Genomic DNA, 274,545 nt, shown 5'->3' with positions numbered 1-274,545 from the left:
GTGTTCTCATCTTTATATGGTTTTTAACTAGATATCAGTCTGCTACGTGTTCTCATCTTCATATGGTTTTTAACTAGATATCAGTCTGCTACGTGTTCTCATCTTTATGTGGTTTTTAACTAGGTTTCAGTCTGCTACGTGTTCTCATCTTTATATGGTTTTTAACTAGGTTTCAGGCAGCTGCATGTTCTCATCTTTATATGGTTTTTAACATAGGTTTCAGACCGCTACGTGTTCTCATCTTTATATGGTGTTTAACTAGATATCAGTCTGCTACGTGTTCTCATCTTCATATGGTTTTCAACTAGATATCAGTCTGCTACGTGTTCTCATCTTCATATGGTTTTCAACTAGATATAAGTCTGCTTCGTGTTCTCATCTTTATATGGTTTTTAACTCGGTTTCAGACAGCTACGTGTTCTCATCTTTATATGGTTTTTAACTAGGTTTCAGTCTGCTACGTGTTCTCATCTTTATATGGTTTTTAACACGGTTTCAGACAGCTACGTGTTCTCATCTTTATATGGTTTTTAATATAGGTTTCAGACTGCTACGTCTTCTCATCTTTATATGGTTTTTAACTAGACATCAGTCTGCTACGTGTTCTCATCTTTATATGGTTTTTAACTAAATATCAATCTGCTACGTGTTTTCATCTTCATATGGTTTTTAACTAAATATCAGTCTGCTACGTGTTCACATCTTTATATGGTTTTCAACTAGATATAAGTCTGCTGCGTGTTCTCATCTTTATATGGTTTTTAACTAGGTTTCAGACCGCTACGTGTTCTCATCTTTATATGGTTTTTAACTCGGTTTCAGACAGCTACGTGTTCTCATCTTGATGTGGTTTTTAACTAGGTTTCAGTCTGCTACGTGTTCTCATCTTTATATGGTTTTAACTAGGTTTCAGGCAGCTGCATTTTCTCATCTTCATATGGTTTTTAACATAGGTTTCAGATCGCTACGTGTTCTCATCTTTATATGGTGTTTAACTAGATATCAGTCTGCTACGTGTTCTCATTTTCATATGGTTTTTAACTAGGTTTCAGTCTGCTACGTGTTCTCATCTTCATATGGTTTTCAACTAGATATAAGTCTGCTGCGTGTTCTCATCTTTATATGGTTTTTAACTAGGTTTCAGACCGCTACGTGTTCTCATCTTTATATGGTTTTAACTAAATATCAGTCTGCTACATGTTCTCATCTTTATATGGTTTTTAACTAGATATCAGTCTGCTACGTGTTCTCATCTTTATATGGTTTTTATCTAGATATCAGTCTGCTACGTGTTCTCATCTTCATATGGTTTTTAACTTGATATCAGTCTGCTACGTGTTCTCATCTTCATATGGTTTTTAACTAGGTTTCAGTCTGCTACGTGTTCTCATCTTTATATGGTTTTCAACTAGATATAAGTCTGCTATATCTTCATATGGTTTTTAACTAGATATCAGTCTGCTACGTGTTCTCATCTTCATATGGTTTTTAACTAGGTTTCAGTCTGCTACGTGTTCTCATCTTCATATGGTTTTTAACTAGATATCAGTCTGCTACGTGTTCTCATCTTCATATGGTTTTCAACTAGATATAAGTCTGCTGCGTGTTCTCATCTTTATATGGTTTTAACTAGGTTTCAGTCTCTCATCTTTATATGGTTTTTAACTAAATATCAGTCTTGTTCTCATCTTTATATGGTTTTTAACTAGATATCAGTCTGCTACGTGTTCTCATCTTTATATGGTTTTTAACTAGGTTTCAGTCTGCTACGTGTTCTCATCTTTATATGGTTTTTAACATAGGTTTCAGACCGCTACGTGTTCTCATCTTTATATGGTGTTTAACTAGATATCAGTCTGCTACGTGTTCTCATCTTCATATGGTTTTCAACTAGATATAAGTCTGCTGCGTGTTCTCATCTTCATATGGTTTTCAACTAGATATAAGTCTGCTGCGTGTTCTCATCTTTATATGGTTTTTAACTAGGTTTCAGACAGCTACGTGTTCTCATCTTTATATGGTTTTTAACTCGGTTTCAGACAGCTACGTCTTCTCATCTTGATGTGGTTTTTAACTAGGTTTCAGTCTGCTACGTGTTCTCATCTTTATATGGTTTTTAACTAGGTTTCAGGCAGCTGCATTTTCTCATCTTTATATGGTTTTTAACATAGGTTTCAGACCGCTACGTGTTCTCATCTTTATATGGTGTTTAACTAGATATCAGTCTGCTACGTGTTCTCATTTTCATATGGTTTTTAACTAGGTTTCAGTCTGCTACGTGTTCTCATCAGGTCTGGTTTCATACCGCTACGTGTTCTCATCTTTATATGGTTTTTAACTAGATATCAGTCTGCTACGTGTTCTCATCTTCATATGGTTTTTAACTAAATATCAGTCTGCTACGTGTTCTCATCTTTATATGGTTTTTAACTAGGTTTCAGACCGCTACGTGTTCTCATCTTTATATGGTTTTAACTAGGTTTCAGTCTGCTACGTGTTCTCATCTTTATATGGTTTTAACTAGATATCAGTCTGCTACGTGTTCTCATCTTTATATGGTTTTAACTCGGTTTCAGACAGCTACGTGTTCTCATCTTTATATGGTTTTTAATATAGGTTTCAGACCGCTACGTGTTCTCCTTGTTATATGGTTTTTAACTAGACATCAGTCTGCTACGTGTTCTCATCTTTATATGGTTTTTAACTAAATATCAATCTGCTACGTGTTTTCATCTTCATATGGTTTTTAACTAAATATCAGTCTGCTACGTGTTCACATCTTTATATGGTTTTCAATTAGGTTTAAGACCGCTACGTGTTCTCATCTTTATATGGTTTTTAACTAGGTTTCAGTCTGCTACGTGTTCTCATCTTTATATGGTTTTTAACTAGGTTTCAGTCTGCTACGTGTTCTCATCTTTATATGGTTTTTAACATAGGTTTCAGACCGCTACGTGTTCTCATCTTTATATGGTTTTTAACTAGATATCAGTCTGCTACGTGTTCTCATCTTCATATGGTTTTTAACTAGGTTTCAGACCGCTACGTGTTCTCATCTTTATATGGTTTTAACTAAGTTTCAGTCTGCTACGTGTTCTCATCTTCATATGGTTTTTAACTTGATATCAGTCTGCTACGTGTTCTCATCTTCATATGGTTTTTATCTAGATATCAGTCTGCTACGTGTTCTCATCTTTATATGGTTTTTAACTGAATATCAGTCTGCTACGTGTTCTCATCTTCATACGGTTTTTAACTAGGTTTCAGTCTGCTACGTGTTCTCATCTTTATATGGTTTTTAACTAGATATCAGTTTGCTACGTGTTCTCATCTTTATATGGTTTTTAACTAGATATCAGTCTGCTACGTGTTCTCATCTTTATATGGTTTTTAACAAGATATCAGTCTGCTACGTGTTCTAAAGTTTATACACAGTTTATAAAAACAACGATGCAGTTAGATGTGGTAAGCTGTGATAAGTAATATATTAAATTCTCAGAATCAATATATATATATATATCCAAGCTATTTTTCTTTCACATTTATACAACTACAATATCAAATAATGCCTTTTATTGTGGTATGTAACAAATTGTGTGTTTTGTGTGATGTTTCCAATAACCTGACATTAGTTCGTAATAAATATTTGCCTACTGATATTTTCTCACTGGAAACCTATACAAGATGAATGTATTATATAATAGATCAACATTACCTGATTTAGTAGTAAACAGTATATGTCGTCAGTAATGGCATGTACCCTATTAGTAGCACAGCGGTATATCTGAGGGACTTACCACACTGAAATACATGTTTCGATATTCATGATGGGCAAGCAAACGAACAAAGAATTAGCGTGAACAAAACAAAGACACAGTCGATATAGCATTATGTAATTATATTATATTGAATGATCACTCTTGTTTGTTTGGTTTAGAAAATAAACCCATTAACATTGTTTAGTGTTGTTATTGACTTGTAGTTTTCTAATTACATCCATCAATTGCATTTGATAAGAATTTCAGTCCACAGCTTGTACTAATGACTGTAGACATCGAAATTTAGTAGTGTTTATATGTATGTATACCAATTTCAACGTGCGACATAACTCACTCTGTAGGTAGATTAGTGAAGTAGGAACACGTGTAAGATAAATATCTAACGGAGCGTGTGACAAACATTGGGGAAAAATAGACCATATATTTTTCAAAAGTGGAATATTAATATGTGAATTAGTGGAAGCTCAGGTGATATGGGATCTATCATGAATCTATTTGTAGGGCAATAAACAACATGGAGACGTTGGCGTATGAAAAAAGCAAAGTAAACGATAACTTATTAGGACCACAGAATAATGTGTCAGACTTCGTATTTGTAACACATCTAGAGCGACTTTACTGTATGGTGTGGTGTTGTGATGGAGATTTAGCTTCGTTGTGGGGGGCCCCCGCTAGTACAGCGGTAGATCTCTGGATTTACAACGTTAAAATCAGGGGTTCGATTCCCCTCGGTGGGCTCAGCAGATAGGCTCATGTGGCTTTGCTATAAGAAAAACACACACACACTCGTTGTAAAGGTGTGGTGTTGTGGACTTGTTAATATAGTTTGAATATGGGACATATCTGTGATATGTTTGTTTGTAATGTGTACAAATGAAGAAACCCTAATTGCAAGTATTTCAAGTGTAATAGGAGTGTACTGGTAATCACACTAGCGTATTCACTGGGAGGGCAGTATTCCTTCCTAGATAAACACATACGGCTAAAACAGGGCTTCATAGAAATAGTATAAATGTCCTAAAATACGAAGCCCACGTTTTACCGTTACAGGATGACTTTGGAAGAATCTGGTAAGAATAATTCTAAATGGTTAATTTGTTTCATCAAGTCCTATGTTTGAATAACATTTGAAGTTTCCTTTCTTTGCTAATATCATGTTCTCGCTGTGACAATGAAAAGGAAGGTTTCTGGTGAGCAAGAAACAAAGTTCTTTTTCTCGTTGTCTATTACTGCTTGATGAATTGAACAATAGATTTTAAAGCTTTAACCCTGTTTCTAGGGTCTTTCATTTCTCCAGGTATGAGAGATATTGATTATAGTCAGACACCATAGTTGAAACTCACTGACAGATGTAGATGTTTCGGTTCTTTTGTCATCAAGCAATCTGCAGTAAAAAACAAGACAAACTCTTACATCATTTGACAGAGCCTCTTGTGAAGATACTTCTTACCTTTCAGGATCACCAGGCTGAATATCTTCATGAACTATTGTGATTTTAAACACATTAACTGAACAAACTGTTGTGATTACTATTGTTATTGTTTTGTTTGTTGTTGTTTTTTGTAGGGGGGTTAAGAGCAAACACGACTCCTAAAAAAGCAGACAACTAATAGCATTATTCACAAATAACAACTGACAAGATGGAAATTAAAACAGAGAAGTAAACATTTCTTACAAGAGAAGATCTTCAAACCCGTGTTTCTCAAACTTTAATTGAATTATCAGATTATCAACCCAGACAAGCATTACATTAACACTAATTCAATATAATATGTTATAATGTAACTGATGTCGTCATTTGTTAAACAGTAAGAATTAACAATATATACAATGATACCATACTGGACATTGTGAAATTGTTGAAACTAAGATAACCTAACTAAGTAAATAAGCATTGCTACTAATCCAATGTAGAATAGCACTGTAGTTCTTGGTGTAAATATGTACTATATTAATAATGTAAACATTAACACATCGCTATGCACTCACAATATCACATGCATTAAAAATCATACAGTCATACCACCATAACCATCATAACATCACCATGTAGTCATCATAAAATACTAACTCAGTCATCACTTCAGTAGTTATAGTTCCAAGAAAATAATCACGTGTAAACTTTTAGTGCAAAGTAGGACTTTCTGTGTTTGTTTTGTTTAGTTGTTATATTAACATACCATAATAGGTATAAAATACTACAAGTTCTTGTTTAGTAGTTATATTAACATACCATAATAGGTATAAAATACTACAAGTTCTTGTTTAGTTGTTATATTAACATACCATAATAGGTATAAAATACTGCACGTTCTTGTTTAATAGTTATATTAACATACCATAATAGGTATAAAATACTACACGTTCTTGTCTAGTTGTTGTATTAACATACCATAATAGGTATAAAATACTAAAAGTTCTTGTCTAGTTGTTATATTAACATATGATTATATGTATGTAAGAACACACGTTCTTGTCTAGTTGTTATATTAACATATGATTATATGTATGTAAGAACACACGTTCTTGTCTAGTTGTTATATTAACACATGATTATATGTATGTAAGAACACACGCTTAGTTTTTCAGCCACATTAACTCTGTACACCCCAACATTAAGTTTATCTGTGAACAGGAAAAAACTAACCAAATAGCATTTCTCAACCTCAATATCACGAGAACTGATACACAATTCAAAACAGAAATTCACAAAAAAATCACCCATACTAAATCATACATTCTCTGTGACTCACAGCACATCGAATAAAACAAACACTCAACATATTAATAAATCAAATAAACACAGCCACAGAACTATGTTCACTTGATAAAATTAACGCTGAAATCAACAACACTTCATCAACATCAATATATTTCCTAAGAAAACCGTAGAAAAATTATGCACACACACCTAGACCAACAACAATAAATCCCAAGATACAACAAACTACAAAACTTTATACTGCTGTATACCATATGTTCCCGACATCAGCGAAAAATAACCAACATTTGGGAAAACGTAAAACACAACATTCCAGTAAACACCAAATTTGTTCAAAACCAGGTACAAAACTGAAATTCATAATATTTTTTAAACCTACACTGACAAACTAACGCCACCATAATTTATAAAATACAATGTGATAACTGCCACGACTTCTATATTGGAGAAACAAGTAGAAAAATGGAAACTAGATTTAAAGAACATAAAAAGTCACCTTCACACGTTTTTGAACACTGCAAGTCAAATAAACACAACATGACCATAGGAAACACTCAAATACTAAATAAAGAAACAAACATAAACAAATGCAAAATCAGAGAAGCCTTACTTACACAGCAGCTGAAACCAATATAAAGAAACACTTTTATACCTGTATACTAATTAGTGACCTAACATCCACCTGCAACGCCCCCTACAATCCGATACCCGTTTATACTCTCGTCCCTAAGACATTAGTCCGTGCAACGGTCAGTTACAAACTCTCTCTTCTTTAACCTAAAGATGACCTAGGAAGGTCGATACGTTGTTCTCTGCTTGTCAATAAAAGTGTTAATACCCATATCAGCCGTTCTGAGATACATTTTTATTTCAAGTGGGTTTCTCGTCGTCAAAGGCTCAAAAAGATTTTTTTTTCTTGTGTTTAAAGAACCGCTAAGTTATTTTCTTCGGAAATTTTAAATACGCACAGATACTTTATTCCAGAAAAGTCTAAAACATTTAGACTTAAGTTCGATTTAATGCTTTTATATGAGCAGAAAATGTCAGAGAACTGCAGTCAAGTCAAGTTGTTTGGCTTCTTTTGTTTGTCTCTTTTTAAATACGTAAAGCTCTACAATGGTGTATGAAATATCCAATTTTGGTGTTAACACCTTTAAGCTTACAATAGTGTTACCATATTCTAGTTACCTGGCTTTATCATACACCCAGTGTACAATAGGAAATGATTATGTGATATAATTAGATATTAAAATAGAGACATAACAATGTAATGTAAGTAATATGTACAGATATACCTGCACAGGGGCCGACGTGAGTTAGCTTTATGATAAAACTGTGTATTTTTGAACTGGCGAGACAAGTTCAAATCTGTGTGATACCACAAAGTAATCTGAAGTACTGTAAGCGTTATAAGAGTAAAAGACAATCCCTGTGATTAGTTTTCCAACATAAATTTGTCGTAAATAAAAAGTAAAATTAACTAGTTCCATGTCACCAGATGCCACTACGAATAAACTAAAAACAAAAAGAAGGAATTCTTTGAATTTTAGACGTTTGGAGAATGAAAATAGAATGCGTTATCCAAACAAATAACCACCCAACACTTCTACGTCAAATTAGCTCTTCGATAACATTTGTAGTGAAGTAAAAGAGAGATAAAAAAATCAAAGTTGCTATATTTTATTGTCATATAAGTCGCATAGATTGAAAACAGGTAAAAAACAGAGAGAGAAAACGACCTATTATAGAACTTTAGTGTCATGTAACTCGCAAATGGAACATAGGCTAGTGTGATAAAGAGGGTTAAAATAACCGTGTTTCTCTTGCCCCTTTAGCAAGATGTGTTTAGTTAAAGGGTTAACTGTTTGTAATTCAATAAGTAGACGACTCCTAATTTCTGTTGCACCTGTTCTGGGAAGTATATATTATTACCTTTCTATTCAAGCGTTGGTAATCGCAAGACAAGAAATCGCTGGGACCTTGCACGCGTGATATTTTTAATATTTTGTTTTTGTACAAGAAAGATCTCATTGTAGTTGAGAAAATTAATTAAATATTAATGCGTACATCAGAGTAAGAGAGAGAGAGACTAGATCTGGTTCTTCGAATTATAACTTCAGTCAGTCAGTCACGTGGTCTAGAAAGTAAAAAAAATCTGGTTTCACGATGTCCTGCTCATTATTATAGTTTTCATGTTCAGTATGCTAGTTATTTTATTTTCATGTTCAGTGTGATAGTTATTTTCTTTTCATGTTCAGTGTGATAGTTATTTTGTTTTCATGTTCAGTGTGATAGTTATTTTATTTTCATGTTCAGTATGATAGTTATTTTGTTTTCATGTTCAGTGTGCTAGTTATTTTGTTTTCATGTTCAGTGTGCTAGTTATTTTCTTTTCATGTTCAGTGTGATAGTTATTTTGTTTTCATGTTCAGTGTGATAGTTATTTTGTTTTCATGTTCAGTGTGATAGTTATTTTGTTTTCATTTCAGTGTGATAGTTATTTTATTTTCATGTTCAGTGTGATAATTATTTTGTTTTCATGTTCAGTATGCTAGTTATTTTATTTTCATGTTCAGTGTGCTAGTTATTTTGTTTTCATGTTCAGTATGCTAGTTATTTTAATTTTCTTCAGGAGCGAAAGAGAGTGTATGATTTCATTCTTCTCCCAAAAATTGGTATAAGGTTTTAGTTTTAGTTTCGGTTTTGTATTTCCGGTTATGAGCTTATGTTGTGGAGTTTGTTTACAAACATTCAGCTTGCTCGGTTTGCCATAAACTTTGCGCTTTTTTGTTTGTTTATAATTAAGCAAAAAGCTACACAATCAGTTATTTGTGCTTTACTCGGTTTCTGACGACACATTAGAGGGGGTGACAAAATTTCCCGCAAAACTCCACGAGAGTTATCTGTTCAGGCATCCCTAATTTACTAACGTTGGACTAGAAGAAAGGCAGATGGTCAACACTACCCATCGCCAACTCTTTGACTACTCTTTTACCAACGAGTAGTGGGATTAACCGTTATTTTTCTGTGATGCTCAAAGGCTTATGGAACACTTTGTCAGGATAAAACATTATCTTGTTACAGGTGGATGTCAGGATAAACACACTATCCTGGTACAACTGGATGTCAAGATAAAGGCACTATCGTGTTACAGTTGGATGTCAGCATAAACACTATACTGGCAGAGCTAGATGTTAGGAAAAATACTATATTGGTACAACTAGATGTCAGGATAAAACTACTATCTTGTAACAGCTGGATGTCAGGATAAAAACACTATATTGGTACAGCTGGATGTCAGGATAAAATTACTAACAACCGGATATCGGGATAAAAACATTAGCTTCTTACATCTGTCTGCAGGATACACTATCCTGGTACAGTTGGAAGGATAAAACATCATCTTTTTAAAGCTGGATGTCAAGATCAACACACTATCCTGGTACAGCTGGATGTCCTGACAAAAACAATATGTTAATACAACTGGATGTCATGATATACTATCCTGGTACAGCTGGATACTTGGATAAAACACTATCGTGATGAAGCTCTCTGTCAAGATCAACACACTATGCTGGTACAGCTGGATGTCCTGACAAAAACAATATGTTAATACAACTGGATGTCATGATATGCTTTCCTGGTACAGCTGGATACTAGGATAAAACACTATCGTGATGAAGCTCTCTGTCAAGATAAAACACTATTCTGATACACCTGAATTCATGATAAAAACACTATCTTGCTTATGAGTCACAAATCACAAGTGGGTACCTGAAGACGTACCGAATAAAGGTTTTAAACACTAGTAAATATACCAACACATAAAGAGATACCAAAATGAGTATGCTAGACACCAGTGGATATGTACATATATGTATTATGATATATCAAAAAAGATGCTGCTACACACTAGTAGATATTTATGTGTGCCTTGTGGTGTATCAGTATAAAACTGCCAATAACTAGTATGTATATATATATATACCTTATGTTCTATAAAATGAAGTTGCTAAACACTAATATATATACATTGTAAAGTATCGAAATGAGCATGATAAACACTACGGGATAAATATGTATATATATATATATGAAAATGAAGCTGCTAATCACTAGTAGATATATGTATACCTACTATATATATATTTACCTCATGGCGTACGAAAATGAAGTTCTTAAACACTAGTAGATATGTATATATATATATACTTTGTCATTTACTAAAATGAGGCTGCTAATAGCTAGTGTAAATATGTGTGTGTGTGTGTATATGTACCTTATGATGTATAAAAATGCGGCTGATAAACACTACTAAATATACTGATGGCCAAATTCTTAAGGCCAATGAACATAAAGAAAAAATATGCATTTTACGTTGTTAGACTCAACCGCTTATTTGAGTAGAGCTTCGAAAGATGAAAATAAAAAAGGGAAAATAAAAAAAACTTTTTAGCATTTAATAGGGCAAATGTGAACACTATGAAATTAGCCTAAATACTAGTTGGTCAAAAGTTTGAGACAATACCAAAAAGAAGTACTAAACAGGGTAGGAAATGCCCAACAAGAGGTCTCAGCAGTGAGTTGCATGTTTGTCATTGCGAATAACTTCAAATATTCGCTTTGGCATGGTCGATATAAGCATTTGCAGAAGGCTGGCTGAAATGTTATTCCAAGTGGTGAAGATGGTTTCACGAAGATCATGCACTGTTTGGAATTGACTTCCATTTCTATAGACTTCCCTTGCCATCCACCCCCAAACATTTTCAATGGGGTTCAGTTCGGGCGAATTCGCTGGATGGTCTGAAAGAATCACGTTATTCGCCATGAAAAAGTCCTTTGTCCTGCGGGTATTGTGGATTGCAGCGTTGTCCTGCTGAAAGATCCAGTAATTTCCACACAAGCGAGGGCCTTCAGTCAATAAGGATGCTCTCTCCAACATGCCAATGTAGCCAGCTCCTCTTTGACGCCCCTCTGTAACCTGAAGTTCCATTGTTCCATGGAAGGAGAAAGCACCCCAGATTATGATGGAACCTCCTCCACTGTATCGTGTACAAAATGTCCCCAGTGGGATATCCTTACCGTGCCAGTAACGTTGGAAGACATTTGGACCATCCAGGTTAAATTTTTTCTCATCAGAAAACAAAACATTTGTCCACTTTTCTACGTCCCGTGTTTGGTGCTCCTCAACAAAGTTTAACCGAGCTGTTTCGTGCTGTTGTAGGAGGCGTGACCTTTGAAGATGTTTGAGGTTTTAAAAGTCTTTCTCTCGTAGATGTCGTCTTATTGTTCTTGAGCGTCCTTAAGGGAGTTAATCTGGTTCAACGATCGTGTAGTGTCTTGCCGGACAACCCGTCGAATCTTCCTTCTCAACGTCGGCGAAATTTTCTGGGGCCGAACACTTCAAATTCTCATTTCGTATCTCTCAGGCTCTTTTAAGAAATTAGCAACAGCAGATTTATTACGCCCAATTATACCACCGATGGCACGTTGGGAGAGACCTTGTTTTTGCAGCTCAACAATTTTGCCACATTCAAACTCTGACAACATTTTAGCCTTTTCAGGCTGCTAAAAACTAGTGTATATTTATATAAACATATATATATATACCTTGTTGTGTATTAAAATAAGGATGCTAAAAACTAGTAGATATTTATATAAACATATATATATATATATACCTTGTGGTATATTAAAATAAGGATGCTAAAAACTAGTAGATATTTATATAAACATATATATATATGCCTTGTGGTGTATTAAAATAAGGTTGCTATCTAGCAGATATCTATATAAACATATATATATATACCTTGTGGTGTATTAAAATAAGGCTGCTAAAAACTAGTAGATATTTATATAAACATATATATATATATACCTTGTGGTGTATTAAAATAAGGCTGCTAAAAACTAGTAGATATTTATATAAACATATATATATATGCCTTGTGGTGTATTAAAATAAGGCTGATAAACACTAGTATATATTTATATAAACATATATATATATATACCTTGTGGTATATTAAAATAAGGATGCTAAAAACTAGTAGATATTTATATAAACATATATATATATGCATTGTGGTGTATTAAAATAAGGCTACAAACACTAGAATATATTTATATAAACATATATATATGCCTTGTGGTGTATTAAAATAAGGTTGCTATCTAGCAGATATCTATATAAACATATATATATATATACCTTGTGGTGTATTAAGATAAGGCTGCTAAAAACTAGTAGATATTTATATAAACATATGTATATATATACCTTGTGGTGTATTAAAATAAGGCTGCTAAAAACTAGTAGATATTTATATAAACATATATATATATATATTAAAATAAGGATTTAGTAGATATTTATATAAACATAAAATAAGGATGCTAAAAACTAGTGTATATTTATATAAACATATATATATATACCTTGTTGTGTATTAAAATAAGGATGCTAAAAACTAGTAGATATTTATATAAACATATATATATATACCTTGTGGTGTATTAAAATAAGGATGCTAAAAACTAGTAGATATTTATATAAACATATATATATATATACCTTGTGGTGTATTAAAATAAGGCTGCTAAAAACTAGTAGATATTTATATAAACATATATATATATATCTTGTGGTGTATTAAAATAAGGATTATAAAAACTAGTAGATATTTATATAAACATACATATATATATACCTTGTGGTGTATTAAAATAAGGATGCTAAAAACTAGTAGATATTTATATAAACATATATATATATGCCTTGTGGTGTATTAAAATAAGGCTGCTAAAACACTAGTATATATTTATATAAACATATATATATATATACCTTGTGGTGTATTAAAATAACGATGCTAAAAACTAGTAGATATTTATATAAACATATATATATATATATGCTTGTGGTGTATTAAAATAAGGCTGCAAAACACTAGTATATATTTATATAAACATATATATATGCATCTTGTGGTGTATTAAAATAAGGTTGCTAAAAACTAGCAGATATTTATATAAACATATATATATATACCTTGTGGTGTATTAAAATAAGGCTGCTAAAAACTAGTAGATATTTATATAAACATATATATATATATACCTTGTGGTGTATTAAAATAAGGTTGCTAACTAGCAGATATTTATATAAACATATATATATATACCTTGTGGTGTATTAAGATAAGGCTGCTAAAAACTAGTATATATTTATATAAACATATGTATATATATACCTTGTGGTGTATTAAAATAAGGCTGCTAAAAACTAGTAGATATTTATATAAACATATATATATATACTTTGTGGTGTATTAAAATAAGGATGCTAAAAACTAGTGTATATTTATATAAACATATATATATATACCTTGTTGTGTATTAAAATAAGGATGCTAAAAACTAGTAGATATTTATATAAACATACATATATATATATACCTTGTAATGTATTAAAATAAGGCTGCTAAAAACTAGTGTATATTTATATAAACATATATATATATACCTTGTTGTGTATTAAAATAAGGATGCTAAAAACTAGTAGATATTTATATAAACATACATATATATATACCTTGTGGTGTATTAAAATAAGGATGCTAAAAACTAGTAGATATTTATATAAACATATATATATATACCTTGTGGTGTATTAAAATAAGGATGCTAAAAACTAGTAGATATTTATATAAACATATATATATATACCTTGTGGTGTATTAAAATAAGGATGCTAAGAACTAGTAGATATTTATATAAACATATATATATATATACCTTGTGGTGTATTAAAATAAGGATGCTAAAAACTAGTAGATATTTATATAAACATATATATATATACCTTGTGGTGTATTAAAATAAGGATGCTAAAAACTAGTAGATATTTATATAAACATATATATATATATACCTTGTGGTGTATTAAAATAAGGCTGCTAAAAACTAGTAGATATTTATATAAACATATATATATATATACCTTGTGGTGTATTAAAATAAGGCTGCTAAACACTAGTATATATTTATATAAACATATATATATATATACCTTGTGGTATATTAAAATAAGGATGCTAAAAACTAGTAGATATTTATATAAACATATATATATATATATACCTTGTGGTGTATTAAAATAAGGCTGCTAAACACTAGTAGATATTTATATAAACATATATATATATACCTTGTGGTGTATTAAAATAAGGTTGCTAAAAAGCTAGTAGATATTTATATAAACATATATATATATATATAAAATTGTGGTGTATTAAAATAAGGCTGCTAAAACTAGTAGATATTTATATAAACATATATATATATATACCTTGTGGTGTATTAAAATAAGGCTGCTAAAAACTAGTAGATATTTATATAAACATATATATATATATATATACTTTAGGGTGTATTAAAATAAGGATGCTAAAAACTAGTGTATATTTATATAAACATATATATATATACCTTGTTGTGTATTAAAATAAGGATGCTAAAAACTAGTAGATATTTATATAAACATATATATATATACCTTGTGGTGTATTAAAATAAGGATGCTAAAACTAGTAGATATTTATATAAACATATATATATATACCTACCTTGTGATATTGTATTAAAATAAGGCTGCTAAAATAAGGATGCTAAAACTAGTAGATATTTATATAAACATATATATATATATCTTGTGGTGTATTAAAATAAGGATGCTAAAAACTAGTAGATATTTATATAAACATACATATATATATACCTTGTGGTGTATTAAAATAAGGCTGCTAAAAACTAGTAGATATTTATATAAACATATATATATATACCTTGTGGTGTATTAAAATAAGGATGCTAAAACCTAGTAGATATTTATATAAACATATATATATATATACCTTGTGGTGTATTAAAATAAGGATGCTAAAACTAGTAGATATTTATATAAACATATATATATATATATGGTGTATTACCTTGCTAAACACTAGTATATATATTAAAATAAGGCTGCTAAAACTAGTAGATATTTATATAAACATATATATATATACCTTGTGGTGTATTAAAAAAAAGGATGCTAAAAACTAGTAGATATTTATATAAACATATATATATATACCTTGTGGTGTATTAAAATGTAGATATATATAAAATAAGGATGCTAAAAAAGGTTAGTAGATATTTATATAAACATATATATATATACCTTGTGGTGTATTAAAATAAGGATGCTAAAACTAGTAGATATTTATATAAACATATATATATATACCTTGTGGTGTATTAAAATAAGGATGCTAAAAACTAGTAGATATTTTATATAAACATATATATATATATACCTTGTGGTGTATTAAAATAAGGATGCTAAAACTAGTAGATATTTATATAAACATATATATATATACCTTGTGGTGTATTAAAATAAGGCTGCTAAAAACTAGTAGATATTTATATAAACATATATATATATATATACCTTGTGGTGTATTAAAATAAGGCTGCTAAAACTAGTAGATATTTATATAAACATATATATATATACCTTGTGGTGTATTAAAATAAGGCTGCTAAAACTAGTAGATATTTATATAAACATATATATATATATATATATACCTTGTGGTGTATTAAAATAAGGCTGCTAAAAACTAGTAGATATTTATATAAACATATATATATATATACCTTGTGGTGTATTAAAATAAGGCTGCTAAAACTAGTAGATATTTATATAAACATATATATATATACCTTGTGGTGTATTAAAATAAGGATGCTAAAACTAGTAGATATTTATATAAACATATATATATATATACCTTGTGGTGTATTAAAATAAGGATGCTAAAACTAGTAGATATTTATATAAACATATATATATATACCTTGTGGTGTATTAAAATAAGGATGCTAAAAACTAGTAGATATTTATATAAACATATATATATATATACCTTGTGGTGTATTAAAATAAGGCTGCTAAAACTAGTAGATATTTATATAAACATATATATATATACCTTGTGGTGTATTAAAATAAGGTTGCTAAAAACTAGCAGATATTTATATAAACATATATATATATACCTTGTGGTGTATTAAGATAAGGCTGCTAAAAACTAGTAGATATTTATATAAACATATGTATATATATACCTTGTGGTGTATTAAAATAAGGCTGCTAAAACTAGTAGATATTTATATAAACATATATATATATACCTTGTGGTGTATTAAAATAAGAATGCTAAAATCTAGTGTATATTTATATAAACATATATATATATACCTTGTTGTGTATTAAAATAAGGATGCTAAAAACTAGTAGATATTTATATAAACATATATATATATACCTTGTGGTGTATTAAAATAAGGATGCTAAGAACTAGTAGATATTTATATAAACATATATATATATATACCTTGTGGTGCATTAAAATAAGGTTGCTAAAAACTAGTAGATATTTATATAAACATATATATATATACCTTGTGGTGTATTAAAATAAGGATGCTAAAAACTAGTAGATATTTATATAAACATATATATATATATGCCTTGTGGTGTATTAAAATAAGGCTGCTAAACACTAGTAGATATTTATATAAACATATATATATATATACCTTGTGGTGTATTAAAATAAGGCTGCTAAAAACTAGTAGATATTTATATAAACATATATATATATACCTTGTGGTGTATTAAAATAAGAATGCTAAACACTAGTAGATATTTATATAAACACACATATATATATACCTTGTGGTGTATTAAAATAAGGATGCTAAAAACTAGTAGATATTTATATAAACATATATATATATATACCTTGTGGTGTATTAAAATAAGGATGCTAAAACTAGTAGATATTTATATAAACATATATATATACTTTGTGGTGTATTAAAATAAGGATGCTAAAAACTAGTGTATATTTATATAAACATATATATATATACCTTGTTGTGTATTAAAATAAGGATGCTAAAAACTAGTAGATATTTATATAAACATATATATATATACCTTGTGGTGTATTAAAATAAGGATGCTAAAAACTAGTAGATATTTATATAAACATATATATATATATACCTTGTGGTGTATTAAAATAAGGCTGCTAGAAACTAGTAGATATTTATATAAACATATATATATATACCTTGTGGTGTATTAAAATAAGGATGCTAAACACTAGTAGATATTTATATAAACATACATATATATATACCTTGTGGTGTATTAAAATAAGGATGCTAAACACTAGTATATATTTATATAAACATATATATATATACCTTGTGGTGTATTAAAATAAGGATGCTAAAAACTAGTAGATATTTATATAAACTTATATATATTTACCTTGTGGTGTATTAAAATAAGGATGCTAAAACTAGTAGATATTTATATAAACATATATATATATATATACCTTGTGGTGTATTAAAATAAGGATGCTAAAAACTAGTAGATATTTATATAAACATATATATATATACCTTGTGGTGTATTAAACTAAAAATGCTAAAAACTAGTAGATATTTATATAAACATATATATATATATACCTTGTGGTGTATTAAAATAAGGCTGCTAAAAACTAGTAGATATTTATATAAACATATATATATATACCTTGTGGTGTATTAAAATAAGGCTGCTAGAAACTAGTAGATATTTATATAAACATATATATATATACCTTGTGGTGTATTAAAATAAGGATGCTAAACACTAGTAGATATTTATATAAACACACATATATATATACCTTGTGGTGTATTAAAATAAGGATGCTAAACACTAGTATATATTTATATAAACATATATATATATACCTTGTGGTGTATTAAAATAAGGATGCTAAAAACTAGTAGATATTTATATAAACTTATATATATTTACCTTGTGGTGTATTAAAATAAGGATGCTAAAAACTAGTAGATATTTATATAAACATATATATATATATATATACCCTTGTGGTGTATTAAAATAAGGCTGCTAAACACTAGTAGATATTTATATAAACACATATATATATATACCTTGTGGTGTATTAAACTAAAAATGCTAAAAACTAGTAGATATTTATATAAACATATATATATATGCCTTGTGGTGTATTAAAATAAGGTTGCTAACTAGCAGATATTTATATAAACATACATATATATGCTTTGTGGTGTATTAAAATAAGGCTGCTAAAAACTAGTAGATATTTATATAAACACACACACATATATATATATATCTTGTGGTGTATTAAAATAAGGCTGGTAACAAGTAGATATTTATATAAACATATATATATATATATATACCTTGTGTTGTATTAAAATAAGGATGCTAAAAATTAGTAGATACTTATAAAAACATATATATATACCTAGTAATGTATCAAAATGAGGCTGCTAAACACTAGTAGCTATATATGTTTATATTTATATATTTTCTGATGTATCGAAATTATGCTGCCAAACACTGGTAGATGTATATAGAGTTAAAGAGGTAGATAATATTACGGTTATATTTATTTAGAATGATTCAAGAAGTTAATATACTCTTCAAAAAAAGAAACGCAAAAGGGATATTTTTGTTATTTTAAAGATAAATATATGTAATAACATCACAAGCTCAGAGTATGTGATGTTACACGTGTTAAGGCACTGATTGTCAGACAAAAATGACAATAAAAGTTGTGCACTTTGAAAACGGAGGAAAACATCGGATTTTTCGCCAAAACGCGTGCGTGTCCAATAAATTTGTTTGAGAGATCTGCATGTTCTGCAAGTGCAACATGTGCAAAATCCCTATAAAAGTGACGGGTTCACGGTTTCCATAGCTCAGTGTTAAGCCACTGCCACGCAATACAGTTACGCCAAAACTGACTGAAGCACAACGCAACAACGCCATTGGTCGATAGGAAGCAAGCGAATCTCAATCAGATGTTGCCAGAGCTGTGAATGTCCACCTAAGCACCATCAAAAGACTATGGAATCGTCACCAACAACATGGATCAACTTGTGACCGTCCACGATCTGGCAGACCTCGTGTGACCACGCCCGCACAAGATCGCTACATCCGGTTACGTCACCTTCGGGATAGGACCACCACTGCAACGTCTACTGCCTCCACCATACCAGGGCTGCGTAGGATTTCCGATCAGACCGTACGCAACCGTCGACGAGATTCTTAGGCCCCATGTGCAACCCATCATGGTGAACGTCAACGACGTTTTTCAACATGATAACGCCCGTTTTCACACAGCCCGACTCATAACTGTCTTCTTGAGACACCACAACATCAACGTTCTTCCCTGGCCCTCCAGATCACCAGATTTAAACCCCATCGAACATCTTTGGGACGAGTTGGACCGACGCCTACGACGGCGACAACCTCAACCGCAGACTCTACCTCAGCTTGCAGCAGCTTTGCAGGCTGAGTGAACAGTCATTACACAGGATGTTATTCGTCATCTCATCGCTTCCATGGGCAGGAGATGCCAAGCAGTTATTGATGCTCACGGGGGCATACTCGTTATTGACGTTGAATGACGTTAAACTTCAACTAGTGAGCGTGGACCTCGCTTTTGCAGACTTTGGATGTTCAGCAGTGAATGTGCAAAGTTTCACACATGTCATACAGAACTACCCGGAATAAACTTGTTAACAATTTGTCTCAAATTTTGCCTTTTGCGTTTCTTTTTTTGAAGAGTATATATACCTTGTAATGTATGAAAATGGAGCTGCTAAGATATATATATATATATATAACTTATGGTGTAACAACATGAGGCTTCTAAAAACTACTATATATGTATATATAGTGTCTGATGTATGAAGATAAAGCTCCTAAACACTAATAGATGTGTATATATACCTTGTAGTGTATGATAAGGATACTATTAAACATTAGTAGATATAAATATATATATATATATATACTCTGTAATGTATCAGAATAAAGGTGGTTAACACTCGTAGATATATATATATATGTATATATCTTGTGACTTATCGAAATGAGGCTCATAAACTCAAGTTGAAATATATATATATATATACTTTGTGATGTATTAAAAGCAGGTTAGTAACAGCAGTAGATATTTATATACCTTGTGTTGCATCAAAAGTAGCCTGCCAAACACTGGTTAATTGGTTAACTAGTTAAATAGATAAATACTATATGATTAAAGAAAATGATTAGCCTTCAGTACTAAATATCTTAAAATGTTATTCAGATTATTAAAATACTAGTCATAAAGATGATACCTGAAGTGTGTGAAACTCGAAATTATAACATTTGTTTTGTGTAAATTGAAACCCTAGTCACGTTCACTTTAAGGACAGGAATTCAAGAAAAACGTAACTCTTTCTCCCATTTTGAAAACTTAGACACTTCACTGTCGAATCAGACAAGTACGTGTTAATTAATACCAAAATAAGTGGTTTAGGATAGAGAGAACAATCCGGTACAAAGAGAGAGAATAAACAGAATAAAGATTCTCACCCGTGAATATCTAAAGCTGTTCGTACGCTGATCAAATTGAATCAAACAAAAGCTAAAAACAGCCACCTATAAGTAGACGAATCGTGTTTATGAAACTACGTGTTATTTACTATTTCTTCGATCAAATGAGTTTATTTACATTAAATAATCTGAAATATTGTGCTTAGTGAACTATACGTTCAAGTCATATTAAGTTTGTTTGTTGTTGTTTTTCTTGTTTTTATAATTTCACACAAAGCTACTCGAGGGCTATCTGTGCTAGCCGTCCCTAATTTAACAGTGTAAGACTAAAGGGAAGGCAGCTAGTCATCACCACCCACCGCCAATTCTTGGGTTACTCTTTCACCAACGAATAGTTGGATCAACCGTCACATTATAAAGCCCCCACGGCTGTAAGGGCGAGCATGTTTGGTGCAACGGGGATGCGAACCCGCGACCCTCAGATTACGAGTCGCACGCCGTAACACGCTTGGCCATGCCGGGCCGTCATATTTAGCCAGCACAATCATCAGGTATTTGGCGTCACGCAGTAAGACATGTGAACTGAATATACGATTATCCTCGTTGATTTTACCTTGAAATATTTATTTGATTTTCATTTTACACCAGATATTGCTGTGAAACATGACGGCGTGAAAACTGACCAGATGACAACGGTAATAAAACATTAAAGGGTGTTTACTTCGTGATAGTCCTTAACCTCAATACACATTGAAAGATTTCAGGGATAATTTGAAAAGGTAGGTTAAAGAAATCTGTAGTCACAATGTATCGCTGAGAAGTTTATGCAAGGAACTATTTAAATGAATCATAAAAGTTGTTCGTCAGACTTATGAAAATGTATAAAATTCAAAGTTATAAATTGACCACCAGGGAGTGTTCATCGTTGTTAAATATTGTTTCTAACTGACAGGTATAGATTTTGTTCAATAAAATAACAGGGATTTTCATGATTAGAGACATCAGTGTACCTCCAGACATCATTGCATGTCCTTAATGACAAAATACAGTGACTGTTCACCTGAGGCAAGACAAGATTCCAGCGAGCATGTCCGGTGATGGGATTCGAGTTCGCATCCCGTAGGTTCCAGTGAAATACCCTAATCACTATTCAACTGCAGTTACTGTTCTAGTGACATTAGGAACATTAGCGTGATTTAACATATTCAACTACTATAGCTAGCTATCCCTAGTAACATTATAATTAATGTTTCCATCAGTTCTCGTGGTCCCCAAATAACTTTAGAAGTGTTAGCTCCATTTTTAGTATATTATCTGTTCTCCTGTTGTTGCCTTACGAATAACATTATTTCTTTTAGAAATAACTATTTGATTATTTAAGGATTCTAATTTTAGTCCTAGTGGTATCAGTATAGTTAGCGTGTTTCATCTGTTTAAAAAGAGTGATTCTGCTCGTAGTAATGTCATAGCTATCATTTCTTCTCCAATTCGTTAATCAAGGTAAACGTAATGGGCGAAATATACGCATATTTATATCTGTCCAAACATCACAACTCTTTTCCACAAACATCACAACTCTTCTCCACGCAATAGAGAAAAAACTAGCGTTGTCTTCTTAACAACGTTTTCACAACTCAATCAGACATGTTGTTTCTTTTTGCTTCAACACTGACATTCCAGCAACAGTTTCGATATTCATGTTTTATTATGTTAATGAAACTACGACTTCAGCTTAGTAAACATACTGTATATTTTATCTGCGGTACCCTAAGCCTTCTCTTCACGCTGTTCAATAACGGAAGTTGTTCTACTAATGACACTCGTAACTTGCGTTCTGTCTATAGAACGTAAACTAAACCCAGTTTTTACTTCTGTTAATAAATAATATTCTTTATTACTTTAAGCCTAACTGGGTCACTGCTAAATGGCACAGGGTGGTACATCCAACGTATTTGTAATTAGTGCTGTTGGTGGCATAATAACTCAGAACTTCTTAATAAAAACTCCAACGCTTTTCTCTGTCTCTTGTCGTGGCCTTTACTGAATTGTTGACAATGTATTTAAATATTCTTTCCGGCTTATAGCACGAGTTGATAAATTACACCAAAATAAAAACACACGATTTCTCTACGTTAACGCCCAGCATGGCCAGGTGTTTAGGGCGCTCGACTAGCAATCTGAGGATGGCGGGTTCGAATTCCTATTACACCACCCCTTCTGCCGCGTGGGCGTTATTAAGTCACGGTGACTCCTGTGAGTAGCCCAAGAGTTGGCGGTGAGTGGTGGTGACTATCTGCCTTCCTTCTAGTTTTACAATACTACATCAGGAACGGCTAGAACAGATAGATCATGTAGCTTTGCGCGAAATTCAAAGACAAAATTCTACGTTAATAGTTTATTTCTAGAGCGTTCTCGCCTGTCTCGCTAAATACACAGTCCAGTAGCGAAGCCACGTTGGATGATCAGCCGTATCCATCGCGAGGAAGCAAACCCCGAACTTTAACGTTGTAAATCTGTAACCTTACCGGTTCCCCACCGGAAGATTTTCCTGGATGGACAAACTCAGGCAGCCCGAAAATAGCACGTTGTGAATGATTAAGTTATTTATGTGTAGAAATCGTTGTTTAAACATTAATTAAAATTTGTTTATCAGCTTTAAAAAGTTAGAGATTCCTTAAATTTGCTTTGTAGGGTTTCAGTAATAAAATGTTTAAATAATTATTCTCTGATTTCCTGTAAGTTTGTTTCATAAAATATAAAATTTCTCAACGTTTTTTTTTTTAAATATTATTAATATTAGACATTTTTAATTTATCTATTATCATATATATATATACATTCACACACACACATTCACACATACAAGTATTAGTATATTTATCTATATAAATAAAGACCCACTCACATATACAGTTAAGCATACGCTGTTGTTAGGTTATAGAAAAGTAATATAAAAAAGAGAGCTTTATTCTGATTGGTTGTTAAATTAAAAGTGTACTGAAACCTGTTATTATTTTAGCCAATTAGCATTTAAATATTAGAAGGGTGATTTATGAAGAGGGCAGAAGTCATGACCTTTATACTCTGTTATTAAATGTTCTAAGAAAGTGCTGTCACATCTTAAACACTTTTAAACAGAGTCTAACTTTTTATGCTTAGTCGGAATTAATTTAATTAAAATAACCAGAAATTCTACGCATATTTATCCGTGAAGGTAAATTCCGCATGGTAGATTGATATTTCATTTTTAAAGTAATGAAACTGAATCTTATATATTTATTCTAGCACATTCTTATCCATCAGTTAAGTTCCATCACCGTTAGCGACATTTTCGGCAGTAATTCTAGTAACTGCTATTAACTTGCAATTAGAGCAATCTATCTGCATAGAGTGAAACTAATATTCAACGTGATATTGGTCATGTCTAAAGCTCATTAAACATACTCTTATTATATTCTTATTTACGAAGACTGGAGTACATTCCTTCTTTAGATTGGTATATTCGCCATTAATGATATTTTCGACAGTACCTTGTAATATTTCATATATGGAGATCTGTTTCGTATAATGCCCACCCACAAAGCGAAAAAACAAAATAACGTTTACAAATTCGTGTATCTTTTAAAATAATTTATAGAAAAAATGTAAGAGCTGTAGTCATAAATAATTTACAAACAAACAGAAACACTTAACATTTCTTACTAAATCCAATTAAATAATTTTGAATACACACTCAAATGAAAAAAAACCTTAAAACCTTACGTACATTTATTCATAAAACTCATATGTAAGCAAGTTGATTTATTTCAAATTGTATTTTAAAGATATAAATAGTCTAATAAACGTTGTTATTAACTAACTTTATGAGAGATTACATTTAACAGAAGTAAATAAGCTAAGTAAAACTTTTAGAATGCAGACTTTTTACTCCATGACAATCTGCTGTCATTACTGCGTAGTGCTGTCATCTAGTGAGTGTAAAAGTAAGTCAATTTGACATTTCAAATAAAGAATAAAATTATAATTATTAGTGAAAGTATGAAATTAAGATATCAACGTCTCACTGCGTTTCGATGAGGGAATTTTATACCACGTCAGCAATAAGGATATTAATACTATATCAATGTGTAATACTCTCATACTATATCAATGTGTAATGTTTGTAGGTTTACATACATTTTGCAACAGCGTTTTTTGAGTAACACTTGTATAAGTGTTGTAGTTCCATACACACTTTACAAGTTAGTTTTAAAAATTCTATACAATACCTGTCATATTTCAGAGAAATCATTTCTCATGACTGGCTTTAGTAAGTTGAAATCTCAAACATTTATCTTGCTTTGTACGTAACTAGTAAGAAAATAATCAAAGGATTTTGTAACTTTTACCTGCTTCGAAGTGTCTTTTAATATTAGATCTTTCTTTTTCAACCTGTCTAATATGTCTTAGAATTTCTGTAACATCATTCGTTCAAAATATATCTGAAGACACGATAGTGACTCCAGCAATATTAGAAGCATGGAGCAACAATGCCGTCAAATTAAAAGATTTGTTTGTTTTGGAATTTCGCACAAAGCTACTCGAGGGCTATCTGTGCTAGCCGTCCCTAATTTAGCAGTGTAAGACTAGAGGGAAGGCAGCTAGTCATCACCACTCACCGCCAACTCTTGGGCTACTCTTTTACCAACGAATAGTGGGATTGACCGTCACATTATACACCCCCACGGCTGGGAGAGCGAGCATGTTTAGCGCGACGCGGGCGCGAACCCGCGACCCTCGGATTACGAGTCGCACGCCTTACGCGCTTGGCCATGCCAGGCCAAAATTAAAAGAATCCAGTAAGAAAGATTTCAAATTAGCCAAATGGAGTAACAATGCTAAGTTTAAAATATGGACTAACATTGCCACCAAATTAAAACAATTGTGTAACAATGCTGCCAAGTTAAAAGAATCGTGTAACAATGCTATAAAGGTGAAGCAATTGTGTAACAATGCTGTAAAGTTAAAAAAATCGTGTAACAATGCCGTCAAGTTAAAAGAATTGTGTAACAATGCCGTCAAGTTAAAAGGATCGAATAACAATGGTGTATATTTAGAAGGATAAGGTAACTAAACCTCCCAGTCAGAAGGATGACGTAAGGCTATTATTAATATTAAAGGGATCGAAGTTTTGTTTAAATCTAGAGCTGCTACAAACGATTGAATGTCACTATTCTTATGTTTCTGAACACTTGTAGGGACCTTTAAATCACATTAAAACCAATTTCACAGAATTTTAAAATAAAATAAGTTACAGTAACAACTGGTATAATGATTGTTATTCCTTTCTCTGTTAAAGACGAAAACGTACAGTAAAATATATTTGATCGGAACGAAATATTATACCATCAGTAAACATATCAAAATGGAACAGAGAAAGTTGCTCATTTCAAACTATTAAACAAACTAGTTGTTTTTCATTGTTATTGACAGAGATTAGGCTAAAAGAAATGACTTAAGGGCGTTGAAGGAAGATCTACCTGATAACAATTCAGTAGAGTTCTCTGGGACGATGGTTATTGGTTTAAAAGCTTTTACTGACAGCTGAGGATCGAATGTAATTTCGGATGGCTAATTAATTTAAAAAGAACAATGAGAAAGAAAGCAGAATATCTGATTAAAATATTTTAAATGTACAAAACAAGCTTTGGGAAAGCACTATCCTGCTTTCCAACTTCGTATTCCTGTTTTTCCAGTTGCAAGAAAATAATAGACTGTGTATTTAAAGCCCAAATTGTCTTTTCTATTAACTTGTCACTTCTCAATTACATAAGTCCAAGGATTGTTCTTTTACGTAGTGTCTATACATCAGTCCAAGGATTGTTCTTTTAGGTAGTGTCTATACATCAGTCCAAGGATTGTTCTTTTACGTAGTGTCTATAGTATGAAATATTGTCTGCCTCTACTTGTTCGATGACAAGGCGTGGTCTAACACTTAGGGTTCCAGGCTATAAAGATGAATGATTCTAGACACGAGTATGATAAATGTGATATAAATGAGCAGATTGCCCCGTGGATGGTGCCGTTTACTGTTTCTTCGAATCTCAGAGTACTTTATTTAGACCATAAACTGCACAAAGTACAGATTGGAAATACCAAACGTTCTTGATTGAACATTTATGTTTCTTGAATTCGCTAATAAATGTTTCAGGATAAAAATGATTTCCTCTCAACACAATAACATACCTATTCTTTTTAAGGTAACTATATAACTTCCTCTCAACAGAACAGCATGCCTACTCTGCTTAAGTTAACTATATAACTTCCTCTCAACAGAACAGCATACCTACTCTGCTTAAGTTAACTATATAACTTCCTCTGAGCAGAACAACATACCTTCTTTGCTGTAGTTAACTATATAACTTCCTCTCAACAGAACAGCATACCTACTCTGCTTAAGTTAACTATATAACTTCCTCTCAACATAACAGCATGCCTTCTTTGCTGTAATTAACTATATAACTTTCTCTCAACATAACAGCATACCTTCTTTGCTGTAGTTAACTATATAACTTCCTCTGAGCAGAACAGCATATCTTCTTTGCTGTAGTTAAGTATATAACTTACTCTCAACAGAACAGCATACCTACTTTGCTGTAGTTAACTATATAACTTCCTCTCAACAGAACAGCATACCTACTCTGCTGTAGTTAACTATATATCACCCTCTCAACAGAACAGCATACCTACTCTGCTGTAGTTAACTATATATCACCCTCTCAACAGAACAGCATACCTACTCTGCTGTAGTTAACTATATAACTTCCTGTCAACAGAACAGCATACTTTCTTTGCTGTAGTTAACTATATAACTCCCTCTCAACAGAACAGCATACCTACTCTGCTGTAGTTAACTATATATCTCCCTCTCGACAGAACAGCATACCTACTCTGCTGTAGTTAACTATATAACTTCCTCTCAACAGAACAGCATACTTTCTTTGCTGTAATTAACTATATATCTTCCTCTCAACAGAACAGCATACCTACTCTGCTGTACTTAACTATATAACTTCCTCTCAACAGAACAGCATACCTACTTTGCTGTAGTTAACTATATAACTTTCTCTGAGTAGAACAGCATACCTTCTTTGCTGTAGTTAAGTATATAACTTCCTCTCAACAGAACAGCATACTTTCTTTGCTGTAGTTAACTATATAACTCCCTCTCAACAGAACAGCATACCTACTCTGCTGTAGTTAACTATATAACTTCCTCTCAACAGAACAGCATACTTTCTTTGCTGTAATTAACTATATATCTTCCTCTCAACAGAACAGCATACCTACTCTGCTGTACTTAACTATATAACTTCCTCTCAACAGAACAGCATACCTACTCTGCTTAAGTTAACTATATAACTTCCTCTGAGCAGAACAATATACCTTCTTTGCTGTAGTTAACTATGTAACTTCCTCTCAACAGAACAGCATACCTGCTCTGCTTAAGTTAACTATATAACTTCCTCTCAACATAACAGCATGCCTTCTTTGCTGTAATTAACTATATAACTTTCTCTCAACATAACAGCATACGTTCTTTGCTGTAGTTAACTATATAACTTCCTCTGAGCAGAACAGCATACCTTCTTTGCTGTAGTTAAGTATATAACTTACTCTCAACAGAACAGCATACCTACTTTGCTGTAGTTAACTATATAACTTCCTCTCAACAGAACAGCATACCTACTCTGCTGTAGTTAACTATATATCACCCTCTCAACAGAACAGCATACCTACTCTGCTGTAGTTAACTATATAACTTCCTGTCAACAGAACAGCATACTTTCTTTGCTGTAGTTAACTATATAACTCCCTCTCAACAGAACAGCATACCTACTCTGCTGTAGTTAACTATATAACTTCCTCTCAACAGAACAGCATACCTTCTTTGCTGTAGTTAACTATATACCTTTCTCTGAGTAGAACAGCATACCTTCTTTGCTGTAGTTAAGTGTATAACTTCCTCTCAACAAAACAGCATACCTTCTTTGCTGTAGTTACTATATAACTTCCTCTCAACAGAACAGCATACCTACTTTGCTGTAGTTAACTATATAACTTTCTCTGAGTAGAACAGCATACCTTCTTTGCTGTAGTTAAGTATATAACTTTCTCTGAGTAGAACAGATACCTTCTTTGCTGTAGTTAAGTATATAACTTCCTCTCAACAGAACAGCATACCTTCTTTGCTGTAGTTAACTATATAACTTCCTCTCAACAGAACAGCATACTTTCTTTGCTGTAGTTAACTATATAACTCCCTCTCAACAGAACAGCATACCTACTCTGCTGTAGTTAACTATATATCTCCCTCTCGACAGAACAGCATACCTACTCTGCTGTAGTTAACTATATAACTTCCTCTCAACAGAACAGCATACTTTCTTTGCTGTAATTAACTATATAACTTCCTCTCAACAGAACAGCATACCTACTCTGCTGTACTTAACTATATAACTTCCTCTCAACAGAACAGCATACCTTTTTTGCTGTACTTAACTATATAACTTCCTCTCAACAGAACAGCATACTTTCTTTGCTGTAGTTAACTATATAACTTCCTCTCAACAGAACAGCATACCTTCTTTGCTGTAGTTAACTATATAACTTCTTCTCAACAGAACAGCATACTTTCTTTGCTGTAGTTAACTATATAACTCCCTCTCAACAGAACAGCATACCTACTCTGCTGTAGTTAACTATATATCTCCCTCTCGACAGAACAGCATACTTACTCTGCTGTAGTTAACTATATAACTTCCTCTCAACAGAACAGCATACTTTCTTTGCTGTAATTAACTATATAACTTCCTCTCAACAGAACAGCATACCTACTCTGCTGTAGTTAACTATATAACTTCCTCTCAACAGAACAGCATACCTTCTTTGCTGTAGTTAACTATATAACTTCCTCTCAACAGAACAGCATACTTTCTTTGCTGTAGTTAACTATATAACTTCCTCTCAACAGAACAGCATACCTTCTTTGCTGTAGTTAACTATATAACTTCCTCTCAACAAAACAACATACCTTCTTTGCTGTAGTTACTATATAACTTCCTCTCAACAGAACAGCATACCTACTTTGCTGTAGTTAACTATATAACTTTCTCTGAGTAGAACAGCATACCTTCTTTGCTGTAGTTAAGTATATAACTTCATCTCAACAGAACAGCATACCTACTTTGCTGTAGTTCACTATATAACTTTCTCTGAGTAGAACAGCATACCTTCTTTGCTGTAGTTAAGTATATAACTTCCTCTCAACAGAACAGCATACCTTCTTTGCTGCAGTTAACTATATAACTTCCTCTCAACAGAACAGCATACTTTCTTTGCTGTAGTTAACTATATAACTCCCTCTCAACAGAACAGCATACCTACTCTGCTGTTGTTAAATATATATCTCCCTCTCGACAGAACAGCATACCTACTCTGCTGTAGTTAACTATATAACTTCCTCTCAACAGAACAGCATACTTTCTTTGCTGTAATTAACTATATAACTTCCTCTCAACAGAACAGCATACCTACTCTGCTGTACTTAACTATATAACTTCCTCTCAACAGAACAGCATACCTTCTTTGCTGTACTTAACTATATAACTTCCTCTCAACAGAACAGCATACTTTCTTTGCTGTAGTTAACTATATAACTTCCTCTCAACAGAACAGCATACCTTCTTTGCTGTAGTTAACTATATAACTTCCTCTCAACAGAACAGCATACCTACTCTGCTGTAGTTAACTATATAACTTCCTCTCAACAGAACAGCATACCTTCTTTGCTGTAGTTAACTATATAACTTTCTCTGAGTAGAACAGCATACCTTCTTTGCTGTAGTTAACTGTATAACTTCCTCTCAACAGAACAGCATACCTACTCTGCTGTACTTAACTATATAACTTCAGTTTTATTGATTAATTGTTAGGTAGTATTTTGTTTGTCAGTTTTATTAATTAATTGTTAGGTAGTATTTTGTTTGTCAGTTTTATTAATTAATTGTTAGGTACTATTTTGTTTGTCAGTTTTATTAATTAATTGTTAGGTAGTATTTTGTTTGTCAATTTTATTAATTAATTGTTAGATAGTGTTTTGTTTGTCAGTTTTATTAATTAATTGTTAGGTAGTATTTTGTTTTTCAGTTTTATTAATTAATTGTTAGGTAGTATTTTGTTTGTCAGTTTTATTAATTAATTGTTAGATAGTATTTTGTTTTGTCAGTTTTATTAATTAATTGTCAAGTAGTGTTTTGTTTGTCAGTTTTATTAATTAATTGTTAGGTAGTATTTTGTTTGTCAGTTTTATTAATTAATTGTTAGGTAGTATTTTGTTTGTCAGTTTTATTAATTAATTGTTAGGTAGTATTTTGTTTGTCAGTTTTATTAATTAATTGTTAGGTAGTATTTTGTTTGTCGGTTTTATTAATTAATTGTTAGGTAGTATTTTGTTTGTCAGTTTTATTAATTAATTGTTAGGTAGTATTTTGTTTGTCAGTTTTATTAATTAATTGTTAGGTAGTATTTTGTTTGTCAGTTTTATTAATTAATTGTTAGGTAGTATTTTGTTTGTCAGTTTTATTGATTAATTGTTAGGTAGTATTTTGTTTGTCAGTTTTATTAATTAATTGTTAGGTAGTATTTTGTTTGTCAGTTTTATTAATTAATTGTTAGCTAGTATTTTGTTTGTCAGTTTTATTAATTAATTGTTAGGCAGTATTTTGTTTGTCAATTTTATTAATTAATTGTTAGATAGTGTTTTGTTTGTCAGTTTTATTAATTAATTGTTAGGTAGTATTTTGTTTGTCAGTTTTATTAATTAATTGTTAGGTAGTATTTTGTTTGTCAGTTTTATTAATTAATTGTTAGATAGTATTTTGTTTGTCAGTTTTATTAATTAATTGTCAAGTAGTGTTTTGTTTGTCAGTTTTATTAATTAATTGTTAGGTAGTATTTTGTTTGTCAGTTTTATTAATTAATTGTTAGGTAGTATTTTGTTTGTCAGTTTTATTAATTAATTGTTAGGTAGTATTTTGTTTGTCAGTTTTATTAATTAATTGTTAGATAGTATTTTGTTTGTCAGTTTTATTAATTAATTGTCAAGTAGTGTTTTTGTTTGTCAGTTTTATTAATTAATTGTTAGGTAGTATTTTGTTTGTCAGTTTTATTAATTAATTGTTAGGTAGTATTTTGTTTGTCAGTTTTATTAATTAATTGTTAGGTAGTATTTTGTTTGTCAGTTTTATTAATTAATTGTTAGGTAGTATTTTGTTTGTCGGTTTTATTAATTAATTGTTAGGTAGTATTTTGTTTGTCAGTTTTATTATTTAATTGTTAGCTAGTATTTTGTTTGTCAGTTTTATTAATTAATTGTTAGGTAGTATTTTGTTTGTCAGTTTTATTAATTAATTGTTAGATAGTATTTTGTTTATCAGTTTTAATTAATTAATTTAACTGATTCATCCTATTTTCACACGTATTTCAGTCAGTTTTATGATAAATTCTGTATGACGATATTGTGAAAACATAACCAGACACCAAGAAAGAATAAAGATTAGCTTTATTAAACATATTATTACATTAGGCTTAGTACAACATTTGATAAACTTATTTTAGTTCCACAACACACGACTAGGTGTATACTACATAATCAATTTGTTGTCTGTGAAGCTGTACAAATTTCACACTCACTTATTTGCACATTGGAATGTGAACATAACAGGTAAATAACCAACAGTGAGAAATATGAAATATACAACTATATAACATTTTATATTGCAAAAGTATTAATATAAAGCAATCCAGAGCTCGACACTGTATTTGGTCAGTATCGATAAATTGGTGAAGCATGTGTTTTAAGTAATCAAAACAGTAACAAAAAATAGAAGAGTGAAAAAAAAAAAAAGACTGGATATTGTTTCCAATTGTACATTTGTATTGTTGTTCTCTGACAGTATATTGTTTCCAATTGTACATTTGTATTGTTGTTCTCTGACAGTATGTTGTTTCCAATTGTACATTTGTATTGTTGCTCTCTGACAGTATATTGTTTCCAATTGTACATTTGTATTGTTGTTCTCTGACAGTATATTGTTTCCAATTGTACATTTGTATTGTTGTTCTCTGACAGTATATTGTTTCCAATTGTACATTTGTATTGTTGTTCTCTGACAGTATATTGTTTCCAATTGTACATTTGTATTGTTGTTCTCTGACAGTATTTACCTCAATCAGTAAAGGGTATAGAGTTATAAATTACATTCTAGCTGTGTAAGAATTCGTTTACGCATACATTAAGCTAACCAGCAGCCAAAACATACCTCTTGAACCTCGGGCAAGATATGTTAATGTGGTATTTTCACGGTGTTTGCCAAATAAACAAATATTCCTCTCCACATGATTAATAATGTTTTTCATTCCAGTCACACCTTACTCACCCAACACCATGTAACACCACAATTAGAAAAACTAGATTGGAACTTTTTTCACTCATTGTAGCGTACTAATTGAAATCTCAGGTTGCCTTTGTTGTTTGAAGACAGGTTAACGTACCATACCATTTATCATAATATTAGCAAGAGCATTTCGCCTTTTTCGCCACGTTCCAAGATCCTTTGCATGGTATCTCAGCTGTCTCAACCAATCATTGGACTCCTTTAATGTATCAGCCTGTTAGGGAGATTTATTAAGAAATAAATAAGAATTCATATCTGGTAACTCTTGACGTTAAATGTATAAAACATAAATCTGACTCTAATAGTTAGCATTAAATGTAAAAAACGTAGGATTTTATCTTTATTTACATGAAATGTAAGAAAAATAGAATTCTATCTTTACTGACATAAAATGTTATTTGATTTTTAACAGTATTTAATTCGGTAGTAATTAATGAAGTGTAAGCAACATAATTATCTATTTCACTTCTTTTTTTGTTTGTTTGTAGTTTAGCACAAAGTTACACAATGGGCTATGTCTACTCTGCCCCCCACGGGAATCGAAACCCGGTTTCTAGCTTTATAAATCTACAGACATATCGCTATGCAACCGGAGGGACATTTCACTTCAAAAATATTTGAACTTTCAAACCATAGCCTTGAATTAAAGTAACTGTTTGATTGATAGAAATGAAACACAAAGTTACACAATGGGCTATTTGTGTTCTGCTCATCACGCGTATTGAAACCCGGTTTCTAGCGGTGTGAGTCCGCAGACATACCGCTATGGAACTGTAGGGGGTGAAGGGCGAGTAGAAGTTAAAAAAAAAGTAACCACACTACAGCTAATAAAATAACTAATATTATATAACTACATAATTACTGCATACTGTAAAACATTAAAATAACGTATGTATTAGCAATGAGTGAAAACATCACAGTAATTCTTATTATATCACTCAGAGAAGTGATTTACAAAAATATAAATAATTACTTACAAGAACTGTTATTTAGCTAATCAATAATCAGTAATAAGTAAAATCAAATTAATGAATTTATTTTTTCTGCATGTTTCAACTTGAAATTCTAACTATAACAAAGGTCATCGTTGAATCTGACCTTGAAGAAATAAGCTTCCTTCGTCGTGTAATCCTGGACTTCAATTATTTCACAGCTTTCTGGATCAGAACTAATAACACAGTTCCCAAGATGCATGGGATCCTAAAAAAATATATTAAAAATAAGAGCTAGCGTTATGTCTCCCAAGAGGTTTAAAGTAAAAATTCATTAATGTAACAAGCTAAGGACACAGTTCTCATGGTTTATTTTGTTGTTAAGCAAAAGGCTGTACACTAGCTGCTCTGTGATGTATCTACCGCGACCCTCGAGACAGATTTTGGTATTATAAGTTATTGGACACACCGTTGAGCCAAGGTATGTTTGCTTTTGAGTTTCGCAAAACCTACTCTGAAGCGATCAGACTAGTCGTCCCTAATTTAGCAGTGATGGAGAGAAGGCAGCTAGCCAACTCCATCCACCACCAAATCTTGGGTTACTTTCTTTTTACAAAAGAACAGTGGAATTGACCGAGAAATATGTCGCCTTTGATGCACGTTCGATGAACTCGCGACCCACAAATTGTGAGTAAAGCACCACAACCTCCTAGCTGTGCAGGACCATTGCGTTACCAAGATGCAATAGATGTTGGAAAACAAGAATTTACAATGCATTTGAAATGTTACAAGACACCTAAATTTAACAATCAGAAAACAACATTGCTCTAGAGCGTGATAAACGGCACATTTTTTTCACTTGAATAATTCTTTGTTTCTTGTTTTCAGTTATGCAATTAAAACGCACGAGCACGTATTTTAATTTGTTTCTAGACACTGGATGTAATTTAAATCGTTTCAAAAGAATTTCAATATAAATCTCAGCCATAGATGTGGGAAGGTTGACAAATGATAAAATCCTAATATTAATGAAGGTTTGATATTAATTCATATTAATCAACATAATTTCGTTCTTACTTTGACTAGCATAAATCGACCATTCTTTTCCTTCAACAGAAGTAACGTAGCATCTTTGATTCCTGTGTTTCTAGGAAACAGGATAGAGTTTTCGTTGGCCAAGTCAGGCTTGTAATTAGAATTCGGCTTTCCTAGCGTAACAAGCAATGCATGAACTGTGTTAAACTTCTGTGGCTTTCCTTTCTTGTTCCATGGCATGTCCGCCATTGGGTAGAAGTGCAGTTTACCGGCCATTACGAAACGAACCTCGTCACGGTTCCACTGGAGTACTTCTAGCGCCATCTGTTGGGAATATAAGTATAGTAATATCATAGTATAAGTACTAATTCACAATAGCCATAATAATGTGGAAGCACAGTTTTGACCACTATTCATCTCTCACATGCTCAACGATATGGAATATTATTTCGCTAAATATTTACGTGTAAGGAAGATTAAAAATCAGATTACCATCAATATGAACAGGAGTTTATATGCTCCTTTAAAGAAGCTTTATCAGTATTTCAGTGAAAAAGAGAGATACTTGAATTACATGCCAGTCATTCTATATCCTGACAAAATAACAAGTGTCTGTATATATGTAAAGACATATTGATTAAGAAACAACTAAACGAATATCCATGAGAATTTTAACACAAGTAATATTATGTGCACACAAACTTTCATCTCTTGTACAAGTGTTTGTTTCTTTGTTTTGAATTTTGTGCAAAGTTACACGAGGGCTATCCACGATAGCCATCCCTAATTTAGCAGTTTAAGACTAGATGGAAAGTAGCTAGTCATAACCACCCACAGTCAACGCTTCGGTTACTTTTTTACCAAGTAATAATGGGATTGACCATCACTTATAAATGTACTTCGAGTTCTAAAACCAACCAAAACGGTTACAGCTGTACTTCTGTCTCTAATAACTCACTGAAACATCTATACTACTAGTTCTAACAACCCACCGAAACGGTTACAACTGTACTTCTGTCACCAATAACTCACTGAAACATCTATACTACTAGTTCTAACAACCCACCGAAACGGTTACAGCTGTACTTCTGTCTCTAATAACTCACTGAAACATCTATACTACTAGTTCTAACAACCCACCGAAACGGTTACAACTGTACTTCTGTCTCTAATAACTCACTAAAACATCTATACTACTAGTTCTAACAACCTACCGAAACGGTTACAGCTGTACTTCTGTCTCTAATAACTCACTGAAACATCTATACTACTAGTTATAACAACCCACCGAAACGGTTACAGCTGTACTTCTGTCTCTAATAACTCACTGAAACATCTATACTACTAGTTATAACAACCCACCGAAACGGTTACAGCTGTACTTCTGTCTCTAATAACTCACTGAAACATCTATACTACTAGTTATAACAACCCACCGAAACGGTTACAGCTGTACTTCTGTCTCTAATAACCCACTGAAACGGTTACATCTATACTCCTAGTTCTAACAACCTACCGAAACGGTTAGAGCTGTAATTCTATCTCTAATAACCCACCTAAACGGTTAGGCCGTACTTCTGTCTCTAATAGCCCATCGAAACGTGAAAAATTGTGATTTGTCATAATCTACACGGATACTAGTGACCGTTTTTATATGAGGCTTAAATGAAATAAGCCTGTACTTTGTTTAGTTATTTATATATGATATAAATCTCAACAGCTGTGAAGAAGAGTACACACTTTGTACATCAACATATTATATCAATGCAGCCTTCAGTTCTAGATTCAAGTAATCAGAGGGTGGTACTTAATCACTAAAAAGAAAAATATATTTTATCCACAATGACGAGAAGAAATATCAGGTTAATATGTAAAAAGGAGTGAGTAACTTAGATCGTTAATCTAGAAACATGAAATTAAGTTAGTGTAAAGTGTTAAAATGAAGTTATTAACGCATACAAGTAAAACTTAGCTGCTAACACAGAACAGTAAAATTATGTTAAGTTAAATGAGCAAGGTAAAAGTAAAATTTACTCATTAAGATACAGAAGTACACTGTAGCTAGAGGTATAGCTACTAATATAATCAAGTTGTCACAGAAGTACACTGTACCTAGAGGTATAGCTACTAATATAATCAAGTTGTCACAGAAGTACACTGTAGCTAGAGGTATAGCTACTAATATAATCAATTTGTCACAGAAGTACACTGTACCTAGAGGTATAGCTACTAATATAATCAAGTTGTCACAGAAGTACACTGTACCTAGAGGTATAGCTACTAATATAATCAAGTTGTCACAGAAGTACACTGTAGCTAGAGTTATAGCTACTAATATAATCAATTTGTCACAGAAGTACACTGTACCTAGAGGTATAGCTACTAATATAATCAAGTTGTCACAGAAGTACACTGTAGCTAGAGGTATAGCTACTAATATAATCAATTTGTCACAGAAGTACACTGTAGCTAGAGGTATAGCTACTAATATAATCAAGTTGTCACAGAAGTACACTGTACCTAGAGGTATAGCTACTAATATAATCAAGTTGTCACAGAAGTACACTGTAGGTAGAGTTATAGCTACTAATATAATCAATTTGTCACAGAAGTACACTGTAGCTAGAGGTATAGCTACTAATATAATCAAGTTGTCACAGAAGTACACTGTACCTAGAGGTATAGCTACTAATATAATCAAGTTGTCACAGAAGTACACTGTACCTAGAGGTATAGCTACTAATATAATCAAGTTGTCACAGAAGTACACTGTACCTAGAGGTATAACTACTAATATAATCAAGTTGTCACAGAAGTACACTGTAGCTAGAGTTATAGCTACTAATATAATCAATTTGTCACAGAAGTACACTGTACCTAGAGGTATAGCTACTAATATAATCAAGTTGTCACAGAAGTACACTGTAGCTAGAGGTATAGCTACTAATATAATCAAGTTGTCACAGAAGTACACTGTAGCTAGAGGTATAGCTACTAATATAATCAAGTTGTCACAGAAGTACACTGTAGCTAGAGGTATAGCTACTAATATAATCAAGTTGTCACAGAAGTACACTGTACCTAGAGGTATAGCTACTAATATAATCAAGTTGTCACAGAAGTACACTGTAGCTAGAGGTATAGCTACTAATATAATCAAGTTGTCACAGAAGTACACTGTAGCTAGAGGTATAGCTACTAATATAATCAAGTTGTCACAGAAGTACACTGTACCTAGAGGTATAGCTACTAATATAATCAAGTTGTCACAGAAGTACACTGTACCTAGAGGTATAGCTACTAATATAATCAAGTTGTCACAGAAGTACACTGTAGCTAGAGGTATAGCTACTAATATAATCAAGTTGTCACAGAAGTACACTGTAGCTAGAGGTATAGCTACTAATATAATCAAGTTGTCACAGAAGTACACTGTAGCTAGAGGTATAGCTACTAATATAATCAAGTTGTCACAGAAGTACACTGTACCTAGAGGTATAGCTACTAATATAACAGTAAAATTTCAACTTATTGAAATATAGTCAAGTTATTAAGTAAAATTAATTGTGTAACATATATCATAAGCAAAGAGGAAATAAACTCGTTTTTACAGACATAATTTTGAAGCCGTAGTAAGTTGAGTATCATGAACATAAACAAATAAAAACAACAGGTACATCAATGCATGTATCATTAACAACAACAGGTACATCAATACATGTATTACTAACAACAGGTACATCAATACATGTATCACTGACAACAGGTACATTATTACATGTATTACTAACAACAACAGGCAGATCAATACATGTATCACTAACAACAACAGGTACGTCAATAGATGTATCACTAACAACAACAGGTACATCAATACATGTATCACTAACAACAACAGGTACATCAATACATGTATCACTAACAACAACAGGCACATCAATACATGCATCACTAACAACAACAGGCACATTAATACATGCATCACTGACAACAACAGGCACATCAATACATGTATCACTGACAACAACAGGCACATCAATACATGTATCACTGACAACAGGTACATTATTACATGTATTACTAACAACAACAGGCGGATCAATACATGTATCACTAACAACAACAGGTTTACATCAATACATGTATCACTAACAACAACGGGCACATCATCAGTACGTGTATAACTAACAACATCAGACACATCAATACATGTATCACTAACAACAACAGGTACATCAATACATGTACCACTAACAACAACAGGCACATCAATACGTGTATCACTAACAACAGCAGGCACATCAATACATGTATTACTAACAACAACAGGTACGTCAATACATGTATCACTAACAACAACAGGTACATCAATACATGTATCACTAACAACAACAGGCACGTCAATACATGTACCACTAACAACAACAGGCACATCAATACATGTATCACTAACAACATCAGACACATCAATACATGTATCACTAACAACAACAGGTACATCAATACATGTACCACTAACAACAACAGGCACATCAATACATGTATCACTAACAACAACAGGTACATCAATACATGTATCACTAACAACAACAGGGCACATCAATACATGTATCACTAACAACAACAGGTACATCAATACATGTATCACTAACAACAACAGGCACATCAATACATGTATCACTAACAACATCAGACACGTCAATACATGTATCACTAACAACAACAGGCACATCAATACATGTATCACTAACAACATCAGACACATCAATACATGTATCACTAACAACAACAGGTACATCAATACATGTACCACTAACAACAACAGGCACATCAATACGTGTATCACTAACAACAACAGGTTGCATCAATACGTATGTATCACTAACAACATCAGACACATCAATAAATGTATCACTAACAACAACAGGTACATCAATATATGTATCACTAACAACAACAGGCACATCAATACGTATGTGCCACTAACAACAACAGGTTGCATCAATACATGTATCACTAACAACAACAGGCACATCAATACATGCATCACTAACAACAACAGGTACGTCAATACATGTACCACTAACAACAACAGGTACATCAATACATGTATCACTAACAACATCAGACACATCAATAAATGTATCACTAACAACAACAGGTACATCAATATATGTATCACTAACAACAACAGGCACATCAATACATGTACCACTAACAACAACAGGTACATCAATACATGTATCACTAACAACAACAGGTACATCAATACATGCACCACTAACAACAACAGACACATCAATAAATGTATCACTAACAACAACAAGTACATCAATATATGTATCACTAACAACATCAGACACATCAATACATTTACCACTAATAACAACAGGCACATCAATACATGTATCACTAACAACAACAGGCACATCAATACATGTACTACTAATAACAAGAGGTACATCAATACATGTACCACTAACAACAACAGGTACATCAATCCATGGGCACAGATCGCTGCTTTAAAACTAATTTTTACTGATTTCCTTTAGATTCTGTTGTTGATTATTAGACTAAATGTTTCATAATCATGATGTTAACAGGCTTGAAATTATCAGTGAGAACCATGTATAAGAGGCTGATTTATATTTAAATGGCTGGCATGGGTGTTAAAACATTAATTAAAGTACAAAAGTTAACCTAAAGATGATCCCAGAAGGTCGAAACGTTGTTCTGTACTTCAATTTAATTAAAGTTTCAATACCCATACCAGCCGTCTTGAGAATACATTTTGACTTCAAGTGTGCTTCTCGTCATCACGAGCTATGTATCTCTACATCTCTTACCTTTCGTAGTTTGATACTACCAATATCGACTCCGTTCGATAGTCGTCGGTTTGAGCTTGAGATAATCGATATCCTTCTCCAAATCTTGGTTTCGCCCACTCCTTTGGTTTGCTAGTTAAAAACAGAAAGTGTCTTTAAACCCTCATGTTCTAACATGATACACAGTTATTGACTTACGTAAGATACAGCTAAACCACATCATTAAACATGGCAAGTTCGCCTGTAGTTTACGTAAAATAAACTTAGCTTATTTTTCAAACATACGATCAGTATCTTTATCACAGAACTTTGTAAGTTAAATATTCAGTACTAATCATTTGTATGTGAAACTCCTACGTGAAGTTGAAGTCAGGAGTTCATAGGTGAATCGAAGGATGATCCATCAGATAAGATTCCTGATAGAAGTCATACTAATTAATAACAGGCGCTAAAGAAAAGCAACCAACAAGAACAAAGATATAGCACGTGCTATTTATATTGGGATACTGCACTCAAAACAGTAGATTTCCAATTTACAATAAATCAAATTACAGTTACAATTACATATAAAACTTGATAAATCATAACTATGTTTTAACAATGGACGCCTTCTGAGTAGTGTCAATGACTGGAAGCACAAGCAATTTATAGAAATACAACCAACAACTTGATGCAAACATGGAAAACAACCCGCATTTCCCTATAACTGGGTTTATTGTCCATCCCGGAAGTAAGATACTGTTACACTCAAAGAACTTCCTGTATGTGATCATATACATATGGGTTACCAGTATATTTACCTTAAACGTGTCACACAAAAGGAAGAATAGTGTGGGTTAGTACCCGCAGCCTCTGTGAATTTATCGGCACAAGATCTGACGAAATAAAGTTAGGCCTAGCAGTCTTTCCTTCAGAGACGAGCACAATATTCATGTGAACAATGGAAGTTGAAAACAATAGCAACTGGCTAGTTCAGATTAAGATTTGAAGGTAAAGTAGTTCACACGGAAAGAACATGTTTGCACAGTGAAATATTAATGAATGCACGTCTCTCACTCACTGTTTACGTCTTCACTTACGTACGTTTGGATGCCTTCAGTTAATTAATTCTTACTTCAGGTAACTTTTGGTATTCTCACGAGTACAGGTTACTAATTCCTACTTTAGGTAACTTATAATGCAAGAGATAGACATATTGTTTTTCCTTTGGCAATAACATACAACTTACTCATTCCAAATCCGATTTTTATGGATAAAAATTATAATTAAAGAAGCCAACATTCGTGGATGAATGCAGCATATCTCCTTCACGCAACCCAAACATGTTTTATTATTACACCAGAAAAATCGAAAACTGTCGACATTACTGTTTAGGAACTACAATAGGTTCACAAAACGGAATATAGTTCACCAAAACCCCACACTGTTTTCTTCACTAAACATTTGGGCAAAACACAAATTCTAAATTGTCTACATCTCTGTTTGGGACCTGCAAACACCACATAAGTTGGCCCAAATGTAGCAAACTAATTTACTAAAGACCCTAAAATTGTGTTTTTTTTTACCTTTTAAATCTCCAATTAAAAGAACAGAAATGAGTATATTCCACAGTTTTGTACATATACATATATTTGTACGGGACTTGTAAAAGGTGTTTTTTCATCAAATCCAGGTAAATTGGCCGAAATAAGTCGGAACACTCCCCCTTCAAAATTATGTTTTTTGAGTTATCGTCACCCTATATAACTCCTAAAAATGTGTAAGTCCACATTACATATGTGTGGGACCTGTAGGTAAGTATCTTTGTACCACACTCCATGTAACTTGGTTAAAATATGGCCGACAAACTCACCAAAACCACAAGTGTATGCTTTTTTTCAGTTCTGGCTTCCTAAAAAGACTAAACTGTACAAATACAATATTTTTATAGGTCAATGTGTAGGCACATTAAGATTAATTTTTGTGACAATTTTAATCTTGACTGACGTAAATATGACTGTACAAGAGCCCAAAATATACATTTTTGGTTTGTTTGACGTTTGTATTAATAAAACCCTTAAAAAAGGTCTAACTTAAAAGAGTTATTAGAACAGTGTTTAACCCTGCCATGTTTCAAGTTAAATAATGCAAAGTTGTTTCCCTATGTAGACACAATAATAATTTTTCTATGCACCAAACAATGATGCTAGCGGTGTGTCTACGGACTCACACCACTAGAATCCAAGTTTCGATACCCGTGGTGAGCAGATCACCGATAGCCCATTGTCTAGCTTTGTGCTTAATTTCAAACAAACAAACAAATGATGCTAGCGCAAATTCTGTCAGTGTAAATTATTTAAGAATACTTTAGAAATCCGTTGGGTGCTGTTACATAACATTATTAACATGTGAACTAAAACACTGTTAGCTAAAATCGCGATCGTTACTTGTGCAATGATAATCCAGATACATTAAAATATTAATTTCCGTGATATTCTGTAATGACACAACAATAAAGGTATCTGCAGCTAGAAAACATGTTAAATTAACGATACAGATTCATGTTGAAAATTATTAATTTTCAAGGATAACGTTTATCCTTAGTAACTTTATTTACTCATTAAAACTTGGATTTAACAATGTACATACTTTGATAAGTTTCATATTCACAGCATGAGTAGCATGAACCAATAACTTAGTTCCTGTTGCACAGCTTTAAAGATAACTTTAGATGAGTTGATAAAAATTATCCATTCTTGAGGATTATGCTCAGTGCTTTATTCTTCAATTAAGGAATCAACATTTGTACAAAAACATAAAGCATGATGATGTATGACTCTGGTGGTCACTTCAATAAACTGAAACTCTTTCTCCCAGAACCAATAAATACCTTCACTGTAAACGAGAACCGAGAAGTTCCCTATGTTGTTTTGATAGAGACAAGTCAATAACCAGATAAATACCTTCACTGTAAACGAGAACCAAGATGTTCCCCATGTTGTTTTGATAGAGACGAGTCAAGAACCAGATAAATACCTTCACTGTAAATGAGAACCAAGAAGTTCCCCATGTTGTTTTGATAGAGACAAGTCAAGAACCAGATAAATACCTTTACTGTAAACGAAAACCAAGAAGTTCCCCATGTTGTTTTGATAGAGACAAGTCAAGAACCAGATAAATACCTTCACTGTAAACGAGAACCATAAAGTTCCCCATGTTATTTTGATAGAGACAAGTCAAGAACCAGATAAATACCTTCACTGTAAATGAGAACCAAGAAGTTCCCCATGTTGTTTTGATAGAGACAAGTCAGGAACCAGATAAATACCTTTACTGTAAACGAGAACCAAGAAGTTCCCCATGTTGTTTTGATAGAGACAAGTCAAGAACCAGATAAATACCTTCACTGTAAATGAGAACCAAGAAGTTTCCCATGTTGTTTTGATAGAGACAAGTCAAGAACCAGATCATTTAGTTCTTACTGTGTGATCAGATGAGGAAGTTTATGTTGAGGTGTTACAAGAATAGAATTACTAGATGAAGATGATTCCTTGTCTTCTTCACAAGATAAGTCTTCTGTTTTTTAATTCATTGGTGGATGTGTCACTGGAAGACAATCCATATGACAATCCATATTGGATATTTAATGAATTGTTCAGTTTAGCCAAATGTCCAAAAGATTAGTCATACAAAAATAACAATTATATGATGTTTCGACTCGCACCACATCATGAGAACTACAAATGGTATACTTTCTCTCTACTTATTCAGCCACTGTGTTAAGCCAGTTGTGGAAACTGTACAACCCACATATAGAACCAAATGATTTTCTTGGTCACCAGTGTTACATAATGATAGTAAACTACCTTTATCTTATACGTGATGTATTTCGTGTAACACTTAGTCGAAACTGTTTGGATGATTTTGGTATTTTTGGACTTTACTTGAACTGGAGGCAACCAGCATTTCAAACCATTTCCTATAAAATATCAAATTATTTATGTTTAAAGAACAAGAGTTTAAAATATTTTAAACAACAAAGTTTTGTGGAATTTTATTATATCACGAGTAAGGTGAGAGGAAGAAGATCGAACTTTCTTTTTGTTTCACTAGGCGTGGAGCGAGGCGAAGTGATCAACTGAGTAAGTGTAAGGCAGCTGAGAGAGAGTTTGATTCCGTTCCTTCTGTACACAGTCAAGAACTTCTCGAATATTGTAACAAACCGAACATGATTCCCAGGAATGAGAATGAAGTAAAACCAGTGCAATTCGTCATAGTTTTATTGGGAACAAATAGCATATATGAATATTTGGAATTTCGTTCCAGTACATAACAGCCACAGTTTGAACATATGATACCTTTACGCACTAAACTCTCCAAGTAAACTTAATTTTACAGCATAAGTCTATTGCACAAAGTTGATTTCCAATAAAATATTGATATATTACAATAACCCGAAATCTACAAAAGAAGAACAAATTCTGATTACATATTTGAAATTAGCAACATCAGATTACTATAAATTTCTTGAATTTTCTCACATAGCAAAAATTTTGTTTTCCAGTGTAATATGTTCCAACATTGCAGTAATTGTATTACATCGTGCAATAAGGTATTACTGGATATAATGTAAAAATACAATAAGTACCTTGCAGTAATAAAGACTGTGGAGCTACGTTTCTGTAATAATGTATTTCTAAGGAAGTTGTACATTTGGTCGCCTTATCCAAGTTCTGTTCCTAAGTCTATATCTGGGTGTTTGTACCTGGGCGGTGTCTGTATGTGTTACTAACAATGCAGGGCATGTTTAACTATCTATGCATGTTTCTATATCAGTGGCACTTGTTTAACTATTTTTATTGTGTGCCTCCTTAACTGTCTGTGTGTGTGTTTCTATGTAGCGTTTGTTTAACTATCTGTCTGTAAGTGTTTCTTCCTATGTAACGTCTGTTTAACTATTTGTCTATGTGTGTTTATATCTATATAGTACCTGTTTAACTGTCTGTTTATGTGTGTTCCTAATTATGTAGTATCTATTTAGTTATCCATCCATGTATGTTACTTTCTATATAGTGCCTGTTTAACTATCTATCCTTGTGTGTTTCTACCTATGTAGTACCTATTTAGCGATCTGTCCACATGTGTTTCTTCCTATGTAGTTCTTGTTTAGCTACCTGCCCTTGTATGTTACTACCTACGTATCAACCTAGCTAACTGCCTTTGTGTCTCTTTATCTATTTAGCTGCTTGCCTAGCTAACTGTCACAGCGTATTTCTTTGTACATGCCTACCTAGATAGCTTGTCTTTTTGCATATCTCGATGTCCACCTAGCCAACTGCCTTTGTGTCTCTTTATATACTTAGATGTCTAAATAGTTAACTTCGCTTATATTTTTCTATCTATGTCGGCGTCGACCTAGATAACTGCTTTTGTATATTTCTATCTATGTACGTGTTTAGTTAGTAAACTGCATCTGTGACTTTCTATCTAGATAGTTGTCTCCCTAGATAGCTGTCTTTACTTATTTCTATTCATGTAGGTGTGTCCATAGGTAACTACACATGTGTCTTTCTACCTAGCTTTCTGCCTGCTGCGTATTTATTTATTTCTCAACATTTCCGCGTGCCACTCTCTGAATCTGTTTCAGCCTATTTTTCTGGGTGTTAGGTCATTTCCCAGATGTTCCAATTATATATTCATAACATAACTTGTCAGCGAGTTTTATAAAAATTATTTAAGTGAAAATTACTTGACGTTTGTGTTTCTTAACGACTGATATTCAGAACGTTTAGAAGATCCTGTGTCCATACAAGAGGCAGTTTTTTAATAACAGATGTTCAAAGTACGTGCACTATATTATGTGTATGCGAAACACAGCTTAATACCGCACGAAAACGAGAAGCCTCGAGAGTAAGAAACAAGAAAAAACCTGGCCTACTTTTCATTTAACGAAACAGTGAGCGGCCTTTGCTACGCGCAAGGTTGTTTATCGAAGGCTAAACTCGTACTTTGCAGCTAAATGAATTCTGGGACACCTCCCTCCGAGCTGTCGTTGACAGACCAACTACAATTTATTGTTCAAGTAATAATAAAACATACTCCAATCCATTTGGAGAAAGCACCGTAGGAATCAATACATTCGCTGGATCTTCATAAAACCAAGTTATAAACTAAAAACTTTCAGAAATTCCACTCGAACTGGTTACTAGTTTTCTTCTTCTTTCAGCCAGTTTGTGCATAATACAAAATAAAACGATTCTTCTTTCAGCCAGTTTGTGCATAATACAAAATAAAACGATTCTTCTTTCAGCCAGTTTGTGCATAATACAAAATAAAACGATTCTTCTTTCAGCCAGTTTGTGCATAATACAAAATAAAACGAGTTTCAAATAGCATTATTTGCTTGCATGGAATGGTGTTTTACTAATTTGTCATGTGTGTTTTTATTATATCAAAGACATATCGAGCTACCTGCTGAGTCCACCGAGGAGAATCGAACCCCTGATTTAAGCGGTGTGAATCCGTAGACTTACCGCTGTACCCGTGGGGGACTTACTAATCCGTTTCAGCTACATCTTCATGTGGGATATTTTTTTTCTTGGGGAATGTCCAATAAGCAAAACAGATGCTGAGAAATTATTGTGTTCAAATCTACATGGGAAACTGGGGATTCTATACTGAACTTAAACACTGTTACTCTGTTACTGTTGTGTGTTTAACAGGTCACCTGAGCTCTGTTCACAACGGAGAACCGAACGTTTTAAGTCCGTAAACTTATTTTTTTTTACCCACTGATGGACTTGAACTGAATGTTTAGACTACAGACAAGCAGGAACCGATTCGTAGTGGGTAACATTTTGGATCACTCGTGTCACCAAGTGCTAATTTCATTATTCAAAACTGCTTGTATCGTGATTAATACACTCACTTACAGACATGTAGTGTTACAGATTCGTTATATCTGTTAAATACAAAGGGTTGGTATGAAGGTGGCACATGTTAAAATTGGTCGTATTAGATGGTCAACACATGTTAAAATTGGTCGTATCAGATGGTCAACACATGTTAAAATTGGTCGTATTAGATGGTCAACACATGTTAAAATTGGTCGTATTAGATGGTCAACACATGTTAAAATTGGTCGTATCAGATGGTCAACACATGTTAAAATTGGTCGTATTCGATGATCAATTCTTCGATGTCAAATCTTATTCTATACTTTCTGAGATCTAGCTACAGATTAGGTTAAAAACATTCATTTTACGTCTCATCATGTTACTTAAATAGAAATAAATAGTGAAAATACGATCCACTATAGCAATGAACTCAAAACGTCTAACATTAGATAACTTTTTTTTTTTTACTGATTTTCTTATTCATTTATCGGTTCTGGTCATTTTAAGTAATAAATGTTTAGAAAGGGAACATCACCGACAGCATAACAAATATTAGTTATTACTTATTGATAATTTCGCTTTTCCAGACTTGGAACATGTAAACATATTCATAATTATTGTTTCAATAGTTGATATTCGACAGATAATTCTACAGGATGTTCGGAAAGTCACGGGGCAGTTTTGTAATCATATTTTATTCAGTCTATTTCAAGCCAGAAGGATCCAGACCTGTATTGATGTCAACGGGGGTCACTTTCAACATTGTTTATAATTGTCATTCATATTTACCTCCTGTATTCTACATTGAAACATGTCTGTTAATAAATATATAAGTGCACAGTGATTTTCCGAACACCATGTATTATAACCATAGCTATATTATCGGTCACACAGTGATAGCTATATATCATTGGTCACACAGATTTTTTCAAATGATAATTGTTGGGTTTTTCTCTAAGCACATAGCTACATAATGCTATGTCCACTCTGGGTAATAAATCACGATCTTTAGCGTCACAAACCCTTAACCTTACGGCTGCGCCACCGGGAGATTTTGCAAAAGCGCTAAACGGAAAGAAATAATAGGAACATACCTCAAGCTAGCAGAGTCTAGTCGGTGCGTGTGTTGAGGTGTTCTACGTCAGTAAAGTGACACAAAGGAACACTTTTCTGCGCCTTTTCCAGGGCCCACACTTGCAGCCTGTTAACCATAGAAACTGTTCTTATATTCGCATCAGCGCAGCCTTAGACACAAAATGTTTGAAGGTCGGATCATACGATCACCACCAAACAATGAGCACTTGCTGCGAGGCTTCACTTCAAAAGACTGCTGAGCTACGTCATTCCACGCGTTCTAGAGAGACTGCGTAAGCAAAGTTTGATTTCGTATACAAGATATTTAGTTGTGACAAACCGCGGAATTCGAAGCTCCGCCGATTTTTAGAATGTGAGCGTATGACGTAATCATTCCTGGATTGTATGGAACTTAAGATAAATAACATTCTCGTTAATAGTTCTATGTAAATAAAAAATACTCATTAGAAAACGACGGATAATTAAAAACAATTCAGTTGTAGTTGTATGTATTCATACAACACATTATAATATTTACTGATATTAGTGTATTGTAGTAGTAGTTTATGTATTCATACAACACATTATAATATTTACTGATATTAGTGTATTGTAGTAGTAGTTTATGTATTCATACAACATATGATAATATTTACTGATATTAGTGTATTGTAGTAGTAGTTTATGTATTCATACAACATATGATAATATTTACTGATATTAGTGTATTTTAGTAGTAGTAGTATGTATTCATACAACACATTATAATATTTACTGATATTAGTGTATTGTAGTAGTAGTTTATGTATTCATACAACACATTATAATATTTACTGATATTAGTGTATTGTAGTAGTAGTTTATGTATTCATACAACATATGATAATATTTACTGATATTAGTGTATTTTAGTAGTAGTAGTATGTATTCATACAACACATTATAATATTTACTGATATTAGTGTATTGTAGTAGTAATAGTATGTATTCATACAACACGTTATAATATTTACTGATATTAGTGTATTTTAGTAGTAGTATGTATTCATACAACACATTATAATATTTACTGATATTAGTGTGTTGTAGTAGAAGTAGTATGTATTCATACAACATATGATAATATTTACTGATATTAGTGTATTTTAGTAGTAGTAGTATGTATTCATACAACATAAGATAATATTTACTGATATTAGTGTATTTTAGTAGTAGTAGTATGTATTCATACAACACATGATAATATTTACTGATATTAGTGTATTGTAGTAGTAGTAGTACGTATTCATACAACATATGATAATATTTACTGATATTAGTGTATTTTAGTAGTAGTAGTAGTATGTATTCATACAACATATGATAATATTTACTGATATTAGTGTATCATAGTTGTTTCTATTTTCATTCAGCAGTGATTTCTTCCACTGCCTTTTACTAACACAGTAAAAACTGATGGCGTTAGACGACTACATTATATATAACAAATCTGTTACACAGACATACACAACAGCCACGTGTAAACTACACATTTAAAGAAGCAGCGTCCAGATTAGGCATTTAGAACAGCAACGCGTTTACAATAGACACAACAGCCACGTACAGACAATAGTAACTTACAACATCGGGTAGACTGTAGTCATTTAAAATAATAACGTGTGGACCATAAATATTTATAACAACAATGTATAACAATATATACCGTTGCAAACAAGAGACATTTATAAGAGTAACGTTTGAAAATAGACCGTTACTACAACAATGTGTGCACTGTAGCCACTTGCAACAGTAATGTGTAAAAAGTTTACACTTAAAATAACAATGTGTACACTATAGCTGCTTACAACAGTAACGTGTAATTAATAGACGTTTACGACGGTAACATGTAGAAAATAGACTTTACGACAATAATGTATAGACTAGACTTACAACATCACTGTATAGAAAGACATTTATAAAACAAAGTGTAAATTATAACACTGACGTGTGGCCTAAACACATATAACACCACGTACAGACAATAAATACACTTTTACAACACCACTGTGAAGATTGTAATAATTTACAACAATAACGTGTAGACCATAAGTATTTACGAAAACAAGATTTCAAGGAGGCAGATTGTGTTTTAGTTTGCCCGAAGTTTCATACGTTTTAAAACATAAATACATCTTAGTTACTAATCTAAATAAATCACAGTAGAATTTTGCGGTATCTGTAGAGTTATTTAGGTTTTCTGTTTTTTTGGTTATTCAACTGTATATATAAAACCTAAAAAAATAAAAGTTTAATATCCTTCATGTGCGAAATTTTAAAAGGTTTGTCAACTTATGTTCAGAAACAACAGAGCTCATAAAAGGTTTGTCAACTTATGTTCAGTAACAACAGAGTTCATAAAAGGTTTGTCAACTTATGTTCAGTAACAACAGAGTTCATAAAAGGTTTGTCAACTTATGTTCAGTAACAACAGAGTTCATAAAAGGTTTCTCAACTTATGTTCAGTAACAACAGAGTTCATAAAAGGTTTGTCAACTTATGTTCAGTAACAACAGAGTTCGTAAAAGGTTTATCAACTTATGTTCAGTAACAACAGAGTTCATAAAAGGTTTGTCAACTTATGTTCAGTAACAACAGAGCTCATAAAAGGTTTGTCAACTTATGTTCAGTGACAACAGAGTTCATAAAAGGTTTGTCAACTTATGTTCAGTAACAACAGAGTTCAAAAGTCGTAGCTAAAGCCTTTTTCACTTTATTTTTTATTTATCGTTATGTATTTTAAGAAAAATAAGTTTAATAATTTATTTCTAAATATTGATAATTTGCAGACATACATAATGTGGCTGCATATTACAAAATAGTAGTTCAGTAACACATAGGGAAGACTAAAGGTCAGTATTATATTACGTAACATAAGGGCACGTACACAGAGTAAAGACTACACTTACAACAGCAACGAACTGACAATATTCATTTATAACAATATCCTATAGTTAGGATACACTTACTACAATAATGTGTACCCAGTACACATTTACAGTAGTAATGTGTAGCTAGTAGACATTTATAACAGTAATGTTTACACAATTTTACTGTTGCTATAAAACGTTGTATTAGAAAATAATACACATTGTATATACATGTACATACGATAGTACGTGTATACACATTGAACTATCGTTGTCTGCCACTTTGTTTTCGATCAAAATCACATTAGATTATCCACTGTGTCTGTTGAAGGAAACAGAACCCCCAATTTTACCGTTCCAAGTGAACAAAGTTACCACTGTCCCACAAGGGGAACATGCACGATGTCGTTCACGTGACACCAATGTAATACGCACCTTGGTAATTTATTTCATTTTTATACCCGTATTTTATACCTGTTTTGAAGTCCATAAATATGTTATTTCTCGGAGATTCTTCACATGGATTCTACGTTTATGATGTCGCAGTCAGAGAGGCGTTGACACAATTCATAATTAGTGTCATGAATTTAAAACCAAAAATGGCTGACTTCGCCTCAGTTGAGCTGGGTACACAAGAGTGAACATATCTTGGTATTGACGTACTGATACTAACAGGAAAAGTTTCCAGTGAAAAATACTCATAACGGATGAGAATAACTTCAACAAAATACAGTTCTATAAAAGGGAGAAGAGAGAACCATAAAACGCGGTTTTTTTCTTTGAACTACACTTGCGTTCTATTTCTGTCCACATCCTTAACGGTGAGTTCCATTTCTCGTCTTGGCCGAGTGAGTCACTCTTGGCGCCAGACTTGTATTATCTCCCGTGTGAAAAAGTTGAAATATTCTCGATTTCAAGACAGATAAACACACATACTAAGCGTTATGTTCGACTCTTGGTAAAATTCGAGTTTCCTTTTCTAGAAACGAGAATGTATCTCAAATATAAACTTCGTGAATTGACTTCAAACAATGTCCCTGGTGGCGAAGAAAGTAACTGAATTTTAGACGTTAACAAATCGCGTTGTTAGGTGTTAACAAACGAGCTTAACTTTTGTTCTCTGGCAAAAACACTTAACTCGTTGAGTAAGTAGCTAGACTGCTAGAGTAAGGCACTTTTTTAGCAGCAAATACTATAATACTGAAGTGTACAACAAATATTCGTGTTAGTTAGGTAATACAGTTGTGGACTACCCTCATTCTAAACGTGTTGCTCGTGTTTTGTGGACACTTTTGACTAACGTGTAAAACATGATATTAAGTGAATTATGGCATTCCATTAATGACAAAATATATTTACCTTTTTGACATACAAGAAGGTTTGGTTTACTTTCCTTTGCCATGAAGGCTCGACATGGCCAGGTGGTTAAGGCGCTCGACTCCTTTCTGAGAGTCGCGGGTTCGAATCCCTGTTACACTAAACATGCTCGCCCTTTCAGCCGTGAGGACATTATAATGTTACGGTCAGTCCCACTATTCGTTGGTAAAAACGTAGCCCAAGAGTTGGCGGTGGGTTGTGATGACTAGCTGCTTTCAATATAGTCCTACACTACTAAATTGGTGACGACTAGAGTAAATAGCCCTCTTGTAGCTTTTCGCGAAATTCTAAAACCAAAAACAAACAAACAGTCCTTTGCTGAAAGATATCATAATACGAAAGAAATGTCGCAGTCAAATGTATTGACTAACATGGGGGCACAGCACACATAGCCCATCATGTAGCACTGTGCTTAACTATAAACAAACAGACTAGCACGGTGAGAAGTACTTTTTTTTTATTTCACATGTAATTATTTTTTGTTAATTTCAATAAAACTGGTTACTATTAAAACTCTTCAAATAAACTAGTTTATATAAGTATATTAAAAGTCTTACTGTTCAAATAGAACGCTCGTCATTATTTGTTTCGTATTTTAATCTAAAAGTCTTCTATTTTTGTAACGAGAGAAGTCGCTTTGATTTGTATGAAGATTTCTTACAACTGCTGTCAATTCTTTCGTACGGAAACAATAACAGAACGGGCACCTAACGCTCAACACGGTTTTGTTTTTCTGTGCTCTGTTATAAACGCGACTACTTATATTCAGATTTTGTATAACAGTAAGTTGTTTGTCCTTGAAGAGCAGACAAACGTGTTTTGTAAGAACTAAATAACACAGTTCCTGGTTCCTTAAAGTAACTTTCATTAGTGCTATAACGTATTAATTAATTTTAAATATTACCATATAATTCTACTGGTATAAAACACCTTCGCTCAGTTGTTGGTTTCAAAAGCATCTTTGTAATTCACGGAGATCCCAAGTCAAGCTTCCCCATTATCCCCATTTACTTCTACAGTTATTCTTATGGAGTGAGAAGTGCGTAACCAAAAGAATATTCCTCAGGACAAATGTCTGTGGCATCTGAGAAAGTGTGCCATGTTTGTTCCTGATAGCTGGTAAGTGGTGGCAAGGGCATAGTTTCAAACATAGCGTCCCTGGCAACCTGAAGGTCCACTAGTTTGTGAGTAGGGGATAAGGACATAGTTTCAAACATGGCGTCCCTGGCAACCTGAAGGTCCACTAGTTTGTGAGTAGGGGATAAGGACATAGTTTCAAACATGGCGTCCCTGGGAACTAGAAGATCAGGAATTTAAAATTATAGGCCAGATTTGGGAAGGAAGTTAGCTTCTAAAAGAGTTTAGCACCTCAGGTGGGTGGGGTGGGGGTTCGCATAGGTATAGTTCTCTTGTGTATTGATTTATGACATTAGGAATTTCAATATACCTGTCTTATACAGGATTATTTAAGTTGTTTATAATTTATTTTTATAATTCTCATCTGCATAGTTACTTAAATGTTAATCACAAGTTATTAATCAATACTGGATTATAACAAGTTGCAATTATAAGGTAACAGTTTCGCCGGTAGTTGTTATAATTGTAGTTTTGATACCGAAAATTTTACACAATAACTAATAAGGATAGAACATTCAACAGTGAGTGTCTCTTCGTTCAAGAGTACGAATGATGAAGTGAGTTCTGTTGATACTGAACTGTAAAGAGAGTTAGTTTGAAATTAAGCACAGAGCTACACAATGGCTTATCTGTGCTCTGCCCACCACAGATATCGAAACCCGGTTTCTAGAGTTGTAAGCCCGCGGACATATCGCTTAGCTGCTGGGGGGGGTATACAAATAGTGTACAACTACTTAAGTTCACTCAGATAAATTGTCGAATTATATTGTGCCTAACTAAGAGTGCTGAACTTACAAATTGCATCACGAACAGAAAATCTCACACAATTCATTTGGTGTCAAGCAAAAAAAAACGTTGTTTGTGTCATATCTTTTCCTGACTTGGTCTGATTTATTCTTAGCACTGGAATCAAATCACCGACGTATTAATGGTAACAATATCACTGCCTGTACTGTTTGAAAAGGTAGGACGATAAAGAAGATATGAGGAGAAGCCAGCTATCTGTTTCTTGTTTTACAACAGATGTTTCCTTATCTGCTCCTGCGCAGAGCCACACATTGCGTTATCAGCGCTCTGTCCATCGAGGTGAACTTAACCTCAAGTTTTAGCGTCGTAAGTCCTTATATTTACCGTTTATCACATCGATGGACTGAAAAGAATATGCGACATAATTCTTACACGGAAGCATCTGTAATAATAATAAAACAACAACTTCAAACTTTTAATAGTGGCCACACATTAGTTATATTTCATTAAAACAAGTCTTGAGTTGAATAATCCAACAACTAAAGCACTGAATTTATATTTGACTTAAGTTTTAGAAAAAATATTAAACCAAATCTTTCTAGCATCAACGTAAGTTTGCTTCGTATTTTATTAAATATGTGCTTGAAAACAAGAAATGTTAACAAAATGTTTACATAACAAATAACCTTAGTATTCCATAAATTGTTTAACCCTCAATTTGCGGGCGTCATCAAATGATGCTGTTACATTCCAACTGTTTAAAGGTTAATTTCAAGACAGATCCAGTTCAACTTCGATCAACCTGTGGTACTGAGTTATATTAATTTCGTAGAATTCAACTCTTCATTGGTAACTATAAACACAGGTTAACCTGAGAGAGATAAACTGAACCTATATATCAAAGTGAAAAGTACCGGACTTGTTATCGATGTAAACCTGTCCCTACGAGAACAATAATCCTATTCAGGTTCTAGAACCCATTTAAAACGTGTCCCTGTATCAACTGACAAGAACAACAATCATATTCAGGTTTTATAACCCATTTAAAACCTGTCCCTGTATCAACTGACAAGAACAATAATCATATTCATTCAGGTTTTAGAACCCATTTAAAACCTGTCCCTGTATCAACTGACAAGAACAATAATCATATTCAGGTTTTAGAACCCATTTAAAACGTGTCCCTGTATCAACTGACAAGAACAATAATCATATTCAGGTTTTAGAACCCATTTAAAACGTGTCCCTGTATCAACTGACAAGAACAATAATCATATTCACGTTTTAGAACCCATTTAAGTAACTCATTAAAGAAATAAAAGTGTTACGAACCTATTTTTACAAAACCAATACTTTAAGTATCTTAGCTTGTTCTAAACATTATTCTAATTCTAATAATCCTAGTCAACGTTCTGGTTCTAAATATTTTATTCCAATATTTTAGTTTTTGACTCGCAAAGAAATAAAAAAAAAAACGCACTCTGCACTTTGAGACCGTGAGGGTTAAAGAGTGAAGATTAAATCCCACTGCAAAAGTAACCCCAGATTTCACAATGAGTGTGTTGTCGACCTGCAGCCTTCTTTCTATTGTCTACCAGTTCAAAATTAGGGCCGGTTATGCGCATGCGTATCTTTGTGCGAGATTCCGAAAAAAACAACAACGAGTAATATCAGTCTAATTTTTTTTTTCAATATCTAAATAAAACTTCCATCGTAATCCTAGTGAAATAAGAACTAGTTTTAACCGAAAATTTGTGGCTAATAAACAAAATTATAAAATTCATTTATATTTACTTCTAGGAACCCCTTTATATCACGAGAAAAGTTGATAAAATATCACACAAATCCAATTACAAAAGAAAGCGGATTTCATCTATTCAAGAATAGTCTATTTTGATCAGCAACACGCTGTTTCTTCAATTATGTTTTTTATATATATTCCAGTATCAATTTAATACAAGGTTTTAATTGTCACAGTATGTTCTTCAGTTTGATATTTCGAGGGAATGAAAGAGCTTCGAATTCGTCTGAAATAATTGTTTTTAAAGTCACTAGATGTCACCTTTGCATAACTTTCATTCCCCTGATGTGCGTTTTATCTCCGATAATTCTAAGAATAGACCTGGTATAACACAACATTATTTTTATATTTTTACTATTGACGTCAATGGTAAACTGGTTGTACTAGAATCCCCTGTTATGCATACTTATGCAATGGGGAATTTGAACAATCACATTTAGAGCAAATTCCTTGACACTGCAGAGATTAATTAAAAGGGTTATATAAATCTATCAACGTTTCTTTAAACATGACGATTTTACGATACAAAACCTTATTGAGTCACGCGTAAAATAGTAAACACATATTTTATTTTATAAAATGTGAGTTAAAAACGTTGCTTAAAAACTGTTTTACTAATTAGGGGTGCTATGACCGGAGATTTCTCAACAGCTTTAAAAATAGTTAATTAATTAATAAAAGTAATTCACGATATTTTAATTAGATCTTCTCAGTCTACAGTCTTGACCAAAATGTGTGAATATGGATTATTGTTATTCAGATGAAATGTGAATATACTTAGCACTGTTAAACTGAGGAATGTTATATTAAACATCTGTAATTTGTTTAATGAGAGAGGTTTTGTAGACATCATGAACGATTTATTAGGACAGAGAACTGTAGAAAGGTGTATAATTCACCATTTTAACTATCACAAGAAAACCTTATTAAAACGTATATAATAACAAAATGTATCGTATAAATAGTGTCTGTGACCTTATATCAGTTCAATACATAGTTCAATAGCCTTAACAAGGTGACGTATCATGTCGTCCATGAGGTTATGGTGAAATCCACTGAGATTTCATCCGAATTTATCACTAGAGGACGCAGCTGTAGTAGCTGGTTGAGGGTAAGGATGGGTATAAACTGTACATCAGTAATGAACTACAAATACTTCATATTTTTATGGAAACAAATACAAAAACGAATATACACAGGAATGTATACTTAACTACATCCGTGAAAAATTTATCAGATAAAATACAGTATTGGTAAAACAACAGACGGTAATATTCATTCATCTACCACTCGATTCCGTCAAGGAACATAGGGCCGCAAACACCGCGGTTTCATGAACAGGTATTTAAGTGAGTAGGTTGTTAGCCCACCGCACCGAGCCGTCCCCAATTTAGTAGTGTAAGACTAGAGGGAAGGCAGCTAGTCATCACCACCATGCCGGGCCTAATGGCGGTAATATATAATACAGTAATGGTAAAACAACAGACGGTAATATATATCAGATAAAATACAGTAATGGTAAAACAACAGACGGTAATATATATCAGATAAAATACAGTAATGGTAAAACAACAGACGGTAATATATATCAGATAAAATACAGTAATGGTAAAACAACAGACGGTAATATATATCAGATAAAATACAGTAATGGTAAAACAACAGTCGGTAATATATATCAGATAAAATACAGTAATGGTAAAACAGCAGACGGTAATATATATCAGATAAAATACAGTAATGGTAAAACAGCAGACGGTAATATATATCAGATAAAATACAGTAATGGTAAAACAACAGACGGTAATATATATCAGATAAAATACAGTAATGGTAAAACAACAGACGGTAATATATATCAGATAAAATACAGTAATGGTAAAACAACAGTCGGTAATATATATCAGATAAAATACAGTAATGGTAAAACAACAGTCGGTAATATATATCAGATAAAATACAGTAATGGTAAAACAACAGTCGGTAATATATATCAGATAAAATACAGTAATGGTAAAACAGCAGACGGTAATATATATCAGATAAAATACAGTAATGGTAAAACAACAGACGGTAATATATATCAGATAAAATACAGTAATGGTAAAACAACAGACGGTAATATATATCAGATAAAATACAGTAATGGTAAAACAACAGACGGTAATATATATCAGATAAAATACAGTAATGGTAAAACAACAGTCGGTAATATATATCAGATAAAATACAGTAATGGTAAAACAGCAGACGGTAATATATATCAGATAAAATACAGTAATGGTAAAACAGCAGACGGTAATATATATCAGATAAAATACAGTAATGGTAAAACAACAGACGGTAATATATATCAGATAAAATACAGTAATGGTAAAACAACAGACGGTAATATATATCAGATAAAATACAGTAATGGTAAAACAGCAGACGGTAATATTTCAATTTTTTTTATTTTAAGAAATACTTTTTAAAACACTGAAACAAATAGAATTTCAACAAATAACATTTCAATATTATTATTTGTTTTAAATCCCATAACAAAGTTCTAGAACAAATAATATATTTTAAGGGTACTTATAGATATTATAACTGTTCATTGTTCTCTATGAACCTCGGTCTCTCAGACGTCCTGTCAGTGAGGAGGCAACAATCAGAACTGGTAGTTTTTACCTCTGATGCTATACAAACGCTCAAAGGGAGAAGATGATGCTGGAACATCGATATACCATTTGGCCAGTAAAGATAGCGTATGAAAGTATTTTCATGGTTCGTCCAGTAATCTGAAGGGTTGCTTTCTTCAAGAATGCAAGGACCATCTAGGTAGTTGTTGACCTTTGTATTCTAGGTAGTTGTTGACCTTTGTATTCTCTGGAGATAAGGAGGATGGTTTCTTGAAGTCAGCAAAGAAACTAAAAATCGTACTTTTTTTAAAGGGAGGGGCTTATAGGCCTCTTTTGATTATTCGGTTCTAGGATTACTTGTTGAAAAACTTTACTGACTTCTTGCTACAAAAGTGATTGGATTCACAGGTCTAGTGAAACACCAGTCAAGATTAAACCTGGGGTCTAATGACGCAACTAAGCAGAAAACACTTTGTTTCTCATACTGAATCAGCCGGGTGTGAATAGATATCTTCAGTGCAGACACAAAATTAAAACTATACCTGGACTGCATGATGTCAGTCCAGTCATTAGTCCATACACACATGACACTACATAACTGGACATAACAACGTTATGACCCTGGGTAAAAAATTTGCTTTTTCCAAACGTGTCGTTATTGTCACCAAATCCTAGTTGTTTGTATATTTAGAGTTTATTTCTCTCAGTGTAGATGAAAGGCAGCTTGTTCGATCGTGAAAAGTAAGTTTAGTTGTACCAATATCTAGATTGTCCAATTTTTTCTGGAAATATTCAGTTAAGACTTAATCATTTTAATTTCAAAGTTCAATCAAGTTGATATTACCGACTGAACTCTGACCCCTCTCTCAAGTTGGTCACTTGATTGTATTGATTTTCGAATGTAGAACGCGATGGCTGATGCTTTTAAAGTTACTTTCAGCAATTGTCCAGTTTTTATTCATGTCATTCCTAACCACAAACTGTAGCGTTTACAAAAAAACAGGTGTCATGTTCAGGAAAAAATTAGGGTAACGTATCTGCTGATTTAGATTCTCTCACAGAGTTCTTATTTTGAGTCACTATTTGTAGACGAGTTATTACCACCTCTCACACTAGGTGGTGTTTGTGTTTCGAGCAAGCAGAAAGCCTTGATCATGTTGTATGAGATGTCGTGTATAAAATGTTGATATTAAAGATATTTATATCATCATATTGAGATGCAACGTTATCAGACGTGTAAGACACCTTGAAACGCTGACATGCAAGTGTAACTGTTTGTATTTTCCAGTCATATATAAAATGACAAGCAACTCCAAGGAAGCTGTAATATTTGTCTGCTACCCCAGATATCCACAATTGATGCTGGGTACAAGTTGCAGTAAAGAGATGATTTTTCTTTTATTTTATCAAACCTGCTCTCGACCAACATTGTGGACAACTGGGAATAATATAAAAATAATCTATGAATTAGATCTTGAAAACCGTTTGACATCACCACTGAGAAAGGTTGAAGCATAGCAGAGAGTTTGTTAGTGATGAGGGTCTGTAGACTCATGATTGGTCACTTCTGTGTGCTACTATTGTATTCCACCATACAAGTACTACAGCTAAATATAGACTTCTTTACCTCAGTCTCTGATTACACTGGAAATACAGAATCATATTTCAGATATTTCACAGTTAATAATAAAAACATAATAACAAATAAATATTCTGTATATAGTTCAAAGCATGAGAAATGTAGTTTAACATATAGTGTAACACATTTCAATAATTTAGTTTAACTATAAATATAATATAACACATTTCAATAATTTAGTTTAACTATAAATATAGTATAACACATTTCAATAATTTAGTTTAACTACAAATATAGTATAACACATTTCAATAATTTAGTTTAACTATAAATATAGTATAACACATTTCAATAATTTAGTTTAAACATATTATATTGAACAATTTACATATAATACAGATTACGTTAAACAAAAACAATAAAAGTGCTTACGTTCAGATGTATCAGCTGTTTAGAATTGGTTCTTCCTGAAGAACAAACAGTTTTCTGATTATATTTACACTTTCCCTTGATGTAACTAGATCCAGCAGTAAAAAGTGTCCACTGAAGGCAGTTGAGTAGTCACATAAAATTTTCTCAAATGACTTGATTGGATTAATAACTATTGAGATGGCTGGACAGTATTGTCTTGATTTAAGAAGATGACGTTTTTAGTTACGTTCTTCATTAAATCAAACAGCTTACAAATGGGCATATGTTAATATTTAACTTGTTCTTCTCGTCTTATCTTTGTTGTACATATGTTAATATTTAACTTGTTCTTCTGCCCCTGTCTTTGTTGTACATATGTTAATATTTAACTTGTTCTTCTCCCCCTGTCTTTGTTGTACGTATGTTAATATTTAACTTGTTCTTCTCGTCTTATCTTTGTTGTAACTATGTTAGTATTTAACTTGTTCTTCTCCCCCTGTCTTTGTTGTACATATGTTAATATTTAACTTGTTCTTCTCGTCTTATCTTTGTTGTAACTATGTTAGTATTTAACTTGTTCTTCTCGTCTTATCCTTGTTGTACATATGTTAATATTTAACTTGTTCTTCTCCCCCTGTCTTTGTTGTACATATGTTAATATTTAACTTGTTCTTCTCGTCTTATCTTTGTTGTACATATGTTAATATTTAACTTGTTCTTCTCGTCCTATCTTTGTTGTACATATGTTAATATTTAACTTGTTCTTCTCATCCTGTCTTTGTTGAACATATGTTAATATTTAACTTGTTCTTCTCGTCTTATCTTTGTTGTACATACGTTAATATTTAACTTGTTCCTCTCGTCCTATCTTTGTTGTACATATGTTAATATTTAACTTGTTCTTCTCATCCTGTCTTTGTTGAACATATGTTAATATTTAACTTGTTCTTCTCGTCTTATCTTTGTTGTACATACGTTAATATTTAACTTGTTCCTCTCGTCCTATCTTTGTTGTACATATGTTAATATTTAACTTGTTCTTCTCGTCTTATCTTTGTTGTAACTATGTTAGTATTTAACTTGTTCTTCTCGTCTGATCTTTGTTGTACATACGTTAATATTTAACTTGTTCTTCTCGTCTGATCTTTGTTGTACATATGTTAATATTTAACTTGTTCTTCTCGTCTTATCCTTGTTGTACATATGTTAATATTTAACTTGTTCTTCTCGTCTTATCTTTGTTGTACCTATGTTAGTATTTAACTTGTTCTTCTCGTCTTATCTTTGTTGTACATAAGTTAGTATTTAACTTGTTCTTCTCGTCCTATCTTTGTTGTACATATGTTAATATTTAACTTGTTCTTCTCGTCTGATCTTTGTTGTACATATGTTAATATTTAACTTGTTCTTCTCGTCTTATCTTTGTTGTACATATGTTAATATTTATCTTGTTCTTCTCGTCCTATCTTTGTTGTACATATGTTAATATTTAACTTGTTCTTCTCATCCTGTCTTTGTTGAACATATGTTAATATTTAACTTGTTCTTCTCGTCTTATCTTTGTTGTACATACGTTAATATTTAACTTGTTCCTCTCGTCCTATCTTTGTTGTACATATGTTAATATTTAACTTGTTCTTCTCGTCTTATCTTTGTTGTAACTATGTTAGTATTTAACTTGTTCTTCTCGTCTGATCTTTGTTGTACATACGTTAATATTTAACTTGTTCTTCTCGTCTGATCTTTGTTGTACATATGTTAATATTTAACTTGTTCTTCTCGTCTGATCTTTGTTGTACATATGTTAATATTTAACTTGTTCTTCTCGTCCTATCTTTGTTGTACATATGTTAATATTTAATTTGTTCTTCTCATCCTATCTTTGTTGTACATATGTTAATATTTAACTTGTTCTTCTCGTCTTATCTTTGTTACACATTTGTTAATTTAAGTACCTTCTGTTCATTAAAGGTTTGATAATTACTACTATACAGTACATATTTTGTAAACATTGACTGTAACTGCTGTATATGTACAAACTATTTAAAACTGGTTAATAGTGGATGCTTAGCCACTAACTGCTATACGTATATGTTATCATTAGTGGCTATAAATATCTTACTTAAAATGTGTTAGTCATAAACATATATAACTAGTTACTAATGGAAAATTAATAGATATAAACATATATACTAGTTACTGTTGGAGATTTTGTAGATATAAATATGTATTACTTGTTACTATTAGATATTTGGTAGAAATAAATATGTATTACTTGTGACTATGGAAACTTGGTAGATATGAATATATATAACTAGTTGCTATCCTTTGCTGGGACAGCAGTAAGTCTGCAGATTTATTAACACTAAAATTAGTGGTTCGATTCCCCTCGATGGACACAGCAGATAGCTCGATGTGGCTTTGCTATAAGAAAAACACACACTGAAACTTGTAACCAGTTACTATTGGAGATTTGGTAGATATAAATATATATATAACTAGTTACTTGAATATTTGGTAGATATAAATGTATATTACTAATTACTATTGAAGATTTAGTAAACATGAATACGTTGCTGGTGTTGTAAATTTAGTAGAAACAGAATATTCATTAATTCCTAGTTGTCTGTATACTTAGAGTTTATTTCTCTCAGTTTATATGAAAGGCAGCTTGTTAATAGCACTCACTGCCAGCTCCGAGGCTGCACTTTCATAATCGACGAGCCGCGAACCATGAACCCTAAAAATTCACTAACCACAGACGGTGATCGAAACATACAAACATCACAAGATACAGTGGCTTACTTCGTTTATGTGCTCCAAGTGTAATTCTATCTTCTGTTTCGCTTCCTTTATCGTTTCACGGTCTCCGTGATGAAACGGCGTCACTTTATACAGTCGTGTTAGAAGCAAGGGATATCTATAAAGACAAACTGTTTTTTTAAAAATCAGTTTTAAACGTAACAAAGAGCGGTAAGTAACAGGATTAAGGAAACCTAAAGATGTCAAAATTATACTAGAAAATTCAGCCACAAATAACACATTGGACGCAAGTGGAACACCCTACAAACCACCTGCTATTATTAAAATAAAACAACTGTTTTATTGTAAGTCTATAACTAGGTTAGTGACATCAATAAACAAAGGGAAGTTCTGATACTGCTTGTGATAAACCCATAAACTTCATATATTTATTGTCATACAAAGCTTTCAACTAATGTATAGTGCTTACCGTATTTCATAATTATATACAAAAAAACAGTCGTATTATATGAAATGGTCCATTCAACAGTACTGAGGAAACACGTGGAGAGTGACGTAATATCTAACTGACGTCATTACCATTCTTACGCATCTGTGTAAACAACAGATACAAAGAGATTCCTTTTCTGTGTAACTGAAATCTGTGCATGGATTATTTTTACCCGTTTTGAGGACTTCTCATGCTATCACCACTTTTACAAATCTAAACTACTCGTCGAATGTTGTTTGTTATTTATGAAATTATCCGACTAAATCTAACGATTTGTGAAGTAGAACTCCAATCAAAACATGGTTAACTACGTTTAGCTAAGTTGCACTTTACCTAGCTAAGTCAAAACATAGATAACTACGTTTAGCTAAGCTGCACTTTACCTAGTTAAGTCAAAACATGGTTAACTACGTTTAGCTAAGTTGCACTTTACCTAGCTAAGTCAAAACATAGATAACTACGTTTAGCTAAGCTGCACTTTACCTAGTTAAGTCAAAACATGGTTAACTACGTTTAGCTAAGTTGCACTTTACCTAGCTAAGTCAAAACATGGTTAACTACGTTTAGCTAAGTTGCACTTTACCTAGCCAAGAAGAGTTCTAACAAATCAAAACTTTATTTCTGTGAGATGTAACTTAATTTACACTTAACTGCTATACGATTAGAAATAATTAAACTTCTAGCCTAACATCCATTTAATTACTAAGAGTTCAGATTTTATGTTGGGAAACGGCGAAACGAAAACGTTTCTCTAGCAACTGTGTGAAAAAAAATCTCACTAATATACATTTTAATGTTTTAAACGTATACATTTTGAATATCTAATATTATTTTACCTACCTACAATATAAACTGCTTTTTTTAAAATATTTTAACCACAAAATAATAAAGTGAAATTGTTTTTAATTTTACATATAACTGAGTATCTCAAACAATAGTAAGAAATATGTACTAACTTAGTCACCCTCTGGACAGGAACCATTAGAAAAGACGACAGGTTCATTCGACGTAAGATGGTGTTTTCCATTTGTGACACTCTCAGGAAGATGCGGAGCAACTCCTTCTCCTTCTCCAGGTTGTGAAGTAACATTGATGATGGACCCTGAAGAAAGTAGGTTGAAACATCACATAAAAATGTAAAGTATATTTTAAAACACCCGGTCATGAAAACCGACTAATTTCAGGACATAAGGGTCAAAAAACTAATATAATTACAAACTATACTCATAAGTGAAATCTGTAAACTATATGTACAGTAACATAAACATAGAAATAAAGAAGACTGTAGTGTTTGTATATGTACAGTAACATAAACATAGAAATAAAGAAGACTGTAGTGTTTGTATGTGTACAGTAACATAAACATAGAAATAAAGAAGACTGTAGTGTTTGTATGTGTACAGTAACATAAACATAGAAATAAAGGAGACTGTAGTGTTTGTATATGTACAGTAACATAAACATAGAAATAAAGAAGACTGTAGTGTTTGTATATGTACAGTAACATAAACATAAAAATAAAGAAGACTGTAGTGTTTGTATATGTACAGTAACATAAACATAGAAATAAAGAAGACTGTAGTGTTTGTATATGTACAGTAACATAAACATAGAAATAAAGAAAACTGTAGTATTTGTATATGTACAGTAACATAAGCATAGAAATAAAGAATACAGTAGTGTTTGTATTTGTACAGTAACATAAACATAGAAATAAAGAAGACAGTAGTGTTTGTATATGTACAGTAACATAAACATAGAAATAAAGAAGACTGTAATGTTTGTATATGTACAGTAACATAAACATAGAAATAAAGAAGACTGTAGTGTTTGTATATGTACAGTAACATAAACATAGAAATAAAGAAGACAGTGGTGTTTGTATATGTACAGTAACATAAACATAGAAATAAAGAAGACTGTAGTGTTTGTATATGTACAGTAACATAATCATAGAAATAAAGAAGACAGTAGTGTTTGTATATGTACAGTAACATAAACATAGAAATAAAGAAGACTGTAGTGTTTGTATATGTACAGTAACATAAACATAGAAATAAAGAGAAGACTGTAGTGTTTGTATATGTACAGTAACATAAACATAGAAATAAAGAAGACTGTAGTGTTTGTATATGTACAGTAACATAAACATAGAAATAAAGAAGACTGTAGTGTTTGTATATGTACAGTAACATAAACATAGAAATAAAGAAAACTGTAGTGTTTGTATATGTACAGTAACATAAACATAGAAATAAAGAATACAGTAGTGTTTGTATTTGTGTACAGTAACATAAACATAGAAATAAAGAAGACAGTAGTGTTTGTATATGTACAGTAACATAAACATAGAAATAAAGAAGACTGTAATGTTTGTATATGTACAGTAACATAAACATAGAAATAAAGAAGACTGTAGTGTTTGTATATGTACAGTAACATAAACATAGAAATAAAGAAGACAGTAGTGTTTGTATTTGTACAGTAACATAAACATAGAAATAAAGAAGACTGTAGTGTTTGTATGTGTACAGTAACATAAACATAGAAATAAAGAAGACAGTAGTGTTTGTATATGTACAGTAACATAAACATAGAAATAAAGAAGACTGTAGTGTTTGTATTTGTACAGTAACATAAACATAGACATAAAGAAGACAGTAGTGTTTGTATATGTACAGTAACATAAACATAGAAATAAAGAAGACTGTAGTGTTTGTATATGTACAGTAATATAAACATAGAAATAAAGAAGACTGTAATGTTTGTATATGTACAGTAACATAAACATAGAAATAAAGAAGACTGTAGTGTTTGTATATGTACAGTAACATAAACATAGAAATAAAGAAGACTGTAGTGTTTGTATTTGTACAGTAACATAAACATAGAAATAAAGAAGACAGAGTGTTTGTATATGTACAGTAACATAAACATAGAAATAAAGAAGACAGTAGTGTTTGTATTTGTACAGTAACATAAACATAGAAATAAAGAAGACAGAGTGTTTGTATATGTACAGTAACATAAACATAGAAATAAAGAAAACTGTAGTGTTTGTATATGCTGTTAACCTTTGGATTCAAGGTATAACAAAGTAAATCATATTAACAGAAAGCAAAGAAATGATGATGAAAGATGATAAATGAGGAGGGAAAACGTTCTGACACAAAGAATTAGATTAGAAGAAAGTAGATACCAATTGTAGAGAAGATGGAAACGCTGAAACCTATAAAGCCATTACTGCTGTATTGTGGTTCGTGGATTTCAAATCTGTAAAAAACATTATGAATAATAGAGTCACGTAGTTTTTCTCTATTCAATTAGTACCAGCTGGAGCATAATACTTCGAAATTTCGCGAGTCGCCTAGAAGGGTCTGTTTCTAGTGACAGAGAAGTCAATACATACGTACTAGCGTTTTGTGAGGATATTAATATACCATTTTTTAAAGTTTGTTTGTTTTGAACTTCGCGCAAAGCTGCATGACAGATACTTGCGTTAGTTAGTATCTATCCATAAGTTAGCAATATGAGACTAGAGGGAAGGCAGCTAGTCATCACCACCCACCGCCAACGCTTGAGATACTCTTTTAACAACGAATAGTGGGATTGACCGTCACATTATAACGTTTCCGTGGTTGAAAAGGTGAGTATGTTTGATGTGACGTGGATTCGGTCTCACGACCATCAGACTATGAGTCGAGCACCCTAACCTCCAGCCCATGCCAGATCATGCTTAAAGTAACAGGAATCTTTCAAGTATTATTATTCAGTTCAACACATAGCATAAATAATATTTACAAAATATGGTCAGATAATAAATAAGAAGTATATTGTCAGTGAGTATAATTATTTGTAAAGACATTGAAACAATGTACAGTGTATATTCCCGATTAATGAGTTACATATTAGGTTTAAAGGTGAGCCGTGGTAACCCTAAACGTAATGGCAATTATGTTAGTAATAGTTTCATCAAGCAAACTAAAGGGTAGCACATACTTATGAACTGTCTGAACGTACGATTATTTACTTCATCATTATCGATAAAGATTCACGTGGATTCTGTTGTTATATATGCGGCAAAACATGGTTTGACACTGGAAGCTCACTTTGTTATGTAAATAATAGTTTTTATCCGTATTTGTTTATATTTAATAACAAAACCTAATAACACTATTTTGAGGCCTATTCCTCAGCATCGTCCTCTCTCTTTCGGGCCATGTGTCTTGTATTTATTTCAGATATACTCGATGGGAAAATTGGTTCAACTTGTTTAGTATATAGTTAGTGACTTTGTTGTAGAACTATGTATTCATATTTGGGTCAGAATGAGTTTCAAATGTATTTTGTAGTTGGGCTTTGAAAGCTTGGGGTTTTTCTTTACTTGTATGCTATTGTATTACTGTGTTAAAGTGTAGGATATTTCTTTGCGGCTGAATTGTCGTTGGTGAGTCGTTTAAGGCGTGTCTACAATTTTTTCGGGTCAATTTTATCGTTTAGTTTTGAGCAGAAATTATCTAATTTATCTTTTTTTTCTTTTATTTGTGCTCTGACGTGATTTCTTATATTGTTTATTTGCGTTTTTGTTTCTCTGTTTCTTGTTATCATGAACTGTCTTCTTAATTGTCTTCGTTTCTTGATTAGGGTAATTATTTGGGTGCTTGGTTTCCATGGGTTATTTGTTGTTTTATTGGCCGCTTTCTGAAGGCACTCCGTTATTGTTTGACAGTAGGTGTCCGACTCAATACGGGTTTTTACTTGTTTTATAACTTTATTAGGTGATTCATTGTCTAATTCCTATTTATAGTTTTGCCAATTTGTTTTACTGTAATTAAATTTTTATTTCTGTAAGTTGTATTTTTATAGGGGGCGAGATCGAAGACGCAATATATTGGTAAGTGGTCACTATGAACATCTTTTCCCACCAGGAATTTTATTAGTTTCTGGCTCATGTTATATGTGCAAAGACACAAGTCAAGTATGTCACTGGCGTTAGTGGCATACGCTGTGTATTATCATTTAGTAAAGCTATATTGTTATCTATAAACTGTAAGAGACTTCTACCATTGTTGTTTGTGTACCTGCATCCAAAGTTGACATTTTCACTGTTTAGATGTCCAGTAGCTATAGAGTTATGGTTGTGGGAAAAGGTGTTGTTGAGTAATGTTATGTCTAGTTGTGGTGAACAGTATATTCCTGCAACAGTTACTTGTGTATTGTTTATTTGCAGAATATCCACAGTAACATATTCGTTGTCACTGCTCATACTGATTTCTGTGACTGATAGATCTGTTTTATATAGCATCATAATGCCTCTATTTTCATCATTTTTGTTTATTCTGTCTTTCTTTATTTATGTGTAATTACGTATCTTAAATCTCCTGTTCTTGTATATTAAAGTTTTGCTTACTATTATAGCGTGGGAGTTAGTTTCTTGTATTAGGTCTTCGATTTCATGTTTCTTGGAAGCTGTTGCACCTTGGATGTTGATATATACTACTGTGAACATTGTGTTATTGTATCCGGTGAGTGTTGTTATTATGTGTGGTATATGGAGCATAATGTGTTGTTCAGGATGTTGGTTATCAGATCAATACAGTTGGTTGTTTTACTTAGTTTTGTGTATTCTGTTATAAATTATGTGATTATGATAGTCATTAGGCTTGTTTTATCAGGTGTGTTAGCATTTGTTTCTGGAAGTGTGGTGTTGAGATTTTTGTGTTTGTGTAAGGTGTTGTTTTCTTGTGTAATATTACTTTGTTTTTGCTGTGTTTGTGGTTTGTTACCTTTTAACATCTGCGTATACGTTGTTTTAGTTGTTTCGTAAAATTCTGTTGTTGTGTCTGTTGTTTGTTGCATACTTGTACTTGGTTGTTCCTGTTCTGTTGTTGTTGTTCTTATCTGATATATACGTTGTTTGTATTTGTCACATCCTTTATAATTGGCTGTGTGGGCTTGTCCACAGTTACAATATTTAGGTGTCTGTTGTTTCTTTTTGAATTAAGAAACATGGTGTTCCCTGCCACACCCGCAGTATCTCGGTGTTGCTGGACATGTCACAGAAACGTGTCCGTATGTTTGACAATTGTAACATTATGTTACTACAATTGCCGGAGTTTTTAATTGTTCCACTTGGTATCTTTGATACCAAAGCATTACTCCATTCTTGATATGGTTTAATATGTTATAGCTATCATCAATGTTAGTTCGTATTAAGTTTGTGGGTGCTTGTGTTTTTTAAAGAAAGTATCCGTTGTACATTTGCGTGTAGTATGTTTTGTTCGTCTAATGCTTGGGTTGTCAAGGTTAATAGTTTGATGTACCCCTCTTACAACTATGGCTTTAGGCTGTGACTTACTACCTGGCATATTCCTCATCAGCTCAACTGCAGGTTTGGTTTTAAATTTCGCGCAAAGTTATATGAGGGTTATCTGCGCAATCCGTCCCTAATTTAGCAGTGAAAGACTGGAAAGGCAGCTAATCATCACGACCCACCGCCAACTCTTGGGCTACTCTTTTAGCAAATAATAGTGAGATTAACCGTCACAACATAACACCCACACCTGAAAGATCGATTATGTTTGGTGAGATGGGGTTTGAATCTGCAACCCCTCAGATTACAAGTGAAGCACTTTAACCACCTGGCCAGGCCGGGACATCCCCAACTACAACAAAGAAAAGAAATGTTACTTAAATGGGTTTAGAATATATTTTAGAATATGTCTGGAGAAAACAGCAATATGTTTTTACATTGTGAAACTTCACTGTCTTCCAATACAGAAATAAAATACATTATTTTATAAATCTGGTTGTCTTCAACACGAGAAGACTAGAGTCAAAATCACCTGAGAATAAAACAGCTTCCGTCCACAATCTTAAAAAGACATGTTTGTTTTAAATATACTTTAACACATTCGTCTATAATGAGGTTAGAAAATTTTCTATTTTGTCACGATAACGTCACTCTTACATTTTTACAACTGTGCTCACTTCTAACTGTAACATTTTAAACATATATAAGACAATGTACGATACATTAGTCACGTGACATTCAGTAATAGCCAATCAAACCTTTAAGCCTAACTGTGATCTTACTTCCCTAAAATCAGTGGCTTTGCCCACCGCTAGTACAGCGGTATGTCTCCGGATTTACAACGCTAAAATCAGGGGTTCTATTCCCCTCGGTGGGTTGAGCAGATAGCCCTTTGTGGCTTTGCAATACGCAAAACACACAAACACACACATCAGTGGCTTTGGTTGGTTCTGAAGATTGTTACACTAATAATGTTCGTATGTTGACCACAAATTCGTAGACGTAATATTATTCACTTATTATAAGTCAGAGGTTTAAGGATGTTTTTATTATTATTATGTATTCTTACCTGCTGAACACAGTAAGTTTCAGTTTTATTATTATTATGTATTCTTACCTGCTGAACACAGTAAGTTTCACCTGCTGAACACAGTAAGTTTCAAAAGCGTGAAGCATGGCAGTAGAGTCCAGGAATAACTTTCCAATGTTGACCGTTGTGTAGTCCTGAGAGAAAACGAATCAAATTGTCAGTAACGTTAAAAATGTACTAAAACTGGCTTTATGTCACAAATATAGCAATAATGAAACTATTTGTTTGAATGACATAAGAATATTCTAGGTTATGTACAAAGAACATGTGAAAAGTATAGGGAGTTCTATGAGATACTGTGTACACAAAAAACATCTCTAAAGTATAGGGAGTTCTATGAGATACTGTGTATAGAAAAACATCTCTAAAGTATAGGGAGTTCTATGAGATACTGTGTATAGAAAAACATCTCTAAAGTATAGGGAGTTCTATGAGATACTGTGTATAGAAAAACATCTCTAAAGTATAGGGAGTTCTATGAGATACTGTTTATAGAAAAACATTTCTAAAGTATTAATGAGAATACTGTGTACAGAAAAAAACATCTCCAAAGTATTGATGAGAATACTGTATACAGAAAAAACATCTCTAAAGTATTAACTAGAATACTGTGTACATAAAAACATCTTTAAAGTATTGATGAGAATACTGTGTATAGAAAAACATCTCTAAAGTATAGATGAGAATACTGTGTATAGAAAAACATCTCTAAAGTATTGATGAGAATACAGTGTACACAAAAACATCTCTTAAAGTATTGATGAGAATACTGTGTATAGAAAAACATCTCTAAAGTATTGATGAGAATACTGTGTATAGAAAAACATCTCTAAAGTATTGATGAGAATACTGTATACAGAAAAAACATCTCTAAAGTATTGATGAGAATACTGTGTATAGAAAAACATCTCTAAAGTATTGATGAGAATACTGTGTATAGAAAAACATCTCTAAAGTATTGATGAGAATACTGTGTATAGAAAAACATCTCTAAAGTATTGATGAGAATACTGTGTACATAAAAACATCTCTAAAGTATTGATGAGAATACTGTGTACAGAAAAACATCTCTAAAGTATTGATGAGAAAACTGTGTACATAAAAACATCTCTAAAGTATAGATGAGAATACTGTGTATAGAAAAACATCTCTAAAGTATTGATGAGAATACTATGTACATAAAACATCTCTAAAGTATAGATGAGAATACTGTGTACATAAAAACATCTCTAAAGTATTGATGAGAATACTGTGTACATAAAAACATCTCTAAAGTATAGATGAGAATACTGTGTACATAAAAACATCTCTAAAGTATTGATGAGAAAACTGTGTACATAAAAACATCTCTAAAGTATTGATGAGGATACTGTGTATAGAAAAACATCTCTAAAGTATTGATGAGAATACTGTGTATAGAAAAACATCTCTAAAGTATTGATGAGAATACAGTGTATAGAAAAACATATCTAAAGTATTGATGAGAATACTGTGTATAGAAAAACATCTCTAAAGTATTGATGAGAATACTGTGTACATAAAAACATCTCTAAAGTATTGATAAGAATACTGTGTATAGAAAAACATCTCTAAAGTATTGATGAGAATACTGTGTATAGAAAAACATCTCTAAAGTATTGATGAGAATACTGTGTATAGAAAAACATATCTAAAGTATTGATGAGAACACTGTGTATAGAAAAACATCTCCAAAGTATTGATGAGAATACTATGTACATAAAAACATCTCTAAAGTATTGATGAGAATACTGTGTATAGAAAAACATCTCTAAAGTATTGATGAGAATACTGTGTACATAAAAACATCTCTAAAGTATTGATGAGAATACTGTGTACATAAAAACATCTCTAAAGTATTGATAAGAATACTGTGTATAGAAAAACATCTCTAAAGTATTGATGAGGATACTGTGTATAGAAAAACATCTCTAAAGTATTGATGAGAATACTGTGTATAGAAAAACATCTCTAAAGTATTGATGAGAATACAGTGTATAGAAAAACATATCTAAAGTATTGATGAGAACACTGTGTATAGAAAATCATCTCTAAACTATAGATGAGAATACTGTGTATAGAAAACATCTCTAAAGTATTGATGAGAATACTGTGTACATAAAAACATCTCTAAAGTATAGATGAGAATACTGTGTATAGAAAAAACATCTCTAAAGTATAAGGAATCATAAGAGGACATTGTGCACACAAAACATCTCTAAAGTATAAGGAATCATAAGAGGACATTGTGTACATAAAAACATCTCTAAAGTATAGATGAGAATACTGTGTATAGAAAACATCTCTAAAGTATTGATGAGAATACTGTGTACATAAAAACATCTCTAAAGTATAGATGAGAATACTGTGTATAGAAAACATCTTTAAAGTATTGATGAGAATACTGTGTATAGAAAAACATCTCTAAAGTATAAGGAATCATAAGAGGACATTGTGTACATAAAAACATCTCTAAAGTATAGATGAGAATACTGTGTACACAAGAACATCTGTAAAGTATGAGTCATATAAGAACATTGTGTACACAAAAACATCACTAAATTGTAGAGGAGAATACTATGTACATAGAAACATCTCTAAAGTATAAGGACTCATATAAAGATATTGTGTACACTAACACATTTCTAAAGTATATGTGAGAATACTGTGTACATAAAAACATCTCCAAAGTATTAATGAGAATACTGTGTACATAAAAACATCTGCAACATTTATGGAACACAATAATAAAGAGTAATACGAATACATTTCTAAACAATAAAGAAGTTATTTAATATTTTAACGACCATAAAATTTCAATATGTAATTAGTTTTAATTACTAATACTTTATTATTTCCGATCAAACTACCCGCAGAGTTTTATCTTTCTTTTATTCACAAAGTTAAATGTTTCGTGAAACAAAAACGTGTTAATAAAAACAGATAGGAGAGGAAGCAGACTTATCCACGGAGGTAGATGAGCAGAAGGATTGGTACACATTTCTAATCTTCAAGATAGTCGTGTTTATAAACCATTTGTTTTATATATTAGTTCACACAAAGTGGAGGTCAGACACACATATGTAAACACACATTCATCTTTCAAACTTGTAACGTAGACAAGGCACTTGTTACCTGATAAGAACAAATTGTGAACACAATGCTTCTCTGTTAGTCTTGAAGTAAACCCGCTACGTTTAAAGATGTGTTTAACATACTTCTGACACGCCAAGTGTTAATAATCTAGTAAAGTAAGAGTTCTCTTTCTTTTTTGTTCTTTAACTTTAATTTAACCTCTTTAAAAGTTATCGTTAAGTTATTATTTTGTGGAAGTTTCCATACAATATTTTCTGTACTTCTGGCTTATTCATGGCTTTTGAAACATTGTAATGTGTACGCAACATTTGTTCGCAGTGCTGAGTACACGGATTCAAGTTTGGAAAAATATATCTACAGCTCTACGTCTAAACCTCATGTGTTTGCTTGTTGGTAAGCGTAAAGCTACTCCATGAGCTCTCTATGTGTCGAAACCTGCTTATAAGCACTTATAATCCTTCAAACTTACCGCTTATCTCATATGTGAAGTGTCCATCGTACTATATGCTGATCCAAATGGTAGAATGTTCACTGCAGTTAAACACAACAGAAGCGTCCATTGTGAACTTCATGACAGCTCAAAACTGAACAATCGATATCGCAAATTATAAACCATTCAAATATTTTCCCAGTTAATGGTTTCTAAATCCAAGACTAATCTCACAAATACTTCATTCTGGTACTTCTACAAGATCGTGTAGGAACAAAATGAGTATGACTGTATTCCACACAGTAAAGATAAATACATCCGTATCCAGAAAAATTAATCATAGACACTCGGGGTACAAAAAAATCATACCTGACCTACAACAGCATGATTATATGGAAGTTATATTTAACACAAAGCAATAAATTCATCCAAAGGTGAAGGTCCAGGCCCAGATAGTGTAAAAATATAAATTATTAATAAAAATCTTACAAAAGCCAGCCTGTTGAATTTAGTGTTAATGTAGCGACATAATTCAGTAACACGTAACATCTCTGAAATATAAGCTGGTAACATTATCAAATTATTTGTTTGTTTGTTTTTGAATTTCGCGTAAAGTTACACGAGGGCTATCTGCGCTAGCCGTCCCTAATTTAGCAGTGTTAGGCTAGAGGGAAGGCAGCTAGTCATCACCACCCACCGCCAACTCTTGGGCTACTCATTTATCAACGAATAGTGGGATTGACCGTCACATTATGACGCTCCCACGGCTGAAAGAGCGAGCATGTTTGGTATGATGAGGATTCGATCTCGCGACCCTCAAACTGCCTTAACCACCTGACCATGCCGGGCCAGAAACATTGCTAGAGAATAGACTTTACAGAAGGTAATTTTGGTTCTGAAGAATGGACAAAAATGATGGTACAGGGAACTGCAAAAACGATTTCTTTTTATTACTAAAAGTTGGTGAAAACAGAAAATATAGAAAAATTAGATGAGAAAAGAAATTACTGAACATTTTATGTCATCTGTTCTTGGACTAGAGATTACAAAACTATTCTTCTGTGTTGTAAACTTCGTCCGAATTGTATTTAATTCCAAGAGAATGATGAAGTTGTAAAAAATTACTGAACATTTTATGTCATCTATTCTTGGACTAGAGATTACAAAACTATTCTTCTGTGTTGTAAACTTCGTCCGAATTGTATTTAATTCCAAGAGAATGATGAAGTTGTAAGAAATTACTGAACATTTTATGTCATCTATTCTTGGACTAGAGATTACAAAACTATTATTCTGTGTTGTAAACTTCGTCCGAATTGTATTTAATTCCAAGAGAATGATGAAGTTGTAACCAAATTGGTGATTCTAAAATTTGCTGTGCGAAACAAAACAAGTACTTTCAGATATTCATAGATTTCTTGACATGGGTATCGAAAGTAGATACAGGTGGCGTCTTATCTGCGTATTTCAGGGAAATCACTTCAGAAGCAGGATATACACGTAAAAGGTCCAGAGCAGGAATTACCAAACTATTGTACACGTTCCACTGGTGACGTGTGGTACTACTGCGATAGTACACGACACAATTAACATTCTACTATCCCTTCTTATAGGCCTAACCTTTACTTGCATACGCTCAAAAGTATTTTATTTATTGCATTAAAATTGACAAAAACGGCACCACGTATTCTTCAATCGCAAGCCTCAAACGTTTGAGAACCATTGGTCTGGAGTGTGTGCTAAATTGTATTTATATAATCGTTATGGAAGTAATATGATACCTGCCAGGGGCGTAGATCCTGGAGGGATACGTCCCCCTTCATTTTTAGATGAGGGGTATGGTGCATACAATCATCTCCCCCCTACAGTTTGGTTTGTTGAATTGTTTTATTGCATCACAGGCCTACAAATTGCGTGTTTGTTCTTGTGATTCTCGAATAACATAATTAGGCCTAGATGTAGGCTTTTTCAGTAGCCGAAATGTACATATTTAATATAGGCGTGCTTCTAAGCTTTTCGATCAATTTGTAAATTGAACAGTCCACATAAGTGGTTGTAAGAAATATACGCCCCTGCTACCTGCTGTCTTCAAGTGGAACAGTTGTTATGTGTTGAGTATACGATTTTGTTTGCAGTACGACAGTAATGTTATTTATATTGTTTACGTACTAGTTGTCACAAAGCTGTGTATCCGTGTATGACATTTCTTTCCAGGATAATAAAACAACGGAATGCCTGCTGTAGCTACTTGTATGGTTCAGGCTACTTGTATAGTTCAGGCTACTTGTATGGTTCAGGCTACTTGTATGGTTCAGGCTACTTGTTCGACAGAATTTTCTGGTCTTCTTTACTTCGTATTTAATAAGATATTCCTTCATATTAAACTTTCTAGTTTTTCAAGTCTTTGTATTTTTTAGCTTTCAGCAATCATTCTGCTAATTAAAACGAACTACACGTAATATTAATTGGGTTTATTTTAACGGTAGATCATTCGGCTGTACCTCGTTTTATCTCTACAGCTGTGAGTATGTTTGTTTTGTTTTTAATTTTCGCGAAAAGCTACTTGAGGGCTATCTGCGCTAGCCGTCCCTAATTTAGCAGTGTAAGACTAGAGGAAGGCAGCTAGTCATCACCACCCACCGCCAACTCTAGGGCTACTCTTTTACCAACGAATAGTGGGATTAACCGTCACTTATATAACGCCCCACGACTGAAAGGACGAGCATGTTTGGTGCGACCTGGATTCGAACCCGCGACCATCAGATTACGAGTCGAACGCCTTAACACTTGAATTTCTTTATTCAAGCAAAAACTGTAATCAGACGGAACCATATTCGATGCATTACCACTGAGTAAATGAAATTGTTTACCTCGTGGTAATACTTCCATAGTTTGTGTCGTAAACATGCCTTAAGTCACCTTCATACATAGATCTGAAACTGTGTGACGCTGTTGTATTACCACAGGAAAATACGTTGTATTTTTGTTTGTAAACACTTTTATTCATGAGAAAAATATATCAATAAATCAACACCTTATGAACAGAGACTATTAATTCTAAACTCATATTCTTTGATCATTGTTTCCTTTTAAATATTACTGGAAAAACAACCTGCAGACAGACTCAATACGGGCCCGTACACCGAATAGAAAATTAAACTATAATTGTGGAAAACTTTTAAGTAGGCAGATAATACACTTTTAGCGAATAAAACTTTTATATAAACGTATGTTTCTTACGATTTCTACACTGTAATATATTTTTGACATAGAACATGGAACGACTTTTGTAACCGATAATTAATAAATCTATGTTGTCGCAATCTATAATGGGCGTTGATTACATTAGCACTTGTTTGTTAGATGTCTAAACAATCATAAGGCAGATCTATTGTTCAAAAACAAACATTTTAAAAATCACTATTGTAATTAATTAGACGCGTTAGTGGCGCCATCTTTGGATACTTAGGAGAGATAAAATTGCATACCTCATCACCTTGTTCTCTGGCGATGTCAATAGCATCCTTTAATTTTTCAGCAAATATGGAGTTAAAACTTATCAACTCATCTATATTTAAGAATATCTGACGTAACTGTTCTTTTCCTAGCAATCCGGCAACTTCCATTGGTCTGTAAAACTCCTATAAATAAAATAAACATAACACAACTAATCACTTACATACAGCTGTCTTTCAGGCATAATTTTATCATTTTTTTCTAAAGGTAAAAAGTATTCAAAAATATGTAAACAATTCTAAACGTTCAGGCTTACTTGGATATAAGTTAGTAATAGGTCGTGAAAAGATAAAAATAATAGAGAAAGAACAAATAAGGTTATTGAAATGCTTATAAACATATATCTTCTATTATGCTTTGGTTTTATAAAGATTTTTCTGTTATATCTAAAACGTGGACATTATAAATGTAGTAATGACAGCAGATGTGGTTTTACTAGATTCTTTATAACCGTGGGAGTGATTTGGAGGAAGTTTTTGAATTTTTGTTTTATTCAAAGTCGTACATTTGATTTTTTTGAGAAAAATACGTTTCATGGATTAAGTTGTAAACCGGAAATTTTTATTTTGCAAGTTTACGATTGGTAACTCGTACTATTAAACAAAATAAATAAATTTTCTTTCCAAACAACTTTTTTATGACAATGAGAACCAAATTACTTCGTAAAAATTTACCTCTTTAATTATCCGAAGATCTCTTCCATACTTAAGTTCGGTTAAAACAATTTCAGATATTAACTCTTTTCGTTCATATTGTTTTTTTTCGCATTTTCGACACACCAAAGGATTAAACATCGTTCCAGAAAATTCATCCTCACGTGGCTCTACCTGTTGGTCACAATCAGCACACTGTTGCTCCTCGTTTTCTGCAGCCACAAAGCGTCGGAGCTTGCTGGGTTTACTGGTTTCTACACCCACGCCACTATCAGTTCTTTCTATTTCAGCAGATGCTGGTCGTCCAAGCTATAAAATTATTAATACTATTGTTCACTGCAATACACTAAACACTCAAGAACTGTAACACTTTCAAGAGGTTTAACCCTAATTTTCAATTAACATTGAACTCCTCAATAATTTCTGCAGAAAAATAGTTACATAAGTAAATAAATATCTCTATTGTGAAACTGTTGTCTGTGGACACAACTTACGATGTACTTACGTGTTTAATTTTCGTGTAGGTAGGTAAGTCTACAAAACATTCTTAATTATATGCGCAAACAAATTCATATATACAAAACGGCACCTGGTGGAAAGGTAGTAAATTAATGGATTTACGACACTAAAATCCTGGGTTTCATTCTACACAGGGAACAAATAACATAGCCCACTGTGGCTTTCCTTTAAAGTGTTACAAACTTCAACAAATTCGCAATAAAAGCTAAGAATGTAAGAAACATTCCTGGTTATTTCACGTTAAATAAACATATATCTTCGATTATTCTGTTCGTGTGGCAATCGCGATCTATAGATGGGTAATTTGTGTGGTATTAGATCATTACACAAGTGATTTTTTAAAACATTTTATTAAACCCATACATTTTTTCAGTGAAAGAACACAATAACGTTTAAGTTGCAAACTTGTTTTTGTAAAAAAACTTCAACCTCAAGAATATTGCCTGACCCCTGACCCCCAAAACGACATGTGTGAGGACGTGTTTAGAAAGTACCCAAAACTGTTAATAGCAGCACTTTAAACATTATTTTTACCTGTATGTAAAGTCATTACTCTGTATGTAAAGGGAACGTGTTTACCTTACTAACGTCTTTGTTTCCAGGTGAATTGCTATCAACACTTGCACTGCTCGACTGGCTGGAGCTGCTTGCGTTACTGATTCGGACCCTATGGTTCCTCATTTGGGGGTTCTGACAACCAAGCGAAAGGTAATAAAATTAATCTTTCTGTGTGTACAAAAACACTAGAATTTTATTGAAATTAACGCCCTAATTTAGTACAAAAACACTAGGAGTTTACTGAAATTAACGCCCTAATTTAGTACAAAAACACTAGAACTTTACTGAAATTAACGCCCTAATTTAGTACAAAAACACGAGAATTTTACTGAAATTAACGCTCTAATTTAGTACAAAAACACTAGGAGTTTACTGAAATTAACGCCTTAATTTAGTACAAAAACACAAGAATTTCACTGAAATTAACGCCTTAATTTAGTACAAAAACACAAGAATTTCACTGAAATTAACGCCCTAATTTATAACAATTGAGAAACGAACAAACATGTTAATATCGACATATGATTGATTGATTGATTTAGTGTTTTATGGCACAAAGCAGCGAGGCTATCTGCGCCATCGACATATGTATTAATATATAGTAATGTAGCATATGGAAATGAAAGAAAACTAGTTAATTCATATTATGACGTTATCAAAGTATAGCTGATTACACAGCCTACTAATTTAAACTTCATAAAAGTTGTTTTGGTTTTAATAACGAATTTTCCACAATTTTCGCAGATTTCAAAAATAATATCGTTTTCTTTATCACTTAAGGAATTTTTACAAATTGGGAAAAAACTTAAATTCGATCAAATTATCAATAAATTCGCATTATGAACACTTTTTATTATTATGTTTGTTAACAAAAAATACAACCTGAAGAAAACGGAAGAGCACTGACGTCATATTGATATTTATTCACATTCAACCTGATTTCTGTTTATGAAATCTACGTCTTTTAAACTTAAAACTACGTGTTGTGGTCTTTCTTTTATGTAATGCGCCTGGACTATCTCGTTTCAATGACCACCAGTGACCGGCCATCATGCTGATGTTCCACCTTCTCCGAGACCTCCCTTCCATTTCCCTGATGTGACCACCAGTAACCGGCCATCATGCTGATGTTCCACCTTCTCTGAGACCTCCTCTCTATTTCTCTGATGTCTGGATGAAAACTTCCCTCTGTTTTTCGAGATTTTCAGGGAAGTAGTCAATACTATCAAGGTGATATTACAACCCAACTCTTTGAATTTATCAACCAAGTTATCGACAGTAATTTGGATCCATGTTGTTTTGTAAACATTTCTCAACAACATTTTTAAAAGCAATCCATGCTTCTTTTACAACCTTTCTTATTGTCCTTTCGAAGTGTTCATCCAAAGTCAATTTCCTAATGCTAAGCGTAACAAAAATTCCTTCTTTAAATTTCACTTCTGAAAGAGCTGGGAATTGTCCACAAAGATACTGGAAACAGTCGCCATCTTTGATTAGGGCCTTTATAAACTGCTTCATGAAACCCACTTTTATGCGAAGTATAGAACTTTCTTTGTGTCAACAATACTTTCATGTTCAATGTTTCTCTATACTAGTATCAGGCTAATTCTACGTGGCCATTGTATCTTTATCTAGTGTTGATTTCTTGCTCTGCTGTAGATTTAACAGAGAAAAACATGGAAATTCTATATAACCGAAATGACGATCCAACAATGCACAAAGGGCTTTTAAATCTATACAAAGTAGCTAACTATGTTCTTTGTATTTGAACGTGTTAAGAAGACGTTCGAGATATCTGTACATTTCCTTCAAGTGAACCACCTGAGTAATAGAAATAGATATATATATATGTTACTATTGCGAAGGTTTTGTTTGTTTTTTAAATTTCGCGCAAAGCTACACGAAGGCTATCTGCAGTAGCCGTTCCTAATTTATCAGTGTAAGACTAGAGGAAAGGTAACCAGTCATCACCACCCCCCGCCAACTCTTGAGCTACACTTTTACCAACGAACAGTGGGATTGACCGTCACATAATAACGCCTCCATGGCCAAAAGAACGAGCACGTTTGGTGTGACGAGGATTCGAACCGGCGACCCTCAAATTACGATTCGAGTGCCTTAACCACCTGGTCATTCCAGTCCACATTGCAAAGGAGTACAGACTTTTAGACTTCTTTTTGAGGAATCAATGAACAATCACTTGGTTCATTGACAGCATCTCCTAGCATTGGTATTAACTCAGACCTATTGTTTCAATAAATCAGTGAACCTTCTTGTAATATAAACTGTTCGTACGATTTATGTATCAGCAAAATGATGTCACTGGATAAAGTAAGTTCTCAGACTGAGGTCTGGACCCCAAAATCTCTGAAGAATTCTTTGGAAGGCCCAAATCTCTCACTAAATCATTAAATTCGCCTTGTGTGAAAAATTGCAACTCATCAGACGTTTCGTCTTGTGTGAAAGTTGCAACTCATCAGACGTTTCGCCTTGTGTGAAAAGTTGCAAGTCATCAGACGTTTCAGGTTAAAATGAATCCCTATCATAATTTTTATTGACATCAGATTCAAATGAAACTACATCAAGTAGACACAGGTTGTATAAGAAATTGAAGGTTTACATAACATATTTGTATTTTTTCGAGTATTGTAGGGCTGCACATTACATAAACAAAAATAGCAGTAATCTTCGTGGTTTCTAGGCTCATTCCAAACCATTGAAATTCCAAAGACAAAGACTTCTTCTTACCTTCAGTTCATTGTCTCAACTCATTGCCACAAATAGTGCAAACTTTTATTCACAGTCCATGATTTGTCTTGGTTCCCAAATGTTATTTCAATACGCTTTTTTGACCATTTCTGTAATGTTTTGCTTTTATTTTTTAGAACAAGTTTACCACAAATATAACATAAAATGTTTAGGGGATTTGCACAATTTCTTGTTACCATAACGACGAATAAATAATATTGAAAAAGAAAAATATGATAAAGTAAACGCACAAACAAATACCATCCAGAACTGACACGTAATGCGACCTGTTAACTGTTTATATACTAGCGGTATGTTTCTCGTGGGTTCTAGAACGATTGTTTGTTTGTTTTTGAATTTCGCACCAAGCTACTCGAGGGCTATCTGTGTTAGCCGTCCCTAATTTAGCAGTGTAAGACTAGAGTGAAGGCAGCTAGTCATCACTACCCATCACCAACTCTTGGGCTACTCTTTTACCAACGAATAGTGGGATTGACCATCACATATAACGCCCCCAAGGTTGAAAGGGCGAGCATGTTTGACACGAAAGGGATGCGAACCCGCGACCCTCAGATTACGAGTCTCACGCCTTAACACGCTTGGTCATGTCGGGCTAGAACGATTGATAATACTCTCACGTCCCGATTGGTCTAGAGAAATAGCCAATGATTGTCATCATTATAAGCATGTGACCACATTTCAGTGAAAATGATACACTAATATAAAAGTACATATGACGTTTAGTAACAAATCACAGGCCTGTGTTATGTGATGGAGAAAAATTATATCAATTTCGGATTATTAGTATACAAGAAGATAAAAGCATCACAGGCCTGTGTTATTATTATTATTGTCACAGTCCTGTGTTATTATTATTATTGTCATAGGCCTGGGTTATTATTTTTGTCACAAACCCGTGTTATTATTATTATTGTCGCAGGCCTGTGTTATTATTATTATTGTCACAGGCCTGTGTTATTATTATTACTGTCACAAACCTGTGTTATTATTATTATTGTCACAGGCCTGTGTTATTATTATTACTGTCACAGGCCTGTTATTATTATTACTGTCACAAACCTGTGTTATTATTATTATTGTCACAGGCCTGTGTTATTATTATTATTGAATTACAGAACTTACTGATTGGTTAATTCCTTCTTCCCTATCATCTTCTTCTTCAACTAAAATGTCTATATCTTCTTCCATCAACTGCTCGAACCCTCGTTCTTTAGCGTCTTCCAGATAGTGCAAGATGTCTGCTTTCGAAGCTCCTTCGAAGAACGATTTTTTTGACGGTTCGAACGTATGCAAACCTGAAAGTTGCTCCAATGTTGATTGACATTTCCCACGAATCCAAAACTAATGATTAATACACTTGCACAGGTTATGTAATATAACTGAGATATATTAATAGAAACGCTTTCAGTTTAAGGCAAGCCAAGACCTTGTTAAATAGTTCGTTTGACTTGCTCCTGTTTTCTTCCAGGTTTTGAAGACCTGGTTTCGGACATTATGCTGTGTCGGACCTGAAGAACAACTCAGTACAGAATCCGAAACGTCTTCTCCAAAATTAGAAGGAAAGCAGGAGTAACATAAAATAAACTATTCGACATGGAACCCGGAATTCTATAGTTTATTTAAAAAACAAACCAAGAACTGATTAATTTGGTTTAAATTTCGCGCAAAGTTACACGAGGGCTATCTGCGCTATCAGTTCCTAGTTTAGTAGCGTAAGGCTAGAGGGAAGGCAGCTAGTCATCACCACCCACTGTCAATTCTTGGGCTACTCTTTTACCAACGAAAAATGGTATTGATCGTCACATTATAATGCTCCTAAAGCTGAAAGAGTGAGCATGTTCGGTGTGACTGGGATCCGAACCCGCGACCCTCAAATTGCGAGTCGAACGCCTTAATCACCTGGTCATGCCAGGCATACTAAGACCTTTTATTATTTTAACATAACTTATCGCCCTGATATAGCCAGGTGGTTAAGCACACGACTCGTACTCAGAAGGTTGCAGGTTCAAATCCCTGTAACACCACCACACATGCTGCCCCTTTCAGCCGTGTTATCGTTATAATGTTATGTTCAATCCCACTATTTACTGGTGGCCCAAGAGCTGGTGGTGGGTAATGATGAGTGGCTGCCTTCCCTCTAGTCTTACACTACTAAATTAGGAACGGCTAACGCAGATAGCCGTCGTGTAGCTTTACGTGAAACTTCTAAACAAACAAGACACAACTTCCTTAAAGCAACTGGTGCTGAAACACCCATTCATATAACCTGGCTAGAAAAATGTAAATAGCACTTAAAGAGATAAATTAGTTTTAAAAACAAACAACTTGTCTATCAGTGGTGACAATACGAACATCCTTTAGAAGTGTTGATGAAACTATTATCTGAGTTTTCTAGGTTATTTAAGTACTAGGCTTCATAAAAAAACGTGTAACAAAAATCGAAACAAACCAGCATATTTACTGAACCTCTCCTTAATCTGACTAGGAGTTAAAAACAATTGTGAATTTCCTCCTTGTTTTACTTACTTGGAAGAGACTCGTTGTAATTATCAAGCTCTTCATACACTGGTTCTTCTTCAGTAAAAATTCGACGCATACCATCATCTATCGTACTTGTGTCGTCACTATACGATCCAGTGTTAAATATTTTTACAGTAACTGCACCGTAATACGGTGTTATGTCAGAAGAATTAGAACAACAGTCATATTTATTGTCTTGTTCTTCTGCAGCAGCTTCAGGCATCTCTGTGGCCAATTCACTTTCTGTTGAGACCAGACTTTCTCTGTCTTGGTTCGAGTTAACAGAAACAAAAACCACGGAACTGGTGGAACTGGAGGCCTGCAAAAAAAAAAAGGAAGTGGATATAGAAACAGTTTCCAAGTAACTTCGCTTAGCACTCGACACTGTCTTTATGAAACTGATATTAACTTCTCTTAAACAGTAGCTGGTAAATTTAGAAATAAATATACAGTTAGTTGTTGGAAAAGAAAATTACACCAATCTTATCTACAAAAAATATTTAGGTGGCGCTTCCAAACTCTTTTAAGATACACCATTTGAATAACTTTACAGGTATGAACTTGACTTGAAACTAGCGCTGTCATTACAGCATTACACTGTTTAAAGTCAACATTCTCAGGTAACAAAATGTCCAATAAATATCAAGGTTCTATGTACGCAAATCTTGATTCGTTCTTTTTTTGTTTTATTTAAAGATAAAACGTTGAATCCAATATCACAGTATTCATTAAATAAATCAAAGTAACAGATAAAGTACAAGTTCAAAAAAATGTGTTTTACTTTCACTAACACACATGGAAAATGTCTAGAGTAGAGAAGTATGCATACAAACACGACACTATTTACATAACAGTAGAGAAGTATGCATACAAACACGACACTATTTATATAACAGTAGAGAAGTATGCATACAAACACGACACTATTTATATAACAGTAGAGAAGTATGCATACAAACACGACCCTATTTATATAACAGTAGAGAAGTATGCATACAAACACAACACTATTTATATAACAGTAGAGAAGTATGCATACAAACACAACACTATTTATATAACAGTAGAGAAGTATGCATACAAACACAACACTATTTATATAACAGTAAAGAAGTATGCATACAAACACAACACTATTTATATATATATGTGTTATTTTAGTGTCAAGGAACCATGAATATTTCAGGTCCATTTCCGAGTTGCATTACACTGTGTTTTTTCACCTTTTGGATAGTAATAATGTAAACAAGAAGAACAGAACTAGCAATTTCAACTTCTCTTACAGGACAGGTAAAACCTCTTAGTGTGAAACATCACTGTCCACACGTGGAGAAAACTGGTGTAAGTTTCAAAACTGCTGAGTAATTTCACAGAAACAGAAAACGGAATGGAGTAAATATGTTTATATTTCTACAGTTAGTACCTCCTTACTACAGCGGATTCATAAATAATTTATTAACAAATATTTGTTTTGTTAAACATGTTAGCATGGAGTGGAAAACTGAAACTCGTTATGTGATAACTAATATGCAACGTAATAATGTTTGACTTCATACCACTCGCTCTGTGGAGTTTAACATGAAATATTATAAAGTCAGACTCCATTTTACCAGTTATGTGGTGTTTAACATGAAATATTATAAAGTCAGACTCCATTTTACCAGTTATGTGGTGTTTAACATGAAACATTATAAAGTCAGACTCCATTTTACCAGTTATGTGGTGTTTAACATGAAACATTATAAAGTCAGACTCCATTTTACCAGTTATGTGGTGTATAACATGAAATATTATAAAGTCAGACTCCATTTTACCAGTTATGTGGTGTTTAACATGAAACATTATAACGCCAGGCTCTATTTTACGCGTTATGTGGTGACTAACATGAAACATTATAAAGTCAGACTCCATTTTACCAATTATGTAATGACTAGAGTGAAACATTGTAAAGCCAGACTCGTTATGTGACAACTAACATGAAAAGTTCAAACAGACAGTCCTTCCTCATCTCCCCTTCATACCTTAAATTAAAACTATATGATGTACACATCTTCCTCCTTCCTCATATCCCCTTCATACCTTAGATTAAAACTATATGATGTACACATCTTCCTCCTTCCTCATATCCCCTTAAATTAAAACTATATGATGTACACATCTTCCTCCTTCCTCATCCTTCCTCCTTAAAACTATATGATGTATCTTCCTCCCCCTTCATACCTTTGATTAAAACTATATGATGTACACATCTTTCTCCTTCCTCATATCCCCTTCATACCTAGATTAAAACTGTATGATGTACACATCTTCCTCCTTCCTCATCTCCCCTTCATACCTTAAATTAAAACTATATGATGTACACATCTTCCTCCTTCCTCATCTCCCCTTCATACCTTAAATTAAAACTATATGATGTACACATCTTCCTCCTTCCTCATCTCCCCTTCATACCTTAAATTAAAACTATATGATGTACACATCTTCCTCCTTCCTCATCTCCCCTTCATACCTTAAATTAAAACTATATGATGTACACATCTTCCTCCTTCCTCATCTCCCCTTCATACCTAAAATTAAAACTATATGATGTACACATCTTCCTCCTTCCTCATCTCCCCTTCATACCTAGATTAAAACTGTATGATGTACACATCTTCCTCCTTCCTCATCTCCCCTTCATACCTTAAATTAAAACTATATGATGTACACATCTTCCTCCTTCCTCATCTCCCCTTCATACCTAGATTAAAACTATATGATGTACACATCTTCCTCCTTCCTCATCTCCCCTTCATACCTTAAATTAAAACTATATGATGTACACATCTTCCTCCTTCCTCATCTCCCCTTCATACCTTAGATGAAAACTATATGATGTACACATCTTCCTCCTTCCTCATCTCCCCTTCATACCTAAAATTAAAACTATATGATGTACACATCTTCCTCCTTCCTCATCTCCCTTCATACCTAGATTAAAACTGTATGATGTACACTATATTCATACCTTAAATTAAAACTATATGATGTACACATCTTCCTCCTTCCTCATCTCCCTACACATCTTCCTCCTTCCTCATCTCCCTCCTTCATACCTTAGATGAAAACTATATGATGTTAGATGACATATGATGTACACATCTTCCTCCTTCCTCATCTCCCCTTCATACCTTAGATGAAAACTATATGATGTACACATCTTCCTCCTTCCTCATCTCCCCTTCATACCTTAGATGAAAACTATATGATGTACACACCTTCCTCCTTCCTCATCTCCCCTTCATACCTTAAATTAAAACTATATGATGTACACATCTATCATCTTCCTCATTTCTCCTTCATACCTTAAATTAAAACTATATGATGTACACATCTTCCTCCTTCCTCATCTCCCCTTCATACCTTAAATTAAAACTATATGATGTACACATCTTCCTCCTTTCTCATCTCCCCTTCATACCTTAGATGAAAACTATATGATGTACAGATCTTCCTCTTTCCTCATCTCCCCTTCATACCTTAAATTAAAACTATATGATGTACAGATCTTCCTCCTTCCTCATCTCCCCTTCATACCATAAATTAAAACTATATGATGTACACATCTTCCTCCTTCCTCATCTCCCCTTCATACCTTAAATTAAAACTATATGATGTACACAGGATTCTTTAGGTCAATCTTCAGGAGTAGCATTTCCAAGGAATATTTTTTTAAACGTGTACGCGACTGCCTTCCTGTTACCACATCAACAGTTTCTATGGTGAAGCTCACGGAAGAAATACATCGTGTTTAATGAGAAAACTGTGACGTGAAGTTTGGTTGTCCACATCACTTTCGTACATATATTGGTTTTAATCTCACATCTTTATGAACAACAACCTTTTCAGACCTTCAACCTGCGAAACGTACGTACGTACGTTGTTCCGAAGCTATGTATAACATTACACCTAATAATAACAACGAGGGGGGGGGAAAGTAACAAATAACAGTTTTTCTGAGAACGACCTCATAGTATCATTGTACGTATAAAAAGTACAACAGTTATCTAGGTGACATTATGTAACTATCGCCCTCTGGTGGCAGAACATCAAGTCATAAAACACTATTTACAAATTATTGTATTATCATCCTCTGTTACCAGAAAATTAAATTATAATTACACAAAACATTGTTTAAACATTTTTGACATTGTCAGTCTCACTTTCTGGGTAACATTAACTCAGTTTCAAAATGCATAACATAAAAGAACAGACAAATTAGTTCCAAATTTGTTCAAGATTTGTATTGAACATCTACGTACCTTGGAATCATCAGTGGACTTTGGAGAACCTCCCAGAGCAATATTGGGAACCTCTGGCTCCGCTGGAGGGCTTGGAATAAACTCGTAACAATTGGAAGAGGACAAGCTGTCGTTTATTGTACTGGAGGACTCATATTTTATGTTTGGCGGAGATGATGTTATCATTATTGAAGTGACTGAATGACCTTTAACCCTGGAAAAGGACGTTTCTTTGTTATCAAAATAGTTAGAAATTTCTTTTTCTAAAGTTCTTTCTTGAGATGCTTTGCTTCTTGTCGTACTACAAACAGAAGGTGTTTTCACTGATACAGAAAAAGTTTGTTTAATCTCGTTACCAGTCTTCAAACTCTTACACTCGTCGTCTTCTTCCTCGGTAATTCCGAAGGACGAACTTGGATACACTTCATCTTCAGGTTCCAAAATTATTTTGTTAGTGACGTCGACTGTCTTGTCACTTTCAAACACACCTGGACTGGAAGGTGATTGTATGCTAGCGACATCTGGTGGGACGTCCTCAGGAGTGAATTCTAATGTTATCTTCCCCCGCTTCTTAATGGCTCTATCAGTTTCCTCACAGTCAGCGGGGGAAGAATACCCGTTTTTTGGATTAACTGAGCTTGGTTTGTAATGATCCATTACGACGTCACAAGAATTTGCTGAAAAATAGATGACAATGTTAATCAAAATTTATTTTATGTTTGTCAGTTGTTAAATCTGTTAAACTAAGTTTGAGTTTTTAATCCTATAACTGGCGAATAAATGTTCATAAGATCAATATATTGTATCGTGACGGTATTTTTAGATGACACACAACTTGAACCACATTTTTAATGGTTCTACTGAAACAGTGATGATTTACAATGAAATAACCCAAGATCCTTTTCGACAACAGAAACTTGCATAATGATCACCTAAGTAGCTCATTTTCCTGATCGGTCAACTTTCATATTACTACCTCTTTATTGTATAAATGAAGGAAAGAAACATTACCTAAGTTTGTGTTTTTACATTGTTCAGTTCTTTAATGGTTAGTCTCAATTAATTGACTTCTAAACGTAAGTTTACAAAAAAACGGTTACGACTCAATGTATACAGAATATTTCTACTTTAAGGTGTAATTTTACGAGACGCTTGTAGTGTATAATTAATAATAACTGTCTACCGAAGATAGGCGTTTATCTTACAATGAGAATAACCCTCCTTCATTAACGGAACTGTAAATCTGAAGGCTTATAACAAAATCTAAAACAGGGTTTCGATGCCCGTGGTGAGAAAAGCGCAGATAGTCTCTTGTGTAGCATTTTGCTCAACAACAAACAAACAAAGAAATATAATGAAAAGGTTGTGGAACTACATCACGTGTCGTTATATGAATAACTAGATACTACATCACGTGTCGTTATATGAATGACTAGATACTACATCACGTGTCGTTAGATGAATGACTAGATACTACATCACGTGTCGTTATATGAATGACTAGATACTACATCACGTATCGTTATATGAATGACTAGATACTACATCACGTATCGTTATATGAATGACGATACTATCATATCGTTATATGAATGACTAGATACTACATCACGTGTTTATCGTTATATGAATGACTAGATACTACATCACGTATCGTTATATGAATGACTAGATACTACATCACGTGTCGTTATATGAATGACTAGATACGTATCGTTATCTACGTATCGTTATATGAATGACTAGATACTACATCACGTATCGTTATATGAATGACTAGATACTAGATACTATCACGTGTTTATCGTTATATGAATGACTAGATACTACATCACGTATCGTTATATGAATGACTAGATACTACATCACGTGTCGTTATATGAATGACTAGATACTACATCACGTATCGTTATATGAATGACTAGATACTACATCACGTATCGTTATATGAATGACTAGATACTACATCACGTATCGTTATATGAATGACTAGATACTACATCACGTATCGTTATATGAATGACTAGATACTACATCACGTATCGTTATATGAATGACTAGATACTACATCACGTATCGTTATATGAATGACTAGATACTACATCACGTATCGTTATATGAATAACTAGATACTACATCACGTATCGTTATATGAATGACGAGATACTACATCACGTATCGTTATATGAATGACAAGATACTACATCACGTATCGTTATATGAATGACTAGATACTACATCACGTGTTTATCGTTATATGAATGACTAGATACTACATCACGTGTCGTTATATGAATGACTAGATACTACATCACGTGTTTATCGTTATATGAATGACTAGATACTACATCACGTATCGTTATATGAATGACTAGATACTACATCACGTATCGTTATATGAATGACTAGATACTACATCACGTGTCGTTATATGAATGACTAGATACTACATCACGTATCGTTATATGAATGACTAGATACTACATCACGTGTTTATCGTTATATGAATGACTAGATACTACATCACGTATCGTTATATGAATGACTAGATACTACATCACGTGTTTATCGTTATATGAATGACTAGATACTACATCACGTGTTTATCGTTATATGAATGACTAGATACTACATCACGTGTTTATCGTTATATGAATGACTAGATACTACATCACGTATCGTTATATGAATGACTAGATACTACATCACGTGTTTATCGTTATATGAATGACTAGATACTACATCACGTGTCGTTATATGAATGACTAGATACTACATCACGTGTTTATCGTTATATGAATGACTAGATACTACATCACGTGTTTATCGTTATATGAATGACTAGGTACTACATCACGTGTCGTTATATGAATGACTAGGTACTACATCACGTGTCGTTATATGAATGACTAGACTACATCACGTACGTTATACTACATCACGTGTCGTTATATGACTAGATACTACATCACGTACGTTATATGAATGACACGTATCGTTATATGAATGACTAGATACTACATCACGTATCGTTATATGAATGACTAGATACTACATCACGTGTTTATCGTTATATGAATGACTAGATACTACATCACGTGTTTATCGTTATATGAATGACTAGATACTACATCACGTGTTTATCGTTATATGAATGACTAGATACTACATCACGTGTTTATCGTTATATGAATGACTAGATACTACATCACGTGTCGTTATATGAATGACTAGATAATTCAGCCGTGGTGGCCTTCAGCACAAACCGACGATACAATTTGGATACTATTTCACAAATTAATACACAATCCCAGTAGGAGTTCAGAACGAAGAATATTTAAAACATGAACACTAGAAATATAGCACATAATATAAGCCTGTTATATAGCAAGTTATTCTACCGACAGAGGGCTCTGTGTGGTGTTTTACTGATTTAGTAATAGCTCTGATTCAGCAGTCAACTTCAGTGAAGTCCACGTATGGTAACTAGTATAAATAAATATTCAAAGCCATGTTAAGCATCATAAAAATCGACATTTACTTTTATGTCACATTAAATTCCAGAGTGGACAGACAGCAGATAGTCCATCGTGCACTAACAACAAAATATATTTAATTTCTTAGAAGTTTTTCATATATAATGAAAACGTTTTACATTTCACAAATACTTATGAAAATGGATAGTGCAGTGAGCTCACGTGTCCATACAATGATGAAATGCAGATTTGTTTTCTTTCTATTCACCTTAAAATCGTCCAAACAAAGCAACGTCTATGAAGTTTGCTTCTTGTACACTTGTTCTAACAAATAATTTGAACAACATTAATACGTATCTAAAAGCAGGTGTTTCGTTCCGCGAAGATATGCCTCTCGTAAAGAAACACATCTTTGGCTATCAGGATTGCCAGCCCCTTTCGAGAATCTGGGTCAGGGGCACAGGAAATTCAACTTGTTGAGAAATAGGCTCACAAAATCCGGTCTCATCAAGATACACACCCTACGAAGAGGTCGTTCAGATAATTAATAATTTCTTGATTGTATAAACCTTAAATGGACAGGCTAAAGGTATATTCAATGATAGTTGAAACCCATAACCTTTCGAACAGAAGATCGAAATTGATTCGTTCCTAGTCTTCGGAAATTCTTCTGCGTCTAAGATATATTCGCGTTTTTAAATATAATTTCCTTTCATGATTGCTAACTGGAAAATTACTTGTAAGAATTAATCAGTGTACCTTCTAACGGAACTGTTATTGTTTTGTTTTTTTCAATTAAGTAGTCGTAAATATGAACATTCATGTGAAAAACGTTCCTTGGCCTATTTTATAGTGATCTACGTGCCGTAGAAAAACCGTTGACGATAATGAAACGTTTGCCAATTCAGGTGCTCACAATAACTTGTGTATAGTAAAATTAATAAATACATTTGAAAATCCAACGCTAGATGGCAATATAAATATATATGAATTTAGCTCTTATACGTATATGGTAAGCAATCTTAAATTATTCAAACAATTTTAAATAAACAAAATGTATTAAAATATTCGAGGAAGAAATAATAAATAAATAAATAACAATGATTTGTTAAAATACTTAATATAAATTTATACACCCTGAGCAACAATCATGGCTTTCTCTATTCGATTCGATAGGAATGTTGAGTGATAAATAATACAGGGTTGAGTCAGCAGAAGGTGAACAAAGACCAGCTTTCGATAACCTGTTTCTGAGTTCTCTAAAGATATTACTAACATGACTACATAGAAGAAATACCGGAAAACTGTGTCAATAGGTGGCGTTATAAAATTACAAAAATTTTATGTAGGATGAACTTTTGGTAACGCTTGTCTTGTCGATATCCAAAGATAGTGTTAAAATTATATGCTACAAGTTTTCACCTACAGGGGAACTATAAGCGTTACTTTTTATTTTTTACATCTACGTAAAATGGCCCGACATGGTCAGGCGGGTTAAGGCGTTCGAATCCTCGTCGTGGGGACGTTATAATGTTACGGTCAATCCCCCTATTCGTTGATAAAACAGTAGCTCAAGAGTTGGCGGTAGGTGGTGATGACTAGTTGCCTTCCCTCTAGCCTTACACTATTAAATTAGGGACAGTTAGCGCAGATAGCCCTCGTGTAGCTTTGCGCGAAATTCAAAACAAACCAAACAATCAAAACATCCACGTGATAAATTCTATGTTAACACTGCTTTTTTACCATTTTAGCATAATATTTAGACTATCGTTTGGAATACATATACTTTCGTCTCTAACCTATTTTGATGGTGTAGCATAATATTTATACTATCGTTCGGAATACATGTACTTTCGTCTGTAAGCTATTTTGATGGTGTAGCATAATATTTAGACTATCTTTGGAATACATGTACTTTCGTCTGTAAGCTATTTTGATGGTGTAGCATAATATTTATACTATCGTTCGGAATACATGTACTTTCGTCTGTAAGCTACTTTGATGATGTAGCATAATATTTAGACTATCTTTTGGAATACATGTACTTTCGTCTGTAAGCTATTTTGATGGTGTAGCATAATATTTAGACTATCGTTTGGAATACATGTACTTTTGTCTGTAAGGTATTTTGATGGTGTAGCATAATACTTAGATATCGTTTGGAATACATGTACTTTCGCCTGCAAGCTATTTTGATGGTGTAGCATGATATTTAGATATCGTTTGGAATACATGTACTTTCGTCTGTAAGCTATTTGATGGTGTAGCATAATATTTAGACTATCGTTTGGAATACATGTACTTTCGTCTGTAAGCTATTTGATGGTGTAGCATAATATTTAGACTATAGTTTGGAATACATGTACTTTCGTCTGTAAGCTATTTGATGGTGTAGCATAGTATTTAGACTATAGTTTGGAATACATGTACTTTCGTCTGTAAGCTATTTTGATGGTGTAGCATAATATTTAGACTATCGTTTGGAATACATGTACTTTCGTCTGTAAGCTATTTTGATCGTGTTGCATAATATTTAGACTATCGTTTGAAATACATGTACTTTCGTCTGTAAGCTATTTGATGGTGTAGCATAATATTTAGACTATAGTTTGGAATACAAGTACTTTCGTCTGTAAGCTATTTGATGACGTATATTAGCAAATAGTGAAACTAATATATGTTGAAGACCATATTTCATTTTTCCAGCTGTAATCGATGTGTACAAGAGTTGACGTTATTGTTAATAAGAAATAGAACAATTCTCTAAAAACTATGAAATGTACAAAGACGGTGAAAGAACAACAGATACGTTCCTCTGTCGACCGAGAGGTCTGTTGGTTGACAGCATTAAGTAACTTTAACATAATTTACAGTTTACAGTAGACACAATGAAATGACTGATTCGAAGAATGTCAAGAACAAAATAAGAAAACAGTGCACGAAGGTCATTCACCCTCACTTCAGACAATGATTTGTCTTACCTTCGCAGCTCACATGTTAGCTCGCAAATAATCATTAGCGGTGTCACTTTGGGATAAAATATATCTGGTAATTTATTATGAAACATTTCTATAAATGTAAATAAAATGACGGCCTATGTCTCCAGAATGTAACTTCATTAGCTCAACGCCCCCGCTAGTACAATGGTTAGTCTACGGATTTACAACGCTAAAACCAGGGAGTCGATTCCCTTCGCAGGGCTCAGCAGATAGCGCGATGTCGCTTTGCTATAAGAAAACACAAACACATCAACTCAATATTTCGCTACTACTGACTTTTTCAGGAGGTATCGACGTCATACATGCTCAACAGTCCAGTTAAATCTGATACACGTGTCAGTTAAATTTGATACACATGTTTGGAAAGTAATATCATATTAAAACAATATTCAACATTCCTGAAGTATTATTGTTAAGAGAAATCAAATCAACAGTACTAAATAAGTAATATTTTAATAAATAAATGTTAGTCTATTATTACTTTGTTTAGGAGGCATATTTGGAAATACTATACACCTAAACAATCGCATTCTCGCATATGACATACATGAATGTAATCAATATACAAGTATAAAAACGACACAGCAATAAAACACCTACCATCAACGTTTAAATATGTGTCGCCTTCTGGTGGTGGACTTTCGTACTTCTCTGTCCTAACTTCAGTAAAATTCCTTTGCGAATGACTACACATTGAAGTTTTATTTTTTCCTTTGCAAGAAACATCTTCTTGTGTTGTGAGTTGTCTTTTATCAGTTTTAACGAGCGCTTCTCGAGAATTTTCTGCTCCGAGTCTTTGTCCAGCGGTTGACCCCAAACAACTGGAGGAAAGAATTTCACCCACGCTTTGAAATCCAGAAGCAAAATGGTCATCAACTTTCAGTTTATTGTTATGGTAGTTGTGGTTTTCTTGTGTTACTCCTACATCCAAAGGCTCTTTTATATCCTCGTCTCCAACGTCATCATGACACCATTCCAACACTGGACAAATGTGCTCAAGAATTACAACATCGTTATCATCGGCTTTGAATTTCACTTGTTTTTTCTTTCTTGACTCCTTATTTTCCTCGGATTGCGGTAAGCACGTGTCGTCAAAAGAACTTACGCTGACAAACGAATTTCCATTTCTTTTCAAAATCGACTTAACCTCCTTAGAAGAGCTCTGACTCAAGGAGCCAGTGTCTAATGAATCCGTGCTTGTTTCAATATCGTCAAACTCATTACTGTGAGGAGAGACAGGCATAGCCGTTAGCGTTTCGAGGTTTTCATTGCTCCAGGACCTGTTATTAGAACTGGGACGTTTACTTCCTGTGCGTTCTAAAAATGAAGAATTGATTTGGTTTTCTGTAGTTCTTGTGGTTGATAGACTCTGGTTTCCCCCTGATTGCGAATACAACACAGGTCTTTTATCAGCAGCCTGTAAGAACAATGGGCAGTGTTCTTCAAATTGTGTAAACAAAGAAAATCCTTGGCCTTCTGTCGATTTTGTAAATGAATATGAACCTTGATCATTTAAAGGCTGCACATACGAGCATGGGGATTGTTTGTCTATAGGTTGTGAAGGTGAGAAGAAAAGTTGTTCATATACAGGTTGTGAAAACGAGGCAATACATTGTTTGTCTAAAGGTTGTGAAAGCGACGAAGGTCGTTGTTTGTCTACAGATTGTGTATGAGAGGAAGAATGTTGTTTGTCTAGAGATTGTGAATGCGAAGAAGCACGTTGTTTGTCTACAGATTGTAAATGAGAGGAAGGACCTTGTTTGTTTACAAATTGTGAATGCGAGGGAGCACGTTGTTTGTTTGCAGGCTGTGCAAATGGAGAGAACCGTTGTTTGTCCACAGGTTGTAAAAGTGGGTAAGAGCACTGTTTCCCTGGGAACTGTTTCTCAACAGGTTTTGTAAATGAAGACACAAATGTTTTGTCTTCTAAAGGGGTTGAAGATGAAGACAAGAGGCTCTGATGTTGATCAAATAAATCTCTTTCTGAAGTCGATCGTTCGTGGGGATATATATGTCCCGAGTCAAATGATTTGTGGGGAGCAAGAACAGTAGGCAAATCTTTGTCCGTTAAGTTTGGCAGTGAAGAAGACGGGAAAATATGTATGTTTTCCTGAAATGTATTTTTCTCCACATACGGCTTTTCGCGGAATTTTTGTGCCAATGGCGATAGATAGGATACTTTGAAATTTTTCAAACGATTGGTCAAATAAGAAACCTCATTTGAGTGTTTGTCATTCTCGTAATCTGGATCTGGAATAGAAGAAGAACTGCTCTCAGGAGTGCAGCGATCGCTCCAGCTGTTGTAATTAGAATCTGCAAAACTGGAGCTGCTTCTGGTACTCGGTTGAGGGGAGGAAGGGGTTAAAAAACATTCTGTTGACCCTGAATATGTTCTACAATCTTCCGGTCCTTGTCCACGTATCACGTCTTCATTATAATTGATGAAATCACTGGGCGGGCCACTTTGTGAAGAGAGATAAGTCAAAACTTTATTATTCGGAGAGGATTTACTCACTCGATTTTCTCTGATACGTCTTTCTGTATCATGTTTCTTGCTCGTTTTCAATTCAATTGCATTATCACTTAAATCATCGTCCGTGTCGCTATCAATTTCAGGCGTAGACAATGAACCCATATATTCTTTAACGAGATCGTAAGCAGTTACATCACATTCTAAGATGGACTTTCTTGACGATACGGAATTGAAAGGACCCTTTCTGTCAATAGTTTTGATGAAACTAACATGTGGTGATGGTTTCGGATGGTTATCTTGCTTTGATTTCCTTGATCCGCTTACTTTACCATGACGTGAATGTAAACCATTTCCGTGTTTCTCGTTGTCACAGTTTTCCTCGGACACAGCATAAAGATCAACCTTTTCTGGTAAAATGGATTTCCTTCTAGGAAACACCTGAGGTTCTTGAAATGTATTTTGGGAAGCATGTGGAGACCAGCATCTACAAGAGTACCGGGATCCTCTGCTGCAGGTACTACTACGAATAGCTAAGCCACACTTACAATGAGCTAGACCAGAAGCAGAGGCTGTTGGAGGAACTTTCTCTTCCAAGCCATTTTCGTGAATTGGCTCTTGAATGTTAATATAGGTCTCCCAAGGATAAACCACAACACGTGGTCTCGTTCTGACATTTTTAACGGAAGCAAATTTAACGTCCTGAAATGGATAACTAGATTTACTGGCTCTAGACTTTCCTACATAGTCCGGAGTAATAGGTGCTGTAGACAGTGAACCAAATTTATCAGAAAATTCATTTTTATAAGAGTCCCTTATAACGGTATCATTGGTGTTTTTGTTTTTCTTACGCGAGAAAATGTTTAGACGTCTTTTAAGACTGCCACTGTTGTTTGGTTTTTCTGATGCTTTAAAAGACAGTGGATAATTCTGCACTGTGTTGTAGTGCACGTGATTATTTCGGTCTGTCATCATGGCTGCATTGTAGCTGTCTAGGGTCCGGTTAACATCCCAAGCGGAACTTTAACTTGACTTGGATTTTGTTATCCTGTAATCAAGATAATGGTACACGTTAGTTGTTTTTTTTTAACAATTATAGTACATTTTAAACATTTCTGAAAATATAATAAGAACGTGTATGTTTTAATATGATAAATATGCGACCTAAAATAAATACTGTTTAATTGGTGTCTAAACCAACCTCACAGTGTTATAACTGTAAATACTATAAAACAAAGAAATATCTTCAGCAGGCACGTTTGTCAAATGAAGAAATCATCTGTTGGCAACGAATCTGGGATGTTTCGTTAATGGTGAGTAAAGTTTCACCATCAGATGTATAAGTTTTTATTTTATAAGCTTTGATGTATAGACCTTTTCCCACCAATAATATTGTTACTAGTGGTGAGTGAAGGTCTATATTTCAAAGCCTACCAATTGTTTACAATCTATCACAATATAAGACCCAATGTACTAATTTTATTTGATCTCCGAAACAGCACGTCTTCGTTGGCTCAACTGTAAATCTACAAGTTTACGACGCTAAAAACTGGATTTAGATAATACTAGCTGGTAGAGCATAAGTAGCCCATGGTGCAGCTCTCCGCTAGACAACCAACCAACCAAAATCCCAAGCAGCGCTGATAAGCCGTGAATACAGCAAAATTATTTTACTGCAGATGGGGTAGCCAATCAAAGAATATGTTAGACCTGAGAGAGGGGAACTAATCAAAGAATATATTAGGCTGCGTATCATTCGTGGATTATTTTGTTTCACTGAGAAGTTTTGATCAAGGGAACATTTTCAGTGTTTTATTACAAACTGTGTAACGAGATACGCTGTTAATAAAAATTTCATTAGTTTTAAATACAGGAAGCTCGAAGATTCTTCGTGCTATATTATAACTTTTATCCAATATTCAATCGGTGGCTCTTTTTGATCTGTCATGTGGTTAGAAGCTTTCGTTCATTTTACTTGGACAAACATGAAAAGACGTGAAACCCCACATCTTACTGTAATGAACACCGTTAGGTTTGTGTTCTTTTGTGATTTCTAAATATGATTCTGCTTCTTACATATATTAATCGCAAATAAGAGTAATAGGAATACGTCTGACTGGAATACACTAAACTTTGTAATAGGAATATGTATGACTGGAATACACTAAACTTTGTAATAGGAATACGTCTGACTGGAATACACTAAACTTTGTAATAAGAATACGTCTGACTGGAATACACTAAACTTTGTAATTGGAAAACGTCTGAGTGGAATACACTAAACTTTGTAATAGGAATACGTCTGACTGGAATACACTAAACTTAGTGATAGAAATACGTCTGATTGACATACACCAAACACAATAATAGAAGTACGTCCAGTTGGAATGATTATAACACCAAACACGAAGGCGCATTTTCAGAGTTTTTTTTAATTATAAAGTAACAAAGCTTTTTACACAGTTCCTCTTATGAAACGAAAAACCCTACAACCCAAGTGCTTCCGAAAGGTGGATCTTTCTTCTTCAAGGGCAAACTAGGCTTCCTGATCCACATTTCGGAAGCACTTGGGTTGTACGGTTTTTAATCTTTTTGTATGAAGACTACTTGAGCCTATGCGGTTTTAACATCATGAGTGTATCTTTCTTCATGTAAGAAAACGGAGTAATAAACAACAAGTTCAAACTGTGCAAAGGATATATATATATAAACAAATCTTTGAAACGACATTTTTTTCTTTGGTTTTCTGTTTACTTACTAGAACTAGGAAGTAATAGAAGAACGTTTATCCCTTACAAACGTTACCTTCTAAGTATTTAAAGTTCCAAGTAGGTTCAATACGTCTTTATAAGTTCAATATAGTACCCAGTTCCCACAAAGTGTGTACTATGCAAGTTAGCAAACTGCCTTTTAATTCTCAACATGTGAGGTTTGAAACAAAGTTTCTTGTATTATTAAGTTATCATTCTCTTCAGGTTTATGGTGATTCTCTGTGCATTATCTCGCTTGATTTAAAGTAAATTTGTATGGACAAAAATAACAAATTACTAGGTGTAATATTATAGAAAGGCAGAACTAGTATGCTATTAAAGTGACCCTGGAAAACGTACCACACAGTGGAAGCTTCGGATACTCAGATATCAGAGGTAATCCTCTCATATTTACTAATTATTTCGTTAACTTTCTTCACACGTATCTCATGTTCAAAATGGTAATGGACAAGCAGTTTACTTCATTATTACAATAAATGAATGCACATTTCTTTTATTAATGAAACAAATCTCATGAACTGGTTTGTTGCTATATTCTCTGGTTAAACAGCTGCAGTTTTAAGCTCAACCGAATCTGTTTCAAGTTCAACGAACTCTCAAAATTAAGCTTTGTATGCCTAGAAGTTATATACTCACGGACGTATCTTTTGATATTCGTGGCCTAAGTTAGACTAGCTAATAATACAACAGTGTTGAGCTAATGCAGTAATCGAAGAACTCAGGTCAAACTACCAAACTCAAACAAAAGGTCCGTAAATCACGTTGGGTGACGAGCCGTATCAGTACGATATAAGTATTTCTTGAGAATAACTAGTCATCACAAGTGTTGTTTTTTAGTCTGTTTTGTTTTTTCACTTTCAATGTGTTAATGTCTTTTCTGAAGAAGATCCTGTAATCAGACTAGCTTTACGAAGATTATAGTTCATAGATGTCTCTCGTTTTGGAATGAAAGCGAATGGTTCAGTTTATTTAGTGATCTACACGTAAACCACGACGTGTTTTATGTGACTGAATGGTATCAAGAGACGTCAGAACTTAACTGCAAGTTATTGTTTTTTTTACAAATACTCTAAATAGCACATAAAACACAAAATACGTTTATACAGAATTCCATATTTTATCATTCAGCAACTTCGTTGGATTTGATCAGCTCTGTTCGAAAAATATAAGCACATAATATTATACCTTTCTTACAGGAACATCATAAAGAGTGGACGGTGCTATCTTTATCAACAGATACCTATAGATATTGTACCAATAGCAGGCAATACTACCAATGAAAAGAATAATACAATGATGTCATATCTGTGTATTAATACACTGATAACATTTTGTGAAATTTACTTGTTACAGATTTGACTACTCTCGTCTGAACGCTCGTCAGTGGCACAGCGGTATATCTGTGGACTTACAACATTAGAACTAAGTCATATTTACAATGCTTTGGAATAGGAAATGTATAATTAATCTCAAAATAAGCCTACTCGTAATTATTTGTATTAATAAAAGTAATATTATTGTAAAGTTAAGCTTATTTACTACAGGGTAGCCAAGCCTACCTGTACTACCGTAGAACTAAGTCTACTGATCGTGCCTTGGAACAGGATAATTAATTTAGAACTAAATCTACTCGTGATAGCTTGGGATAAGAAACGCATAATTACTAAAGATTTAAGCCTAATTGCACTGCTATTGAACAGAAAATGTATAATTACTGTAGAACTAAGCCTACTGTTAGTGCCTTGGAACAGGAAGTGTATAATTACTGTAGAATTAAGCCTACTGTTAGTGCCTTGGAACAGGAAGTGTATAATTACTACTGTAGAATTAAGCCTACTGATAGTGCCTTGGAACAGGAAGTGTATAATTACTGTAGAACTAAGCCTACTTATGATGCCTCAAGACAGGAAGTGTACGATAAATACGGATATACAATTCTTTGTGTTACTTTAGAGAAGGAAGTATATTATGGACAGAACACGGATAGTCCATTGTGCAGCATTGTGCTTAATTACAAACCACTCTGAAAATCTCTGGAAAAAGGGGAACTAGGTTAATGTGTTTTAATACCTGAAAATAAACCATGTCAGTATTTCAACAAGTGTCGGTTTAATGGTGTAGAAACAGAAAATTAGAATTAACTTATCAGAAAAGGTCAAAACATTTTTGATGCTGCCTTAAAGAGATTTTCATATTACAGCGTTCATACCAAGTGAATGGGTTATTATAACAAATCACAACAGATTCGCTCACTGATTTTACCGATCTTAAATTCTTTAGAAGCTAATATATGGATTATTCTAATAAAACATTATACATTTATTAGTTGATCTCAGACTGTTGAGAAGCTGGTAGATGGATGATTCTAATAAAACATTATACATTTACTCACTAATCTTAGATTAATGAGATGATGTGTGATTCTAGGATAATATCCTACTCACTGATCTTAACGATCGTAGATTGTTGAGAAGTTAATTAACGATTGGTGCCAAGTGCCACAACGTTAGCATATGAAAAATAAAAATGCTTACAATAAGTTGACTCACCCAAATACTGGAGGGCTTAATACAAGCTTCAAGTTAAACATAACCGTTTTCCTTTCTTTTATGAGGATGTTCTATATTAACTTTTATAATGTTATTTGTTCTAGGTAAATGCAATATAATATTGAAGTTTACGTGATTTCAACTAATAAAATTGTTGTTATAAACAACTGAGGTATCATTGTTTATATAATAATATTAAGGAATATTTAATAAAGAGGGTACTGCGAATTCTACAACAATACTTCCTCCTCTAAAGTAACACAAAGAATTGTAGTTCCGTATTTATCGTACACTTCCTGTCTTGAGGCATTAGGCTTAGTTCTACGGTAATTACACACTTCCTGTTCCAAGGCACTATCAGTAGGCTTAATTCTACAGTAGTAATTATAAACTTCCTGTTCCAAGGCACTAACAGTAGGCTTAGTTCTACAGTAATTATACATTTTCTGTTCAATAGCAGTGCAATTAGGTTTAAATCTTTAGTAATTATGCGTTTTTATCCCAAGCTATCACGAGTAGATTTAGTTCTAAACTAATTATCTTGTTCCAAAGCACAATCAGTAGCCTTAGCTCTACGGTAGTATAGGTAGGCTTAGCTACACGGTAGCAAGTAAGCTTAACTTTATAATAATTTTACTCTTATTAATACAAATAATTACGAGTAGGCTTATTTTGAGATTAATTATACATTTCCTATTCCAAAGCATCGTAAATATGACTTAGTTCTATTATAACGATGTCGTTTAGTTTAAAAAATAATCCTACGCGTACTGTTTCAAAGAAACACAAGTAGGCCTTTTTCTAGAATACATTTACTTAATCGAATTGAGCCTGTGTAGCCTACATTTCACGAGGAGACATAGTTCGACAGTAATAGCTTACCTATCCCAGTGCACAACGATCAGGCTTATTATTTCCACAGTAATTATATAATTTCCATCACGACGAATGTCAAGTTCACACATAATTATATCTTTTTCTCGTGATATTTTGTACTATGATCAATGTACTATGGCTGATAAACAGAACTTTCAATATTCTTTAAGATAATTTAACTCTATTCAAGGACCAAATGTCCCTAGTCCAAGATTGCATTTCTAAACTCGTTAAAACACGTGAAAATCCAGTTAAGATATAACACGAAATTTTGAACTTTTAAAACGAAACTTTACCTGTTTTACGACCTTACATTAATGTCGTTTATGTATAAATAAATGTACAGAGTTATAAAATAATATTGTCGAATACGTAATTAGGGCAAAAGATTTTGATTCATTCCTTCACTGTTGTTCCAGCAGAAACTAGGTTACTTATGTTTTATAATAAATATAGATTATGAATAAAACAGAACTTTATCCAGTTTAGTGTCTCCATCAAATGTAGGCCTAGCATGGTCAGGTAGGTTAAGGCGTGCGACTCGTAATCTGAGAGTCGCGGGTTCGCATCCCCGTCGCACCACGTTCAGTGTGTCATAATTTGGCTGCATTCAAACACAATGGTTTGGTTTGTTTTGAGTCTCGCGCAAAACTACACGATGGCTATCTGCGCTAGCCGTCTCTAATTTTGCAGTGTAAGACTAGAGAGAAGGCAGCTGCTCATCACCACCCACCGCCAACTCTTGCGCTACTATTTTACCAACGAATAGTAGGATTGACCATGACTTTATAGCGCCCCACCAGCTGAAAGGGCAAGCATGTTTGGTGCGACGGGGATTCGAACCCGCGACCCTCAGATTATGAGTCGAGTACCTTAACCACCTGGCCATAGCGGGCCTAGTGGTTTAGTATAAAAAAATTAGTTTAGATGGAACACTTCTTACGCTTATTCTCTAAGGGTCAGATCACATGCAAACCTTGACCAATATATTTGTTTCTTAATTGTGAATCTGTTTATCTTAATCCTTAAATTTTTAAGAACCTCAGAAAGTGATCAAAAGTAGGCTTATAAAAAAATAATGAAGAATAACATATACCTTAATGAAGGCAGTCTGGAGTTAAATTACACAAAAATAAAGCCTCTAAAAAATTAGATCACTGTTAACGAATTTCCTGACGTAATTATAGTAATGTTTCACAATATTTCACTCGTTAGATTAGGCCTAAAGTTCATGCACTAACCCAATAATGGAAAAGCATCTTTAAAAGTGTAAATACAATTTAGAACTTCTTTCAAACACATGTTTTATGTAAAGTATTGCCTCTAAGGTTTAACGAAACCTATAATAAAGAAAGGAAAAGGGGAAAAACATAAAATGTCAGCCATTTGCTAGTTAGATCTGACAACTTATCAAGATGTATTTAAAAGTGTTCGTATTTGCACTAAAGTGCATCTAACATTACATACTAATTAATTCTACAATACTGAACCAGATTTATGAGCTTATGCCTACTATCTGCCCATCTAAAAAAACGTGAACGAGGTGAGAGTGATTTGGAATTTAAGGTTTAATAGTACTTGGTATAGTTACTTGTCGGTTACCAAGACACAAAGATAAGTAGTAATAGGTTTTCATAACTTCGATTGAAAGTATTTTTCGATGTTTTTTAAATTAATATTTTTGAATTAATCTACACGTCAAACCTTACACTTTATACGTCTACAACATAATAATCAGTGATGTCGAGAAAACCCACTTGTAGAATGGGTAGAGTTCTCAACCCAAACGAGCCGTTTTTACATATATATTTTTTGTCTACAACATAGTTACACAATGGGCTATCTGTACTGTGCCCATCATGATTATTAGCGGTGTGGATACGCAGACTCACTGCTAAGCCAATAGGGGGCCAATATTTAGTTCATAATCTCTGTTCTTGAGGCTATTCTTTTTCTCATACTTCGTGGACCAAAAATATTTATATACATTTAATACAACTTAAAATAAATTGCATGTTTTATTTTCTCGGTGTTATTGTGATGTGTTTTGTAATATTTTTATATTATTATTAAATACCGAATTAAGCACAAAGCTGCACAATGGGCTGTATGTGTTCTGCCAACCACAGGTATCGAAACACGATTTTTAGCAGTGTGAGTCCTCAGGCATACCGCTATGCCACTGAGGGTCATTATTATTAAATAAATATATTTAATTCTTTTTAGAGCCAGTCTTGATAAAGTATCAAAATGTGATTCGAAAGTTACAAGGGCCTAGGTTTAATACACTGAAAATGCCATGGACATTCAGATTTTGGTGCGTTGTAAAAATGGCACTCAATGCTTTTATTTGATTCCAAGAGAAAGAGACGAAGTTAGTGTAACGGCGAGTGTTTTTGATTGGCTGTTTCCTCTTCGGTCAGTAGTTCATAATTAGGGACAGCTATACCTGAACTCCAAAGAGTGTTTGGCTTAGCCAATAATTTAGTTACTTCAAAATCTTTAAATAAAGCTTCTTTCCAAGAGATCCTAAGTTATATAAAGTAATTTATTCGTTATGCACTACTAAGTGGACGTTAGAACATTAAGATATATATAAATATTAAGTGACTACTTATTCTATTGATTACATTTTTCTCTTACTTGGCAGTTTTAAATCTTCATATGTAAATATGATACTTCCAAAAACTATGAAACTAATTTTCAGAACTGAGATTCTTTGTATCAGTTATTTCACGAAGAAAGAGAGTAAATATTAATGAAATAGATTATTATTAAGTAGAGGTTTTTATATTTATGATAGAAAATATCGGTTTTTCAGTGTTAAACATTTTTCCTTAAAAACCGAGTCATCCACTGCCAGGATACAAGAATTAATGTTGATTTCTAAACACTACATTAAAAAAAATCAATAATCCAGTGTTAATAACTGATATAGGGACAAAAATTTAGAATTTGTATTATTTCATAAACTATTCAATTTATAACGTAGTTTTTATATTTAATAAGAAATACCATGATGTTATTATCTGCCAATGGTGTTTAGTAGATTATGCACTGTCACTTGTTTTTTTTATTTATTATGCTTATTATTTTTAGTTATAATGCTTCTTTCTTGCTAGACCCCCCAATAATACAGTGGTATGTCTTCTGGCTTACAACACTAGAAATCGGGTTACGATACCTGTGGTGGGCAGAGCCTTGTGCTAACTACTCTAGATAAGCATTCTGCTTTCTCTGTTTCTTTTTTACACATACTAAACTATTTGTCGTTAAAATCACTGCTTAGGACATATTGTATTTTCTGGTACGTGAATAAATCTAAACATTAGCAGTTTGGTAATGTTACACCACAAGTCATTTTCATCAAACAGAAAACGCCACGACTAGCTAGTACAGGCGCTACATGCAATAAGAATTGAAGTATATCACTTTGCCCAAAATAGGTCTATGAAAGACAGTCTGAATAAAACTATATTCTTGTAATGTAGGAAACTGGTAGAATAAAGTTCCGTGGAAGGTACCGCATCTGGTTAGGTTGCAGGGCAGTGACTTACTATGAAATTAAGTATACTGATGAACTTTGTGTTACATAACTGACGAAGCTTAACGGTATGATATCATTTATTTTTGTGTTTCAGTATATACCTGCAAGGTAAGACGCACACGTTTTAAGAGGAAATATGAAACAACACATTCCCCTCAAAAACTAAAAAATGACACAAAAAGTATTACCTAATTAGGTGCACTGTTGAACTACAAATAGAAGGTTTGTTTGTTTTTTTAATTTCGCGTAAAGCTACTCGAGGGCTATCTCCGTTAGACGTCCCTAATTTAGCAGTGTAAGACTAGAGGGAAGGCAGCTAGTCATCAGTACCCACTGCTAACTCTTGGGCTACTCTTTTACCAACAAATAGTGGAATTATAACGCCCCCACGGCTGAAAGGGGCGAGCATGCTTGGTGTGACGAGGATTCGAACCCGCGATCCTCAGATTGCAAATCGAATCCCTTTTATAGATTAACTTTATTACTGGTGTTACCATTCAGTTACTTTATTTGGTAATTAATATAAATAAAACCTTCATAAATGAATATATTAATTTAGGTTTAGATTTCATTGAATGGAATTAATACTCATTTATTTGGTGAAGATTGACAGTCAGCTACTTAAACACTCATGGATTTATCTACGTCCAAACATCTAAGTTTGTAGAAAGGCCGACTCTAAGAATATCACAATTTCCCCACTGAATGTAGATCATCAAGTGATCAGTGTAGACGCAACTATTTACTTAGGTCTATCGCACAGTCATATAACAGTACTTACAAGACAATCGCTTTGTATTCCCACAGAACATGTTTGGCCAACATCACTGCTGTGACCTTCCAGACCAAGCAAAACACGGAGAAACTCTAAAGTTAATAGTTGATTAGAAAAAGCGAAGTATTTAAAAACTAGTTGAATGTGGTCAAAAGTGAGATTATACAAATATCCAGTGTTTAGAAATATACCTGCATTAATAAATATGGAAATAAAGTTTTATATGGGTATAATAATATCTTATATAACATTCTTATATAACAAATCTTGCGTGAATGTTTGTTTTTCATACTAGAGTACCAGACTTTCTTCTATTCAAGTACAACGAAGGTATTTATGATCGTGACATGAAGGTGCACTCAGGATTTGATTCGGGTAATTCAAGTTAGTTCGGGGTTTGTTTGTCACGTGGTCCTAGATACCAATTCATGGTGTGTTCCGCATGATGTGATACTAGTGTTATTCATGTTAATCATGTAATGCTATTCTGTAGTTTGTTCTGCTGCGTTCTCTTAGCCACATGGTTTGCTCCTAATTACGTTAATCACTTGGTGTTATTTTATGGTGTGTTCCACGTTATTTCCACCAAGTTATTCAGAACGTTTTATAATCGTAAAATGACTTTAGTTTGCTATGGCATGAATATAGTGATGTTATCATTACAAATCACTTCCTGGGTCAAATTATCATAAAACAAGTGTCTCACTTCTCTACAATCCCTGCTGGTATTACACACACGCACAGTCTTAACCTAAGATTAAAAAAGATTTATTTTTATAAACTGGATATTTCCTTATTTCACAGCATTTGAAAACATTAAAAAATGTTCTAATCGTAACTTGATTGAAAGCTTCTTTCTATAGAAATAGAAGTAACCTACAACAAATGAAATCGTTAAAGTTACTATAGCTTTTGAATAACTTGAAGTCGGTTTCTTGCCATGCAGAAGTTTATTAAAAGGAAATGCATGGTCTATTGACTGGAAACAAACGACTCCTGTGTTCCGGAACAAGAAAGAATGTTTATTATTAAAAACAAACAAACACAACCGGAAGCTAGAACTGAATTATTGTAAACAAAAATTTTTTTTTTGAAAATACTGCGCATACGAAGATAAGGCAATGGTAATTAGGAATGAACTTTGAACTGTTTCGTTATGTCAGTGCAGACAACGTTTTAGTGGTTAAATAAAGGTCTATGTCCTAGGAATGTTCAATTGTGTGTTCTATAAATATTACCCATACTCACATAGAGTGTGCCATTATAAATATGCCAGAAACTGGAACGTATAGGAAGTAACTCGCTCCAATATTTTGATTTTGTGTAACTGTTCTGGTTGATGAACCACATAATCAAACCACCCTATTATGAACCACAGTAAGAGACCTACTTTAAAATTACTATAGATAATAGAGGTTAAAACTGCATTATTTAAATTTTGTTTGACGCTACTATTATCAGCTTCATATCAGAACAGATAGATGCAAAATTATCGGGAGATGATGGAAACTGACATGTACACAATTATTTCTGTTGACTTGATTTTCAATCTAGTCATTGACCGCTAAACATTTCTCGTGTACTAAAATCTGTTGTTTGACTGCATGACCAACCAAGCCAGCCAGCCTTTAGCCACGACTGTCGTGACGGTTTTATCTCCTTGAAAATCACGTGGCATTTGGCTATCTTCACAAGTGCGTGTGGGCGTAAGAAACACACCACTACATATAAAGAAGCAATATTCACAACAGAGAGTTTAGGGTCAGTGGCTCGAAATAAAGAAGGACACACCATCACTAAGCGTATCAAATCGGGATCTCGACATTTTTAAGTAATCATTGAATTTGTAATCCATTGTTCAATGTATTTCTGGCGAGCTGGTCAAGCTGCAAGTCAAAGTCCAAATTTCACACCGCTAGGTCACTGACCACATGCAGCAATGAGCGCGTTACAAGAGTGACAGTTAATCACTGAATTGCACAAAACAACATTGTTCACGTTCCATAAATCAAGAAATTCTGCTTAGAGCCGGACAATTCCCTTGGTACCATGGATGTTACTAACTAGTTGCCTTTCCTATAGTTAAATATTCCTAATTAACTACACCTGGATCCATAATGTTTGAGACACGCCCATCTTGTTCATGGAGCTCAAACATTCCTGTGATATATGTAGAGTAGTCCATAACTTTTAACTTCTGGCCAGAGCGAAGGCGGCCAACCAGCAACACCTTCCGCCACAAAAGCTGTATCCTGTTCTTTTGAAACGAATAACGGGATTTGCTCTTATTTAAAAAAAAAAAAAACAAAACAGTTGAACTACAAAATATGTTCATAAGTATCACATCTCGAACCTCGAACATTTTCCCTTTTGTTACTCTTACTGCCACCAGGCCATCAGCTCTTTGTATGTTTTCGATACCGCTCCTAGTTTTGCTCATTTTAAGACTTCATTTTTTGTCGTATTTTGTTACCTGAAACATAAGTTATGAGCTTGGCGTGGATGAATAATTAACTTGCCAGACTTTGTTTTAAAAGATCCAAGGTTCGTTACATGGTATTCACCCTGAACACATTTCACATTATTATCTGTGAAGGTATTACACTGTAAATGTCAATTCTACTACTCATTTAACATGTTGGCCATGTTGGCGGCAGATACAACCTACTTGTTGCCTTTCCTGTTGTCGCCAGGATAGTGTTTGTTTGTTTGTTTTGAAATTTCGCACAAAGCTACTCGAGGGCTATCTGTGCTAGCCGTCCCTAATTTAGTAGTGTAAAACTAGAGGGAAGGCAGCTAGTCATCACCACCCACCGCCAACTCTTGGGCTACTCTTTTTCCAACGAATAGTGGGATTGACCGTCACATTATAACGCCCCCACGGCTGAAAGGGCGAGCATGTTTGGCGCGACAGGGATGCGCCAGGATAGTGAAGGCTTCTTAAGTTAGGGACTCTAATAATGTAAGATGAAAAATAGGCAAAGCCTCGATTTAAACAAGTGTTGAAACGACTCGTACGTTAACGTTGAATTATAAGTGTATCGCTGTTATCTGAAATGAAGTTCGTGCTCCATATTGAGAGGTATTCCTATCGCTAAACATTACCAAAGATATGTGTATAAATGTTTTTAGAATAATTACTATAAAGCTTTAAAAACTAAAACTTATTGGATTTCTAAAGCACAGTGTAGGAACGTAATGAACCTATCATTTCTTAGGCTTAAAGAGTTTCTAAAACAACTTGGATTTTTCTTTAAAGTTGCGATTTGCTTTTACACTGATGCGTTGTTATGAAATTAATTTATTTTTATGATTAATTTCTATCTTTTGACCTCTAAAATATATCACTATTAAGATACATATCAAAAATCAAACTATCGGATACTATTTAAGGACAATTACACGTTTGTATGATTATATTTTGTTGTTTGTTTGTTTATTTTTAAATTTTGCGCAAAGCTACACAAGGGATATCTGCGCTAGCGTTCTCTAAGAGAGAAGTGAAAGACTAGAGAAAAGGCAGCTAATCATCACCACTCACCGCCAACTCTTAGGTTACTCTTTTACCCACGAATAATTGGATTGATCGTAACATTATATCACCCCCAGGGCTGAAAGGACGAGCATATTTGGTACGATGGGGATTCAAAGTCGAGTGCCCTAATAATCTGGCCATGTCGGACCAATATTTTGTTGAATGGTTCAGTAATAGAGAGAACAAACATACTGAAATACAAATTGAACTGTTTCTTTTCAAAACAATTTTTTGTTCCAATAAAATGAATAAACTGTAAACAATCGGAAATTTGGAAAGCAAGACAAATTCTCAAAAATCAGTTTTATATATTTATTTTACTTAAAAGCTTTATTTAAAATAACTCTCTCGTGATATGGTTGAATGAATTATTAAATATCACTAACCAGCGACTCCAAGAAACTATTTAAGATTTTATTACAACTGGAAAATAAAAAGAAGTAAAATAAAGTTTGTATTTTTAGAGAAAATCTGGCAGAAAATGAATTAAGTAGAATATTATGAAAGCACTGACCACAATGAACCATCATCCGTGTTAATCCACCGCCGAACCAAGAACACAGTTCATTGAACCAACTTGGCTAAAATAATAAGCTAAAACTAGAGATAAAGACAACCATTAGGGGAAATCCATCCCACAGAGGTGTCGGATGCCTTCATTTTTATTTATTTTTTTTCCAAAACACGTGAGGTATATATCGATAAGAGAAAGGGCCTGAACTACGCTGTCTCCGTGTTACAGCTATAAAACTCCTTTCTCTGGACTTCTTATTTGGAGATAATTTATTTAATGACGTCATCTTATTTAAAAGTATTTGTATTCTAGTAACTCGTTTTCTTGTCTGATCCGTTAATTATTATACCTCAGGAATATAACGAGACATTTATATCCTGTGGCATTTTATGAATATAAGAGGGAGTCATAATATGACGGCCAATCTTACTAGATTAGAGTAGCCTAAGAGTTGGAGGTAGCGTGTTAACTAGTCTTCAGTTTTATCACTTATAAATTAAGGACCGCTAGTGTAGGTAGACCTCGAGAAGCTCTGACTGAAATTCAACGAAACAAAAAAATTCACCCCCTCATTTCTTTATATTCTCTCCCTACATCTAGAACATGACGTCTTACTTACTTTCTCTAACATATTATAACAATAATATAAAGAGATATTCAATTCCTCTCCTATAACGGAAGTTTAAGTGAACATAACTTGTCTTGTACCTCCTCTCACGTTTTACAACTGGAATATAATGCGTTATTGACTTCCTGACACATTTTATATGTGGAATATGTTATTTAATTTGTCATTTTTTATATTTTATATGTAAAGCATAAATATTAATTTCATATTTTATATCTGGAATATAACCTTCTGTGTTCTTCTTCTTACCTCTTACAAGTAAAGAAAAACGTTTTAAAACGGACCTGTATGTAGGGATGGCTAATATTAGTCCTTCAAAACAATGTAAACAAGATGGTAAGAATAGTACATCATACATACATAATGGTCTCATGCACAGTGTTACAGAACGCTATCAGACAAAGATAGGATAAATTAAACTCTGTTGTGATTGAAGAGATATTATTGCTATATGTTAATTATTAGCTGCTCTGTTATATAGGGATGGTGCAAGTCTCATTCTTACCATCTTGTTTTTGAAAACTTTATGTTATCCATCCTTACATTCACTTCCTTTTTTAAAGTTTTTCTTTACATGTTTGTTTGTTGTTGTTTTTAATGCAGTATTTCGATAGATATAGGGGCGTTACATTTATAATAAAGTTCTAAGTACAAAAAGGTTCCAACTGTAATATTTATTGTTAATCTGTTATTGGCTGGTAATTCCTGTTCCAACTGTAATATTTATTGTTAATCTATTATTGGCTGGTAATTCCTGTTCCAACTGTAATATTTATTGTTAATCTATTATTGGCTGGTAATTCCTGTTCCAACTGTAATATTTATTGTTAATCTATTATTGGCTGGTAATTCCTGTTCCAACTGTAATATTTATTGTTAATCTGTTATTGGCTGGTAATTCCTGTTCCAACTGTAATATTTATTGTTAATCTATTATTGGCTGGTAATTCCTGTTCCAACTGTAATATTTATTGTTAATCTATTATTGGCTGGTAATTCCTGTTCCTGTTCTAACTGTAATATTTATTGTTAATCTATTATTGGCTGGTAATTTCTGTTCCTGTTCCAACTGTAATATTTATTGTTAATCTATTATTGGCTGGTAATTCCTATTCCTGTTCAAACTGTAATATTTATTGTTAATCTATTATTGGCTGGTAATTCCTGTTCCTGTTCTAACTGTAATATTTATTGTTAATCTATTATTGGCTGGTAATTCCTGTTTCTGTTCCAACTGTAATATTTATTGTTAATCTATTATTTGCTGGTAATTGCTGTTCCTGTTCCAACTGTAATATTTATTATTAATCTATTATTGGCTGGTAATTCCTGTTCCACCTTGTGCTTTATATTTTCAAAGAACACCATGTTTCTGTAAGAAAGCTAACTTCAAGGGGTAATGATAACATCGTTTGCACTAAAATTATGTTGTCGTTTTAAATTACCATTAATTAATTATAATCGTTATAAAAGTGGATAGTCCGTTTCAAACTATGTCACCTCAGTGAAATTGGTTGACACCATTGTTTTGGTTTGTTGAGTTGTCGTGTAGTATAAAAGTAGCAGAAGGAAGAATACCATAACATTTATAGACATATATGGACATTGCAAGAACTTATGACTCAGTGAGTACACAGATATAGTCATTAAAGGAAACACTATGTAGTATTGTAGAGTTCTGATGACCTATTCATGAAATGTTTAAAATATCATTCGAGGAACAATCCGGGCCACTTTCACATAGGCAGTGCCACCGTCTGCCTGATAACCTAAATATAATGTATTACATTTAACATAAGGAATACAATGTATTTTTTAACTTTATCTGACGTGTTATGTATTAGTAGTTTCTAAACAATATCAGAATGTGTAATAGGTGTTTCGTCAGTGGCTAAACTAGCTCGTCTAGGTTGTTACTTCACTTATCTGTGTTTAATATATTTCATAATAACAATTTTACGTAGAGTCTTAAAGTCTTTTACATAATTTCAAATTATAATTTTTCCCGCCTAAATAACGTTTTGGATTTTTATCTGGACGATGTTATGATAATCGAAATACCTTCAAGTGCTCGATATTTTCTCGACGATATGATAATGTTCACTAATTATGTTATATTCAACAATATAATAATATTAATTAATTATGTTATGTTCAACAATATAATAATATTAATTAATTATGTTATGTTCAACGATATAATAATATTAATTAATTATGTTATATTCAACGATATAATAATATTAATTAATTATGTTATATTCAACGATATAATAATATTAATTAATTATGTTATATTCAACGATATAATAATATTAATTAATTATGTTATATTCAACAATATAATAATATTAATTAATTATGTTATGTTCAACGACATGATATTGCTCCGCAGTGGCACACTGCTAGAAACCGGGTTTCGATACCCGTGGTGCACAGAGCACATTGTGCAGCTTTGTGCTTAATTCCAAACAAACAAACGATGTGATAATATTCATTAATCATGTTATATTATACCTAAACCTAAAGATATTGTTTTATTAATGAGAAGAAAATTTTAAATTACGTTCGGTTTGAATAAAGGTTGTGCCAGTAACAACCTTGAATTCTAATTAAAAGTAATAAAAGAATATAATTTGGAACATCTAATGTAATAATCACCAGATGTTGTCATTATTCTGTAACTGCTAACTGGAAACACGTTATTATCTACTCCTATTTAATGATATTTAATGTAGAGTTTTATTTGGTGGGATTATATATGAGAGGTAAAGTTTTAAACAAGTGTATCGTATAACATTGGTATTTTCAGCCTTAACGAAATCTTGTATAACAGGTAGGAATTAACTCCATGTTAACTTTAAATTAATCTAATAATGCGATACATGTAAACCAGAAAATGTTTAGTGGTGATATGAACTTCTACTAGAACTCGATATTTATGTCGTACTGTAACTTCGCATTCATAACACTATGTAACACAAATTTTGTTCCTGGATAGTATGTGTTATTTCTTAATAGCCTCTGTTGTAAAAGTACAGAAAATGGCCATTATTACCTTCAAACTTTGTTTTTGTGACCTGGATAATGAAATGTAGAAATTAACTTATTTTCTATGTAAAAACGGGCAAATTTACACATTTTTATTGACATAAAGTCTGAATAAAACAACATATGAATCAAGATTTACATATATTTATACTCAAGTTATACACAAATGTTTAGAAGTCAGTAGTTTTTCGAGATTTTCGACTGTATTGTAAATCACTTTTACATATCAGCCCCCACATATATTCTCCCACCATGTTTTCGTTATAAGCTTTCAGGTCACAAAAGCAAAGTTTAAAGAGAAAAATAGGTCTTTTCCATTTACTTGAGACATAAGCAATTGGGTAACAACACTTTCTGCCCTGGAACAAGAAAAAGTAAACATTTTGTTACATAGTGTAATGGAACGTATGCGTTACTTGAGAGTTGAATCAGTAATCTATATAACGAATTAACTTTTGTTCGTGTCAGTTCATTACTGTTCTTGAGGAAGTCGCTATTGTTCACGACTATTTACGATGTGAGACAGCCTCACTGTTACTTCGTGTTGACTTAGAACATTAGAATGTTCGTTGGTGGTTGTGACAGTTAAAAACTTCTCCTAACTATTTCCTGTTTGTTGGTGACAGTTCGTTTTTATTCACGACACTGCTGTAGGATCTCTCGATTAAATTTTACTACATTAATTAGAACTTTAGTTATATTTGAATGACTTTTGAACTGCATATATAATAGTGAATATTACGTCATTTTTCAAATAACGATATTAAGAAAATTGGAATTATAGAGCAACGAGTTTCACCTTTGATATTAATCACACCAGAGTTTATTCACCCTTGATATTAATCACACCAGAGCTTATTTACCTCTGATATTAATCACACCAGAGCTTATTTACCTTTGATATTAATCACACCAGAGCTTATTTACCTCTGATATTAATCACACCAAAGCTTATTTACCTCTGATATTAATCACACCAGAGCTTATTTACCTCTGATATTAATCACACCAGAGCTTATTTACCCTTGATATTAATCACACCAGAGCTTATTTACCTCTGATATTAATCACACCAGAGCTTATTTACCTCTGATATTAATCACACCAGAGCTTATTTACCCTTGATATTAATCACACCAAAGCTTATTTACCTCTGATATTAATCACACCAGAGCTTATTTACCTCTGATATTAATCACACCAGAGCTTATTTACCTCTGATATTAATCACACCAGAGCTTATTTACCTCTGATATTAATCACACCAGAGCTTATTTACCCTTGATATTAATCACACCAGAGCTTATTTACCTCTGATATTAATCACACCAGAGCTTATTTACCTCTGATATTAATCACACCAGAGCTTATTTACCTCTGATATTAATCACACCAGAGCTTATTTACCTCTGATATTAATCACACCAGAGCTTATTTACCTCTGATATTAATCACACCAGAGCTTATTTACCTCTGATATTAATCACACCAGAGCTTATTCACCCTTGATATTAATCACACCAGAGCTTATTTACCTCTGATATTAATCACACCAGAGCTTATTTACCTCTGATATTAATCACACCAGAGTTTATTCACCTCTGATATTAATCACACCAGAGCTTATTCACCCTTGATATTAATCACACCAGAGCTTATTCACCCTTGATATTAATCACACCAGAGTTTATTCACCTCTGATATTAATCACACCAGAGTTTATTCACCTTTGATATTAATCACACCAGAGTTTATTATAATCAGTGGTTTGTGATATTAATCACACCAGAGCTTATTCACCTCTGATATTAATCACACCAGAGCTTATTCACCTCTGATATTAATCACACCAGAGCTTATTTACCTTTGATATTAATCACACCAGAGCTTATTTACCTTTGATATTAATCACACCAGAGTTTATTCACCTCTGATATTAATCACACCAGAGTTTATTATAATCAGTGGTTTGTGATATTAATCACACCAGAGCTTATTCACCTCTGATATTAATCACACCAGAGCTTATTCACCTCTGATATTAATCACACCAGAGCTTATTCACCTCTGATATTAATCACACCAGAGCTTATTTACCTTTGATATTAATCACACCAGAGCTTATTTACCTTTGATATTAATCACACCAGAGCTTATTCACCCTTGATATTAATCACACCAGAGCTTATTTACCTCTGATATTAATCACACCAGAGCTTATTTACCTTTGATATTAATCACACCAGAGCTTATTTACCTCTGATATTAATCACACCAGAGCTTATTTACCTCTGATATTAATCACACCAGAGCTTATTTACCTTTGATATTAATCACACCAGAGCTTATTTACCTTTGATATTAATCACACCAGAGCTTATTCACCCTTGATATTAATCACACCAGAGCTTATTTACCTCTGATATTAATCACACCAGAGCTTATTTACCTTTGATATTAATCACACCAGAGCTTATTTACCTCTGATATTAATCACACCAGAGCTTATTTACCTTTGATATTAATCACACCAGAGCTTATTTACCTCTGATATTAATCACACCAGAGCTTATTTACCTTTGATATTAATCACACCAGAGCTTATTCACCCTTGATATTAATCACACCAGAGCTTATTATAATCAATGGTTTGTTTTCCTTTGGGTGACACAACAGGCAGCCCGATGTGGCTTTGTTATAAAAAATGACTCACATCAAGATATATGATATCTAACAATAAATTCAATACGGTGTTAAACATAATTTAAACACGGTTGCATCGCATCATATCAGCAATGAATCCAATACGGTGTTAAACTAACTTTTGACACCAGGACATTTTGCTCTATCTAGTAATGTATTCAATATTAAACAACTTTTCCACATCAGGATACGTTATCATGATTAATTTATTACGGTGTTAAACAACCAGCAGTCTTACAATACCTGGTAACGGATTCTTGAAATTGATTTTTCATAAAGAGAAATATTTTTATTGTAGCAATGAATTTGTTATTTGTTATGATGCTAAACTAATTTTAAAAACCCGGACATCACGCTAACAGTTCATAAAGGTGTTAAACTTACTTTTTCCCGAAATGTATTTATTTAAATTAATATTATATTTAGACATACATACGTTCATTTCAGCGCAGGTCTAAACTAATTGAGCTCAAATCCATCCATGGGAATAGAACTCCGGACTTTTGTGTGGTAAGTCCGTAAATCTATTGCTGATCTGCTAGGAACCTTTCCATCAGTAATTTTTTTTTTCCTGAAAGTGGATCAGTTATCTTTTGTAAAGTATCACCAGTGAATTTTACCACGAACACAAAGAGACAAATGGACTTTTAATACAATTCTTTTACGAAGCCAAATTATAAAAATTAAATACAATACTATCGAACAATATTTGCGGTAATTACAAAAATGTGCTGTTAAATTATTAACCTTATTTAAAATTCGCTGTAGTGAATAGCATATGTGTGAATGTTTACATACCCTCCATACAGATACACTTGAATGTTTGTATAAAATATTCCAGAAATTCACCTATGTAAAGCACAATGCATTTCGTTGTCACTCTCTGTGTGCACGGATACACACACACGCATGCGCATATTTGCGTAACCAACTCTTGAGGTCGTAGACCTCTACTTTTATAAGTGCAATCACTACAGTGCACGTCTGATAATTCAAGCCTATCTGTCCTTTCCATCTTTATCCTATATATAACAGTCTACAATCAGAATTAATATTAATACCAAGTTATATTTCAGGTCCTGAAACTTAGTAGAAAGTATCATAAAATGGTCTATTTTTTGTCATATAATTTTTTTTTCAAATAAACCCTTGTGAATGTGTGACACGTTTTGTGATGATGTTTAGGCCCAGACGGATGATCTAAACATCCACTTGGAAATGAAAAACAGTAAGATCAGCAACTTCGTAATAAAATAAAAAATATTGAACTTGAGAGCAGCCGATAACGAACAATATTATTAGTTTGTGTCACAACGCTTGCATCTAAAAATCAATCCAGAAATTACTTTCTTTGATCGCGTCTTTTAAAACTGTCGTATAAATAAATAACTATGAATGGTATACCACCGCGCGATGTACTTCATTTTAATTGTAAAACTATGACCAGAAGAGGGCTTTGTTAGCGACTATTATAAAGCAAAGTTTTGGTGCAAAAAATAATTCGCGTATATAAAGAGATAAAAGTATAATAACATATTAATTTATTCTATGGATAGTAATAGCAAACACAACAATAGTCATAGCTAGATACAGAGAAAGTCTTGTACCACCCACGGGCGAAAATTTCCACCTACAAAGACACAAATTCCAAAGGTTAATCTGAGACCTAACAGAATTTTAAAGTGTCCTTATAATAATATAGGTTGCAGTGTAATGTAGGTTGTACCAGAGACGCCCCTAAAATGTAGAACCGGTTGGATGGGATCAGGTTCTCCGAAGTGATGACCCGTGTCAGTCACAACCGTGGACCGTTCCCTTACTTTTGTTTTTTACAGTTGGCCTAGTTCGTGCCATTTGTTGTCTCAAGTTTTACCTACAGAAGGAATGTCACAGACAGCAAAAGCGTCCTGGGTGCTAGAAGCATTTGTTCCTAAATTGGTAAGGAATTCAAACATACGTTTATTTCAAATATATTCCTGATAAGAAAGCTGCAACAATTTTTCATCCAAAAACCTATTTGCCAAACCTAATTATAAAATGACGAATTATCCATCCATTTCACAAGCCAACGAATAATGATACATTTTCAGGTTTACACACTAACCATTAGGCCACGCTATACATTCACGTTTTAATTACTGCCTCTGTTATATCAATCGTTTTATACTGCCTCCAGTGGCACAGCGGTATGTCTGCGGACTTAAAACGCTAGAAACAGGGTTTAAGTACCTGTGGTGGGCAGAGCAGAGAAGCCCATTGTGTAGCTTTGTGCTTAATTTCAAACAAACAAGACATCTTTATCCTGAATGCCTCATAAATATTTCTTACTATTGTTTCCTTTTTCAGTACAACAGGCTACCTGTGATGAATACGCTGCAGGGTTATAACCCCAGATTTTAGAATCATAAGTCCTGGACCTTACTTGTGAACTGATATGTTTCTTCAACTAACCGTAGAGGTCTCTCTGAAGCCATGATATATAAAGACGTACGTAAGTTTGTTATTGAGCACAAAGCTATAGAATGGTCTATCTGTGCTCTGCCCACCACAGTTATCGAAACTTGCTTTCTAGTACTGTAGGTCCATAAACATGCCGCTGTGTCACTCAGGGGAGGGAGTGCGCACGAGAAATGAAGCATCTAATGTTGAAAAAAAATTTGAAAAGTACCTTTAACAAAATGTTTAGTAATAATGAGATATCGTAATATATAATAATGAGATATCGTGTTAAATAATAATGAGATATCGTAATAAATAATAATGAGATATCGTAATAAATAATAATGAGATATTAAACAAAAACGACATAAAAGATGCTTCAAACTTTCCTCACGTGTAATTGCAATCAATATGGCGGCATGTAGTAAATTTTAAAAAGGAGACAATTATAATTAATAACAATAACACAATTATGTTATTACCTCTACATTTAGAACATCGATTTAAATAATTGTAGGTTAATTGTTAATTGATTATCTAGCTATTGTTAATTAATAATAAAGTAACAAATGTTATGTTGTTCCTGGTATGTAGCAGAAGACAAGAGAAACAACCGTAAATTAGGTAAGTTAAGTGTATAAGGAAGTAACTTGTGTGTTCTAAATCTTTAACGGGAGTGAGGTTAGCAGAAATAGCATTGCTGTCTACCATAATTACGCTTAATATCCAGACATTTAAAAGAATTTTCGTATAGTATAACGCAACCAGTAGCTTTTGTTATTTCTGAAAATACCTTAATATCTTCCTTTTCCATTATCTAATTGTTAAGAAACAAAACTTAATGTCATAAATAAAGCTAAAAAAACAATGTTAAAAGTTAACCCTGATATGTAAACCTAAATCATTCATCACAGGTTTTAAACTTGGTATGTAAACTTAAATCATTCATCACAGGTTTTAAACTTGGTATGTAAACCTAAATTATTGATCACAGGTTTTAAAGTTGATATGTAAACCTAAATCATTCATCACAGGTTTAAAACTTGATATATAAACCTAAATCATTCATCACGGGTTTTAAACTTGGTATGTAAACCTAAATCATTCATCACAGGTTTTAAACTTGGTACGTAAACCTAAATCATTGATCACAGGTTTTAAACTTGATATGTAAACCTAAATCATTCATCACGGGTTTTAAACTTGGTATGTAAACCAAAATCATTCATCACAGGTTTTAAAGTTGATATGTAAACCTAAATCATTCATCACAGGTTTTAAACTTGATATGTAAACCTAAATCATTCATCACAGGTTTTAGGAAACAGAATTTTGGTGTCACTAACAAATTATTACGACATAGTTTAAAATAATAAGTGTATCACGTGTTTCGTGCTTCATAAACTTTTAAATTGAAACTTAAGACCAGGTATATACACAAGTGTCTGTCTACAGATAGAAACAGTGTACAAGTGTGTGTATAGACAGAAACAGTGTACAAGTGTCTGTCTACAGATAAAAACAGTGTACAAGTGTGTGTATAGATAGAAACAGTGTACAAGTGTGTGTATAGATAGAAACAGTGTACAAGTGTGTGTATAGATAGAAACAGTGTACAAGTGTGTATATAGATAAAAACAGTGTACAAGTGTGTGTATAGATAGAAACAGTGTACAAGTGTGTATATAGATAAAAACAGTGTACAAGTGTGTATATAGATAAAAACAGTGTACAAGTGTGTGTATTAATAGAAACAGTGCACAAGTGTGTGTATAGATAAAAACAGTGTACAAGTGTGTATATAGATAGAAACAGTGTACAAGTGTGTATATAGATAGAAACAGTGTACAAGTGTGTATATAGATAGAAACAGTGTACAAGTGTGTATATAGATAGAAACAGTGTACAAGTGTGTATATAGATAAAAACAGTGTACAAGTGTGTATATAGATAGAAACAGTGTACAAGTGTGTATATAGATAGAAACAGTGTACAAGTGTGTATATAGATAAAAACAGTGTACAAGTGTGTATATAGATAGAAACAGTGTACAAGTGTGTATATAGATAGAAACAGTGTACAAGTGTGTATATAGATAGAAACAGTGTACAAGTGTGTATATAGATAGAAACAGTGTACAAGTGTGTATACAGGAAGTGTCATTCACCGAGTATAACGAACAACTTTAGTACATGGCTGTACTGGAGACAGTTTTGCTCATAAAGAAAGACAAACATCCAAATGTGGAGTAATCTGGAGCGATAACAGGTTCATAATTAAACTGGAGTTATTGTGTGCTCTTTGGTGAGTTATAGTGACCAACCAGAGAAGGAAGAACATTATTAGTGGTAGGAACTTAAATAAAATATACGTGTTTGTATACACTTCATACCCAACAACTGAAGTTTTACTTGTTTCTATCCACTTCATACTCAACAACTGAAGTTTTACTTTTTCTATTCACTTCATACTCAACAACTGAAGTTTTACTTTTTCTATCCACTTCATACTCAACAACTGAAGTTTTACTTGTTTCTATCCACTTCATACTCAACAACTGAAGTTTTACTTGTTTGTATCCACTTCATACTCAACAACTGAAGTTTTACTTTTTTCTATCCACTTCATACTCAACAACTGAAGTTTTACTTTTTCTATCCACTTCATACTCAACAACTGAAGTTTTACTTTTTCTATCCACTTCATACTCAACAACTGAAGTTTTACTTTTTCTATCCACTTCATACTCAACAACTGAAGTTTTACTTTTTCTATCCACTTCATACTCAACAACTGAAGTTTTACTTGTTTGTATCCACTTCATACTCAACAACTGAAGTTTTACTTTTTCTATCCACTTCATACTCAACAACTGAAGTTTTACTTGTTTGTATCCACTTCATACTCAACAACTGAAGTTTTACTTGTTTCTATCCACTTCATACTCAACAACTGAAGTTTTACTTTTTCTATCCACTTCATACTCAACAACTGAAGTTTTACTTGTTTGTATCCACTTCATACTCAACAACTGAAGTTTTACTTGTTTGTATCCACTTCGTATTCAACAACTGAAGTTTTACTTGTTTGTATCCACTTCGTATTCAACAACTGAAGTTTTACTTGTTTCTATCCACTTCATACTCAACAACTGAAGTTTTACTTTTTCTATCCACTTCATACTCAACAACTGAAGTTTTACTTGTTTGTATCCACTTCATACTCAACAATTGAAGTTTTACTTGTTTGTATCCACTTCGTATTCAACAACTGAAGTTTTACTTGTTTGTATCCACTTCATACTCAACAACTGAAGTTTTACTTGTTTCTATCCACTTCATACTCAACAACTGAAGTTTTACTTCCTTTTATCCACTACATAATCAACAATTGTAGTTATGGTAAGGTACCAACCTTGTTTAGTCCATGCATCACAGTTTTATATTGCCTCCAGTGGCACAGCGGTATGTCTGAGGACTTACAACGCTAGAAACAGGGTTACGATGATGTACTTATTTTGTGTAGTCCGTGTGGTTATGGTGATGTGCCTACCTTGTGTGGACCGTGTGGTTATGGTGATGTGCCTACCTTGTGTAGTCCGTGTGGTTATGGTGATGTGCCTACCTTGTGTAGTCCGTGTGGTTATGGTGATGTGCCTACCTTGTTTAGTTCGTGTGGTTATGGTGATGTGCCTACCTTGTTTAGTCCGTGTAGTTATGATATTGTACCTATCGTCAGTTTAGTCCTTGCCATTATGATAATGTACCTATCTCTACTTTAGTCCATGTCATTATGATGATGTACCTAACTCAAGTTTAGTCCTTGCCATCAATCAGTCCTAAACTTATTAACATCCTCCGTGATGGAGCTCAATCAGTCCTAAACTTATAAACATTCTCCGTGATGGAGCTCAATTAGTCCTAAACCTATAAACATTCTCCGTGATGGAGATCAATTTCTCCTAAACTTATAAACATTCTCTGTGATGGAGCTCAATTAGTCCTAAACTTATAAAAATTCTCCGTGATGGAGCTCAATGTCTCCTAAACTTATAAACATTCTCCGTGATGGAGATCAATTAGTCCTAAACTTATAAACATTCTCTGTGATGGAGCTCAATTAGTCCTAAACTTATAAACATTATCCGTGAAGAGCTTAATTTCTCCTAAACCTAAGTATTCTTTGTGACGGAGATCAATTAGTCCTAAACTTATAAACATTCTCCGTGATGGAGATCAATTTCTCCTAAACTTATAAACATTCTCTGTGATGGAGATCAATTTCTCCTAAACTTATAAACATTCTCTGTGATGGAGATCAATTAGTCCTAAACTTATAAACATTCTCCGTGATGGAGCTCAATTAGTCCTAAACTTATAAACATTCTCCGTGATAGAGATCAATTTCTTCTAAACTTATAAACATTCTCTGTGATGGAGCTCAATTTCTCCTAAACTTATAAACATTCTCTGTGATGGAGCTCAATTAGTCCTAAACCTATAAACATTCTCTGTGATGGAGCTCAATTAGTCCTAAACATATAAACATTTTCCGTGATGGAGATCAATTAGTTCTAAACTTATAAAAATTCTCCGTGATGGAGCTCAATGTCTCCTAAACTTATAAATATTCTCCGTGATGGAGATCAATCAGTCCTAAACTTATAAACATTCTCTGTGATGGAGATCAATTAGTCCTAAACTTATAAACATTCTCCGTGATGGAGATCAATTTCTCCTAAACTTATAAACATTCTCCGTGATGGATAACAATCAGTCCTAAACTTATAAACATTCTCTGTGATGGAGATCAATTAGTCCTAAACTTATAAACATTCTCTGTGATGGAGCTCAATGTCTCCTAAACTTATAAACATTTCCAGAAAATACCAGGTCTCACAAAGTATTCACGAAAGATGAAATCTTCACCCTTATTAAACAAGCATGTAACGTCAAAATAAGTGAAAAAACAACAATTAATTAAAATGTGTCAACTTTCACACATTCAAACACATTTCTATATTTTAATACAAGAAATTGCACAAACTACGTTACACTGAAAAACAACTCATCTATTGTGTAAAGCTAAGTATGTGTCCCAAACAAAAATACAAGGTCATGTTTCTATCATGTCTGTTCCTCAAACATTTCCACATTTATTATTCAACCAGCACCAGATTTGACATGATGATATGATAAATCATTAAACTCCAACATGCATGTATCTGTTCCTTATATGGTTTTATATTTATTGATCAACTGACACCAAATTTGACACAGCGCTACTGGACGACCTGAGAAAACCGTGAGGAAGTTGAACCCCCATCTAAATTCCATGTTGACATAATTTTTTTAAAATAGTGTGTCTTTGTTTTCAATCTTGGTACCTTATTGTATTTTTATTAGAGTTTTAATATTTATATATTCAGAAAGTAATTAAAGCATAATTTCCTGTACTTCCTTATAAACAAGTTATGTTTTTTACCTGTACAAGGGACAAGTACTCAAGCTAATCAGTAATACAAGAACACTGTGCGATGTTTGCTTAGTTTAGAAATATAAAAATAGTCTAAACTTAAGTTGGCCGAACTTTGAGAAATTTTAAGATTACAGCCGAAAATGTCGAGAAAAGCGAGGATACCAATCAAAAGAAAGATGTATTCTAATCTTTATAAGTAATGACGTGAAGACAGAACATTTAAGTATAAGACTGGCTTTGAGTTTTGATCTAAGTCGCTAGTTTGTTTTGATCGGAACTTAATATTAACAGTAACGTTATAAGGTAAGAAGAGGAGGTAATTTTTCCAAACTATAGTTGTAATGATGCTTTGGCTTGTTGCACATTTGTTTCTTTTTAGGTTTGTAAAATACATACAATTCACAATTACTCTCGTATAAATCTCTGTTCACAGAAACTGCTACACTTAGTAAACTGTCTACTACTAAGTGTTTTTGTTTGTATATACTGACATCCTTACGAGTGTTTTGGTGTGTATATACTGACATCCTTGCGAGTGTTTTTGTGTGTATATACTGACATCCTTAAGAGTGTTTTTTATGTGTATATGCTGACATCCTTGCGAGTGCTTTTGTGTGTATATGCTGACATCCGTGCGAGTGCTTTTGTGTGTATATGCTGACATCCTTGCGAGTGCTTTTGTGTGTATATGCTGACATCCTTGCGAGTGCTTTTGTGTGTATCTACTGACATCCTTAAGAGTGTTTTTTGTGTGTATATACTGACATCCTTGCGAGTGTTTTTGTGTGTATATACTGACATCCTTACGAGTGTTTTTGTGTGTATATACTGACATCCTTACGAGTGTTTTTGCGTGTATATACTGACATCCTTGCAAGTGTGTTTGTGTGTATATACTGACATCCGTGCGAGTGTTTTTAAACGATTTATAATAAATATCCACGGAAAAGATGAGCTGGAACAGACCCAAGTATTAACGTATAATTACAGAGATGTTTGCCGAGAAGACAGACATTACACTCACGGACTTTGTCCATCAGTTTCCCGGAAGCTCCATTCTTCATTAGACAATATTATGATGTGGATTTTCAAACGTTTATATGCCTCACTGACTGTACTCCTATGGTTTAAAACCAACTCATGCATGCACGATACGCTGCTATGTAGTTCAAGTGCTTCAAGAAAGACTTGAAATGCGATCGGTTTACAGCTGTCGTGAGCACGTCCCCGTAATCTCCACGACTATTACAGACTCTTTATAGGTTGCGAGAACAGTTTCTATATGAACATAACTCTCCATAACCTTGAGTAAACATTTATCCACAGACTTCTGATACAAAATGTAACTTCCGAGTTATTGTTCTTTTATTGTTAAGAACAAAAAACACGTTTGTGGCATACTTCAGGAACAGCTAGACGGAACCTCCACTCTTACATCTGAGGTGACGTTTCGAGCAGTAAGCATTATATGTATAACAGAACCATGTTAATAAAAACGTGCATGTCAATAGGTAAACTAAACATGACACAATGCAAACGGTAGAAATTAGGAGTCATATCCTGGGTCAAACAAAATAATTTTATTCAGCACTTTTAGAAGCAGACTAAACAAGACTAAATGTGATCTAAGAAGGCTGAGATTATGAGATTGATGTTCTGATTCAGTTCCTTACTATTAGTTTACGAAACCCTTGATTTAAAATTCAAATATTTCTAGTCACTTTATTTTCACCAATCAGAGCGTCGTTGACAAAGAAAGCGAGTTGAGGTCTTACAGTCTCTTTGTTTTATATTTCTGTGTTAGTAACAAGTACTTGTATCTTTGGTAAAATGGACTTACAAACAAGAAATATATCTCGTGCGAACATTTCAGTGACCTATTTTTGTTTCTGATCATAGACGTATGGAAACATATACTTATTTAGGATATTTAGACTTATTATGGGCATCTATAACAAAGTTTAGTGACACTGTCACCACACATACAAACACAAACATTTGTAGTTGTAGCCCTATTTCTTTATATGCCAGTGGGCTTATCTGTCACCTATGAAACTGTTACATATTTGTAACTATAGATGTTTGTAATCACAAGCAAGAACTACAAGCCTCAGTAACAATAAGAAATGTGAAACGTTCTAATGTGTAAACAGTGTGTTGATTCTACAGCACAACAACCTTGAAGGTTATTAAAAACTAATAACTCTGAAGAACAGCATGACGTATATTTATAGTAACTTAAGTTTTGGAGGTAAAAGTGGTCTCATGCAAAAATACCAGGTTGTGGCAGGATTCCATGAGTTTAGTTATCTGCATGCAAAGGATACATCTTTCAGGAAGTAGAAACGGTACTAATAGGGTTAGAAATAGTAGAGTTAACCTTTAACAAATTTAGTCTATAGCTAAGGACTAGATTGTGTTATTTAGTTAAAGGCTGGAATGAAAGAATAACTGACAGAGCAAGTGTTAAAGGCTGGAATGAAAAAATAACTGACAGAGCAAGTGTTAAAGGCTGGAATGACAGAATAACTGACAGAGCAAGTGTTAAAGGCTGGAATGACAGAATAACTGACAGAGCAAGTGTTAAAAGCTGGAATGACAGAATAACTGACAGAGCAAGTGTTAAAAGCTGGAATGACAGAATAACTGACAGAGCAAGTGTTAAAAGCTGGAATGACAGAATAACTGACAGAGCAAGTGTTAAAAGCTGGAATGACAGAATAACTGACAGAGCAAGTGATACTGTAAAGAGAGCTAGGAGCGATGCAATGTTTGTAGGGGTTAGTTATGTACAGAAGGGTAAATCAGAAGAGATAATTGATAAGTGCAAGAGATTGCTAAAGGCATTTAAAGAAAATAAATACTGGCAAGACTTAACTATGGTGATAAAATTGTAAGTAAGACTTTTGTGAAAAATAGTAGGCTTAGTAAAATATATGGACGAGCAGATCGGCTGCTTTCATTTCTTGGATCATTTGAATGTGAAAAATGAGTTGTTTCTGTTTTAAATTAAGAACAAAACTACATAGGGGCTATCTGTGGTCTGTTCACCACGGGAATCAAAACCGGTTTTAGCGTTCCAAGTCCGCAGACATACCGCTGTGCCACTGGGGGCTTTTGGAATAGATGATTTACAATTAAATAGATATGGGCTGGCCTGTTTGCAAAGGGTTTAAACACAACTGTAAAAACATCTTTAAACTGATAATAGAGACTGGTGAGAGATAAAATAACGTAACTAATGTATTATGTGGAGAAAATTACAGATAACACAAGTAACTTTAAAGGTAGACTAAACTATTATCAGAGTAATATTACAAATATAAGAGTACTGGTCAGAAGAGAGGATACTGATGTAGTAGGAATATCTGAAATGTGGTTATATATAAACACTTTTCATGATAGAAATTTCTTATGAAATGCAGTTTATCAGAAATAGAGTTTTAAAAATAGGATGAAACGTTCGTCATCATAATCCTGTCCAAGTTCAGATTATCACAGCTAATAGCAATAAGACTGATTCAATGTTGTTTTTTTTTAAGTGGTTATAAGTGGAGTAGGCCTTTAGTTCAAACTTGTTACAGACTACTAGACTAATCTGACGAAATTAATGAAATATTCTAAAAGTGAGATAAAGATTTCAGTTGTAAATGACGTTATAAATATGTGGATTTGAACTTCAAGCACACAAACTAGGAAATATTGAAGTTCATTCCCGAGGAAGACAAGTTTTTAGAAACTATCCTGGATGGGTTTTTTTCAGCAACTGGTCAGAAAACCTGTTTGAAGCAATTTATTTTATATATAATATTAATCTGAAAAAATTATTGATAGATTACAGATTGAGGTAAACTTTGAATAGATGATACAAATAGCGTTTGTCGTGAATTGGGCAGTTGATTTGTTTGTTTGTTTTGAATTTCGCGCAAAGCTACTCGAGGGCTATATGCAAGGGCAGTGTAAGACTAGAGGGAAGGCAGGTAGTCATCACCACCCACCGCCAACTCTTGGGTTAATCTTTTACCAACGAATAGTGGGATTGATCGTAACCTATAACGCCCCCACGACTGAAAGGGCGAGCATGTTTGGTGTGACCAGGATTCGAACCCGCGATCCTCGGATTACGAGTCGAACGCCTTAACACGCTCGGCCATACTGGGCCACTTAGGCAGTTGAATTACGTTCGATATACCAAAACAAAGTGTGGTTGCACGCAGAAGAGGACTTTGTTGGCTCGAAAAGATAAAAAGAAGATAAAAGTAAAGGAAAAATGAAAGTTTAAGAAGTGTAAATTAGGAAGGATGACATTTTGAAACAAGGTTGTCTGGTAATGTAAAATTAATAGTAAGGGTTTCTTTAAACATATTAAGATGCTAGGATTGGAGTAGAAAAAAACTTAAGGAAAATTTCAGAAAGGCTGACATCTGGTGACTGTTTTTAAATTATAATTATTTACTAAAACGTTTTATGCAACATTCTTCACCCTGAAAACTAGATCACAGAAAATGATCACATTAATTGTATGTAATATGAAAGTAGTTTTACATGATGTTTTCATGTTAGGTCGCGAGACAACTAGATGTTTTAATTAAGAATATCAAGGACAGCTTCAGATGTTTTAGTTAAGAAAGCCACTTACAGATACAATGTTAATAACGTTTGAGTTAAGAAAGCCACTTACGAATGCAATGTTAGTAACGTTTCACTTAAGAAAGCCTCTTACAGATGCAATATTTGTAACGTTTCAGTTAAGAAAGCCACTTACAGATGCAATTTTAGTAACGTTTCAGTTAAGAAAGCCACTTACAGATGCAATTTTAGTAACGTTTCAGTTAAGAAAGCCACTTACAGATGCAATTTTAGTAACGTTTCAGTTAAGAAAGCCGCTTGCAGATGCTATGTTAATAACGTTTCAGTTAAGAAAGCCACTTACAGATGCTATGTTAATAACGTTTCAGTTAAGAAAGCCACTTACAGGTACAATGTTAATAACGTTTCAGTTAAGAAAGCCACTTACAGATACAATGTTAATAACGTTTCAGTTAAGAAAGCCACTTACAGATACAATGTTAGTAACGTTTCACTTAAGAAAGCCACTTACAGATACAATGTTAATAACGTTTCAGTTAAGAAAGCCACTTACAGATACAATGTTAGTAACGTTTCAGTTAAGAAAGCCACTTACAGATACAATGTTAATAACGTTTCAGTTAAGAAAGCCACTTACAGATACAATGTTAATAACGTTTCAGTTAAGAAAGCCACTTACAGATACAATGTTAATAACGTTTCAGTTAAGAAAGCCACTTACAGATGCTGTGTTAGTAACGTTTCAGTTAAGAAAGCCACTTACAGATGCAATGTTAGTAACGTTTCAGTTAAGAAAGCCACTTACAGATGCTGTGTTAGTAACGTTTCAGTTAAGAAAGCCACTTACAGATGCAATGTTAGTAACGTTTCAGTTAAGAAAGCCACTTACAGATGCAATTTTAGTAACGCTTCAGTTAAGAAAGCCACTTACAGATGCTGTGTTAATAACGTTTCAGTTAAGAAAGCCACTTACAGATGCTGTGTTAATAACGTTTCAGTTAAGAAAGCCGCTTACAGATGCCGTGTTAATAAAGTAAAATTATTATAACATGTTGGAGCCCACTCTGGTACAGTGGTAAGTCTACCAATTTACAACACTAAAATCAGGGGTTGGATTTCCCTCGGTGAGCTCAGCAGATAGCCCGATGTGGCTTTGTTAAAAACAACACGCAAACATGTAACATGTTGGAACCGTGGGTGCGAAAAGCACGGTTTACTACTTGTCAATTTCTTCTGTTCACGAAGATGGAACAAAGAACTTGGTTTTCAGACAACTTATGACACTTAATATTCAATATCTGAATAACATTTAGTCCTTTCCTATTTGAGAGCGACAGTACTTGTTATACGTCGTGGACGTAACATCAATTGCCAAGTTTGATAAATCAAGGAAACCAGTTTCGCTATTGCTAATATTAATACATTCGTCATTGTAACATTACAACAAAAAGCCTTACTAACGAAATCTAAGTACTTGTGTACTTTCGGTCGCAGATGATTTCGCTAACCCATGGGATACACTGACAAGAAAAGCATTGAATTTATGTTAGAATCGGGCTGCTGGTTAGAAGACCAGATAGTTTCTAAGTTCTGCTTCACATCAAGAAATACTCCTGTCATCATAAATAAAAACATTTTTGTTGTTTTATAAATTTAAATTCAAAAAGACGACAAGATACATTTACAAGTTTGGTAATTCATTATACACACGTCAAGGAAAGTGTAGTGAATAGACAAACAAAAGTCCCAATTTAACACATGGATCTGTTGTTGTTATCTTGCAGTCACAAATAAAAAAGCTGAACTTAGAACGTTAATGTTATTAAATCTCTACCACCTGAAGTATGTTTTCAAGATTATATCAGAAGAAAAAAGGTAAAATAAATAAGCATATTTTAATTGTTTTCACGAAATATTGTTGTTGTTTTCAATTAAGCACAAAGCTACACAATGAGCTCTGCCCACCACCGGTATCGCAACCCGGTTTTTAGCGTTGTAAGTCCGCAGACATACTGTTGAGCCACTGGGGACTTCACGAACTAATTGGATTACTTGGAACTCACAAATATAATGCATATTACTATATATTTCATAAGCTGGTGTATTAAGTATGGATAAATGGAAAAAATAAAGAAAAATTATCCGTCAGAAAACGTAAAAATCTAAGTGTATATATACTCACATATACTTACTTATATACACTTACTCACATATACTTACTTATATACACTTACTCACATATACTTACTTATATTCAATTACTTACATATACTTACTTATATTCAATTACTTACATACACTTACTTATATATACTTACTCACATACACTTACTTATATATACTTACTCACATACACTTACTTACTATATATATACATACTTACATATACTTACTTATATACACATACTTATATACACATACTTACATACACATACTTACATACACATACTTACATATACTTACTTACATACACATACTTACATATACTTACTTATATACACATATACTTATATACACATACTTCTTACATACACATACCTGCTTACTTACATACACATACTTACCATACACATACCCTACATACACATATACTTACATATATTTATACTCTACTTATATACACATATTACCTCACATATATACTTACTTATATATACATACTCACATATACTTTACTTATATATATACTTACTCACATACACATACACTTATATATATACTCTTCACTCACATACACATACTTATATATACTTTACTCTTATATACACCTATTTTATATATATATACATATACATACTTATATATACACATAATACGCTTACATACACATACTTATATATATATTACATATACTTACATACACATACTTATATACACATACTTACATACACATACTTACATATACTTACTTACATACACATACTTACATATACTTACTTACATACACATACTTACATATACTTACTTACATACACATACTTACATACATACATATATTACTTACATATTACATATACTTACATATACTTACTTATATACAATATACTTACATATACTTTACTTATATACACTTACTTACATATACTTATTTTTACATATACTTTACTTATATACACTTACTTACTTATATATACTTATATACTTACTTACACTTACTTACATATACTTTACTTATATACACTTACTTACATATACTTACTTATATACACTTACTTACATATACTTAATTAGTATAAAAAAAATTTTATTTGTAACATTTTCTCAAAAACGAAGCTCACTCGGTAACCCAATCCAGATTCAGCTACAGCTTGACTCTGCGGACCAACGTACATACATCCATTAATCACGTTTAGATCTGACCTGAATGTGAACATTGGTGTGGCTCTCACGTCTTGTATTCAGCCCCAACTAAAACGAAGGGTGGTTTACCTACTAAGCCCTCCCTTGTTTTTTCACTCTCACTGATGTTTTAATATGAGAGAATTAGCGTGTTGTCATACTTTTATATAAAAACAAGTGTAGGGCTCACAAGAAAGATAGAACAGCAGATTCGGTTCGGTTCAACTTATTAAAGTAAAATGTTATTTAAACAACATGAAAACATAATTCATACTTGATGAAACTCTGGCATTAATTACATATAATAACTATTTAACATATAATAACTATTTAATGAACATGATAATGTCAACAAATGCATCGCTAAAAAACGGGTTTCAATATCCTGGTGGGCTCAGCACAGATAGCCCATTGCGTTGCTTTATGCCGAACAACAAATACGTAAACTGTACAGACTGAAGAAAATGCAATAAAACGTTTACCACGCAAACTTCCGTTTGATATCTTTTATCAACATAAAATAATTTATAATATTTCGCCAGCCAGTTGCGAAATGGATTTACTTACTGTAAAAGTAAACTTTACCTGTTTAAAGACGTACCACATCTAAAGAAGGAAAGGTTATTGTGTTGTAAACTACTTGGTAAGACTAAACCGTTTTAAAGATGTACCAGATTTAAAGTATAGAAAGTTATTGCATTGTGAACTACTTGGTAAAACTAAACCGTTTTAAAGATGTACCACATCTAAAGAAGAAAAGGTTATTGTGTTGTGAACTACTTGGTAAAACTAAACAGTTTTAAAGATGTACCACATCTAAAGTATAGAAAGTTATTGCATTGTGAACTACTTGGTAAAACTAAACCGTTTTAAAGATGTACCACATCTAAAGAAGAAAAGGTTATTGTGTTGTGAACTACTTGGTAAGACTAAACCGTTTTAAAGATGTACCAGATCTAAAGAATAGAAAGTTATTGCATTGTGAACTACTTGGTAAAATTAACCCGTTTTAAAGATGTACCAGATCTAAAGTATAGAAAGTTATTGCATTGTGAACTACTAGGTAAGACTAAACCGTTTTAAAGATGTACCAGATCTAAAGTATAGAAAGTTATTGCATTGTGAACTACTTGGTAAGACTAAACCGTTTTAAAGATGTACCAGATCTAAAGTATAGAAAGATATTGCATTGTGAACTACTTGGTAAAATTAAACCGTTTTAAAGATGTACCAGATCTAAAGAATAGAAAGTTATTGCATTGTGAACTACTTGGTAAAATTAACCCGTTTTAAAGATGTACCAGATCTAAAGTATAGAAAGTTATTGCATTGTGAACTACTAGGTAAGACTAAACCGTTTTAAAGATGTACCACATCTAAAGAATAGAAAGTTATTGCATTGTTGAACTACTTGGTAAGACTAAACCGTTTTAAAGATGTACCAGATCTTAAGTATAGAAAGTTATTGCATTGTGAACTACTTGGTAAAACTAAACCGTTTTAAAGATGTACCACATCTAAAGAATAGAAAGTTATTGCATTGTGAACTACTTGGGGTAAGACTAAACCGTTTTAAAGATGTACCAGATCTAAAGAATAGAAAGCTATTTTATTGTGAACACACACAAACTAGGTTAATTGGTTTCACAATAAACAATGCAGACTTCTTTATTATTTCTTGGTTTATTGTTCTTATTAAACTTCCGGTAAAACTAACGAGTGTCTTATTAATCAAACATAGCATTATGAGTATTAACAATAACACTTCATATATAGCCCAGCGAGTTTGTTTATTACAGTTCAGCACAAACTACATGATATGCCCAACACAGATATTAGAATCTAATGTCTAGTCTTAAGTCAGCAGACGTACCGCTGTGCCTATGGAAGACAACTCGATGAGAGTCTTACCAACAAAAAATTTACAACCTTACAAGTCTTACTAACAAAACTTCATGTATAACCTTACAAGTCTTACCAAGAACGTTGCAGGAATAACCTTACGAGTGCCACAAGCGGGAAGTAGCACTCTGATATGGAGTTATTACCTACCGCCCAAAACAGGTCAAGTGGAAATAAATGGCCAGCCTGAGGCAAGAAATGTTTGATGTGGGTGTACGTTCGTGGGCGAACTATTAACCTTACTTACCTGGACATGCATCACCGATGACGTCATTGATATACGTTTTGTTTCTTGTAAAGTGTTTGTCTCAAAGCAAAGCCACATCAGAGTCTACCGAGGGGAATCGAACCCCTGATTTTACGGTTGTAAATCCGTAGACTTAAGCTGTACCAGCAGATGACTTGTTTGTTTGAGCGTTTACTAAATATTATACGTTTCTCCTTTAATTTACAACCGACGTCCTTTGTACTTCAAGAATTATGAATGAATGAAAAATATCTTAGGAAACTTAAAACCATGTCCAAATTTTGTAGAAGTAATTATAAATATTTAATTAAAAATGAGATGTTTACCTCATTCTGTGGTCAATGGATGAAAGTTGTCAGTAATCAGAAACAATGATGTAAAAAAACTAAAATGTAATCCAAAAACGTGAAAAGACAAAGCTTGTCGGGGTTGGGGGTGGGGGTATTTTGTTTGTTTGTTTTGAATTTCACGCAAAGCTACACGAGGACTATCTGCGCCAGCCGTCCCTAATTTAGCAGTGTAAGAATAGAGGAAAGGCAGCTAGACATCACCACCAACCGCCAACTCTTGGGCTACTCTTTTTACCAACGAATAGTGGACTGACCGTCACATTATAACGTCCCCACGGCGGAAAGAGCAAGCATGTTTGGTGTGACGGGGATTCGAACCTACGACCCTCAGCTTACGAGGCGAGTGCCTTAACCACCTGACCCTCGTGTTGCTTTGCGTGAAATTCAAAACAAAACAAACTCTCCAATTGTTCACCAATGCGTGTAAGGACCTGTTGTGTGCAACAACAGATGAAATTATTATTAAAGAATCTGTTTCGAGAGTTTTAACTCTAATGACCTGAAATAAAGTACACTTGTACTGTATGCAGCCCATTATTATCAAGTAATTGTCTGGTAATAAAATTACATCAAAAATAAACAAACCAAACACAGGAGAACCTCAAGATACGCAATATTAAATATATAAAAATATATAAAAGGAAAAAATAAATAAAAAGGATTATAGCATATCAATTAAAACCAGCCCATTTCCCTGCGTTAATATAAATGGATATCGTGTAAGTTATTATACGCATAAATTTAAAATACTATAAGTTTAAGAAAAGTACTGACAGACTGAAATATAATTCAGTTATATAGAAGTTACTGTTTCATGTTCCGTTAGAAAGTAAAATGAAGCAAATATAATATCATACCTGTTCTTAAAGTTCCAGAACTGAAAGAAATAAATGAAAATGGAAGATCAGAGTGGGAGAGTCACGTGGTAACATGTCCAAACTGTCCTTGAATGTGACCAATACCAGTTAAGGTGAGTGAAGATCAACAAGTTCAAGACCAGGAACCACACAGGTGAACTATTTTAGAACAGGACAGGAACAATGTATATGAAGAACAACCCGTGGATTTTGGAACGATTATTTATTGAAGGACAAACAGTGGATTTTGGAACGATATTTATTAAAGGATAAAATAACCCTTAGATTTTGGGAAACGTTATTCCTTTTAATTAATGTATTTATTCTTTTCTAAAAATCAGGTATAAAACAAATAGACTCACATAGTTAGAAAGCAGGTTTCGACACCCGTGGTGGGCAGAACACACATAGCCCACTGTGTAGCTTTGTGCTTAATTACATACAAACGAACCAACTTACATATTTCCAAATACATTTCGCTTACCACTGACACAGCGGTAAGTCTACAGGCTTATAATGCTAATATCCGGGTTTCGATACCCGTGTTGGGATCATTACAGGAAAGATGGCTCGTTATTATAGCTTTGTACTTAACTATAAACAAAATATATTTCACGTTATATTGAACATTATCACATTATGGTTTACCGAGAAACTTTTATATCGGTTATCACTAACACCACCGTTTGACAAACCCGGTTTGGAAAACAATTATGTTCACTACAGATATGTTTCTATGTATGTCTGTGGGAGGGAGATATAAATGATATGCTTAGTTCAACAACACGACACAATTAAACTTGTAACACTACAGTTTGGAGGCGAAAGAAATATAAAAACAAAACCTAAACCAACAGATTGATTTGTTATTCTGTTTAACACAAATTATAAATGTACTGAAACTTGAGCACAGCTTTTGTTCCTATACAAGTTTTAAAACATTTTTAATCACAGTAAACGTTTCGTTCTCGAAAGAACCTCACGCTTTAATGAGACGACTGACATTAACATAAGATATCATACTCGGAAGAAAGCCCATCAGTGTGGAAGTTATCTACCGGAAGAAAGCCCATCAGTGTGGAAGTTATTTACTAGAAGAAAACCCATCAGTGTGGAAATTATCTACCGGAAGAAAGCCCATCAGTGTGGAAGTTATCTACCGGAAGAAAGCCCACCAGTGTGGAAGTTATCTACCGGAAGAAAGCCCATCAGTGTGGAAGTTATCTACCCAAAAGGAAGGTATTAAAGCTGGCATGAATCTTCGTGAGATTTTGAATAAAATGAGATTATGACGAATGAAACTGGTCCGTAACTCTTAGACCTCTCACGAGAAAGTACGTTAACCTCATCAGATCTCGAAATTGTTAAACCATGATAAAAGAAGTGTTGGTTTCGATAGTGTTTGGGAATTGAGTGTTTAATGGAACAAGAGAGAATAAATAGTTTATTATCTGAGTTTCGGTCTGGAATAAAGGAACAGCAGGCAACATTGCTACAATGTTTGAGTTTCACACAAATACAAGTAAATACACTGTTAATCAGGCAGATATTGCGTAAATACAGTCGAAATATTGAGCCACTCGATTTTGGTCCCCTTCTGTAAGCCTAAGCGTCAGTAACATGTTATTGTTTGTGAAATACTCCAATGACATCGATTATAAGCATTTGTATTCCTTAGTAAAAAAGAAATATATATAAAAATATCAGAACATATGATTTCAAGTTAAATATGTAGTAACAACACATTTATTTTTTCAATGTTTTTAATCACAAACAAAAATGGATATGGTCATTCTGTTTAAACATTCGTAGAAATATAGCCCAAAGGATCGGTAAGCCGCGTAAGTGAGGGTAACCAAATTAAGCCTAAATTTACATTTCACAATATTTTATCCTATGCTTAAAAATAAACGCAAATTAAACTTTCTAAAACTGTATTATGTTCAGAATGTTAAGTGTAATTCTTACCCTTTAGTAGTATGTATTGCTTTCCCGGTAAACTTTGTCGTTTTTCATTCATTGTTATATTCAACATATAATAATAATTATAATAATTTGGCGTAAATAATGTCGTAATCTGAAACAAATACTGTTCATATTGAGCGTGGAAAAACGATGAAAACAATCTAAAAACATTTTATTTTCGTTTGTTTATTCGCGATAAAATTTTCCGAACTGGGATTTCTGATCACCATCACAGTGATTTTAGCATCCTGACTTTATATATTCACTGATTTTCATACGTTTGACACCTGTTTTAATTTCTCTTGTTGATAGTATGGGCAGGGGAGTCGACTTGCAATCTACGGGTCGCCGGTTCGAATCTCCATCCCACCAAACATGCTCGCCCTTTTAGCCGTGGGGGCATTATTATGTCACAGTCAATCCCACTATTCGTTGGTAATAGGGTAGCCCCAGAGTTAGCTAATAATTGCTAGCTATCTTCCCTTTAGTATTTTACTGCTAAATTAAACACGGCTAGCGCAGATAGCCCTTTTTGCAGCTTTACGCGAATTTCAAACCAAACACCATCTAACTTATATCAGTCATAGGATAAAATTCATGGACGTGGCCCTGAAAAGGAGAACTCGTAAAGAAAAAAAGAAAAAAAAAACACTACGAGCCTTTATTAAAACAATAAACAAGGAAGAAGAAAGGGGTCAAAGTGCAACTGACCCTCCTAGAATTCCTTTATAATACCTCAATGACCAGAAATGACACGCCCACATCACCATGTCTCTAACGAAAATGCCGTGCTTAGTGTGCTTATTTTACCTAGTTGTTTTGAAGTTGAATTATGTAAAAATAAGCTTGGAATCCATATTAACTTTCAAAGAGAGGTTTTTCTTTTTAGTTCCTGTCTCCGAGTTTACATCCATGGAATAACTTGTCAGTTAATATGAAATAATGATACATTCTACAAATGATACCACATTTACACAGATGTGTTTTCTTAAAGTTATTAATACAAGTAACAAAACGTATTGACAAAAGCTTCTTGGTCAAAAGATAACATCAGATAGCAAAGGGTGTACTCACAACTTACACAGCCAATTGCAATTCTCACATGAAGGATACGACAGAATCTATTGAACCAAATTAAATTTCACCATCTATGACGTGTAGACAAGCAGAACTATTTTGATACATAATGATAGCAATGAAATGTATTTGTTTTTACCAGTTGAAACATATTATAACAAACATTAATTGGTTGGTTCAGACATTTGCACAGAGCAAGCAGCACTTCATTACTTTTGAGCTAATAGAATAGACAGATGCGAGCTTTCGAATAGCACCCAGTGCCAATTCATGGGCTACCTTACTCAATAGTGGCATTTGACTGCTACTTTTATATCGCACACACGAAAGTGTGTACCGAAATATTATTTTATTTTTAATGCGGCTACGGAGGGTGAACCTCAGCTTGACACAATAATTGACCAGTAAACCAAACACCACCCAACATCACAATACATTGGTTACTGCAAAAACATCTTATGTCCAATAAAACTAACTTCCTAAGGACTACAGTGTATTAAAGTCAGAACTGGATCAGATCACTGAATCTATTCATAAAACACATCGTGATTTTAGTCGCATCTGGCTTGTTTCTTTTAAAAACTCCACCACCACCATTAAAGTCTGGTTAGCAAGATGACCCTTTTCACACTATATAAAAGTGAAAAAGGTTAGTATATTTTGTTTTGAATTTCACGCAAAGATACGTAAGAGCGATCTACTTTAGCCATATCTAATTTATCAGCGTTAGAATAGAAGGAAAACAGCTAGTCATCACCACCAACCGCCAACTCTTGGGCTACTCTTTTACCCACGAACAGTGAGAGTAACCGTAACATTAAACGCCTCCACGGCTGAAAGGACAAGCATGTTTAGTGTGACGGAGACTCGAACCTGCAACCCTCTGAGTACGAGTCGTGTGCTTAACCACCTGGCCATGCAGAGCCCCTTTTGTAGTTTGCCTATTTCTCATAGTTAAGAATATTTATTTTCGGTTGTAGTTATCCTTGTAGGATTTTAGCAGCCTTCATGGTAGAGCATATTACACAGGCCTGCGAGTATAAATTTCATGAAAGTTTTTTGGTTTTAATAAAGGATTTTCCATAATTAAACTACGCAGATTTCGAAAAATAATAATATTCATTTTTTCTATCACATAAAGATTGTTTTTTAGAAATCGGGAAAAAAAAACCTTTACTTCGACCGAATTATTTTGTATTACTATGTTTCTTATGTTTGGGTCATAGAACAATTGATAAGACTCTCACGTCGCGATTGGTCTAGAGAAATCTATAGCCAAAAGCTGTCAACAATTTAAGCATAACAAAATATAGCCCGATTTCAATTAAAGTTATTCACTTTCGTAAGGGTGCATATGACATTTCGAGTACAAATATGTACTCAATGAAGATAAATGGATGTCATTTTAGACTTCAGTGTAAAGGAATTATTATAGAACATGTATCGATTTCCAGACAACAAAACTATCGCAGATCTAAGTGATATAAGGCCCTTGTTTAAGGTTGTTGTTTACATCTCTACAAACTTCTTTCTGGAACATTTAAACTATTTTGAATGTACTACAAAAACAAATTATTGGGTGGCATATATAATGAAAGCTAATGTCTTGCTGAATTTGTTTCACAAAACCCACTGTAAATTTAGTGGTTTTATCTTCCTTGATCCGCGTGACTAATTCTCATATTCCTAGAAAAGAACTGAACAAACAGTTATAACACCGACTTTATATATTTTTAATTTGTAAATATATCACATTGGTCATGAACCAACAACACACATTTGTCAACAAGACAAATGAATGATATGAAAGTCGTTTGGAACAAACAAACTAGAAACTTTAGAAAGGCAGACGATCCACTCTACCAGTGAATTAAACAAAAACAGTTGTTTGGTCGGTTTAGCGTTTCATGGCGTAAAGCAACTCGGCTGTCTGTACCAAACATCCGGACTAAAACTTAAAATTAAAGTAAAATTGTTAAAATTCATAAAAGGAAATTATCGTAAAACAAACAAAGTTTAATTTTTGAATTTAAAACATAAATAACATTAAATACAATTTTTATATCTGGTGTACAGTGGTCAGATAGAAACTAGAGTCATACAAGTTTTAAAGGATTTTCTGTAGCATAATAATAATTATCATAACTCACCAGGATGACTAATGGGTAAGTAAAAACAGCAGCGTTAGACACCTGAAGTTGGCCTTTCCAGTCCTGGTTTCGAGTTATTTGACGTCACGGCCGTTTTCTAATTTCAAATCGAACAAGTTGTACTTCAATTCTTAAAAGGAAAACACATTAAGAAAATGGTTTAATTTATAAACTAAAAACTTAAATAGCATTAAAAAGATTAATGGCCTTTAAAAACAAGAAACACTTGTAAGGTGGACAGTGTTAACATCGCCAACAACACTGTCTAACGTTGTGGACAAACCTTGGGAGAAAATGTATTTAAAATGGTGCCGTCGTTGAGAGTCGTAAAGACGGCAAGACAGTTAAATGTGGTTCATTGTGACCTAAGTGTCACACAGACTACACAGTAGTGCATAAGTCCCAGATAAAAGAAAACGATGAGTCACAAAACTGTGACCAATGCGTAGTCTAGTTAGAACAACTTCCTCTTTCTGATCCTTACTGAAACAAGACGGCCAACGTCCAATAGAAGGTTTTATTTGTAAAAGCTTGTTCTCACATTGCTCACTCAAAGTCGACTGCCAACTGGCACGGAGCCGAATCTTGAGTACAGGACCATAGTCCATGTATGGAACAGGCACGGCAGTGATAGTGCCAGAGCAGACAGACTTAGCTGTGATGTCGACGAGCTCGTTTCCGTGAATACCAACATGGCCTGGTATCCAGAAAAACTGGATAGAAGTAGATATTAAAGAGAAATGGGCCAGCCGGTTTTGAATATCGACTAGAACAGGGTGTGAACCAACGTGAAGCGATTCCAGGGCCAGTAGAGAACTAACTGAGTCATTATAAATAGTGCAGTTTGAGTACTGCTTAGCTTCTGTGTGATCCAAAGCAAGAGAAATGGTGTACAGTTCAGCAGTGAACACAGAAACTGTAGAGGGGATTCTGTACACAACCACCAAATCATAACAAACCATGGCAGAGCCCAAAGAGTCACCTGATCTCGAACCATCTGTATAAATAGGAATGGAAGGATGGTTCGACAGATGTTCAGTAAATAACAGACAGTACTTCCAATCGGGAGTATCTACTTTTCTCAGATCACTCAAAGAAAGGTCACATTTGAGGATTGTAATAAGCCATGGTGGGATGAGCTGACCAGTGGATACAGCAATGTTATCCCAGGACAGACCCAATTCATGCAACTGTGTCTGGATATGAAAGGCAAAAGGAACAATGACAGATCGACTGTTCTAAAAATGCACGGCCCACTGAGGAAGGAAAACAGAACCCCAGGTAGGATGCTGTGGTAAAGACAGTTACAAACGGCGGAGATGTAGAGGAGGTTCATGAAACTCTGGACTGGAAAAGTGCGGAAAGCCCCAGTGCAGAGCCGAAGTCCCTGATGATGAATGGGGTTCAGTATCTTTAAGGCCGAGGGTCTGGCAAAGCCATAGACCAATGATCCATAGTCGAGTTTTGATCGAATAAGAGCACGATGTATCTTTAATATAGAACATCGATCCGCTCCCCAACTGACAGTAGAGAGAACACGGAGGATGTTCAGTGCTCTTGTACATTTGACCCGTAGCTGCTTTAAGTGTGGTATAAAGGTCAGCTTACGGTCAAAGATAAGCCCCAAGAACTAAGTCTCAGGGACCACAGGCAGCAAAACTTCACCGATACGGAGTTCAGGATCGGGGTGAATACCCGTTGGCAGCAAAGTGCATGCAAATTGTTTTAGAGAGAGAGAAATTAAAGCCGATCCCTGTGGTCCACTTCAGGACACGATCGAGGGCAGTTTGTAGTTGCCATTCAATACATCTCATGTTCGACGACTGACACGAGATGTGAAAGTTATCGACATGGAGCCCGTTTGCAACAGTGAGAGGGAGTTGTTCAGTGATGGCATTAACCTTTATACTGAAAAGTGTGACACTCAAAACACAGCCCTGAGGGACCCCAAGTTCCTGTAGAAAGAACAGGAAAGTGTCGAACCCACACGACTTGGAATAGCCTGTCCATAAAATTGTTTTTAATAAAATGGGCAAATGGCCACGTAACCCTTTAACGGAGGTATCGCAAAATGCCATACCTCCATGTAGTATCATAAGGCTTCTCAATGTTAAAAAATATTGATACAAGATGATTGAGAAAGGCTTCTCTGATTGATGTTTCAAGTCGAATCAGGTGGTCCACGGTGGATCGCTGCCAAGGATGTGTCGAGTGACAAAGACAGGGTGGGAACATGCTGATCAACCAACAGTGCCACCCCTCCATGTACTCTCCCATCACACAGCCTGTCATTTCTGTACAAAGAAAACTGCCGAAAGATTATTGTATAGGCAGGTTTCAGAAATGTGTCATGTAAGGAAAGACATACAGGATGGTAGGAACCAATCATTGTTTTGATGTCATCCAGATTAGAATGTATATCTCGACAGTTCCATTGTATCAAGGTGGCCATTTTTATTTATGTGTAGACGAATTGGATGGAGAGCCCTTCTGTTTTTGACCACTTCTTTTTTCTTTATTTTTTTATTCGAGGGAGATCTGTCAGCTTCCATGGATCCTATCTTGGGTCGATTGGACAGGTCTTTGGAAGAGAATTCCAGCGACTGAGAACGTGAACAAATGATCGTTTTGTATCTTGTGGTGGAAGAAGAAGATGTACCTGGAACCAAAGGAAGTGAATCTTGGGATTTATTAGAATGTATGTTAAGGACAGAGATGGGTGTTGACGTTGATTCGTCAACTTTTTTAACCACGGAGGTCAAAAGACTATCATATGGTTTGAGAACGATTACTTTGTAGGCACAGAGAGATCCGTCTTCCACTGAAGTAGTGGAACAAAGAGCAGCAGCAAACCTCCGATATGAAGTGGTGGACAGCACCATTAGAGCCTTAGTGTAAGTAATGTTTTGAATCGTCTTCAAACGCTGAACCTCCTTTTCTTTCAACCACGAAAGTAGGACGGATAAGAGCCAATGAGGGTCCATATCACACTCACAGGCATCGTGGTTCTTGCCACCGCAACAAGCACAAGTCAAGAAACCACGACATGATATCTTCGAGTGGCCAAACCGCTGACATCTGATAGGGTCTGGAATGTATGGCCGTACCTTGCAATTAAGATAACGACGAATTCAAAATAGCATGGGGCATAACATCAATGGGTATATCCTTAATCGCCTTTGAATATAAGAGGAGTTCACTGTGTTTAAATGTGGATGTTTCCACCAATATGTTACCAGAGCAAAGCTTCTTTACTGACTCTGGAGAGCCAGCAAGGCCCACTAGTCTATTATGAGTAAAAATGGAGACATCTGCCCTAAAGGTTTGTCTGAAAGACAATGTAATATAAGAAAATGAGGTACAACAGGTGTTACAGATGTTGAAGACTGCTGCTCAGAATCTTCAAGATGTGGTCGTTTAGCTATGGATTGATTTTCACTATTTTATTTAAGTTTTATCTGGAGGATCCATAATAAAAGAATGTTACGGTCCATACTAACCCCACCCACCATGGAACCCTACGAAAAGACGCAATACAGTGCCAATCAAGGACACTGCAACAACACCAGGGTTTAATGAGCACTATACCCAAACACCAGCAACAGATACAATGTCCACAACACCTGCTGAGAACATCCAACACTGGTACTTGGTTGACCCTAGCCCAAGTGGACCAGCCGATTGGCCTTATGGGGCCACCCCAAGGCCGCCTTTCTACAGGAATTTAAGGCCAAAGTGGTGTGTTAAGGTTGGACCCCTCAACCATTGGGATCCTCTCCTACCCTTCACGGGTCACCACGCACGACAAACACGAGGGTGGATGTTTAGATATCAGAGGAGGTAAATTGAAAAAAAACAGAACCTTCCCTGGGAGGTCCCCTCACCACGTACAGGAATCCACACCGAGGGGAAACAAACACAGAGCAGCAAAACTAGAAACTTTACAAAGGCAGACAATCCACTCTTTCAGTAAACTAAATAATGCTGTTATTTTAAATTAAGCACAAAGCTACACAATGGGTTATCTGTTTTCTGCCCACCTCGGGGATCGAAACCCGGATTCTAGCGTTGTAAGTCTGCAGATATACCATTGTGCCACTATGGGAGGCTTTCCACAATGGATATGGTACAGAAGGCTCACAGTGTACTTAAAACAACAACAAAAGAGTCAGCAGTTAGTACGTTGCACAACAAAGACAAGAACGTTCAATTCTTGCTAACAACAAAATCTGGGGTTCGATTGTTGTGAACAGAGAGATCGTAGATAGTTGGTATATTGCTCAGTTTCGTGTTGAAACAAACAAAACATAAAATTTATATTTTGATGGGGAAAAAAGAAAATTTTACCGAAGTGTTAAAAGTTTTATCATAGCATTTGTTTTAAGAAGAAGTATCATTTATAAATAATTAATAAATTATAAAAACAATCAATTTTGTCTGTCATGAAAATGCCCGCTTACCACTGAGCCACTGTTGGGCAAACTAAATAAAAACAGAGCAGTAAAAACTGGAAACTTTACAAATTTAGATAATCCAATTTTCCAGTGAACAAAATAAAAACAGAACAGCGAAAACTAGAAACTTTACCAAGACCGACAATCCATTCTAACAGTGAATGAAACAAAAACAGAGCAGTAGAAACTATCATTGAAGTCGTTAACCAGAGCTCTCTCCTGTTTTTCATTTTTAAACGGTACTTTACGTGAGGTTTGTCTGCGGGTGCAATTACCGAATGATTAAACAATCTTAAATCAACCACATAATAGAAATTCTCTATGTTTATTTGTCAGTAACTCGCCAAACTGGCGCCGACAGTTTCACGCCACTGAATGTTCGTGTTTTTTACTGAATAACAGTAATTAAAAAAAAAATTGAATCAGGTTCGAATTTGTACAGAACAGAGTTGAAAAACATGTCAATGCCTTTAAGTGGTATTTCTTAAATCGGTTTTGTTTCGATTGTAACACAATAAATAACTCTCAGTTAGTTTTAACAAGTCTTTCTATTTTATAATTACGAACTTCAGTGAAACTTCAAAACGATTTAATCATATTTTGCAAAGTAGCAGTTGGATATTATAATAAAGGTATTCATCCATTAAAGTTCTCTAACACTGTGGTTTCCACCCTTTGGAGGTGAGTGACTTTGACCTTGACGACGCCCTCTACAATCCGGATCGTAAAACTGGACATTATTAAAAAACAACGGCATTCCGTAGGGGCCCTTAAGCCCTCAGATACATAAGACTAAAACGTAAGAAAGTCACTTGTTTTGTTTATATAGAAGAGTGGAACAAGTAGGTTTTTACAAAGGATTTATGGGGTTAGCAGTGCCATGCGTGGGGGTTGGTTAAAATACTGAAAATATTCATTGTTGGTTTATCCTTAAGCACTAGATTATCCTTGACTGGAAACTGGTTTTATTCAGATAACTGGCTTCTGATCGTTTTGGATATTGTTGAACAAGCGCTAGTTAAATGGAATATATTACAAAGGAACAATTTTGCTGTAGCTATATAAGCACCGTATTACATAAAAACGAACTGTCTTCAGCTCTATAAACACCGAATTGCGTAGGAACCAATTGTCTTCAGCTCTATAAGCACCGAATTACATAAGAACCAATTGTCTTTAGTTCTATAAGCATCGTATTAGAAAAAATAACTTGTGTTTAGTTCTGTTAACACCGTATCTTTATTATTAATGAATTCGTTCTACCTCGATTTAAAATATATTTATGTGAAAACATTTTATGTAAAAAATAGCTATTTTGCGACTTCTCCAGGCATATTATAACCGATATTTAAAGAAGTTCTGAAGAAAATTAAAAAATATATATTTTAGCGTGATATTTTTCAAACAATCAACTAAATTAATGAAGAATAGTTATCCAAACAAAACAAAACTTGGTGTTGTAAAATATAGCAATTACGAAGGTTACTAGGACATCGATTTCTACATTCATCAGGTGCACTGCTGTTACGAACGTTAAATTCTGGTAGATAAAATAAACAATACTGAGTAAAAACGTAATTAACTCAGTAGCTTCCTGGAAACCTCAGTGGTATTAAGAAAAAATACTAAAACAGATCTCTGTTTCACTGATTGATTGAATAATTCACAGTATGACAGCTGATAAGCTGTTCTGATTACTAGGAAACCCTTCCATATAATTATGGCTTCATTTTGTTTGTTTTTGAATTAGCGCAAAGCTACACTAGGGCTACCTTCGCTAGCCGTCTCTAATTTAGTAGTGTAAGACTGGAAGGAAGGAAGCTAAACATCATCACCCACCGCCAACTCTTGGGCTACACTTTTACCAAATAATAGTGGGACTGACCGTAACGTTATAACGCCCCCACGGCTGAAAGGGCGAGCATGTTTGGTGCAACGGGGATTCGATCCCGCGACTCTCAGATTATGAGTCGAACGCCTTAACCCATCTGGTCATGCCAGGCCGATGGCTTCATACATTTATTGGATACTCGTGATGGTTATCTGTAACTTACGTGTCGAAAGATGCATTTAACAAAGTCACGCATTTGCTTCAGAATATTTGCCTATCCTGGACCAATATCCGCGTACCTTCGTATTCGAAGTCCGAACACAGTTTTGGAATTTAATTTTTATTGTTTGTTTTTATATACTGCAGTCTTTATTTGACTTAATCTTCCAAATTGTATTTCTGAACTTTTTATATTTTGTAATGATCTATATTGTGTTTCCCGTATTTCATATGGTTTAATCCCACGTTGTGTTTCTGAGAGCTGGTAAGGTTTATTGTTCAGAATTCTGCTCTTGAATTTTTAAATACTTTAGTATTTTACTTTGCCTTTGAAATTCTCCATCGTTTAATGTGTTGTTGTTGTTGTCATGGTTCAATATTCAACATTGTTACTAACACTTAGAATGGAGTAGTGTTACATATTTCGTATGTAAAATTTCATCTCGCTTAATGTCCAACATTTTGTTCCTTACACTCGATATGCTTTAGTGTCCCAGATTTGGATAATGCTTGCGATATTTATGAGAGCTAAAAGCATTATTTCTGAAGTTTCTAATGAAATAGTGTATGAATAGAGGGTTTTCAGATAATAACTTCCTCATGACTGTCATGTTCCCACTATTCTGGTTTAAGGAAAGCGAGTTACGACATGTTCTTTGTTTCCTTTATTCATACTTAAACAGTAGAAACCATGTTAGGCCCGGCCTGTTCAAGCGTGTTAAGGCGTTTGACTCGTAATCCGAGGGTCGCGGGTTCGAATCCCGGTCACACCAAACATGCTCGCCTTTTCAGCCGTGGGGACATTATAATGTGACGGTCAATCCCACTATTCTTAGGTAAAATGTAGCCCAAAAGTTGGCGGTGGGTGGTGATGACTAGCTGCCTTCCTTCTAGTCTTACACTGTTGAATTAGGGACGGCTAGCGCAGATAGCCCTCGATTAGCTTTACGCGAAATTCAAAGGAACCATGTTTTTTTAAAAAAATGCCTGTTTTGAGATCTAAATTGTATTTGAAAATGTATGAGGCAAAATTTCAATAGAATTCTGTCGTGGATTTAGTAATTTTTTTATTTTTTGCAAATAAGTGCAATGTATTTTATCTGTTCTTACTTTCTCAAATACATTGTATAAAGAAACCAACTGGGAAACGGCGTAAATAAATTTAAAATTACGCATACGTAGAATGTTTATACTTTAAACTCACACTAAATAAATGTATATATATAAATAGTATGCAAATATATAGCATCTATTTTAACAGTATATATTTATATATGAATATAATTATAGTTAACATTTATCCTGTTTGATTGTGAGGCCCACTTAACTGTAGTTATTTTGAGTCGATCTCAGTTTCGCATACAATAAATGTTTCAACATTCTTACCTGAAGCATGTTTCCTTCATGTTTATAAAACTCCTTCCTTACGATGGAGATAAAGGTTCACTGAAGAAACCCTGTTTAAATCTCCGATGACTAAACGTTGGAACGAACCAAACTGAGGCTATTTACTTTCGAACCACAACAGTCAGCCGTCAAACCCACAAATCTGTTTACAGATCGCAGGTAAACAGCTGGGAATGTTCTGGATTACGAACGTTAATATTGTACTATAGTTGATTCACGAAACTTTAGGTGGAATTTTATTTCAGGGCACTTGGTCTAGCTTGTCTCTTTTAGGAGTAACCATTAGAACGACATGGACTATCCTTATGGATTCAGTGAATATGCTTAGTACAAAATTAAGTGCTAATTAGCAGGAAGATGAGGTAATTCATAATTCAGTTATCTCTTCGTTGTACACTTTTACTTCACGGCAGATCAAAGATTATACCTTCTAAGACAACGAAACTCCTAACAGTATTGTTGGGAGACTTATTCACACGACGAATTTCCTGACAGTTGTCTGATGTCTGAGATGGTACTTTCCAAAACAACAAAACTCCTGATAGCAGTCTCATGGAAGTGACTTTAAGACTTATGCACTCCTTACAACAGTGTGAGAGTTTTCTAACACAGTGTAACTATAGACAGTAGTGTGAGGTGACTTTCTAAGATAACTGGACTCCTGACAGCAGTCCAAGAGGGAACTTTATAACACAGTGTAACTACGGACAGCAGTCTTAGGGGATCTTTTAAAGCATAAGTACTCCTGACTTTCTAAAACATCGTAACTCCAGACAGTAATACGATGTGACAGTGGGTTATAACAACGGAACTCCTTACAGTGCTTCCTGTGCTAACGTATCCAGCTACCTGATCAGTGCCTTCTTGGGCCTCGCCCTTCTTCAACTGCAACCAACCCGCTTTCGCACTCTGACGGTATGTGGCGCTACGAGTAGAGTAGGCGCTCAACACGCGCTCTCAGGCACTATTCGCTCTGCTTCCTGTATTGGTGAGAACGAGCGAGCGAGTTTGTGTCACGTGATAGCAAACTCGTTTTTCCCTTTTTCTTTAAAGGTCTTTAAAAACAGCTTTGTTAACAATCTGTACTTTCTAAAACCAACATATCCTAGATATTGTTAACAGATACATTTGGTGATTCATCTCATTAGTAACTGGCGTTCTTTACACAATAATTTATTTAAATATTATTTTGCCTAAGAAATGGCACAAATAACATTTCATTAACGAAATTCATTGCACTGTTTGTGCAGAAATTATATAATTATATACACTAGCAGAAACTCGCAAAAAACTGTGATTAAGTCAGTATTTTTATTACAACGTTGCTTCTTTATATGCAAGGTTTCTCTAACAATACAAAATAATGCTAATCGTAGACTTCGAAATTTGTAGTCCTAATTAACCTTAGGCCTAACTTTACCCAAACCTTCTTTAAATATGGCTTACATTCCATGAAGAGATAACACTATAACCTGTGTATGATTTTTGCTTTTGTTTAGTTAGGGTTAAAATTTATCGCACTTAATACCATCAGTAAATAAACTTACAATGTTATTCTACGTCCTAAAGTTGGACCTTATTTTAAAACTTTGAAAATATTTTAGTACCTTCTTGTAGAAAATATTTACAACAGTACTTTTACGTCTGTCTTTTGTTTATATCCTTTAAATTGACGCGCATGTGCGTTTAGATAATAAGGTAAGCGGGCATGACAGACAAAATTGATTGTTATTATAATATATTCATTATTTATAAATGATACTTCTTCTTAAAACAAATGTTCTGATAAAACGTTTAACACTTCGGTAAAATTTTCTTTTTTCCCCATCAAAATATAAATTTTATGTTTTGTTTGTTTCAACACGAAACTGAGCAATATACCAACTATCTACGATCTCTCTGTTCACAACAATCGAATCCCAGATTTTGTTGTTAGCAAGAATTGAACGTTCTTGTCTTTGTTGTGCAACGTACTAACTGCTGACTCTTTTGTTGTTGTTTTAAGTACACTGTGAGCCTTCTGTGCCATATCCATTGTGAAAAGCCTCCCATAATGGCACAATGGTATGTCTGCGGACTTACAACGCTAGAATCCGGGTTTCGATTCCCGAGGTGGGCAGAAAACAGATCGTCCATTCTGTAGCTTTGTGCTTAATTACTAATAACAAACGTGTGAACTAATGTATATAATTAACTAAGTATTAATGAGATGTAATATAAAATATATTCCAATATTTTTATTCTGAAGATGTCAGGTGGCATAAGTTCACAGTTGAACTTTTCGAGAGTTACAACAGTTCACACGAGTAGTTTCGAATCATCTGAAATCACATCAACTTTTCACCAGGATTCTATTGTCATAACGACCTCCAGTACATTATAATCGATTTCTGACAAAGTAGCCCACATTGGCACAGTGATAAGTCTGCAGAAGTCTAAGACCAAAAACTAGGTTTCGAAACCCGTGATAGGCACAAAACAGATAGCCCAGGGTGTAACTTCGTGCTCAGCCACAAAAAAAGAAACAAAGAAATCGATAAAGTAAAACACGTTCGTTAGAGGTCGCTTGTGTCGCACCTAAAGGGCGAGGTTGTCTTACCTAGAGCCCTAAATTGGGATTCTAAACCTACCAGTCCATGTACAGGGAGAGACATTTCATCACTGTGATTAATGAATGAATATATAAAGGTCGAATCTGAGAATTGCATTCTTACCACATTCAACCCTTGAAGTAGGACACATTGATACCAGTGCTTACTCAGGCTTGAAGACGCCATACAGCCACTAAGATATAATAACCCGTGGAATTGTACACATTACCTCATAATCACGGCATTTGACAGAGTTGTTGGTTCTAATCGGACGACAGGTTGACCACATTCAGAAATATGCTACTATCCACCATTTAACTTTCACGGTACCTCTAAATAGAAACAAATATATTAAAAAAAAGTCAAACCACGTATCATAAAAACTGTTAGTCATTATATATATATACATATATATATATACTGTTTCTTATGGGTTTTCCACATCAGAAAGAGGGGTTAGAACTCTGTGCTCCTTAAATAAAAACTGAGGCCGTTCGATATTTCAGTTATTGAGGCTACGCCATAGAAAGGTTTGCAGTGCTATTTATTTCATTTAGATAACTAGATTCTCGTGTAACACTGCACTTGACAGCTGTTCATGTAAATAATATAACATGTTTTCTATACCTCTACAAACACTCCCTAGTAAGTGGATTCTCGTGTAACACTGCACTTGACAGCTGTTCATGTAAATAATATAACATGTTTTCTATACCTCTACACAACACTCCCTAGTAAGTGGATTCTCGTGTAACACTGCACTTGACAGCTGTTCATGTAAATAATATAACATGTTTTCTATACCTCTACACAACACTCCCTAGTAAGTGGATTCTCGTGTAACACTGCACTTGACAGCTGTTCATGTAAATAATATAACATGTTTTCTATACCTCTACACAACACTCCCTAGTAAGTGGATTCTCGTGTAACACTGCACTTGACAGCTGTTCATGTAAATAATATAACATGTTTTCTATACCTCTACACAACACTCCCTAGTAAGTGGATTCTCGTGTAACACTGCACTTGACAGCTGTTCATGTAAATAATATAACATGTTTTCTATACCTCTACACAACACTCCCTAGTAAGTGGATTCTCGTGTAACACTGCACTTGACAGCTGTTCATGTAAATAATATAACATGTTTTCTATACCTCTACACACACTCCCTAGTAAGTGGATTCTCGTGTAACACTGCACTTGACAGCTGTTCATGTAAATAATATAACATGTTTTCTATACATGTTATACAACACTCCCTAGTAAGTGCGTCCTGAATGCAACAACTCGTTTTTCATGCATTTTACAAATAATAACAAATTTGAAAGATTTTTTTTTGTTTTTGGAATTTCGCACAAAGCTACTCGAGGGCTATCTGTGCTAGCCGTCCCTAATTTAGCAGTGTAAGACTAGAGGGAAGGCAGCTAGTCATCACCACCCACCGCCAACTCTTGGGCTACTCTTTTACCAACGAAGAGTGGGATTGACCGTAACATTATAACGTCCCCACGGGTGGGAGGGCGAGCATGTTTAGCGCGACGCGGGCGCGAACCCGCGACCCTCGGATTACGAGTCGCATGCCTTACGCGCTCGGCCATGCCAGGCCACAAATTTGAAAGAATCATTACACTTTCTCTAGTCACATTGGAAAGACCTTAACTTAGTTATTGCTCGTTTATTTATTTATTTATCTCACTAGAAATTAAGAGTTTAAATGTTTTGTCTTTAGAATACGTATACGATTTCAATTCAGAAAAAGGTTTGAAGTTTATGTTAGGATCAGCGCATAACTTTGAACTACAGAATGAATCCTAGGTTCGTATAGGTTTAAAATAAGTAAAATATAAAGGAAAAACTCGAGCCTTTCTGAAAGTTTCAATCTAGAATTACTTACACCATTTTAACACGTTTAAAGTACAAAAGCTATCACGTATTACATTATCTGCGGATCTTCGAAACTCTTGTTTTAAAATGTGAGTCATATATCCAAGTTAAACATTGTCAATATTGTAGTCCATTTCAATAATTACTTGTGTATTTTTATAAAAAAAAAATCGCGTTTTTCGCTAGTTTTTTATTACACTGAACGTTGTAATATATAAATAATGAATAAAACTGCTAATATGAATCAATATGGGGACCTCACCGGCAGTGTACGCTACTACAACTACTTGGTTATTTGGAGATTTGATTTTATTAAAGGATTAGAGTTAAATGAACAATATTTGTATCAACGCATGTTCGCTGTTTCAAATTTTTATCTGAGAAAGTGTCAAATGGCATCACTTGCCTGTTTATCATATAACAGTTTAGTTCAGAGGTTATTATACAACAGTTTAGTTCAGAGGTTATTATACAACAGTTTAGTTCAGAGGTTATCATATAACAGTTTAGTTCAGAGGTTATCACATGACAGTTTAGTTCAGAGGTTATCACATGACAGTTTAGTTCAGAGGTCATCACATGACAGTTTAGTTCAGAGGTCATCACTTAACAGTTTAATTCAGAGGTCATCACTTAACAGTTTAGTTCAGATGTTATCACTTAACAGTTTAGTTCAGATGTTATCACTTGACAGTTTAGTTCAGATGTTATCATATGACAGTTTAGTTCAGATGTTATCATATGACAGTTTAGTTCAGATGTTATCATATGACAGTTTAGTTCAGATGTTATCATATAACAATTTAGTTCAGAGGTTATCATATAACAATTTAGTTCAGAGGTTATCATTTAACAGTTTAGTTCAGAGGTTATCATATGACAGTTTAGTTCAGAGGTTATCATTTAACAGTTTAATTCAGAGGTTATCATTTAACAGTTTAATTCAGAGGTTATCATTTAACAGTTTAATTCAGAGGTTATCATTTAACAGTTTAATTCAGAGGTTATCATTTAACAGTTTATTTCAGATGTTATCATATAACAGTTTAGTTCAGAGGTTATTATATAACAGTTTAGTTCAGAGGTTATCATATAACAGTTTAGTTCAGATGTTATCACTTAACAGTTTAGTTCAGATGTTATCATATGACAGTTTAGTTCAGATGTTATCATATGACAGTTTAGTTCAGATGTTATCATATAACAATTTAGTTCAGAGGTTATCATATAACAATTTAGTTCAGAGGTTATCATTTAACAGTTTAGTTCAGAGGTTATCATATGACAGTTTAGTTCAGAGGTTATCATTTAACAGTTTAATTCAGAGGTTATCATTTAACAGTTTAATTCAGAGGTTATCATTTAACAGTTTATTTCAGATGTTATCATATAACAGTTTAGTTCAGAGGTTATTATATAACAGTTTAGTTCAGATGTTATCATATAACAGTTTAGTTCAGAGGTTATCATATAACAGTTTAGTTCAGATGTTATCATTTAACAGTTTAGTTCAGAGGTTATCATTTAACAGTTTAGTTCAGAGGTTACCTGCGTTTCAAATCAGTTTCACGACATCACTGGATAGTTAAATCTTATAGTTCGTAGATCATAAGTCATCTACATTTCCAACCATCCCCGAATTGTTCAACTTTCATTTGTGGTTAGACAAAACTCAGATCTACATGCCTCTAATCTAACAATATGCTAAATTAAACCAACCTAAAGACCCATAACAACTACGTGTGGGATTACACTAACAGGTAACACTAAACCAAATCAAAATAAAGACCCATAACTAGATGCGAGATTACACTAACAGGACACACTAAACCATCTCAAAGTAAAGATCAATAAAATCTAGGGGTAAGATTACACTAACAGGACACATTAAACCATCTCAAAGTAAAGATCAATAAAAACTAGGGGTAAGATTACACTAACAGGACGCACTAAACCATCTCAAAGTAAAGATCAATAAAAACTAGGGGTAAGATTACACTAACAGGACACATTAAACCATCTCAAAGTAAAGATCAATAAAAACTAGGGTAAGATTACACTAACAGGACGCACTAAACCATCTCAAAGTAAAGATCAATAAAACTAGGGTAAGATTACACTAACAGGACGCACTAAACCATCTCAAAGTAAAGATCAATAAAAACTAGGGTAAGATTACACTAACAGGACGCACTAAACCATCTCAAAGTAAAGATCAATAAAAACTAGGGGTAAGATTGCACTAACAGGACGCACTAAACCATCTCAAAGTAAAGATCAATAAAAACTAGGGGTAAGATTACACTAACAGGACACACTAAACCATCTCAAAGTAAAGATCAATAAAAACTAGGGGTAAGATTACACTAACAGGACGCACTAAACCATCTCAAAGTAAAGATCAATAAAAACTAGGGTAAGATTACACTAACAGGACGCACTAAACCATCTCAAAGTAAGATCAATAAAAACTAGGGGTAAGATTACACTAACAGGACACACTAAACCATCTCAAAGTAAAGATCAATAAAAACTAGGGGTAAGATTACACTAACAAGACGAACTAAACCGTCTCAAAGTAAAGATCAATAAAAACTAGGGGTAAGATTACACTAACTGGACACACTAAACCATCTCAAAGTAAAGATCAATAAAAACTAGGGGTAAGATTACACTAACAGGACGCACTAAACCATCTCAAAGTAAAGATCAATAAAAACTAGGGGTAAGATTACACTAACAGGACGCACTAAACCATCTCAAAGTAAAGATCAATAAAAACTAGGGGTAAGATTACACTAACAGGACACACTAAACCATCTCAAAGTAAAGATCAATAAAAACTAGGTGTAAGATTACACTAACAGGACGCACTAAACCATCTCAAAGTAAAGATCAATAAAAACTAGGGGTAAGATTACACTAACAGGACGCACTAAACCATCTCAAAGTAAAGATCAATAAAAACTAGGGGTAAGATTACACTAACAGGACACACTGATCCAGCTCGAAGTTAAGACACATAACAATTAGATGTGGGATTATAAAGGTTATATAATTACATATATCTTTTATTGTTATTATTCGAGCTTGTCGAAAGTAATTAATAAAGTATAATTGAAACACCAAATTACATTTCAGCTGAAGTAAAAAATATCTAAATGAATTATAATATAAAGAAGATTATGGTAATAAAACAATAGATATGTGTGCCTTGTAACAATAGATATGTGTGCCTTGCATATTTAGTTGTAACAATAGATATGTGTGGCTTGCATATTTAGTTGTAACAATAGATATGTGTGCCTTGCATATTTAGTTGTAACAATAGATATGTGTGCCTTGCATATTTAGTTGTAACAATAGATATGTGTGGCTTGCATATTTAGTTGTAACAATAGATATGTGTGGCTTGTAACAATAGATATGAGTGGCTTGTAACAATAGATATGTGTGGCTTGTAACAATAGATATGAGTGGCTTGTAACAATAGATATGTGTGCCTTGCATATTTAGTTGTAACAATAGATATGTGTGGCTTGTATATTTAGTTGTAACAATAGATATGTGTGCCTTGCATATTTAGTTGTAACAATAGATATGTGTGCCTTGCATATTTAGTTGTAACAATAGATATGTGTGCCTTGCATATTTAGTTGTAACAATAGATATGTGTGCCTTGCATATTTAGTTGTAACAATAGATATGTGTGCCTTGCATATTTAGTTGTAACAATAGATATGTGTGCCTTGCATATTTAGTTGTAACAATAGATATGTGTGCCTTGCATATTTAGTTGTAACAATAGATATGTGTGCCTTGCATATTTAGTTGTAACAATAGATATGTGTGCCTTGCATATTTAGTTGTAACAATAGATATGTGTGCCTTGCATATTTAGTTGTAACAATAGATATGTGTGCCTTGCATATTTAGTTGTAACAATAGATATGTGTGCCTTGCATATTTAGTTGTAACAATAGATATGTGTGCCTTGCATATTTAGTTGTAACAATAGATATGTGTGCCCTTGCATATTTAGTTGTAACAATAGATATGTGTGCCTTGCATATTTAGTTGTAACAATAGATATGTGTGCCTTGCATATTTAGTTGTAACAATAGATATGTGTGCCTTGCATATTTAGTTGTAACAATAGATATGTGTGCCTTGCATATTTAGTTGTAACAATAGATATGTGTGCCTTGCATATTTAGTTGTAACAATAGATATGTGTGGCTTGTATATTTAGTTGTAACAATAGATATGTGTGGCTTGTATATTTAGTTGTAACAATAGATATGTGTGCCTTGCATATTTAGTTGTAACAATAGATGTGTGTTGCCTTGCATATTTAGTTGTAACAATAGATGTGTGCCTTGCATATTTAGTTGTAACAATAGATGTGTGTGCCTTGCATATTTAGTTGTAACAATAGATGTGTGTGCCTTGCATATTTAGTTGTAACAATAGATGTGTGTGCCTTGCATATTTAGTTGTAACAATAGATATGTGTGGCTTGCATATTTAGTTGTAACAATAATATATGTGTGGCTTGCATATTTAGTTGTAACAATAGATATATGTGTGCCTTGCATATTTAGTTGTAACAATAGATATGTGTGCCTTGCATATTTAGTTGTAACAATAGATATGTGTGCCTTGCATATTTAGTTGTAACAATAGATATGTGTGCCTTGCATATTTAGTTGTAACAATAGATATGTGTGGCTTGCATATTTAGTTGTAACAATAGATATGTGTGCATTGCATATTTAGTTGTAACAATAGATATGTGTGGCTTGCATATTTAGTTGTAACAATAGATATGTGTGGCTTGTAACAATAGATATGAGTGGCTTGTAACAATAGATATGTGTGGCTTGTAACAATAGATATGAGTGGCTTGTAACAATAGATATGAGTGGCTTGTAACAATAGATATGTGTGCCTTGCATATTTAGTTGTAACAATAGATATGTGTGGCTTGCATATTTAGTTGTAACAATAGATATGTGTGGCTTGCATATTTAGTTGTAACAATGATATATGTGTGCCTTGCATATTTAGTTGTAACAATAGATATGTGTGCCTTGCATATTTAGTTGTAACAATAGATATGTGTGCCTTGCATATTTAGTTGTAACAATAGATATGTGTGCCTTGCATATTTAGTTGTAACAATAGATATGTGTGCCTTGCATATTTAGTTGTAACAATAGATATGTGTGCCTTGCATATTTAGTTGTAACAATAGATATGTGTGCCTTGCATATTTAGTTGTAACAATAGATATGTGTGGCTTGCATATTCAGTTGTAACAATAGATATGTGTGGCTTGCATATTTAGTTGTAACAATAGATATGTTATTGCCTTGCATATTTAGTTGTAACAATAGATATATTGTGCCTTGCATATTTAGTTGTAACAATAGATATGTGTGCCTTGCATATTTAGTTGTAACAATAGATATGTGTGGCTTGTATATTTAGTTGTAACAATAGATATGTGTGGCTTGTATATTTAGTTGTAACAATAGATATGTGTGCCTTGCATATTTAGTTGTAACAATAGATGTGTGTGCCTTGCATATTTAGTTGTAACAATAGATGTGTGTGCCTTGCATATTTAGTTGTAACAATAGATGTGTGTGCCTTGCATATTTAGTTGTAACAATAGATATGTGTGGCTTGTAACAATAGACATGTGTGGCTTGTAACAATAGATATGTGTGGCTTGTAACAATAGATATGTGTGGCTTGTAACAATAGATATGTGTGGCTTGTAACAATAGATATGTGTGGCTTGTAACAACAGATATGTGTGGCTTGTAACAATAGATATGTGTGGCTTGTAACAATAGATATGTGTGGCTTGTAACAATAGATATGTGTGCCTTGTAACAATAGATATGTGTGCCTTGTAACAATAGATATGTGTGCCTTGCATATTTAGTTGTAACAATAGATATGTGTGGCTTGCATATGTAGTTGTAACAATAGATATGAGTGGCTTGTAACAATAGATATGTGTGGCTTGCATATTTAGTTGTAACAATAGATATGTGTGGCTTGCATATTTAGTTGTAACAATAGATATGAGTGGCTTGTAACAATAGATATGTGTGGCTTGCATATTTAGTTGTAACAATAGATATGTGTGGCTTGCATATTTAGTTGTAACAATAGATATGTGTGGCTTGCATATTTAGTTGTAACAATAGATATGTGCGCCTTGCATATTTAGTTGTAACAATATATATGTGTGCCTTGCATATTTAGTTGTAACAATAGATGTGTGTGCCTTGCATATTTAGTTGTAACAATAGATGTGTGTGCCTTGCATATTTAGTTGTAACAATAGATGTGTGTGCCTTGCATATTTAGTTGTAACAATAGATGTGTGTGCCTTGCATATTTAGTTGTAACAATAGATATGTGTGGCTTGTAACAATAGATATGTGTGGCTTGTAACAATAGATATGTGTGGCTTGTAACAATAGATATGTGTGGCTTGTAACAATAGATATGTGTGGCTTGTAACAACAGATATGTGTGGCTTGTAACAACAGATATGTGTGGCTTGTAACAATAGATATGTGTGCCTTGCATATTTAGTTGTAACAATAGATATGTGTGGCTTGCATATTTAGTTGTAACAATAGATATGAGTGGCTTGTAACAATAGATATGTGTGGCTTGCATATTTAGTTGTAACAATAGATATGTGTGGCTTGTAACAATAGATATGTGTGCCTTGCATATTAGTTGTAACAAAAGATATGTGTGCCTTGCATATTTAGTTGTAACAATAGATATGTGTGGCTTGCATATTTAGTTGTAACAATAGATATGTGTGCCTTGCATATTTAGTTGTAACAACACATATGTGTGGCTTGCATATTTAGTTGTAACAATAGATATATGTGGCTTGCATATTTAGTTGTACAGTAAGACCAGATAAGGGCTATGTAAATATAGAAAAATTACATTTTTGTTTACCATCCAACAAGATGCGAATGTTACAGAGAAGAATAAAACATTAAATTTCCCTCTAAATCTTCTATCAGGATGTATCAATTACACTTTAACCATCTTTACACATTAGGTCACATTAGGTAGCAACAAAACCGAAACCAATACCAATGGAAAAACATAGTTTAAAAGACGTCGATTTTATAAACTGTGTTGATCATGGTACAATTTACAATTCAATGACCTGTAAGATCACGCATCTCTGATATCACTTATATATACACTTATACATACACTTATATATACATTTTCAAAATAAATATTCTTATGTCATTTCTAGACGTTTTCATAACTTATAGACTAAGCTACGACGTGGAACAAAATTCAGAGCTGTATCAGTTTTCTCTGTTTTATATGCAACGACAACTCTGAAAGGTGTCCAAAGAATTCACACATATTGAGATGCTTACATTACTTCAAAGTTCATCAACAGCAGGCCCCGGCATGGCCAGGTGGTTAAGGCACTCGATTCGTAATCTGAGGCTCACGAGTTCGAATCCCCGTCACGCCAAACATGCTTGTCCTTTTAGTCGTTGGAGCATTTTAATGTTCCGCCCAATCTCACTATTCATTGGTAAATGAGTAGCCCAAGAGTTGGCGGTGGGTGGTGATGACTAGCTGCCTTCCCTCTAGTCTCACGCTGTTAAATTAGGGACGGCTAGTGCAGATAGCCCTCGTATCTTTGCGCGAAATTCAAAAACAAACTTTTAATCAACACCAAGTAGATAAGTGAGAAGATAGGTAGCCCATTATGAAGCTATGCGCTTTACAAAAATCATTAACTATTGCTTAAAAATATCATGTGGTCTTAAAGATAACCTCGTTGTTTGATTATTCATCAAACTGCACAAACGTTTTCTAAACTTATTTATCGTGATTACTAGTAAAGGTAGGTAGGCACTGAGAAATAAAACAAGGTAAGAGAAAATAATGAACGTTTTCACCGTAGAAGAGAAAGATCTTTCTAATAATTACATCAATTAGGACAAATGCGACATGTTTGATAAACCATTACAAGTAGATGAACCGCTAGAGAAATCACCGATATATAATAATCCTTTAACTTTTATTACCAAAAGCAGTAAAATTTTTGTACTAAATTAGGGCAAAGAACAAAGAAACCATTGTCTGCATTCACGATTCAAAACGTGAAGGTTGAACCAGCTAAAGACAAAGACATTCTAACCAAAAGCGAGGACTTTTGTCTCCTGCACAGAAAAATAGTTGTCAGTACAAATGAGTTCTTGATATATTTCGCCTGAGGGTTTTTAAAACATTTTAGAGCTGTGTTGTCAAATGTTGTAGGAAAAATACAGGCCGTACAAGGTACTGCAGTGTTGAAGAGCTAAGAATTACCGAGAATAAAATATTTCGTAGTTTGAGAGCTGATTGTTTGTTTGTTTGTTGAATTTCACGCAAAGCTACACGAGGGCTATCTGTGCTAGCCGTCCCTAATTTAGCAGTGTAAGACTAGAGGGAAGGCGGCTAGTCATCACCACCCACCGCCAACTCTTGGCCTACTCTTTAACCAACGAATAGTGGGATTGGCCTTCAATTTATAATGCCCCCACGGCTGAAAGGGCGAGCATGTTTGGCGCGACTGGGATGCGAACCCGCGATCCTCAGATTACGAGTCGAACGCCTTAGCCCATTCCGGGCCTCACATAAGTACAATAAGGTTGTACTTGTCAATCCTACTATTCGTCGGTGAAAGAGTAGCCCAAGAGTTGGTGGTGGGTGGTGATGACTAGTTGCCTTCCCTCTATTCCTACAGTGCTACATTAGGAACGGCTAGCGCAAATACCCCTCGTGTAGCTTTGCGTGAAATTCTGAAACAAGCAAGCAGTTATATAAGTTGGAATAGTTTTAAAATGTATCAGTCGCTTGCAATGACATTTGTTCGCCAGCAAAGTATAACTTGTGTAGTCGGTTTAAAGCTACACAACTTGCTATGTGTGTTCCCTTTAACGAGGGAAATCCAATCCCGGATTTTTACCCTATACTCTCACCTTCCGCTGACTCACCGGTGAACTAGTTTTGTAGACAGTAAGGAGCTCGACTCTCGTTAAATAGATACCTTCTTCAATTCAACGTGAGTACGTAGAGAAACTCGTTGCTGGGCGACAGTCTACGGTTGCTAGTTCCTGCACAATTTTTCAGACACTACTATGTCCTGTTTGTAGAAAACATATGAAAATCTTTACTCGCAGATGGTATTATAGGATACGATGGAATTAAAAAGGTCTATTCTTGTTTACTGCTTGATATAAAAGATATAAAAGAGTTTGGGATTTCATCTTTCTTTTATAAGCCTAACAAAAATTTGCTCTCAGTGATGTCGAGAAACCCACTTGTTGAGAAATTTATATGCAAAAACGGCTCGAAGAAGGTCGAAACGTTGTTCGCTCTTCTATGTAAAATATTTTCTCAACCCAAACGAGCCATTTTTGCATAAAAATTTGCTCTTTTCTCTTGTAACTGAGTTTACGAGTTAAAAATTATTTTGTCGAGTTTGTTACAAAAATAAGAATTCTGTGTAACAAGTTTTGGTTTGTTTTTAAATTTCGCGCAAAGCTACACGAGGGCTATCTGCGATATCCGTCCCTAATTTAGCAGTGTAAGACTAGAGAGAAGGCAGCTGGTCATCACCACTCACCGCCAACTCTTGGACTACTCTTTTACAGATAAAGAGTGGGATTGACCGTCACATATAACGCCCCTACGGTTGAAAAGGCGAGCATGTTTGGTATGACGGGGATTCGAATCCGCGACCTTCGATAACGAGTCGAGTTCCTTAAACACCTGGCCATGCAGGGAATATTCTTCTTTGTGTCTGTATGTCTATTTTTATGTCTTAAATGAAACCAGTAGTTGAGCTTGTTGTAGGGTTTTGGTGATCAAATACTTGCTGTTTTCAAAGATGGCTAAAGAATCACCTGTGTCTAATTATTATTTAGTCATTAACCAAATATTGATGTTTAATAATAATTATCATATGTTTCGACTATAATCAATTGCAGCTTTCTGCTGCTTGTGATAATAAAAACAGCGAATATGTTGTAATTTCAGAGAACACATGAGACAGACTGTATTTGTTAACAAAAACAGCGGATATGTTGTACTTTCAGGGAAGTTCTGAGATTGACAGTATGTAATTATGAGATAATCGAATCTACTGCCATCTTCAGGAAGTTTCTGATGTAATAATATGAGCAGTAATTTGATCGAGGTTTATAATTGTTGGTGCGCTACCAATATGACTTTAAAAAGAACTTATTTGTTGACTTTCAGGAGAATTATCCAGGTTTTTACAGTTTATTATCAGATAGACGGATATCTTGTTTTTTCATACTTGGTTAATATTTCATGATTTCACTACTAATCTAACTTCTACGAACTGCACTATTTTTCTGTAATGGCGTACTACTGTAAATAGTTCGTTTTACAGAACCTAAATTTTGTTCTCATGAGCTCTGAACTTTTTTTGTTTTTGGTCTGCGTTTCTTCAATGTCCATTCACTGTGGATGTGATAAATGTTCTTGTTATGTGTGTTTCCTGTAACGTCCTGTGTTTAGGAGTTGTATGTGTGTTTCCTGTAGCGTCCTGTGTTTAGGAGTAGTATGTGTGTTTCCTGTAGCGTCCTGTGTTTAGGAGTAGTATGTGTGTTTCCTGTAGCGTCCTGTGTTTAGGAGTTGTGTGTGTGTTTCCTGTAGCGTCCTGTGTTTAGGAGTTGTGTGTGTGTTTCCTGTAGCGTCCTGTGTTTAGGAGTAGTATGTGTGTTTCCTGTAACGTTCTGTGTTTAGGAGTTGTATGTGTGTTTCCTGTAACGTCCTGTGTTTAGGAGTTGTATGTGTGTTTCCTGTAGCGTCCTGTGTTTAGGAGTTGTATGTGTGTTTCCTGTAACGTTCTGTGTTTAGGAGTTGTATGTGTGTTTCCTGTAGCGTCCTGTGTTTAGGAGTTGTATGTGTGTTTCCTGTAACGTCCTGTGTTTAGGAGTAGTATGTGTGTTTCCTGTAACGTCCTGTGTTTAGGAGTAGTATGTGTGTTTCCTGTAACGTCCTGTGTTTAGGAGTTGTATGTGTGTTTCCTGTAGCGTCCTGTGTTTAGGAGTAGTATGTGTGTTTCCTGTAGCATCCTGTGTTTAGGAGTTGTATGTGTGTTTCCTGTAACGTTCTGTGTTTAGGAGTTGTATGTGTGTTTCCTGTAGCGTCCTGTGTTTAGGAGTTGTGTGTTTCCTGTAACGTCCTGTGTTTAGGAGTAGTATGTGTGTTTCCTGTAACGTTCTGTGTTTAGGAGTAGTATGTGTGTTTCCTGTAGCGTCCTGTGTTTAGGAGTTATAAAAGAGACTCAGTGGTCTTCACGTTTAGGAGTAGGAGCTTATTATCTTCTTCTAGTGTTACTGTTAGCTGAATATCGGAATGTCTACTGTAGAATGATTTATCTGTAGTGTCTGACCTTATAACAAATGTACCGTCTCCAACATTATCTTGGAAATGTTCAACTGAAGGTCACTGGACACTAGGGAGTCCTCGGTTAAATTTTCTTGTTGTTGGAACATTAGTTGTGTTTATTTTAGGTAACTAAACACCCTTAAAGAAACACAGTAGAGTTTATTTTGAAAACTAATCACCCTCAGTAATCTTACTAATAACATCTAACGACAAACATCTTACGGAAGTAGAACAGTCTGTAATTTAGTAATCAACCAACCTAACTAAGTAGATTTTAGTGTCTACGTTTAATAATTAATTCGATATGTGGCGAGTTAGTGAGAGACAATGATAGTTGATAATTCTTATTCTGAATTTATCTTACAAAAGTTGTAAGATAAGTAAGTCTGGAACAACTTGTTGATTAACCTCGGCCACGTGTGCATGGCTAGGAGTGATGGTTGTTTTAAACAGAGTTCATCCCTCTGTGTGCATGGCTAGGAGTGATGGTTGTTTTTAAACAGAGTTCATCCCTCTGTGTGCATGGCTAGGAGTGATGGTTGTTTTTAAACAGAGTTCATCCCTCTGTGTGCATGGCTGGGAGTGATGGTTGTTTTTATACAGAGTTCATCCCTATGTGTGCATGGTTAGGAGTGATGGTTGTTTTTGTACAGAGTTCATCCCTCTGTGTGCATGGCTAGGAGTGATGGTTGTTTTTTTATACAGAGTTCATCCCTCTGTGTGCATGGTTAGGAGTGATGGTTGTTTTTATACAGAGTTCATCCCTCTGTGTGCATGGCTAGGAGTGATGGTTGTTTTTATACAGAGTTCATCCCTCTGTGTGCAGGCTAGGAGTGATGGTTGTTTTTATACAGAGTTCATCCCTCTGTGTGCATGGTTAGGAGTGATGGTTGTTTTTGTACAGAGTTCATCCCTCTGTGTGCATGGCTAGGAGTGATGGTTGTTTTAAACAGAATTCATCCATCTGTGTGCAGGCTAGGAGTGATGGTTGCTTTTATACAGAGTTCATCCCTCTGTGTGCATGGCTAGGAGTGATGGTTGTTTTTACCCCGAGTTCATCTCTCTGTGTGCATAGTTAGGGGTGATGGTTGTTTTTACCCCGAGTTCATTTCTCTGTGTGCATTGTTAAGAGTGATGGTTGTTTTTACCCCGAGTTCATTTCTCTGTGTGCATTGTTAAGAGTGATGGTTGTTTTTACCCCGAGTTCATCTCTTTTTGTGCATAGTTAGGGGTGATGGTTGTTTTTACCCCGAGTTCATCCCTCTGTGTGCATGGCTAGGAGTGATGGTTGTTTTTACCCCGAGTTCATCCCTCTGTGTGCATGGCTAGGAGTGATGGTTGTTTTTACCCCGAGTTTAGCTTTGTGTGTGCATAGTTAGGGGTGATGATTGTTTTTACACCGACTTCAGCTTTGTGTTTGTTGTTATAATCTGTTGCTTCGCTCCAAGAGAAATCATTTTACATCGAGAAAAACAACAACAAAACAGTTTTACAATAAACTTACACGGTAATTTTTTAATAACCGATTTTCTGTAATTTAAATTCCAAAAATAATATTTTTTCCCAATCACATTTTTTTTTTACAAATCTGGAAGAAAACAACTTCCTCAGATCATGTTTATCACAAATATAGCATGAAAAGTTTGAGTCATTTTCACAACCACGTGTTGCCATAGCAACAAATAAATAATATTAAAAAGAATAATATGTTATTCAGAAATGACACGTTATGGGGTATGTTAACTGTTTATATACTAGTGGTGTGTTTCTCTTGGGTTATAAAACGATTAATAACACTCATGTCGTGATTGGTCAAAAGAAAATTATAAACAGTAGTTGTCAGCATTTTAAGTACAATAAAATGTAACCCGATTTCAATAAAAACGATTCACTTACGTAAAAGTGGACACGACGTTTTATGAAAAATCTTTACATGATGGAGAACAATGAATATAATATTTGGATTCAGAGTACAGATATAACATTGTACAGTATTATTGTGGAAAGTGTAAAATTTCAAGACAATAAAACAATCGCAGGCCTGTACAGTAAGTATATCAAACTTTAGGCCTAGTCAATATATTTGTCGTTTCACTCGTATTGCTATAGATTCGTGTGTGGCCTAATGTTAGTTTCACGGATTGTGAATCCAATGATTCATGGGTTGCGGTTTTATATTTAAAAAACGCTTTCTCCACTTATGGAGTTACTGCTGAGTTATAGAAATAACAGTTTAATCCAACCTTTTGGCCAAACAAGAGCATACTTGGTTGTGTATGTTGCTTTCTATATAGCGTATTAGTTCATACATTTAGGACTGATGTAGGTAAGTACAAATTAGGGTTATTGCTATCAGTGAAATTCAAATAAGCTAATTGTATTACAGAAACTGATTGATGTAATTTAATTTATTTCACATAGAATAACAGCAAGATTAATACTCACTTTAATGAAACTTTAAGAACAAAACTGTATTCAACTGTTTATTTTAACATACCTTAATGTTATATTTAACTTTATCAACCAAGGTTTCTGTTCACAATTAAATACAAACATTTCGTTGAATGTTTGTTTCAAGTATTTAAAATAGTTTATCAGCATTTCTTTGTAACTGAAGAATGGTAAACTTATTACCCAAACATGTTCTATGAAAGTGAGAATGGTAAACTCATTATCCACACATGTTCTATGAAAGTGAGAATGGTAAACTCATTATCCACACATGTTCTATGAAAGTGAAAATGGTAAACTTATTATCCACACATGTTCTATGAAAGTGAGAATGGTAAACTGATTATCCACACATGTTCTATGAAAGTGAAAATGGTAAACTGATTATCCACACATGTTCTATGAAAGTGAGAATGGTAAACTCATTATCCACACATGTTCTATGAAAGTGAGAATGGTAAACTCATTATCCACACATGTTCTATGAAAGTGAAAATGGTAAACTTATTATCCACACATGTTCTATGAAAGTGAGAATGGTAAACTCATTATCCACACATGTTCTATGAAAGTGAGAATGGTAAACTCATTATCCACACATGTTCTATGAAAGTGAGAATGGTAAACTCATTATCCACACATGTTCTATGAAAGTGAGAATGGTAAACTCATTATCCACACATGTTCTATGAAAGTGAGAATGGTAAACTCATTATCCACACATGTTCTATGAAAGTGAGAATGGTAAACTTATTATCCACACATGTTCTATGAAAGTGAGAATGGTAAACTCATTATCCACCTATGTTCTATGAAAGTGAGAATGGTAAACTCATTATCCACCTATGTTCTGTGAAAGTGAGAATGGTAAACTCATTATCTACACATGTTCTGTGAAAGTGAGAATGGTAAACTCATTACCCAAACATGTTCTATTAAAGTGAGAATGGTAAACTCATTATCCACACATGTTCTATGAAAGTGAGAATGGTAAACTTATTATCCACCTATGTTCTATGAAAGTGAGAATGGTAAACTCATTATCCACACATGTTCTATGAAAGTGAGAATGGTAAACTTATTATCCACACATGTTCTATGAAAGTGAGAATGGTAAACTCATTATCCACCCATGTTCTATGAAAGTGAGAATGGTAAACTCATTATCCACACATGTTCTATGAAAGTGAGAATGGTAAACTCATTATCCACCTATGTTCTATGAAAGTGAGAATGGTAAACTCATTATCCACACATGTTCTATGAAAGTGAGAATGGTAAACTCCTTATCCACCTATGTTCTATGAAAGTGAGAATGGTAAACTCATTATCCACACATGTTCTATGAAAGTGAGAATGGTAAACTTATTATCCACACATGTTCTATGAAAGTGAGAATGGTAAACTTATTATCCACACATGTTCTATGAAAGTGAGAATGGTAAACTTATTATCCACACATGTTCTATGAAAGTGAGAATGGTAAACTCATTATCCACACATGTTCTATGAAAGTGAGAATGGTAAACTCATTATCCACACATGTTCTATGAAAGTGAGAATGGTAAACTTATTATCCACACATGTTCTATGAAAGTGAGAATGGTAAACTTATTATCCACCTATGTTCTATGAAAGTGAGAATGGTAAACTCATTATCCACCTATGTTCTATGAAAGTGAGAATGGTAAACTCATTATCCACACATGTTCTATGAAAGTGAGAATGGTAAACTTATTATCCACACATGTTTTATGAAAGTGAGAATGGTAAACTCATTATCCACCTATGTTCTATGAAAGTGAGAATGGTAAACTCATTATCCACACATGTTCTATGAAAGTGAGAATGGTAAACTCATTATCCACACATGTTCTATGAAAGTGAGAATGGTAAACTTATTATCCACACATGTTCTATGAAAGTGAGAATGGTAAACTCATTATCCACACATGTTCTATGAAAGTGAGAATGGTAAACTCATTATCCACACATGTTCTATGAAAGTGAGAATGGTAAACTCATTATCCACACATGTTCTATGAAAGTGAGAATGGTAAACTCATTATCCACACATGTTCTATGAAAGTGAGAATGGTAAACTCATTATCCACACATGTTCTATGAAAGTGAGAATGGTAAACTTATTATCCACACATGTTCTATGAAAGTGAGAATGGTAAACTTATTATCCACACATGTTCTATGAAAGTGAGAATGGTAAACTCATTACCCAAACGTGTTCTATTAAAGTGAGAATGGTAAACTTATTATCCACACATGTTCTATGAAAGTGACTTGACTTCAACAGGATCCTTTTTTTATCATTGTTCTACGTGGAAACAAAAGCAATCTTAGATTTAGTGAAAACATTGTAAATACAATACTTGGTTCTTTGGCTGCAAGTACTAAAAACTTAAAAAGCACGTGCTAAGAAAGGTCAATTACTTGGTATGAAAAATAATGGTAACTTTTTCTAAATACAAATCAATAGTCTTTTGTGAAGAAATGCCAACATATCAACATATGTTACTTACACATTCTTGTTAAATTTTAAACTCTCGACAGAATCTGAGAACTCAGAACTGTATTTAACACTCTGGAAATTGTTTGTATATTTCATTAAAAATCATTTTAATTAATTAAAATTCTATTATATGAACATTTTAGTTTTACAGGAATGCTGCTTCACACTTAGACAAACCATGAAGAATTTTAGCACGAGAACCAATGAAAAAGTTCGTTTCTTTTTCAAACTGCCTCAGTTATTATTTTGTTAGTAGCGTTTATATTCATGTTGGAACTACTTTTTGTTGACACAGAAGTTCTGTTTACTTTAGGTAATTAAATATCCCTATATAAATAGAGTAATAGCTAGTTAAACAGCTAATTACCTTAAATATCCATTGTGATAACATCTATATTTTACACCTTAAGTAAGTATAACAGTGTCTATATTTTAGTAATAAAGTGTCGTAGATAATATAGCAGTGTCTATATTTTAGTAATTGAGTGCTTTAGATAAGTATAACAGTGTCTATATTTTAGTAATAAAGTGTCTTAGATAAGTATAACAGTGTCAATATTTTAGTAATTAAGTATCTTAGATAAGTATAACAGTGTCTATATTTTTAGTAATAAAGTGTCTTAGATAAGTATAACAGTGTCAATATTTTAGTAATTAAGTATCTTAGATAAGTATAACAGTGTCTATATTTTAGTAATAAAGTGTCGTAGATAATATAGCAGTGTCTATATTTTAGTAATTGAGTGCTTTAGATAAGTATAACAGTGTCTATATTTTAGTAATAAAGTGTCTTAGATAAGTATAACAGTGTCAATATTTTAGTAATAAAGTGTCTTAGATAAGTATAACAGTGTCAATATTTTAGTAATTAAGTATCTTAGATAAGTATAACAGTGTCTATATTTTAGTAATAAAGTGTCTTAGATAAGTATAACAGTGTCAATATTTTAGTAATTAAGTATCTTAGATAAGTATAACAGTGTCTATATTTTAGTAATAAAGTGTCGTAGATAATATAGCAGTGTCTATATTTTAGTAATTGAGTGCTTTAGATAAGTATAACAGTGTCAATATTTTAGTAATAAAGTGTCTTAGATAAGTATAACAGTGTCAATATTTTAGTAATAAAGTGTCTTAGATAAGTATAACAGTGTCTATATTTTAGTAATAAAGTGTCTTAGATAAGTATAACAGTGTCTATATTTTAGTAATAAAGTATCTTAGATAATATAACAGTGTCTATATTTTAGTAATAAAGTGTCGTAGATAATATAACAGTGTCAATATTTTAGTAATGAAGAGTCTTAGATCAAGATCAGTATAACAGTGTCTATATTTTATTAATTAAGTGTATTAGATAATATAACAGTGTTAACATTGTGGTGATTAAACACTTTAGACAAGAACGGTCTGTTGATTAACGTTAATTTTTGTTTATTAAGCAACAGATTTCCTGGCGTTCCAAGTTAATTGAAACAGAAAATAACTACAGATATATTACTGAGATTTAGTAGCAGCGCCAGAGGACGCTGATGTATTGACTACATATTTGTAGTGTAGAATATCCTTATAAAATAAATGTTTAACATGTATAAAGACACATGAGGTTTTTCTTATTTCTTACAGCTATTTTCGCCCCTCCACCAGTAACCCAGAGTCAAATGTGAATGATTAAAACGTTAAAATCCAGGTTTCTGTATTCGTGGTGGAAACAACGCAGACAGCCCATTTGTAGTTATATTTCCTTTGTAAGTTTCAGATTGTTATTTCATTTCACAAATTCAGTTTTGTGATTTAAAATATCGCTGAAATTTGTTAATATATTCTTATTTAAATAAAAATGCAACGTATTGGACCCTCAGGTCTGATAGAACAAGGTGGTTAATTCGCGCGACTGGCAATCTGCGGATCGCGATAGTGTTATTATGGTACGGCTATACCGCTATTCGTTGGCAGCGAGTGATTTAGACCAGTTGTTTTCCCTCCAGTTTATCACTTCAAAATCATGGACGAGCAACATAGACAAACCCTCTAGTGGCTGGGTGTGAAATTCAACAGATAAACATATTTGTCACAAAGTAGGTCGGAATTAAGTGAAAGATATTATAACTATACAATATAAGGTTCGATACCCGTCATGAGAACAGCACAGATAAATCATTGTACACCTTTGTGCTTAAACAACAATATTTTAGTTATAATCCCAGTAGTACATTGTTTTAAACTGCTTAAGGTATCAATATACTTCGCGAGTGTAAGTCCAGAAATGTTTCGTTGGTTCAATTTTCATGTGATGAAATTGATTTTCTTAAGTTTCTCTTCTTGTAACTGAATACTTACTAGATGTTCGTATTATTGACTAGGCATCACAGTGGTTAAGTTGGTTTACCTCTAGTTAAATCGTTTCTTCTGTGATTAACTAGATGTTCATAGTATTGACTAGGTATCACAGTGGTTAAGTTGGTTTACCTCTAGTTAAATCGTTTCTTCTGTGGTTAACTAGGTGTTCGTATTATTGACTAGGTATCACAGTGGTTAAGCTGGTTTACCTCTAGTTAAATCGTTTCTTCTGTGGTTAATTACGTGTTCATAGTAATGACTAGGTATCACAGTGGTTAAGTTGGTTTTCCTCTAGTTAAATCGTTTCTTCTGTGGTTCTTATAACGGTTCGGTGACATGTTACTTCCCTAGTATATGAGTACCGGTGTATTTTACTGCCAATAAAGGGTAGAGTTTCAGAAGTTAATGATTTTATGTTTTTCTGCATGTATAGAACTTCTATTATCGAAATCTTGTAAAAGCAACCACTATGGTGCGCGTGCGTGTGTGTTTTCATATAGCAAAGCCACATCGGGCTATCTGCTGAGTCCACTGAAGGAATCGAACCCCTAATTTCAGCGTTGTAAATTCGTAGACTTACCGCTGTACCAGGGGATATACCGTCGTGTCAAAAAACTTGAACATGAAACTTATAACATTTTTACCCGTGCAAACATGAATAAGGATTTACCCTCTGGTAAAAATCGTTTTTCCCACCAAATTATATAATTACTTCATTAATGTTCAGTTCGATGGTTTGTTAAATTCATGTATTTTTTTAGAATAAAGTTGTTCACTGTGCTAGGACATGCTTCGTTAAGAACAAAATTATTTGCCAGCAATGAAACGCATTGACAGTCGCTTACTACAGCAGTCAAATGTCGTGATATATTTCACGACTGACCTTTTATTCCAGTGGTAAATTTAACCTGTCTCATACTTAATCGATTCTGTTCTGATTATTTAAGTTTCCCTATGTGTTTTTTCAATCTTTATGTAACTGTGTATCTTAATATCTGATGGAAAATTTAAATAATTACATGTTTAAGTTATGAACTTTATTCAACAAAATATATTCGTTTTCGTTAATAAGTGAGAATTCACACTTAAAGGGCAAGTTAAAGTTCACGTTCCTGCTGTGTGTGTTAAAAGTTTAAAATTTATAAATCCGAATGGCAATACAGATTAACTAGGAATAAGTACAAATTAGGTACACATTTACTGCTGGGATCTAATCCTACAGTCAGGGGTTGCTGATGTATTACAAAGAAAATCTATATTTGTAGTCAATAATATTATTATGAAACTTATGTTTAACACGAACAAAATAACTTTATTATTTCTTCCGTCTAATTTCGCCCTGGGCCCCGGCATGGCCAGGTGGTTAGGGCGCTTTACTCGTAACCTGAGGGTCCAGGTTCAAATCTTCATCCCACCAAAAATGCGGTGTGTTGTGATGATAAGATGCCTTCCTTATAGTTTTTCACTTCCAAAATAGGAATGACTAGCGCAGATAGCCTTCGTACAGTTTTGCTTCAAATTCAAGACAACCTGTAAACAATATTACGCCTCCCTCCACAGTGGCTTAAACCGAACTCAAATCAGCTAATCCGAGTCATGAAAATAAATACTAGATGAGAAGACCTAAAAATCATTGATGTAATTGATATAATTATGATTCGCTGAACAATTTCTAAAAAAAAAAAAGAAAAAAAAGTCCAAAACTCAAGTTTCGTCCATTGAATTTTCACATGTTTGTTCACCAAACAGCGACACATGTTTTAATGGTCGTGTTTAAATATGCAGAAAACAGGTTTAAAGACACAGGTAGGAGCTTCAGAAGTACAGTGAATCTACGATATGACGTTTTCAAGGTCCTAAAGTTATAAACGTATCTTAAACTAAGGACGGGCAGAGAAGCAATAGACTGTGATTTCTAAGCTCCTTTCCTTGATCTTGTCTCATTTCTAGTTCTCGAAAAACATGTATGGCTGGGTGAGTAAACCCGTTTTAGATATTTGCTCTATACCATGATGTAACATTGTTTACTGCAAATCCAAATGACGGACACGTACTTGTATTACTTTTACATATACACGTTCACAAGTGTTAGCAGACGTTAGAATAAAAACCCAAGACAGTTGACCTACTTAAAGATAGCACGATTCGGTTCAGGTACAACAAGATGTTCAAATGAAGCCTATCGATCTTGAAGTAACCGGTTTCACAAGAACTGGTTTCTGTGTAATTACCTTCTTTTTCCGACGCATTTTCACATACACACAAACAAAACAAAAATGTCGGTCGTAAAAGTTGGACTTAAATGATTTTTGAGAATGAGATAACTAAAGAAAGGATCAAGGTATTGAGAAACTAACCGGCTCACTATTTCTAATAACAAGACAACTATCATAATATAGAAATACTTTGTAAATGTGTGTTTAGTATATAACTAGTGGACTGGTGTACATTTAATCTATGGGTGTTTCTAACAAGATATAAACACATCTCGTCCGTATACATCTAAATATGAAAACGATTTTAAGATGTTTATTATTATTATTTAACTAGTATCCACTAGAATTCTAAGGCCTACATTGAGTTAAATTGTGATGTCTCACAAAAATAAAGAAAGATTTAGGGTTATTACAATGACGCGCTTTATAAAGGTAGCATGTTTCATAAGTTTCATGACTGTGCATTAAAAAGTGTTATGTTTCACGAGCGTATGTTTATAAACGATACATTACGTTCTTTTCCCTAAAGAGTGGTACGCTTTACAGATAAACGGGAAAGGTATTACCTTCCGCGACTTTATATTGAATGTTGTTACTTCGTGAATAAATAAACACATTTCACGAACTTATATCAGAAAACCTGATGTGTGATATGACTTTAAAAGTTAAGTTAATTAAAAATTTATGCATACCATCTAATTTCGATATCGATTTTTCTAAAATCTAAGGACAGCCTGAGGTCTTATAAAACAAAAATTCAGGGTTTGAGCCCCGCCATGAGCGCAACGGAAATAGCCCATTTTGTTGCCGTACCGTTGAAACAAACGTTACGTCCCACCATATTTATTAAGGATATACACGCACATCTCGCCATATCTCTTGCTGTAGCTATACAACAGTAAAATTAGTAAACATTAACAAGGTCTATTTTTTGTGTACTCTTGTTTGTCGGACTGGAAAATACACACAAATAGGCAGGGTGTGGCTTAATGCTTTAATGGTTTAACCTGGTCGGATTGTGATCTGAACGTTCGTGGGACGACAGTGGATACATTATAAGAGCGACAATCATATCCCGCGACTCAGTCAGATAAAAACAAATGTCGAGTAGCAGCCTTCTGGTTTGTCTGTTTAAAATTAGAATAACTATATGTGTAACTGGACAAAAATTCTGCTGCAAATAAGTGCTCGTAAACAGACGTTTGTAAACAGAATCGCTGATTTATAACTAAACCAGTCAGCGAAATTTTGGTGCTTTCAAGCGCGAAAAACAGAAATGTTGTTAAAATGTGTTTTATGATGTTATTTGATGTTTACAGTTAATCTGTAACATGTAAAATATAGTGCATAGAGTAGATAATCTGTAACATGTAAAATATAGTGCATAGAGTAGACAATCTGTAACATGTGAAATATAGTGCATAGAGTAGACAATCTGTAACATGTAAAATATAGTGCATAGAGTAGATAATCTGTAACATGTAAAATATACTGCATAGAGTAGATAATCTGTAACATGTAAAATATACTGCATATTGTTATCAGATTACAGTACAAAGTTTAAAGATGTTTCTCACCTTAGTGAAAGTCGCAGTATCTTGTAACAAAGTTTAAGTGATTTAACTAATGTATTTTTATTAGTTCTAATAGGAATAATTGAATAAATAAAAGCCCTGATTTAATGAACTGGTTTCAGAATAGCTAATTTAATACATCTAACAAAAAAAAAATGAAATCCCTAAAGACAAGTTAGCTTTTAATGTTTTAATCATACGTTTGAAGTTCGTCAAATAATTAAGCCTATTAATTCAGATCATCAAAGGGTTCAGTTTGTAAATATTTAAAAAGAAATAATTAAACTTTTGAACTTAATTTTCTCGCAACTGAAAAATAAATCCAGTTAAATTTTTGATACTAGGTGGCAGTGATGACGTATTTGTGGGAATCTAACTTTAAATCGGGCGAAAGCTTCAGGCAAGTCAAAACCGTATTTCCAGATAGACCTAACAGACTCGCAAAGAAGGCCGAATTGTACTATACGCTAGTTAATTACGTTTTCTAAGTAGTCGAATATTCAATTAAAATATACCTTGAGCAGTTTACTGTATGTCTATAGTAATAAAATATGAGACATTTTAGACAAAATGTCTGCCTAACTTTGAAAGTGTCCCCTTGTTGTTATTTATAATTAAGCAACTGTCCCTTTGAATGAAACACCAAAGTTGTGTTATGGTAAATATAATACTTAGTTTACACTATTTAATATAGATTAATATAATATAAGATGTGTCAAAAATTTCTTAGTAGCTTATTCATGATAGTGACGTCAAAGCAAATAATAGATGACGTCATATTAAGAATCGGACTGAGGTGTGAAAATTTAAACTTTTGACTGAAGTGTATCTGATATTATGGAGTAGAGGTTTCTGATACAGTTGGTAAACTAAAACGTAAACTCTTAAAATACCTGCGTATTCTTCCAGCCCAAATTATCACCTTTACCTCCAGTGGCTCAACGGTAAGTGCGCGGATTTACAACGCCAAAAATTAGGTTTTGATGCCCGTATTACGCACATCATAGTTAGTCTATTGTGTAGCTTAATCACAAATAAAATTATTTGCCACTTCAAAAAAACAAGAACACATACTGACAGCTGAGCAGTGCGTTTGATTTACTTTTATATGTTCTGCACAAGTTATAAAAAAATTTGAGTTTTCCCATTTTCTTACTAGTTATATGTATGCCATTTTCTAAAATAACCATAATAGAAACCAGTGAGAAACCATAAATCCTCATACATTTACTGAAAACATGACAAAAAAAGCAGTTATGTTAACAGGAGTCAGAGCTGTTAACGTTACTGTACTAAATTAATCGGAAGTCTGATTATCACTTACTGTTGTCGTTGAATAATTTCGTGTGGATGACTTCTGTCTCCCAGATATGTTCTGTCTGCAGCGGGTATCGAAAGCTGAATTTTAAAGTAAAAAAATCCACAGAAATCAAATAGTTAGTACACTGGTAATAACGTAAAATATAAACCACTCCTTTGAAATTAAATATTAATACTAGAAAACTAGTTTCGATACCTTCACGTGACCTCTTGAGTTTTACGCAGTTTTTCGTGAAGATTGTGTAGGGCTGAAGAGAACATATAAAAGTGCTGAATCTAGTTTCTTAGTTTTCATATTAATATATTGATCAAAAATGTGGTTTGTATATTTGTTAAACTGCCAATATGCGCAATATTGCGTGTTATACGCAACTACTCGAATACTGCTTTGGACAAACATTTTATAACTGCTAGAACGGATTAATCATAATGGTCTTAAACTTCGATTCTAGTTTAAATGGACCTCAAGTGGATTCATTACGAGTCTAGTATCACGTTATCGCTAAAAAAAAATAAATCCTGCCTTGGTGGCTGTCTGTGCGTTATAAGAGAGACTGTGAAATCCCATTACTAGGTCAGTCAAGAGTAACTCAAGAGATGCCTCCCCTCAAGTCTCTGTGAAGGTCAATCCCACTATTCGTTGGTAAAAGAGTAGCCCAAGAGTTGGCGGTGGGTGGTTGTGAATAACTCCCTTTCTTCTAGTCTTAAACTGCTAAATTAGGGACGGCTAGCATAGATAGCCATCGTGTAGCTTTATGCAAAATTCAAAACAAACAAACAAACCGTTACTAAATTGGTTTATAGGAACTTAATGAAATTATTTAAAATTTATATTTATAATAATTTTACACATAAAATTTTCTTAAGAAAATAATTTCCATTTTTTTCAAAAACTATTTATTAACATTCTGAATGTTAAAAAACATACTTGTTAATTACGTATGCGTGACATAAGACACCAAGATAACGCTAATGTATAATAAAACAACAATGAACAATTGCCTAAATAGGATATTTTGTGTCCCAAATATCTTTGAACCCTCGACATGTCTATAAAAAGCAAACTAGTAACAAATAATATTCGATTTTTTTTACTGTTGTTTTGCAACCGAGTAAGGTATTGACTCAGTATGTTAGAGCCAATACGTATCTTCCATCTTTAAGTTAAACTTGGTATTATAACTGCTTAAGATATACATAGAACAGGCCAATGTTTTACGATAACACAACATAGTCTATACAAAACCGGTCACTAAAACACGCCTTCAAGCAAATGGAAAGCCAATGTGGATGTAGAACATTCAGTATTGTACGTGCCACCAAAACAAACCAAAAAACACGATCCCCTAATTTTGTGACCGAATAACACGGTTCACGGGGGTTGGGAAGTCAGTACTGTTTGTTTGTTCCTAAGCATTCATCAAACTTTAATGTTCACAGGTTGTTAAATGCCACACGTGTGTTTATTAACCATGACTTTGAGAGAGCTTAGGGGCCGATATTCATATCTTGAAGAACGTTATTAAATTCATTAACTAATCGTTAATTCCTAAACAACGTAATATTAATAGTTATAATTAAACTATATTAAACAGTTATAGTGTGATCAGACAATCTTTAAACAAAATGTAATTTAGTTTTACAACACACATCCCATAAACATTACCTACATGGAACTGGAGTGCCCCCTTGTGTCTTTTTTAATCCTTTTCACAATTTGTCAAATAATTCAAAATTGGAAAAAGCGTGAGATGTCCAAATGTTGGTGTTACACTGCGCTGCTTAAGTTATGTAATCAAATAGTTTCAAAGGTTTGACACACTAGAACAACCTGAAGGGTAGCAGAACGTTATGAAATCAAATAGTTTCAAAGGTTTGACACACTAGAACAACCTGAAGGGTAGCAGAACGTTATGAAATCAAATAGTATCACAAGTTTGATACACTAGAACAACCTGAAGGGTAGCAGAACGTTATGAAATCAAATAGTTTCACAGGTTTGACACACTAGAACCTGAAGAGTAGCAGAACGTTATGAAATCAAATAGTTTCAAAGATTTGACACACTAGAACAACCTGAAGGGTAGCAGAACGTTATGAAATCAAATAGTTTCACAGGTTTGACACACAAGAACAACCTGAAAGGTAGCAGAACGTTATGAAATCAAATAGTTTCAAAGGTTTGACACACCAGAACAACCTGAAGGTGTGACACACTAGAACAACCTAAAGGTGTGACACACTAGAACAACCTAAAGGTGTGACACACTAGAACAACCTGAAGGGAAGCAGAACGTTACTTATGGCCATCGTTATTTTGAATTATGTTACCACAGGGTTATCGGCCATGATCTCTCTCACGAAGATTGAAAATAAACGAAACGTCCAGTAGCGGAGAGAGGTCTGAGTGTCGATATTGGTACCTTTAAAATATTCAACAAATACATATGACTTTCGAATAACATAATATTAAACATTTCAATTAAACAAGATTAACGAATTATCTGATGCTCAGACAAATGTTTAATCTTCTTCACAAGAGCCTAGCTGTCTACATGTCATGAATATTATTACTCGTTCTGAATCATAACTTACTGCTACATAGTGCGCCCTCTCGTGTTGCTTACATTCATTTTACGGTTTGTTAAATCATTCGAAATTATAAAAGTGTTGAGTGTTCAAATGCTGTCGTTAAGCCGTGCTTTGAAAAAAAACCCAACTAGGAGTATAAAATGGAACTTCATCAAAGGTGTGACACACTAGAATAGCCTAAAGGTGTACAAATATTGTACCGATTGTCATTTTGATCTTCGATAATGTCATCAACATTAAATAGTTAACTATGACCTCCTTCAGGCAGACTCAGAATACTCGTATTTGTCAGTCAGACTCGTAAAACAAACAAGAGAGTTATTTTCCTGGTATTACAAATACAAAGTTAATTAAGTGGAACAAATACTGAGCAAGAGGGTGACGTCACCAGCAGCTTAGCAGATGCAGCGTACACAAACCATTATAAAATTTTGAATCGGTAATTTAAATAGTAAATTGATATAATTGAAACGATAAGAAATGGTTGACGGATTAATATTGAATTTATAAAAACAGAGGGTTCATGTTTCTTTGCAGGTAAATCCGCACTTACAAATGGTTTGATGTTCCCATAATAAGCTGACGTCAATGTATTCGGCTTCTCTGCTTCTGCGAAACTAATCTTTGATTTGTATGTTTGAATATTAATTATGAGAACCTGATATGTTAGTTTGATTCACAAACACCGTTTCGACCCATTCAATGGGTTGACTGGAGTGTGGTAGTTTTATGGTTTATTTTCACTGGAGTGTGGTAGTTTTATGGTTTATTTTTACTGGAGTGTGGTAGTTTTATGGTTTATTTTTACTGGAGTGTGGTAGTTTTATGGTTTATTTTTCTTACTGGCTGTCTGTCTTTACGGATGTTTATTCTGTGAAGAATCACTGCGTCATCTGTCTTTATCTTCTTATCCTTCGATCGACTTCTTTCGATTGACGCAAAGAAACCACTAAAAAAACCATTTTTCTCGAAATCCCAAAGCGATTTGACTTAAAATAATAAATCCTTGCACGTTTAGAATTATTTGGTACTACTCACCAGAGAGTGTCTGAAAGATATGGATTAATATTTTACAGCTATTCGTACCCTATTTTGTACCACACAACCAAGTATTACGTACTATCAGTTATTAAGTTCCGATCAAAACAAGCTGTCCACTTAGATCAAGCCTGAAAGACAGCCCAGTTATAAGTATCACTGATTAAAAACAAAGCACTTGCATATATCAGAATGTATTGTTTCGTTAGTTGTTAGATACACTCGCTTTTCGCGATGTTATCGTCCGTAATCCCAAAACATCTCAAGTTGCTCAGGCGTAATTAATTGTTTGTGTACGTCTGCAAGTCTATGAATGTTTGTTAACACAAAGATAAAACTATCACTTATAACCGTGTGACAACTCAACCTTAAAGGCAGTGTTTGTTAATATTCTGTATGTTCACCAGTCTCAAAGAAAGGGTGGATCTCTGCAGTCCATTTTCTAACTTGTTGTCCACATTATACACTAGATAGAATAAGGATGCCTTGTTGCGTCATTTAACAGAAGTGCATATGTCATATCTTCACTTGCAGCAATATCATATTGTATAGCAGACAAGAAATTGAATTAAAACTGTTAGTAATTTTTATACCAGATTTACTGCGGTAAATTATAGGTCAGACAGATTATTTTAAACTGAAGTTCATATGGCACACAGATTGAGTTCAGATCTCACACAGATTATACTGAGCTAGAGTTCATTAGATCTATACGTATAGATTATATAGATCTACGTTATGCAGGTAAAATTCGTGGAGTTAAAGGTTTATGATTAGGTATTGTAAATGATTATTTCACATGAAAACAAAATACAACGAAAACTGGTGAATTACGTGGTTTCATGCTGTCACTTTTATAGCAGGGATTAAAGTACGAATAAGGAATAGTAAGGTAGAATTGTAACTGTTATTTATACTGTCTGAAAACTTTGTTTTATACATAACTGTACGATAAATTTAATAAAGAAAATCCAGCACTTTAACATAATTTGATACATAAGAAATGATCTAATGAAGTTCAACACCTAACAAGAAATCATATAAACCAGTGATTTCTATGACGATAGAGAGTTACTTCTGCTGTCGGAATCTCTTGCTAAATCCAGAGCAATCTTCCACAATAATCATGGTATTATAAAGCATATAAAAATAGTAAAGATGAAATGAATGTATAACGAAATCTCTAACCTGTTTGGAAACTTCATTTCCTACGAATGTTTGGTTTGTCGCGTCCTAGCTCACTGGAACACGTGCTTGAAGTTGATAGACGTAACTGTTCGTAACACTTTGCATCTTAAATCAACGAAGAAGAAATTGTTAGTTTAGAAAAAAAAAATAACATTCCCGCGTCATTTATGAATATATTAAAACAGAAAATAAAGTAGGCACGTGAAAAGATCGAAAACAATTTTTTTTTTTTTTTCAAAATAGTTTTGGGACAAGCAAGTGGTACACTTTGGGTGGGTAATATTAAAGCCAATCGACTCTCTCGAAACCAGGCGGCCGACTGACCCATCTCGTGAAAGAGAGGAAACACGCGATATCCGGGTTGGCTTCCACACGGCAGTTGCGTGTGGCCCTCGTGCGGAGAGTGACGCTACATATTTCAACTGCGTATAAAAAATAAACCTAAAGAGAGGTAGGTTGTTTCTCTAGTTAAAGAAAACCATGGTTACCATTCAGTTATATAAAACACAATCTTTCACCGCAGGGTTTGGACTAACACAATGTGTTATCTCAAATCCGACAAATTAAACTAGGACACAAACTAGTTTAATGCCACTTTGTTTTGAGTAGCAGGTTATCTCCGAATTTCTTTATAAACCTAGTTTTAAATGAGGGTTCAGCAGACACCCCTATCATGACTTATCCAACAACAACTAAAGGTAACTGAATAGTTAAAATTACTATCACATCGCACTGTGTGTACTTTACATAATTATTACATTCTGTTTCCATGTTGTGCATGTAAAACTATCAAACTAATATACAGTGTTAAAATAATTCATAACTGTCAGAAACATTCTTAACTTCAATTGACCCTTTAGAAACATAATATAGACGGACTCATGTTAACGATGGTAAAATAGAGTTCAGTATTTCACCAAAAGGAGCGTTAAGTGTTTGAACAAAATAGTGTTCAGTATTTCACCAAAAGGAGCGTTAAGTGTTTGAATAAAATAGTGTTACGTATTTCACCAAAAGAAGTGTTAAGTGTTTGAATAAAATAGTATTCAGTATTTCACCAAAAGGAGTGTTAAGTGTTTGAATAAAATAGTGTTCAGTATTTCACCAAAAGGAGCGTTAAGTGTTTGAATAAAATAGTGTTCAGTATTTCACCAAAAGAAGTGTTAAGTGTTTGAATAAAATAGTGTTCAGTATTTCACCAAAACGAGTGTTAAGTGTTTGAATAAAATAGTGTTACGTATTTCACCAAAAGGAGTGTTAAGTGTTTGAATAAAATAGTGTTCAGTATTTCACCAAAAGGAGTGTTAAGTGTTTGAATAAAATAGTGTTACGTATTTCACCAAAAGGAGCGTTAGGTGTTTGAATAAAATAGTGTTCAGTATTTCACCAAAAGGAGCGTTAAGTGTTTGAATAAAATAGTGTTCAGTATTTCACCAAAAGGAGCGTTAAGTGTTTGAACAAAATAGTGTTCAGTATTTCACCAAAAGGAGCGTTAAGTGTTTGAATAAAATAGTGTTACGTATTTCACCAAAAGGAGTGTTAAGTGTTTGAATAAAATAGTGTTCAGTATTTCACCAAAAGGAGTGTTAAGTGTTTGAATAAAATAGTGTTCAGTATTTCACCAAAAGAAGTGTTAAGTGTTTGAATAAAATAGTGTTCAGTATTTCACCAAAACGAGTGTTAAGTGTTTGAATAAAATAGTGTTACGTATTTCACCAAAAGGAGTGTTAAGTGTTTGAATAAAATAGTGTTCAGTATTTCACCAAAAGGAGTGTTAAGTGTTTGAATAAAATAGTGTTACGTATTTCACCAAAAGGAGCGTTAGGTGTTTGAATAAAATAGTGTTCAGTATTTCACCAAAAGGAGCGTTAAGTGTTTGAATAAAATAGTGTTCAGTATTTCACCAAAAGGAGCGTTAAGTGTTTGAATAAAATAGTGTTACGTATTTCACCAAAAGGAGTGTTAAGTGTTTGAATAAAATAGTGTTACGTATTTCACCATAAAGAGTGTTAAGTGTTTGAATAAAATAGTGTTCAGTATTTCACCAAAAGGAGTGTTAAGTGTTTGAATAAAATAGTGTTCAGTATTTCACCAAAAGTAGTGTTAAGTGTTTGAATAAAATAGTGTTCAGTATTTCACCAAAACGAATGTTAAGTGTTTGAATAAAATAGTGTTCAGTATTTCACCAAAAGGAGCGTTAAGTATCTGAATAAAATAGTGTTACGTATTTCACCAAAAGGAGCGTTTAGTGTTTGAATAAAATAGTGTTACGTATTTCACCAAAAGGAGGGTTAAGTGTTTGCATAAAATAGTGTTCAGTATTTCACCAAAAGGAGCGTTAAGTGTTTGAACAAAATAGTGTTCAGTATTTCACCAAAAGGAGCGTTAAGTGTTTGAATAAAATAGTGTTACGTATTTCACCAAAAGGAGTGTTAAGTGTTTGAATAAAATAGTGTTCAGTGATTCACCAAAAGGAGTGTTAAGTGTTTGAATAAAATAGTGTTCAGTATTTCACCAAAAGAAGTGTTAAGTGTTTGAATAAAATAGTGTTCAGTATTTCACCAAAATGAGTGTTAAGTGTTTGAATAAAATAGTGTTACGTATTTCACCAAAAGGAGTGTTAAGTGTTTGAATAAAATAGTGTTCAGTGATTCACCAAAAGGAGTGTTAAGTGTTTGAATAAAATAGTGTTCAGTATTTCACCAAAAGGAGTGTTAAGTGTTTGAATAAAATAGTGTTCAGTATTTCATCAAAAGGAGTGTTAAGTGTTTGAATAAAATAGTGTTCAGTGATTCACCAAAAGGAGTGTTAAGTGTTTGAATAAAATAGTGTTCAGTATTTCACCAAAACGAGTGTTAAGTGTTTGAATAAAATAGTGTTACGTATTTCACCAAAAGGAATGTTAAGTGTTTGAATAAAATAGTGTTCAGTATTTCACCAAAAGGAGTGTTAAGTGTTTGAATAAAATAGTGTTACGTATTTCACCAAAAGAAGCGTTAAGTGTTTGAATAAAATGGTGTTCAGTATATCACCAAAAGGAGCGTTAAGTGTTTGAATAAAATAGTGTTACGTATTTCACCAAAAGGAGTGTTAAGTGTTTGAATAAAATAGTGTTCAGTATTTCACCAAAAGGAGTGTTAAGTGTTTGAATAAAATAGTGTTCAGTATTTCACCAAAAGTAGTGTTAAGTGTTTGAATAAAATAGTGTTCAGTATCTCACCAAAACGAGTGTTAAGTGTTTGAATAAAATAGTGTTCAGTATTTCACCAAAAGGAGCGTTAAGTATCTGAATAAAATAGTGTTACGTATTTCACCAAAGGGAGCGTTTAGTGTTTGAATAAAATAGTGTTACGTATTTCACCAAAAGGAGGGTTAAGTGTTTGAATAAAATAGTGTTACGTATTTCACCAAAAGGAGTGTTAAGTGTTTGAATAAAATAGTGTTCAGTGATTCACCAAAAGGAGTGTTAAGTGTTTGAATAAAATAGTGTTCAGTATTTCACCAAAAGGAGTGTTAAGTGTTTGAATAAAATAGTGTTCAGTATTTCACCAAAACGAATGTTAAGTGTTTGAATAAAATAGTGTTCAGTATTTCACCAAAAGGAGCGTTAAGTATCTGAATAAAATACTGTTCAGTATTTCACCAAAAGGAGGGTTAAGTGTTTGAATAAAATAGTGTTCAGTATTTCACCAAAAGGAGTGTTAAGTGTTTGAATAAAATAGTGTTACGTATTTTACCAAAAGGAGTGTTAAGTGTTTGAATAAAATAGTGTTACGTATTTCACCAAAAGGAGTGTTAAGTGTTTGAATAAAATAGTGTTCAGTATTTCACCAAAAGGAGCGTTAAGTGTTTGAATAAAATAGTGTTCAGTATTTCACCAAAACGAGTGTTAAGTGTTTGAATAAAATAGTGTTACGGATTTCACCAAAACGAGTGTTAAGTGTTTGAATAAAATACTGTTCAGTATTTCACCAAAAGGAGGGTTAAGTGTTTGAATAAAATAGTGTTCAGTATTTCACCAAAAGGAGTGTTAAGTGTTTGAATAAAATAGTGTTACGTATTTCACCAAAAGGAGTGTTAAGTGTTTGAATAAAATAGTGTTACGTATTTCACCAAAAAGGTTTGAGTGTTAAGTGTTTGAATAAAATAGTGTTACGTATTTCACCAAAAGAAGTGTTAAGTGTTTGAATAAAATAGTGTTCAGTATTTCACCAAAAGGAATGTTAAGTGTTTGAATAAAATAGTGTTCAGTATTTCACCAAAAGGAGCGTTAAGTATCTGAATAAAATAGTGTTCAGTATTTCACCAAAAGGAGTGTTAAGTGTTTGAATAAAATAGTGTTCAGTATTTCACCAAAAGGAGTGTTAAGTGTTTGAATAAAATAGTGTTCAGTATTTCACCAAAAGGAGCGTTAAGTGTTTGAATAAAATAGTGTTCAGTATTTCACCAAAACGAGTGTTAAGTGTTTGAATAAAATAGTGTTACGGATTTCACCAAAACGAGTGTTAAGTGTTTGAATAAAATACTGTTCAGTATTTCACCAAAAGGAGGGTTAAGTGTTTGAATAAAATAGTGTTCAGTATTTCACCAAAAGGAGTGTTAAGTGTTTGAATAAAATAGTGTTACGTATTTTACCAAAAGGAGTGTTAAGTGTTTGAATAAAATAGTGTTACGTATTTCACCAAAAGGAGTGTTAAGTGTTTGAATAAAATAGTGTTACGTATTTCACCAAAAGAAGTGTTAAGTGTTTGAATAAAATAGTGTTCAGTATTTCACCAAAACGAATGTTAAGTGTTTGAATAAAATAGTGTTCAGTATTTCACCAAAAGGAGCGTTAAGTATCTGAATAAAATACTGTTCAGTATTTCACCAAAAGGAGGGTTAAGTGTTTGAATAAAATAGTGTTCAGTATTTCACCAAAAGGAGTGTTAAGTGTTTGAATAAAATAGTGTTACGTATTTTACCAAAAGGAGTGTTAAGTGTTTGAATAAAATAGTGTTACGTATTTCACCAAAAGAAGGGTTAAGTGTTTGAATAAAATAGTGTTACGTATTTCACCAAAAGGAGCGTTAAGTGTTTGAATAAAATAGTGTTACGTATTTCACCAAAAGAAGGGTTAAGTGTTTGAATAAAATAGTGTTACGTATTTCACCAAAAGGAGCGTTAAGTGTTTGAATAAAATAGTGTTCAGTATTTCACCAAAAGGAGTGTTAATTGTTTGAATAAAATAGTGTTCAGTATTTCACCAAAAGGAGCGTTAAGTGTTTGAATAAAATAGTGTTACGTATTTCACCAAAAGGAGTGTTAAGTGTTTGAATAAAATAGTGTTCAGTATTTCACCAAAAGGAGCGTTAAGTATCTGAATAAAATAGTGTTACGTATTTCACCAAAAGGAGGGTTAAGTGTTTGAATAAAATAGTGTTACGTATTTCACCAAAAGGAGTGTTAAGTGTTTGAATAAAATAGTGTTCAGTATTTCACCAAAAGGAGCGTTAAGTATCTGAATAAAATAGTGTTACGTATTTCACCAAAAGGAGGGTTAAGTGTTTGAATAAAATAGTGTTACGTATTTCACCAAAAGGAGTGTTAAGTGTTTGAATAAAATAGTGTTACGTATTTCACCAAAAGGAGCGTTAAGTGTTTGAATAAAATAGTGTTCAGTATTTCACCAAAAGGAGTGTTAATTGTTTGAATAAAATAGTGTTCAGTATTTCACCAAAAGGAGCGTTAAGTGTTTGAATAAAATAGTGTTACGTATTTCACCAAAAGGAGTGTTAAGTGTTTGAATAAAATAGTGTTCAGTATTTCACCAAAAGGAGCGTTAAGTATCTGAATAAAATAGTGTTACGTATTTCACCAAAAGGAGGGTTAAGTGTTTGAATAAAATAGTGTTACGTATTTCACCAAAAGGAGTGTTAAGTGTTTGAATAAAATAGTGTTCAGTATTTCACCAAAAGGAGCGTTAAGTATCTGAATAAAATAGTGTTACGTATTTCACCAAAAGGAGGGTTAAGTGTTTGAATAAAATAGTGTTACGTATTTCACCAAAAGGAGTGTTAAGTGTTTGAATAAAATAGTGTTCAGTATTTCACCAAAAGGAGCGTTAAGTATCTGAATAAAATAGTGTTACGTATTTCACCAAAATGAGCGTTTAGTGTTTGAATAAAATAGTGTTACGTATTTCACCAAAAGGAGGGTTAAGTGTTTGAATAAAATAGTGTTCAGTATTTCACCAAAAGGAGCGTTAAGTATATGAATAAAATAGTGTTACGTGTTTCACCAAAATGAGCGTTTAGTGTTTGAATAAAATAGTGTTACGTATTTCACCAAAAGGAGCGTTTAGTGTTTGAATAAAATAGTGTTACGTATTTCACCAAAAGGAGGGTTAAGTGTTTGAATAAAATAGTGTTCAGTATTTCACCAAAAGGAGCGTTAAGTATCTGAATAAAATAGTGTTACGTATTTCACCAAAAGAAGGGTTAAGTGTTTGAATAAAATAGTGTTTAGTATTTCACCAAAAGGAGCGTTAAGTGTTTGAATAAAATAGCGTTACGTATTTCACCAAAATGAGCGTTTAGTGTCTGAATGAAATAGTGTTACGTATTTCACCAAAAGGAGGGTTAAGTGTTTGAATAAAATAGTGTTACGTATTTCACCAAAAGGAGTGTTAAGTGTTTGAATAAAATAGTGTTCAGTATCCAAAAGGAGCGTTAAGTATCTGAATAAAATAGTGTTACGTATTTCACCAAAAGGAGGGTTAAGTGTTTGAATAAAATAGTATTCAGTATTTCACCAAAAGGAGCGTTAAGTATCTGAATAAAATAGTGTTACGCATTTCACCAAAAGAAGGGTTAAGTGTCTGAATTAAATAGTGTTTAGTATTTCACCAAAAGGAGCGTTAAGTGTTTGAATAAAATAGCGTTACGTATTTCACCAGAAGGAGTGTTAAGTGTCTGAATGAAATAGTGTTACGTATTTCACCAAAAGGAGTGTTAAGTGTCTGAATGAAATAGTGTTACGTATTTCAACAAAAGGAGTGTTAAGTGTCTGAATGAAATAGTGTTACGTATTTCAATGAACACCGTATGGGGTGTTTCAGTAAAAATAGGTTTAAGTATTTAAGTATTTCAGAAATAGCGCTGAGTGTTTCAGTGTAACGTCTTGTAAGATAACATATTACATCGAAACTTGTACCTTTATAATAAAATATTACGAAGTGCTCAGTAAATATATGTAGTAAGTGTTTGATAACAATAATGTTAAATGTTTAGTATTTTCAATGAAAATATGCGTTTATGATTTCAGAAAAAAGTATTGTTCCATTAAACAATAAGGTAAGTGACATAAAGAATATATAGGATAATTGGATATTGTGCGCATTGTGAGAGACATTGTTCTAGTGGAACCATAGACAGAGCAGGAATAGCAGGTCTGAAAGCTTTAATGGACCAAAAGAGGGAGTTACGTTCCTTAAAAGTTATCGAACATTCAGAAAAAGTTGTCAAGTGATTATAACATTTATACACCTCACGAGAAATTATTTTATCACGTTGTATATTTCAGGCCATAAAATATCGTAAGTCACGTCTTGTGACTGCTAAGTATAGCTAGAAACCTGTGTATTTCTAAAGGCTTATTTTATGATTCGCCGGAGTACAGCTGGAAACCAGGAACCTATTTCAACACTAACTTTGTGTCTAGAAGTTCTTTTAGATTATAGACTGATGGAGGGTTTCCGGGTTAACGTTTAAAAAGAAGGTTAGCATTAGTCTGATACTGAAGATAAAGAGTTGGCTGATATCAGAATTAATAATTAAAATTATCTTCTGTACTCTATGCACTATATTTTACATGTTACAGATTATCTACTCTATGCACTATATTTTACATGTTACAGATTATCTGCTCTATGCACTATATTTCACATGTTACAGATTATCTGCTCTATGCACTATATTTCACATGTTACAGATTATCTACTCTATGCACAATATTTTACGTTAGAGATTAACTGTAAACATCAAATAATAATTTATTGCCTTTTTAAAACCAACTAAAACTGTTACCTACATACTTCGTAAATGAACTGTTCCAGTTTGTTTATTAAGTTCAGTCCGTTCGGTTCATATGTAAATCAATACAGCACCAAGCGGTTAATCTATTATTGTTTCAAACAATAGACTATTGTGTCAACTAATTGTATATTTAACATAATAAAATTTTATTATGTCCAGTAATTGACACAATTTAGGACAAAAAGACTTTTATATCTTGCAACTAGCACTATTTTATTCAATGGAAATTGATTACGTGATGTAATTTGTTCTCTTTGGTAAAAGGAACTGATGTCACATCCTGTACGTGGCTCTTTTTGGTGCAAGTTTGTTTGTTGCTTGAATTTCGCGCAAAGCTACACGAGGACTATCTGCACAAACCGTCTCTAATTGAACAATGTGAGACTAGAGAAAAGACAAGTAGTCATCAACACCCACCGCTAACTCTTGAACTACTCTTTTATCAACGAATAGTGGGATTGATCCTCACTTTATAACCTCCCCACGGCTGAAAGGGCGAGCATGTTTGGGGTAAGGGGGATTTGAACCCGCGACCCTCGGAATACGAGCCTGGCGACCTAACGACCTGGCAATGTTGGGCCTAACGAAAAGGAAGTTAGATCCGGCCTATTTGGTGCACAAAACAAGAGTAACTGTCATCTTCTGTAACTGTCTTCATCTGGTACAAGGTGATTTTGTTTCGTCATACCATTGACACTATTTTGTATAAGAGGATTCTTATTCTTCTATCGTTTGTTCTCTTTGGTGCAAGGAAAGATTATTAATTAATCAAACTACCATTATGTTTACAAAGATATTGTGTTCTGCATTTTGTATTAGTTACTGAAAAGGAATTTTAAAATAACCTCCAAACAGTGCGATCTTACGCAAGATAATGTTCTTAAATGTTCCAGTTGGCGCTATTTTTTGTAATGACACTATCTTGGAATATCGTTTTTCTCTATCCTGCATCTGGAACTATTTAGTGGAAAGGAATTTTAAAATGTCCTACAATTGGTACTATTTGCCGTCAATAAATTGTGTAATATTTTGCAACTGGTTGTCCAGCAACAAATGTCGGAATTCTCACGATGACATTTAGGAGCCGAATATTGAGTAACTTATCATTGGTTTGTTTAATTCAATGTTTCTCGCTTACAAGATGTTTTAATTGTCTGCCGTTTCAACTTTACTCAGAGTAAATTTCACATCCCCAAGGCAGCATGGACTTTCGTCTAATTTTTTCTACGACCACGAAGGTCGTGGGAGGAAACCATCTTTAGATGAAACACATTAAGGGAAGCAGTTGAGACAGGCCCTCACACAACAGTACGTGAGCTTGCAGAAATGTTCGGCACAAGCAAATCAATTATTGCCAACCACTTGAGTTCGAACGGAAAGACGAAAAAGTTGGATAAATGGGTTCCGCATGAGCTGACCGAAGATCGACAAAATCGGCATTATCAGACCTGTCAAGGATGACGCTCCAAAAATTGAACGAATTGGGAATTGAGATTCTGCCTCATCCACCTTATTCCCCAGACCTTTTCCCTACAGATTTTTATTATTTCAAGCACTTTGACAACGTTTTAAACAATAAACACTTTCAAAACCAGACAGCTGTATAAGAAACTTTCAGGGAGTTCATTGACCATAGAAATTCTGATTGCTACAGCAGGGATATAAGCAGCATCGTTACATGTTGGTAAAAGTGTGTTGAAGCAAATGATGCTTACTTTGATTACAGCATGTTTTACAACACTGGTTTATACTTTACCAAACTGCGCAGTTCAAAAACGACATTTATATCTAGACAACCTAATACAAGGTTATGTTCTGTAAGAAGCAACACTTCGTTTAAGATAATATTGGTTTTCTTTTAAATGACATAATTTATTCAAGAAATAGTTTATTCTGCAATTATTACTATGTTTTTCAACAGAATTCTGCAATGACCTGATAATGACACTATTCGTTGCAAGGGTTTTGTCATTCCTGGTTAATATTCTGTACAATAAGATTTGTTTCATTTTGTAACTGACATTTGTTTCTGTACAAAATATTTTTATATCCTGCGAATAATATTAGCTGGTGTTTTATGTTCCGATAACCAGTAATATTTTATACAAGAAAATTCTTTCATGTATTGCAAATGGTACAAAAAATCTTACATTACTATATGTTGATGCATTTTGTATCCTACAACCGCATCTATTTTGTTTAAGTGCATTAAGCCTTTCAAATAATACTCTTTGGTGCAATGGAATTGTGTTGAGCCTAACATCTGGCATTGTTTTGTGCAAAGGAATTTTCTTTGTTCTGAAATTAGCACCATTTACTGTACGTGTATTTCACATTTTCTAAAACCGACACCATTTACTGTAAGGGTATTTCATCTTCTTCTATAACTGGAACCATTTACTGTAAGGGTATTTCATCTTCTTCTATAACTGGAACCATTTACTGTAAGGGTATTTCATCTTCTTCTATAACTGGCACCATTTACTGTAAGGGTATTTTCTAATTTCCCGAAACTGGCACAATTTGTGCAAAGGAACTATGTTATAATCTGTAATATGTATAAGGATTTTTATATCACCCAGTTCTCACTTAAATGATATCATAAATATACTGAGCTTACAGTGAATATTTCAAGATCTGGTTATTCTAACACAATGTTTTATACCCTATTTCATATTCTATTATCAGACAATATAAAGAATTAATCCAACAAAGTCTTAAGAGAATAAAACTTCTTGTGTGTTTTGTGATTTAAATTATGAATATCCATGAAAACCAAGAGAAAACATAATTTATAATGATTCTTTATTTTACTTTTTTATCGATACATATATTTGATCCTAGCTATAAAGACGAATTTCACAAAACATCAAAGTTATTAGATAGACTGACATATAAACCTATTAATAACATAAAAAAGCTATATATCAGTTTACTGTTTACATATTATTCTAATTATCCGTGAACCTGACAATGACCGAAGAAGGTCGAAACGTTGTTCGCTCCTCTATATAGTTCTTTCTCTATCCATACCAGTCGTTTTTACCTATATAACATCCTAATTAGTTCATTGTCTGCGAAACTTCTCGTAGTTTGTTATTATATAAATTCAACATGTGGAAACGTTGTGTAGTTTCACAGATGTTTTTCCCAAGTACATTTGTTATAATAGATAGAACTAATGTACCAGCAGATTAACTAATGTACCGTACCAGCAAATTAACTAATGTACCAGCAGATTTTATTATTAACAAAAGTTCCAATTTCTCTTTCTCGTTACTCCTAGCAGCGATATAAATATGCTTCTATTTACTTCATTTCGATCTAAATATATTCTATATTCTCTCCGTCGCTAGTGTATAACTGAATATAATTAAAACTTATAGGTTCTCTGACATTTCTTTTTCCTTCTGTATTATTTAGATGAAGATTTCACTCCCTGGGTTTTTGATTGGTGACAGTTTTCGCTATGACAACATTATGTGTTTATTTGTTTATTCCTGTATATATATATACATACACACACATGCAACTGACGAACTAAAGTAACTGTATAACACCACCAAGTTCAAATAGTGCTACAATGAATAATAAGTTAAAAATTAGAAGGATATAATTAACAAATATTACACGACTCTAAACAAAACTATATTAATATTAATTAATTTACATTACTATAATAAACCCTGATGAAAGTTAACAATTAGTTTATATTAATATCTATCAAACTGTTTTCGTGAGACGAGTTAGTCTGCACAACTAATGTGTGTTGTCATTTCACAGAAACTGAATTTCAGACTTTTTTGAAATAAATATTATGTTTTATGTTTTTTAAAGAGCGTTTCACTTTCTAAAAACAAATGTCATGTATGTTTTAAAGAACGTAAATTTCACACTCTTTGAAATAAATATTATTTTATCTATTTCTAAAGAGCGTAGCGTTCACACTTTTTGAAATACCATCAGATTTTTGAAACAAACAACAGTAAAGTTTCATTATGTTTGTTCTGTTGTCACATGAACAATAATTATTTATTGGGTTCTTTACTAGATTATATTAGAGATTATTTGTAAATGTAAATTTGTGATTTTAAATACCAGAAACTTTTAAGGAAAAGGCTGTTTTGTTTTCGTGCAAACCTACATCAGTGTAAGACTAGAGGGAAAGCAGCTAGTCATCACTGCCCTCCGCCAACTCTTGAGTCACTATTTTATCAACGAATAGGAGGATTGACCGTGACATTATAATGCCCCCACAGCTGAAAGGGCGAGCATGTTTGACGCGAAAGAGATTCGAACCCGCGACCTTCAGATTACGAGTTGAACGCCTTAACCACTTGGCTGTGCCGGGCCCTAATGAAAATAAAAACAAAAATAATTTTCTTTTGTATGTATAGTTTTATATATATTTCATGTCTTATGTATACATGTAATGCGATATGCATCCTTATAGCTAGATTTTACGATACTGTAAATCGAGCATTCTCTGTAACATGTATGCATGTTGGAACTAACCTCTGGCATTAGGAACTGTATCTTAGTAAAACTAAAACAAAGATTTTGGTTAATAAAAACAAATTGTACATGATTTTTGAGCATTAAGTACAGTAATAGATTTTAGGACTAAATTAGGTCAAAATATTTGACTTTTTCTCTATTCTCGTTTCTTCTCATATCAAAATGAATTAGCTTAAGTTATATTACACCAACTAGGGTGGGTATGGCATGACCAAGTGGTTAAAGACACTCGACTCGCAATTTGAAAGTCTCAGGTTCGAATCACCGTTACATCAAACATGCTCACCCTTTCACCCGTGGGGACATTATAATGTGATGCTCAATCCCATTATTCATTGGTAAAAGAGTAACCCAAGAGTTGACGGGGGGTGGTGATAATCATTTGCCTTCTATCTAAATCTTACATTGCTAAATTAGGGAAGACTAGTGCAGATAACCCTCGTGGAGCTTTGCGTGAAATTGAAGAAACAGACAGCGATGCATACTTAACAAGGATAAAGACTATTTATTTAGCACTCAAAGCGGTCTGTTTGTAGCATGTTCGTATGGAAACATTTCATTTGTTAACAGAAGTAAAAGTACTTATTTTTACTGACTTCTGTCGCTGGTTATATCTTAGTGCCATATTTTTCTATAATATAAACATTGCTTTAACTAAACGAATTGGGACACATCATGAACAAAGGTCGTTACGTATCCATTGAGGTCTCTTTGTTAAAATATCCTATAGACAAACTTATAGGAAAAGAAATTAAAAAAAAAAGTAAAACTTCCAAGTATAGAACATAGAACATAACTACTTTTATCCATTTTAATAAATTCTTACGGACGCTTCATTCAGTTACAGGAACTTTTTTCAACCTTCCTAATGAGATTTTCATAAGCGTTTGTTTGTTATCGATCGGCCATTTTTATTTAAATATGGTGCGTCAGTTTGGACAAAACGTTGGGAAGAAAAGAACATTTAAACATACTGAAAAAGTGACAAATTCATTAGCTCTAAAAATGACATGAAACAAGAACATAATACAACTACATTACAACCAGAACGGTAGTTTAAATAAACACTTCTAAATAACACTTTACTAATGCACATTTGTGACTTCATCGCACTATCCTATTTACAAATATTTACAGATGACTCACGTCTGAACAGATAGCTTGTTTTTAATCAGATACTCAAAATCTTTTCTAAAATTAGAACACTTCAAGAACATAAAGATACTTTCAATGAAACTTCACCTTACCACCCCATTGTAGATGAAATTCTATATAAACTTACAAAATTACGTGCACCACAGCCTGAACAAATTTGAGGAGAAACATCTCACTTAAGAATACTTTATATTCTAGCGTTATAAATAAAAAATGCGTCCTGTTATATGTAGAATTAGTGTGTTACAGATGAGAAAAATTCCCGGCAAATATGGATTTTATTTTTATATTAAGCCTCACAGAAATTGTTACTTGTTTACTCTGTTTTCTAAAAGCAGTCCTTATACTTAATACTGCATTCTCAACATGCCAGTGAACATTTCTATAATCATTCAACTTGTTCGACTAAAACAGTGCTTTATTAACACCACGTATTCCGCGTATCAAACAAAACGTTCCACCAATCACGATGCCTTCACCAATTCCAAACGAACTTGTGGAATTTCGTGACTTGTCGGTTGTCACCATTTTTTAATCTATACTGATTTACAAGTGTTTAATGAAAGTCTTTCTCGAGTATATGCGAGTCAGACAGATTGTTCGATAAGGTGTCTACCGGGTAAATAGAAATCCTTTTCTTTTTATGGTAGCAGTACGTGCAAGAATGATACTCTTAAAAAACATTAGAAATCCATGATTGAGCTGGACGACTACGTTAACCCTAATCAAATATTAAACAAGATATTCTTTCCCCTCTTAATAATCACATTAAATTATTTTATATCTTTAAATCAATATAAATACGCTAATCAGAAAGCTTAAATGATAAATCGCCAAATATCGAAATGAGATTGGCTAACGTATTGGAAAAGTATTAGGATAAAATAAAAACAACAACAAGAAACGTGTATTGGTAAATTGGGAGAGTTAGTTCACAATTACTAAATTCCGCTTATCTGGAAACTTGCTTACCTAAAGCTCTGTGAAATGTATCATAAGAACCAAACATCCAGTAAGAATAAACTACAGAAAGGTATAGATTGGTATTGATTTAAACACGTGGTAACAAACAAACAGGTTGAGTACAATAAAATATTGTTTTCACCGTGAGTGTCTAAAAATCCTTCTGAATTACCTACTACAGTTTAAAATGACACGAACGAATTAGAAAAAAAAATCAAATTACCATTGGTAAAAGTGACCTTAAAGCGTAGCTACTTTCAATACCACTTTCAACTTTTGAGAATGCGGACATTCAGTTATACTAATTAGTAGGACGTGTTTGAATTCTTAAATTCAAAAATCATCGCTTCTGATCAATATACATATATAGTTGTACACATCACGTTTCCTAGGAAACATTCATAAAGTAACTATCTAGGCCTATATCACCAACATGGCAATAGATCGTGTGAAACACATTACACTGATCAAAGTGAACAATAGTAAAATATACACCAATAACCACGTGTTTATTAATCATTGTCTGTTAACTTACTCCTAGTCTGTTTCATTTTAATGACTTTAAAAGATGTTGTATCCACACAGCAGTAGAAACTGTAGAGTTTAAAATCGAATATTTTAAAACATCCAGTTTCAAGTCGCTTTTCGACAGTTACTTTTAACTACTACTAGACAAGTATGTTTTATTTCTCAACCATTCCACTTGTCTCAGATAGACGATTCAAACGTGTATGTAACATTAAAGTGAGAATTGTCTACAGAGCTCCCCCTAACGACTCTTCCGTTGACTCCATTTTCTTCTACGCCATCGGATGTGAGCTTCGTGGCGATAACAGGACCCCAATCATCCCGAGGGGACAGAAGAAACATGAAGCGCTGGAAAAAAATGGTGTATACATTAGCCACGTCAACACGACAAAAAATTACATTCAGGTGAAATTTTACTCGCAAAATACGCTGTAATTAACAAGCTATGTAAGTAAGTTATTGTTGTATTATACATTTACCATATTTATTTGCGCTAAGAACTAGTGTTCGTGGTTAACAACAACAAAAGACTTTTAAGTAGTTGTCTTACAATTTAATCTTCACTACACTGTATGTCATCTTCAGAACAAGACATTCTAATCACTACTACATTATATGTTTGTTGTGTCATCAGAGTTAGGTGACTATTTTCTAGCATAAAGTGTTACTGTTCCAGTATATTCTGTGTACCATTATTTATCTACAATATTTAGGCTTAATGCCTAATAGAAATGTTTGTATTTCTTCTGCTGTATTTATAAATCATGCCAGTCTGTTATAAATAAGTTTATTGTGTTTTTAGAATTATGGTTTGTTATACTAAGAGTTCGTTAATTACTAAGCACTTTTTACAACGCCCAATTTATGTCTGAAAAAAACGTTCAGATTTATAGTAAGTGTAAACAAAATTTAATATTTTCTCTTTATTAGACAGAATAATTCCATACTCTGCTTTATGTAATTAATAACTTAATTATCAGACCGAGGCTACAGCTTAAGTACAGAATACTGGCTCACCTCTTTCACTGTACCCTTAGAAAGACTTATTAGTTTCCAGATTAGAACACCAATAATAACAACAAGTGATTGGAAGGCGATGATCCAGCCGATAGCATTGGCCCATCCTGGAAACACGTAGTCACCTGACTTCAACGGCTCATACTCAATCCAGTTGAAAAATAAGATGAACTGAAATAATGAATAGTTTTATCAGATACAGGAGTTATAGGTAATTACGTCAGTTTCGGCCATATGGGGTCAAAGGGAGTATAGTATTCTTAAACATGATTTCATAAAACTTAACTATGTTGGTTCGCATAAAGCAATGTATAAGCTATGTTATTTTAATTTAAATTGGGTTGCATTTTCATGTAGTAATATGTAAATTATGCTACTTTAGGGTTGTACTTTCATGTCGCAATAAACACAGGTGATGGACAAAAAAGTGGGCTTCCCTTAAAAATGATGTTAATTTGTCATAATTTTCATTAGATAAAAGAAAAAAATGTAAAACTATGTTTTTTAGAACACACTCGACGAGATCTGTTTAAATATGATATCAGATTTTAATTTTAACACTGGCTTTTGTAAATACCAGAACGTTTCACGATTTTAGTTACATTTTCTCATAACAAGTGTTATGAACCTGCTGTAATTTTCATGATTTTTAGTTACATTTTTTCATAACAAGTGTTGTGCACCTGCTGTAATTTTCATGATTTTAGTTACATATTTTCATAACAGGTGTTGTGAGCCTGCTGTAGGTTCTTAGATTTTCTTAATTTAATCAACCTACAAAATGATCAAATAAGTTTCTCTACAATAATCTAACGTGGAAATAAAACTCAAAATAACACAAAGCAATCTCATAAGTTGATATTTAGTCACTACACCCTTGGATTTCAGTACTGCTTGACATGAACGTGACATGATTTCAGTGAGTTTACACAGACATTCCTGAGTGACTGACTGCCATCCGTCTTTGAGTATTTCAAAAAAATTCATCTTCCGTGTTTGGTTTGTGATCTTTCATTAATCGGTTTTACTCAGCCCATAAATTTTCATTCTAATTGATTTAGATGGTTGACCTGGTTATTCCGTAACATCAAGTCTCTTATTTCTGAGATATCTTTTAACGAGTCCACTATCACAGTGAAACTTATTTGATCATTTTGTAGGTTGATTATAATAATAATATCTAAGAAACTACAGCAGGTTCACAACACTTGTTATGAGAAAATGTAACTAAAATCATGAAAATTACAGCAGGTTCACAACACTTGTTATGAGAAAATGTAATTAAAATCATGAAAATTACAGCAGGTCCACAACACTTGTTATGAGAAAATGTAACTAAAATCATGAAAGTTACAGCAGGTTCACAACACTTGTTATGAGAAAATGTAATTAAAATCATGAAAATTCTGGTATTTACAAAAGCCAGTGTTAAAATTAGTATTTGAGATCATATTTGAACAGATCTTGTCCAGTACGTTCTAAAAACATATAGATTTATATATACTTCTGTTATTTAATAGCAGATATAATAAATTTAAAACAATTTAAATGGGGCCACTTGCTTTTGCCCAGCCCTGCAATTCATGACGTTTTGATTCGGACTGTGTTGTCTTTTGACGTGGCAATATATAAATCATTACACTTTAATTTAAACTGTATTGTTCTTAGAATAATACAATGTATAAATCACGACATTTTGATTAACTCTACATTAACACCACTTTTCCCTCATGTTCACAACACAGAAGTGTTATATTCAACAGCGTATTTAACTGATGACTGGTAAATGGTAGAGTAATAATTACAAACCTGTGGTATTGTCGTGACTTTAGCTTTTGTATATCAAATACGTATTGACCTTTTGGTATATGTTGCATACAGCTTTCAGAAGGTGCTCTCGTTAGTGCATTTCGTATCTGTGAAGGTTTAAGCTTATGTTAAAAGCACTTTTAATCACCTTCAGAAAGGTTCAAAGGTTACGAGCAGGCTGCCACAGTTACTATAATTTACGATAATGTACACTTACATTGTTAACTAGAAACTTCTCTACTTATTACCTACTTTCGATAAATATGAATGGTTTGATTTTGTTGAGCGCAAAGGGCTATCTGTGCTTTGTCCACCATGTGTATCAAAACCCGATTTTAGCGTCGTAAGCCTGCAGATTTACCGCTGGCTGCCCAGTGGTTCAGCGTTAACTTTGAAGGCTTATAACTCTAAAACTGGTTTTGACACTTGTGAGTTCAGCGCAAATATCTGACTGCGTAGCTTTGTGCTTAGTAACATGTATAGAAGAAAACACTCGAGGGCCGATCAATACGAGAACTACAAAACTCTATGTAATTATAGCTTTTGCCCATAGATGGCAGCATCTCAGAGAGAAATAATATTCATACAGAACATAATATGCGTGTTGTTTTAATATAAATAAGCGTTGTAAATGAAGAAACACTCTTGAAATGTTCTAGTGTAAAAAGTTACATTGAATTTAGCTGAAACGAATGTAAAAGAGCAACAATATTTAATATTCCAGGTTTGAACAATGTTTAAGGTAATGCTTTCCACAAGTTATCTAATTAAAGGAACTGGTTCTCCAGGAAAGCAAACAAGAAGCACAAAACATTGTACGTACTTATTGACTAGAGTTAAATAAACCACGAGAAGTTGGAAAATACTAACTTATTACAAAGTGTAACTCATTCACTTACAAGAAGAGCTGCAGGTGTGAAATACTTCCACATGGTACCCCAAAAGAAAGACCACGCTCTACTACGTGGTCCAATCATCTTCTCTATATCATCCAGAAATCGTTCTGTTCCTAAAGTAAAAAGCACACAGTTTACAAACGTCAAATCATAAGTATCGTATGTGTACGGTGACTGTTATGTATTCTCAAGACGGCTGGTATAGGTATTAGAACTTTGTTTAAAATAATGTACAGAACAACGTTTCGACCTTCTTAGACCATCTTTAGGTTAACTCCAAGTAGGTTTCTCGTCATCACGTGTGCTGTTGTTAACTTCTAGTATAAAAATAGTCGATAGGGTGGAAACGGAGGAACAACCGGATGCAAATGATTATTGTTTAGTTAGGCTCAATGTTTTGCTGTGAGATTTAGAAGATGAACAAATATGGTAAAACAGAAAGTTAGAAAATTAAATAGATATACGTAAGAAGGCTGGCTTAAAATGTAAAAATTAAATAGATATACGTAAGAAGGCTGGCTGAAAATGTAAAAATTAATAGCAAATATTTCTTCAAATACATTAAGAGAAAGCAAATTGTTAGGATGAAAGAAAGACCTTTGAATGACCATGCTGGTAGGCTAATGAATAATGAATAATTAATTGATGAAGGCTGAAATTCACTTATTTTTATTTCAAAGTTTAGTTTATTCCATGGGACGTTCTAGAGTGAAAAACGGGTTCCTTGTAGTCCTTCAGCCAAAAGTGCATATTTTAAGAGTTTTGAACATTTGGAGTAAAGACACGGGTTTAAATCTCAGGTAAAACGTTTAAAGGATATTAAAATATTAGCCTAAGTATGAGTCTTGCTTTGCAAATATAAATAATATCAAAATCACAAACAATGTATACAAGTCTAAACAATAAAAGTGTATGTTTGATTTCTCAAGCAGAAGTTTCCCAAAATGTGGTCAGTTTGCTGCTTGTTTGTTTTGAATTTAGTGCAAAACTACAGGAGAGCTATCTGCACTAGCTGTCCCTAATTTAGCAGTGTAAACCTAGAGGGTGGGCAGCTAGTCATCACCACTCACCGCCAACTCTTGGGCTACTCTTTTGCCAACGAATAGTGGGATTAACCGCCTCTTATAACGCCCTCACGGCTGAAAGGGCGAGCATGTTTTGTGTGACGAGGATTCAAAAATGGGACCCTCGGATTACGAGTCGAGCGCCTTAACTACCTGACCATGCTAGGCCCAATGAGGTCAGTGTTCCAATGTTATCTCAGAGAGGTTTAAATTGTGGTCAATGTTTCACTTTTATCTGACAGGTTTATAATGTGACCAATGTTTTAGTTTTATCTCAGACAGGTTTATAATGTGGGCAAAGCTCCAATCTTATATTAGACAGGTTTAAAGTTTCTCAGATTCTGATAAAGGTTTTCGATCGAAGCTCATCCAAAGTAGAAATAATCAAGCTGAAACGTAAACTAAGAGTCACTTGACGTTACTTTCTGATAAAGGCTTTTTTTCTCCCTATAGAAGGGTTGAATGATATCGAAGTAGTGAAGCATGACATGGTTAATATGTTCATTGTATACTTTACTATAATCTCAGATTAACATAACATGACTGTGATATCTCATAGTGAGATATCACTTGTCAAAATGCCTTACCGTAATTCCAGGATATCAGAAGACATTCAAATATAGCGATGAGTAGAACAGAGAAATTCGCAGCATACTTGTCAAATAGTTCCAGCCAGTACATACCACTCTGAAACACGTGCAGAAAAAGTCACAGTTTTGTAATTTTTAAACTATATAAAACAACTAAAATAAGGTAAATGTTGTAGAGTAAGAGATAATAACATTTGAAACCTTTAGCACCTTGATCATTAAAAACACCAATAATATTTGAAACCTTTAGTACCTTGATCATTAAAAAACAATAATATTTGAAACCTTTAGTACCTTGATCATTAAAAACACCAATAATATTTGAAACCTTTAGTACCTTGATCATTAAAAAACAATAACATTTGAAACGTTTAGTATCTTGATCATTAAAAAAACAATAACATTTGAAACCTTTAGTACCTTGTTCATTAAAAAAAACAATAACATTTGAAACCTTCAGTACCTTGTTCACTGAGAACACCAATAACATTTGAAACCTTTAGTACCTTGTTCGCTGAGAATACCAATAACATTTCAAATACAATACACACTCTTGTTGTAAATATAATTCCTCCACAGAAGCCAAATGTTGAAACTATCAGAACCACTATTGTTTTCTTCCCTCTAAGAACAGGAAAGCAGTCCAGAATACCTGTTGTAACACACTCCAGCAATGCAAACTGAAAATAAAACAAATACATCACTTGTTACAGAATACCTGTTGTAACACACTCCAGCAATGCAAACTGAAAATAAAACAAATACATCACTTGTTACAGAATACTTGTTGTTACACACTCCAGCAATGCAAACTGAAAATAAAACAAATACATCACTTGTTACAGAATACTTGTTGTTACACACTCCAGCAATGCAAACTGAAAATAAAACAAATACATCACTTGTTACAGAATACCTGTTGTAACACACTCCAGCAATGCAAACTGAAAATGAAACAAATACATCACTTGTTACAGAATACCTGTTGTAACACACTCCAGCAATGCAAACTGAAATTGAAACAAATACATCACTTGTTAATTGGACAAGCCTTCATCAAACAACATGAATAAAATTTTCTTATTTATATATTAACAAAATATTCTGAACAAAATATTTCCAGAGTTTTAAAGCTGAGAAAGAATCAAAACTTATTAAGTTTTATTCGTTACATTGTTTATTGTTTTCTTTAATCTATTCTATAACCTAAGTTTTGTGTTATAAGTACTGAAGATGTAAGTCAGTTGTCAGAATTATTTTATTTATAGAATCTCAGCATTTTAAAATATTGTCACTTATTCATCGTGTGCATCCAAAACATAATTAATATAATTCTGCTATAAGATTGCAGAATGTACAAAGATGGTGGTTGTTTATATACACATTTTCTTGTGAAATGTGCTGAGATTGTGCTTATTTAAATACACATTCTGCTCACCTGACTGTCCAGCCCTAAAGTTAAGAGCATGATAAAAAAGAGGAACGCCCATAAAGGAGAAATTGGTAATCTGGCGACGACTTCGGGATACACGATGAATGCTAAACCAGCTCCCTGATCTACCACGTGCTCCACGTGCACGTTCAGTTCGTGAGCTAGGTAGCCAATTACGGAGAATATAACAAATCCCGCAAATATACTGGTCATTATGTTACTGATGGACACGATGAGAGCATCTCTGAAACACATAAGTTTATTAGATATAATCAGTTAGTTAGGACACACAAATGGACACGTTAAAGAGTTACATAAGAAATGTGAACAACAAAAGCCTGGGAACACATGTAACACATATTACGTCATGTTTCTCTCGTTTTGATTTAATAATTGCGTTAATTTGTTTTGAAACTGATTTGTTGAGTTGGTCAATAACCTATTGTTTATTATTATAACAATAGTCTACACAACGTTCCAGTGTATATTTTACTTTTTGTTTTCTTCACAGTTCCAATAAACTTTTAAAGCGATCGGTTACAAAAGAAATTTTGTTACTTGAAGCATATGTTCGTTTATGTCTTATAACAGTATTTGCACACAAGCTTAATATTACCCAAGGTTGTCAGCACCTCAGGAAGCGATAAGACCAATCAGACAATGGATTGAACACATTTTTGTGGCACGTAGCTACAATTTGCGTATTAACCTTTACCTTTTTTAATTCAATACGTTACGTTATGGATATGCTGCATCTATAGTTACAATGGCTCAAGCTTCAACAATGGTAGGTTTCATTAATTTATGAGTTAGTTTTATAATACGGTGTGATTCGCCCCTTTGGCTGAGATATAGCTAGCTTTAGGCAAGTCTCCAATCACATAACGACTCAAACTTGAAATCATAACCTTACCACAGTTAACTAAAGGTTTTCTGTAATCTGCTGTTAATCTCTCACTCATTTATCATCGCTCAAAAGTTTCAAACTATGATTCATCTGTAAGAAACACCTTCAATCAGCCTTCAGTACAAACGGGTTGTGTTTTGAGGTCAACTCTAGTGGTTTGTCTTTATTTTCATTCCATGTAGTTCAGCATTTGTAAATTTTCATTCTAATGTAATGGTGCTTAAGTCACGTAATATTCTATTATTTTTATATTGTGATGCGATTTGTCACTGTCATCCAGAGAAGTTAGCTAGCCTAACATGGTGATCGCTAAAGAAGTTAGCCTAACATGGTGATCTCTAAAGAAGTTAGCCTAACATGGTGATCTCTAAAGACGTTAGCCTAACATGGCGATCTTTTGCACTGTTCAACTTTTTTTCTATCAGTTATTTGAATTGAAATTGAAGTTCTTTATCTTATTAGTCTTGTTTCTTCTGCTACTTCTCTGTAGCTTTCTTTTATAAAGTTTCCAGTTGAAAAGCAGCTGTTCTGTGTTTGTGTCTCACACCAAACTAATCACATATTTAGCCACAAATGTCTCCACTTAACTGTTTCTGATAATTTCTTCCCAATATAACAGTAATTCTAATATACAGTTGGGTTTAGTGATAATCTTATATAAATATATGTATTAAAAGGGAAATAATTTATAAAATAACATTATATTCTAAGTGCTGTTTAACCTACTATAAACACCATACAATGAATTACATGCCAAGCATTAGTGAACTTGCTGTTATCATTGGCTAAAGGAAGAAAGATATATTTTAACCGGAGATTTTCTTAACTGATAGTACATACTAATAGTAATAATATCTTATTATTTGTAAAGATAGTACTTAGTAAATGACAGCTTACATTCATAGTAATACCTTTGTAATAATAGCACTTATTAAGTGTTGTTTCACAATAATGATAACACAGCATTGTTTGTAAGAGCAGGATTTACTACGTGATAGTCCGTATGTTGTTAATTGTAATGGTAGGATTTACTAATTGATAGCTCATGTTGAAGGCAATGCAGTATTGTGTATAACGGTTAGTTGTACTAACTGACAGTTCATATTAGTTGTAATCCATTGTTAGTTGCATAATAAATCTAACTTCATAAGATTAATTTATGTTTAGAATATTATTATACTTGGCAATCATCATCCGCGGCATATCGGCTCATAGAGGTCGGCTCTGAGTTTGTTTGTTGCTATTGTTTTTCCCAATTACCAATTTTTAGCTCATAGCACCGTCATCTTTTGAGTTTGAGATCTCATTACAGTCTTAGATTCCAGAGGGAGGTCAAATCATGATGTGACTGGTCAAACCCAAGGTCTCACAGATTGGTTTATTCTAATTCTAACTTTAAAAAATCCAATTTCAGAGTCAGCTGATAAATCGGATATACGTGAGCTCCACGCTTGGTATTGGTGGCGCACAAAAATATAATTAATTAAAAGAAAAGAGTGTGCCATAAATTAATTTACTTTAACCAAAACATTTCACATACAGGTATCTTCATATTAATTGCTGCTAGTCATAAAATGTCTTATTTATTTACAAATCAACTAAGAAAGGATTTGACATTGTTTTTATAATAGTTTAATAGCCTTGGCATATTGTGGATTTGAAATATTCTTTAATTGTTTAATATAGTTATTATTTCATGAACTGCTATAAACGGCTTGCAGTTCTCCATCCTACAAAGTCAAAAAAACCACACAATAGTAGTTATAAAAGCAACGTAATCTGAAGTTAATGTAAAATAAAAGTAATTTACTCCATTTTCATTCTAGAATTCTTCTGATTAAAATATAGAAAAAACTGTTTAATGTGGGTATGCAGTTGAATTGTTCGTTTAAATAGAAGTAAGAACCTAAACTGTTCTATGTATGTAATCATTGTTGGATACATGTGATTAACTGAAGATGAGAAAGTAAATGGTTTAATGCAATTAATTGGTTTCATTGTTACAAGTAAGTATGTAGCTCCTTTGTTTGCTTGCAGGAAGGTAAGAAACTAAATACTTTGATATAATTAAGTAGTTGCATTGTTAGAAGTAAGTATGTAGCTCCTTTGTTTGCTTGCAGGAAGGTAAGAAACTAAATACTTTGATATAATTAAGTAGTTGCATTGTTAGAAGTAAGTATGTAGCTTCTTTGTTTGCTTACAGGAAGGTAAGAAAATAAATACTTTGATATAATTAAGTAGTTGCATTGTTAGAAGTAAGTATGTAGCTCCTTTGTTTGCTTACATAAAGGTAAGAAACTAAGTGGCTTAATGTAAGTAAGCAGTTGCATTGTCACATTTAGGCAAATTATTGTTTCCATAAAGGTAAGAAACTAAACTGATAGACATAGAATACAGGCGAGCAAACATCTTTTCAGATATAGGTAATCTTCATTATAACTAGATGTAGCTAGACATCTGTGGTAAGCCTGCACTGATGAATTGAATTATAGTTCTATAGGTATATCCAGATACAGTTTCATCGGTGGATGTTAGGAAAAAAAAAAGTACATTAACATGAGAAATGTTCTAAAACTGATTGTTCAGCCAGAAGGTTAAAGGTTAACCACAGTCCTTATTATAATTGATTTTACTTTTGTCGTCATAATAAGATAATTTAATGGCGTATCAATTTTATATGAAAAAAGCACGCGTAACGTTAAACATATATAACACTTACTTGTAACAGTTGTTGTAGAAGGGGTTGTAGGAAGACAACGTTTTGAGACCATACAAATACAACACTTACTTTTAACAGTTCTTGTAGAAGAGGTTGTAGGAAGACAACGTTATGACCATACAAATATAACACTTACTTGTAACAGTTGTTGTAGAAGGGGTTGTAGGAAGACAATGTTATGACTATACAAATATAACACTTACTTGTAACAGTTGTTTTAGAAGGGGTTGTAGGAAGACAACGTTATGACTATACAAATATAACACTTACTTGTAACAGTTGTTGTAGAAGGGGTTGTAAGAAGACAACGTTATGACTATACAAATATAACACTTACTTGTAACAGTTGTTGTAGAAGGGGTTGTGGGAAGACAACGTTATGACCATACAAATATAACACTTACTTGTAACAGTTGTTGTAGAAGAGGTTGTAAGAAGACAACGTTATGACTATACAAATATAACACTTACTTGTAACAGTTGTTGTAGAAGGGGTTGTGGGAAGACAACGTTATGACCATACAAATATAACACTTACTTGTAACAGTTGTTGTAGAAGGGGTTGTAAGAAGACAACGTTATGACTATACAAATATAACACTTACTTGTAACAGTTGTTGTAGAAGGGGTTGTGGGAAGACAACGCTATGACCATACAAATATAACACTTACTTGTAACAGTTGTTGTAGAAGAGGTTGTAAGAAGACAACGTTATGACCATACAAATATAACACTTACTTGTAACAGTTGTTGTAGAAGGGGTTGTAAGAAGACAACGTTATGACTATACAAATATAACACTTACTCGTAACAGTTGTTGTAGAAGGAGTTGTAAGAAGACAACGTTATGACCATACAAATATAACACTTACTCGTAACAGTTGTTGTAAAAGGGGTTGTAGGAAGACAACGTTATGACCATACAAATATAACACTTACTTGTAACAGTTGTTGTAGAAGGGATTGTAGGAAGACAACGTTATGAGACCATACAAATATAACACTTACTTGTAACAGTTGTTGTAGAAGGGGTTGTAGGAAGACAACGTTATGAGACCACCCCATGCTGGACTAAGAGCAAAGAAGATCTGAACAGCAGCGTCACCCCAAACCTTTATGTGTTAGAATCATTCTTTTATAACACAATAACACAACGTCTTACAATTCGTTTTCTTTCACTTACTGCATTTTTAAAGAAAAAAATCCAAATACAACTAAAATGCAGAACTTACACTTATACATTTATATATATGGAATACAAGATGCTTAATATCGATATAAAGAAAAAAATCACTAAACACAAAACTGTTACATGCATGTAAATGTGCGACATAAATTACTCTAAAAGTTGAACATTATGTTCTTGTTTCTTTTTAAATTATTCTGTGTACTATGTACTACTGGGTAAAATGTTATTATAACATTGTAATAACAATTTATCTACTAAACCTAAATTCTATAATAACAATTTATCTACTAAACCTAAATTCTATAATAATAAACTAACAATGGTACTTTAGTGGATAAAGTGTTGTGATATTGTTACGTTAGAACATAAGTTGTTAGCTTTGGAGATAAAGGATTTTGTAGTGTTGTTTGTTTAGAAGATAAAATGTTACTGTAACAGTTTAGTTTAGAGATAAAGGTCTATTTTAACATTATTAATTTTATACCTAAATTCTGCAAGCTCATTTTACAGCGTTTCAGCATTCCCAAACACGATCATATAATAAAGATCCATTACTGAGCAAAGCTGTGGTCAAAATCCTTACATTACAGTCAATTAATGTATTGCGTAAAATTCTAAAACAATGGAAACTTAATAGACTTATCTTTTATGACCTCAACAAACACGTTCAAAAAAATTTTATTTCTAAACAGAGCAGCCTAAGCTCATCATAATGAGATAGTTAATAAAACTTAAGTTAGGTGAGATTAAATAAAAAGTCCAGACTTCTGCGCACTTACGTCTTTATATAATATTAAGTGACATTTATAAAACACATAATATGAAGCACCTAGATAAAATAACCTTCTATCTGACAATTATGAAAAAATAAAGTAGCAAAAACGTTTTGTTAAGTATCGAACATCGTGAATGAAGTATCATTTCTTCCAAGTGCGTGTTATACACAATACATATAATAATATGTCATCCATATACACTGCTCTGGACGAAATATTAAATGTCGTTCTTATAAAATGAGTTCAAGAAATTACTGCGTGGTAGATGTACCAATATACGTATAAAATATCTCGTTCTAACATAGGATATTTATTTTTTTAAAACAATGAATTATAATCTTTATAAGTAAGAACATAAGGAAACTGTATTTTAACTTGCAATACAAATTATTAGGTTTATTCTTAGTTTCGCTCTTAGTAAGTAGGTTCGAAAGTTAATAGTAGACACTTATAAGAAGTGTAATGCCGTCATAATTTACCAGATTTAAACATGTTATCAGATATATATATATATATATTTACTGTTATACTTTCACATGTACTTTTGTGTGTATATAAACCCTCATCTGTCTTACGTAGAATATCAAAAGCTAAATATACAATAGTAAAATATCATCACAAGTAAAATATCGAATTTAAAATCAAGCACAATATATCAAAATTATGTTTAAAATGTTTATAAATATTTTCTGGGTATACAGATTATCAAATGAATAGTATCTTCTTCCGATATAGATCATGTTTTCAATTTCATCTATTAGATGTAGATCATGTCTTCAAATATCATCTATTAGATGTAGATCATGTTTTAGATTTTGTGCCATAGGTTAATGTTAATATGTTAAATATCGATCATTAGATTAACATATAAGACATTGACTTATTGTGCAAAGTTAGAATATATTAAGTTTGATGAAATATATTATAAACTTAATAATAACTTAATAAACTTAAACGTAAAAATAATGCGAATAAAATATTCAGTGTTATTTATTAAGTTTGGAATTTGTGTTCCAACTATTTAGAATTTATGTTTGAGATATAACGTACTTAATACATAGATTACCTTGTTCTTACACGAAGGATGTTATGGGTTAGGTGTAGAATATATCAACCTTCAGAGATAGAACAACCAAGTTACAGATATCGAATACGTAAAGCTTGAGATGTAGAATACATTATGTATCATATGTTCAGTGTCGTGAGTCACGTAATTAGGTTTGATGAACACTCTTATGTTAGCCGTAAAATGTAGCAACTTTAGAATGCACATCTTATGTTAAAATATTATTGTAATGTGCAAGAGGACCTACATCATGTAACGTCTACACAATAACGAATGTGTCTCGTAGAATGTTACGTTTTAGATGTAAAATGTTGTTATTCCAACGACAAGTGTCATTTATATGATATACACTATTGTACATAAAATATAGAATATAATTTATATGCAAAGTATGTTATGCAAGAGATTGAGGATATCACGATGTAGACTACATCTTTATGTGAAGTTTGGATGAACTGTTGTGATATATCGACTCTTAAAACAAACATTATCGCATACTCTGAGTTGTGTAACACATCATCAGTCTTAGTTTTATGTAGAATACCTTGTGTTAGGTGTGTAACTCATTACGCAGAATACAATTTATTGGCTGTACAACTTTCAGTGTTAGACGCATAGTGCAACATCTGTTGTTTCAGAATCAGAACTCGTATCACATATAATTAATGCAATGTATTTGGACCATGATCCTGTGTGTCAAAGTTACAATATAGGTGTCTAGAATACAATGTACCTGTTTTAAGATATAATATTTCAGTTGTATAGTATAATTTGGATTAAGTAAAATGTTAATGTACACGTTGGTTGTCAAATACATGAAGTATGTCACAAGTTGAGTGTGACATTTACTTTCATGTAGGAGTTAAGATTTATAACACTGTGTTTCAGTATTTATGATACTAACTGAAATCTCTTCGTAATGAAGGAACTTGTAATGATGCTTCAGATAATGTGTTGTATACATTAACCAAGAGGTTTCTAAACAATAAACAGATCAAACAGAATATACATAATGCCTGTAATAATATCCCATGTTGTCTGGATTGATTAAGACAGTAGAATACTTCTGTTATGTCATCGACAGCTAATTTATTCCGGATGACTTTTATCTCTCGTGTCTAGATATGACCATTATAGGTACCATGTATTTTAAATAATATATCTGTTTTTAGGGATATGATAAACATAAATGTAATACAGTATTATTATATCTCACCCTGTGTACTAATACAATATTACAAACATTATATATATGTATCATTATATTTTACCCTATGTAATTAAAGTAGATTACAAACATAATACAGTATTATTATATCTCACTGTGTGTACTTATAGCAGATTACAAACATGTTTAATATAATATATCTCACCCTGTGTACTTACATTAGATTACAAACATAATTCATGTATTATTATATCTATCTCTATGTACTTATAGTAGATTACAAACATAATACAGTATTATTATATCTCACCCTGTGAACTTATAGTAGATTACAAACATAGTATAGTATTATTATATCTCACTGTGTGTACTTATAGCAGATTACAAACATGTGTAATATTATATCTCACCCTGTGTACTTACAGTAGATTACAAACATAATACATGTATTATTATATATCTCTCTATGTACTTATAGTAGATTACAAACATAATACAGTATTATTATATCTCACTGTGTGTACTTATAGCAGATTACAAACATGTGTAATATTATATCTCACCCTGTGTACTTACAGTAGATTACAAACATAATACATGTATTATTATATATCTCTCTATGTACTTATAGTAGATTACAAACATAATACAGTATTATTATATCTCACTGTGTGTACTTATAGCAGATTACAAACATGTGTAATATCATATCTCACCCTGTGTACTTACAGTAGATTACAAACATAATACATGTATTATTATATATCTCTCTATGTACTTATAGTAGATTACAAACATAATACAGTATTATTATATCTCACCCTGTGTACTTATAGTAGATTACAAACATAGTATAGTATTATTATATCTCACCCTGTGTACTTATAGTAGATTACAAACATGATATATATGTATTATATATCTCACCCTTTGTACTTCAAGTACTTACATTAATATATATAGGGTACAGTACCTGAGCCTTGGCTAATCGGCTCCAGTCGGGTGTTATATACCACAGAATCCCCTCTTTAGCTCCTGGAAGGGTGACTCCTCGGAAGAACATTATCACCAAAACCAAATAAGGAAACAGCGCGGTAAAGTATACCACCTTAATGGGGAAAAAAGACAAGCGGAACAACACATTAACTCACTCACAAACTCTTTAAACCTGGTATTTCATCACAAACAAAGAACATTGTCACCAAATATTTCTTTGTAATTAAATAAATAAAGTACTGTGAAGGAATGCAAAACGATATAGTGATTACATTTTACAATGTATTCACAGCTGAAGGAAGAGAGACTGCTCGCTAGCCCCACATCTCGAACCCTGACTCTTCTAATGCAACAGACACTACACTACGCTCTGCCATTGTTTTAAAATTATATTTCGGTGGACTCAGCAAATAGTCCAATGTAGTTTTGCTATAAGAAAACATCTACACGTTATGTTTACATTCGTTATTCAAATCTGCCTAGAAAAAGCTATGATGAATACTCAGAATAATGATCCATTTATATAAAACATAATTTTACAACGCTAGAAGCGTTCTATGGTCGATTTTGTGCATTTAAATTTATGAAGTAGTGAAAAGCTATTTGTGGGATAATAGATTTATTTATGTGTAATATTTCAACTCTAATAGTGAGATATGATTATGTATGACGTTTGTTTAAACTACACTACATCCAAATATCAAATACATCCAATCAAACAGGCCCGGCATAGCCAGGTGGTTAAAGCACTCGACTCGTAATCTAAGGGTTAGATTCCATGTCACACCAAACATGCTCGCCCTTTAAGCAGTAGAGGTGTTATAATGTTACAGTCAATCCCACTATTCATTGGTAAAAGAGTAGCCCAAGAGTTGGCAGTAAGTGGTGATGACTAGCTAGCTGCCTTCCCTCTAGTCTTACACTGCTAAACTAGGGACGGCTAGCCCAAACAGCCCTCGTGCAGCTTTGTGCGAAATTCAAGACAAACAATCTAATCAAATAATTTGTTCCTGATACTAATTGCCATCTGGTCTTGCCCCCTAGTGGCACGGTGATACGTCTGTAGTCTTATAGTGCTAGAAACCATGTTTCTATACCCGTGGTAGGCACAGCACAGACAGCCCATTGTGTAGTTTTGCGCTTAGCAACAAACAACCTCCTAGTTTTATTTAACTTAATAGAAATACAATAACACTTCTAATAGTTTATTAATGTTAAGTTTTATTTTTTTTATTACTTGGGTTTTCCCTATATTTAGTAACTTAATATTTTATAAGTTTATTTCATGCTGTTTTTTAGTATTACGTTACTTTAGGTTCGCCTCTTTAAGTTTCCATGTTTGTTATATCTGGTCGTTATTTTGCTGTATGTTTCGCCTGTAGAAGCTTTTTCAGTCTAAATATTATATTTTATATACCATGGATTGTCATGTTTTTCTTTGTTATATAGCTTCCATAAACAACTTTTAATGTTAGTCGCAGGTTTAGCCAGTATTTTAGTTTTTACGTTTAATTTGTGTGTGTGTTAAATTTTTACCATGCGCTTTATTTCTAAATACGAGAAACGGGTCTAGAAAATTCAGATAAATGTAACAACAGGAAATGAACTTCAAAAATATTAAAGTTCGGAACAGAGAACGCTGTGGAAGAGAGAAAAGGTTGGAAAGCTAAGCTCTTACAAATTTTTTGAAATTATATGATATTAATATTATCACTTATAGTAATTTGGGTTCATAACTAAAGAATAACCAATTTAGTAAGATTGATAAATAAAGAAAAAAGGCCGAAGTTTTAAATTAGAGTTTTATGGTGTAAATTGTACTAGAAAGTTAAATTAGGCTTAGTACGTGCGACGGTGTTCTAGGCTTAGTTGAAATTCAAGTTACAGGTAAATTGTGATACAGATTAAATACGGTGTTTTATTAAACAAATACAATCAAATGATTAGTATATTGACATCTCTTGTTTTATGGATTAATGTGTTTTTGAATTTAGATCAATTAGTTTAAATTAAGCACGTAGTTATAGATACATTATAAATCACGATATACACGTTGTATTGTTACTATGTACATATCAAGTAAAGACTAATCACTACTACTTTAATTTCTAAGTTTTATATAATTAAAAATTAATTATTTTACTTTAATATGAGCACAAAGTAGTGATAAACACTAATGTCATAGGTTCTCAAATGTTTGGCTTAATGCTAACAGTGTTGACAATATGCTACTGGTATTCAGTGTAGAAATTAAACGTTTATAGTTTGATAGGTGTGATGGATATGATGTGTAGGCTTTACTTCGGATTTCAGGACTGGTATGTTATGTTAAGGTTTGATTAAAATTTTGCGCAGATAGCCCTGTTGTTATTTTGCGCAAAATTTGAACCAAACCTTGAAATAACATACCAGTCTTAAGCTCCGAATTAAAACCCATGACTACCCAGCTAGTCATCACTACCCACTTCCATCTCTTTGGTTACTTTTTTACTAAAGAATAATGGTATTTATCTCAGCATAATAACGCCTCCAATAACTGAAAACGAGAGGATGTTTGTTGGGACGGTGATTCGAACCCTGTTCATGTTCTTTTAAGGAAATCAGAAGTGAAGATGTGCAATTTATACGTAGAGTTTGGAAACTGTCGTAATTAAATTAGAGGTAACATATAAAGAGAAGTGTAGAATGTAGCAGGATTTCAAAAGGAACTTCAGCTTCTACATGTTAGAAATATAATGAGATTAAGTGAATTAGAAAGGCTAGTTATTAAGGTTTAAGAAAGTAGATTTAGTTATAATGATCATATTCTGTTGAACAACAGATGTCAGCACTTGGCTTCTGCAGACGAGAAACTATTGAAAGGAAGGAGAAAAAAAGGACAGATGAGAATGTGGATGATGGGTAACAAGAATAGGCTTGTCTCTTGGGTAACATGAATAGGCTTGTCTCTGGGGTAACAAGGATAGGCTTGTCTCTGGGGTAACAAGGATAGGCTTGTCTCTGGGGTAACAAAGATAGGCTAGTCTCTGGGGTAACAAGGATAGGCTTGTCTCTGAGGTAACAAGGATGGGCTAGTCTCTGGGGTAACAAGGATAGGCTTGTCTCTGGGGTAACAAGGATAGGCTTGTCTCTGGGGTAACAAGGATACGCTTGTCTCTGAGGTAACAAGGATGGGCTAGTCTCTTGGGTAACAAGGATAGGCTTGTCTCTGGGGTAATAAGGATAGGCTAGTCTCTTGGGTAACAAGGATAGCCTTGTCTCTGGGGTAATAAGGATAGGCTAGTCTCTTGGGTAACAAAGAGAGGCTTGTCTCTGGGGTAACAAGGATAGAGTAGTCTCTTGGGTAACAAGGATAAGCTTGTCTCTGGGGTAACAAAGATAGGCTAGACTGGAGTAACAAGGATCGGCTTGTCTCTGGGGTAACAAGGATAGAGTAGTCTCTGGGGTAACAAGGATAGGCTAGTCTCTGGGGTAACAAGGATACGCTTGTTTCTGAGGTAACAAGGATGGGCTAGTCTCTGGGGTAACAAGGATAGGCTTGTCTCTGGGGTAACAAGGATAGGCTCTTCTCTGGGGTAACAAGGATAGGCTTGTCTCTGAGGTAACAAGGATGGGCTAGTCTCTGGGGTAACAAGGATAGGCTTGTCTCTGGGGTAACAAGGATAGGCTTGTCTCTGGGGTAACAAGGATACGCTTGTTTCTGAGGTAACAAGGATGGGCTAGTCTCTGGGGTAACAAGGATAGGCTTGTCTCTGGGGTAACAAGGATAGGCTCTTCTCTGGGGTAACAAGGATAGGCTTGTCTCTGAGGTAACAAGGATGGGCTAGTCTCTGGGGTAACAAGGATAGGCTTGTCTCTGGGGTAACAAGGATAGGCTTGTCTCTGGGGTAACAATGATAGGCTTGTCTCTGGGGTAACAAGGATACAGTAGTCTGGGGTAACAAGGATAGGCTAGTTTCTGGGGTAACAAGGATAGGCTTGTCTCTGGGGTAACAAGGATACGCTAGTCTCTGAGGTAACAAGGATGGGCTCGACTCTGGGGTAACAAGTTTAGGCTAGTCTCTGGGGTAACAAAGATAGGCTTGTCTCTGAGGTAACAAGGGTAGGCTTGTCTCTGGGGTACCAAGGATAAGCTTGTCCCAAACAGTTAGATTATACTACCCAGGGGTGCAGGTGGAGGATATAACCGACAGAGCAAGATATATAATAAAGGGGCTCGCAGAGATGCAGTTTTTGTTACGTATGCAGAAGCTAATGATGTATGGAAAGGTAGGTCAGAGGAGCTAATTAATAAGTAAAAGGGTTGATAAAGGAATTTAAAGAAAAAGTTCATGACTTAATTGTTTCAGAGATGCTGCCTAGAATTAACTATGGGAATGAAGTTATAAATAGGTGGCTAGGGTTAAATGCTAAGCTAACGTTGATATGTAAGGACTATCTTACATTTTGACCTCCATAGGTCATCTTCAGGTTAGCCTTTGTTGACAGCCATATTAGCCATTCTTAGACACATAATCGTTGCTCTGTTATGTTCAATGTTTTGTTTTGCATTAGGAATAGGTATTTTAGTGATAATTTTCAAAAATGAAATTCTGAAAGGATGCGACAGAAAGTATTATTATTAAATATATTATTTTAATATTTAAGATAAACATATTATTCATAGAAAGCAAAAAGTAGCTGCAAGTAAAAATACAGGTTGGTTCACAAAGAGTATGAGAAATAACATTAAATAATGGTATCGTAATTGTACCAACTGAAGTTGACTGGTATAACAGGAATATTGTAGAAGATCAAGAAGGTATCGTAATTGTACCAACTGAAGTTGACTGGTATAACAGGAATATTGTGGAAGATCAAGAAGGTATGGTAATTGTACCAACTGAAGTTGACTGGTATAACAGGAATATTGTAGAAGATCAAGAAGGTATGGTAATTGTACCAACTGAAGTTGACTGGTATAACAGGAATATTGTAGAAGATCAAGAAGGTATCGTAATTGTACCAACTGAAGTTGACTGGTATAACAGGAATATTGTAGAAGATCAAGAAGGTATGGTAATTGTACCAACTGAAGTTGACTGGTATAATAGGAATATTGTAGAAGACAAGACAATCGGGAAACAGGAAATTATGACGTCAAAAAGGATTTGTGAAAAAAAAAAAAGCTGACTGAAAGTGTAAAAATTAACAGTAAGGATTTTTTTAATGTTAGGATTTAAGTAGGATCCTTAAGGGATGATAAAAGAAGGCTCGTATCTGATGATTATGAGATGTCGTAATTATGAAATTTGGATTTTACTAATGAACTTATAAGTAGATCCCACATCTTGAAGAGATGGAAACAAGATCGAGTGAAATAACTACATTAATTCTGAGTTGTTAATAAAATGGGAAGTTTAAAAAATGATGAGGTATCTGGACCACATAACATTTCCTCAAAGGTTTTGAAGAGTGTTAAAGAATGGATATATAAGCTATTTGCTACTATATTTGGTAATTTTTTGAATATTGAGGAGGTACCACAGGATTGGAAGGTAGCGAATGTGACTCCTCTTTTCAAGGGATGTGATAAAATTTTTCCTAGTAGTTAGAGGCCCATTAGTCTTACATTAGTTGTGAGAAAAGTTTTAAAAAGTCTAATGAAAGGTGTTTTCTAAAGTCATTTAAGAAAGTTTTGATTTTATTGGATAGTCAATATGGTTCCATCAGGGAACAATCTTGACTTACAAATCTTTTGACTTTCTTGAAAACGTTAATGTTATGTAGACAAGAGTAAGAGAGTAGATTTGGTGTTCATGGATTTCCAGAAAACATTTGGCAAGATGCCTTGTAAAAATTATCTTTATAGGTGTAATGGATAACTTAGCAAACAGGATAGAAGAGTGACTGGATGGAAGAAAGCAGGAGTTCAGTAAAAAGGGATTTAAGTTAAAAGTGGAGTACTTTAGGATACAGTCTTAGGACCTTTGCTGTTTTTGGTTTACACCAATGGCACAGATGAAGAAGTGGTTAATAACTTACTTAAATTTGTTAACTGTGAAAAAGATGCTGCTGCTTTACAAAAGAACTTGGACCATTTAGTGAGTTGGGCAAATAAATGGTAGATGATGTTGGTTATAATAAATACAAGATATTGCATGTGGGTTATCATAATTTATATTATAAGTGTAATTTCGATAGGAGCAATCTTAACAGTGTGATGAAAGGAAACTATCTTGGTGAAATTGGTAATCTGTTTCTTAACACATCAAAACAGTGTACTGGCACTAGAGGTAGAGCAAATAGGATTTTAGGTTGTACCTTGAGAAATATTGAAAAGAAGTTTAAAATGTATATAATTTCATTGTATAGTACTGTAGTTAGGCAACATTTGGAGTATTTAGTTTGGTCTTAAGTCCTTTACCTTTGAAAGGACATTGAATTGGTAGAAAAGGTTCAGTGGAGGGTTATTAGAATGGTGCCTGGGGTGGGGGTTAAGGTCTCTCAACGTGATTTATATTGCAAAAAAAAGAGTTATTGAGGTATTTAAGATTGTAAAGGGAAATGACAGTGTTGACGCATCATAATTTTTCACAGTTAATAGAGAAAATGGAAGGACTAGGGGACACACAAATAAATATTGATAGTCATCTTTAGTAAAGACAGATTTACTTTTCTAACAGGGTGGTTAGCATTTGGAATGGGCTGTCTTCGGATGTCGTGGAGGCAGTAAATCTAATTTTAATAGGAAACTTGATAATTATACCAGTGATAAAATATTGTTTAAAAATTTAGTAGTTTTAGTTTAGTTTATATTTAGGGTATGAGAGAGTCGAGATGGACTAATAGGTCCTTTGTTATCCCAAAACATTATGTTATGTTAACATAAAGAAGAACCTAAACAAAGAAAGTTTATGTAACCATTAAGGATTAAAGAATTAAAATCCATCATTAATAAAATATTAGAATCGTTATTATATTTGTGCTAAATTAATTATATTTACAACCAGAGGGAGCTAGTATCCTAAATCGAATTATTTGATTGGATGTTTTTTTTCCAATTTGAATGTACATTAAATGTTACATGTCATCGTGTCTCACAGTTAAAAACGAAACGTTGTAGTGAAGTAAATCTACTTACTCGCCTGGAGCTATTAGTGTAATTTTACAACGCTAGTAAAAACTGTTTCATTTTTTACTGAAATATCAAAATAATATTTATGATAAATATGTCTATGTGATGGATAAGTTATACGTACATATCTCAGAACGTGCATACGTTACCCCATTTTGTTTTCTCCACATTCAGAACGTGCTGTGATAAGTAACGCGTATCAACAATGGATCTTCGGTAATTATTTTTCTTATCATTTGTTGCAACTAGTTTTTTTTTCTTTTTAAAGAAGTTTGTTTCATGTTATTGCTTCTTTTATTGTATCAATTAATTTTAAATTTAATTTTTTTCACTCTGAATAAATACATAAAAAAGAAAAAGTCCGACCAAATCTCTTCCGAGATTACATTACACAAAAGACTTATCAAATCTTGGAGTAGTGATCAATAACCAATAGTAAGGCTACGTAGTCTGTACACCCTTACATAAACAACTGAGTGGTGTAATCATAGTGTATGTTGTGACGTACCTTTCCGGAAGTCTGCACTCCCTTAAATAAACAACCGAATACTATAATCCAGGCTAACAGGAGACAGAGAACCAAGTACCACTTAACCTCACCGGTATCTTCAATTCCTCTTGATATATCGAGAACGTAATGTCTTAAAAGAGAATATATATAAAACTATGACAGACAAATTATATTTTATAATAAAAATTGGAAAAAAAAACTAGTTAATAATACTGTAATATATTGTAGAACAACCACATTGTAGAGTAATATATTTTGAACTGAATACCAACTTTTCTTGAAATATTTTGTTTACCACAACAATTCTATTTTTTGATCATCATACACCTAATCTTGAGAAACACGTTCGCATATTACGTAAACTATACAATATGGAGTTTACTGTTATTTTTTGTATATCAAATAAAAAGCAATTTCGAATGTCTTCAGTGTTCAAATATGTTTATTGGTTTGGTTTGAACAGAAGCTCACACTGAACTTATCATTGGTAAAAAATAAATAACACTTACAGAAAATACTCATCAGCTGGGGTTTTCTTCTCCATATTTTTAACAATGGTTGACAGATTCAGTGAAACTGACGTTTCGTAATCAACACAAGTTTTATTGTAATAAGTTCCGTTTCGTTGGGCACATTCGTCAGCGTCTTGATAAGAGTAGCATGCTAAATACAAATAAAGGATCTTATTGTTTAAATAATATAACTACTGACACCACTTCAAGTTTCATTGTTTAAAGCATATAACTACTGACGCTTCAAATTTCATTGTTTAAGGCATATAACTACTGACACTTCAAATTTCATTGTTTAAGGCATATAACTACTGACACTTCAAGTTTCATTGTTTTAAGGCATATAACTACTGACACTTCAAGTTTCATTGTTTAAAGCATATAACTACTGCGACCTCAAATTCCATTGGCTTGGTTTGATTTGTTTTGAATTTCGCGCAAAGCTACACGAGGGCTATCAGCGCTAGCCGTCCAAAATTTAGCAGTGTAAGACTAGAGGAAAGGCAACAAGTCATCACCATCTACCGCCAAATCTTGGGCTACTCTTTTACATATTTGGTGTGACGGGGATTTAACCCCGCTACCCTCAGTCGAGTGTCTTAACCACCTGGCCATGCCGGACCAGTTTCATTATTTAAATAATATAATTCCTGCCACTCCAAGTTTCATTATTTAAATTATATAACAACTTCCACTTAAAGTTTTATTGTTTAAATAATATAACTACTGCCACTTCAAGTTTCATTGTTTAAATAATATAACTACTGCCACTTCAAGTTTCATTGTTTAAATAATATAACTACTGCCACTTCAAGTTTCATTGTTTAAATAATATAACTACTGTTACATCAAGTTCTATTGTTTAAACAACACAACTACTGGCACTTCAAGCTTCATTCTTTAGGGCATATAACTATTGACACTTCAACTGTTTTTAATTGGACATTTCGAAGTATAACAGTTTTCATAAGTAGCTGTATTCTGTGTAAAAAAGTATCGAATAGCTTGCTTTACTACAACTGAGTCAGTAAACTATAACGGAGTATTCTACAATCAAAGTAATGTTTTATAACAAGTGAAACTTTTTTAAAGCTGGTCGTTTCTCACTGAAAAAAATGTTTCATAGTAGACTGTAGTACAAAGTAAACAGTGATTTATAACTGGCTGTGTCGCAAGTGAAACGCCCCCCCGCTAGTACAGAGGTATGTCTCTGGATTTATAACGCTAAAATCAGGGGTTCGATTCCCCTCAGAGGGCTCAGCAGATAGTCCGATGTAGCTTTGCTATAAGACAAACACACGCAAGTGAAACAGCATTTTATAACTGGCTGTGTTAAAAGTAAAGCGGTATTTTATGACTAGTTCTGTTATAAGTAAAGAAATATTTTATAACTGGTTGTATTAGAAGTAAAGCATTTTTTTATGTCTGAACATATTATAAGTAAAGCAGCCTTTTATAATCACTGTATTACAGCTAGTTAAATATATCAAAAATTGAAGTAAATTTTCACTGTTCATGACATGATATCAATGAAAATATATTAAATTATTATTCTCGTTTATATTTACACATATTAAGATGAAATATATCTTAATATACACTTTTACTGTCTTTACATACATAGCTTGTTTTCTTCTCCAAGTTAAAACATCTATTACATGTGTAACTCGAATCTACAGAACATTATTTTAGATTTTAACTGAGGTATAACAAAGAAAGTTGTTAAAACTAAAAACTTCATTATGTTGAAAATAAAACAAAAACAGAGGTTTTAAGTTTAATGGATAGTTTTATTCTTATTAAAGAATTCAGTTCAGGATTCGTTTGTTTTCTTGGTTTTAAAATCCTCCTGAGAAAACTTATTCAAAGATTGAATGGGAAGTTGGTTATCGGTAAAAATGTTATGTGGATTCATTAACAAATATGGTGAATCTCAGTTTATTGAATTTGTGGTGAAACACAGAAAACATTCCAACATTGAAAATAGTGAAATTCTGCTCAATGATACACACAAAACATTCCAACACTGAAACTACTCAAATTCTGCTCAATGATGAAGATAATATGGATGGGAATTCGTTGTAAAACGTATGTTTTTTTCAATAAGGAAAGATTATTGCTTGGTAATTACATTTTTAAAGAAAAATGTGTTTCTTTCCAAAGATTCCATTCTAAAAAAGGATTGGATAAAAATAACTCGCGGCCCGACATAGCCAGATGGTTAGGACGCTGGATTCGTCATCAGAAGGTCGCGGGTTCGTGTTACCGTACGCCAAATATGATTGCCCTTTCAGCTGTGGGGACGTTATAATGTCTGTCAATCCCACTATTCGTTGGTTTGTTTTTGAAATTTGGACAAAGCTATTTGCGCTAACCGTCCCTAATTTAGCAGTGTAAGACTAGAATGAAGGCAGTTAGTCATCACCTCCCACCGCCAACTCTTTGCCTGCTCTTTTACTAACGAATAGTGGAATTGAACGTAACATTATAACGGTCCCACGGCTGAAAGGACGAGCATCAAACAAGTTTGGTATGACGGGGACTTGAACGCGCGACATTCGCATTACGAGTCGAGTGCTTTAACCACCTGGTCATGTTAAGCTTATTCGTTAGTGAAAGAGTAGCCCAAGAGTTGGCGGTGTGTGACGATGACTAGTTTCCTTCCTTCTAGTTTTACACTATTAACTTAGAAACGACTACCGCAGATAGCCCTTGTATAGGTTGGCGTGAAATTCAAAAACAAACTAAACAAAAAATAACGCATACTCCCAGCAGCATACCGAGTTTCAAAAACTATTTTGTTCTGAAGAAGAACGATCGTTTTGTGAAATAGAAGATGAACTCTTTATAACCTGACGATCGTTTTGTGAAATAGAAGATGAACTTTTTATAACCTGCTGCAGGCTATACCCTCAACTTGTACCAGCATGGGATTTGTCCTTCTGTATTCAAACAATTTAAGAATTAGTTTGTAACAGTAATATTTCATAGTGCTTGTTTTTGTTTCGTTTACGTATTTTGAAATACAAATCAAATACTTATATAAGTGATATTATTTGATAAAATCGTGTAATTCTGATAAAGCTGTTACTTCTTATCATTCAAATGTAATAAGCTATAAAACAAAGTTTAAATATAGTTATTCTTAGCAGTAGTGCTGCCCTCTAGTGGCACAACGGTAAGTCTGAATGTTTTGATATTCACAGTATATTGTGCAGCTTTGTGTATAACAAACAAACCATAGTGCTATATTTGGGTCAGCACTTATTTATAATCAGTACTACAGTATGAATGGCTCTTACTTACTATAAGTATAGAACTCACTATAATATCTACATACAAGCAGTGATCAACTCGAGATATTTATTGATTTACTTTCCATTCCTCACGCCAGATAACATTTATATACCTGTAGTACTGCATTACTTATAGTTCTTACCTAACAACAATACTTCATTGTGGATAGTTATCACTTACTACGAATCCTGCACTTTGAATAATCTTTAATTATCAACACGAAGTAATCCATATTTACTAGTAGTACTTGACAGTAATCAGCTATTTCACTTAGAACAATTGTTATTCAGCAGCATTTCACTTGGAAATTCTTGTTTATCAGCAGTATTTTACTTGGGACAATCCTTAATTACCAGCAGTATTTCAATTCGAACAATTCTCATTTATCAGCAGTATTTCACTTTGAACAATCCTTATTTACCAGCAGTATTTCACTTTGAACAATCTTTATTTTCCAGCACTATTTCACATAAAATATTATTTACGTACCAGAAATATTCCACTTGTAATTTTTCTTATTTATCAGCAATATTCCGCTTTCAATAATCCTTACTTATCAGCAGTATTTCATTTCTAATTGTCCTTACTTACCAGCAATATTCCGCTTGTAATTTTTCTTATTTACCAGCAATATTCCGCTTGTAATAATCCTTACTTACCAGCAATATTCCGCTTGTAATAATCCTTACTTACCAGCAGTATTTCATTTGTAATTGTCCGTACTTACCAGCAATATTCCGCTTGTAATATTCCTTACTTACCAGCTGTATTCCACATAGAATAATCCATACTAGCATTATTCTTCTTAGAAAAATTCTTACTTACCAGCATTATTCCATTTGTAATAGGCGTTACTTACCAGCCGTACTCCACCCAGGCTCACAGTTCTCCCAGGGTAATTTTCTGGACCAAGAAGCAAAGGTGTAGAACAAAGTCCAAGCGATGATCATGTTGTAGTACAGCATCACCGTACAGGAAACCAAAACCATACCGTATCCGATTCCTATAATATAGAAACAAAGAAAAGTCCTATATTAATTTAAAATACATGTTTGTTTTTATATAAATCTAAATGAATACAATTATCACACGAATTAGTTAAAGAAAAGACCACTGCTTTTGATACACAGTAAAAGAAAAGGTAAGAAAATACAGAAAATTATTGCTTAAGTGAATGTTTTAAGTCGTCAAATGCCTCGAGAATGAGCAAACTACATGGAAAACACATCTTAACAAGAGCTGTTTTGATTAATACTAGAGTTGAATTTATATCTATTTTATTACCACTTGTAATATATTCTTATAACATATAGTGATATATGATACACATAAATTCATGAATCACAAACTTTATCTACATGGATGAGTTTGTTTCCTTTCAATTATATTTTATAATCTGAGCAGGAATGCACGTGAAATATACCTAATATAAAGAGTTATCCAAATAAACCCATTAAACTAATTCTCAATATATATTGTCTTTGGGCTCAAATAGCCAATTCCAATTCTCATAATTCTGATGTAATTTATAATTCTATGTACAAATAACTTCTGTAGAATTATTTTTAAGTTTTTGAAATATTCCATGGTTTTGTATTTTCAACCTTTAGAAGCACCTATAAACACATTTTTTTTCCAATATTTTTACAACAAAGACAAACATGTTTACACCACGTTTTAAGCATTTGATCTTTAGTTGTGAAGCATAAACCTTTTAAATATTTACCTCAAAACCTGTTTATATTCTTAGAAGGCTGGTAACTACATGTAACTCTTATGTAAAAAAATCACAGACATCTCATTCTATTGTCAATAAAACAGATTGTTTTCGTTAATATTATTTATTCATTAGAAAGAACAAATAAAGATCCAAGCAGATATTATTTTTGCAATTTTAAGAAATAGTGATAATTAATTAAAAAAACATCTTAAACTTAAAATCTTAAAAAGATATAATTAAAGTGTGGGTCTTATAGGTGTGATAGTGTTTTGTAGAAATAGAAAAGTGAAACATTACCTTTCCCTGAAAAAAAAAAACTGTTAAAATATAAGCATTACTTGACCCACACCTGATAAAATCAACACTAGTAAGTCTGCTAGCTCGGTGGTTACCCTGAAACAGCGGGCAGAATCGTTCGAAGAGAGCAGCAGGGCCGAGGTTGGCGTACTGACCAATGGCCAGCTCCATGAACATCAGTGGTAGTCCAGCAAGAAGCATCATGATGACAAATGGGATAACAAACGCCCCTATAAAACAAATAAACGTGATAACAATAACGAGGTTGTTTCGAACTTGTAGTGTTTCGATGAATTGGATGTACTTATTTTTCTAGCAATGACAAAAAGCGGATATAGGTGTTAGAGCTTGGTAACCTAAGAACAAATTGAACAATCTAATGATATATTGTCAAGTATCGGTAAGAATTTTGTATACGTGGCACAACAGAGTGACATCTTGAAATGTGTTCACATGTTACTTCCATGGAGGGAGGTGGGAAGTTAGAGTTTAAGGAATGCTATCAATAATTTCTAACTGTCCTCCATTATGTTTACAGACTTACAACGTTAAAATCTTAGGTTTGATTCCTTAGGTAGACACAGCAGATAGCCTAATATGACTTTGCTCTAAGAAACCAAAGTATAAAAAATAGCTTCTAGCTTTCAGTAGTATTTTTTTTGCAATAACTTAACAACAGAATCTTATTAGCGAGGAATATTATAATTGCAATTTCAAGACAAGGAACAAACTAGGCTTAGCTTTATGGACTAAAATACTGTTTTTATATAAACCCATATGACCAATATGAACAACATACATCATAAACTCATATGAACAACATATATCATAAAAGGTTGAAATACTGTCAGTGTAATAAACCTTACAAAATTTTCACATTAAATCACATTTTCAATTTGGCCCACATATTTCATCATGTTCGGTTTTTACCTATTTAGTTCAGACATTTTATTTCCTGACTCACCACTAATTGTAACAGAAGATTTTGAATCTGTTTTGAATCGAACATGTTAAGTTGGTCCTTACAACATATTAAAAGTCTTAAGGAATCATGAAAACCATTTTTATTATTTTTGCGTTAAAATCCTCAAAAACAGAGGTGCAAGAAAATGTTTATTAAATATATTTCCACGTAATATGTATCTTTATAATTAAAATATAATTTATCAATCTTAAAATATGCTTCAGACTAAACTGTTCACCAAGAGTGCCAGAAGGAAAGGGTGACATATACACTGTGCCTATTCAACATGTCCACCAGGATTGCAAGAAAGAAATGATGGTATAACACTGTGCCTGGCCCATACTTCCATCAGGCTTGTCATAAAGAAAGGATGTCATATGTAAATTGTGCCTGGTCAACAAGTCCATCAGGATTGCCAGAGCTTAAGGGTGACATATACACTGTGCCTGTCCAACAGGTCCATCAGGATCGCCGTCGCGATTATTGTAACACACAACAAATAGCTAGAGCTCTACAAAGAAAAAAGATACTGCTGCGACAGATACTCAGAGATGTGTTATTTGGTCATCATAATAACACTTCAAGTTTAACATGGAATTTTCTTCTGTGGCATACCAACTATCGCTGAGGGTAAGGTACATGATATTTTCGTTCTTACGATAACTGGATTCAAGGGTATAATACTGGAAATTTGCATCAAGCAGAAAGATAAATATGCTGGCACTTTAAAAGTTAAATTTATATCTGTTCATGACTTGTCTACTGCTGAAAATGTTTACCATCAGTCAATTTTCGCACAAAGAAACAAATTCTTGAAATTCATGAGACTGGCAAGAATGTATGGAAGAGCAAAAAGAAAGAGCATCCATGTGATGAGTTACATAATAATAAAGAACTTATTTAGCGGAATTTCTCACGAGCCATCACTAATAAACCAAGATGTTTCAGCTTCTAAGAATGATGTTATAACAGCTGGAGAGAGAACTTTAGTTTTATATACAATAACAAATGTACCAATGGACTTGATTATTGCACCACAAACAGTTCTGTGAAAGTGTTACTATAGAGGGCTTAAGAGCGAAGTCTACCTCCTACATCTACTGCAACCAAATACCAAAGCTTTCAGGTGTACCGTCAGGTCCAACAATGGAAAGGTCATGATCTTTCACCTGGAGCCTGGACAGGAAATCAAGTAATGGACATCTAATCCATGTGATGAATGATACAATACTAGCACCTGTGAACCTTGAGGATGATCTGATGCATGAGGATCTGGGTGCATGAACTCTGTTCATCTGAATTTTTATGAGGAAGAAGAGACAAAATTGGATAAGAATGGTAATGATAACAGAAATCCATAGACAGCTCATTAGACATAAACAAAGACTACCAAAATGATATAAGTTTATGCCTAATGTCATGTAAAACATTTGTGGAAGCCATGTCTTAGATCCACTTGTATGTATGCGTTTCTCTATATTATCATGTTTATAATTGAACTATAATGACGTAATTATTAAAAATTACTAAATATTAAAAACAATGACTAATAAAGGCTCAAAGAAAAGGATGGGATTTGGCAAAGATTAATCATTACCATTAATAATCCATCTACCTTTTAGACATTTTTAGGAGGGTGATATATATCAAGATATTTCTATAACATTCAACATACAATCGAAAGTCATATCGGTACAAATGAATGAACATGGTATACAGTTTACCAGTGTAATTTATACCGCTAAATGTACTTTCACAAGGTCCCAGAAAGTATTCTGTTTCAAGGGTAAATAAAACTAAAATTAAAAGGAAAACGTATTTTTTTATTTCTTGCTTTTGAAGTTCAACGTCATTATTTGTTGTAGCCTACACTGTGCACAAATTTCCTCGTGATTCACAGCATGCGCACGTTTTACTAACGTCACGACAGTACGAAATGCAACGTTAAGCGTCACTTATTTGACGTCATTTTAGTGTTTACTGACTGACTGACAGACAACCCACTATTGTATAGAGGAGAAAGTGGTTAAAATATGTGATCCCCTTTAGGTGGCCATTATTCCATTTTAAGGAAATTTTGGCTGGGTTAATGAGACTTGGTGATTTACCAATAAACTACCAATATAATTTAAGTAGACAAGTAATAAATATATAATGTTTGATCAGTGAACATTTTAAAAGTGGGGAACAAAAATGTTTTTTATAAATTGTTCACAAATCGCTTATTGATTTAAAAATAAAATATCTTGTTGGTAAACAGTTAAGATGTTACAGCAGTAAAACATTTAGCTATCATATATTACTTACTCTAGGCATAGTATACTTTGATGAAATGTCTCTCGTGTTCAAAAGGAAAGTTTCAAAAGTTGCAGAAATATATATGATATATATATGGTAGGGGTATATGCAAGTTTATTTTTGAAATTTACTTTTACGATGATTCATTATGACGACTTGTGATATATCATAGGGAACAAACTTCACAAAACAAAATCTTATGTTTCAGTTAGTGGTGGGTGTACCCATCTTTTGGACACAAAATACCTGGACTATTATGAGCCACAGTCAATTTGCTTTAAATATTAGTTGAACATTCTGAAAAAAAACACACCTTAAAATGGTAGATTTATTCATGAATACCACTACCACCCAAACACTGGTAATAAGCAAAATAAGTGGTTTCACGATTGTTAGACAAAATCAAAATTTGCTCATTTATTCACATTTTTGTTAATACTATTGTTTGTTCAGCTTATAGCAAAATTGGTTGGGTATTTTGCATCAAAATCTGAACAAATATCCTATGTGCAATGTCACGAATGTTCATGATCTATGTAAAGGTTAATTATTTTTCATTAATAATTGATTTACGTGGTTATAAATATATAATGAATGAGATGTTGTTATGAGAAGCTGTTTTTGTACTCAATATCTGTCAAACGCGTGTTTACACGAAACTTCGGGCATAAAGCCACTTAACTCAGTTAATGATTACTTTAGGGCATAAAGCCACTTAACTCAGTTAATGATTACTTTAGGGCATAAAGCCACTTAACTCAGTTAATGATTACTTTAGGGCATAAAGCCACTTAACTCAGTTAATGATTACTTTAGGGCATAAAGCCACTTAACTCAGTTAATGATTACTTTAGGGCATAAAGCCACTTAACTCAGTTAATGATTACTTTAGGGCATAAAGCCACTTAACTCAGTTAATGATTACTTTAGGGCATAAAGCCACTTAACTCAGTTAATGATCACTTTAGGGCATAAAGCCACTTGACCCAGTTAATGATTACTTTAGGGCATAAAGCCACTTAACTCAGTTAATGATTACTTTAGGGCATAAAGCCACTTGACTCAGTTAATGATTACTTTAGGGCATAAAGCCACTTGACTCAGTTAATGATTACTTTAAAAGACATGTACCTTTTTTTAAAGCTATGTTCTAGACGTATTTATCTAACTTAAAAGACAGTTGTTTTTTCCCACTGGTAAAATGTTATATGCGCTTAGTGTGGGTTATGTCATTCTCGAGGCATATATTTGTCCATTGCTGTACATTAACAAAGCCAACATACAAGATAATTAACAACTGACAAGATAAAATATACAAACAGGGATTGCAAAATAAAATAAAATATACTACTAGCAGTTTGTTTAAGTTACAAATCCCTATCACGTCTCCACTATCAAATTATTACAACTGACTTTTACTGTAGTGTGAAATAGAACAGGAATTTTGCGAGAAACTGAGATAGATTAAAAAAGTAACCGAATCTTCTTAATTTTGTCATGTTCTAAGTTCTTCACTATCAGCTATCAAAAAATTCTGTTTGTCCTTGTGTACACGTTAATTAGAAACTACAAATTGTGCGTTTGCTAGGACATTAATTGGAAACATCCACGTGGTTCCAGATTTTTCTGTTGAATATTTTAACTCAAGTCGCTATTATTCACTGTTACTTGAGTTTGCTATCTCTACGTGGAGTTCTGGTGTTATATTTCAGCGAATTGTTAACAGTGGACGATAATGGGTTTCCCTACTCAAACGACGGTGGTAATGATTATTCTACTATTTCTGAGCTGAAATCACGAGCACGTTCTCTGTAACCACTGGATTTGGCAATACCTCATTTACTTGTTGCTATTTTTAAATAGTTGATGTTCCGGTAGTAGACGTAAACGTTGTCAATAATCGGCGACTTAAGGTTGAATGTGTTTCTGTCGTATATTCTACTTGCATTACCTATGCCTCCTTATTCTATGAAATGTTTGTACACATCAAGCTATTGAAAAATATACAAACGTGTCATGAAGGTCAGCATGTCGATAAGTCTGTTTGCATTACATTAATCTGTATTGTATTATCTTACAAGAAACGTTATTCAGTTTTGATGGGATTTGTTATTTCGCGTATTTGGTGACATTAGACTGTTATACTGATGGAAGCCGATCATTAAATGTGTGTCTTCAATTGGGTCTTTTGGGAACAATGTTATATCTTGTTTGCTGTAATAGGATATTAGTACATGTTTTTAGTCTTTGTTGTACATTTTATATTTATTTTAAATAAGTCCAGTGTGATGTTTGTGTGAAAAATAAACCAACGCAGCGTTAAACTGTTGACAAATATTCAACTGAACGAATGTTCAGATGTCCACAAACAGAAATAAAAACAACTTAAGAAACAAGATTAGCAACAAGTTAAATGAAAATTCAGGGATCTTACTTTTAGAACTAAACCTTTCAGAGTCCCTAGTTGCAGATTCAAACATTTAGTCTTTGTGTTTTGAGTCAACTTGTTTCTGTACTTTTTAGACGAACCCTATTCAGCCCCCTTTTCAAAGTTAAGTTTTACTAAACTTGTATTTCAACACTGAGATAAACGACGGATTTAACGCAAAAATAAGTAAATGAATTCATTCATTTTCTAAATACAACACATAGGAAATCTCAGTAATAACACTATGTAACACAAATTTTGTTCCTGGATAGTATGTGTTATTTATTAATTGCTTATGTTGTAACAGTACAGAAAATGACCATTATTCCCTTCAAACTTTGCTTTCGTGACCTGGATAATGAAATTTAGAAATTAACCTATTTTATATGTAAGAACGGGCAAATTTGCATATTTTCATTTACATAAGGTCTGAATAAAACAACATATGAATCAAGATTTATATGTATTTATAATAAAGTTGTACAAAAATGTTTAGAAGTGAGTAGTTTTTCAAGATTTGCGACTGTAATGTAAACCACTTTCACTTATCAGCCCCTAAATATAGTCTCCCACCATGTTTTCCTTATACGCTCCCCGGTTACAAAAGCAAAGTTTAAATAGAAAAATAGGTCTTTTCCATTTACTTTAGGCATAAGCAATTGGGAAACAACACTTTCTGTCGTGGAACAAGAAGAAGTAAACATTTTGTTACATAGTGTAATTAGTGTTGGTAATTACAACATTGAAGGTAGTTTTACATATCTTGTTGTGACCACAAATGCTACTAAGTTTTACATGGATACTCAAGCAACTTAATGCATACATTATTTAGAAAAAAAAATGTTTCTATAAGACGATAGGGTCTATAATAATTTATTCCACAATCATCTGGTTATTTTGTGATAAACACTGTAACGAAACGAACTGGTGAGAAGATCAAACAGACCACTTTTAATTGTCAGTATAAATGAAGTAAGGTTGCACACCTCAGATAACTATATTACTTGTTAATACGCGTTAGACAAAGAGTGGTTTCATATTAATATGCCTTATTACCTTATCGAATTCTATGTTGTGCTATATATTGTTCTTAGTAGCATTTATAGCTATCCCTATCACCAAACTACGGGGACATAGAGAATTCTAATTTCGGGTGTCGTACAAATAATGTCTTTGTAATAACTTTTATACAGAGTAGCACATTACAGTGAAACAGTCTAAATATTTGAATCAGCATTCAAAAGCTTTCAACCCAACTATGTAAGATTTGTATTCACTTTTTCTGCTGTTTTTCAAGACGTTTAAAATTACATTCTGAGCCTATCTTCATCATGAGTGTAAACCACTGGCCTTACCAGGAAGGCCTGTAAGATAATGCCTTCTCTTCTTCCTACTCATGATGTAATAGATTTTTTCTGAAGAATAATAGAATGGGGCAATGGCAAAAAGTGGGAATAATCAAGACACTTCGTAAGGTTTGCATTTTGTAGAGAAAAAAATGCTTATGAGAATAGAGCGCGGTCCTGACAGAGCACTAACTTTAATGAATTTGAATTGTTTGTTAGGAAGATAATACTGTTTTTATCAGTTTTCATGAGAATATGTTCCAATGTATTGCTGGCTTTTAAGAACTGTATTCTGAGAACTTTTTTTTAACATATGTAAGTCTCCAATGGTGGACAATATATACAACTGTGTGTTTATTCCATTAAAGCGAGCGTCTTGTGCTGGAAAAATGTTTAGCTGTTTCAGAACTGCGTATGAACCGTAGTATTTCAGGATGTGTTGTTAAAGTTGTAACTACTTTTATATAATTGAGATTTCACTGAATATTGCAAAGTACATGTAATTGTTTCTATGGATTACTCAGCTGTCCCCTGCTGGGACAGCGGTAAGTCTTCGGGCTTACGGCGCTAAAATCAAGGGTTCGATTTCTCCCAATGAACACAACAGATAGCCCGATGTGTCTTTGCTTTAAAAAATATATATACACCTTACTCATCTGCTTTAATTTTGTCAGCATGTTTCTGTTTCTGCCTAAATCGAGAAACAATATCGGATTTAATTTTTTCAATAAGACTCATGAGATTCTAGTGTAGATTACATATAAATAGTAGAATTGTCTGTACATTAAGTAGTTCATTAAGCAGTCATAGAAACTTGTCACAGATCCCTTCGGATGAAACTTCAACAGCTATTTCTTTAAACACTAACGATGGTACTGAGATATATAGGATCCTGTAATCTACTAAACATGTTACCGTTACTGTAACACAGATTATATATAAAAATATAGGATCCTGTGATCTACTAAACATGTTACCGTTACTATAACACAGATTATATATAAAAATATAGGATTCTGTAATATACTAAACATGTTACCGTTACAATAACACAGATTATATATAAAAATATAGGATTCTGTGATCAACTAAACATGTTACCGTTACAATAACACAGATTATATATAAAAATATAGGATTCTGTGATATACCAAACATGTTACCGTTACTATAACACAGATTATATATAAAAATATAGGATTCTGTGATCTACTAAACATGTTACCGCTACTATAACACAGATTATATATAAAAATATAGGATTTTGTGATCTACTAAACATGTTACCGTTACAATAACACAGATTATATATAAAAATATAGGATTCTGTGATCTACTAAACATGTTACCGTTACAATAACACAGATTATATATAAAAATATAGGATCCTGTGATCTACTAAACATGTTACCGTTACTATAACACAGATTATATATAAAAATATAGGATCCTGTGATCTACTAAACATGTTACCGTTACTATAACACAGATTATATATAAAAATATAGGATTCTGTGATATACTAAACATGTTACCGTTACAATAACACAGATTATATATAAAAATATAGGATTCTGTGATCTACTAAACATGTTACCGTTACAATAACACAGATTATATATAAAAATATAGGATCCTGTGATCTACTAAACATGTTACCGTTACTATAACACAGATTATATATAAAAATATAGGATCCTGTGATCTACCAAACATGTTACCGTTACTATAACACAGATTATATATAAAAATATAGGATTCTGTAATATACTAAACATGTTACCGTTACAATAACACAGATTATATATAAAAATATAGGATTCTGTGATATACTAAACATGTTACCGTTACAATAACACAGATTATATATAAAAATATAGGATTCTGTGATCTACTAAACATGTTACCGTTACTATAACACAGATTATATATAAAAATATAGGATTCTGTGATATACTAAACATGTTACCGTTACTATAACACAGATTATATATAAAAATATAGGATCCTGTGATCTACTAAATGCTATTGCTGTTATAACACAGATTATGTGTAACTAACACTAATATCTAGACTTCTGTCATATACTAAATGCTATTGCTGTTATAACACATTATATCTCACTAATACTAAAGTCTAGACTACTGTGATATACTACCGCTGTTATAACAAAGTGTAAATGTAAGTAACACTAAGATATAGATTTCTCTAAGCTGCTAACCTCCGCCGTTGCTGTAACACAAGTATGGAAAACGCCAGATATTTCCAAGCCCCACGGAATAGCCGAGAAGGGACAGAATGAAGTCATACTTTCCAGTCCAGTTTCCTCGTTCGACTTCGTTTGTTTTCTCACTGCTTTCCTCATACTCACAGGCTTCGTTAATAGACAGTGGCAGGTCACTGTTTTTACGTAGAAATGTGCCTTCCTCCTCGTCTGTCTGGAAAATAAAACACAAGTATTAAAACAGTCTGTTTGTACGTCTTAGTTGCTCTTAAAGTAACTGGATTATAAAGGAGACTACACTGCCGGTTCTAAACCAGCATTAACATCTGTTTATATTTGTTATTAGTGTTGTGATTTTATTGTATACATACTTTTATTTAAGCCTATGCGTGTTGCAAGTTCAACACCTATGTTGTTAGTCAGTCATCGAGTGTACTGGTCTATGTTATTGGTTTATAGATCTATGTTGTTAGTCAACCATCCAGTGTACTGGTCTATGTTATTGGTTTATAGATCTATGTTGTTAGTCAGCCATCCAGTGTACTGGTCTATGTTATTGGTTTATAGATCTATGTTGTTAGTCAGCCATCCAGTGTACTGGTCTATGTTATTGGTTTATAGATCTATGTTGTTAGTCAGTCATCCAGTGTACTGGTCTATGTTATTGGTTTATAGATCTATGTTGTTAGTCAACATTCCAGTGTACTGGTCTATGATATTGGTTTATAGATCTATGTTGTTAGTCAGTCATCCAGTGTACTGGTCTATGTTATTGGTTTATAGATCTATGTTGTTAGTCTTCCATCCAGTGTACTGGTCTATGTTATTTGTTTATAGATCTATGTTGTTAGTCAACCATCCAGTGTACTGGCCTATGTTATTGGTTTATAGATCTATGTTATTAGTCAACCATCCAGTGTACTTGTATATGTTATTGGTTTATAGATCTGTGTTGTTAGTCAATCATCCAGTGTACTGGTCTATGTTATTTGTTTATAGATCTATGTTGTTAGTCAATCATCCAGTGTACTGGTCTATGCTATTGGTTTGTAGTTCAATGTTTAACAATAATAACGTATTGAAAATGAACTGCTTTATTTTTATGAACATGAAATAAAGTTTGGTTAAAATATAGTTATTGACATGTATTGTTAATACACAGACACACACACACACACACCTCATGAAATCAGCTTAGTTAGAGGTTGGCCCTACATGAAAGAGAGTTCTGGATTTTGTAGTTGGCTTCCAATCTTAGTTACATCACAAAATATTCCTCGTAAGTTGAATTGTCGGAAAGCTATGAGAATGACAGTCATTCCCTCAGTGTGATTGGTTGTTTGTAATGCGGAACTAATTGGCTGCCCTTTTTAACAACGACAGATAATCTAAGCAGCTTTGCCATAAATATAGCATGCAAAAGTAGGCTTAATGTTATGTTTTAATTTAAATAATTACATATTTATTTTTTAACACTTTAAATAAGATACTTCGTAAGACATACGTTTTATGAAAACAAACAGCTAAGTAGTGAAAATTTGGTGACACTATTTGTTGGTAAGAACAGTATCTTTACTGTCCAAAATAAACAACTTGGAATGATAAACATATAAATGTGATTGTTCATGTACAGATAATGTATACTGCGCCTTATTTAAATTTAAAAATTACCTAAAATTAAATTAGCAATTTCACATTCATAGTGTTCATGATTAATGGGAACCGTTCACTAACTAACCTTTTTCTATAGACAAATCACTCTAAATTACAACAAAAAAACTGTGAAACGTATCAAGAATTTACGTCTACAGAAGCACTACTTTTTTAAGACGCAAGTTTAGAATGAAATATGTTGTTATCAGTGTTTACTAAAGCATTCTTTTCTAAGTCGTAAGTTTACTTTACAATGAAAAGGTTTTGAAAAATAGTTAAAAATCAAAAACGTATTCTCTTTTAAGGCATAAGTTTCAATTACATATTATGTATTTATCGTAATTTAAATATTATGTATTTATCGTAACTTAAATGACTGGATAATTCAGCCGTCGTGGCCTTCAGCACAAACCGGTGTTAAAAATTGGATGCTATTTCACAGATCAATACGCAATACGCAGCTCAGAACAAAGAATATTTAGAACACGAGCACTAGAAAGGCAGTACACAATACAAGCCTGTTATGTAGCAAGTTATTTTGCCAACAGAGGGCTCTGTGTGGTGTTTTATTGATCTCTTAACAGCTATGATTCAGCATTCAATTTCATTAAAACCACATTTATGGTGACCAGTAAAAATAATCTATGTGTTTGAACTAAATTGTACATTTCTCTAATTGTTATTACCTTTTCTATTCAGAAACTTGAAGATTTAAATTATAAACAGTAAAATTATATGAAAACAGAAAGTACAGGTTTAGGGTTAACAGCTTTTACCCTGGCATCAAGTATACATTTCACTATACACTTGTGTACATATATATATATATATATATACATATACAGAACCGACGTACGTAAATACGGTGTTACGATGCGTAAATGATTGGATTATTATTACCATGGTTTTGCCAGTAAAAACGTAAGAAAGTATGTTACACTGTCAGTTCTCTTCCTGTACGATTTGTTGTTTTATTATAATAGGTATTATAATTTAATTGCTAAGTAACAATTACAAATAGTAGGATAATACTAAAAACATAAATTTTAATTTATCTTAGCCCTAAAGAAAGCACTTTTGTGATATAACATTCTAAAGATTGTCTCGAAATAGGTTTTTAATATTACTAAAATGTTTTTATGTTTTTTAACATTTGTTGTATTTCTTAGGTCAAACGGTGACAAATTACTAGGTGAAAGAAAGGCATTGCATAGGTTTCACGTGATTAACTTAAACAATTTATTTTAAACATACGTCAAGTCAAGTGTAACATAAACTAATGGAAAAGTACTCTGGCAAGAACAAATACTCTATTTTTAGTCTCTGTTACATCAGAAACTATTTGGCTCGAGCCGGAATCTCTCCAAGTATAACAGGCTCGGGTTTGATTGGGAAGAAGCAGTCAGACACAGCTGACAGTGCCTCATAAACTAAAGTAGGCTTACGTATTCGAAACGATATTGTTATGAGCGTTAGTTAACCGAAAGTATATTCATGGTGTGCTAAAAACACGTAGGTCCAAACAGTCTTGATAAAACTGAAATAGAAACCCTTATAAACCTCTATCCTAACGGTTATATAATTAGTACACGTAAGTTGTCTACCTAATTAAAAATCATGAAGCGTTTGAGTACAGAAAAGGTTAGATAGAGTAACAAACATACCACGGCATATTCAGTTTATGAAGAGAAAAATATACCTAAAATATTGTTATTCTATGAATAGCTTTGTTCCAAAATATATATCTTGATAAACGTTTTAATGATTATTTGAAAAAAAATCAAATCTCACTTTGTTATTAGCTGTTGTATTTTTTAACTTAAAGTGAAAATAGAAGAATTTCGTTTTTATATCTGACGTGAATACGTAAACTTTGAATCATGTTAACACTTCATTTTTGAGTTCTTACAACATTCGAAACGTTCAAATAAAATATAAAAATAGTTACAAAAACGAATAAAGAAGCTATTTCTGATGAATACGACCTTAACCTAGAGACCTAAACACTGAAATTGATCATATAAACATTATTCGAAATGTCGCCTCCCTACTGCACAACGTGTACTTCATGTACTCACAAGTACTGGTTGAACTCAATCGATTTATCTATAGCTACGCAAGCCGGCCTCTGAAATCAGCAACAACACAGAATTGTAGTTCACTTTGAGCCCGTTCATATATATATATATATAGTATGAAAAGTTTCCACACAAATAAAGCCATAAGAAAAATTTAACAATTATTTTATTTTACAAAAAGAAAACATCACGATTGTCATTAAGTTGATTAATAATTCATGTTTCTATAAATGTTTATTTTATTTCACCTTCCCCAAGAAGTTTAGAATAAATGATCTTCAGCTGTGTTTGTGCAGGTTAACAGATATCTGTAGGATAAATGTACTTGCTAGTGCGTTAGAACATGTTTATAACTAGAAACTACTTAGTTTTGTACAGAACATTATCTTGCTGTCGTTTTTAAAGAAGTCTTACGAAAACCGATGTCTGTAGTTTTAAAAGCTGGGATTCGATCTTGGATCATCTTGGTGAAAGGTTGATTATTATCCGGCTGACTGGGGTGTACCTAGTTATGAGAGTCGAATACACACGTTAAGTGAATGTTTTATAGAGTTTTGTTGAGTTCTGTGCTAGGTTGACTAAGTGTCGCATCAGTTAGATTTACGTATAAGGTTTCTTTTATCTTTATTTTTCATAACGTGTGATTCATATCTTATTATTTTCGTATTACTTAAAACTATGATATGATCTTTTCCGGCATGATAGACTATCCTAGGCTGTGTTGGCAAATACTGCTTGATTATTACGCTTGGAAATTCTAACATTTACTGGAGTTTCTGTTTCTTCAATGCTCTGTAATCTACGTTAACAAGAGATGTTTTAAATGAAATTTTCTCTCTTCTTCGGGTTTTAGATGGTTTAGTGTGTACTAAATGCAGTCGTATTGGGTTTTGGCAACTGAATATTGTTCCGTGACTATATTGTTCATATGTCTTCTGAGTACCATTCACAATATCTACTAGTTATAGGTGTTTTGCTTGTACACAATTTTAGGTTCAAATTTGAAACTTTTAAAAACCTAAACAGAAATTTCCTTTATAAATCATTCTGGCCACAGAAATATAGTTTACAGAAAAATGATATTAATCCAAACATAAGCTATGGAAACTTCCCATTGTTATAGTTGTAGCAGTGAAGAAATAGTTACGCTAAATGTATATATAAACACGATAAAAATAAAGAAGATGGAGTGAAGCCAAAACTACCAATGAGTTAAGCTTCTGTAAAGTTCAGTGTACTTTAGGGGAAGTTTTGAAACTCCTGGCATTTTTTCTTGCAGACAAAAAACATCAGTATATGACCTTCTTGAACTTGAGAAACTTAATAGTAGATCAGTATTGTAATATATATTATTAATGTTTGGTATACTGGGAAATGAACCTTCTTTCATATGTAGGGTTTTTATTAGTTCATATAGAAATTGTAGCAAAACTTACATATTATAACCTTTTTGTTAATTTTCAGGACATGTTTGAAATTTTGAAGGAAGATCGATTGTTTTATTTTGAGCTTGTAAATCGATCTAACAGGTAACACCGTACACAAGGAGTACTCACTACATCAACACATACATCTGTAACACCGTACACAAGGAGTACTCACTATATCAACACATAGATCTGTAACACCGTACACAAGGAGTACTCACTATAACAACACATACATCTGTAACCCCGTACACAAGGAGTACTCACTATATCAACACATACATCCGTAACACCGTACACAAGGAGTACTCACTATATCAACACATACATCCGTAACACCGTACACAAGGAGTACTCACTATATCAACACATACATCTATAACACCGTACACAAGGAGTACTCACTATATCAACACATACATCTGTAATACCGTACACAAGGAGTACTTACGATATCAACACATACATCTCGTGTTCATCAATTTATTTTCTCTGTTCTACGTGTTTACAGAAGAGGTAGTTTTTATTGATTCTCATATCAATCATTGTTTCATTGTCACTACTTTAGAAAGCTAAGCCACCTCTATTTCTGTTAGTAGCTTAAGCCTTACAATATGTGTATACTGTGCATTTTCCAGTTTATCTAACTTCACGAACAAGACAAAGAGTATTGAAACTTGAAAATAATATTGAACGCTGAAAAGCACATAAAAATTGAATGAAAACCTTCAGTTAACAAGATGTATTAGTGATAATGTATATTGAATGAAACTGAACAGAATCACATTGTTAGCTGAGAGAAGAAACGTTATTACTATAGAGAAACAAATCAGGACCACACTATAACTAGCTGAGAGAAGAAATGTTATTACAATAGAAACAAATTAGGACCACACTATAACTAGCTGAGAGAAGAAAAGTTATGACTATAGAAACAAATCAGGACCACACTATAACTAGCTGAGAGAAGAAATGTTATTACAATAGAAACAAATTAGGACCACACTATAACTAGCTGAGAGAAGAAAAGTTATGACTATAGAAACAAAACAGAACCACACTATAACTAGCTGAGAGAAGAAATGTTATTACAATAGAAACAAATTAGGACCACACTATAACTAGCTGAGAGAAGAAAAGTTATGACTATAGAAACAAATCAGGACCACACTATAACTAGCTGAGAGGAGAAATGTTATTACTATAGAAACAAATCAGGACCACACTATAACTAGCTGAGAGGAGAAAATTTCTGACTATAGAAATAAACCAGGACCACACTATAACTAGATGAGAGAAGAAAAGTTATGACTATAGAAACAAATCAGAACCACACTATAACTAGCTGAGAGGAGAAAAGTTATGACTATAGAAACATATCAGGACCACACTATAACTAGCTGAGAGAAGAAAAGTTAATACTATAGAAACAAATCAGAACCACACTATAACTAGCTGAGAGGAGAAAAGTTATGACTATAGAAACAAATCAGAACCACACTATAACTAGCTGAGAGAAGAAAAGTTATGACTATAGAAACAAATCAGGACCACACTATAACTAGCTGAGAGAAGAAAAGTTATGACTATAGAAACAAATCAGAACCACACTATAACTAGCTGAGAGGAGAAAAGTTATGACTATAGAAACAAATCAGAACCACACTATAACTAGCTGAGAGAAGTAAAGTTATGACTATAGAAACAAATCAGGACCACACTATAACTAGCTGAGAGAAGAAAAGTTATGACTATAGAAACAAATCAGAACCACACTATAACTAGCTGAGAGGAGAAAAGTTATGACTATAGAAACAAATCAGAACCACACTATAACTAGCTGAGAGGAGAAATGTTATTACTATAGAAACAAATCAGGACCACACAATAACTAGCTGAGAGGAGAAAATTTCTGACTATAGAAATAAACCAGGACCACACTATAACTAGATGAGAGAAGAAAAGTTATGACTATAGAAACAAATCAGAACCACACTATAACTAACTGAGAGGAGAAAAGTTATGACTATAGAAACATATCAGGACCACACTATAACTAGCTGAGAGAAGAAAAGTTAATACTATAGAAACAAATCAGAACCACACTATAACTAGCTGAGAGGAGAAAAGTTATGACTATAGAAACAAATCAGAACCACACTATAACTAGCTGAGAGAAGAAAAGTTATGACTATAGAAACAAATCAGAACCACACTATAACTAGCTGAGAGGAGAAAAGTTAATACTATAGAAACAAATCAGGACCACACTATAACTAGCTGAGAGAAGAAAAGTTAATACTATAGAAACAAATCAGGACCACACTATAACCAGCTGAGAGAAGAAAAGTTAATACTATAGAAACAAATCAGAACCACACTATAACTTGCTGAGAGAATGAGATCTTCTTCTGGTTTAAAGTGAACAGAAACAGTTTTTGTTAGATAAGGCACTGGAACCTGTTGCTACTTGAACCTTATTAACACGTGGCCAATCATGTTAAGGCGTTTGATTCGTAATCCGAGGGTCGCGAGTTCGAATCCCGGTCGCACCAAACATGCTTGCCCTCCCAGCTGTGGAGGCGTTATAATGTGACGCTCAATCTCACTATTCGTTGATAAAGAAGTAGCCCAAGAGTTGGCGGCGGGTGGTGTTGACTAGCTGCCTTTCTTCTGGTCTTACACTGCTAAATTAGGGACGGTTAGCGCAGATAGCCCTCGAGTAGCTTTTCGCGAAATTCAAAAACAAAAACAAACAAAGAAGCTTAAAGTATTTAATGTTCAAATGACAAAAATGATTTATTTGTATTCCAAAAATTGTATAAGGTAGGATATATTGAGTAATATCTTCATTTTATAATGTCAGTAACTGATACCACCATCAATATGTGGAAACTGAAGTTAAGGTAGTACTCCTACAAGATATAGGCACTTTTCATACGGACAGTTTCAAACTCGAAATACAAGTAACAAATCTAACTGCAAGAAAGTGATGATAATAAAGTCGTGAGCTCCCTAGTGATAATTGTGTTTACTTCCATCATTCAGTTAATTAAGCGACCAAATCTTAGTCACTACTCTCTCGAAACAAATCAAAAACTTAGGAACGATAACGAAAAAGTAGCCATAGTAGTTGCAGAAACTCTTATCGCACTGCATACGGTTATATGATGAGGATATGGTGAATACATTCAAACATTAATGTCAAAAACATAACCTTACAAGTAAACATCCTTTACTGACATCCGTACTGATTTTAAGTGTGTTTTTAACCGTAATAATGATTGTTTTCAAAGAGTATTTTTATAACATCTTTACCCAAAAAGATAAGACCATAAGAAAACCTCAATAAATATATTAAGCATAAAAGTAAATAGAAATTAAATGTACTTTTACATTTTTATATACAGTTGGAGGACGTACTGTAACATTAAATAATGTGTTGATACAAAGTTGGTGGACGTACTGTAACATTAAATAATGTGTTGATACAAAGTTGGTGGACGTACTGTAACATTAAATAATGTGTTTATACACAGTTGGTGTACGTACTGTAACATTAAATAATGTGTTGATACACAGTTGGTGGACGTACTGTAACATTAAATAATGTGTTGATACACAGTTGGTGGACGTACTGTAACATTAAATGATGTGTTGATACACAGTTGGTGGACGTACTGTAACATTAAATGATGTGTTTATACACAGTTGGTGGACGTACTGTAACATTAAATAATGTGTTTTTACACAGTTGGTGGACGTACTGTAACATTAAATAATGTGTTTATACACAGTTGGTGGACGTACTGTAACATTAAATAATGTGTTTATACACAGTTGGTGGACGTACTGTAACATTAAATAATGTGTTTATACACAGTTGGTGGACGTACTGTAACATTAAATAATGTGTTTATACACAGTTGGTGGACGTACTGTAACATTAAATAATGTGTTTATACACAGTTGGTGGACGTACTGTAACAGTAAATAATGTGTTGATACACAGTTGGTGGACGTACTGTAACATTAAATAATGTGTTTATACACAGTTGGTGGACGTACTGTAACATTAAATGATGTGTTTATACACAGTTGGTGGACGTACTGTAACATTAAATAATGTGTTTATACACAGTTGGTGGACGTACTGTAACATTAAATAATGTGTTGATACACAGTTGGTGGACGTACTGTAACATTAAATAATGTGTTTATACACAGTTGGTGGACGTACTGTAACATTAAATAATGTGTTGATACACAGTTGGTGGACGTACTGTAACATTAAATAATGTGTTGATACACAGTTGGTGGACGTACTGTAACATTAAATAATGTGTTTATACACAGTTGGTGGACGTACTGTAACATTAAATAATGTGTTTATACACAGTTGGTGGACGTACTGTAACATTAAATAATGTGTTGATACATAGTTGGTGGACGTACTGTAACATTAAATAATGTGTTGATACACAGTTGGTGGACGTACTGTAACATTAAATAATGTGTTTATACACAGTTGGTGGACGTACTGTAACATTAAATAATGTGTTGATACACAGTTGGTGGACGTACTGTAACATTAAATAATGTGTTGATACACAGTTGGTGGACGTACTGTAACATTAAATAATGTGTTTATACACAGTTGGTGGACGTACTGTAACATTAAATAATGTGTTTATACACAGTTGGTGGACGTACTGTAACATTAAATAATGTGTTGATACACAGTTGGTGGACGTACTGTAACATTAAATGATGTGTTGATACACAGTTGGTGGACGTACTGTAACATTAAATAATGTGTTGATACACAGTTGGTGGACGTACTGTAACATTAAATAATGTGTTGATACACAGTTGGTGGACGTACTGTAACATTAAATGATGTGTTGATACACAGTTGGTGGACGTACTGTAACATTAAATGATGTGTTTATACACAGTTGGTGGACGTACTGTAACATTAAATAATGTGTTTTTACACAGTTGGTGGACGTACTGTAACATTAAATAATGTGTTTATACACAGTTGGTGGACGTACTGTAACATTAAATAATGTGTTTATACACAGTTGGTGGACGTACTGTAACATTAAATAATGTGTTTATACACAGTTGGTGGACGTACTGTAACATTAAATAATGTGTTTATACACAGTTGGTGGACGTACTGTAACATTAAATAATGTGTTTATACACAGTTGGTGGACGTACTGTAGCAGTAAATAATGTGTTGATACACAGTTGGTGGACGTACTGTAACATTAAATAATGTGTTTATACACAGTTGGTGGACGTACTGTAACATTAAATGATGTGTTTATACACAGTTGGTGGACGTACTGTAACATTAAATAATGTGTTTATACACAGTTGGTGGACGTACTGTAACATTAAATAATGTGTTGATACACAGTTGGTGGACGTACTGTAACATTAAATAATGTGTTGATACACAGTTGGTGGACGTACTGTAACATTAAATAATGTGTTGATACACAGTTGGTGGACGTACTGTAACATTAAATAATGTGTTTATACACAGTTGGTGGACGTACTGTAACATTAAATAATGTGTTTATACACAGTTGGTGGACGTACTGTAACATTAAATAATGTGTTGATACACAGTTGGTGGACGTACTGTAACATTAAATAATGTGTTGATACACAGTTGGTGGACGTACTGTAACATTAAATAATGTGTTTATACACAGTTGGTGGACGTACTGTAACATTAAATAATGTGTTGATACACAGTTGGTGGACGTACTGTAACATTAAATAATGTGTTGATACACAGTTGGTGGACGTACTGTAACATTAAATAATGTGTTTATACACAGTTGGTGGACGTACTGTAACATTAAATAATGTGTTTATACACAGTTGGTGGACGTACTGTAACATTAAATAATGTGTTGATACATAGTTGGTGGACGTACTGTAACATTAAATAATGTGTTGATACACAGTTGGTGGACGTACTGTAACATTAAATAATGTGATTATACACAGTTGGTGGACGTACTGTAACATTAAATAATGTGTTGATACACAGTTGGTGGACGTACTGTAACATTAAATAATGTGTTTATTATTATTGTACAATAGAAGACCCTTTGTGGAAATTAAAAATAATGAATATCGAAAGGATTATTTTGGTTGAAAGGTTTTTTAAATGAAATTTATGAAAATGTACAATTATAACTGTTTTAAAATATACAGCTATGATAAGTAAATAATTATATTAATAGGTAGAGCTGCAATCAGTATAATAATTTTGAAATGTAAAGGCATAAAGATTATAAATTATTTTTTTCCTTACAGTGATATAACATCTACATGTAATTTCAGATCTATAAATAAAAGTGATTTATTTATTTTATAATGTTCAACGGCAACAGACTGATTATTATATATAGATAGGACAACTTGGGATACATGTTTTAATATACAAATACAACTAGCACAACTAATTTAAAATATATATATATATATACTGCTAGCATAGTTATTACCAAAAGTGAATTTATGGTTGAGTGACGTTTTAATTTTTATTAGATATATTACGTTGAATTCTTTCTATCTCAGATCTCCATGCGCCTGTAAAAGTGTTTTACCCGCAAGCTCTTAGAGCTTAGTCAAGGAAAATGTTAATAATGCTTAGATTTTATTATTTCAGAAAAACGTATTTTTTAAACGATATTACTCCATTAAAGTATTGGATGTCCGTATCACATATGGCCATATTTGTTCTATTAATGGCTTGTATACGTGTATTACCCATGGTGGTGTTTATTGTATTAATGTCTTGGATGTCAATATTGCACATGGTCATATTTATTGTAGTAATGTCGTGGATGTATGTATCACACATGGCCAGATATATTGTATTAAGGTCTTGGAAGTGTGTATCACACGTATTCATATTTATTGTATAAATGTCTTGGATGTGTGTATCACACATGGTCATATTTATTGTAGTAATGTCTTGGATGTGTGTATCACACATGGTCATATTTATTGTAGTAATGTCTTAGATGTGTCTATTGAACGTTGTCATATTTATTATATTAAAGGTTGCATGTCTGTATCGCACTTGGTCATATTTGTCGTATTAATGTTTTGGATATCTCTGTCAAACATCGCCATATTTACTGCATTAATGTGTTGGATGTGTGTATTACACATGTTCATATTCATCGTATAAATGTCTTCGATGTGTGTATTGTCCATGGTTATGTATATTCTATGACTGTCTTGGATATCCGTATCACACATGGGTATATTTATTGTATGATTTTCTTGGATGTCCGTATCACACATGGTAATATTTATTGTATTAATTTCGATGATATATGTATAACACATGACTGTATTTATCGTATTAATTTTCCGAAATGTGTATTTCACGTAGCCATTTTTATTGTATTAATGTTTTGAATGTGTGTATCACACATGGTCATATTTATTCTGTTAATGTCTTGGAAGTCTGTATCTCACGGGGCCATATTTATTACATTAATGTGCTGGATGTCTGTATTTAACAACATGGCCATATGTATTGTATTCATGTGTTGGATGCGTGTATCACACATGATAGTATTTGTTGTATCAGTGTATTGGGATTTTGAGTCACACATATTCATATTTATTGTATTAGTTTCCTGGAAGTCCTTGTGATACATGGTGATATTTTTTGTAATTGTATCTTGCAGGCCTGTATTTATTGCCTTAATGCATTATATGTCTGTATTACACAAAGGAATATTTCTTGTATTAATGTCTTAGATTTCTTTATCACGTATGGTGATATTTATTCTATTAATGTCTTGGATGTGTTTGCCACCCATTGTTATATTTGTATCACAGAAGGTCATATTTATTGTAACAATATCTAGTATGAATGTAACCCATACGGTCATATTTATCGTATTAGTGTTTTGGAAATCTGTATTACACACGATCAAATTTCCAAGATTTTTACACAATGAATTTCACAACGTGTATTACCTGAGGTTATATTTATTCAATTGACGTCTTTTATGCATGTATCACACATGGTGATATTTATTACATTCCTGTTTTGGATATCTGTATCACACAAGATTATATTTAATGTAGTAATGTCTTAGACGTATCTATAGCACATGGTTATATTTATTGTATTAATGGTTTGCATGTCTGTATCATTGTTGTTGTTTTCGAATTAAGCGCAAAGCTACACAATGGGCTATCTGTGCTCTGCCCACCACGGGTATCGAAACCCGGTTTTTAGCGCTGTAAGTCCGCAGACATACCGCTGAGCCACTGGGGGATTGTCTGTATCATATAAGGTCATATTTGTTCTATTAATATCTTATATGTCCGTATCACACTTGATCATATTCATTGTATTAATGTCTTGGATATCTCTGTCACATATTTAATGTATTAATGTCTTGGAGTAACTTTACTGTAGTAATGTGTTGGATGTGTCTATTACACGTGGTCATATTTATTGTATTAATGGTTTGTCTGACTATATCACACATGTTCATATTTATTGTGTTAGTGTCTTGGATATTTGTATCACACATGCTCTTGTTTATTGTATTTATGCTTTTGATATACTTATTATTTTAATGACTTGGATGTCTGTATCACATGGGCATATTTATTGTAATAATATTTTGGAGGTCTGTATCACACACGGTCAGATTTATTGTATTAATGCACTGGATGCCTGTATCATACATGGGCATATTTATTATACTTATATCCTTAATGCGTATAGTACATATGTTAATATTTAGAGTATTAATTGGTTGCAGTGTTTGTATCACACATGATCATATTTATTCTTTTAATACCTTGTATATTCCTATCACACATGATCATATTTATTGCATTAATATCTTGGATGTCTGTATCACAGATGGTCTTATTTATTATACTAATGTTTTGGATATCTGCCTCACACATGATCATATTTAATGTATTAATGTCTTGGATGAGTCTATTACACGTGGTCATATTTATTGTAGTAATGGTTTGCCTGACTTTTTCACACATGTTCATATTTATTGTTTTAATGAATTGGATATCTCTATCACCACTGGTTCTATCTGTTGAAATAATGTCTTGGATATCACTCTCACATATGGTCATATTTACTGTATTAAAACTTGGATGTCTGTAATACATATGGTAATATTTACTAAAGCACTGTCTTACATGTCCGTGTCACATATGGTAATATTTACTAAAGCACTGTCTTACATGTCCGTGTCACATATGGTAATATTTAATGCATTAATTTCGTGGACGTTTTTTTTTCACATATGGCTGTATTTGTTGTACATTAATGTCTCGGAAGTGTGTATTACTCATGGTCTTTTTTATTGTATTAATGTTTTGGAAGTGTATGTCACACATAGTCTTTATTATTATTTTAATGTTTTGAAAGGATATATCTTATTTGGCCATATTTATTGTATTAATGTTTTGGATGTCTGTATCTAACATGGTCATATTTATTGTATTAATGCCTTCAAAGTCTGAATCACAAATGGTCATATGTATTGTATTAATTCATGGAATTTCGTTTTACACATGGTCATATTTATTGTATTAATGTGTTTGATGTCTGTATCAGACATGGTCATATGTATTGTATTAATGTCTTGCTTGCCTATATCACACGTTGCCATTTTTATTGTGTTAATGTCTTGGATGACAGTGTCACACATGGTCATATTTTTTGTATTAATGTATTATATACCTGTATCATACATGGCCATATCTATTGTATTAATGGTTTGCATGGCTGTATCACACATTGTGATATTTTTTGTATTAATGTCTTAGATATCTGTATCACACATGATCATATTTATTGAATTAATACATTGGATGCCAATATTACACATGATTATGTTTATTCTTTCAATGTCTTGGATGTTTGTATGACACATGCTCATATTTATTGGTTTATTGTCTTGGATGTGTGTATTTCTCATGGCTCTATTTTTTGTATTAATGTCTTGGATGTTTGTATGACAGATGCTTATATTCATTGGTTTATTGTCTTGGATGTGTATATTTCCCATGGTTCTATTTTTTATATTAATATGTTGAATATCTGTATTACATATGGTCATATTTATTGTATTAATATCTTGGATTCCGTATCACGCATGGTCATATTTTTGTATTGTTGTCTCAAATATGTGTATTACATATGATCATAATTATTATACAAATGTCTTGGATGTGTGTATTCCCATGTTTATATTTATAGTATGACTTACTGTATTAATGTCTTCGATGTCTGAATCATGCATGGTCATATTTATTTTAACAATATGTTGGAATGCTGTATGACACATGGTCATATTTATTGTATTAATATCTTAGATGGCTGTAGTACACGTTGTCATATTTATTGCACTAAAGACTTGGATATTTGTATTGCCCATGGTCGTGCTTTATTTATTAATGTCTTGGATGTCACTATCACACATGGTCATGTTTATTCTGTTATTATCGTGGATATCCGAATCACACATGGTCATAATTATTGAAAGATTGTCTTGAATATCTCTATCACATATGGTCATATTTAGTGTATTAATGTCTTGGATGTGTGTATTACACCTGGTCACCTTTATTGTATAAATAAATATATTGGATGTTTGTATTACCCATGGCCATATATTTGTATTAATGTCTTCGATGTCTGAATCACACATAGTCATATTTATTTTAATAGTATATTGGAGGTCTGTGTCACACATGGTCATATTTATTGTTTCAATGTCTTGGATGTCTGTATCACACATGGTAATATTTACTGTTATAATGTCTTATATATCTGTATCACACGTGGTCCTATTTATTGTAATAATGTCTTGGAGGTCTGTCTCACACATGATCACATTTATTGTAGTAATATCTTTGATGTGTCTACTACACGTGGTCATATTTATTGTGTTAATATATTAAACGTTTGTATGAAACGTCGTTGTATTTATTGTGTTTATGTCTTGGATATGTGTATTATACATAGCTATATTTATTGTAGGACTCCCTTGGATGTTAGTATCACACAAAGTAATATTTATTGTATTAATGTCTTGGATATGTATATCACACATGATCATATTCATTGTAGTAATGTCTTGGATGTGTCTACTACATGTGGTGATGTTTATTGTATTAATGGTTTGCTTGGCTGTATCACACATTGTCATATTTGTTATATTCAGCAAGTATGAAAAATGATAATGTATCAATTCCTTTAAATGTGAACACTACCTCAGTCAGATCTTCTCTAGTTCTTTGTTTCAAGAGGAAACAGTCTTAGAAACTTATCACATGAAAACAGTTTCATTCCAGGTATCATCTTTCCTTAATAACCCTTTTTATCAATTTAATGTGTTTTCTTATGAGAGAAACCCAAGACTGAACACGATGCATCAAGTGTAGCCTAACCAAAGACCTATACAATTAAATTACAAATTCTTTATAATTGTATTCAGTGTATATCTGAAGTTACAATCTAAATCCTATTTGTTCTACCACTAACGACGGGATTCTGCTTGGATGACTCAATAGACTGATCAACAGGAACAAATAGATACCTTCCTTTTATGGTACTGTTAAGGTTTTTTTCTATAGACATTGTACTTATAATTCAAATTATTATAACTCATACCCATTATCTTGTGGCATTTATAATGGCTAAAAAGGCGTCTGTCGTTTATTCACTCAACTAGCCAAATAATTCCTTCTATAAGGCATTCTTCTCTTCCTTACAACCACCAATGTGAATGGCCTTAACATCATGACCAAATTTAGGTAATATATTGAACATTACTACACTACCACTGAGATAAACTAAAAAAGAGCAGAGGACCTAAAACTGAGCCCTGAGGTACCCTACTTATGACATTATTGCAGTTTGAATGAACTTCATTTGTAACAACCCTCTGCCTTCTTCCATATAGCCACTCTTCTACCCAATTTGTCAACTTTTCTCCTAAACCTTAAACATTTTTAAGAAGCCTTTTCTGAGATATATTGTTAATTGCTTTCAGATGCACTAACACCACACTTTCACCTTCCTCTACAAAAGCAATTATCTCTTCAAATATAGTGAAGAGATTATTAAGGTAATGCGTTCACCTCATGAGACTTTATCAGCTCTTCAATAAAAATGTGTAATTTGTTAAAGTAGTTTATAAGACATCAATTATCAGAATTATAAAATATTTTCCAACCACTAATGAATTACTAATAGGTTTATAATTCATTGTCAGTTCTGAACAGTTACTTGTCCCAATCAGTTTGTTTACGAAGTGTTTGCTTCGTTTCATTGAAATATCAGTTATTATCTTTTGTTACCGTCGAGAAAGAGAAACTAAAATAACAATAATTTATTCTAATACTACATAATTAAAGGCCTATATAAATAACGTAGTTTCATGTTATACAATATAACAGTACCATACTATTATACAAAACATTAAACCTTCATGACTTAGTACGTCCTTAGAATATTTTTCTTAATAGCTTACTAACCAGTAGAGAACATTTTGTTTCTCAACATACAAAGTGCTTAACATTATCAGTGTTTTATGAGAAACGTTTCATGCACGCTATTATGAAAACCTTATAATAGCAATACGATATCTGATCAATTAATACTAATAAAAAAAGCATCTTTATCTATTAGTTAAGCTCTACCACGTGGAATCTATTAGTTATTATTTTATGTACATCTAAACTATTATTATCTAATTATTATTATTATTATTATCTAATTATTATTATCTTATTATTATTATTATTATTATTATCTAATTATTATTATCTTATTATTATTATCTAATTATTATTATTATTATTATTATCTAATTATTATTATCTTATTATTATTATTATTATTATCTTATTATTATTATTATTATTATCTAATTATTATTATTATTATTATTATTATTATCTAATTATTATTATTATTATCTAATTATTATTATCTTATTATTATTATTATTATTATTATTATTATTATTATTATTATTATTATTATTTAATTATTATCTTATTATTATTATCTAATTATTATTATTATTATCTAATTATTATTATTATTATCTATTATTATTATTATTATCTAATTATTATTATTATTATCTATTTATTATCTAATTATTATTTAATTATTATTATTATTATCTATTATTATTTAATTATTATTATTATTATCTTATTATTATCTAATTATTATCTAATTATTATTTAATTATTATTATTATTATTATTATTATTATCTATCTTATTATTATTATTATTATTAATTATTATTATTATCTAATTATTATTATTATTATTATTATTATTATTATTATTATTATTATTATCTTGTTATTATTATCTTATTATTATTATCTAATTATTATTATTATCTTATTATTATTATCTATCTTATTATTATTATCTAATTATTATTATTATTATCTAATTATTATTATTATTACTATCTAATTATTATTATTATCTAATTATTATTATTATCTATTATTATTATCTAATTATTATTATTATCTTATTATTATTATCTAATTATTATTATTATTATCTAATTATTATTATTATTATCTTATTATTATTATCTAATTATTATTATTATTATCATCTTATTATTATTATTATTATCTAATTATTATTATTATCTAATTATTATTATTATCTAATTATTATTATTATTATCTAATTATTATTGTTATCTAATTATTATTATTATCTAATTATTATTATTATTATTATCTAATTATTATTATTATTATTATTATATTATCTAATTATTATTATTATCTAATTATTATTGTTATCTAATTATTATTATTATCTAATTATTATTATTATTATTATCTAATTATTATTATTATTATTATCTAATTATTATTATTATCTCATTTTTAGAGATTTTCTTGGGATTAAAAATATCACATCTTCTCTGCCCATCGGCCATCAAGTTAAACTTAACACTATTAGTTTTTATTATCTCATAAAGAAACAGCTGTGTCGGTTAGTGCTAAACCAATAGTATTCGGTTCTTCATACTCACCAAATAATAATAAGTTGGTAAACAATGATTTATCTATTTGAAAACATATTACATGTTTCCACAGACGATTGATTTGTCTTATTCATGTTGTATGATTCCCTCTAAAGTAAATCACTTTATTATGTTTATAAATCGTTGTTTGCCATCTTATGAGAACATAATGTTCTTTTTTACTCAAGTATTTCCACCATGTATAATCTGATAGTTTCGTTCTAGAACCAGATTTTAAACTCACTACAGAAACTCGAAACTTCACATTGTTTGGTTCCTTGTTATTAGTTAAGTCAGTTATTTTGGCTTTTCTGAGAAAAGTACAATTTACCATTATTTTCAGATGTGGACATTTACAAAACAGCCTTCTTCGTTATACTAAAATAATCCACTTTACTAGGGTAGGTGAACATAGCTGTGATCTCAAGAAATGGTTCTATTTTGGTTAAAATAGATGATACATGAAGAAGAAGATTTATCAGATTATTAAAGAAGTTTTCTGGTAAACGTCATTCGATGGCGTGTTTAAATTGATGCACATCACGTATCACACGTGCATCTGTCATAGCATCACCTACAAGTCTTATCTGAAATAGCTCTCGTTTCAGTGACGTCATTACTTATAAACGTTTGACGCAAATCAATAGCTAAAGATTAAAGTACGGACATATTTATGTAGGGACAATATATATATAAATGATTTGTTGGAACAATATTTTTTACGCTGAAAGAAACGTGTTCATAACTGATTATAGTTGTCACAAAATTTATATTATGCTTAGAAATTAAGAGTTTTATAGCATATTTATAAATTAAGACTTTTACAGTATACTGACAAATAAAGGGTTGTCTACTATCCTGATAAATAAAGGGTTGTCTACTATCCTGATAAATAAAGGGTTGTCTGCTATCCTGATAAATAAAGGGTTGTCTACTATCCTGATAAATAAAGGGTTGTCTACTATCCTGATAAATAAAGGGTTGTCTACTATCCTGATAAATAAAAGGTTGTCTACTATCCTGATAAATAAAGGGTTGTCTACTATCCTGATAAATAAAAGGTTGTCTACTATCCTGATAAATAAAGGGTTGTATACTATCCTGATAAATAAAGGGTTGTCTACTATCCTGATAAATAAAGGGTTGTCTGCTATCCTGATAAATAAAGGGTTGTCTGGTATCCTGATAAATAAAGGGTTGTCTACTATCCTGAAAAATAAAGGGTTTTATAGGATACTGACAAATGAAAAGTTGTTTTTTCCTGATTAACAAAGAAATGTTTAACAAATTGCGTGAGTTTACTTCTATGGCTTAACCAATCGTTGTTGTTAGTATAAGAGAAGAATCTAGCTCATTTTTTTACATAAATCTTAATTATTACTGATAATCATATTTAAACTATCAAATTAAGGTATTTTCTGTATGTGTATTAGGAAAGTTAATTTCATTTTTAGATAATTAAAGGTATATTCACGACTTTAAAGTTTTTATCATTTCTACAGGTTGAGTTTCCAGTCATTTATATCACAACCAGGTTTACCAAAATACGAAACTCAGTAGCTACATAGAGCTAGCTAAAGTTTCAGTATCATTTTGAGTAATTTTCCACGCGAACATCATGAAAATATCTCAGCCATAATAAACTTTCCGTATCAATCGTATTTAGCTAACAACCGATTAGTTTTTAACGTTGGCAGAATAATAACAATAAGAAGAAATACGAGTTACGATATATTAATGTATCTCAGGACGGCTCGCGAATTACGATATATTAATGTATCTCTAGACGGCTCGCGAATTACGATATATTAATGTATCTCTAGACGGCTCGCGAATTACGATATATTAATGTATCTCAGGACGGCTCGCGAATTACGATATAGTAATGTATCTCAGGACGGCTCGCGAATTACGATATATTAATGTATTTCATAACGGATCGCGAATTACGATATATTAATGTATCTCAGGACAGCTCGCGAATTACGATATATTAATTTAGGAGAAACAACAAAGAAATAATGTAGGTGAAATAGAAGCTAAGATGGCGTCAACTGATAAACTATATTTAAAACATAAAGACATATATTTATGTTTAAGTTGCTTATATTTACTGCTAACATCAAATGAGATCAGTTCTAACCTATATGTCGTTATGAACGTAAAAAGATTTTATCCCCTGCATATAATAATTCTTGTATAATCTGAGGTTTGAAGAAGTGATGTATTCTAATAACAAGAGGTTAGCACGACAGCAACAGGATTATTATATTTAAACTTTGTCACATGACTGTGATAGATATAAAACTGTTCCCTAAGTTAAGAGCCGTGAGGTATTTATAAAGGGCATAACTATACTACAGAAAATTAATATCCAGCTTATGTTACGTGCTTAGAATTATGTGGAGAATAAAACATGAAGACATCGAAAAACTTCCTACTTTTAAAAACCTTGACATAAAGTTAAGTAGTTTAAAGCAAGTTTCATCTCTTATCTTAAAAAGAAAAATAATTGAAAGTCATTTAAAACGAGAGGTTGAACAAGCTTGCGAACATTAAGATTGCTTTTTACTTTATCTGGAAAACTTCCAAAACTCCAACTTTAATTTCAAGATCTCAACTTACTTTTCAAGATCACGGCGCAATTTTAAAGACGCCAAATAAACTTCCTGGATCTCTATTTAACCACCACGGTCCAAAATTAGCTTCCAAAATACCGAATTAGCCTACAAAATCCTAAAGAACATCCAACTTTCCAACATAGTTTCCAATATCAAATCTTACCTTCTTCGATCCCAAATTAACTCTCAAAATGCTAACGTAACTTGCCAAACCCCAAATTAGCTTCTAATATTCCAACTTAACTTTCGAAACTTAATTTTTACTTATAAGACAAAACCTTAAATTTCAAAACCTAAACATGATTCCAAGACTCGTAATATCTTTTGAACTATTGACAAAACTTTCCAATCATCAGTTTCAAAATAAAATACCACAATTTATCTACCAAACCACAAACGTAGCTTTCAATATAAATAAAAGTCACAATTAAACTCCCTTGCCACAAAAATAACTTTCAAAGGTAAACTTTCCAAGCCAAACGTAACTTTCAAGACAAGTATTAATTTACATAACCAAACTAAACTACAAAGCCATAAACTAGCTTCTAAGACAGAAATTAACTTCAAAAGCCAAACTTAACTTGCAGGACTTCAATTAACTTTCAAAGCTAAACATAACTTCCAGGACTTAAATTAACTTCCAAAGTCAAAGACAGAAATCAACTTCCAAAGTTAAACTAAACTACCAATACATAAATTAGCTTACAAAGGTAATCTTAACTTCAAAGAAATAAATTAATTTCCCAAATCAGATTTAACTTCTAAAACATAAATTAGTTTCTAAAGCCAAATTCAGTTTCCAAGATTTTAACTCATGTGGAAAACCTTTAACTCAGATCATATAAACGCTTTCTTCTCTCGTTTATTCTTAAAAGTTCATTAGGATTGTGGTGTTTAATTTGCTAAAATTGAATGAATATTTAACTAGTAAAGAACACAAATTATGGTTAACAGGAAGGTGACCTAGGAAAATTGTTCTGTACTTTATTTTAACTAAAGTTTTAATACCCATACCAACCCTCTTGAAAGAATATATTTATTGTTACTTTGGTTTACAAAGAACATATTTAAGTAATTTTAACTAATTAATAACTGGGTTTATAACCAATAAATGATATTGTCTTATTAACCATCATCCTAATTCCGAACAGTAACTGACTCCTATCAAATTCATAAACATATTACGTCACCAATTTAATCTAGTTCGCCACATAATCTGTTAATAGAAATACTGTGTGTGTGTGTGTGTGTGTGTCATATTCCAGTCGCCCTGATGAACCGTGATACAAAGCGGACGTCCACTTGGTGGTCGTATATTTATACATTATATAAGAGTTTATAAAGATTACTTACCTTCTGACCTTGACCTCCTGCTATGAAGAACTGAGAGTGACTGCTAGCAGACTGACTTCGCGGGAAATAGTAACTGTCAGTTCCTTTAACAGTTAACCGTGACATTGTTGAACAAGTGTTGACTTTCACGACTCTCTTATTCTCAACAGCTCGGTGTTATGACTTTCAGTTTGGTTGACTAAGGAAGGAGAAAGTCAAAGAACATTTAACTAGTACAAGGAACGTCAGTGCGCAGAAACAGAGAGTTTGTATTTTTCCCAAAACTTTCCAACTGGCAGAAGATAGAGGAAATAAATATATAAAATTCCAGTTCTCAAGCCAAGACCCAAATATGTTATCAGAGTTCTCAGCCCAGCTCCACAGTGTGCCGGTTACTAGAACCTCGAAACCTATTTTCTCCTACTGTTGCTGAACGAGACGCAGCGTTTCACATACGTGCAATTCTCTCCGTCAGGCAAGCTGTTCGATTGTATGAGTATACCTCACAGCGGGTCTTGAAATGCGAAACACTCACGCGCACCAGACGCCGCTCATGTAAAGAGTAGTTCCTACACTGCAGCTAAATCTATCGATTTCTTAGGGAAAGCATGAGTTATTATATCACTGGTTTCAGGTTTGGTATCATGTTTACCAATTTTTAAAAAGAGAATAAAATTCACAGACATTTGTTTAGCCCTTGTGATGGGCTACCTTAAACGGGCTTACAACAGTAAAACCTGACCCTTAATTGCATAAAAAACCTTCGTTTGCCATAATTAATGCTTACATATGCTTAGGATTTCATATTTAAAAATCTCGAATATCAGTGGTCTTTGTTTTACGGAATGCGTTTAAGTTTCCCACATACTGTATTATATTACTACCACCTTTCTACATATAGTGTAATCTGGCATAGTATAACTATCTTTCTAAACACTAATTTAATCATATGTACTCTCAACTATGTAGTATACTTTTATGAAGATTAGATATCTGCACCCTTATGTAAGGTAGCATACTTTCATGAAGACTAGATATCTGTACCCCTATGTAAGGTAGTATACTTTCATGAAGACTAGATATCTGCACCCTTATGTAAGGTAGTATACTTTCATGAAGACTAGATATCTGCACCCTTATGTAAGGTAGTATACTTTTATGAAGACTAGATAACTGCACCCCAATGTAAGGTAGTATACTTTTATGAAGACCAAATATCTGCACCCCTGTGTAAGGCCGTATAATTTCATCAAGTTCCAGGAAATGTAGATTTGTACAGAGTGATGCAGCTCAGTACACCCTGACCTTCACTATTTGTTGAATAAGAGTTTGAAACAATATATCTATGATCAGCATAATATTGAGAAGTGAAAGTTACCGATCTAAAACGTTAGAATATTGACCCTATCGTCGTCATATGGTTAAGGGTCAAAGGCCATGTCATCGTAATTGTAAACTCTTGTTCATAATGTTATTCAACTACTATTTTAAGAATTATATCAATGTGTTTGGTATGAAATTGTAGAATATCATTCTAATTTTAGTGTTACACATCAGTTAATTTGTAGATATCATTCTAATTTTAGTGTTACACATCAGTTAATTTGTAGATATCATTCTAATTTGAGTGTTACACATCAGTTAATTTGTAGATATCATTCTAATTTAAGTGTTACACATCAGTTAATTTGTAGATATCATTCTAATTTGAGTGTTACACATCAGTTAATTTGTAGATATCATTCTAATTTTAGTATTACACATCAGTTAATTTCTTAATTTATCAGTAAATATTGTTTAACATCCTGATATCAATTTATGCGTGTCACGTGGTATGTCGAACGCAGCATCACATCAAATGAGATGTTTGTGAGTTCCAAATACAAACTAGTTTCTTACGAGTTAGACACTCAAATCACCAATATTGACAGGCAGAATATAAGATAAAAACTTCCTTTCTTTTTATTTTCTGTGATATTAGTATATTTATTGAATCATCTAAGATATCCCAGTCCATCTCTTTTCCATTTCTGAGAATACTTGTTTACGTGCACCATGTTTGTCCAATGACGTATGTATAACTAATTGAAAGCTCTCGTCCTCCTAGTGGCATTCTCAGCCTCCGTGAAATATTTATGTTAAATTTTAATAGTTTTTATACACGAATGCAGCTTAATAACTAATTTTGATGAATTATAATTTAATTCTGTTGTATTCATGTAGTAATTTATTATTTTTATATTTTTCGAAATGCATATATAAAACTTAAAAGCAATTTTTTCGTTCTACATCTTTCACGTGCGACGTTTGATAAGGGTTAGCAACTAATAGCAAGCAGCAAACGTCAGAAAGTAACAAGGAATAGAAGGTGGGAAAATAGAGACTTAAAATCCGGGCCTCCAGATTGGCCCTTGCGAGCCTTGCCAGAATTACACGTTGTTTTATATGGTACGTAACTTAGTTAAGTGTAATAGAAACCACAGATGGGTTATCTTTTACAATTATAATCTATACATCGAATGTATTTAAGCAACATATTATATGTTTTATTCAAAATACGACTCTACAGACAAGCGCCATTGTAATTTATTGGTTTTCACGTCTTGTAATTGGAGATAGCAACAAGTATAGTACTCTTTGATAGATTGTTTAGACAGAGTATTCATGATGAAACACTTGTGGAGAAACAAGTGTATAGGACGACGTTTCGAAAGTCTTCTGCCTTTCGTCTTCAGGTCAATGTGTGTGTAAGGTGTTGTCGGTCTTTTATAGTGTCCTGGTGGATTATGGAGAGTGCGTTACGACTGGTTGTATTAAAACTGTTTCTGATTGAAGAGATTTCCTGTAAACCGACAAAATCTTACACACACACTGACCTGAAGACGAAACACTTGTGTTTCTGAAACAAGCAGTTGCTGTCCATTTTACAAAGTTTCAACAAGTACAGCATCTCAAACACGATGCCCATACGTTTTGGACCAGTGAAATCAGAACAGAAATATGAACTGACACAAACTGTGTACAGTATGGAAAAATAAAACTTTGAAACGTTCTTAATCAGCTACTTAGTTATGTTTAACTTCACATAATTAATACCTGATATGTTATATTACAAGGTAGGATAGATAAACTTATTATTAAAAACATGTCCTCTTCTCTATCGGTATATGTGTGTTTTTAATTAATACCTGATATGTTATATAACAAGGTAGGATAGATAAACTTATTATTAAAAACATGTCCTCTTCTCTATCGTGTGTATGTTTTTAATTAATACCTGATATGTTATATTACAAGGTAGGATAGATAAACTTATTATTAAAAACATGTCCTCTTCTCTATCGGTATATGTGTGTTTTTAATTAATACCTGATATGTTATATTACAAGGTAGGATAGATAAACTTATTATTAAAAACATGTCCTCTTCTCTATCGGTATATGTGTGTTTTTAATTAATACCTGATATGTTATATTACAAGGTAGGATAGATAAACTTATTATTAAAAACATGTCCTCTTCTCTATCGGTATATGTGTGTTTTTAATTAATATCTGATATGTTATATTACAAGGTAGGATAGATAAACTTATTATTAAAAACATGTCCTCTTCTCTATCGGTATATGTGTGTTTTAATTAATATCTGATATGTTATATTACAAGGTAGGATAGATAAACTTATTATTAAAAACATGTCCTCTTCTCTATCGGTATATGTGTGTTTTTAATTAATACCTGATATGTTATATTACAAGGTAGGATAGATAAACTTATTATTAAAAACATGTCCTCTTCTCTATCGGTATATGTGTGTTTTCTTATTTAAAAAAATTAAATATTCACTTAGAAACAATATATTTATCTTATATTATTTAATATGGAATATTTGACAGAAAAAATGTTTAAAGTCAATTCAAGTTAAATAAAAATAGCTCTTTCGATTAAAAACAGAGGTTTCTTACCCTGATTATGTCTGACTAAGACATGTTTCTGATAATTTATAAATATTGTGTATCTAGAAATATTAAAAAAACATTTATTATATTGTAAGAACAAATGTTAATTCTATAACACTATTCTACTGTGAATTTTGCATCTATTTTATTTGAACCATTTACTTGTACATGAAAGAGACTAATTTGTTGTTATAACATAACACAAAGAAAAGAGAAAATCACCTTCGTCAGGCACTTTCCTGATGTAGTAAATGTTTAGTTATAAACCTAAGATAATTTGTCTTTTTAACATATATTCACTATTGTTTACCCATTACTGATCCAAGTCATCAAAATAAATGAACAATGGTTGATCTTGCAATTCAGTACATTTTGACTGAATTAGAAATGTGTTAGGACATTGGGTAGACACGTACATTTCGCAGGAACATTGCCAGCTAACTCTCTGTAGCTTCCAACAAACGTGTTCACACGTAAGTTCATACAAACGCGGCTGACGATCGCCTTCGATCGTTTCTAGTCTGAGGAGTGATGGGTAAATACTGGGATGACGTGTGTGTATGGTTACGACGACCGAAATACTGTGCTCCGTTAAAACAAAAAAATACAAAGGCCAATGCAGTGTTTAGAAACTAAATAATACAAAATTAGGGGTACCACTTATTCAATAACGCCGTTTATAACTATTAACAACGGCAAAAATAAACGTATTAATAGTATATTTATTTTCAAATTTGAGAAGGGTTAATGTTTTAAATTCACCACAAGTTTGAATTTTATTAACTACTTTCCTGAGTTAAAGTTTCTTAATCATTAACGCGTCAGTTGTTAAGTCTTGTAGTCTCAAACATTAAGGAAGAACAATATTTATATATACTTTTAGTTAACAAACGTCTCTGTTTGTATCCGTTTATAACTGGCGAACCGCTGGGTCAGTTGTCATCAAACTTGGCAAGTAGAGTCGTGGTTCCCTGGGGAATGGCATTCACTGATCTATCTTTGGTTACGGCCTCCATACACCACCCTCTGGCGCCCCTATGTCTATCTTCTCTATGTTCTTTGTCTGCTTATAATAGGGTGAACCGCTGAACCGGTTATGCTAAACCTGGTATACATGTTTGATGGGTATAGGTTGGTGCTGAAATCTAGATGCAGATGTTTTAATTCTGCAATGAATGGATACGTTAGCTAGTAGATATGAAATGAACATGTTCTACGGTTGTGCTTCCAACGTATTTTCCATTTCCTTACCATCACAGCATTCAGATACAAAATTGGTGTACGTTTGCAAAACAGTTATAAAAACAAAGTTATGTAAAAATCTGTTCATTCGAGGAACACACAGAAAAATATCATTAGTTTAAGAGACAGTTGACGAACATGTGTTATCATTTTACAATAATATTCTACGTTCGATGAAAAAATGTACTTGGTAAACAATATTTTATCCTAACTGATAAGATTAAGTAAGAATTATGTAGTAAACTAACGTTTAAATACTATGAAACCTGCATATGGGTTCATCAAAATATTTAAAAGAAAACCATAAATGCTCCATCAGTTTAAATGTGATTTAATAAATTTTTGGTTCATGAATCTTTGCTTGTTGTTAACACAAAGTTGTACAATGTACTATCTGTGCTTTGCACAACACTGGTATCAAAACGCGATTTTAAGTGTTATAAGCCCTCAAATTTCCTGACGCGCCACCAGGTAAGGTCTGTTTATATAACATCCATTCAAAATTATCTTAAGCGACTTTTGACGTTTTCATATGCACAGTAACAAGGATTTCTTATAAAAATGTAAACAAACGTACTTGTAAGATATTTTAGCTTAAAACACTGCATGACCACATATAAACAGTTAGGAAATGCCCCACTTGATTGTTTGTTCGACAGTCGGGAAAGGTCCCACTTGATTGTTTGTTCGAGTCGGGAAAGGTCTGGAAAGGTCCCACTTGATTGTTTGTTCGACAGTCTTCAAGGAAAGGTCCCACTTGATTGTTTGTTCGAGAGTCTGGAAAGGTCCCACTTGATTGTTTATTCGACAGTCGGGAAAGGTCCCACTTGATTGTTTCTTCAAAAGTCTGGAAAGGTCCCACTTGATTGTTTGTTCAACAGTCTAGGGTCCCACTTGATTGTTTGTTCTGCAGTCTAGAAAGGTCCCACTTCATTGTCTGTTCTGCAGTCTAGAAAGGTCCCACTTCATTGTCTGTTCTGCAGTCTAGAAAGGTCCCACTTCATTGTCTGTTCTGCAGTCTAGAAAGGTCCCACTTCATTGTCTGTTCTGCAGTCTAGAAAGGTCCCACTTGTTTCTTTGTTCTACAGTCTATAAATGTCCTACTGGATTGTCTGTTCTACAGTCTAGAAAGGTCCTACTTGTTTCTTTGTTCTACAGTCTATAAATGTCCTACTGGATTGTCTGTTCTACAGTCTAGAAAGGTCCTACTTGTTTCTTTGTTCTACAGTCTATAAATGTCCTACTGGATTGTTTGTTCTACAGTCTAGAAAGGTCCTACTGGATTGTTTGTTCCACAGTCTATAAATGTCCTACTGGATTGTTTGTTCTACAGTCTAGAAAGGTCCTACTTGTTTCTTTGTTCCACAGTCTATAAATGTCCTACTGGATTGTTTGTTCTACAGTCTAGAAAGGTCCTACTTGTTTCTTTGTTCTACAGTCTATAAATGTCCCACTTCATTGTTTGTTCTACAGTCTATAAATGTCCCACTTCATTGTTTGTTCTACAGTCTACTTCCGTGAATAAAACAAAATATGTTTTTTGCCAATAAGAGTAAATGAAGTAAAGACAAAGACAAACCAGTGTTTATATATCCTCACAGAGAACTATTTTACTGTGTATGACGATACGATGTTTTAATAAGAAAGGAAGTAACTTTATAAGAGATCTTTTTTATAAAATTCTATACTTTTAGTTGAGATAATTCATAAAATTACAGGACGATACGAAAGATAGTCAGAACCCTAAATAGTATACAAATTATTATTTGTTTATTTTAAACAAATTTTTATTTTATTGTTTATTTTGCTTCGCTCAAAACTTATCTGTACAAAATATAATTACAATAATAATGAAACGAGTTAAGTGTGGACACCTATATTTTGATTAAACTGAAGCATTTGTTAATAAATTAAGTAGTATACACCAGTTTCCTGACCAATGTTGTTAATACTGATGTGCTGTGTGAAATACACGTGAAAAAGAAGAGATTTCACACTACGTGTATTAAAACACATTAATATTTGTTTCAGTTATTGAGGTGTATTTCGACGGGAGAGGATTGATATACTACAGTGGTCAGACAACAGTACAAATCTGAACCCGATCTGAAACCTCTGAAAGGTAATGGGTGACAAAGTAGAAGAGAAGAACTGGAGACGTACCTTGGAACTGCAGGAAGCTCCATTCCACGTGTGTATAATAAAGACAACCTCACTTAAATTAAATTATTTAGTTTTTGCACAGAAATTAGATCTCTGTTTTTATACCATCTCATTTATTTATCCAACACGAATTGAACTAGTATTTTCTATGTTAGCCACTTTAAAGGAACTTAACCAGTAACATATTATTCTTGCTTATTTATTCCATAGTCAGTATTTTAAATGTGTTCAACCTTATTTTTCAATTTATATTTATTTTTATAATTCCAAATCACCGGAAACTTGAATTTGAACTTAGTAGTAAATTAACTGTTAATGTGTATCAAAGTTATGATACAAGATTTATACACAAAATTTACTTTTTTAATACAAATATTCATTTAATATACAAAAAAAAATACAATTTATAATAACGGTTATTACTAATAACTATTACAAATGATGGATTATATACAAGAGTTTTACAAATAGAGTCTTGTATCTGGTCTAGAATTGAATATTTTATAGATGATCCAGGTCGACGACGAATACATTAATACTGAGTTGATATTGTTACACCACGCTTGAGCTAGCTAGCTTGACTGGCCTCACACCGCTGACTTTTACCGATGGTTATATTTAATGTCCTTGAAGAAATACGAACGTTCGCAGTTAATTCACTGAAGCTGCTTAAAATCTATAAACGTTCCTGGCCCAATTCAGTAGTTTTCCGATTTCTTTTCCCCTTATTTGTAAAAAATAAATTACCTCAGTAACTTTTACTTATTTGAATAAATCAAATCAACAATTTTTCATTCTTATATCTTGTTTATTATTTGATTATTAAGTTAGTAGCTTTTAATTTTCCTATTTTAATTCTTCTGAAGAAAAAGAATCATATTTTCTAATTTATTTTTAGTTGTTATACCTTCTTGCTCCCCAGGAAATAAATCATAAGTTTTATATGCCAGAAATAAAAAATCATGAGCTTCAAGAGGTTCAAACTTCGTCTACCATGTGTGCAATCACAATGTTTGCATTTAGTTCTTTTCTCTCTTAAATGTTTCACTGGAATTAGCTAAGTAGTCTTAATAGTTCTTACTTTGGCGAGTAGCTTAAAACTTGGTTCTTTAGATTGATAACAATAAAATGTTTCAATACCTATAGTAGAAAGAGGAATGATAAAAACAATTAAACAATTATTTTTCTCGTATACTTCTTCCTCAGCAATTAAATTAGTAGCTTTTAATTATTCTATCGTGATTGTTCTTCAAAAGTAAATTACGAATTTGTTATTCTTCATTTATGTATTTTGACAATAATTACATCAGTATCGCTCAGTGTGTCTCTCTGACTTCTTCAAATGTTATTAGATCAGTATTTTCTAAATCTCATTGGAAATAAATCAGTAATATATGATTATTATGTCTCAGTTGTATCACAGCCACTAAACATCAGCTAATTATTTTTCATTCTTAGGTTAAATTATGTTAGTAGCTTCTAATTCTTATTTTTTTGGTTGCTTTACATGAATCTTTTTTAATTGTTACATATAAATTATATCAGTTTCTTTAATTTCTTCTGTTTTTGTTGTTCCATAAGAATTAAATCAGGAGTATGTAATTATTTTCTCTTTTTTTAGAAATAAATTACTTTAGTAAATTTTAATTTCATATTATTAGTTGTATCTCTTATTTGTTCAATAAGAAATAAATCAGTAGTTTATAATTATTCACATTAGCTTTCTTTAAGTACAGAATCATAGCTTCTACTTCTTCTCGTTCAGTTGTTTTACAGTAATTGAATTAGTAGCTTTGATTCTTCTCTGTTCGACCTTCCTCTGGTGACTAAATCTTTGGGCTTATAACAAATAAACGTATGATTTTTATATCCCCGATAAATTAAGCAAAAATAGCCTATTTTGTGACTTTTTTGCTGAACATAATACACACAAAGGAAATCTTCTTATTGTCTCACAAGAATTAAATCTGTATCTTTCATTTGTCTTTTTCTCTTTTATTGTTAAAAAGGAATTAAACATGATAGCTTCTATATATTCATAGGAATTAGCTCAGAAGCTATTAATTATTGTGTCTTCGGCGTTACATAGGAATTAAACATGATAGCTTCTATATATTCATAGGAATTAGCTTAGAAGCTATTAATTATTGTGTCGTACAAAGGAATTAAACGAATAGCTTCTGATTCATCTTCTTTCAATGTTCTACAGGAATTAAACCAGAAGTTTATAATTCTTCTCTCTTAGCCTATTGACATGAATTAAACCACATATTTCTTTTTTCTTAGTTGTTAACTAGGAATTGTGTCACTTTTTAGATTTTTCAGCCTTAGTTTCTCCACCTGAAGTAAATGATTATTTTTAATTTACAGTAGTAGTGTCTAAAACCTTCTCTTTCAGTTGTTACAAAGAAATTAAATTAGTAAATTTTGGCAAGTCTTTTTTATTATTTCACAGGAATTAATTCAGTAGTTTGTAATGGTAGCAGAAAATAAATCATTAGCTTCTAAATTTTTACTCTTTGTTCTTCATGCTTATCCTATATTTATTTTTGTTATCTATTTCACAATAGTCTTACATTTTAACAGAAATTAAACCAGTAACATCTAATTGTTTTTCTTACTTTTTCCACAGAAATTAGCTTTTAATTATGTACAAAAATCAAATCAGTAGATTGTAATTTTTTCCTTAGTTTTCCAAAGGGATTAAATTAATGTCTTTTATTCCTTCTCTTTCATGTCTTCAATAAGATATGCACCAGTACCATCTAATTTCTCTCTCTTAATAGTTTCACAGAAATTTATTCATTAGATTTTAATCATTTTCTTTTAGTTGTCCAATAGGAAATTGGTTATTAAATTTTAACTTTTCTTCATAATTGTTCTCCATGAATTAATTCAATTGCTTTTAAAGATGACAGAAATAAATTAGTATCTTCTAATTATTCTTGAAACTGAATCAGTAACGTTAATTAATCTCTAGTTGCTGTTGAATAGGAATTAACTTAGAAGCTTTTAATTTTTCTATTTTACTTGTACATAGGAACCAAGTCAGTTCCTTTTACATCTTCACCAGAAATAAACCAATGTTCTAATTCTATTCTTTATTGTTTCACATTAATTCAGCCAATACCTTCCAATTTTTTCTCTTTTAGTTGTTCAAAAGAAATCAAATCGAAATTCAATTTCATGTCTCATATCAATTCAACAGGAAATAAACAGTACCTTTTAATTTGATCAGTAACATACAACATTTCGACAATTATTTTTAATAAATAAAATCACGAGCTCTAATTATTATATCTTAATAAGACCATAAGAAGTCAAATTAGAAACTTTTAATTCTTGTATGTTTGTAGTTCTGTAGGAAATAAATCAGTCCATCTATTTTTTATTTCTTTAACACGAAATAAATCAAAATTTAAATCAATAGCTTCTAGTTTTCTTTATTAGTTGTTCCACAAATATTAAGTTCCTATCTTACATTTCCTCTCTTATTTGTTCAACAGCAATCAAACAATTGCTTCTAATTGTTAATTTATAATTGTTTTCCAGGAATTAAAGAAATGGATTCTATACCTTCTTTTTATTTTTCTACAGAAATCTTGATCAATAACATTTAATTTTTTTGTGTCAATTGTTTTACTGCATTATAATCAGAAGCATCTAATTTTTCTTGCTTTTTCTTGTAAAATAATTAGTTCAGAACTTGTGAATTATGTAGAAAAATTAAATCAGTGCTTTCTGTTTCTTTTCTCTTATGTGTTAAACAAGAATTAAGTTATTAGCTTTTAATTATTTGTAGGAATTAAATAAGCAACTAGTAGTTCTTTTACTTTAGTTATTTTATAAAGATTTAATCATTATTTTCTGTTCTACTCTCTAATTTATTAAAACAGGATTTAAATCACTAGTTTCTAAGTTTTCTCTCCTAACTTTTGCACATGAATAAAATCAGCAGCTTCTCGTTATTCTCTCATTTATTCAACTAGAATTTAACTCGTGGTTTCTGGTCCTTCTACAGGAATTAAATCAATTCTCATTATTCCTCTCCTCTTATTTTTGTAAATAGAAATAAAATAGTAGCTTTTTAATTATTCACAGGAACCCAG

At 33.0% G+C, this 274,545-nt stretch overlaps 2 protein-coding genes across 8 annotated transcripts; both read right to left on the bottom strand.

Moving 5' to 3' along the window:
* Positions 1-32,594: 32,594 nt before the first annotated feature.
* Positions 32,595-186,581, bottom strand: LOC143235657 (uncharacterized). Of its 7 annotated transcripts, XM_076473906.1 has the most exons (17): positions 186,259-186,581; positions 181,445-181,518; positions 145,134-145,263; positions 97,921-100,838; positions 90,867-91,522; positions 86,572-86,884; positions 85,168-85,340; positions 81,298-81,408; positions 80,221-80,508; positions 79,519-79,671; positions 72,537-72,620; positions 66,040-66,185; positions 64,636-64,750; positions 41,321-41,431; positions 35,517-35,798; positions 34,606-34,707; positions 32,595-33,721 (listed from the first exon to the last, which is right to left on the bottom strand). In XM_076473906.1, the coding sequence occupies exons 4-17, from the start codon at positions 100,763-100,765 to the stop codon at positions 33,596-33,598; spliced, it is 5,505 nt and encodes a 1,834-aa protein (XP_076330021.1). In that variant the 5' UTR covers positions 100,766-100,838; positions 145,134-145,263; positions 181,445-181,518; positions 186,259-186,581; the 3' UTR covers positions 32,595-33,595. The 7 variants fall into 7 exon arrangements, with proteins under 7 accessions (XP_076330021.1, XP_076330313.1, XP_076330145.1 ...); XM_076474198.1 differs by lacking the exon at positions 145,134-145,263 and having other exon boundaries at positions 186,259-186,579; XM_076474030.1 differs by lacking the exon at positions 181,445-181,518 and having other exon boundaries at positions 186,259-186,579.
* A 10,540-nt stretch (positions 186,582-197,121) lies between these two features.
* Positions 197,122-263,563, bottom strand: LOC143236082 (sodium-dependent dopamine transporter-like). The gene is made up of 14 exons (XM_076474377.1): positions 263,096-263,563; positions 239,839-240,055; positions 230,677-230,811; positions 229,424-229,567; positions 225,265-225,418; positions 224,753-224,885; positions 217,105-217,239; positions 212,941-213,044; positions 208,312-208,549; positions 207,425-207,553; positions 206,871-206,970; positions 205,223-205,332; positions 202,515-202,685; positions 197,122-201,845 (listed from the first exon to the last, which is right to left on the bottom strand). The coding sequence occupies exons 1-14, from the start codon at positions 263,198-263,200 to the stop codon at positions 201,678-201,680; spliced, it is 2,043 nt and encodes a 680-aa protein (XP_076330492.1). The 5' UTR covers positions 263,201-263,563; the 3' UTR covers positions 197,122-201,677.
* Positions 263,564-274,545: the final 10,982 nt, after the last annotated feature.

Source organism: Tachypleus tridentatus, chromosome 1 (assembly GCF_004210375.1).
Source record: "Tachypleus tridentatus isolate NWPU-2018 chromosome 1, ASM421037v1, whole genome shotgun sequence".
NCBI lineage: Eukaryota > Metazoa > Arthropoda > Merostomata > Xiphosura > Limulidae > Tachypleus > Tachypleus tridentatus.
Note: the sequence above shows the minus strand (reverse complement) of the source record. Positions and strands in the feature narration are given on the sequence as shown.

What these genes read in the sequence shown, in the direction of transcription:
- LOC143235657 (XM_076473906.1), bottom strand. Translation starts at nt 100,765, where the DNA reads ATGATGACAGACCGAAATAATCACGTGCACTACAACACAGTGCAGAAT. An exon ending in CACATATTTAAACGTTGATG is followed by an intron (nt 91,523 to 97,920) that starts GTAGGTGTTTTA and finishes TCTATTTTTCAG; the next exon opens with CAAATTCTTGTGACGTCGTA. An exon ending in AGTCCACTGATGATTCCAAG is followed by an intron (nt 86,885 to 90,866) that starts GTACGTAGATGT and finishes TTTTTTTTGCAG; the next exon opens with GCCTCCAGTTCCACCAGTTC.
- LOC143236082 (XM_076474377.1), bottom strand. Translation starts at nt 263,200, where the DNA reads ATGTCACGGTTAACTGTTAAAGGAACTGACAGTTACTATTTCCCGCGA. An exon ending in GCCTGGGTGGAGTACGGCTG is followed by an intron (nt 225,419 to 229,423) that starts GTAAGTAACGCC and finishes ATTTGTATTTAG; the next exon opens with CATGCTACTCTTATCAAGAC. An exon ending in GAGTGCAGACTTCCGGAAAG is followed by an intron (nt 217,240 to 224,752) that starts GTACGTCACAAC and finishes TTCCCCATTAAG; the next exon opens with GTGGTATACTTTACCGCGCT.